General features: G+C 46.1%; 7 protein-coding genes across 22 annotated transcripts; 2 read left to right on the top strand and 5 right to left on the bottom strand.

Moving 5' to 3' along the window:
- Positions 1–13,312: 13,312 nt before the first annotated feature.
- On the bottom strand, positions 13,313–24,791 carry LOC136012584 (phospholipase A2-like). Its single transcript, XM_065675671.1, has 4 exons — positions 24,567–24,791; positions 21,253–21,418; positions 15,671–15,777; positions 13,313–13,557 (listed from the first exon to the last, which is right to left on the bottom strand). The coding sequence occupies exons 1-4, from the start codon at positions 24,607–24,609 to the stop codon at positions 13,394–13,396; spliced, it is 480 nt and encodes a 159-aa protein (XP_065531743.1). The 5' UTR covers positions 24,610–24,791; the 3' UTR covers positions 13,313–13,393.
- A 20,308-nt stretch (positions 24,792–45,099) lies between these two features.
- On the bottom strand, positions 45,100–55,756 carry CLDND1 (claudin domain containing 1). Of its 7 annotated transcripts, XM_065676703.1 has the most exons (7): positions 55,710–55,756; positions 53,008–54,777; positions 52,249–52,426; positions 48,301–48,602; positions 47,000–47,107; positions 46,481–46,618; positions 45,100–46,372 (listed from the first exon to the last, which is right to left on the bottom strand). In XM_065676703.1, exons 4-7 carry the CDS (start codon positions 48,587–48,589, stop codon positions 46,152–46,154), a joined length of 756 nt encoding a protein of 251 aa, XP_065532775.1. In that variant the 5' UTR covers positions 48,590–48,602; positions 52,249–52,426; positions 53,008–54,777; positions 55,710–55,756; the 3' UTR covers positions 45,100–46,151. The 7 variants fall into 7 exon arrangements, with proteins under 7 accessions (XP_065532775.1, XP_065532776.1, XP_065532772.1 ...); XM_065676704.1 differs by lacking the exons at positions 53,008–54,777; positions 55,710–55,756 and adding an exon at positions 52,951–53,005; XM_065676700.1 differs by lacking the exons at positions 53,008–54,777; positions 55,710–55,756 and adding an exon at positions 52,944–52,992.
- A 14,119-nt stretch (positions 55,757–69,875) lies between these two features.
- GPR15 (G protein-coupled receptor 15) lies at positions 69,876–72,129 on the top strand. The gene has a single exon (XM_065675670.1). The coding sequence runs from the start codon at positions 69,911–69,913 to the stop codon at positions 71,024–71,026; it is 1,116 nt and encodes a 371-aa protein (XP_065531742.1). The 5' UTR covers positions 69,876–69,910; the 3' UTR covers positions 71,027–72,129.
- A 13,965-nt stretch (positions 72,130–86,094) lies between these two features.
- On the bottom strand, positions 86,095–89,321 carry LOC136013197 (apovitellenin-1). 2 transcript variants are annotated; one of them, XM_065676698.1, is made up of 4 exons: positions 89,224–89,321; positions 87,653–87,754; positions 87,120–87,279; positions 86,095–86,518 (listed from the first exon to the last, which is right to left on the bottom strand). In XM_065676698.1, exons 2-4 carry the CDS (start codon positions 87,711–87,713, stop codon positions 86,419–86,421), a joined length of 321 nt encoding a protein of 106 aa, XP_065532770.1. In that variant the 5' UTR covers positions 87,714–87,754; positions 89,224–89,321; the 3' UTR covers positions 86,095–86,418. The 2 variants fall into 2 exon arrangements, with proteins under 2 accessions (XP_065532770.1, XP_065532771.1); XM_065676699.1 differs by having other exon boundaries at positions 87,653–87,751; positions 89,224–89,290.
- Positions 89,322–90,789: 1,468 nt separating this feature from the next.
- On the bottom strand, positions 90,790–109,079 carry ILDR1 (immunoglobulin like domain containing receptor 1). Its single transcript, XM_065676696.1, has 8 exons — positions 108,939–109,079; positions 105,944–106,114; positions 103,636–103,785; positions 102,799–102,918; positions 102,504–102,650; positions 98,171–98,302; positions 95,915–96,717; positions 90,790–94,886 (listed from the first exon to the last, which is right to left on the bottom strand). Exons 1-8 carry the CDS (start codon positions 108,985–108,987, stop codon positions 94,845–94,847), a joined length of 1,614 nt encoding a protein of 537 aa, XP_065532768.1. The 5' UTR covers positions 108,988–109,079; the 3' UTR covers positions 90,790–94,844.
- A 94-nt stretch (positions 109,080–109,173) lies between these two features.
- On the top strand, positions 109,174–158,706 carry CFAP44 (cilia and flagella associated protein 44). Of its 8 annotated transcripts, none has more exons than XM_065676688.1 (34): positions 109,178–109,634; positions 111,714–111,806; positions 112,694–112,871; positions 115,329–115,491; positions 116,419–116,521; positions 116,842–117,058; positions 118,033–118,147; positions 118,698–118,862; positions 120,513–120,668; positions 121,735–121,782; positions 122,679–122,778; positions 124,007–124,101; positions 127,066–127,266; positions 132,457–132,567; positions 134,251–134,403; positions 136,505–136,723; positions 137,210–137,352; positions 138,149–138,419; positions 140,457–140,512; positions 140,912–141,074; positions 141,972–142,102; positions 143,446–143,639; positions 144,045–144,210; positions 145,149–145,326; positions 148,232–148,735; positions 150,158–150,361; positions 150,788–150,977; positions 151,950–152,084; positions 153,511–153,641; positions 154,757–154,873; positions 155,782–155,983; positions 156,678–156,838; positions 157,591–157,725; positions 158,285–158,706. In XM_065676688.1, exons 1-34 carry the CDS (start codon positions 109,619–109,621, stop codon positions 158,420–158,422), a joined length of 5,352 nt encoding a protein of 1,783 aa, XP_065532760.1. In that variant the 5' UTR covers positions 109,178–109,618; the 3' UTR covers positions 158,423–158,706. The 8 variants fall into 8 exon arrangements, 6 of the variants coding, with proteins under 6 accessions (XP_065532762.1, XP_065532763.1, XP_065532764.1 ...); XM_065676689.1 differs by having other exon boundaries at positions 109,179–109,634; positions 112,700–112,871; XR_010612183.1 differs by lacking the exons at positions 156,678–156,838; positions 157,591–157,725; positions 158,285–158,706 and adding an exon at positions 155,157–155,250 and having other exon boundaries at positions 109,175–109,634; positions 155,782–155,861.
- A 1,254-nt stretch (positions 158,707–159,960) lies between these two features.
- BOC (BOC cell adhesion associated, oncogene regulated) lies at positions 159,961–214,661 on the bottom strand. 2 transcript variants are annotated; one of them, XM_065676694.1, is made up of 19 exons: positions 214,225–214,661; positions 183,340–183,507; positions 182,864–183,142; positions 175,370–175,516; positions 174,743–174,886; positions 174,032–174,325; positions 172,945–173,217; positions 171,979–172,277; positions 169,244–169,406; positions 168,191–168,301; positions 166,824–167,030; positions 165,829–166,010; positions 164,644–164,749; positions 164,331–164,453; positions 163,455–163,676; positions 162,819–163,045; positions 162,181–162,260; positions 161,271–161,464; positions 159,961–160,702 (listed from the first exon to the last, which is right to left on the bottom strand). In XM_065676694.1, exons 2-19 carry the CDS (start codon positions 183,416–183,418, stop codon positions 160,518–160,520), a joined length of 3,315 nt encoding a protein of 1,104 aa, XP_065532766.1. In that variant the 5' UTR covers positions 183,419–183,507; positions 214,225–214,661; the 3' UTR covers positions 159,961–160,517. The 2 variants fall into 2 exon arrangements, with proteins under 2 accessions (XP_065532766.1, XP_065532767.1); XM_065676695.1 differs by having other exon boundaries at positions 169,244–169,403.
- Positions 214,662–260,386: the final 45,725 nt, after the last annotated feature.

Below are 260,386 nucleotides of genomic sequence, written 5' to 3'. Positions count from 1 at the left end.
CTCGTTTTTAAAGCTGCCGAGAAGCTTTAAAACTGCTCTGGGTTTCAGTGACCAACCAGAGGTTCGAAAAGCTGGGCTCCTATTAAGTTCGTGCCCGTCAAACCGGGGAACCCGAGCAGAGCAATGATGGCTTGCACATCTGTGCCCTCAAGTCACCTCACAGGAAAATGAAGAGCCCTGTGACCTGGAAAGAAATCACCACAATGCTAGGGGGGCTGGCTGGTAGACAATGAACATGGATACATGGATTCATAGACAATGAACATGGATACTCCCTCCCCCCCTGTATCCATGTATCCATGTTCAGGGAGGGGGGGAGAGTACAGCAGCCTGGCATGGGGGGGCTGTTTCTTCCAGCTGACCTTTTTCTCACAAAACTTCCGCAGAAAGTGGGTTGAGGCTTTCCCTGAAGGCACATCTCTGGGCCATGTCAGATCTGCCCATTGATATATTAGCAAAAGTCCCTGTGGCTGATATTCGCCCCTGCAGCTGCAGGCCCAGACGGGATAGCTTTGTGGTGAGATGGCCCTGGCTGGAAGCCAGGTGCCCACTAAGCCTGCTCTGTTGCTCCCCCTTCTGAGCTGGACGGAGGGGAGAAAAATACAACAAAAGGGTCACAGGTCCAGATAAGCACAGAGAGAGGTCACTCACCAATCACCGTCACGGGCAAAACAGACTTGACTTGAGGAAATTAGTTTAATTTATTACCAATTGAGTCAGAGTAGGGTAATGAGAAATAAAGCTACATATTAAAAACATCTTCCCCCATCCTTCCCTTCTTCCCAGGCTCAACTTCACTCCTAGTTCTCTTCCTTCTCCCCACCCTGCCAGCAGCACAGAACAACACTGCCAACTGTGAGTCTCCAAAATTTACAGGAAAATGTGAAAAAGCATGTCTGTTTTATTTCATTTTTGTTGCTTGCTGTCTTGACTTGGACCTCTGAAACTAGACTTTTTAAGCTTTTCTCAACAACGCTCAGGGGACCAGTTTACTTTTCTTTTTGTCCAAAAATTGAGATTCTGCCTGAATCATTTTGGGTTATCCAAGTGGAAAAACCTTCATGTTCAACTGATGGCTGCCAGCAAGACTAAAACCCCTTTGTATTCCCTCAGTTGAAAGCTGGCTGACCTGACAGTTGTGCTCAGGCATGTCCTATTTGATGGAGGATTCATGAGAGAATTGTTGTTACAGGCTGAAATGAACAGAAACAGCATTTGCGGGTAGTATGTCCATCACAACACACTTGAGGGTTTTTCAGAAACACACAAAATACTTGGGTTTGAATCAGACACTGTTTGGAATCCTTTGGTCCAGCTCCATCTTCCCACGCTGACTTCTCTGACACGCAGTCATGGCCAGTACTCTAAGCCAGTAACTCTGTCCCAGTTCCTCTTGATCTGCCAGGTGCCTTTCGCTCTGCTGGTTATTCCCTTCTCAAACTCTTGATTGGTTTTGACTCCTCTAACTTCTTCCTTTTGTAGATATTTTGGGTTTGCTCACTAACAGTTTGGCAGTACTTCCTTCAGAACACCCTCACAATCTACCTTCCATTTTTCTACTGAAGTGCTATGTTGTTCTGCACTTGGTTCCAGTTCCCTTCTTATGTATAGTTTACTTTGGAGTGATTCCTGCCTGGTAATCCCAGGTCTTCTGTCTCTCCCAACCCATTTCAGAGAATAAATACTTGCCTTTTAGGTTCCTTTAGCCTATCCTGCTTTGCTGATACAAGTGTTACCATACCAAAGGTAGAGCAACAAATAGTCACTCAAGGAATGGGTTGCACCTTTTGACGTTGTTTGGTCAGCAGAGTTTTGCAAGTCAGATGTGGGATTTCTTGAAACAGCTACTGAGAAGCATCCACATGCAAAGATGAAGATGACAGAATTCATTAAAAGCATATTCAAGAAAGCTGTATGCCAGCAGCATGATGGCAGATTTCCTTACGGTGTGGTGGGGACACTTTTTGGCGTCCTTTTTGCTTTCAAGTGCAAAGAAAAGCAGGAATACTCATGCCTATCGATCTCAGCTGAATTGTGCTTTGTATGTGTTTGAACAGATATGGAATTGAGTCTCTACTGGATACTCAAGTACAATTCCATTATCTGAATAGTCTTAAAGGTAAATAGAATGGTTAGATATGGTGTGCCATAATCCCTGACCCTGCAGCTGAGGGAAGTGGTGTCAGCCAGCTGGCAAGAATGTCATGTGCTTGGTACAGCAGTGGTACTGCTGGCGGGGGTGGATGCTACAGGTTGGGGTTTGGGGCTGCTGTAGCTCTTCCCACAAAGCAGTGCAGTGTGTGTACCTTTCTGTGAACCTAGACTCTGTTCCAGAGCACATCTGCTAGGTTTGCAGACAGGCCATCCACTTTATCAGTTTTCCTCTCCAGCCTCCTTTACTTAAAAGGAGTATAAGCTCTTTCTCTTCTTCCCTCAACTATGGAGGGGTTCAGTAGAAGAGGGGTTTGATTCAAGGATTTTGAGTAGCTGGATATTCTGTACTCAGCCCACAGTTGCAGTATATACAAAGCCAAAGTGAAAAACAATGTTATTATTTTCCCTCTGCTTTCAGAGCATTTTCAGCATCTTCTCAGAGAGAGATCAGAACAGCCCCCGGGAAGTCATTGTTGTCACTTCAAATGTGGCTGTCATCCAGAGCAGAGTACTGTGAGCTCAAAGCTGTGGTAACTTTAGTAAGTGTGATATTCACAGGGCAGAATGCGAGGTCTTGTTGCAGTAGCACACACATATTTTTTGCCCGTGCTATCAGAGGGAGATACGGTGAGGCCATATACTTCAGCAACTATGAGCCAGAACATTGGGAAACTCTATAGATCTGCAACATCTTCTTTCCTCTTCTTCTTGCTGGTGGGTGAGTACTAAGCCACCTTCCCTTATTAGAAGAAATACAGCCTACTTGTACAGTTTGGCTTGAGAGGTTCTCTTCTTTTTTCAAAACTCAACTTTCCACTGAAGGCTTCTTCAGAATGCAGGAAAACAATACCTAGTGTTGTGCAGTGCATTAAAACATACTTTGCCTTATGGATACATTCCTGATTAGCTAATAGAAATGTTCAGAAAGAGTATGTCTTTCTCAAGATGTGTATGATCATCGGTAGAATACTTACTTTTGGTTTAGTTTTCTGATGTATTAGCAACTGGTTATTGTCATAATCCATTTGCAAAAGCCAACCTCAGCCCAGGGCAAAAGCCATATAAGTTAAAATGAGCAATGTGCAGTCATTGATCACTTAATCTTAGATACCTGTGAGCTGGATACAGCTTGTAAAGCACTTCCATGGCACCAGTGGAGTGTGAAGTTGAGCTCTAAAGCCAACAAAACCATCTCAGAGATGGTCATTCCAGAATGAGATTATTTGTTTGTGGGTTGGAAATTGAGCCCTGTTTGCCCCCAACCTCTCCTCCATCTACTGAGTGTGAACAAAGCAGAGGAGGCTCAACTAGAGAGGTAAAATTTTGCACTGCCCTCCACCCACCATTCTGCTTCCCCGATGCTGTTTGCAGCTTGCAGGGCTGCTCAGGAATACTCCAGGCACCAAAAAGTAAACTAGAGGCATCAGGGCTGGAAGAGAGTGCAGGTGTATTTTATTCTTTCCTGTTGTCACCCCACCTCCTCTAGCTTCCCTTGTGCATTTCTCAATCACAGCCAGCGATATGGCCTTACATGGGAAAGTATCCACCTGCAGATTCTATAAAGGGGAGGCTAATGGCTTAGTAGGTGCCTTATTAGTACTGCCAAATGTGGAGCACATTGTCACATTACACGGAGTCCCAGAGAGCTTTCTCCCCTTGTGGTTGAAAACTGGCCATGAAAAACCAATGTCATATGACAGTGACCTATTAGATCATTCAATCAGTTTTCATCCACACTGTATTTCTCTGTCTATCTCAACTGCTTTCACCAAAAAGCCTTGAATCCCTTTCCTTTGGGGACTGAGCCCTACAATGCACATGACTGGGGACCCACACATCACTGCTAATGAAGCACTTGACTTTAAAAAAGCTTTGAAGCAAAGTCAACAAGGCATTTGGCATGCTATGCTCCCAGATGCCAGTATGATAAGGGCATTGTGTATTTGAATACCACTGAACTATTATGTTCCAGTTATGCAACCTTTCAAAAGAAAAAGAAAGAAAGACAGAAAGAAAGAAAAATAGAGTCTGTACTATGACCTCTCAGTGAAACCCCCAAACAGAGCTGGGAAGAAATAATACAGCCTACTCCTCTTGCATTTTGATTTTCCTAATTAGCTTTAAATTACATGCTTTGTGTTGAATCAAAGATGTGGGATAACAGATGATAAGGCCAGTTTTTCATGACAGGAGATGCAAATAAAGCTCATGATGGACAGAGACAACATCAAAGCACATTGTTTCTGCCCATTTATGTTCTCTGTGCCACTAAGTGACTGTGTAAAAGTGATAACTTTTACATCACCAAAAGAAATAAAAATTGTAATTCTGTTGCAGGGGCTGTATATGGTAGGGCTGGAATACTTGTAGTGGACAAGAAATTCTGTGGCTATTCCTTGAAAACAAGGTAGCAGTAGCACATCTGCTTTAGCTGAAGCAGCAGTATTCAGTTAATGATAATGGTTAACAAACAGAGATTTTAAAAGAGTACTTACGACAAAACTGCGCAAATTCACTCTGACAAACAACCAAATCCATCACATGAGAATATTTGGTGCGCAGAGATTGTAGTATGTCAAGCTACCATCAGCTTTGTTGAATATTTCAACTGGACTCTATACATCATCAAAGTACCTTGTCAAGATACTTCCACTTTATGACTGCTGCATTGATACAGTTATCTAACTGGAAAGGGAAAATCTGGACCTCAGACTTCCCCAGGAAGATCCAGTGGGCTTATTGGTAAGATTATGTGTGATCACAATTTAATATCTCATCCACTATCTTTAATAAGGACTATTTGTTTTAAGGGACTGGATTCAAAACTGCAACAATACTTGAGTACCTAAATTACAGGTATCCAGTTCCCATGGATCAGTCTTCCAGTTACAAGGCCAAGATTTTCACTTTGAAGTAAAAGCACGGAGCACCAGACAGCTCTGAAGATTTTTCACATGCTTTGCTGATGCCTAGTTTCATAGCCAGCTTATATATTCAATGTTTTTGCATCCATGAGTTACCTCTTGCCTGATATTTAAACGGTAAGCTCTATACCCCATCCGTTCATAAGACACCTAGAACAACAGGGCCCTGCTGGTTGACAGAGGTTCTCAGTGCTGCTCCCATAAGAGTCATAAATAACAATAACAATGGATACAACTGTGATTTTGTGTACAAGCATGCCTGGAGGAACCATGCAAATAGCTCTCAAACCAATCATCAAGGCATTTGGTTTTCCATTGCCTCAGATACTTGTCCCTGAGCACAGAAGGATATTGTCATTGTGAAGCTTTACCAGACCCAGACAATAGCTTTCATGCCCTTTGGGTGGCAATGAAAGTCTCAAGACAATGGAAAATCAAGTTCCACACTGTGGGATGGTCTGCAGTCCTTGGGACGTCCAACTGGTACGAAGGGGGAATATTTCACTTGAAGAAAATAAAACAGCAGGAGAAACTTTTCCAAAAATTAGTCTGAACACTTTCTTAGAGACAGCTGTTGGCTTATTTTCAAGAGGGGTTTTTTGCCTCTTTTTGAGACAGCAACTATTCCCCTCATCTTCTGAGCCCAGGCTTGTTTCCAGAAATGAGATCTACTCACAGTACTCTTATCGAGGCTGTCTGATACTATGATTAGAAGCTGAGTAAGAGAAGGCAGGTTTAAATCTGTATACAGGCATGTTGTCCATGTTTTTCTGACACAGGTTAGCAGTACAGTGTGGTCCCTTCACAAAGGATAGCTATCACCCTCAGTATCAGTACTTGCAAGAGGTTAAGGTGCCATCCCCAAGTCGCTGATAGGATCTGCTGGGGGTTCAGTTTCTGGCAATGGAGATTCTGACATCAATTTCAAGATTTCCCATCCTGAAACCGGAAGCACGTGCCAAAACTGAGACACATTACATTTTGGAGTGCAGGCAGCTGCGTTAAGATATGCATATATTCACTGTACTTGTCAGAACAAAGCTGCCTGTGTGCCTATATGTACATTTTTTGCTTTGCCTCAAAAGCAGTTGAAGCAGGAACATTAGGCCCCAAGACCTATTGGGGTGGGAAGAAAGAAATTAGTGTTCTAATTGGAAATACGGCTGAATGGGTTCCAAATTTCACCCAAAGCCATTGGACAATGGCATTAATCTTCCTCTAGTATGGCAGTAGAAAGGAACTGAGGATCAAGAAAAGACCAATCTGTACACATTAATATAATCTGAGCAGGAACTAGGAAGAAAATGCCTATCATCGTAATAGTGAGTACCCTCAAGTCCTAATTTCAGGAGCCATTCTTTGTGCTGGTTAGGATTCAGGAGCAGCTGGAGGGTTTATCATCATCACCCTCAACCTTCCTCTTCTTTCTTTTTCCTGGTGCAGATGTCAGTGTCGGTGGAACTGCAAGCAAGGAGAATGCAGCTGTAACTGGCATTACAACATTGTTGACAAGACCTGAGCCATGGCACCTTTCGGTGACTCAAACACTGGCCAAGGAAAAAGCCAAAGAGGGTGAAACTGTGGTCTTAAATTGCCACTTTAACAGTCCACAGCGTCTCTCCCTGACCGACCTCATGGTGAAGTGGTACAAAGAAGATGAAAAGGGGCAGATGGACCTGCTAGAAAACAATGTGACCATCTTGACAAATAACTCCAGGTTTTTCATGAGTGGAGACTTGTCCCAAGGGGATGCCTCCCTGGTGATCCTCAATGTGACAATCAGCGACCATGGTATTTATTTCTGTGAGGTTACACTTCCAGACAGGACGGTGGTGACAGGAGATGGCACAAAGCTCAGGATCAGGAGAGCTCTGGGTAATATTTGATGTTATTTACTTCTTTTTTCCTTCTTTCTCCTCCAAAGTTGCTCTACACACATGCAAAAAGAAAGAGGTTGGCCTGTTTGGTCTCTACCGGTTAGGGCTTTGTATCATGGAGTGTAATTGCTCCACAGGATTTCTCATTATTTTCATTAGGCCAGCTAATTTTGATTGGCTTGCCTCTGTAAGCAGTCACATGGGTATTATTATAAGGAGGGGCATTTACAACCAAAAGAGAAGGAATAGTTTTATCACTAAAATCAGTGTCAGTGCCAAGAATGAAACAGCTAGACAAGTTCTCATACTCACATCTCTGTTTAGCAGAACCTCCATGAGTGACAGGTGTTAAGATACTGTCTCAGAAAACAGTTCCAAACTCCTTTTTTTGGATATCATTTCTCTCCAACCCACTAACTTGCGTATTCATTCCTTATCTCTGCAGCAGCATCTTTTGCCATAGCATCTAGCTGTTAAGGGAGATTGCAAGAGAGATGGGGCTGTCCTATCTAAATCCCCAGAAAGTGTAGCAGCTTCTTAAATTGGAATAAAATAAAAATTGAGCTCCATAGTGCAGTACACCCTCTCCCATGTAGAAGTCCATGATTTCATGTTAGACAAGACATAGGCATAATTGGTATCACCGTAAGTAGCTTCCTCTGCAGCCACTGCAGAAAACATGCTGGCTGCATTGCATATACTTGCCTGGACAACATCTGTTGTTACTCTCTTTACCTTCCTTGTCCACCAGGCTTGTTTGGTATAGAAGAATCCATTGGAACAATCATTGGGGTTGTGGCAGCTGGTGTTGGAGGAATAATGGTTCTGATCGTTATTTTAACCCCCCAGCTGAGGAGGTGTGTCCTCTGCGTGCGACAAGGCTCTCACCAAGGTAAGAAAGACAAACCAAAGCCTGGAATACCTTGCCAGAAAGATGAACCCAATCGTCTGTTTCCAAAGGTACCTGGTTTTTTGAACTCAAGCAGGAATTAGCCATTCACTTACTTCTGGTCAGACACAGTACCTGGTTCAGGAAATAAGCAGTGTGGATGAAACTCCAACAGGGTTGGCTCTGTATTCTCTTTTTCAAATAGGTCTGTGTTTATGTAGGGTAGAGCTTCATGCGTAAGCCTAATGAGTTCTTATAAACAAAACAATAGGATTTTCTTTAATTTCCACTTCAGCAGAGTTGTTTGATGAGATGCTGCTTCTTCTTTTAACGAACTCCTGGGTACCCTTCACTTCTAGACTCATGCTGAAGGATGGTTCTTCCTCCCACCAACTATGTGCTTACATCTGTATTCTTGTAATGCTTTGCATACAGAAAGCCTGTGATGGCCTAAGTGTGTGTTTGAGGTGTGGTTTGGAAAGCCTAGTAATATCTTTTATTAGATCAGCTGATCAGGTTGGGAAAACTAGACACTTCCATGTCTAGATATGAGCCAAATAAATGACCCGAGAAGAAACTGAGGAACCTGAAAGCTCGCCTGTTTTTTCCACCTCTGTCAGCTGGTCCAATTAGAGTAGACTGACACTGAAGGCTGGATTTTGAAACGAGCCTAGTTCCCATTTTGCACAACCAGGATGTGGTCTGCGTTTCAGACGGAGCCCAGCTGACTTTCTGCTTTCAGTGGTGAGCTGTGTGGTTTGTACCTCTTACCCCAGCACCCAAAAACCTTCCTCGACCTGCTCAGAGAAGAAATCCTTGAAGGGAAAAGATACTCTCGCCACTCACTGTGCCGCTGCCGCCACCTGATGGCCAGTGTGGTGGAGACAGGGACACGGCAGGAGCTCTGTCTCCCTTACCGGGCAGAGTTTCCTGCCCTTTCCGAAACACGCACCCACACCCCGTGGCTGCTGCTGCCCACACAGCATCATCCCCTTGCAAACCCTCTGCAGGAACAGTGTCACAACTTCCTTACTTGCCAGGAAGCCTTGGAAGAGTTTATCGTGTTGTATTAACTCTGTATCACTCACTCTCCTTCTTGCTCCGTGTAGCTTGAGGTGCAGCTTTACACGAGTCACTGGAAGATGCAAAGCCTGCAGGTGGAACAACTTCTGACTCCCCATAAGCCAAAAATGGAGCTCTAGATGGAATAAAAGCCTTTACCTCAATACATGTAGTCTTTGGCATTTTATTTTTGTTAGTCTGTTTCTTTTTCCTGCAGCTTTTCAGCCACAATGGCATATTCAGCATCCTCCTGCACCGAGAAGCAAAACAGCCTTTTGTGAAGAGATTTGTATTATTGCCTGCCGAAACCCACTTAGTTTGGCTTCATACTCCATCCCTGACCTTGTGCTCACCAACAGGGAAGGGCTTGTTGAGAATGTGGTACTCCAGGGCAGCCCTGGATGCAGTGATCACGAGATGGTCGAATTTGAGATTCCCAGGACAGTGAGAAGAGCGCGTAGCAAGCTCACTGCCCTGGACTTCAAAAGAGCAGACTTTGGCCTCTTCAGGAGCCTGCTTAGTAAGGTTCCATGGGATATAGCCCTGGAGGGCAGGGGGGCCTAAGACTGTTGGTTGATATTCAAAGATCACCTGCTACAAGCTCAGGAGTGCTGCATCCCAACTAGAAGAAAGTGCGGCAGAAGGGCCAGGAGACCTCCTTGGATGGATAAGGAGCTGCTGAGGAAAATTCAAAGGAAAAAAGAGGCTTATAAAAAGTGGAAGCAAGGACAGGCGGCCTGGGTAGCGTACAGGGATGTTGTCCGGGAAGCTAGGGACCAGGTTAGGAAGGCTAAGGCCCAGTTAGAATTAAACCTAGCCAGGGATGTTAAGGATAACAGGAAGGGATTCTACAGGTATGTAGCAAACAAAAAACAGACTAGGGATAACATAGGCCCCCTGAGGAAGCTTTCGGGAGAACTGGCTACACAGGATTTGGAGAAGGCTGAGGTTCTGAATGACTTCTTTGCCTCGGTCTTCACTGGCAAAGGCTCTGACTGCACCACCCAGGTCTTAGAAGGCAGACGCAGGGACTGTGAGAATGAAGACCTTGGGCCCACTGTAGGAGAGGATCTGGTTCGAGACCATCTTAAAAATCTGAACGCGCACAAGTCCGTGGGACCTGATGGAATCCATCCGCGGGTCCTGAAGGAGCTGGCGAATGAAGTTGCTAAGCCACTGGCCATCATATTTGAAAAATCATGGCAGTCAGGTGAAGTTCCCGACGACTGGAAAAAGGGAAATATAACCCCAGTTTTCAAGAAGGGGAAAATGGAAGACCCGGGGAATTACAGACCAGTCAGTCTCACCTCTGTGCCTGGCAAAATCTTGGAGCACATTCTCCTGGACAACATGCTAAGGCACATGGAAAACAACAAGGTGCTTGGTGACGGCCAGCATGGCTTCACTAAGTGAAAATCCTGCCTGACCAATTTGGTGGCCTTCTATGATGGGGCTACAGAACTGATGGACAAGGGTAAAGCAGTTGATGTCATCTACCTGGACTTGTGCAAAGCGTTTGACACTGTCCCACACCACATCCTTCTCTCTAAATTGGAGAGATATCAATTTGATGGCTGGACCACTCGGTGGATAAAGAACTGGCTGGATGGCCACACACAAAGAGTTGTGTTCAATGGCTCAATGTCCAGCTGGAGACCGGTAACGAGTGGTGTCCCTCAGGGATCGGTGTTGGGACCGGTCTTGTTCAACATCTTCATCGCTGACATGGACAGTGGGATTGAGTGCGCCCTCAGCAAGTTTGCCGATGACACCAAGCTGTGTGGTCCGGTTGATACGCTGGAGGGAAGGGATGCCATCCAGAGGGACCTTGACACGCTTGTGAGGTGGGCTGATGCCAACCTTATGAAGTTCAACCACAACAAGTGCAAGATCCCACACCTGGGTCGGAGCAATCCCAGGCACAGCTACAGACTGGGCAGAGAAGAGATTCAGAGCAGCCCTGTGGAGAAGGACCTGGGGGTGTTGGTCGATGAGAAAATGAACATGAGCCGGCAGTGTGTGCTCACAGCCCAGAAAGCCAACCGTATCCTGGGCTGCATCAAAAGGAGCATGACCAGCAGGTCGAAGGAGGTGATCCTGCCCCTCTACTCTGCTCTTGTGAGACCTCACCTGGAGTATTGTGTGCAGTTCTGGTGTCCTCAACATAAAAAGGACATGGAACTGCTGGAACAAGTCCAGAGGAGGACCACGAGGATGATCAGGGGACTGGAGCACCTCCCGTATGAAGACAGGCTGAGGAAGTTGGGGCTGTTCAGCCTGGAGAAGAGAAGGCTGCGTGGGGACCTAATATCAGCCTTCCAGTACCTGAAGGGGGCCTATAGGGATGCAGGGGAGGGACTCTTCGTCAGGGACTGTAGTGACAGGACAAGGGGTAATGGGTTAAAACTTAAACAGGGGAAGTTTAGATTGGATATAAGGAGGAAATTCTTTCCTGTTAGGGTGGTGAGACACTGGAATGGGTTGCCCAGGGAGGCTGTGAGTGCTCCATCCCTGGCGGTGTTCAAGGCCAGGTTGGATGAAGCCTTGTGTGGGATGGTTTAGTGTGAGGTGTCCCTGCCCATGGCAGGGGGGTTGGAACTAGATGATCTTGAGGTCCTTTCCAACCCTAACCATTCTATGATTCTATGATTCTATACCTCTGAATTTAGGCTCTGATGAGGTACATTGTATCTTTCCCTGCCATTGCTTTTTATTTTAAAGGTAGTATTTGTTAGCTGTGCTTCAAAAGAGACAGAAGGAGCCTGACCTACACAGACCCCGCAGCTCTCCAGCTGATAACACCTACCCAGAAAATCAAATGTGTTGCTTCTGGGAGTGCAATTGTGACTCTTATCTGTCTCCACTTCCCAATATGGAGGCTCTTGTCCTGTTGGCTTTACAGGAACAAAGAATGGTTAGGATTGCTAGTTCCAATCTCCCTAGACCGTACAGAACTTGACCATGTTGCTCAAATCCTCATCCAAACTGGACTTGAACACTGCCGGGAATGAGTCAACCACAGCTGCTCTGGGCAGCCTGTTCCAGTGCCTCACCACCCTTACAGGAAAGAACTTCCTCCTTATATCCAAGCTAAACTTCCCCTGTTTAAGTTTTAACCCATTACCCCTTGTCCTGTCACTACAGTCCCTGACGAAGAGTCCCTCCCCAGCATCCCTATAGGCCCCCTTCAGGTACTGGAAGGCTGCTGTGAGGTCCCCATGCAGCCTTCTCTTCTCCAGGCTGAACAGACCCAACTTCCTCAGCCTGTCTTCATACGGGAGGTGCTCCAGCCCCGATTTTCCTTGTGGCCCTCCTCTGGACTTGTTCCAACAGTTTCATGTCCTTCTTATGTACAGGACACCAGAACTGTACACAATACTCTAAGTAGGGTCTCACGAGACAGAAGCTTGCTTCAGCCTACAGATTTATGCTAAAAAAGCAAAGATGGCCAATTTGAACATAGCTACCCGGAGCTGAAAGGCTAGGATTTTGTTTTAATTTTGCCAGAAGGAAACTTAGTGTTTCAATATAAGCCTGTAATGCCCTTAAAATGAGTGATGAAAGATTTGTTTGACGTGACTAATGTTCTCCACAGTCCCCATTTCCTGACAGGAAAATATTTGATTCCTAGGTGATCAGTAACCAGGGGTTATGTCAATACAGGAGAGCACCTCCTAGATGTATAGGAGAGCACCATACCAGCTGAAGCACTTGTACTGGGTAGGGAGTAAGTTCTTTTGCAAAGTATGGGGGTTCCTACTAGCAAGTAGAAGTCAGAAACCCTTGCTGGCTTTGCAACAGCAGTAAGCCAGCGTAACTGCTTACCTCTGAACATATCTCGGAAGGGTCCCCAGTGCTGTGAGGCAGGAACATGAGGGATAAGACAGCTGGCTATATAAATTAAGAAGAACACACACACACTATGCAAGAAAGGATGGAGCACTGCCCTGCACCAGACTCTGCTTTTCCTTCTGGTGGGAAGCAAAATTCCTTCAAGCAAAAATAAAGAATAAGGAGGCATCCTCCCTGTTTGATGTCCCCTCTTCTTCTGCAGGTCCAGGAAAATTAAGTGGGTCACCCTGCTTCCAGTTTGGCATGCCCCAGGACTTCTGAGGCCGGTGTATCTTTCACAGAGATGGTTTGTTTCTTTGTTGGTTTGTTTTAACAAGCCAGCCCAGCAGAAGCCTCTACATATTTTCCAGATCATGTGTGTGGGAGGCAGGTCAGGCAATGTGAAATGATAAAAAAGCCATTTGGTAATGGGTAATGCGTTCCCACTATGCTGCAGACCAAACCCTCTGTTTCTGGGAAGGCCATGTTCAGAGCAGGATCTTATCCTTCAGCATGTATGTTACCCTGTCGCTCCTCCCTATAAACCTTGTCCTGACAGAAATTCTCTCACACCATTGTTATTCCTGGTAAAAAAGGTAAAATTTTATTCCAGCGCCTTCAGATTCAAAGGGTTATAAAAAAGGTCCTACAAAAGCCTACTCTGGCCCCCCATATCTGAAATGGCAGGTGGGATGAGTCTGTCCACATAAAAAGTCTGGCCAGAGGACGAAGTGTGGGTTGTATGGGGCTGCTCCCCAACACTTGGCTGCCTCTTGGTCACACAGGCACACCATTTTTTCACACCGGTCTGTCAGGTTATCTGCAAAAGGAAATGTGAGTGAAGAATGAGGGATTCTGGACGAAGGCAAGAAACAGTTTCAGGAGGAACTATTCCAGAATAAAGCAACTCTTAGGGAACAGGGGCTGTGGGAGCAGGAGGAGAGAAGGACCAAGAGGTTGTATGTGTGTAGATCTGACCCTCCCCTGTGCTGTCTCTGTTGATAGGTCTGACCCTAACTGTCACCAAGAGCACCAGAAAGCAGCCCCCAAACATAAACTGGCAATGCCTATACAAATCTGCCCAGCTCAGAACATTCCCCACTTCTAGAGTTGTGTGAACAATGGGGGCTTAGTTCAGTGGTAGAAGCTACAAAAGAAAATGATTTTAGCTTAGCCTGCACTAAAAGTATTCCATTTCCCTCCAGTCAGTCCATTTCCCTGCTAACTCCTCCCTTTGCAAACCAGACCAGTTCCAAAGGAAAAACAATGCTGCTTTGAAAGGAGCAGTCTCCCACAGGGACATTTGGAAACCTGAGGGTGTAGAAGCACCCACCAGATATCCTTCCCTCATGCTCCATGAGTTGCTCTTATATCTCTTTTGTCTGAATGGGATCAGGTACTATACCGTCACACCCCAGAAAAACCTGCTGTGCAGTAGCCTGGGGTAGGAAATTTGCCTTCTGAACATGTTTCTAGAGTTCCTTCCCATGAGGGATGCCAGGAGAAGTGAAGCTTGATGAGGGCTTGTGGAGAATAGTTAATGGATGTTTCTCAGGTCTGGTCTGGACATCAGTCTAAGGAATTAATGGTGTTTATTTAACTAATGCTCACTAGCCCGGTTGGAGCAACTGCAGCCCTGTGCACTTTTATGGGACAGACATCGCACATGTCTGATCGGCTCAATAGTACATCTCACACGTGCAGTGAGGGTTGTTCCTTCACAGCAAAAAGAAACAGGAATTCTTTTTTCCATATAAAAAATAGCTAGCAGAAAATACTGGTTAGCTATGGAAATATGGGTAAGTGGGAGGGAGAGGAGTCATACATTAAAACACTAGCCAGCACTTAGCCATTCGTTAGCCAGCACTTTGTAGTTAGTAGGTTGTTCTGGCACTTGGAAAAGAGCAACTGCAGATGTGCTGTGCCCTGTCCTGTACCTGCTACCAGATTTGCAGCTGCTGGAGAGTCTGAAGACTGCGCCAGTAGCATATGGAATTCTGATAAAGACAAACAGTCTTTTAATGTTCAGGAAGTAGCCTGGGTGGAATGGGAACAAGTTTTACCCTCACATGTTTCTTTTCAACCTTTCAAAGTGTTCCACAATGGATTTTACCACCAGGAACTTTTTGGAGACTTAGAAATAGAAGTGACAAATTCTAAGACTCAAGTCATCTGGTGTATGTCAAAACAAACCGGTATGAGCCACTGGTGGGCTGTGCCTGTGCAACTTAAGACCTTGACTGGGTACCAGCTGTAGAGCTGAGCACAGCCTACACTTGCTGTATGCCTGCAGACCTCAAGAGCATTTGATTCTGCAAGCCTCAAAGTGCCTGCTGAAGCCCCAGGGCTTTAGGCTGGAGCCCCACATGAGGCACAGGTGCATGCTGGCACCCTCCTTCACCTCTTTTGCATCCACATGTAATAGCACAGCTCTTCTCCAGCAGTACACAGTGGTAAGTAAAACAGTGAGCAGTCCTGCTGGAAGGAGGGCTAGAACTGCCATGGGAAGACCACCCCTGCAGACCATCACACAGCTATGGGGAGAGGTCAGTGAGGAGCAGGCATGCTTAATGGGAATGAGTGCAGAGCCTCCAGAGAAGCATCTGCATCCCTGCCACACTGAGATGGCTGAGTTGTGGGTACCACGGCCCCAACTCCCACTCCTCCACCTCAGGAGGACTCAGGTTACCTGGAATGGTGCTGCTGGAGCTCCAGGCTTCCTCCAGCTCCAGCTGGGGACTCTTGGCAAGCCTAGTGATCCAGGCAAGGGATGGGCAGAGGGCTTGCAGGAGAACGGATGCTGCCTAAAGTGGCTTTGAAACCAGCTCAGCATACAACAGACCTACCCCTGAGGCCCACAAAGCTCTTGGGTCAGCCTAGTGCTTGCCAGGGAGGGAACGAAGTGAACCTGAAGCGAGCAAGCATTTCCTTACCGCACTGCACGGCGTTCTGCTCACATGCCCACTGGTAGTGCTGCACCTTGGGGCTGCAGCCTTCCTTCTCTGCCTTGTCATAGCAGCAGTCGTGCCTGTGGCAGCACCTGTGGGACAATAAAAGGTAGAGCTTGGGCATCCTCCTGCATGATTTGCTCAGAGGTGTCTGCACGTACTCAGGAGTGCTGCACTCACACAGAGCTCACAACAGCAGTGTTTGCCCCACCTCATCAGTAAACGATCTGTTGATGAACCAGCATCCTGTCATCCCTGTGAAAGTCTACATGGCTCAGGACCTCATTAATGCCATATTTACTCCCATGACCAGTGTGCTTCTTCCTCTGAGCTTTTGCCCTCAGAAAGGCAGGTGTGGTCAGTACTGGAAGGGACCTGGTATGTTCCCATGAAGAGTGGGATCACAGCTCACCGGCTCAGGCTCAGACCCATGCCAGGATTTGGAGTCAGGATGTGTTTTGTATCCTCAGCATCACCGAGCAGCTTCATCTCTTCAGTTCACATGGGCCTGCAGCCTTTGATCCATCCAGTTTCTGAGGGCTGGCTACAAACTCATCAGCCTCAATGCTCGAATTCATATCAGTTAACTTCAGATGCCTAAGTGTAAACATCCACATTTAAGGCACTGACCTGTACTCCATTTATGCATTTGTGATTGCATTTCATTGACCATAGAGGGGGCTGAGGGCTCAGTCTGTCCTACAGACTGGTCAGCGAGATACTTCCCACTGTCAATTACTTAAGAATTTATAGACCATTTGACCCCGCTTGAATTTTATTATGGTAATTTAGGGGCTCAAAATACACCAAGAAAATATTCAGCACCTAGAGATGTCCGCTGCTGAATAACAAAGGTTGTTTCAATGATGCAGGCTCAGAGGCTGGAGCCAGAGAGGAGCAATCTCCTGCATTTCGAGAAGCTTGTCCCTGCAAGATCACTGGGACTTTACAGAGAAACTGCTCTACTGACTGGGAAGCATCGAGGCAGGCTGATCTTAGGGGTAAATGAAGAGCAGACAACTTTCAGAGAAGCTCTTGAGTCTTGATGTTCATCTGTTCAAGAGGTTGATGAGGTGGCCCAAAGGGAGCATAGCTGTGCTGGCTCCCCACAGATTACCAAATCCAGCTGAAAACCCTGACTGTTGTCTTCAAGACCTGAGGCCAACATACCTGAAAATTCAGTAAAAGTCTGGGATCCATCACTGTGTCCCTCTGAAAAGTGGAACAACCCTGCAAGGAGGACAAAGGTCCCTGGTGCAGGAAGCAGGGCTTCTCTGGGGACCCATCAGGAGCTGCCCAGTACCTTACCCAAGAGCTCAGGGACATTACAGACTTCATCATTTGGCTGCAGGATCCTTTCCTCTCAGAAACTGGTTTACAGCTATGAGGCTGGTGAGCAGTGTGAGGTGATAAAGCCCAGGGGAAAACGTAAAACTATTTTGAAGTGCATCAACCTGATGCAAACTCTAATAAAATCACTGGAACGAGATCAGGGTAATCATGTGAAAGGGACAACAGAATCCGACCGGTTGGCTCCAATTCTGCCTTCATTCAAGCTGCTGTGATTACGCACAGGCTGAATTTAGTCCAGTGTGCTTTCCCTACTGAATAGGCTCCCAGTTTAGTAGCTGGAAGTAGCAATTTCATCCCACAGAGGAGTCTTCCGACAAAATGCCTTTTTTCTCTCAGCTCACGAAGATGAAACCTCTGTGATGACTACGTCCAGACTACTCACTGCGTTGTGAAACCTAGAAATGTAGGTTAACAGGAGCGGACTAGTATCCTCTTCCATGCCAGCTCCTCAAAGGACTTCAGAATGGGACCCAGACCTATGGGATATATGTATCTAGATGCTTTCCCATGAGGAGTTACAGCAATTGCTGTAATCCAGAAAACCTTATTCAGCCTATAGAATCAGTTCTGTTGGACAAGATGGCAATAAGAGGCTGTGGTTCAGATCTTTGTTGGTCCAGTAACACCCCACTCTTGGGGTTGTTCTGAAGAGGTTAGAGATGAAAAGCCAAAGGAGAGAAGAATTTGCAGCCTTGTGGGTAGAGTGAAAGCCTCAGCATTCTCCAATGTTTGAGTCCCTATACAGTGTGTCATACGATATGACAGGGAAGGACTACAGCACTGAGCTGCGACTGGGGCTTGTGTCATCTGGAGGAGTTGCTGTAGCCCAGGGCATCCTGGCTAACATACCTGAACCTGAAGCACAGTCTCATCCATCCTCAGGGGGATGACAGATGTCAGAGCAGGCCCATCATCAGTGTCATATATGGGACACAGAGCACATGAGGCAGTGGTGGAGAGCCACAAATCGGGCTGAGCTGAGGCAGAGCTGTAGAAATTGCATGGTTTGTGAGGTCTGGGGAGTGAATCAGTCAAGTTGGTAAAGTTGGTGTCAGTGATGGAGGAGTGTGGGGAGGAGGAACAACATGAAGGTAGACAGGCAAAGGAAGGAGTTAGGAGCCTGTGTGCCAAGGGAATGAAAGTGCTCTTCATGGAGAGACAGAGGGAATTAACAGAAAAAGAGGTAGGAGAAGTGAGAACAGGTCTTGGAGAGGGCAAAAGGTGGTCTGTTAATCAGGCAAGGACAAGCAAATGATCACAAGAGAGATGTGCTAGCCAACTGTGAGAACTTGCTGCTCCATATCCAGCTTGGCAGAATCAGTGGAGTGCATAAACTCTGCAGGACCATTCTGCTTCCCATTACACCAGTTCCTCCTGATGATACCCGTAACTGCAGCAGGGTGACACGTGGCTCACACCAACACAAAGCAAGACGACTTTAGCTCATACTTGACAAACATCTCTTTCAGACGCGCTGAAACTGCACTGCCAGAGAATGAAGACTGATGAAACCTATCACTGCCCTTTGTCACCTTCAGATGGTCCCCTCCGGTCTGGAAATGCCCTTTCCTGCACCTGCGTCAGAGTGTGGTGTTAAGCTTTCGACAACCTGCTGATGCTCAGTTAGACCCATGCAAACAGAGCCAGCCAACACTATGGGAGAGCACTGCTCAACAGGTATGGAAAGCAAACACAACTGTGTCATATACTTAGTAAACAACCTGTTCACCACGTCTGGGCTACGAGACAGCCCTAATGGCTACAGACAGCTCCAGCTGGTCCTCAGGAATCAGCTGGCCAGATCCCTGCCCCTCAGCAAATGCCATTAAGGTAAGAATTTGTCACATTGTGTTTGTCGAGTTAACAGCACCATCACTGCTATGCATCCTTTTGTTTTGCTTTAGCTTGCCTGTGCCACTCTGCTTTTCATGGCATTTGGTGTTTTCAAGGAGATGCTGAGCACCTTCAGGTCCTGCTTTACAAAATGAGTGCTGCAGCCATCCAGGGGAACACAAAGGAGAAAGAAATCTATTGACTTTATGCAGAGGGGATGCCATTATGGCTCAAAGTGATGGAACTGTGAGAGTGGAAAAGAGTGAAATGGTAGTTACTGGCAGCACCACATCAAAGTCAGTGTGTGGAATAAGCCCTATAAAAGGATTACCCACTCTGGTATTTTTTCTTTTCCCATAGAAGAGAGGTGCTCAGAAGCACTCTGGCCCTGTCTACACAGATCGACTGAATTGCTCACAAAAAAATTACTCCGTTTGTAAGGGTCTCAGTAACAAACCAAGAAGTGTCAGGGGGGTGAGTAATTTGAAACAGTGTTTGTCACCCTTGGCCAATCGCTTTGCCACTCTGCTTTCCTTCTGTTTTAGAATGGCAAATATGGCGAATGTGGTCACTTTGGCAGACACGGGTGCTCAACAACACTGAGCTTTCCAGCAGTGCTCAGTAACAGAAGATTCCTCCAGCAACCATGAAATGGGAATTTTTAGGGCTAAATCTAGTGGGGCATTACTGATTCTTCCTAGCTAAGAACCTGACTGAAAACCTTTTTGTTGGTTTTGGGTTTTTGTTTTGTTTTGTGTATTTTTTTGAGCTCAGCATTGCAGCTAAGGAAAAATAATGAATGCACATAAGGGATCAAGCTTCCCTTTTACAAACCACCTGGTGTTTTGAGGCATTTCCAGTTGCAGAGTTTCATTTTCTGCCATTAGGATAAAAAACCAGATCCCACGGAAATCAAACGGCAGCAGAAACACTGGCTGATGAGCATGTGTCCATATATTACTCCCTTTGGCTGATTTTCAGGAGTGATGACCGCTTGCATCTTGCAGAGTCACTTAAACTTGGGGGTCACTCAACCTCTATGGAAAACAGCTTTTAGGTGTTAGCTCTTCAGTAAAAGAAGTATTCCAGATGAGTGAAGTTGTGTTTTACTTTAAAGGCCTGCTTATGAGAGCTGGTACAGGGCTAACAAAAATTACACCACCTTACAGACACTGCTGTAGGTGGTGATAAGCCAGTCTAGAGATATTACTGAAAAGTAAAAGAAATCTCTCCACATGAAAGCAATGACATTTTGTAGGCAGCTACTCATAATTTCTAAGTCCCTTATTCGTAGAGGAATTCAGATTTCATAGATGAAATGTTTCATAGATACAAGCCAGGGATGTGATGAGAGGGCTTTGGGAGTGAAACATCTCCCTACATCAATGAAGACAGTTCCACTAGTTTCAAGGGACACCCGTTCTTTCACACCCACAGAGGAGCTGGTCTTTAACCTTGGCAACTTTTCTTCCTTTTTTTACCCTTTTTCTGTCCTGCCAATTCAGCAAAGTCTGGTTCTGTAGCAGTGTGAAATGTCTCCGGCAGCTGGATACTCTGGAAAGCTCAGTTTCCTTCCTCATGAGCTACACCTTTATACCCAGAGTGCCTTCACCTCTGCTAAAACCTTCACTTGCCTACTGGTAGCACACACCCTATCGACGGTAGGTAAACAGATTCACGTGCTCTGTCTGTGAGGTTTCAAACCAGACAAGATTGCAGATAACAGGCTCAGAGCACACAAAAGTCCACCGTGCTCAAGATTTAAATGTATGCTAATTGCAAAGCACAAGGAAGAAACCTTTGATTGCAACACCTCCTAAACTCATTGCTTGTAGCCTCAGGAATAAGCACAGCATCTTCCCTACCAACAGAAAAAAGGGGAAATAGCACCATGATCTCCCCTGTTGTTGTTCTTCCTCTGTTCAGCGTGAATTAACAGGCAATGAAGGCAACAGGGTTTGTTATTTCTTGCAATGATCTGGATTTCTTCCAGAGGATGAACACTGATATTCCCATCACAGCCATTTTCAGGACCTGAGTGAAACAACCCTCCAAATACCTTGATCACTCCCCTTTTCTTCAGGCAGGGCTTGCTCTCTATGAATAAACATAGAACTATTTCAGGAAATCATATCCTGGTTACTCCTTTGCCCTCCACCCCACACAGCCCCAAGAGCTTTGGTCCCATGCAGAAGGTGGCTAAGCCCTCATTCAAACACCAAGTGATACGTGAGTCCTCACAGTTCCCCAGTGATGTGCGTGTGTACTGAGTTCCCTCTCTCTGAGGTAGCAACGAGTCCGTGGAGTCACCATAGTGTATATACTGGGACGAGTGGGGAGATCTGCACTGCTTCTGGACACACAGTTAAGGTTCTTCTTACCAGTCTGTTTTATCTTTAGGCCAGCCATGTCCTCCCAGTCCACAGTAGCATCCGTAGCCAATATACGCCAAGGGAGACCGTCCTGTGCCACACGATATAGCTCCTGCCAATTCAATGATTCCTCGGGTGTGCAGCGAATGGGATTTTCCCAGGGCACCTTTCCAAACTGCAAAGACAGGACATGGCTACACACAAGGATTGAAAACACCCCACATGATCCTCCTAAGTCCTTAGAGGGGGATTTTTTGTTTGGTTGGATTGGTTGAGCCCTAGCAATCTCATTAGCCATGACATTCAGCCTGCAAAGTGGACTCTGCGGGGCCTTATCTGGGGGCTGGATGCAGAAATACCCAAGCCAGCTATTTCTGCAGAGAGCTCAGGTCAAGCAAGACTCCCCAGTTCTGGTGCACTAGGGTGTGATTGCAGCTCTATGGCACCGGAGAGCAGCGTACCTGGTTTTACAGAACATGTAGCCCAAGCCATTGGCTTGATAGTGCCTGTGCCAGCACCATGCAGGGCCAGCTGGGCTTCACTGCATTCCAGAGCTCCCAAACCTGGGACAGCTTACTAGCTATGCTGTGGTCCCAAGTGGGACGTGGAACAGCAGAGGACAAGCGTGCAACCAGACCTAACCTGGGCTCTAAGCAAAACCAGAAGTTTTCATTTGCCCAAGGTGCCTTATTTTATCCAGGTTTCCCCTACTATTCTGGATGTTTTAACCCCTTCTCCAGATCACAAAAAGCTGACAGTACTACTAATTTCTGTAGGGTCAGCTGCAAGTCCCTGAGCCTGTAAAGTACACTTTGTCCAGGACAGAGCGCCTACACCAGCCAAGATGTATGTGTATCAGCTTTCTTTTGAGCATCTGGAGGTGCTGGCAACACTTACCTCTGCTTCTGTTATTACATTCCATGTAAGTCATAACATCAGGTTGGCTGCATTAACTTTGGCAAAAGGAGTTCTGTGTCCTGTGCCACTGGCCCCCAAACCGGTTGGGGGGGTTTCGAGGTACAACTCTTTCCAGCAGGGTTGTGATTCCACATGTTAATTTGCAACTCTTCAGAAATCACAGGCTCTACCTTGCAGTGACCCTTACAGAAACCAGGAGTGCCCTGCCCCTAATGCTCAAACAGCTTTGATGCTCGGCTGCAAATGTTGGTGCTTATCACGTTAAGGATAGTGACAGACAGGAGTATTTCTTGCCTGTGTCCACTGTGAAGGACAAAGAGCACTTTGCACTGCTCTATCGTGCATGGCAAAGCTACTCACCACTAGTATTGAACCCCACAGACCGACCACCCACCCCAGCAGTTCATCCCACCCATGCACAGCCATCCCACCAAGAAAAGCCTGCTGGAATAGGGGGTACTTTGCAGCACTCTCAGATGGAGAGGGAGGTGATGCTGGGAGCTGGGAACCCACTACTGAAGTTTCTTTGCCTCCTGCACGTTTGACCTCTTCAAAGTACTGTGCAAACACAGACTAATTAATCCCCTAAACCACCCGAGGACGCAATACTATTTAAAACTGTTGCTTTCCTTTTAAAACCCAGCCTCTAATCCCCTTCCCTGGGCTTCACACCCAGCATCTCTTGGGCCATCTCACCCCTCTAGCCTGATCGAGACACCAGCAAGGGCAAGGAGGGTCTCTCCCCATGCAGAACAAGTCAGGGCTTTGCTCCCTCTCTACAGGCCAAGACTCCTTCAGAAAGTGGAGTGCTGCCTTACACCATTTCCCATCCTGCGATTGGTGCCTCAGGCTGTGCCGGTATGGGTTTCACACAGCCTCCTTATGCTTCCCGGAGCATTCCTCAGGGATTAAATGCACATTCCTGAAAAAGTAACTGTGCTGCTCACCTAAACACTGCTTGAGTGTTCAGGTTTCATGCTAAAAACACATTAGACGGGTGTTATTCAAAACTAAGAGACGACCTATTTCCCTTGTCTAAACAGTGGGGCTCTGGAGTTAGAAAGGGGCTCAGCCCCCATGTGTCCCAGGGGAAATCACAAGCAGTGAGCTGCCCTGGATTTTGGGTTAAAATCACACTTTTTCAACCTGTTGCAGTTTGCAGACCCTCGAAGTGGAAACAGAATGGAAACAAAGACTTCTCTGTAGGCATTCAGGCCCCCTGACAAGCAGCTTGCAGGGTTTTTAGCTGTCTGCTGCTGACGTCTTGGTCTGCTGGTCACTGGCTAAGGCTGCTGTAAGGTAACTGCAGCTCGCCCAGAAGAAGAAAGACCTTTCTTCTTTTAGGGGTATCTCTGAAGATCAAGGAACTGTAATTACAGTGCAGAGCTGCTCATGAAAGTGGAGAGCAAGCCCCAAAGGGAATTGAGTCAAAGAGACTTGGTTAGTGTGCTTAGGGCTGCGTGCTCTGCAAGAGCTTGAAGTCATTCCAGCATCCAGGCAGCCTCTGATGCTTCCACTCTGTTCTTTGAAGGCTGGCTGGGCTTTGAGCTGATGTGTCGCTACAGCTGAGAGGTCAGCCCCAGCAAGTAAGCTTCAGTATTCAGGTGCATGGCTAATAACTGAAACTGCTTTTTCTATGCTGGGCAGCTCAAGACAGCACAGCTGGAAAAGCCTTGAAAAGGTCTGCGTCTCCCCAGCAGCCTGCATTTAACCATTAAGGAGCGTGCCCAGTCATTAGTTATACTACTAACAGGGCGCCTTAGCAGAGAACATACCTGCAGGGAGGGGAGCAGAGGTGGATCTGACAACTCACACATTCTGTTTCCTGCTTAAACGGGCAGCCTTCGCTGTGGATTAAGTCAAGGTTTAGGTGTTTATTTCAGAACTGTATTGCAGGTGTAACCTCAGTCCTCACAGCTTAGTGTAACGCTGTCTCTGTGTGTGAGGGTTTTATGTTAGCAGACATTTATGGCCCTTTTTGACAGCCTTTTTAGGAATTATTTTAACTTCAGATAAATTTTAAACTGCATACTCCATGGTCACTGGTAGAACAAGAGGGTACTTCCAACCGCCCATGGCGCGGCTTGGAAGTAGATGACCTCAAGGTCCTTTCCAACCCTAAGTATTCTATGATTTCTATGAAGAGTCAGAGATACCAAGAACTTTGTAGCAGCAAACTATTCAGAAGGAGAATGAGCTGTGTTTATACAGCCCCAGCAATGTAGACCGCTAGCAAGGTGGGCAGGCAGCTCCCTTCACACAGCCCTTGCTATAAAGCTGGAGAGAGGCGAGCAGCGCTTGGTTTTCCTCTTGGCCAAACCACGGCGAGGTGCCTGCCGCGAAGCTGGCGAAGCTGGGGCGAGCGGAGGCACGGGGAGGGCGAGGGGCCGAGCGGCGGTACTCACCTGCCTGGAGCAGCAGCAGTGCCAGCAGCAGGCGGGAGCCCATGGGCAGGTCGCTGCCACGCTCCGGTGCGCCGGGGTGCAGCCGAGGTGCGGTTGTGCTCGGTAGCCTCCCCAGCCCGCTGCCCGGGTTTATATACACATGGCGCTGCGCCCGGCTGCGGCGAAACGCCCTCCTCTGCGAGGTCCCGAGCCCCGGCACGGGTCCGGTCTGTGCCCCAACGGGCTCCCTGCTGCGCGGGGAGGGCGAGGGCTGGCTCTGTTTGCCGGGCAGCGCCTTTGGGAGGGAGGGAGGGAGGGAGGGGCTGCTGGAAGGGCATTAGGCTGGCGGTCCCTGGGACAGCCTGAGACACCCAGGCACTAAGCTGGGCTCCTGCTTTAAGCTGTTTGCTTACAGACCCTGGTTAACCTCGGAGTAGCTGCGGAAAAGGGAGGCCTGAGGCCGGGCTTTCTGTGGCTTGTGGCATCCCTCTGGCAAGGATTTTCCCTTTTTATAAGCACTCTTTCCAGGGTAATGTTGATTTTTTTTTTTTTTTTGCATTATTTTAAGCCTGATTATTTTCACATTTAAAAAAGAAGAGACAAAACTATAAAAATCCAACAGAAAGAATACTGTTAGGTGCAAGTACCTAATTATAAACTGACCAACAGAGCTAATTCTGTGCCACTCCTGAGAGGAAAATACCCTCTTGGCCTGTTGCTGCACCTGACTGACACCAACTGATTTCATGAGGACTCATCAGTATGTGGGTCCCAGCCACAGCAACAGGCCAGAAGAAGCTGGGGACAGTCCCATGGGGCAGCTGTGCTCTGGTCAGCCAGATCAGCAAGGTGGCCTCCCTGTCCCACAGCCTCCACTTGTGTGGGGCGGCAGGGATGGCCCCAGCTCTTTTGCCTTTGGGGTTGAAACAAATTCCAGCCCTCCAAGGATTTAAATCTCCTGCCTTGCTTTGTATAGCAGCCATTCGTGGCTGGGGTCTAAGCATCTGCCCCTTCCCAGGTGTGGGTAATATGGGCTGGGAGAAGGAGAGGAAGGGAGGAAGGCTGCTTGCCCCTTCCTCTCCCAACGCAGGACTACCTCAGCAGCACCCCTTGCCTGAGTTCCCCATGGTAAAGCCGTGCCCGCCTTCTTAATGGCATGGTTTTAAATATTTGCTTGCTAAATATTGGTACTTGAACCAAAGGTCAGCAGCCAGGCATTCGCTGGGCTGTCTTCTGCTGGGGCCAGCCCTGCCGCGGAGCTGGCAGTCTTTGCTGAGCAGGATTTCAAGATCCAGCGTAGATCAAGTGATACAGGGCAAACGGGACAGCAGAAGTGGGTAAACTCGTGACAGCTGTGATCCAGAGATCCCTGCCCGCCACCGTGATGGGCTGTGTGCTGGCGGCAGGGAGGGAGGAGGGCAAGGGGAGCACCCCACTGCTCCGTGCTCCTGCTCCTCCGCAGCACCGGAGGGCCCGGGAGGAGCTGCGCAGCTCACACCTCCTGCCCCTGGAAACTCCCTTCAGTAATCATGTATTTACTCAGGTAATAAAGCCAAATCCTATGTATGTGAGCTGTTGCTGACTAATATTTAACCTGAAGGGTATAAGTTTGTGGAAGGAGGATGCTGGAGGGTGGGTGTGCTGTATTCGAGGCCTCTGCGGATACAGGTCCTCAAAATGGGAAGTGCAAAGAAGGCAGGCTTTGAAACAACACGTGGGGTCTGGGTGAACAAGACACCCTGTTAGAGCAAGCTCTGTCCCTGACAGACACCTGACGGGCCCTGCTCAGTGGGGACCAAGTGGGAGTTTTGGGCAGATGCTTCCCAGGGTTCCTGGGATCCGCCAAGCCCAGAGAGCTGCCTCCAAGTGCCAGACTGAGGTGGGACTGACTGGCCTGGAGTTCCCTGGGTCTTCCTTTCTGTTCCTCAAATATGATGGGTTGTGGTTTGGCCACTTCATCTGCCAGTTCCCTCAGGACCCATGAATGCATTTCTTAGGGTCCGTGGACTTGTGCACCTTCAGGTTCTTTAGATGGCCTCAAACCTGATCTTCTCCTATAGCAGGCAGTTCTTCATTCTCCCAGTCCCTGCCTTTGCCTTCTGCGATTTGGGTGGTGTGGTTGGAGCCCTTGCCAGGGAAGAATGAGGCAAAAATTCAGTGAGTACCTTGGCCATCTCCATATCCCCAGTAACCAGGTCTCCTGTTTCCTTCCAGAGAGGGCCCACATTTTCCCTACTCTTCCTTTTATCACTGGCATATGTATAGCAGTTTTTCCTGTGCCCCCGACATCCCTGGCCAGATTTAATTCTACCAGGGCTTTAGCTCTCCTAACCTTATCCCTGGCTGCTTGGACAATTTCTCGGTATTCCTCCCAGGCTACCTCTCCTTGCTGCCACCCTCTGTAGGCTTCCCTTTTGTGTGTGAGTTTGTCCAGGAGCTCCTTGTTCACCCATGCAGGACTCCTGGTGTTTTGTCCAATTCCCTCTTTGCTGGGATGCATCATTCCTGAGCTTGCAGCAGGTGATGTTTAAAGATTATCCAACTTTCTTGGGCTCCCATTCCCCCTAGGGCTTTATCCCATGGTGCCTTACCAAGCAGATCCCTGAAGAGGCAGAACTCCACTCTCCTGAAGTCCAGGGCAGTGAGTTTGCTGTGTGCTCTCCTTGCCGTACCAAGCATCTGAACTTCACCATTTCATGGTCGCTTCAACCAAGTCTGTCCTTGAGCTTCACATTCCCCACCAGCCCCTAACCGCTGGTGAGAACAAGGTCCAGCAGAGCACCTCTCCTTGTCGGTTCCTCTATTGCTTGGAGAAGAAGGTTATCATCAATGCACTGCTTGCGCCCTGCCCTCCAACAAACATGGGGCTGGCTGAAGTCCCCCAAGAGGACCAGGGCTTGTGAAGGTGAGGCTACTCCTGTCTGTCTGTAGAGGGCCTCATCCTCTCAGTCTTCCTTGTCTGGTGGCCTGTAGCAGATCCCCACTACAATGTCACTGTCCCTGCACTCCCTTTAATCCTGACCCATAAACTCTCAGTAGTCTCCTCATCCCTCCCCAGGCTGAGCTCCATGCTATTATGCCCTTTCTCACAGCCCCTCAAATAACAGATGACGGTTTTGTCCCCTTTTCAGCAATAAATACAGAATAAAGAAATACAGACTTTTGATACCAAATGTGCCTGCAGTGTATGAAGAAGACTTCTGCAGACTATTAGGGAGTGATGCCCAAATTCAACATTAAAACAGAAAGCAGAATTGATGAATTGCTCCCTTACGATTATTTCACACTGATGACTGCTCAAGTTTGTTACTTACCTGGGCAATTACAAAGTGCTGTTGCCTAAGTTGATCAGCATATTTATTAAGTAGTATGAAGTGCTAATCGTGGTCTTACTCTGTCATGGCAAGTGCGCTGGGATCGTGAGGACATTTTTTTGCTGTTTGTGGAAACAAAATGAATTCCCTGACCCCATTTTGCATGTTACCTGCTTGAGCTCTGCTTCTCACTAGCAGCAAGAGGCAGGACGTGAGGGTGTTGGGCATTGATTGTCTCAGCAAACTCAGCTATACAGACTACTGGCTGTCCAATCTGAAAATGCTTGCACAATAAACTTTAAGCCTTCAGTCACTTGCATGTGGCAATCAGTCCATATGGTTGAAAGGCTATTTCTTCGGATAAACTAGCTCTGTTGGAAACAGAGCTCCCTTGGTTTGCACCTCCAAAGCAGTGGGCCCTCAGGGATGATACTGCTTTGTGCTGTCAGGTTTCTTGTTGTTTCCACTAGCAGGGAAAAGTCTTCAGTTGAAGGGGAGAAGACATTATAAGGACTCCACAGTTCCGAACAATGTTTACCCAATGAGGTTCAAGGTGTCAGAGCTTCTTACAGAAGCCGGGCTGTCCTTCATCCCACAGAGGCTGTACTGCCTCAAATGAAATACCAGTCATCTCTGTGGATGTCAGCACCAACTGCAATAAGAGGTCTCTGCTCAGCACCAGCAGATTCAATGTTGCTTTTGCTGCCCAGGCCAAGGGTTTTTCCTATATGGGGCAAAGGAAGCTTTCTTGCAACACCATGGGCATTAAAGGTTCCCCAGAACTGCCTGCCCTCCCTGGCTGGTTTATAGGAGCGTGACTAAAGAGACTCAAGGACACAGAATGACAATTTGGGTACTGTGAGGTAGAGGGGAAAGAATCATAGAATAGTTATGGTTGGAAAGGACCTCAAGATCATGTAGTTCCAACCCGCTGCCATGGGCAGGGACACCTCACACTAAACCATCCCACACAAGGCTTCATCCAACCTGGCCTTGAACACCGCCAAGGATGGAGCACTCCCTGGGCAGCCCATTCCAGTGCCTCAGCACCCTCACAGTGAAGAACTTCTTCCTTATATCCAATCTGAACTTCCCCTGTTTAAGTTTTAACCCGTTACCCCTTGTCCTGTCACTACAGTCCCTGATGAAGAGTCCCTCCCCAGCATCCCTATAGAATCGGTTCTGAAAGGAAACTCCACATTACCTGTGCAGAGGAAAGCAAACAAACAAAATCTAACAGTGCCACATGATTTGTGGTGACATAACCAGTTACAGATGCATTGGAGTTAACACAGCAACATAACAAGTAAACAGACTTATTTAATATCATCTTACACGGAAGGTCTGTCCGTGCTTTAGTATTGACACAGCCTAGCCAAGCGTGATGAGAAAAGACAACAGTATTATTCCTGTCTTCTAACTCAGCCCCAGAAGGAAAGTTCTGAAGGTGGCTCCTGGTTTGAGGGTGTCCGGTATGTATCTATCTCCTTGAGCTTCACTGCTGCTTTGTGCCGAGCCTCATCTTGATGGCGGCATTTCTGAAGGGTGAGCTGAAGCACCAGCCTGCAGCACTCTCTCAAAGCCGGTGCCTGCTTTGCCTATAGTCAGCCACACACACATACATCTCAGGTGATGAAGAAGTAAGGGCCACCTCTCTCAGGCTTTTACTGTTGCAGTTTTCTCCCAGAACAGTTTCAAAGGTGCACGTTGAGCACTGACTATAGCAAAAACCTATATACATTGTCAGCAGAGAGCCTGTACACAGCTGGCTTTCATTTTAGAGCTCTGGTGACATTTCCCACTTAAAAGAGAGGAAAGATCACCAGAATTAAGGGATACCTAAACCAGGAATAGGCTGAATAAAGGAGTTCTTATTCAAATACTGACACCACCTCAGGCAGTTTAGTTTAGGAGAACCACCAAGAGGTTGGTCTGCTTTATCTGGTAAGAGGCCCAGGGAGCACAAACACACAGAGATGAATATACACTGTAATATCCAAGATAAGTTCCTGAAGTGCTTCTGAGTTTCCTGAGAAGGAATGGCTAAAATAAATGTGTCCATTTAACAGGAACCACTGTCAGAGACAAAGACCAGCTCATACCAATGTCACCAAGATTCCTGATACTCATCCAGACTCTGAAGCCCATTAAAATGCTTGTTCTGACGTGTCAGAGTTTTAAAGTCTGTTGTTTAAATTGATGGAAAATCCTTAACAGAGCAAAATTACACTTTTATTTCCTGGTTATAAAGGTAATGTAAGCAGAGGTGTGTCCATAGCTCCTCCTGGGAGACAAGAAGGGGCAGTCTCGGTGCAGGAGGCATAACACAGATCAGGAGCACATAGAATTCTTATTCCACCTTTGCAAGTACATTTCAACGCTGACAACTGCAGACCACCATCCTTGCTCAGCTCTGACAGTGCATTCCAGTGCTGCCTATCTATGTAGTCTGCTGTGCACTGTCGTCTCCTCCAAATGCTGCCTGCTTTAGCTTCCCATTTCCCTATTGTTCACTTTCCTTTCTTCCAGTTGCTAAATTTTTCCATGCCTCTGCACTTGCCATTGCACACCTCTCTCCTTCCATCTTTTGTCCCAACCTGGCACTCTCACCTACAACATCAGAAAGAGCTTGAAGACCCACACTGGTACTGTCTCAAGGTTCAGTTACCAACCCAGACAGAAAAGTGCTTTTTATTGAAGGCCTCCATTCATAACAACAGTTGGTCCTCTTTAGATCATGGAGCACTTGGGAGTTCTGAATCTTCCTTGAAGAGGATGGGCAATCAGACTCTTCCTAAGAAAAGAAGATATCTTTTACACTATCTTCACTCCGTTATCTGGAATGCTTTATTAGGATGCATCCAGTATACAGACTAATATCTTTCCTATTTGGTATCCGAGTATATAAAAAAAAGCCAATAATGGGCTAAATTTTAGGGACTGTTGCTATTCCTATGGGAAATGTGAAAATAAGCATTCCCTGAAGGTAGTACTATGATGATTCACGATCTGCTTTCCTGTAGCCATTCTGAAGGTTGTCCATGAGCTCAGTGTTACCCTTGCAGATTCGTTAGGAGAGGCACTGGAAAACAAAAGTTAGGTTCTCTCTTTTCTTGACATTGACCAGTCATGATTAAGCTTATCTTGATCAACGGACCCTACTGGGAAAGCGTTCTTCGCGATTTTGCCAATCACAGTCTGAATTACCAAGCCCAAGTTCAAATACTGTAACATACACTGTCACAGTACTGTTACTTCCACAGGCTCTACAAAACCTCTCTCTTTCTATACATGTATACACCCCTGCACTAACACTCATATTTGCCACCACTACCTTGGTTTTGTTTCATGACTCATCACCTCTTCACTGCTGTGGAAATTGTTGTCTTGTGGGTTTCATATTGGTAAATTAAAAGGTTTGGAAAAACAGAAGAGGAAAAACCATCAGAAGAGTGAGAAGAGCTCCACCCTTCAGGAAGAAGAGAGGACACAACTCTCTGTTCAGCTGGGAAGCCAAAGCTCTGAGCTGGTCATTGCGGTCACACAGTTGGTTTCTTTTCTCTCTGATCAGCCCCCAGCCGAGGGCATGCTGCATGTGTTACATCTCATCTTCAGGCTTTCTACTTGTAGCAGATAAATCACCATATTTGCGGGCCCAGTGCCAGTCCTTTTCTCCCTTACATGATAAGGAGTTATCTGATCAAAGCCTGTACCTTTGTGCCCAAGGACAGGTTAGGTGAGGGCTGGATGCTGCTGTGCTCTGAATACCTAATAACTGGGTGCCTCCTGCGACCAACAGCCCTCAAGACACAGCGAGGAACTGTCAATATGGGAAGCTCCCAGGCCCATAGAGATCTCCTCAACTGCCAGTAAAACTGCCTCTTTTACCTTGAGCAAGTAATCCTGACAAGGAATTTTGGTTATGATTTCATGTAGTCTTTTGCTTGTAAGTGGAGGAAAATTTCAACCTTTACCTGGCTCTCTTGCCTGCCTCTCATACCAGTCATAGCTCTCACAGTAAACTTAAGACCACACTGAAGGGCATAGATAGCATAATAATAATTTTAAGCGCTAATTTGTTGTCAAAATGATGGTTGTGACATGGTGGAATGAGATCCATGCAGGCTGTGCCTGCTGAAATGCCTTATCAGTTCATGATGCCAATCACCACTTGGGGGCTCAGGAGGTCACCCAGTTCCCAGCACACCAAGGAACTGCCTAAGATAAGACTAGCTTGTATAGTCAGCAGGAAAAGATCTATAGTGATAAAGAAGTGGGTAAATTCATGCAAGGCTTCTGGCTGCCTTAGCTGAGCAGCGAAGAGTAGGTCAACTCTGTATAGCCCCAGTTAAGATGGCTACATTCAGCATCAGTGCATTTTTCTACATTTAAGGCGTTCATCCTTCCCACTTTGCTCCATTGTATGTTTGGAATTTCTGTATTTTCATTGGCACTTTCTGCATCTGATCCCCATCTATATATCCCACTGAACATCGAATGCCTGATCTCTATCACAGCTGTATTTGCACAGCAAGCAGCATGTTTCTGCCTGAAGAGATTCTTCTTATTCCAAACAGCTCTGGTATGTGTTGCAACCAGCTCCCAAACTTTCTGACATAAGATTCATTAAAGGTTTCAGCATCTTCATAAACAATACTATACCAGACACTCAATCCACAGTGGTATTTTGGGATACATGACAAGAAGATGAGGCTTCTCTTTTCTCCGGTCAGAGGAACAAGTGTGAACACTGGTAAGGTTCATGCCACTTTGCCTACGCACAGTTTCTTCCTGGTTTCTGCCTGGAAACTAGCTCACAGGTGACTTGATTTTCACTCCTACTTCAACTCGACTGAGGACAGAGATTTGTTTGGCTCCCAAACTCTCCTGTTGGGAGCATTTTACAGTATGACAAGAGCTACAGATGCATGGGCTTTTTGTGGTGGCTTCTCCAGACTTGTGTCACAGACCCTGGCGGTGAGCAGATCTGCTATGTACGGTGTTGCACTTATTCCTTAAATGCTTAGTTCTGCTTTTTCTGCTCCTTCTGGGAGACAGAAGAATCATTCTATCAGTTGTTCTCAGAGTCATAGGAATTTTAACAGTAGATGACATTCTAGTAGAACACCTACTGTGCTCTGAGAGTTCATATATTCCCTGAACCAGGTCCTTAATGGCATTCTCGGCCCCTCTATCCCATTACTAGTGTTCTTACCACGGTAAGGGAACACTCTGTCCAAATTGCTGATACTAGTTTTTGGCACCAAATTGTAAGAATATTGTGGCTTTTCCTCAAATCACATTATATATGCATGTTGCTGCATGCACCCAGCAGTCAAGTCTTCAGGGTGTTTTGTTAAAATTGTTTGGGCCAAGGCAAACATGCACCTTGGACGAGTTTTCTAGGACTATCAGAGTGGCTTTCCTGGCTCTATGTACTTCAGGACAAGGATCTTGTCTATCTGCTTAATGGCTTCCATTTTATTAGAAGCAGAAATTATTGTGGGGTTTTTTCTTCAGTAAGTATTCTGTAAAGCTCCGCTGGACTGACACAACCAGTCTGCTTCTTAGAGTAACTTACCCACAAGATGTTACTTGTTTTCTTTTCAAAACATTCTTTTTTTTTGTAGCTTTGCTATGGAAAAGCCAAAACCGCATGTGCACTCTTCCAGCACTGGTTTTGTTTGTAGACCTGCTGAAGGTATAATCTGCCACTTGTTTAAGAAGCTTAACTGTAAATAAATATATCCATCAATCAAAATGTATTTCTCAGTAATCTCTATGTCCTGATATTTGAACCCTTACGTACTTTTCCTTGGTATTGCAGTTTGGCTTTCCTTGATGGAGGGATAGTTAAGCCACTGTCTAGTTGGAATTTGGCTTGGTGAGTTTGCTGTCCTCTCTTGCGCAGAGCTGAGCACATCTGCACCCATTCAACCACTGCCAAATTGTGTGTTTGGTGCTTGGGAGCCTTTTTTCTGAGTCTGCTCCCGAATTCATTTTTGGTTACCTGCACTGTGTTAACACCAGATATGACCAAAATCTTGTTTTCTGAGTCACCTACTTCCTTTAAAAAAGGCGTTCTTACATTTTCTTCTCTGCATGCCTTTTCTGGCTATGGTCACTGTTCTTAGGTAGTAAAAGAACATTTCTGAATTTGCATTTCCTACTACCTACATGTGGGCCTGGGGAGAGGGCATCAAGTCCAAGTGTTTTTCCATAGCTGTAGTTCTGTACTGGTGTGTTTATTTTTCGTTGTAAATTCAGGGCTGTCTTGTACTGTTGGCTCACACATGTCTATACCATTGCACGGAGCTTTAAGTCAAAGCCTGATGTTAAGAGGCTAATGGCAGGGTGCTTTGTGAAAAAGTAAGGAATGGAAGTGTTTAACTGGCTGACACTTCCTCCTCACTGATATTTTCCTAAGTCTTCATAGGATAAAGCCTCAGACAAGGTAAATTTGTCAGCCTCAATGCACTATGACAATTTACAAAGCAATGTAATCCTAGAGATTAAATGTATTGGTGCAGTGATCTCTGGGGAGACATTTCTCTTAGTTAGAGCCAAGTACTAAGATCTTCTTTGCCTCAAAGCCAAACAAAATCTCAAACTAAACCAAACCCATACCCTGAAAACCAAAATATGGTTTCAAAACAAATTCCCCACATCACTGACCCGAGGTAAGCGACAAAGTCCTGAAGTCTCTCCTTATTTTTCTGTAAGACTCTGGGCAAGATTTTGAAACAAAATTAACCTCTAACACTAAAATCTTTGATTTTTATTTAAAGCCCTTAAACGGGTGATCTGGTCATACCAGACTTGAACTTGCAGCATTTCCTTATAACTTCTGAATATGAGAGCTACTACATCAGCTTCATATACCCACAGAGCACAAAAAGCGCCTACCATCACTACATGGAGATGCCAGGAGTTCTCTTCAAATGTGGTTATTTCTAGCTGGACCCAACTCTTTCTGGGCTTAACTGCTCGTGATTTTCCTATTCTCTTTTTGTTTGTATATTTTTCACTATCAGATTTGTGCAGCGTTCAGTCACATGAGCTGGAAAGAGTTTGAAGGACTCATCTGAGAGAAGCCAGTCACAGGTTAGAAAGAACTTCACTTAGAAAATAAAGACAAGGGAACAAAGGGGAGCTCAAGAAAGAAGCACCTCTGGTAGGACACAATGAACTCAGGTAGGGCAGAATCTACTGTCAGAAGAACAGCAACATTAGAAACAAGTATTTCCTCTTTGAAAGATAAATAATTCTGTCTTAGAAGTCAGTAACATGGAAAAAGTCTTGCTGAACTAACCTCATTTTGAGGCCAACTTCAAAGAAGTTTTCAGGGAGCCAGCTGACAGAATACCTCTGTGTGAACAAGCTCAAGAAAAATACTACCTCAGAACAGATATTAAGATATCAAATACACGAAGCCATCTTCTTTCCTGCAAGGCCAGAGGAATATCCGCTTTATTATTTGCAATTCAGACTTATTTTCCAAACCTTGCTTTTGTCAAGCATTTTCTCATCTCTAAGTTCTGATGCTTTCTTTTGATCACTTTCATATCAGCCTGAGAAACATCAAAAAGAAGTCTCAATGCACAAACATCTGCCCTTATTCTCCTACTTGTGACAATTTTTAGTGTCACGCCATATGACCTAATTCATCATTGTCTAAAAGACAGCAATGCTGAGCTACAAATACTATGTGTGGTCTCATTTTGCTCCTACAGGATACATCCTGCAAATGGGACAGGAATATAATGTGAGTTGTATCATGAAGAGCCAGAGCCAAGTGACAGACTTCTTTAGAATGCTGCACCAAGGTTCAAAACACACATATGTATATACATATAAGTGATTATGAATTTTACAGACTAGATCTACATGGCATCACAAAAGCATCTGCAGGATTTCAAGGGAGTCTTTTGTTTGTTCTAAAAGCAGGAGGATCAAGTCCCAATGCATTTCATTCATACCTCGCAAAAATCACCTTAAAAAGTCCTGATGCAACAACACCTCTGATTCATTGTATAACAGTGACATCAATGATTAAAAAAAAGGGTAAGACGACCCTGAACTATAACTGAGACAAAGGACTACTCTGTTTCGTAAGCACTCAGATGGCAATGCTTCCTTCAGAGGAGGCACTAACAGAGCCCATGCCCTCTGAAAGGCCTCTTCACAGGCAACTTGTAAGAATCAATATTTCAGCAATTCAGGCTTGAACTGACAAATAGATTCTCAAGTTTTAAAGGGAAAGAAGGACAATCATCATAAATACATAGATACCATAGCTTCCTCAGGCTTGTCTCACTGAGAAACCAGATTAAATGAACTCCAAACAAAACACACCTCAAGCAACCACAATAATTGAAAATTTTAGGAAAAATCTATGTAAGTGACTTCTTGGAACACATCTCAGGCAAAATACACAACTGGATCTTCACAAAACTCACTTGAGGGTCTGTGTTCGATTATGAAATACAAATACCAGAACAGGTAACCAGTTCTGTGACAGAATAAGCCAGGAAAGTCCCGCAGAACTTAGGAACACTCAGCTGAACTTGGGAACACTTGGCTGATGAGCTCCTGGGTAGGTGATATTTTTTCCGTAAGATGGCTTGGATGAGGAATATAAGTGTTGGGCTGAAGGGACAAATAATCACCGAGCTCAGGATCAAGCATGCCTACACCAAGATTTTCCTTCCTGTCCATTGGCTTAGTTGTTCTTCACTACAAGCCAAGCTGGTTACCCCTTGGAGTGTCACCAGTGTCTGTGGAGAACTACTGGCCATTGTGCATCCCAATTCCTTTTGTGAAAAACAGGACTTGTCCCACCCAGGGTCCTTCCTTCTACAAAATGGCTCCATTGCTCCCTGTTCTGTAGGTTACAGTTTCCAGACATTCTGGAGGTGATGTTCATTCCTCTCAGGATAACCCCCACGGTCTACGACTTAAACACGTGTCAGCTAAGACTGAACATGGTCAAGTGAAGAGAAACAAGTATTTCCTCTATTTTTTACCCATATTCCAAGTTACTACATCTCAGAATAGGAAACCTACACAGAACATGACCTTTGTCTGAATTTCATCTTCCTGAATCTTCATTCTCATTGACTTTCTTTGCCCTGCTTATTTCTCACTGTTTCAAGTATCCCTTAGGATTTTCCATTGGGCAGGGGAGCGTGACTTCTGCAATAACTTTGTGGAAAATCTTCCTTTCCAGTGAGAAGACGAAGGTGACTCCCATGATCTCTAGAAACCCTAGCAGTTAATATAAAATTACTGGCAACAAAGGAAAAGCCTGAGCTGAATGTAAGATACCTCCTCTGAAATATGGGGGAAAGATTCTCCAAACTGTCTTTACCTGCAGACCAGAATCTTTGCATTGTGCATGATAGCACCATTGGGGTTTTCTTTTACTGCTCTATCACTTGATCGCTGTTTCCTTGCCAGCTTGTTGAACACAAACAATGCCCAAATATCAAGAAGCTATGAGCTCCCTGCTGGCATCTCCCCAGGTGAAGATGACCCAGGGGAGGGAGCATAATGGCAGCAGATGACTGGCAGGAAAGAGAGCTCCTTTAGCCCAGACTGTACTACTCAACTCTCTTGCTGCAAATTAAGGTCTTATCTCTCACTCTGTAAACACTGGATGCAGAGAATTTAAACCATAAGCTGAGCACCTGGAAAAGCAGAGCCAACAGCATCCAGGCCAAGTTAAAAAGGGTGCCAGTGCTTTAAAGGCATTCATAGGTCATCGCCGCATGCCCTAACAAATGTTGCTATGCATAGTGTTTCCAATTACCTGGCTTCAGGTGTTCAGACATACCCAGCTGTGTGTGTAACAGGGATGTGGACAGACTTCAGGTCCCCTAAGTATGGCCCAACATGCCTCTGAAGCAAGTAGATAGCTTACTCATTGTGGTAAAAGGGCTATGAAGGAGAGAACAGAGGGGAGAATCAGCACAGCAGCTGAGAGAAGGAAGCGAGGAGATGCAGGCTCTGACTGCACCACCCAGTTCTTAGAAGGTAGATGCAGGGACTGTGAGAATGAAGACCTTGGGCCCACTGTAGGAGAGGATCTGGTTCGAGACCATCTTAAAAATCTGAACGCGCACAAGTCCGTGGGACCTGATGGAATCCATCCGCGGGTCCTGAAGGAGCTGGTGAATGAAGTTGCTAAGCCACTGGCCATCGTATTTGAAAAATCATGGCAGTCAGGTGAAGTTCCCGATGACTGGGAAAAGGGAAACATAACCCCCATTTTCAAGAAGGGGAAAATGGAAGACCCGGGGAATTACAGACCAGTCAGTCTCACCTCTGTGCCTGGTAAAATCTTGGAGCACATTCTCCTGGAAGGCATGCTAAGGCACATGAATAACAACAAGGTGCTTGGTGACAGCCAGCATGGCTTCACTAAGGGGAAATCCTGCCTGACCAATTTGGTGGCCTTCTATGATGGGGCTACAGAATTAATGGATAAGGGTAAAGCAGTTGATGTCATCTACCTGGACTTGTGCAAAGCGTTTGACACTGTCCCACACCACATCCTTCTCTCTAAATTGGAGAGACATCAATTTGATGGATGGACCACTCGGCGGATAAAGAACTGGCTGGATGGCCGCACACAAAGAGTTGTGGTCAATGGCTCAATGTCCAGCTGGAGACCAGTAACGAGTGGTGTCCCTCAGGGATCAGTGTTGGGACCGGTCTTGTTTAACATCTTCGTGGCTGACATGGACAGTGGGATTGAGTGCGCCCTCAGCAAGTTTGCCGATGACACCAAGCTGTGTGGTCCGGTTGATACGCTGGAGGGAAGGGATGCCATCCAGAGGGACCTTGACACGCTTGTGAGGTGGGCTGATGCCAACCTTATGAAGTTCAACCACGACAAGTGCAAGGTCCTACACCTGGGTCGGAGCAATCCCAGGCACAGCTACAGGTTGGGCAGAGAAGAGATCCAGAGCGGCCCTGCAGCCCAGAAAGCCAACCGTATCCTGGGCTGCATCAAAAGGAGCGTGACCAGCAGGTCGAAGGAGGTGATCCTGCCCCTCTACTCTGCTCTTGTGAGACCTCACCTGGAGTATTGTGTGCAGTTCTGGTGTCCTCAACATAAAAAGGACATGGAACTGCTGGAACAAGTCCAGAGGAGGGCCACGAGGATGATCAGGGGACTGGAGCACCTCCCGTATGAAGACAGGCTGAGGAAGTTGGGGCTGTTCAGCCTGGAGAAGAGAAGGCTGCGTGGAGACCTCATAGCAGCCTTCCAGTATCTGAAGGGGGCCTATAGGGATGCTGGGGAGGGACTCTTTGTCAGGGACTGTAGCGACAGGACAAGGGGTAACGGGTTAAAACTTAAACAGGGGAAGTTTAGATTGGATATAAGGAGGAAATTCTTTCCTGTTAGGGTGGTGAGACACTGGAATGGGTTGCCCAGGGAGGTTGTGAGTGCTCCATCCCTGGCGGTGTTCAAGGCCAGGTTGGATGAAGCCTTGTGTGGGATGGTTTAGTGAGAGGTGTCCCTGTCCATGGCAGGGGGGTTGGAACTAGATGATCTTGAGGTCCTTTCCAACCCTAACCATTCTATGATTCTATGATTCTATAATAATGAGTCTATCGCCCGGATGAGGCCACTCCTGTCAGCTCACGAAGGTGGCAGGAGGTAAAACACACCCATCTGTTCTAAAACAGGTTTGGCTTCCTCTCTGTACAATGCTATGTGCTTCCTTGAGCTCCCTGTAGAGGACAACTCTGGCTGCTACAGCCTCCACTGTGGCCCCAGGCCTACAGGGGAAATCACGGAGTACTGTCCATGTTGTCCCTCACAGCATTGATAGTTATCCAAGAGCTGTTCCTGGGCAGGCCTGCAGTGGCTCAAGAATGGTGAAGCCATTCCAGAACCTGTGACCCACTCTCAGGGACTTCTCATTTCCCTCTGCAGCCCGCGCCCGACCCACCAGCTCCTCCTGCCTCACCTCCCAGTTCAGCACTGGGAGGCAGGGGTGACTCTGCCAGCAGCATCCCACTGGCACCGTTCATGATGTCCTTGCTCATCATTTGTGGTTCATCACTTTCTGGAACTTGAAGACCTTTTGTGAGCCCAAGCAATTCCAGCACTGGGCAGACACTGTGGTTTCATACCACTGCTGCTGCTGTTCTGTGTGGAAGTAAACATCAAAATGCAAATCAGAAGTTTAGTTAAATGGGATGCTTGAGTGCAAGACAAAAGCGATTTGTTTGCAAAAGAAAGGAGTGCAACAGCCCCAAAAAGCACTCAGAAAGCAGAGCTTAATTCTGGTGAAGTCAAACCCCACCCTTTTCTCAACCAAGGCCATTTAATGAGGGTTGGAGAAATTACTTCAGCAAACTAACCACCCACACAAGCAGTTTGTTTAAATTAGGGAATCAGCAGTGGTAAGGGAGCACAGTCCAGTGCAGGGCTGAGACCGAGGAAGGATCCAGAGAGGCTGTGGAACCAGTTCTCCAGCGTCTTCTGTCAATATCACCGTAGGCAGGAAGGCTCTGGCAGAGCTGAGGCATAGCAGAAAATCAGCACCCGCTCTGCACTGCTGCTCCAGCACACTCCTGGTCTCATCCAGCCAGCGCTCCAAAACAGACATCACTTTGGTGATTCAATACACAATTAACATGGGTGTAAACATATCAGATGGTCTGCTTTGATGCTCTTTACATATTTGTCATGCAAATCTGTTGATGATGAGGGAGTTTTCTTGGTGAATTTACATAGAAAGCATTTAATTGAAAAGGTACCGCCATACTTACTTAGCCAATAGTGTCAGCCACTAGACTCTGCAGAGAAATCTCCCAAAGAATCAAATTAGAAGCTGCACTTGGCCTCAGAAGAAGGAAAAAGCCCATAATTCAGGGCAGTAGTGATTCAGTAGCTTAGCCCAAGTCTAGTCATGGCACATCACAGTTGGACACTGCTGGGAAAGGCTCTAATCACACCGAACACACTGCAAAGGATACCCAATACCAACACTTAGAGCTAACACAAGTCTCCACCGCTGAATATGGAAAAATGGTGGGGCACTGGCAGAGACCTACACTCCCTCCACCAGGAAGGGTTTGCCTTGGATCCTCCACAGACACACTTTTGAAAGGCTACTGAGGATGTCTGGATCCACCTTATTTTCAGCAAGTACTACAGACTTAAAAAACCCAAACAACCCATGCCTGCCTGATACTCAGACCTAGCCCAAATCACAGCTGTAATGGGTAGGTCCATTAAAAAGTTACCTATGTAAAGGTTTCCACTTCTGAGACAGTGATACAATACAACAACAGATGATCTTCTTTGCAAGCATCAATCTGAAAAAGATAATATTCTAAAACCATTTAATGTAAGATAGAAATAGAAGAGGCCATAAAAAAGTCGCTTTTTTAGGAGAGTTCTGATTAATGAAAATTATTAGTTTTCATTACACAACAGATTCCAGTTTTCTTGAAAATTTTCAATCTTCACCTCAGAAAACCCAAGGCTAGAGAGATGCTCAGATCCTCTGCAAAAAATCAGTTATCTTCACCCTTTGTCTGTACACAGAAAGCATGAAGCACAGAGATACGACACTCGCTGCTCTAACCTGATCAGTGCGTAAAACACTGTCCCTGGGGTTATTTTTAAGAGTGGTAATGTTAGAAGGGAGGAGGGAGGGAGGAGTGGAATACATTATGGTTGTCCCTTTTGTCAGTGGTCATCTATTTGTGTAAAGGTTTGGCACTTATCAGTAGGCAGACAGCTGCTTGTGAAGTGTCATTTTGCATATGGCTGTTACTGCCATACCCAGACACCTATACAGTCTTCCAGTTAGAGTAGCCATTCTTCCACTGAATTAATAGATCTGAACCATAACTTGAAAAAAGACTACAACTTTGCACCCTGCAGTCTTCAAGACTGTAGTTAAAAATATAGGGCAAGAATAATATTCTACAGCAACAGAAGAGTTAGTAGTAAACATGCGAACTTTTCAACTTTTCCTATTAGAAACCAGGTTATAAAGAAGCTCTATGACACAAAGCTACGGGGTGGTGGAAGCCACTTTAAGATGCTGAGATACACAATCTACTCAAGCAGGAAATACACACAAGATTGAGGTGGGCAATCAACCCGAGATACAATGACGACAGGCTGCTGACAATTTCAGAATCTCTCTTTGAACAGCAGGTGCTGTCTGAGTACAAACAATGCTAGTAAGGAGGAAAGAGCTTTTCAGAAGCCATTGCCCTGAATCTCGCAACAATGACAGCACTGCAGGAGACAGACTGAGCTTGTACCTAACTTGGTGCCAACTAAGTGACAAAGAACAGAATCCCGCCCCCCAAACCAAACACCTTTCTTAAAACACACTTCAGAGCACTTCAGATGAGGGGAAAGGAGGCATTCACCATCACTATAAGCAGAAAGACTGCAACACCTTCCACGAGGAAAGGACCAGATGGCCAGCACACAATCCGGAAGGAAAATTAGACCACCACACAGTTTCTAGCATGACAACAGATTTAGAAAGGCCTCTTGGGTCATCCAAGACTGTGCTATCACTCATACCACAACATGCTACTTCCTTCAGAAGTGGCAAACTGTCGCCTGTGTTTAAACAACACAGCTATTGTTTTTTTTTTGTGTCGGCACTACATGGCATTTGTATTAAAGTAAGGACATAGGATTGACTGTTTTCCCACTTTCAGCAACCTCTCTTCTAGTATCAGTGGGAGCTGCAATTACAGCCACAATAAAACCCCTCTTTGCAGCTTCATTGACCAGCCCCTTCTCAGAGCTTTTGGAGCAGGGGGAGAGGACAGGGAAAATGTCACTTCAAGGAAGAAAATAAGAAGAGGCTGCTACCCAGACTAAGCACTTCATTGCTCTGTGCGGCTTTCTGCTAGTCCTGCTTTCCTAGAGGTTCCACACTGTTGGCAGGAAAACAAGCCCAAGCCTATGAAGAAGAGACATTGTCATACAGGGGCATGTTGAAGCACAAATGCAGCTTGCTCAGCTCAAGATTCAGCAGACAGAACATTTACGAACTTCTCATAAGCACATAAGGAGAGCTCACCCACTGGCTTATGCTGCCACTGTGAGGGTACTGTGGGTGGGCTGCACAGTACCAGTCATGCTGGAGCCCTGGGAGCTTGCTCCCACAGAGTGCCAACAGTCCTCAGCTCTCACCCTCAGCCTGGTGGGATTCCTCCTTCTCCTCGTTTCTTGTTTTCCTTTGATATGCCTTCTCTTCACTTTCACTGGCCCATACAACAGCATTAGAGGTATGTGCCATTTCTTCTGTGCACACAGAAACACAAGGACATGCCTTTTCTTCATTTATTTTGATCTGCGTGTATCTGCCCCTTCCCTGTCTCCAATACTGAACCAGTATCAGCAAGCATCTCCCATGGTCAGACCATAAATTACTGAGGAACACAAATCAGCCTTTGATCTCACCTCTTTCTTCCAGAGTCGGAGCACTCTTCACTCTTTTGAGCAAGGGTGTTTGCATTTTCATACATGTACATGACCACAAATGTACATAAAGGCTTTGACCTTCTCTTGAATGCAGCTAGCCCTTATTTGTGGCATGAGGATCTGCCAGTGTGAAAGACCTGAAACACACACTCCGGCTGAAGAAGTCTCGTTATCTGTTAGTATGCTTAATCATCTCTTTTATAGAATCACTCTATCCTCAGTGTCTACTCTTTTTCTGTCCTCCAACACTATTTAGTGGACTCAAGCCAGCAAGACTTGCTCCCTTCATACCTTGAGCAAAACACAGTTATGAGGCATGACAGTTAATACACAGATCCATCACCCCAGGTAGCAGAGAGGGGTAGCCCTCTGTTTTGTGTGCAATCTGCCTCTTGCCGAAATCCATCCTAATCGAGAACTCTTTACGCAATAATGAAGCAAAAAACCCCAAAACAAATCCTGAGAGGTGACCCTCATTTTAGTAAAATGGTACAAATCAAGGATCAAGTAAAGCCTGTTTTCTTCATTTCAGCATTTACCTGAACCACAGACAAAAGTAGGCCATCTTGGTTTTGCTGATACTTAAAATGACCAAGAAAGGACAGACAGTGCCTCTAACATTCCCTTTTCTCTCCGTAACAATCATTCTTTTGGAAGGAAGAATGTTAACATTGGAAAACTGAGATTTACAGGTCAGATGCAGAATAGCAACTTCCAGTCCTTTCGACCTGACCTAAGGCTCGCATGCATTAGTATTTCTGACAAATGAGAAACAAGACAAGATGAGCAGTTAGGCCTTATCTACCTAAATCAGAAATAAAGAATGACTCTGAAAAAGCACCCCATTAGTACATAGCAGCAGCACAGACTTTCATTTACTCTCAGATGCTGCACAAAAGCACCACACCCCTCTCACCAGGTTCGAATTGGCCTGTTGTACAGAGGGAAAGCTGGTTTAGGAGGAAAGGTAAAGAAATACTCAACAGCAGGAGAAAGAGGATTATCTTGAACGACCCACTGCTGCTTTTTCAGTGAACCTGTTTTTTATCATCACCCTTGTTTCATTCTGTAAAGATTCCAATGATGATAATAAAAGGAGAAGTAGGCTGATCCCTATCACACACGACAAAAAAAATAAAGAAATGATACTAGCAGATACCCCTGATCTGGTGTTTGCTGACCCAGCAAACACAGCCTGAGCAGAAACACCTACTGGGGGAAAAAAAAGGGGAGAGAAGAACAAAACAAAATAGTAAAAACCCCAGCTGTGAGACAAAAATGCCTATTTCTGTGTCATTCTCATCAACAGTATTTCACAGAATCCCTGCCATCAAAGAAGTACTCGTTTTGCCAGATTTATTTCTTCTAAGGCATACTTCTTATATTAAGGATGCAGTAAGGAACTGAGGGGTGTTAAAGCCTCAGAATTAAACAGCTTAGTCTTGGAACACTGTCTTCTAGATAAGACATGCCACCCAGTCTGGCTAGAGCTGCAGTGATTCAGAAGAAATACGTGCAGAAGTGTGAGCTAATTAGAGATTATGGGATGTTCATTCCCCAGTGACTGAGCACGAGAAAATTAAAGTCAGCAGGAGCCCAAGAACTGCATTTACAAAAGTAAAATTTAACCTCATTGCTTCTGGTGTCATTTCCCTGAAAACAGAGAATGATCTGGACATTGGCTTTTCTTTCTGCAAGTAAAATTCACTCCAGACTATTCCCTCACCCTCCCATCAGATTAATGCAACACGGAAAATTTTTGAGTCTTTTTTTAATTATTATTATTATTTCATTTAAACAATACTTTTGGGGCAAGATGGGAAGAGAGCAGCACCTTTTAAAAAAACCTGTTGTGTGCTATATAGGATAAACAGGTGAGCTTTAAACTAGTTAAGTTTATATATGTACATATACACACACTAAACCAAATTAAAACAAAAAAACTCGTGAGGGGTCATTTTCAACACAAGAGAGAGGAAAACCTTATTTCACAGCAAGCAAAAGCACCACAAGTTAAGATCAGAGCGTACAACCACAGGTAGTGCAGATACCAAACTAGCCTGGGTCCTGGAAGCAGTGTAGCTAGAGCAGCACAAAGCTCCATGTGGGCCAAGTTATCCCATTCCCTGGCACAAGAGAGCACATAGCCTGCATTCAGCATGCTGTGCTGTGCAGGCTCTCTCACAGCCAGCTGCTCTGCCTGCCATCAGTTCTGGCAGAAGCCATAGATAGGAAGTAACTAACTAGTGGGAATAAGAGACCCAAAGCTAGGCTACAGGACTGACTGAGCTACAGTATTTCCTCAACAGAGGTTTATGAGTTCCCCCATGTCTCTTGAGTGCTTTCTGTAGGTCCTGCCTACTTGGGTCACACAGCAGACAGCTCCTGATTATTATTTGCGCACTGAGGTTCCCATTTTTCCTATACCTGCGCCTTTTCCTATGTCTCTTCCACACCACACCACCACTCCTATTTCCTCCAGGCTGACAGGGTAATAAAATTAGGAAGGGGCATGTACACCTAACCAAGGGGATAGTCAGCAACCCATTGGAGCTTAAAAAATAATAGTGATTCTTAAAAAAAAGCAAACCCCAACAATTAAAAAACCTGTTCAAGTTCTGCAGACTTCTGGCAGAGTTTGGTCATTTAACCCAGAGGTCTTTGTCTTCAGGGCCTGTAGGCTAAATTGTCTCAACTGGCAAGAAGCACACAGAGTACAAGGTAAAATCCTGACTAAAAGAAAAAAGTAGTAAGGGTTGAGGACAGCAGGGGCTATAACATGGAAACCCAGTACTTCAGCAGCAGCACTTATGCTACACGGTACGCTTTCAAGAGAGTGAATTCCTTTCTGTTGGTACGAGCCGCCCAGATGAAAAGAGCCGCTGCCATAAACTGCAAAGGTGCTGAGACACAGGCAAGACAGAAGGACCAGCCGAATTCACCCCTCACATCGTTAGGCAGGGGCAGCTTGTCATGGAGCAGCTTAATCCCAGCTACGTAGCAGCCAACAAGGCCCAGCGTACAAAGCCCTGGGGAAGGAAGTAGGAAAGGACAATGAGCTCAGTGCTGAAATGCTCTGACTGTCACTATGAGCTTCTGGAGGATGGAGGGTAAGTGGTGGATGGCAGGAGGCCTACCTGCTAGGAAATGGAGGACTCCAGTGGCAATGGCCGGGTACAGGCTGCGACAGGCACAAGCACAGAGCCCAATCAGAGCCCCAAAGCACATGAGGCCAAGGCTGACAAAGGGCAGAAGAAACTGCAGTCGCCAGAGATCTGCACATGGAAGAAACACACATGACAAGTTTGTTGAAGATGGGCTTGAAACTGATCTTCTCCCACTGTCTTATATTCCCTTCTACCCACACTGCTTCTGCTTCATCAGATGTTTTACATTCATATCTAAAAAGGACCAAAGACTCCACTGAAGTAGGAAGATTTGTAAACTTGCAAATTCCTGTACTGCATTCATGAGCAAAACCTTTGCTAACACATTGAAGTTTTCCCTTTAAACTTTGACCTGTTGCTTGTGCTACTGTAAAAACCAAGAAATGCAGAGCAAGATACACATGCTTTCCTTACTAGTGACTGTATTTGAGAAACATTTTTCCCCTCCCCATCCTACTTGTTTACCTGCCAGAAGTAAAAGACACTTACAAGTCCGATTTAAATCCGTGCCACTATTGTGATTTCCAGGCTCTATGTACTTTTCCATAAACTGGTCAGAGAGGGAAAAACTGATGCAGTTTGTAATCATATCTGTTTCTGGGGAAAAAATTAAAAATTACCATTAGGTGTCTTCCCCCCACCCCTCTTACAATTCCTCATTTGCCAACCATTTGAGCTGGGAAGCTCCTTAGAATTCCATTGAGAGAAAAAAATACCTTTCAAAACAGATCCACAAGATGACAGTCGAGACCTGTAGGATCTCAATGTAGTTACTATGACGTACTTACTACAGTCAGCATTTAAACACACAGAATCTTCAAGCTTACCCAAGTTATCCGGAGAGAATTGTGTCATGCTTGGCAGATTGGGAAAGAAACGTGGCACATGATGCTCAACTATGCTGTTACATATTCTTGTAGTCAGCTGTGCTTATCTCCATATGCAGAATGTAGAACTGTACTAAACACTTCATTCAAAAATGGGATAGCAAGGACTATTTAAAGAATACAAAATACTTGCTTCTTTGCAATAGATTTCTCCTCTTTTATGTCTCAGATTTTGCTTTGAGAATACTATTGAGCAGAGCTGGTTTAATGTCTACTAAAGTAAGTATTTTCATGAAAGAAAAAAAGTATTTCATGCCATGTGTTTTTCTCCAGAAAAAGTGTTTGAAAGTATATTTTTTTTTTTAACAGAGTTCAAAATGAAGGGCTGCACACACACAGGAAGTCTCCAAAAATCTACTTTGAAGCAATTGAAATAATTGCTCACCACACATTTTTAGACCCCAACCACTGTGAAAAAGAACACAAATACCGCATTCTACCTCCATCACTACAGTACAAGGAGCTCAAGATGTGCTGATACAACAGTGGGACACTTGTGACGTGAGCAAAACAAATGGCTGGATAAAAGAAGTGCTCCCTTGATAAAGCAGTACCTTTATTCCATTGCTGGGTCCCAGGACTTCTCCTAAAAAGACAGTGACTGGCAGAGCAACTATAACTGTATCCCCAGCAGGACAGCAGATGCAAAAAAATAAAAAGACATCAAGCTATACCAAACTTCATTTAGATCAACTATCATGTGTCAAATCCAGAGTTTGCAGCACTGACAGCTACAGACCATTCTGCTTCCTTTGCTTCTTTAAAAATTTAGACTGTCTTTACTAAAAACCCACAAAACCAAATAAGCTTTCTGGAGGAAGAAAGTGGCATGAACACGTTCTGAGGAAGTTCGCACATACCACCCCAGGCAAGCTAGGGAAGTGTTAATTGCTCTTGAGATACCTGGTGGGCTGTACCAGTGAGAGTTCTTGGGTACAGTGATACATCTCCGCCACAATCCAACTGTGCCATTACACCGGAAGAGCGCATCTGTGTAGGTCTTCTCATCTGCCTCTTCACTGACAAATTCGTCCCAGATGCTCCTACCAGCTTCACTGACATTCTCAGCTGGGTAAAGGGTGTGGTATTCGTACCAAAAGTCAGTGCCAATGGAAGCTGCCATATAGATGGTGGAGATGAGGCTGAGAACACAAGCAATTACCAGCGCTGTAGCAAAACGGTTGTCCATCATTACGCCCTTGCTGCTGTAGGGAAAGAGAGAGCCAAGTGAATACCTATTCTGACAGTAAACCTAAAGTTATCCTAGCAGTGTCAAACTCTTGACATCATTCCTCTTATGCAATTTTCCCTCAGAATGTGCATGTCTTTTTCAACATGCTGGAATCAAAGGAACACTGAGCAACTCTACAGTACTAGTCAGCATCCACTGGACCTGCAAGCTCAAGACACTGGTATCACCCTTCTCCCAACCACACTGTGCTAGTTGCTCTCCATGAGACAGCAACTGACAGAGCAACAGCAACTCTGTCCCCAAAGCAGATGGCACAGCTCACTGCCATTTGTGATCCTGATTGTAGAGAACCGCAGAGAATCCATCCACAGCACCCAGGCAGAACACTTATCTTTCCTTAAGGGATTAGCAAGGGTAGAAGTTATTTTTAAACTCCCATCCCATACAGCTTTCCCAACTTGTGCTTACACCAAAGGTTAAGAACCACAAGCATGCCAAAAAAGCTCTTCCAGGCTGTTCACAAAGGGCAGCCATGCCAAGGTGCCAGAATGCCTTTAGAGAAGCAGAGAAATGTATCCAGGCGCTAGAGACAGTACATGAAGGAAGCACTGAAAGGCCAATTTGGAAATCGTGATAAATGCTGCAATAATGCCACAATATACAGAGTGGTATTTCTGAAGAACTGAAACAATGGGGGGGGGGGGGGGCGGGGAATGGGGAGAGGGGGTGCTCTGTTCCATGGGAACAAAATGACAAGACTTCTAAAAATGAAAGGCCTGCATGTGCTGGCATGGGGACTTTGCTCTGACTCCCTGTATTAGGGGTCACTTATGCCCTCCTTGCAGGGTCATGCTCACAAATGATATAAATTCAGGATCAAAGGAAGCATGGAGGAAATACAGATACAATGCATGATTACACTTATGACAGTAATGTGACTTTAATGAGTAATTGATTACTAACACATGGGATGTTTTGCAGATAGTGCAGTACGTCAGAGGGCTCCTCTCAGATGCCTGTTATTATCATTCATTTTCTGCGCCTGATTACATTTATGGATTATGATGAATCAGGCTTGATGCACTTACCAGAAAAAAAAGAGCTCAACTGAAGTTAACTCAGCAGCTAGAGCTGCTCTAGTGGCACGAGCTGCTGTCTAATCAGCTCTTGTCTCTTGTTTGTTCCACCTCCCTTCTCCCACATAAGCTGATCAAAATATTTTGGTCTAACTTCTTTCAACTGAACAAACTGCAACTGGAAACAGCAAATGTCTTTAAACACTACATTCACAGGGGAAAACATGAAAGCTTAAGTCAGACCTGCCAGTGGGAAATTCTGCACTATGAAACAACTGCAAATTAAAGCAGGGAGTTTCAAAGGCACTTGTATTTGCTGCTTACAACACCATTCTTATTTCCTTTCCCTCTATTTGGCTGAAACTGGCTAACAGGGTTGTGGAGGAGTAATACTGTGTACCCATATCATTCCCTATGCTTGATTTCTGTATTAAATAAGGTACATGCTCTGCAATATTCAACCCTAAACTGCATCCTTAGCAACAAGCAGAAGCAGAGCTGAGTTTTGCTGAAGTGACAAGCAGCACCTACTTAAAATACTGCAAAGTTCGCATGCCACAACTGTATTTAAGTAATAATCCACAAGCCATGAACTTTCATAAGCTAGGGCAAATACTGAGAGGCAAAACATCATATCTGGTCTTATTTACTTAGAAAACGTAGAATAAGGTCCAGACTTGAAAGTAAATTCTCTGTGCAGTGTTTAATTCCTGGTTACGTACTTCCATTCTCCAGTGATATCCCAGCATCTCAGTCAAGGTACACAGGACACTGGATAAGCAGACTAGGGAGAGAGCAAGCTGCTGTATAGATATGACATCCCTGTTTATCCCCAGTGAGTTCACCGAGAGATCCCCTCTCCTTCACAAACTTCTCACAAAGCAAATAGGATCAGTGGCATCTCCAGGGCTAAAGGTGTTGCTGCCCAGCTCCTGCTGAGCTGAGCTCAGAGCTAGCAGATCCTCTGGTAACTCACTCTTTAGGCAAGCAGCAGAACAGGCTGGTGAGCAGGCTGGTCTGGATTTTCAAGTATATTGCAGTCACATTCACTGCAAGAGGAACCCTCTGCAATAGACTCCTCTCTCTAAAAATGGGCTCTCTCTGAGAAGAGGAATCACAAGAACCTACAACCTCAGAGTAGTGTCTGGCTCTAATAATTAAGAATGTAAGCAGGACATTACTGGGCCACTGGTTTGCTGCCAATGACTTTTAATAGATATGCTTAAAATAATAAAGTCCTATCAGCTTTGTACCCAATACAGAGAAAGAAAAGAACTGGCTCAAAAATCTTACTTTCAGATATAGCATCCTTGCTACCAGGTACAGAACACTGGTGCTGGAGATACCTCTTTCAGAGAATCATTAAAAGGCAACCAGACACTTCTGGCCAGCCTTCTGTGCATTGGCATACAGTAGACTTGGCAGATTTGATGTTAGCTGGCAACGAAGAGCAGTTTACAGGCAAAATGAAGGGTTAAACATCAAACAGTAAATTAAGGCACTGTCGGGTGTTCATTACCCACTTGGGTAAAAGGGACATGGCCAGCTATTGCCAATTGATCCTTGTAATGCACAGCTCCAGGGACAGGCAGACAGCAGGCCCCAAGATGTAGCAGGTGGCTGTGTGGCTTTTGTCCCAGAAAGAACACACATGGATTTCCAGTACAGACAAGACAGAGTCAAACAAGAGCACATCCCCAATTCCTTGTAATAAAGGTCCCCTCAATGTTTCTGCTTAACACTTCAACTACTTAACAAAAAAAAAAAAAAAGGATTAAGAACTTCAGGCACTTTAGGCAACTTTTACATTGGACATTTCTCCTGCCACAGTATAGCAGACTTGACTACCCTGCCCATTCACTATGTATATCCACTGCATCTTCATTTACCAGCCCCCCACTTTCAAAAGGTTGTCTTTTTCCCTGTTAAAGAGAGAACCATCCTTCCAGCCCCAAGCAGAGCTCAACAGGAGTAGTAAGCACAGTCAGTAAGAAATAGTTACCAGAGAAGACCACGAAGAAAGACACTGCATGCTTACAAGATTATGCCACACTGCAAAAGGTTCTATGCAGAACAATATGTAGAAGGTGACTTAAAATAAGCTTACTTATAAAAAAATAACATTACTACTACCAGAGATGACATTACAAAGACATAAACATTGATAACAGAAATACTTTGCCTTTATAGACTGTCAGTAAGAACCTTCATTGTTTTTAGAGAAGGTCTGTCCATATGACACTGCCAGCACATTTTATCGTAACAGCAGAAATTATTTCAAATGAGTTATGGCTGAAACTAAGAAACGCAATGAATACAAGACAAGCCAAGGCACTAGTGAACCGGCACTCAAGCAGAGATGTTTCACAGGATATTATAACTATGCTCATTTTTTAAAGGAGCGAGGTATAAAAAGTTCAAAGCAGCAGCTCATAAAAGAGAAGGCAAAGGCCAAACCAATAGCAGCATTCAAAGGAAAGACTAGATGCATGCACTTCATTGAAGAGGGAGAAAAAAAAAAAAGGTCAAGTCAGCAGAGCTGAAAAACAGAACAGGAGATAATGCTATGGAACACTTTCTTACCTTCAGAGGTCCTCGGGGTCCCTCAGGATGCACAGCTCCAATGATTCCAGGTTACTTCAGAGACACAGCGTGATTCGTGACATGTGGCAAGTGGAGAGCATGAAATGCAAACTTCCTGACTGCCCTAGCTGTTCCATTCATTCAGTTTCTTCAACACCGCCAGTCCACAAACCATGATCTAGGAATAGAAAGCAAACTAAACAGCCTGAGATCGTAATTTCACTTGGACATCATTTCACAAAAACCTCATTAAGCAAAAACACTAAGAACGGGAGAAGCAATGACTCAAAAGCCCTCGGGCCAACAGCGCTTTGCCCCACCACCACCACCCCAGCGCTCGGGTGGGCCAGCAGCCGCGGGGTAAGCGGCTGCACGACGGATTCTCGCCCCGCGCCAGCCCGGCGCCCCGCAGCCGGCCGGTTACCGGGGCCGAGCTCCGGCACGGGCCGCAGCCGCCCAAGCAGTGCCGACACGCTTTGTCCCCCGCCGCCAGGCCGCGGCACGGGCCAGGCCGCCCGCACCATCTCCACAAATCGCGACCGCGCTACCGAGCGCCCCGGCCTCCGAGGAGAGAGCCCTGCGAGGGGGAGCGGCTGCCCGGCAGGCGGACAGCCAGCCTAGGAAGAGCACCTCAGCCCTCGACCCCTCTGCCCCCTCCCACCCTCGACACCCGCCCGGCCCGGTGCCATACCCACCACCCACCGCCGACCCGGCCCGGCCCCGCCGCGCCGCTTCCGCCCCGCCCCAAGCCAGGCACACCTCTCCCCCTCCCCGCCGCGCGGGGCACGCTGGGGGATGTAGTTCTCACGCCCTCCCCAGAACAGCCACGGCGCTCCGTTCCAATGGCACCATGGGAATTGTAGTCCACGTTGCACCCTCCATGCGCCGCCGCGGTGCCTGCTGGGGGTTGTAGTCTCCCACCGCCTCCCGCGCCGTCACTCTCCTCTTTCGACGCCCCGTGTCCACGGCTGCGCCAGGACCTCGCCTCCTCCACATCGCGTTCTCTGGTGCCTGTCTCGCCGCTGGCACTCGCAGGCCCCAGAGCAGCGCCCCGCCAAAACTTTGGCAGGCCAGCCCCGCGCCTCCACACCTCAGCACCATCGTGGCGTGAGGTGCAGCGCTGACTCATGCTGAAATAACTGCACACCTGGAAGACATGGGTGCCTGGGCATCTGGAGTCATGGTCCTGGCGTCCTGCACCTGCTCAGGTAACCAGGCCTTTTTACAGAAACACAAACAACCCCACTGGCACACGGTGCCCAGAGAAGCTGCGGCTGCCCCACCCCTGGCAGTGTTCAAGGCCCGACTGAATGGGGCTTTGAGCTACCCGGTCCAGTGGAAGGTGTCCCTGCCTTTAAGGTCCCTTGCAGCCCAAACCATTCTGTGATCCTGTAATTCTATGAATTTCAATTATTTTGTCTCCCCATGCAGCCATAAAGCTCATATTTATTTCTTTTTTCCTCCCCCTTGATCGCTTGTAGAAACGGTAATACAGTATCCTGGCTGAATGGCTTGGGAAAACACCAAGTAAGGGAAAGAAAATACTTGGTAAAAACTGCAAAACCTGTGAAGACTGACTCTATGACCCAAACTGGACATTCCCCCACATCCCTGGTACAGGTACCCATGTGAATTACATGAAGACTCTTAAAAGCAGTTGACAACTGCCCTGGTTGAGAGACCACCACACTCAGTTTTGATTTTACCAACCTCTGAACTAGCAAACACATACTCAGGGAAAAACAATTGCATCCGAGGTTTTCATGTTGCTGAGGGCTTCTGTAGAATGATCCCAACTAACTCCTCTCCCAGAGCACCAGGAAGCATTTCTGCAGTAAGGTAAGGAGCTGGGATGGCAGAGGTGAAAGCAGTGATACAAGAAACAAGAAACTTCTCTGACTTGGTGCAACAAAATAATATTTTAATAAAAATATTTTAATAAAAAGTAATTATAAATTATATGTAAAGAATAAACCTCTGCCTAAATACCCCACTTCTCCAGATCATGGAACCATCTCACCAACACCTCATCATGTAATGGATGTATTCTGGGGTCTGCCTGGGATTTATGCTAGTTACTAAAATATTTAACACCTTTATCAGTGGCCTAGAAGAAAACAGAGCATCGCTGATAAACTTCACAGATGACATAGGGCCTGAGGGAAGGGTAAATAATGACATGGAGAGAGCGCTGGTACAGGGTGACCTGATCATTTGACAGCTGGGGACAAGCAAACATGCATTTCAGTAAGGAAGGTCATCGATGAGCTCATTCATTTAAGAGGAAAAAATGGAGGCTATACTTACCTGATATAAAGCTTTATCCTGGGAAGCACAATATTAAAAGTACAAATGGGTCACAGAGGATTGCCAGCTACCAAGGATGGTGCTGTGGCCAAAACCCTCAGCTTTCCTGCAACCTCAGATGCATAAACAGAGAAATCACAAGGAGGAAAGAAGTTGCATCACATCTAGAGTTGCCGCTGGTTGCTGAAATAGCGTATCTAGTTTTGATATGTTGAGAGAAACCTGAAAAGGGACATGAAAATCACTGAGCAATTAGAAAGCCTCTCTCAGTGAAATGTATCACAGAAGGTCAGTCAATTTGTTTTACTGAAGAGAGAGCTAAGGAGCTGCAAGACCATAAAATACATGTAATGGCAATAGGGAACAAAAAAGTCAGTAATAGTTTTTTTAGTGTGCCTGGCAAAACTATCAGAAGTTGAAGCTATAAAATGTTAAAAGAAATGAAAAACCCCAAACAACAAAACCGAACGAAACAAACAATCAAAAAACCCCACAAACAACCAGAAACCTCCCTCTATATTTTAAACCATTGGTTAAGCAGAACTAGAATTGTTTACTGTAAATTGCAGTGAATTATCTAATGCTGGAAAGTTTGTAAGTTTTTCTCCTAAAAGATTTAATCTTGTAGAAATGAGAATCACTTCTGGAAAATTTTGCAGCCATTGCTACTTCCATTACTGAATTAAGACTATAGTGGCCTCTTTCTAATCTGCCCTGATCAATATAATGTGTGCAGCTGCTCATAAACAGCCAGAGGAAAGAGACGTGTTTTCCTTTTATTTATATAATTTCAAATACTCTCTGCAGATTTCACCTGGATCTGTTTCTTCCCCTGGAAAAATAGCCCTCCATAGAATAAGAGTCACCCAATGAAAACATTACAAATGAAGATACAGAATCATTCATTGCCAGCACCTATCTTTTTTTGTTTTCTCTTCTTCCCCAGTGTGCCTCAGTGGAACCACTGGCTGATCAGTTCAGCTACATAACAGGGTCATTTGGGAAGGTTTTAAAAGTAAAAGTTTGCTTTACCGTGCAGAAATGGTGCCAGTTTGTGCATGAAAGCACAAAGGAAATAATCCCTAGAGGGAATACACCTTAAATGCTGTTCCTGAACTGAAAGTTTCTTTGATAGCAGAGCTATCAGTTAGTACCTTTAGCAGAAGTTCTCAGGCACTGACAGTTTAACACTAGAGTGCTGCAAACAAAACAAAGAAACAAAATCTTTGTGTGTTGGAAAAAATTGTGTCATACAAAATTTGTCATTTGAGTTCTCACAGTCTAAGGAATTAAGAAAACATTTGTAGGGGGCAGCACCATATTAAATTAACTATATTAAATGAAGTTTATACAGGATGAGAATTGAGAAATGAAAAAACATTATTCTTATATCATATGTGCAAGTTACTCATCCAGACCTGAAAAAGGTGTTCAAAAGTCTGTATTTTTCTTCTAATATTACTAGTTAATTTACTACAAGATATTGCCTCTCCTCTCCCAAAAATATGCTCTTTGCAATAATAAAAAGAGCAGTTTCAGGTTTTGTGTTTTAGTTACCACCTGTGAACATTTGCAGAAAATCCCATGGATTCCCCTCAGACCTCTTTATACAGTCACTCTGGTTTATTTCTGCCTTCTATATTTTTCTGTCTGTGACACAGATCATGTTAGGCTAAAGAAAACTCTACCCTCATTATAACTTTTGAGAGAGAAGACCTTCTAGATGTGTTTCTTTCTAATACGATGAATAGAACAGGTTTGCTTTGATGATGCCCACTTGTCCTCCAAGTTAGAGGTCTCCAAAACTTTTTGTCATGCACCTCATCAGTAAAGACATTTTGAGCATGCATCCCTATATATGGTGGGGTTTTTTTAATTATATACATGTACTACTGCACTAGTATATTATATACATTAGAAAACATACACAGAAATATAAATTGAACAAGGATGAGCTAAAGAGAAAATAAACACCACTTTAAAAATATTTAAGTGTACAAAAATTATCTTCTTCCCATGCCACACTTTGTAGACTACTGTTCTTGGTATGAAACTATTTCAACCTACCCCAATGCATTGTCTCAGTGCCCACAATTTTACTTGAATCAGTTACCCGCTCCTCTTTGTGCAGGGGTGAAAATTCTGTTGGTTGGCATTCATCTGGTTACAGTTCTGGATTTCCGAAGGGCCAACTTTGGCCTCTTCAGTCAACTGCTAAGGGAAGTCTCATGGGAAAGTGTACTAGGCGGTAAAGGGGCTCAAGATAGTTGGTTAGCATTCAAGGACCGCTTCTTCCAAGCTCAGGATCGGAGCGTCCCAATGAGTAGGAAATCAAGTAAGGGATCTAGGAGACCGGCGTGGTTAAACAAGGAGCTGCTGGGCAAACTCAAGTGGAAAAGGAGAATCTATGGATTATGTAAGGAGGGGCTGGCCGCTTGGGAGGAATATAGGACAGTTGTTAGAGGATGTAGGGAGGCAATTAGGACAGCTAAGGCCTCCTTGGAACTCAATCTTGCTAGTCGGGTTAAAGACAATAGAAAGGGCTTCTTCAAATACATAGCAAATAAAACTAACACAAGAGGCAATATAGGCCCACTGCTGAACGAAGTGGGTGCCCTGGAGACAGAGGATATAAAGAAGGCAGAGGTGCTGAATGCCTTCTTTGCCTCTGTCTTTACTCCTGCAGACTCTCCCCGAGGGCCCTGGATTTCTATAGCCCCAGAAGGAGTCAGGACAAAGGAGGAGTTTGCTTTGGTAGATGAGGATTGGGTTAGGGATCAGCTATGCAAACTGGACATCTGTAAATCGATGGGTCCGGATGGAATGCACCCACGGGTGCTGAGGGAGCTGGCGGAGGTCATTGCTAGGCCACTCTCCATCATCTTTGGTAAGTCGTGGGAAACGGGTGAGGTGCCTGAGGATTGGCGGATGGCAAAGGTCACACCAGTCTATAAGAAGGGCAAGAAGGAGGACCCAGGTAATTATAGACCAGTCAGCCTTACCTCCATCCCTGGAAAGGTGATGGAACAACTTATTCTTGACTTCATCACTAGGCATATCAAGGATGAGGGGGTCATTAAGAACAGCCAACATGGTTTTATGAGGCGGAAGTCATGTATGACCAACCTTATAGCCTTCTATGAGGAAGTGACTAGGTGGAGGGATGATGGTAGAGTGGTAGATGTAGTTTTTTCTTGATTTCAGTAAGGCATTTGATACTGTCTCCCACAGCATCCTCACAGATAAGCTAAAGAAGTGTGGGCTTGACGATCAAGTAGTGAGGTGGATCGAGAACTGGTTGAAAGGAAGAAGGCAGAGAGTTGTGGTCAATGGCGCAGAATCTAGCTGGAGGTCTGTGACTAGTGGAGTTCCTCAGGGGTCGGTGCTGGGACTGGTGCTGTTTAATATTTTCATCAATGACCTGGATGAGGGAACTGAGTGCACCCTCAGCAAGTTCGCTGATGACACAAAACTGGGAGGAGTGGCTGACACACCAGAAGGCTGTGCTGCCATTCAGCGAGACCTGGACAGGCTGGAGAGTTGGGCGGGGAGAAACTTGATGAAATTTAACAAGGGCAAGTGTAGAGTCTTGCATCTGGGGAAGAACAACCCCATGTACCAGTACAGGTTGGGGGTTGACCTGCTGGAAAGTAGCGAAGGGGAAAGGGACCTGGGGGTCCTAGTGGATAGGAGGATGACCATGAGCCAGCAATGTGCTCTTGTGGCCAAGAAGGCAAATGGCATCTTAGGGTGCATTAGAAAGGGAGTGGTTAGTAGGTCAAGAGAGGTTCTCCTCCCCCTCTACTCAGCCTTGGTGAGGCCGCATCTGGAATATTGCGTCCAGTTCTGGGCCCCTCTGTTCAAGAAGGACAGGGAATTGCTTGAAGGAGTCCAGCGCAGAGCCACAAAGATGATTAAGGGAGTGGAACATCTCCCTTATGAGGAGAGGCTGAGGGAGCTGGGTCTCTTTAGCTTGGAGAAGAGGAGACTGAGGGGTGACCTCATCAATGTTTACAAATATGTAAAGGGTAGGTGTCAGGATGATGGAGCTAGGCTTTTTTCAGTGATATCCAGTGATAGGACAAGGGGCAGTGGGTGTAAACTGGAGCATAGGAAGTTCCACGTTAACATCAGGAAGAACTTCTTTACTGTAAGAGTGACAGAGCACTGGAACAGGTTGCCCAGGGGGGTTGTGGAGTCTCCTACACTGGAGATATTCAAGGCCTGCCTGGACAAGTTCCTGTGTGATGTGCTGTAGGTTACCCTGCTCTTGCAGGGGGGTTGGACTAGATGATCTTTTGAGGTCCCTTCCAACCCTTGGGATTCTGTGATTCTGTGATTCTGTGATCTGGTTACCTCTGAGCCTACCTTCACCTAAGTTACAGCATAGTAGGGCAGTTTCAGCCAGTTTGGTGGAAGGTTTTTGGTTGTTTTTCTTTAAATTAGGCCTGCGAATCTCTGTTCCTTACAGAAGGTTTTTGAAGTACAGCCATTGAGACACTACTACACTTTCTTTTACAGCCAAATGAACCTCTGTTCCTTCTCAGAATTTGTAATCAGTAATACTTTACAGATACATAGCTCATTTTATTTAAATGCCTGTGATTATATAACAAGCTGGAATGTGCAAGATGTGCAAGCTGGAATAACACCACATTTAAGCTACTAGTAAAATAGAGAATGTAAAAAAATAAAATTAAAAAAACCCAACAACCAACCCCAAACACACACCTTGCTACCAGAAATGCTTCAATTGCAGAAATTTGTAAGGAGTGTGTGACAGACTAAATCAACAACCCTTCATACTTCCTGTGCAGATAGTTCTGCTGTGCATCTCTTCACTAATTTTGTCATGACATTAGAAGGCTACCATAATACATGTATCACTGTGAAGAAAGACATGAAATATTTTCCCTTGGTACTGCTGGAAATACCTCAGCATTTCCTGTGAGGAATATTTAAGGAATGGTACAAACACTGACATGACAAACTTCACAAATGCATTTGATAAAGATTTATCAGGGAAGCATATGCTCTAAAGCAGAACTGGCCAAATACACAGTCATGATTACAGAATCTGCTGTGAGTGTGTGGTTACAAAGGCTCCAGGTTCACTCTCAGGTTCAGAACTACCCAGCACCCAGTGGCTGCATCTTCTCAGAGGTGTGTCAAAGAGTAGCCCGAATAGCAGAGCATACACCCAAGCCATGCCAGTAGCTGTTGCTCCAGCAGAAAATTTTGTTTGGCAAAAGGGTTTACATGTACCTGTTGAGATGTGGGAGGAGGAAAGTGCTGTGGAAATCTAGGAAGGGGTGAGGACAGCGTGGAGGCTGTCCTCCTCATGACAGAACATCTCACTACATCTCTTGGATCTTAGCACTTCAGAGGTGTTGAGCTTTCTGGAATATCTGTACAGAAGTGCTATAAGGGGAATTTCCCTGTCCTCAATATGTTTGAGTTTGGCTCAGGGAAATGAGCTCTGGGAGGAGAAAGACCCTGTATGATGCCCCAAGAGAATCAATAGCACAGAAAAAGCCCACAAGGCTTAAGACTACTGACAAATGCATCTGCTGCTGCTTCACTTGGGTAATTACAGATTGCTTTATTATTCATGACAGTGCTTCATCCCACCTTTGCAAATCTTCTGTACAGATGAGGAAGTGTCACATTATAAAATGGCAACACTCAGCAACATCCACAAGAGCATTCAAGAAATACAGAGCAAACTCAAGAGAACAGAGTTGATACCTGTTGGAAAAGGTTTACTATCTAATTTTTTATTTTAGTAAGTAAGGCTGTTAAACTACAGGGAGACAACAAACTGAGGAACCCCCAAAAGAAGAATACATGGGCATATGAAAAAGCTTTATGGTTCCATTAAGCTTCATAAAAAAATACTCGCTTTTTTGTCTGCTCTGGGATGGTGAGAGGAAGGGAGTGAATTTCAAGGAGTATGCAGTAGTCTGAGATGGAGACAGAATTTTGTGCCTTATTTCTAAAGCTTGTAACTGCATGTAAGCTGCTAGGAACTAAGTGAAGAGTAAAATAACACAAAGGTCCCTCTTTGGAAGAGAGACAGAACTACTATGCCTCATACTGCAGGGTTCAGGGGATCTGCTACTCTAGTACTGATGGAAAGAGAATGTCCTAGTGCTTCTTGGAAGAAAGAAAACCTGAAATACATTCTTTGAAGCAGAAATAAGCAAAGATGAAACAAAACTCATCTCTGCACTGAATCCGTAAAAAAGCATTTCTGTAATCTGTAAGATACTTGGGCATACACAATCTTAGATGAAAAGTGGGTATACCTTCTGTAATTTTCAGATGGCAAAACAATGATTTTTAGCCTTTGCTTGCTTACAGGTTCATACGTCTATGGCATACAAATTGCTGTGTCCTCACCTGATCCAATTGATTGAACCTGGTCATTTCTGGGTTTTTTTAGAGGTTTTCTGGATTTAGAAATCTAATGTTTTAACAAATTTGTGTTCTCAGTTCTAAAAGATATCACTTTCCCAACAAGTGTCAAGTCTGGCAGCAAATGGGGTGGGGAAACAGAGAAAGCTCTGAATTTTTAGCAACTGTAGTACCTCCTGGATTCACAAACTTAAATGTGGAGCAAGGAGTTAAGCAGCTCATTGGAAAACTGGTACTGCACTTTTATAAAGCTGACTACATCCATTTTATTAAGTATTTCACATCATTCAAAATGCCAATGATTGATAGAAATGTTTCCTTCAAAGAAACCAAGGTACAATGTTTTAAAGTGCACAGTTAAAAACTTCCAACAGCACTGGGATACCTTGGCTGTGTTGCAGTATCTCATACTCTGTCATCTCTATTGTTAAATGTTAACATAATACTGCTTGTCATAAACATAGTAAGTCAGTACTGTAACGTATCCAGGATGCATAATGTGCTAAAGTCATATGACTGTCAGAAACCTTTGTATTTCCTGATTTTTAAAGATTCTTATCTCTCTTCTCTTTTACACTTAGCCTTTGAAGCTTTTGAACTAGCTTTCATGACACCACAGAGGTGCTGACTAGAGGCAGAAGTCACCTTATCAGTAAGCGATAAAATGCATGGAAACAAATCTCGAACAGCAATATGAGTTTTAATGTTACTCACAGCCTGGTAAGATAAAGCACATTCAACATTGCCAATGGAAGAAGGAGTCAGCAAATACACAACTCTGAGTCTACTTTTTAAGAAATAAGCTGATAACAGCTTGCATGAAGTCTATTAAAGAGCAAAACCCACATCGTTTTACTGGGCAGCAGTTGACTTTAGTTCTGTGTTCCCTTCTCCCAGCTTTGCCAGGGAAGAAATAAGCTGGAACACAAATCCATTCTGTAACTAATTAAACAGACTCTAAGCTGAGTCTCTCACAAACAAAAAGACTTGCAGCAGTAGTCCCTGGATCACTTCAGTCACCATGGAAGAGATGTTCACATTTCACTGAAGCTAAGAATTGTCTGCTAGGCAGTCAGACGCAGATTACTCATAGAACCACAACGAGGCATTTTACAAATCTACGAAAATTACTTTTATTCTAATTAGGGAGTGGTCTAGCTAAAACGAATTACTGCCTCCTACTTAAGAGGACACAGCAAGTTCTACAGTGAATGGTTACACCCCTCTTAAAATGGCAAGAAGGTAATTTTTAGCCTGTGCTTCCTTACAGGATCATACTTCTGTCACACTTATGTCAATAGTCAGCTGGAGTCCACTAGTGCCTTACAGGTAGGAAGGCAGTTGTATATAACTAGCTTCTTATTAGACATCAGCACACCTACATAAGAAAGAGTGCCCACCTAAATACCCCTTGATCCAGCAGCTGGTTGTTAATAGCAGCTGGCTGCTTTTCCAAGTGCCTGAAACTCTCCCAGGCACCTGCTGCACAGGAGAACACAACCTGAGCACTGGCAGTAATTCGAAGAACTCACCAAGAACTCTGACTCATCAACAACCTGGTCATCCTTCTACTTACTTCATCAAGCCATTTTGAAAAACATGCCACTGCCCTTTTGTAGGGTCCTAATCTCTGAGCCAGGACCCCCAGAGCTACCTGTTGATTTTGGAGTTGAACGCTTCCTCGGCTTGATCAGTCCAATTTAAACCAGAAGGATTTCCTTTCAATAGTTTGTATAGCTGTCTTATCACTATTCCATAATCATGGATCCAAAGTCGGCACCACCCAGTCATACCCAAGAATGTCTGAAGGTCCCTGATTGTGGATGGTCTTGGCATTTGGCAAATGGCTTCCTTTCGGGTTGTTCAAAGCTCTCATAGTCCTCCAGTTATTTTATATCCTAAATAAGAGACTCATGTTTGACTTAACTGTGCTTTTTGTTTTGGACACTCGATATCCGCTTAGTCCCAGAAAATTAATTCAACAGTCCATTGAACACATTCTTCTTTAGTGTCAGTAGCAATTAGCAAATCATCAACATATTGTAGCAAAGTTCCTGTCTGAGTGGGTGTATTCTAGCTCTAGATTCTAGTTCTCGAGCTAATTGATTTCCAAATATCATCGGGCTATATTTGAATCCTTGAGGTAATACTGTCCAAGTTAACTGAGGTTTTTTTCCCATTTGGGGGTTTTCCCCTTCAAAAGCAAACAAATTTTGGCTTTCCTTGGCTAAAGACAGGCAGAAGAATGCACCCTTTAAGTCCAAGATGATAGACCGTTTTTTGTTATTCAATTTGGTTAATAGGGGGTATGGATTAGCTACTACTGGATGAATATCTTCCACAGTTTTGTTGATTGCCCTTAAATCCTGAACTAACCTATAACTCTTTCCATCTGGTTTCTTTACTGGTAAAACAGGGGTGTTATATTCTGATTCACATTCAATTAGCAATCCATATTTTAAAAATTTATCAATTATTTCTTTGATTCCTTTCTGATGCTCTAATTTTAAGGGATATTGTTTTATCCAAACTGGGTGGGCCCCTCTTTTTATTTCTACTTTAACAGATAAAGCATTTTTAGCCTTACCTGGAACTTCAGATACCTATAGAATCACAGAATCACAGAATCCCAAGGGTTGGAAGGGACCTCAAAAGATCATCTAGTCCAACCCCCCTGCAAGAGCAGGGTAACCTACAGCACATCACACAGGAACTTGTCCAGGCAGGCCTTGAATATCTCCAGTGTAGGAGACTCCACAACCCCCCTGGGCAACCTGTTCCAGTGCTCTGTCACTCTTACAGTAAAGAAGTTCTTCCTGATGTTAACGTGGAACTTCCTATGCTCCAGTTTACACCCACTGCCCCTTGTCCTATCACTGGATATCACTGAAAAAAGCCTAGCTCCATCATCCTGACACCTACCCTTTACATATTTGTAAACATTGATGAGGTCACCCCTCAGTCTCCTCTTCTCCAAGCTAAAGAGACCCAGCTCCCTCAGCCTCTCCTCATAAGGGAGATGTTCCACTCCCTTAATCATCTTTGTGGCTCTGCGCTGGACTCCTTCAAGCAATTCCCTGTCCTTCTTGAACAGAGGGGCCCAGAACTGGACGCAATATTCCAGATGCGGCCTCACCAAGGCTGAGTAGAGGGGGAGGAGAACCTCTCTTGACCTACTAATCACTCCCTTTCTAATGCACCCTAAGATGCCATTTGCCTTCTTGGCCACAAGAGCACATTGCTGGCTCATGGTCATCCTCCTATCCACCAGGACCCCCAGGTCCCTTTCCCCTTCGCTACTTTCCAGCAGGTCAACCCCCAACCTGTACTGGTACATGGGGTTGTTCTTCCCCAGATGCAAGACTCTACACTTGCCCTTGTTAAATTTCATCAAGTTTCTCCCCGCCCAACTCTCCAGCCTGTCCAGGTCTCGCTGAATGGCAGCACAGTCCTCTGGTGTGTCAGCCACTCCTCCCAGTTTTGTGTCATCAGCGAACTTGCTGAGGGTGCACTCAGTTCCCTCATCCAGGTCATTGATGAAAATATTAAACAGCACCGGTCCCAGCACCGACCCCTGAGGAACTCCACTAGTCACAGACCTCCAGCTAGATTCTGCGCCATTGACCACAACTCTCTGCCTTCTTCCTTTCAACCAGTTCTCGATCCACCTCACTACTTGATCGTCAAGCCCACACTTCCTTAGCTTATCTATGAGGATGCTGTGGGAGACAGTATCAAATGCCTTACTGAAATCAAGAAAAACTACATCTACCGCTCTACCATCATCCCTCCACCTAGTCACTTCCTCATAGAAGGCTATAAGGTTGGTCATACATGACTTCCCCCTCATAAAACCATGTTGGCTGTTCTTAATGACCCCCTCATCCTTGATATGCCTAGTGATGGAGTCAAGAATAAGTTGTTCCATCATCTTTCCAGGGATGGAGGTAAGGCTGACCGGTCTATAATTACCCGGGTCCTCCTTCTTGCCCTTCTTATAGACTGGTGTGACCTTTGCCATCCGCCAATCCTCAGGCACCTCGCCCATTTCCCACGACTTACCAAAGATGATGGAAAGTGGCCTAGCAATGACCTCCACCAGCTCCCTCAGCACCCGTGGGTGCATTCCATCCGGACCCATCGATTTACAGATGTCCAAAAATACTCCTGAACATACCTGATTAAAGACTTCTTCTGTTTCTGGGAGGTCCTTCTTTCTTCTTTTCTGTTGAATTAAAGATAAACTCAGGACTTCAATTAATTGTTTGTCTTTAACTTTTAATTCCATTTCTCCTTCCTTAAACGTTATGGTTGCTTCCCAATGTTCTAGTAAAGACTTTGGAGAATTCGGCATTTATAAACATTTATACATTCCTATTTGTTTTCCCAATTTGTACTCAAATTGGAAAAGTTGTTTTCCCAATTGTACAGGTCTCAGAAAGAATGCTTTTTCTTGGCGGCCAATAGCTCCCACAACTGTAACAAATTCTCTTCCCAATGGAGTCAGACTCTGATTTAACACCAGATAGGTTGCTCCTGTATCCACTAAAAATTCCACCTCCTTTTCTCTGGTCCCTAGCTTTAATTTAATCAGTGGATCTGCTAGGGTAGATTCTCCAGGTCCCTGTTAGTCTAGCTCTTATTCAGTCACCAGAGGTGTGTGGAAATTCTTCAGGTTAGGGCAATATTGCTTCCGATGTCCAATTTTCCTTCAGTATGCACGTTGATCTGGTCCCACAGACAAAGGATTTACTTTATCTTTGTCTGACATTCCTCCTCTACCTCTGCCTCACTCTCTTATACTAGTCCTTTTACCAGTTCTTACTTGTCCCAAAGCTGCCACCGTAGCTGTGGCTATGGTATGAGTCAGCTTTTTCTTCTCTACCTGTTCTCGATTTCTATACACTCTCCACACTTCCTCTATCAACTTTTCTATATCATGATTATCTGGCTCTTTAAACTTCTGAAGCTTTTTCCTAGTATCTTCTGATGATTGTCCTAAAAACAGATCGGCTATCTGCTACTTCCTTTCCTTTGAGGAGGGATCTAACATAGTAAACTTTCACAATCACTTCCCTCAACCTGTCCAAAAGCTCAGTTGGTGTTTCGATTTGCCCTTATTTTACAACAAACAGGGCTGACCAACTTACTGGTTTTGGAATTGCATTTTCCAATCCAAATTTTGATATCTTTTCAAAGCATCATAATCCTTGGGCAGATTGTAATCCCAATCTGGTGTTGCACTGGGGACATTATCTTCCACTCTACCTGCTAATGCTCCTGCAGTAATATGACCATGTACATGAGTGTGGGTAGTTTCTAATACCGACTGTTTTTCCATTTCAGTTATTGCATCCAGCATTACATCTATGTTCCCTCAGTCAGGATCATGGCTTTTAACAATCAACTCAAACCTTTTTGCCACTCCTATGGGATCATCCCAATACTCTTCCACAGCTAACTTCCAAGCATCCGAATCTCCCATTAAAAAGTTCACCTTTATTCTTGTCTGAGCCTCCGGTCCCATTACCTGTCTTAAAGATGGTGAGTTACCTGCCCCGTTTTGCTGCGAATGCATGCGGCAATTGGAGTAACATTTTCAGGTCCTTCTGTTCTATCATCAGCAACTGCAACCCCTTCCTCCTTGTCAGTATCGGAGCAATTCGGGCCCGGGCACGCTGCTCTCAGAAGTACCGGTAATACATAATCCTCCACCCTATCTTCCTGTTTACTCCTTTTTCTTAACTTTAAACATCTTTCTCCAATGTCACAGGCTGAACAACATCTCTCCAGTTTAGATCCCTGTTTTTCCCTGTCCTTTTCCAAAACTAAAATTAAGGGATCCGGCAGAGCTACATTAATCCTGCGTTCCCTCTGCCACTCAGGGTGGTTTCTTAATGTGAAAAATGTATCTGCATACACTACTTCATCCCATGTCTCCAGGTCCCAGTAGGGATCAGATACAAGGGCACAGACTCGTGGCCCCACTGCCTTTGTGCCTTTTTTATTGCTCCGTTTGTTGTTGTTTTTTTTTCCTGCATCTCTCACCCTGCTCTGCAGTGGCTACAGATGCCTGCCTCTGCAACAGCACTTCTGATTTATCCCTTTCTAGCTCAGAATGTAAATCTGCTACTTGTTGCTCCAACTCTGTGTTCTTACCTACCATGCCTTTGTAGGCAAATAGCAAACAGCCTCCCATGCGTCCAGTCGCTCCTTCGAGCGGGTATGGGGGTTTGTACAAACTCACCTCAATACTTTAACACTCCTATGGGGTCCTTGACTCCCCACAGTTCAGGTCCTACATTAGTGCAAGTTTCTATTTTATCTCACAATGTGCTTCACAGTTCCTGTGTCCACCCCGCTCGCTCCACAGGAGGAGCCACAGCCCAAGGCACTTTCTTATGAAACATGACAGTATATTACACACAAACTTCAACCCAAGCCTGACAACAAAAATACACAGAACAGTGTCTCTTCGTGCAGCTACATGCCCCACTGACGAAGCCCTGCCCTCAACATACACATGCAAGGGATCTCTCAAGCACACTCCACACAACTACAATACTTAGAACACAAATAAAATCCAACTAGACAAACAACTATTAATGATGCAATCACAACATACAGTACAGCATTAACTATATCATGTTGTCAATACCAAAATCGGTACCATGATTATCTGCAAAACTAGATCAAACACCGTCAAGTCACAGAGTTCCAAACAAATCCAAATGTATACCAATCAGGCGCTAGCAGTCGGGTATAGGCCTTGCCTACAAGATTTCTATATCTCGATTTACAGAAGGCTCCAAACAAAAGGTTAACCCATCAAAATCCAAACTCCAAACAAACTCCTGTGCAGGATGTCTCCTACGACATACAGAAGGTTAACCAAAACAAAATCATAATTACAAAAGAATACCTTCTTAAAGATGGTCCTTGTCTGCTCCCGCAGGGATCCAAATGAGTTGAGGGGTCCCTCTGGGAAAAATTCCTGAGAGACCTAGGGAGCCCCGTCCTCAGCAGGTCCTGCAGCCGAGCAGAGAGGGTCCCATCTGGGGTACCAAACTGATTCGAAGAACTTGTCAAGAACTCACCAACAAAGTTGGCATGCAGGTATTCTTTATTGCAGTGCTGGGAGACATGGGGGATAGCTCCTCTTAACATGCCTTGTCCCAGCATCAATCAGGCTGTGATTATATTGTTGCTTAATATACATATTCATTATATTTCCAGTAAATGTCATACATATTCATAACATTTCCCAGAACTACTTCACATAGGTTTACACCTATTTTCACATGCACACAACAACGTGGTAGTGGTCTTTGGGACCCCTGGTGGTCATTTCTTCATCATCTTCATCACTTTGGCTGAACTTCAGGTTTGGAAAGTCCCGTTTTCAAGCTGCCACCACTAGTCCAGTTCTAACTTGTCATTGTGAAACATTTATCCAAAATGTTTCCTTCTTGCTATTATTATTCACCATCAAGGTCAATGTTGCTTAGCTACAAAGCAGAACTAAATTTACTTCTGTACAAAAGAGTATATTTCATTTTGTACTTCCCTGTTTCAGCAGAGTGAATCTGTGTGCATCCAGAGTAAATTGGAGGGGCTAATTTACTCTCCATGCAATTTGGAGTTGCTGTTTGCCTGTGCAGAGACACATAGATGTGTTCTACCTGCCCAGGGCTCAAGCATGCTACATAAGCAATCTGCTCAAAGCTTGGAGAATCCTTAAGATATGCATGGTCTGTGAACAGGCAGGTCGGAGGGGGAGGAAGGAGAAAATTAATTTATCTGCAGAATAGAGGAAGGATGATGAAGACCGGTAGTAGAAGTTTCTTTCACATTGGTATGCACTGACAAAACTGTAATGAATTCAGTAGTTCAGAAAGTGAGACTTTTCATTTGATTTATGGATCACTGAAAGGGCTGTTTGTAAGGTAAGCCACAGATGGAGAAATACTGATATTGCAAATGAAAGATGAAGGAAATCAGAGTTCTTTAAGAGAAGCAAGCCCTATACATAACAACAGCTCAAGAGCCATGTAAGCTGCACAGTCAGAGGAGAAGGAACAGAAACTGCTCTGGAGAGCAGGACAGTGGATGATAAGGAAATGGCAGAGGTGGTAAGTCACGTTTCAAATTGCAGAGTATCTAATACACAGGAAATCTGTCCTCTATGTTTCTAATCCATTCATAAAAGTAGGCATGGGGTTCACAGGGCTGGGGGAGCTGGAGGAGCTGCAGGGCAGGCAGGGGGTGCTGGCAGAGCAGTGGAGAGCTGTGGACTGATACAGAACAATTCACTACAGGGCAGAATGGGTAGGGTAGTTTTAAATGTTTTCCCTGAAATATTTTCATACGAGAGAATTACTCCCAACAGGAAACAACAATCATAAACAGAGAAAGAAAGTATAAACCCCTTGAAGCCTCTGAAAAGTTGATTTTTTTCCAAAAAGCAATTTACACAAAATGTTTTGAGAAACAATAAAGAATGTGTCACCTGAATTCTGTCTTCTTCTGAGTTGGTTCAGTCTCAAACCTTTGCAAACTAGCAATATCCTGTCCTAAAAAATCAAAAGCTCAGAATCTTGAAAACTATCTTACCTCCCCCACCATAATAAAAGCAAACCCCAAACCTGGTTTGCTTATACAGGCAAATGCAACATGAAGATATAATCAGTAAAACTAAACCTGAATTTAAAAAAAAGAAGCAAGTGTTTATTCTGAAGACAGGGTTTTGACTAATCAGAGACTATCATCACTTGTCTGTTGCCTACGTGATTTCGTTAAAGTATATAAATTACCCCCCCAAAAACCACTTTTCTCCTCCCCCCTTTCTGCACTCCTCCCCCCTCACTTGCTGTCATGTTTTTAAGGAAGACCTTGAGGGCGAGGGTAGGGGAAGCTCAGAGCCTTCCTCAGAGCAGGGATGGGGACAGCTTGGCCAGAAATGGAACTCACCCAGTTTTCACCCATGACTACAGTCACTTTCAACTACAACTACTACTACTACTACTACGATGACAACTGCCCATATCAGAACCTGCAACATATGTCTACTTTTCTCCCTATCCTGTACACTGCCCTGTTCCTGGTGGGCATTGTCGGCAACTCCATCCTGATAGCAGCCTTGGTCTTCAAGCGACGGGTCCAGAGGCTGATTGACATCTTTATCATCAACCTCGCTGCATCTGACTTCATCTTCCTCATTACACTTCCGCTCTGGGTGGACAAGGAGGCATCAGACGGGAGCTGGAGGGTAGGAGCTTTCCTCTGTAAAACTAGTTCCTATGTCATCTCAGTCAACATGTACTGCAGCATCCTCCTCCTCACCTGTATGAGTGCTGACCGGTACCTCGCCATCATCCATCCCTCTATCGCCAGACGGTTGAGAACAAGATCCTATTGCAGTGGACTCTGCATCTGTGTCTGGTTATTATCCTGCTGCTTAGGAATGCCAACCCTTTTGTCCAGAGAACTGAAGAAGCACTATGGAAAGACTTACTGCACAGACAAAGCCGTGACAGAAGCCAAGCAGATTATGTCACTGATGCTTTTAATCCTGGCCTTCTTCTTCCCACTGTTGAGTATCTTAACCTTTTACTGCTCCATCACCAAAAGACTCTGTGTGCATTATCAGAGAACTGGGAAACATGATAAGAAATTGAGAAAATCCATCAAGATTGTCTCCATTGTAGTAGCAGCTTTTGTTATCTCCTGGGTTCCCTTCAATCTTTTCAAGCTTATGGCCATTCTTCTGGGACTCATGAAGCAGCCTGATTGTTTTCCTGACATGGTTGCCCAGCTGGGTATGAAGGTGAGCAGCCCTTTTGCTTTTGCCAATAGCTGTGCCAACCCTTTCATTTACTATTGCTTTGACAACTACATCCGCAGAGCCATGCTTCGGTGCCTGTGCCCATGGGTGAAAAGCAGCAGCAGTGGCAGCAACTTGGATACTCTGGACACTCGCCTGAGCCACTCCTTATCGAATTTTATTGCCGGGGAGAATGCCGCTAGGAAGAGGAAGCGCTCTGTGTCCCTCTGACAGGGAGTTGGGACTGCAGAGGAAGGAACTTCTCTCTCCAAAGACAGCAGGCAAAGAATAAAGTGAGAGAAGCTGAAAACAAAAGGAGAGATTAACAACAAAGGTGCAAATGTAATGCAGCTGGCAGTTCAGGTGGGAGGAACTGCTTCCCTTTAAATGCAGATCGATGGAATAGGAAACAACCACAGATTATGGTTCACACTTATTGCTGTGTCACTGAATGGTGTAAAGCCGAAACCATTGTGACAAGAAATATCCACAAATGCTTATACCAGAACCCCAGCACAAGTGCTACAAACTAAGAAGAATCATGTGACTCAGATAAAGCTGCTGTGAGGCAAGCTTTGAACTTTTATATATATATAGATAGATATATATATATAGGTTTTTACTCTGTGCGGAGCAAGAAAAACAATACAAGTGTTCCTTTTCTCTGGTTCCTAGCTCACCAACAAACATGTCACAGTGGCCTCAAGCCAGCCTAATAAATTCTGGAGGTTTGGAAGGTTTTCTGAATTTAGAAATCTAATGTTTTGATGGATTTGTGTGTTACCAGCTCTTGCAGCTTGAGTCCTGTGCATTTTTCTTTAAGTCTCAGCTTCTTACTATGGCATTAAATCTTCAGCCCAATTTCTGATTTCAGAAAAAAGCTAACTTGAAGGCAGAGGAACTAGAAAAGACTCAAAAGCAATACTTCATTTAACCTTTCTCTTAAAGGCAAAAAACCCAAGAACAACAAAAAACACTTGTGGGTTTTGCGACTTTTTTGCGGTTCTGACACAATTTCTGACTGCATGGGTTGTTCATACAGTGGTGTAACAGACCTGCAGACCTGCTAAAAGGTTTTAAACAGAAGACAGCTACACCAGCCAACATAACTCATAAGAAACAGAGAGCAGTGGGCAAAGCCTGAAGACCTGGCTACTGTCTGGACAGCAGGGAAAAGAAAAGGTGAACTGAACAACGGAAGAGGTATTTCTCTCATGAACCTGCAGCATGAGTGCATTCAGTGTAGCTTTTCTTTTCACACTTCTGTATTTTCTAAACATCTGTAAATGGGGATGACCATTTTTGGGTGTTACAAATAAATCCTGGTATTTGCATTTTTTCTTGAGCTTTGCAGTTGTGTTTAATGTAGGCAGAGAAATGAAAACAGACTTCACCCAGCGGCAGCGCAAACCTGGAAACCAAGGCATGGACGTCCTGCCCAGCTCCCCAGCCAGCTCCCTGCTGTGCCCACAGGCTCACAGAGCAAACCCTCATTGGAGCTGTAGAGATCTGGCACTGCAGGGTCAGCTGAGGCAAAAGTGTCTTTCAGCAATTCCTGGTGCTGCTGTGTGCTCTCTGGCACACAGTAAGATACTGGGATATGTGCCTGCACGATAAGGGGCGCATCACAGAGACACAGGAACGTTTTTGCTCTCCCCTCCCTTCACCACATGCATATTTTTCTCTCCCCTCTTCTAAAAGATTTTGGTTGCCTTCCTCCACATGACAGACTTTTTGCCCCACACCTAATGACCAAACTGCTTCAGGCTTACAAATGCATGAAGAGCATCAACTGTGTTTTCAGACCTTCCAGTGTTTGAAAATAAGAACAATGTCAGTTCAAATTTTAATCCTGTTTGCAGTGTCCCTCAAAACCTACTGTCTCAATAGCCTCTTCTCAATCTCTTAGCCTCCCTTCACCTTTACTAGTACATGAAACTTATTTTAATTACAAAAAGAAGACCAAGACTTGCATTTCAACTAACTTATGATTTTTATTACAGAAAAAAATCACATCTTAGTAAGTCAGATCTCACTCATTATTTCCTTAATCCCCACCCAAAGCAGAACTGTAGCTTTGGAATATAATCAGTCTACAAGACTTAAAAGAAATTTAAGTTAGGGCTGTCACTTTCCTTTTTTGGCTTTGTTTTTTTTTTTTTTGTGGGTTTTTTTGTTGTTGTTTTTTTTTTACTTCATTAATTAATACTTCAATAATTTAATACCTCAAAATGCCAGATCAAATTGGAACAATGACTAAGGAACACCTACCAACGTCTCCTTCCATTGCCTAAAGCTTTAATACAGGCATTTGGGGAAAAAAAAAAACCCCAAACTGATCAAATATTTACAAGTTTGAAGAGAATTATATATACATTCCACAGCAAATGCTCCCCATGAGCGAGAAAAAATACAGAAGAGGCAACTAATTCAACAAAGCAAACCTCTCAGGATGCTTTTAGGCACTCATCCAAAAGACCGCACCCTATGAAGGTGCTTATTTCGCTCTTGTAAGCCGCAAGACATCTATTTGACATTCTCACAACAGTGTAAACATTATTTTACATTATTTTTTCCAAAGAAAAGGCAGCCTATGCTTGAACAAACTTACTACTGGAATTTTCACTATTCCATGTTAATATTCATTATTTGTTTGTTAGCACTCACACAGCTTAGAATGACACCAAACTTATGGTGACTTTAAGTATTTAATGTGGTGGACTTGTGTAATGTAACAGGATGCCTATTTTATCTGTGTTAAAAGAACTTAATGACTGTAGAGTGGCTTGCTATGTGAAATGGAAATGCTGCAATTCTGGTACGACACCTGCAAAAGATCTTGTTTAGTAATCTGGACTGTTCATTTTTTCCTCCACTTTTATTATTTTAAAATAAGTCCAATATGGTTGCAGTTACAGAATATGGTTCGGATTTTTGTGATCTATCATATCCTTTCATTGTCATGAAAAGGTAGCAAAGCATTACTAGGAAATCTGTCAGCAGATCTGGATGAAGAACGTTCATCTGCCCATCCCACAAACCTTTTCATGATTTTGGAGATGCTTTTGTATGCCTTGAATGAAATCAAGACTTTTTGAGGTTTTACATGAAACCAACTACACCACCAGCACCACCCCCAACAATCTAGAGATCGGTGCATCTTCCTGAGATGTGCACAATCAAAACTGGAGTGCCTCTGCTTCTTGCTGTAAGTCAGGACCTGCTTATATGCATCTCCTGGGTCTCCATTTTGGCTTTGATGAATCAAGATTTTTCAGAAAGAAAGTATTTCATCTCAATACAGAGGAAAAATTGTACCCAGATCTAAAGCTTATTTAAATGGTCAAAGAATTTTTGTAACCTTCATTTCAGCACCAGATGTGCTAACACTAACAACTGTACCACCTCTAATTTTAGTACTTCGAGTTGCAGATGACCAAGGAAAATGTCTCACAGGGAACGGTTTCAGATCCAAAATGATTAGGGCTACCTTACTGCCCTCCAACAAGTAAGACAAGTGTTGTAGTCACTGCACTGGCCTGACACTTAACAAGTACTGCAGTAAAGGCTGGCTCTTGGAAGCTAAGAGGAGAATTTGCACTGACTAAGGTGCACCAAGATGTCACCTGCAGCTTCTTGTTCTGGCTCTGTCAGACTGGCGGGATGTAAAGCCCCTCACAGGGTGTCGCGCCTCAGGTTTGGAATAGGCTGAATTACAGTAAGAACATTTCCTGACTTTGCAATGATGCTGCAATGATACATATGCTGACTGCTGCACAGGCACACTAAGGTCCTTGACAAAAGAAGGGTTTTTTTCAGGTGCTTGTAAGGTACTGCTGAACAGTACAAAGAGATGTCAGCTCAGGGGTGGGAATACTTCTAGCAGTTACACACCTCTAGAACACTAAATTGTTATCTATCCTTGTATGATCACTTGTATTCACAAGGTTAAGAGGGACTTGTGAGTAGATTTGCAAGCTGCGAGCACAAATCATTATATATCTGAAAATTTCTAACTGAAACAGTTGGGCTCGATGATCTTAAAGGCCTTTTCCAACCTAAACAATTGTATGATTCTTCTCTTGTTTAGAAGCCTTCACACAGTTAAGGAGCACGTTTCATGGTAAGCTAAGAACAGGAAGTAGTGACCACAAATGGCCTAAAGACCATCCTCAATGGGAAATTCATCCACTCAGGCTGTTTCCCAAATATGCCAAGGTTCTGCACGTCACCAGAGAAAGAGAGATCAGTTCATTAGAGAGCAATTAGTCCACTCTAGGCTTCAATAACAACCCAAGCACCTGCTCAGTTTGCAGATGCAGGTGCTCACACTTGCTGCAAGTAACAGGGAGTTTTGGACTACCCCACTCTCAGTAAAAGCCAAAGGGAGTCTGGTTCCAAAGATTTAGGCAGCTAAGACTGGAGTTTATAATAAAGTAAAAGAATGCAAAATATGGGAGATGAGAAAGCAAGTGGATTGGAAACCAACCGCCTTCAAGAAGAAAGGCAGCCTTCCACATGTGACTCAGTAAAAAAGCCTTGCCAAAGGGTAGGCTGCTTGGGTTAACACTTATTTTTAGATATAAATTAAAATGTAGGTATTATTTTCCCAGCTCACCTCTGCTACCTTTTGTAACAGATTGCAGCAGCTTTGGAAATAAAAGCCACGCGTTATGGTTTGACAGCATACACCATTATCAGTATCGAGCATCTAAACAATGCATTGTGACCAAAACAAGTATTTTCAAACTTCAAAACAGTTTCCTTATTAGTAAGAGAGCAGATTCTTAGTCAGAAGTTCCCACTAAGTGTAGTTAGTGAACATTCTTCCTCTACTGTTTATTTTTCACATTTTCTAGAGCACATGGGATTTTACCAGAGGGATCTCAATAACAGATCTCAGAAAAGAAGAGACCCATGTTTCTCTTTAAATTTGGACTGCATTTAGCTGCTAGAGAAGGAGACAGGGGAAGTAAGGTAAGAATGTGCAATCAAAGAAAATGCTTCACACAAAATGATTACTAAATTCAGAGGCTTTCATTTGTAAATGCCTAGTTTCAGATCCTTTGCAAAGAAAAGATTCCCAAAAAGAGCTGAGCACTCGCTTTCTGAACAGCAAGTTCTTAAAAAATAAATGATGCATCCAAAAGTCCCTAGTCTATTCTGGAAAAAAAACATCATCTCTGTCTTTTACTGTGAAAGGAGACCCACAACCTCAGGACCCTCTCTCTTTCTAAACTGATAAAACTAGTTATATGAATATAAAAGAACAGCAGTTCCTCAAAGGATGCCCTTTGTTTTACCCTCAATTTGAGGCAAAGAAAACCAGACTGTGAAACTGTGTGGCACTCTGCTAAGAGAATGAAACTTGGTCAGTGGTTTTTTAATCAATCCAGCTTTTCAGTCTTGATTTAAAACTGGCATTCAAAACGACGAGAGAGTCAGACTTAAAATGCAAAGAGCATTTTTTCCACTGAGGGACATGATGTATAAATAAATACCCAGCACATATCTGCCCTATATAGTACCTTGCACCTGACTTGGCCACTCACATAACTTCCCTCTATGCACTGCCTAAGCACCTGCATGACCACAACACCCATTTCCCCTGTCACCTACTCCTCACCCTCCCTCCTCTGGGAACCACAGAAACATTTACCCACACCTCAAATGCAGCAAAACATTCAAACCATTATGAACAAACTTAAAAAAAAATAAAAGAGAGCAAGAGAGGTGCATATTTGGTTGTGCATAGCTTTGAACCTGTGGGTACAATCACACCACTTAAGGAAATGTTGCAGCTAAGAGTAGAAGCTTGATAGCTTTCAAGAAAGACATATAGGTATATAAATACCCACTCTCCTCATAACTAACCATTATGGATGGAAGGATACTAAGAAGCAAAGATACAAACGCACTGAAAAGTGCAATGGCAAGTCCATGATCTCCCAGTAGCTCAGCTGTAGATAAGGTGCCAGATATTCTGACTTCTAGTCAAAGATTATGGTACTTCAGACCATTCAGAAACACTTAAGTAATTGCAAAACCCTTGTGGGTATCTCACCAGGAGAGAGAAAAAGGCTCAGGCAACAGCAGAACAAAGAGCATATGGCAGATATGAAGCGTGCTAAAACAAAGTACCCACGAGAAACTAAGCTGGTGAGAATATTACAAAGCAGAGCCGCCACACAGGAAAAATAAAAAGACAAGACTAGATCTAGCTAGAGAAAGCGAGAGAATAAACAAGCCTTATAATCCAATAGTTTCTAGGGCTAATGTTTCGGCAGCATGAATCAATGGTGGTGTGGCACACTCACATTTACATAGGCACTTTAGAGGTTGCAGTCATCCTGAGGCTATTAAAATGTCTGATTCATGAAATGAGATGTAACCCTCCTACTATTCTAATTTTTAAGAACTTGTGCAACCAGGCTCATGATGCTTATGGGTCCTTACCTCCACTGTCACCCAAATAAATACCAATTAAAGTCAGAGGGGAAATTGCTGGTATTGTTGAAATCAACTGGAGTTTATACAACTAACTTCATGAGAGCTGTGTCTGGATGAATCACAGAATGGTTTGGGTTGGAAGGGACCTTAAAGATCATCCAGTTCCAAACCCCCCTGCAATGGGCAGGGACACCTTCCACTAGACCAGGTTGCTCAAAGCCCCAAAAGACAGAAAGCCTAACTAACCCAAAGACTACCTAACCAGTAGTGAATCCAACTGGATTAGTGTGCCCTCTATCAGAGTTTATGATAATGATTCACCTCCAAAAGGTCTGAAGACCCACAGAACTCCTATGATTGATTATATGACATCACTCATCGATACTTAGAGGAGCCACCTGAATAGATGCTCCCAGCTGTGCTGCTGGACTAGGTTTTCTGATAGTACTAGCTGCACCTTACTTAAATTGTCTTTAAGTGACTTGGACAAAGTAGGGCAAGATCATGCCAATCTAGGCACCTGTATTTTCTCCTAAGGCTTGCATACTCTTCTCATGTGACTGTAAGAAGGTGAGCCAGTATTGTCAGGGAGCAGTACTAGACACAGGGACCTCCCCCAGGCAAGCACTGCAGATCCTTCTGTAGTTTGTGCGTGGTTTAGACTTCATTTATACCAGAGCGTGAACTGGTAACTGCAACATTGGAAGCCCTGAATCTCCTCATCCAAATGCATCGATCCCAGGCAAGGGCAGCAAAGATATAGTGATGGGAATATCAACAAGCCTCAGGGAATGGGGACTGTCTGTTTGGCTTGCAACCTGACACTGAAATGCATGCTGCCATTTCTTCATCTATACAAACCTGTGAGCTAGTCAAATAAAAGTAGCTCAAGTATCCTAACCCATGCAGCTAACACAGCTTTGGCTGCACCGTAGACCAGTGCATCACACAGTGAAAAAACAGTGGTTTGAGGGTTTGAAGGCTGAGTCCCCCTCCATTCTATACAGCAAAGCTAGTGCCTTCCTCCAGCAGCCAGCAGCTGGATACAAAGCATCTCTGGGAACATCCCCTAAAGATCAGGTGAAACCAAGCCTGCCACCCTCAAGTGTGGGGTTCAGGATGAAACAAGATTTCTGCCATGGAAATGGATTCAGCTAGGAGAGTGCTGGAGGGAGCACTCCCTCCAGGAAGGTGAGCTTTCCACTCTGCCTGCTGGAAGGCTGTCCTTCCGCAGCAGTATTTCTATCCCCGTACACCCAGCCTTCCCACAGCCACCAGTGTGGCTCTTACCAGACCTCTGGCACAGCCAAACAGGCAGCAGGGCTACAATTAGTGTGCTGCTCTGCCTCTGGATGCCTCCCAGACAATGCTCACTTCTGCCATGCCTAAGAGTCAGAGGTGGACAGTGAGGTTAAGTGGCTCAAAAAAGATCCATATTTGCCTCAAGACCAGATAGGAGAGCATGTGCCCTAAATCAAGTGAAAAGGTCCAGAGGAAGTGAAAAAGGAAGATTACAATAAAAACAGGATTTCCAAAACACTGCACATAATGAACAAGATATACATTATAGTTAGTCTTATAAACAAAAACAATAACTAAAAACAGTTGTCAGTTGATCTTGTGCTGAATTCAGCCTTTGCATGGAAGTGTCTACCATTTTAGCAGACAGAAAAACAAACCAAGGGCTCCTGCCACAACAGTGAGCATGAATTGATGAGTCTGCAAAACACACATAGAGTGAAGGTGATAAACTGTGGTGTAAAAACACAAAGTCTGAGATGTCTGCTAACAGCAGTAGAATACTACTGGGTTTTAACATACAGTGTCTCATGTTCACAGAAAGGACAAATAGTGACATGCAACCTTCTTCCTTTTTATTTTAAGAAAGCAAACTTGCATTCTGACTCAAACTTTAACATGAGTGGCATTACCAGTGCAGCACAGCCGTAAAAGACTTCAGGCAATTATCTAGTTCGCTAACTAAAAGCATATACATATAGATTATCCTTGACATGTATCTGTCAAAAACCAAAAGGGTAGGCCACCATTTATCCTCAGAATTCACAAAATCCACTGAAAATTATGAGACACTATGCAAATATATTCAGAGGATCCTTTTAATTGTTTTTGAACTCTTAAGTTTAACCACATGCTTTCTTTGCAAACAGGAGGGGAAAAAAACCCTTCATTTACAAAGAAATTTGATGGGCTTTCAGAATATAACCACTTATGAGCATCACCAAATTGTTGGGTCACTCATGGAACGAAGACACTTCAACAGTTTAGATGCTTCAAAACCTGTTTTTTTTTTTATTTACTCAGTTATTAAAAGTCAGATTTGTGATTTACTCCATCAAGGGAGTCAACCATAAGCCCTGGTACCCTGTGGGAGCAAGTGCTTGTGGAGTATTGACGAACTTTCTGCATTCATGCTCCATATTTTATGTGTTATGACATGAATTAGTAATGTCTGCATTACCTTCCAGCCCTCTATGGTGGCTAGCTGCCAATCAGCTGCCCAAAAGACTTGTGACAGTGCCAGGTATTTCCGTCTTTTTTCTTTTGCCACAAGCAGTTTTCTCCAGCTTGGCAGATGACAACTGCCTGCAGCGTATTTCTAACACAGAACATGAACTGGCAAAAATCACTGACCTACATTGAGTCAATTTGATATAGAAATATTTCTTTTCCTCCCTCGTTCAGCCACCCAGTGCACCCTCCATAATACTATCTGACAGAGCAAAAGGTGCTTACAGCTGAAGTGGAAAAATTTTAAACATAACCACTAATAAGAAGTCCTCAAAAGAAGGACAGAGTTTGTATGTACAAACTGCATTTTTACAAATACAGAAGTTAATCAGATTAATTACTGTTTTGGATGAAGCATAGCTTCTCAATACTAAAGTATTAAACGTCATGTATATGTGTACTGGTTTCATATAGTAGATCTTTATTTTTCTGAGGTATTAAAGTACTATTTGGGAAAATGGACAAGTCCAAATAAAACCAACATTCTCTCTTTCCAGCAACATCTACCACAGTTATTTTTACAAAATATGACTTCTATCGAGTCAAATTTACTATTATAATGCTAAAAGCACCTTTTAAATCTACAACTACTGCAAGCTTTTACCTGCCAAAAAAGACTTGATGAGCTACTTAAGTTGCTAAAATAACTGTGTAACTATGTAGCTCCAACAATTTTTGACACCCAAAACCCAGAAATATGAGACTTCCCTCTTTCACGCCAAGCAAAGCAGCTCAGAAGCATGAGAAACCTAAAATGCTCAAATTAGCTAACAGCTACAGGGCAGTTTAACTGACCAAAGTGAGACAAGGGGGGGGCAGCATTAAGAGAGCATTAAAAAAAAAAAAAGAGAGAATTAAACTACAGTTTAATGTTACAACAGCCTGTAACTGCAACAAGGTTTGTTTGTGAAGGGTTTTTTTTCTTAAAAAAACCCAAACTTTGCACTTTATGGACACAACTGAAGACAGGTTAATCCTGCAGATCATGCTGCTTTACAGTTCTGCACTCCCCAAGCGCAAAGCTGACCTGAGCACACCATTCTGAAGACCTCTCTATGGGTAAAGTTACCTGGGAGGGTTCATACTCCACTCCAAAGGGAGCAGTCCTCTATTGGCAGGACTTTCACCATCATACCCCAGAGATAGGCAAGATACAAAGGAGCCTTTGAAGATAAGAGAAAATGTTACAATTAGGGAAAAAATCATCTTGAAGTGGTTGTCCTAAGCAGTAACCTTAATCCACCTGTTTTCTAACACTGAGTTACACATTTCCTCTTGCACCTGCAGCTTTCGCCTCTTAAGCACTCTGTGAATCATCCTCTAACCCAACATCTGAACCTGTTTGACAAGGACGCTACTGTAAACCTAGAGACAGGGAGCTGTTTTGTACAGAAGATAAAAGATCTGTGCTCTTCACTGCCATATATCACAGCTATACTTGTAAGTATTTATTCTGCTAAGATCTTCAGTAATCAGTGCAACTTGGGGTTCATAGCAACTTCTCTTATAAGCTGTTTCCAGATACAGCAGTGAGCAACTTATGCAACCCCCACGCAATATGGATGGTCCCAGTGCTTAGGCGCACATTCAAATGCCACATTTACGACACTGGAAAACTTTAATGAAGCAATTTTATCACAGCTCCTATCAAGCCAGTTACCTCGCATTTGTGCTGCATTTTTCTAGGTTTTTGAATAGCAAACCCAGAATGCTTCTTAAAGCATTTTTTTTTTCTTTCTTTTGAGAAGTGACCTAGTTCCATATCATCCCCAAGTCTAAATGTAAAGAGGAATTCTGTAATATGGCATCAGTTGGTTTGGCACAATATTACTCCCCCCAAAAAGCAAGGGTCTTCAAGCACAGTACAGTCATTATGCACCCAAGCTACAGGAACTGCCCCCTCCCTGGTAAGCACACAGGTGAGCGGCAAACATAAGCGAAAAACGTCTTTCTACCCGCTATCGAAACAACATTCACACCATCCCCACCCAACACCACATAGCTGCAGCCCCTCAACCCCAACCCAACCCATCCCAAAACACCTTTCCGCTTCCACAGGCTCTATGCTGAGCCTTCCCTGGTTGGGAGGGAGTGATTTGCATCCCAGCCGCACCGAAAGGTGGGTTTATTGCTATAAAACTGCTCCTCCGTTCCCCCAAGCACCCTTGCCCGCCTCCCCGAGTCGCCCCAAGTAGTGCTGGGGATCCCCTTGGCCTTCCCAGGCGCGCCCTGCGGTGCCCGGCTGAGGGCAGGCTGCCGGCCCGCTGCCAGAGCCTACCTGCGCCCCGTGCCGCTGTCCCAGCCCCGAGAGGGGCAGGAGTGCCGCGGGCGGCTGGGAGCGGGGCCGGGAGCGAGGCGGGGGATGGTGGCGGTGGTGGGGCAGGGGGGAGGCCGGCGGCATCGCGTGCGAAGCGGGCCGCGGCGGCAGTGTCGCTCTGAGTCAGTGCTCGCCGCGGCGGCGGAGGCCGCGGGCTGGGAGCGAAAGGCAGACAGGCGCTGACTGATCTGTGCCGCCCGCCGGCGGGCAGCCTGGCACGCAAGGCTGGCTGCACCCACCCGCGCCCCGCCGGCACTGCGCTGCCCCCCGCGCGGCCGGCCGCCTTCCGAGGCCGCGGCCCGGACACTCTCAGCGGCCCCGCCTGAGACGCTTCTCCTGCCGCCGCCGGCTAGCGCCGTACCTCCTGGAGGGCTTATGGCCGCTTTCCTCCTTCGGGCACCGCCCGGCCTCCCCGGGAGCCACCTGCTTTTTGTGGGGGACAGTTGTCGTTATTGGCACCACGTACACACAGATACCCCCTCACACACAGTCCCTTTTGTGATTTCGGTGTTTACTTTTAAAATCCGAAGAAGTTTCTCGGTTAAAGGTATGTGGGCAGCTCAGGGCCACCGGCAAGAAGGCAGCGTCAGCTCTGCACCTCACTGGGCAACCACCATGTTTGGTCCACTCCCTCACAGCGACGGCAGCACCTCTCAGTCCCTGCTTGCACAGCAGAGCTGTGCGCTGCCATCGCCGGAGGACAACAGAATGCAGTACCTGTAAATAGAAGTGTGTGTGTGGAGGGGAAATTACTGCATAGCTCTTCAAATGTGACTACCAGCCATACATTTCAGACACTGCGCAGGAATAATAACCCCTGTTTCTCTGACTGTTCCCAGTCACACAGAATCACAGCATGGTTTGGCTTGGAAGGGACCTTAAAGCTCATCCATTTCCAATCCCCTGCCATGGGCAGGGGCACCTTCCACTAGGCCAGGTTGCTCCAAGCCCTGTCCAACCTGGCCTTGAACACTGCCAGGGGTGGGGCAGCCACAGCATCTCTGGGCAACCTGTGCCAGCGCCTCATCAACCTCACAGTCATTGTCATCTCTCCTTGGAAGGAGAAAACACCTTGCATTCGGGTTTCTGCTATTGAAGGACTTGGGCTGCTTGTTGACAAGGACAGGCATCGCTGCTCAGAGCAGCACAGAGCCTGAGGCGCTTGGTCTTCAGTATTAATTAATGATTTTTCTAGAGTGTTAAAGAGGTGGGGGGAGCTAGAAGTGTACAAGCCAAACAGTTTTTGCCATCAGCACTCTAAGCCACTGAAAATGGTGCAAAGTATTCACCATAATAAATAATTTTTGGGAAAGGGTGTCATTGCAGAAGTCGGGAACACAATAAGGCATTATTCATCCATCTCAGAAACAAAAAACCTGACATTTCTTAAGACTTCATTTCAATGAACTTGGTTGAACTGGTTACACCACAAGTTTTCCCAAAGCTGCTGAGTAAATGACGATTACTCACAACGAAAGCTTCTGTGACACGAATCTCACTGAAGTGAATGCTTCACTTCCAAAGACTCTCCAAGAATCGAGAAGCACTCAGGCACAGACATCACTTGGGAAGTGATTTCCATCCCTATTTTACAAAGAAATTACAGTTTAAGCTGATTATTCCTACTGAAAAGTAGGAACAGATGTGAAATATTTTAACTTTGAGAGTAAAATGTATGCACCCCTCACTACCTGTCCCAGGATCCATTTTGGGATAAAATGCTTTTTTTCCCCCTAGCTGATTGCAGCTTGAATGTTATCTCAGCTGCTAGTATCTGCCTTTAAGGAACTCAACAAAGCGTGCCAGCATCATCAGGGTCAGAAGCGGCAGTGGGAGGTTGTCTACTTTGCTCTCTGTAGGTTGCCGTACATTGTAGATTGTACAACAGATTAGCCATCTCGAAGGTTTTCTGCTTCCTTCTTTAAAAGCATAAAAATGCATAGATAACTACATGATCAGGAGATTCCATACAAATACAGAGATCTATGGGCTGATTCAGTTTTGCCTGTATGCTAAAATTAGATATCAAGCACCTCATCAGCATGTGCCTAGCTTGGATTTTTCTGGAGGTTACATAGTAGAAGAACAGAGGGTTATAATTAAGTGCATTTAACAAAATACCAAAACTGCGTTAAGTTTTAGCATGGAATTCATAGCAGGTACAGCTCTGTTCCAGCTGTGTAGGGATGCAGTACAGAAATGCTGCAGGGTTGCATCAATGAATTCACACATCAGGCTCAAAATACAACATGAGCCCCTTATACTTTCCAGGGTTTTTTTTCCTACCCATTTTGGCAGTGCATGTAAATGGATTGAAAACATTGAAGAAACAATTTCCAGGACAAACTCTTAAGGGCGCATTCAGGCTCTTTCATATGACTCATGACTTTTTCAGAAAGAAATACTTTTGAAATGCCCAAAACCCAAGCTCTAGCCTGAGAAAACTTGGAATGTTGAATTCTTGCCTGGGTCAAGAGGGGATTTAAGCTGCTGATCTTCTCCAACAAGGGTTGTATTTTGGAAAAGAGAGTGACTGAGCAGACGAATGCAAAACAAGCAGGTAGGAAGTCATCTCTGTAGCAGAAAGAGCTAAAGATCCTGGCTTTTTCATGTGGTAAATGCTTTTATCAGCTCAAACTGTGCTTTTCTAAGCTTTCTAAATACCTGTGCATTTACTTAATATGTATGCATGTATGCATTCATGTGCGACCAAGGAAGTGCAGGCAGTCTGGAAAAAACAGGCAGCAATAAAGAAATGTGCAAAAGAGCTCTGCAGAAGTGGTGAAGTGATCAGAGATGGAAGTGCTTGATGCTCTGCTCTGCATGGCGGCACTGATTTTATTCTTGTTGCCCATGTAGAGAGAGCTGGTCCTGTTTAGCCTGGAGAAAAGATGACTGAGAGGAGATCTTATCAATGACTATAAATATCTTAATGATGGGTGTCAAGGGTACCACTTCCTCAGTTTACCTATGAATATGTTATGCGAAACAGTGTTGAAAGCCTTGCTGATGTCAAGGTAGACAGCATCCACTGCTCTCCCCTGATTTACCCAGCCAATTGTTCCATCATAGAAAGCATTAGGTTGGCATAGATTGGTCAAGCATGGCTTCCCCATGGTGAATGCTTGTTGACTACTCCTGATAACCTTCTTTTCCTCTACATGCTTAGAGATGATACCCAGGATGAGCTGTTCTATCACCTTCCCAGGGATGGAGGTGAGGCTGACTGGCCTGTAGTTTCCTGAGTTCTCCTTGCCCTTTTTGAAGACTGAAGTGACTCTGGCTTTCCTCCAGTCCTCAAGTACCTCTCCTGTTCTCCATGACCTTTCAAAGGTAATGGAGAGTGGATTGGCAATAACATCTACCAGCTCTGTCAGCAATCATGGGTGCATCCCATTAGGGCCCATTGATTTGTGGGTATCAGGTTTGCCTAAATGATCTCTAATTCAAACCTTGACCAAGGGAAAGTTGTCCTTTCTCCAGACTTTCTTGCCTCCAGGGTCTGGAATTCCTTAAGGCTGGCCTTGGCAGTAAAGACTGAAGCAAAAAAGGTGCTTACTAACTCTGCTTTATCCTTCATCAGCAGGGCACCAATCTCGTGCAGCAGCAGTCCCACGTTCTTCCTAGTCTTCCTTTTGCTACCATTGTACTTGAAGAATCCCTTGTGAGGTTTAATTCGAAATGGACCTTAGCCTGTGTAGTTACATTCCTGCATTGTCTCACAACATTCTTGTATTCCTCCCAAGACTGATGGACAGTTCAGTCTACTGGCACTTCTTTTCCCAAATGATCTGAATTCTACTTAATTCTTACCTAATTAAGGAGCACAATCAGTAGGACTTAAATTTCATGGTCTTTCTGATGTGAGGTTAAAAATGCCTGAACAGTCAGGGTTTGCTAGCTTTGTCTGCAATGAATTACTAATCACAGCTACATTCTCAGCAGAATGGGATGCCAAGATGAATGTGGTTTTATAACAGTCAGTACAAACAGGAAACTTAAGGAAGTGTAACAACCAACATTTTTTTAATTAGAGGGACAATGGCCAAGCCATTCAGGAGGAATTAATTCTCAGGATTTGGATACAGAAGAGCAGTACAATCTCATTGCCATCCCTATGCCCAGCTGTGGGGTTGTTTTCAGAAGAGCTTTCAGCAGATGCCTTCCATCCTTTAGTCTTTGAAGCTGTGTTTCCTGTAGTGGCATTCCGAAGAGCATCGATTCTGTCTTGCTGGCTGATCTTGGTCCGTAGTAGGGGCAGGGGGAAGAAGGAGACTGTAGGGTGTTACCAACTTACATGAAGAAACACTGATTTGTCTTTATCTGGCTAGTAGCCTAGGACTTTTGTGTACCACAGGTTCTTTATTTTTTCCACCAGCTGTTCAGCCAGTATACTGAGTTTAGTTGTTTCTCTGATGAGGAAGTTCCTGCAGGAGATGACAGTATATGTGGTAAGATACACAAATACATGATGTTAGTTATCACACTGCCTGTCACTGAGAGTGCAGAGCTTGTCAGCAGTCCTAGACGGGTTTTCCTCAGAATACAGGACTAGGCAGTAGGTGTTTGCCATGAATTACGTAAAACTGAGTCTCTACGATCATCGTGCTTTTGCTTTTGAGAGGAAACTTGTTCCCCTTCTTTGAGGAATATGCATTCACAGCTAGAGTAAATTCTGTGATTTGCATTCAGTGACAGCAGTGTTTCCTGGCACCCTCCCAGGGGGACTGATCCCCCACCAGACAGTGGCCCCCTCCCTCACTACCCATGTATAAAGAGCAATAATTGCTATCCCCACAAGCATTGCCCTGTTCAGTGTGCATCCCTGTGAAGAGCTTGAACTTTCACATGAAACCATATTGTCCCACTCCACCTTCCAGTACCCCACTCCCATTGTGGTCATACCAGGCTTTGGTTGCTGACATTTACCATTGGGTCTCCCCATATAGATACCTGGTTAATCTGTTCTTTGTCCCACTGCTTTCTCTCCCTATTTATCCATGGCTATTAAAGTGTTAGTTTCCATACCTGGTCACAACAACTGCTGGAGTCTGGGCAGCATCTGCCAAGAACTGACCAACTTTAGGGGACATCTTGTTCACAGCTTCATAGATGTAAGCTGCAATTGCATCAGGGATGACCAACCAGTCACGACGGTCTTTTTCAAAGACGGACTTTGAATGCACTTCTGAGAAACAGGAAGCAGAAAAACATGAGGCTTCTCCAGCCACTTGTGTCTCTGATATCTTACCCCCAAACACAGTTGGAAAAGATTTGAATTCTGAGGTTCAGACCTCCCCCAGTATTTGCTCTCACAGCATCCATCAGCACCTTATCACTAGGTCATAGGCCTTACATAGCCGTGCACCAGGTATGGACAATTTTCATGCCAGACCCTTGCCAACTTGTTTCACACTGCCAAGCACTGTAAGTTTGTGGTCTTGAAATGTGCTATTGGTCTTGAGTCCTACTTTATGAATGGGTTAGACTTCTCTAAAGCAAGCGAGCACCCTTAGAGCTGGGCCTTGTCTCAGGCAGACAGAAAAGCTTTTTAGACTCACCAGGGAGAGTCGTGCTAAGGAGCAGAATCAGAGCTATCACCAATGCCCTGGATTGCAGCATGATTTGCAGTAGCAGTTCTGCTCTCTACACCAAGAGACCTGCTGGAATCAGCATACAATATTTTGTTTGTTTTCAGAGAAATAAAGTGTTACAACTTAAACACCAGGTTTTTGCAACAAACCTAACCAATAAATGAAGAAGAGAACAGGAAAGATCGTGGTGCATTTCCTCTGAAGAAGCGAGGAAAAGATAATATAAAAATGAAAGCGTCCTTTTATTTGTATAATCACAAATGTCCACAGTGAATGATAGCTTTCAGAGCTTCAAGAAATATGTGGCAGTTCAAACTACTTTTTTTATACAAGAGCTAATGTGCCTTGTTTCGGCACATGAACAAACCACAAAAACTGGCAGAGGTCAGAATTGAGTTACTCCACACATAAATACAACTGAAAAAAATCACAAAAAGGGATTTATTCATTTGTGGTTATTTATTTATTTATTTTTAAATTTGGTAAGTTGCTCTAAAGAACATTGTGCCAGTGAGTACATCACATACAATGATCATCTTAGTGACCCAGTGATCTGACTATTTTGTCTTGCTGTAGTTGAGGAGACCCAACAACCCAACTAGGTTCTCTTGTCTTTTCCACACTGGGATCAAGGAAGCAGATAGGAGGCAGAAGAAATTCTCAAAAGCGAATAGTAAGTGCAAACTTTAGCTCCTTTATTTTATTAAAGCAGTCAGAATTGGAGGAGCTCTTGAAAATGGGTACTTGGTACATTAAAAAGATGGCATTACATCTAAACAAGCGTTTAAAAAATACTGCACTTAAAAATGTGTTTAGAAGTTAAAGTTTATACCCTGAGTTAGAAGGCTGGATCAGTCAGAGCAACATGAAGAAAACATTGCAGTGTTAGGAGTTGCAATGGCAAAAAAGGCTACAAGTTTATTACATGTGACTGATTTGCTAAATCCTGTGCCAGGTAGCTGCAAGTCAATGCTCCTTCTTCTCCTGCAGTATGGAAATTTGCTTCCATTTTTTATTTCCTTCTACGTACAGATTACCTCCAAAAGCTACCACTCCATTCACTAAACATTTGTTGAAAGCAGCAGTTGCTCCATTACCAGCCTTCCTTGATTTTTAATCCTAGAGTCAGTGTTTCCCTCTGTAGACAAAAGGTATGACTTTGCTTCTCAAGAGCATAAAGAGTTGATCTTACCTGTTTTAGAGCCTGTAGTCCCTGTTTTGAAGGCAGCTAGGAAAAGGTTATGTATCTTCGAACACTGAAACTCTGCAATCCCTATCATTGGCTTGACCATCCTATGAGTATCTTATGGATACTCATAGGATCAGCTTCAGTCAAGGTCACCACAAGCACTCCCACCCTCCTCCATTTCAGCAGTATTCCTGGCTATGTAGCATAAGAAAGGACCACGCTTTGGCTTGCAATAAAAAATAAGGCAAAACTGGGGCAAGATAGAAGACCACCTCCACTCACTTCTCTATATCCTAAATACAACTGTCACAAAGTCAATAGCACCAAGATCAGAGAGTTCCAGTCTTACCTGTCCTGCTTTCTCTCTTTGTCTGGCCGAAGCTGAGGTAGATGCTCACCTGAGACACTGTCATTTATGCAGAGCTAATATAGCCATAGCAGGGGGGTCAAAGGTCCTGCTTTGTTTCCCCATTTGCTCTTCTGCAAACACATCCAACTCAGTGGGACAGGCAAGAAGCTGTGGAGGACTCTGGACCTGTTTTTGAGATTTGGTAATGGTCAGTCTGACCTGAGCCTAAGAGACATGGAAGGCAGCTCCTGGGTCACCGAGTCCCCTACTTTTGCAGTCAACCATGTCATAGAGGCTGCTTTCATAAGTTGACCAAATTCCATGTTAATAATAGCTAGAGCTGGGCTCAATTTTCCTCACACTGTTCCTATGGGAAGGTTTGTGCCCTAACTACGCTGCTCTGACAATTGGAACTTACCTGAGGCTAGTCCAACAGATGTACTGACCAAACAGTGCACAGGGGTAAGTATGCACCCAACTCGCATTTCTTTTGTTTATTTATTTATTTTCCTCATGCACAAGTCTTTCTGCACACACAAACAAGATGGGCACACATCTGAGCCAGCTATCAAAACCTATGAGGGGGAGCAGCCAGCTCCAGGGCCCCCAGCTCGAGAAAGACATGGACCTATTACAGTGAGTCCAGAGTGCCAAGAAGAAATGATCAGAGGGCTGGATGGGCTCCTGTCTTATTAAGAAAGGCTTAAAAAATTGGTGTTACTTATCCTGAAGAAGGGAAGGCTCCAGGGAGACCTTAAGGCAGCCTTTCAGTAAAGGGGGAATATAAGAAAGACAGGCTTTTTACCAAGGCCTTAGTGACAGGATAAGGGGAGGCAGTCTTAAACTGAAAGAAGGTAGAATTAAATCCAACATAAAGAGAGAGCTCTTTATGATGAGGGTAGTGAGACACTGGAACAGGTTGTCCAATAACGCTGTTATTGAAAGTGTTCAAGTGTCAGATTGGATGGGGCTTTGAGCTACCTGACCTAGTCAAAGGCACCCCTGCCCAAAGCAGGGGCAGAATAGATGATAACTAGAAGTCACTTCCAACCCAAACCATTCTATGATAGCCATCTCCCCAGGCTCCCTGTCCCGGTTAGAAAGTGGCTACATGGCCACTGTAGGACATGTTTTCCCATAGCTCAAGTTCCAAGTGCCTGCTGGCGTTTCAGTCTGGCCAACCATCTGTATTTGGCATGTGCAACCACTGAGCAGTAGGGGGAAAAGACAGAAAGGCTTCAATGCTAAGTCCCATAGGGCAGTAGCTAAGGGGAATGGGGAGACCATGAGGCATAAATTAAGCCTACTGTGTGAGACCAAAGAGACCTCCATTCTTATGTTAGCCATTTACTTACTAGGTCACTGTCACATGTGGAAAGTATGAAAAGCTCAACCAGCATCTTCATTTATCAATCAATCAAAATTTCTAGAAGACTTTTCTTCTCATGGAGTTCAGACTACTTTAGCACCAAACGGTAAGTGTTCTTGTTTTACAGACATGGCAACCAAGTCAGCAATTGTTACAGTTGTCACATCATTAGAGGGCTGCCAATGGTTCCTCAGACATTTTTCCATTCTCTTGGTATTTATTCAAACTACATTCTTTCTTGGAAAAACAAAGAAAAAAGTATCCCAAAATAAGAACAACAAAAAATACCCATACAACCAAACCGTTCTGCATTTTTGTTCTAAAAATAACAGAAAATTCTTACCAACATATAACAAGGTTAATTCCAGAAGTAAGAACAGAGAATTTTCAGTTCTACTTATGATGCGAACACTAGAAAGCAATTAATGGTCTAGGAAGAACACACAAGAGCAACTAGTTAAAAGTTCTATTTTAATTATACATTTGACAGTAATTGAAAAGAATCTACACACCATCTGCTTTTATAGATGGAATAATATTCAGAAGACCAGCACAAGGCACATTATAGGCATTAAACTGAGCAGAAATAGCAAGAAGCAGTCACTACTTGTGGAGGTTAATTTAATACAACCTCAAGTGTCATCTCTCTCCTGTGTCAGGTCGACAAATGGAAGGCACTAAGCATATTAAGTGGGTGTGTTAAACTGATGTGCTGCTGGAGGTAGTAACACAAAGGGGGCTTAGCTACCCTATGTAGTAATACATACCACTGAAAAGCTTTGCATTGTGGTTGGTATCACACCAGGTAACTTCCCCCGACCTGAAGTTAGCCTAACCTTAGCTAGTGCAATCATCAATACAATCCCAGAGATAGCAACTGGGCTTTTCAGCACTTTCTACTGCCAAAGAAGCACTTGCCAAGACCAGATCAATGATTGCACAAGAAGCAGCCCTTGCCCTCCATTCCTGGAACGGCATTCCAGAATGATAGCGGGTTCTACAAATAAGCAAGAAAGCCAGATATTGCAAGTTCTTTCTTAATCAAATTAAAATTACATGATTTTTTATCTCTCTTATGAATCTCTGGTCTGAGGTGGAAAGCAGCTGACAAGGAGCGGCACGGGCATCCTTATCTGCCCATATGGCATGGTTACTTAATCACTACATACTCATTTTAAATTAGGGTAACTCCAGTGGCCATCAAGGCACTTTATCTGAGACAGAAAATTCATTCTTGGGGGTAAGGTATATCCCTGTAAGTACATGACAGGAAGACTAAAGTCTAGAATGGCAATAACTCCCATATGTGAAACATACTAATTTTTTCTTTCCCACTTTTCTGTCTGCTTGCAGTTGTAAAGCATGAATATTTACATTTCCTTTGTCATTATTTCACAGCCTACTAACTGGTCTTTTGCAAACCGCAGTGGGTCTGTGTAAACCTGTGTACACCAGTAAACCTGGCACCATTTCTGCTTCCTTGCTGCATAACCTAATCTACTTCTAACACAATTTAAGAAGGTAAGACTGAGATACAATCAATTTTCCCTGAAGAGTTTTGTTTAATGTTTCTATAAACATGAACAAGGTGACTGAAGAGAAGCTCTTGTATGATAAAGATAAAACTCTTCAGACTTCACCCAGCACAAATTAAGTTCACACAATCTCCAACTGGTCACCGTAACTCAATGACGAAGACTAGAGGAACAAAGAAAGATGGAGGGCTCCTTCACAGCATTTGGATAAAAGCACAACCTCTACAGTTAAGTGTGCTCATTCTACAGCAAGCTTCAACAGCTTCTACTCTTACACACAGTCATCTAGGTTTTCTTTTCAAGGGTTTTCTTGCTGTGTGAGGGAGTTCTTGCTCTTGGGGAAACATCTCACCTGATGTCTCAATACCCTCTACTCTTGACGGCGAGGGGCAGCCCTTCCCTGAAACCAGGACATTTGGGATGGGTTGAGATGACAGGAAGCTGTTCTGCATGATGCATGGACCTACTGGAAGCATAAGGGGAGAGTCAAATTCCAAACCACCAATTTAGCTTCCAAGGGTAGAATCTGCAGGGCCCTTGGTATCTGCTAAAAATTGCCACAGGGCAATGCTACAGTCAGAACAGAATGCTAGTTTTGGGAGAAGGAGTCCATATTATTTTCTGTCATTCCATCACCATAAACTCCTAACTAATAAAAATACTAGCACATCATAGAAGACAGGGTGCATAAGTCCTCAGCATGTCATTAAATAAGAATAAAAATGATTGACAGCCAATGGCTGAGAACCAGATTCAAGAGTGATACTGGCTTTGCAAGTTTGGAGAACACACTTAATTCCCTGTATTTCAGATGTAACTCATGGGTTCATCACATTATTCATAGCTTGGGTTTAATGGAGACAAGGACTACACTTAATACAGCCTTCCTTTCTTGAATTCAAACTTCGGAGTTTCCACTCATTTTTATTTGTGCTAGCCATCAACTTCAAAAGTAAGCCTCTGGTTCTGAAACAAAGTCAACCAGAGAGGCTAGTGGGTCCTCCTGTTTTACCTCCATACACACAATTAGATATAAGCACTGTCAGCCAAGAAACTGTAGGAAAATGAGCACTCTTTGTAGTGGCCTTTGATCAACCAGTAACTGCATCAGAGCATTCAGGCAGGAGCATCTGCTCCAAGCATGATGCTTCCCATCACAGCCCAAAGAAAAGAAAAAAAAGAAGTGGGCAAAGTGAAAGCCTCTCCCTGTCAGTCTTCCAGGGGAAAGTAGAAGCACATCAGTAATTAGGACATTAAAGACCAAATAGTAGCAAGTGTCCCATGTGGCACTGGCTGGGAAATAAGCTAGGAAATGCAGTTATTGATAATGGCCAATCTCTAGTGCCTCTGGATTACAAAATAATGTACAAGATGCTCCAAAAGCTCCCTGGCAACAGTTGAGTCTCTTGAATCTTAAGAAGTGCCTTTGGCAAACCAGTTTCCTGTGGAACAGCCAGCAGCCAGAGAGCTTCTCCTTTTCCAGCACATTTTAAATGAAAACAGTGGATGAATCACATCAAGGATAAATGGCAAGTTCTTCTCCTTCACAACTGGTCTTAGGGGTATAAAGAAATTCTCTGTTCTATTTGTGAGGTGAGAGATGAGAAATCCCTGCAGTCTAGCTACACATCAGATGCACAACATATGTGAAGCTGGTTAAAGTGTCAGGGTAAGGATCAAGGATATTAATAAAAAAGGTGACTGTAAAACATTTTCAGAGCCCTTTATACCACCCCATGTATATGATACATGGCACAGAGAGCAAAGGGAGAATATAAAATATATGGAAGAGTACATGGCTTAGGCAAGATACATCCACCAAAGCCATGCTTCCTAGAGTGGAAGGAAATTCTGGTCCACAGTGTGAGGGACAGTAGTCAGTACTGAGCAAGTTCAGCTCCTGTAGAGATGGCCAAACCTTGGTCAATTTAGCCCTTTAAGTTTACAAATAAATTCAAGCCTGGTTTAAAGGCTAGAATAAGTGACTTTTAAGGCCCTAAGGTGTAAACTTAATGTAGAGCAGGTTGTTTCAGTCAGTGTAAGGCAGATAAGCTGGTAATTTGCAGACATGCTAGTGAGCCCTTATTAAGGCAGTCAAACATCCTTCCAGCTCAGTGATCCTTGTGTTTGGAAGAGAAAAGGAAGCAACTGCCCCAGCTATGCTGAGCAGCCCAGAAGCACCAAACATTACATATTCCGAAACACAACAGAGGACCTCACAAAGGAGATGCTGCGCCTTCCTACACCGAACTCCCAGGGGACTGGAGCAGGTGACCTTTGGAGGCCTCTTCCAACCTAAATTATTCTATTCAGAATTCTAATCATTGTAGCTCTTTTCCAGTAACCAGTGTGCAAAGGACCAGCCTTCTATGGAGTGGACTCCTTGCAGTGTGAGGGCACCTAACGAAGACAACTGGTATCTCTCTTTAAAGACTGGAGATATACCATTTACTGAAAAATACCTGCTGTTTCCAACAGACCATAGCCCATTGCAAACCTAAGTTTCAAATCACAGGAAGAACATAAATGGGTTATGTTTTGCTTTCCTGGGCACTAGACAAAGATCCTTTGGAGCTGTAAGTCTGAGGGGAAGCTGCTTTATCTGTTTTTCAGGTTTTTCTGCTGGTTGTCTGTTCAATGAAGAGCAGCACTCCAACCTACAGAGTAGAAGATCTAAGAGGCGTCCGGTGAGAATCTTAGTTCTTTCATTACTGGCATTAAATGACTATGCTTCTTCCACTGTGGGAACTTCCTCTGCCCTGCAAGAGAAAAGAGAAGGTTCAGGAACAAGGAAGGATGAATGGAAGTATTATGTTTTTCTACCTGCTCTGATCACCATAACAAACCCATTCATGTACATACACATCCTAGCTGGGACTAGAACTGTAATTCCTTCCAAAACTCGGAAGGGAAAATGGTAATGTGCAAAATACAGCCCTCTGAGAAGACTCCCACCTGGTAAACTTCTGTATATATGTGATAAGCGACACTTAACATTTTTTCATTTTAAAATCCCTTAATTTTTAAAGGTGGAATACATTGTCTGACTTAGAGACTAGCAACTGGATATGAAGCTTCTCACACTTAGGTTGCTACCTGAAATCTAGTTCCAGTGTAAACAGACAATATGAGCTGTGAAAAATAGCTGTTCACTGCCCATATAATTCATGCTCAGTTCTCAGGAGCCATCCTCTTCCACCTGGCTTGGAGGATGGCATATTTCTCACCCCTACAGTCTCTCATGATCTTAAAGCCTGCATCATGTAGCTTCAGGCACCTTACCTGGCCACCTTCCCATACGAACCATCTTAGAAATATCACCAACATACTATAGAAATTAAATATTGGAGATACAGGAGATAATGAGAGAATCATGCACATATTAAAAGACATCAGAAGTAAACCACCACCAGAGAGGGTCGCAGAGGATACTGAGTATTGCTGCCTACTTGGAAGTGCTTTCTCCCCCATGACAGTGCCAGAACAGCTATTCTAACACCAACGCATACATAGAGCCCCAAATGACTGTAGGTGGGGACAGAAGTGAGAGTGTATAACATGTCACACAGTGTGGGACATGATAAGGGACTTGCTTTGACTGCTTACTTTGTCCCTGAACACACTATAGCCATGCAACACGTCTCTTCATAGGCAAGTTGCGCAGGGCACCCAGTGCTCCTTATCCTCCATTTGAAAAGCCAACAGGCTGCAGAAAGTAACATTCACTTTTACTCCCCAAAATCCATCTCTTCCCTTAGATGAGAAAGTGAAAAGGCAGCTGACTCACCGAGCGTGGCCCTGCACTGCCTTTGTGCTTCTTCTCTTGACCTGGGATGATTTCTAAGGAGCGGTAACTGGGGGGGTTATCTTCTGGCCATTCCCGAGACCGGGACCGCTGCCTGCGGTTTGTCACCGGGAGATGAACTTGCTCTTCTGAGGAGCTCCATGACCCTTGGCGAGAGGGGGGAGAGTAGCTGTGCCGCCGTTGACCTGAGCTATTGCTTCTGCTGGTATGGTGCTGGTAGTCTCGCCTCCCTGCGGGCTCCTGTCTCCCACCACGATGATGGCCGGAGCGCTCCTTGGCCTCCTCCGGATAGAAACTGCAGCTGCTGCTGCTGCCCCTGCCCCTGTCAGCTTGGCATGGGGGTGACGCATCCCGTCTGGAGTGCAGGGACCTGCCATTGTAGCCATCTGTCCTCTGCCTCTGAGGATGGTCCTCTTGCTGCCTGTCCCAGGGCTCCCGGCTGTAGCTGGAATGAGAATCCCCACTGGAAGGCAAGGGCCACCTCCGGTTTTCCCTCTTGTCCTCTGCTGCATAGTCCCAAGTTCTGAGGGCGCGAGCAGCTCTCTGTGGCCGTGAACAGTTGCTGCTCCCATGGATGGAGATACGATCTGTGAGAGGTGGCATGATCTCAGAGCCCAGGGAGGACAGCAGGCTGGGCTGTGCAGCCTGCCGCTGGTGGGAGGGTGGCTGGAGCTGTGACATGTTAAGGTTTTGGATTTCAGACTCCAGATAGTCCAAAACACCCTTGTTAGCAGAAAGCTGAGCTTGTGGCTGCACCAGTGGAAGACTGTTCTGCAGAGACACATCTAAGGATAAAAGCACAGAAGCACACAGAAAGTCAAGGGGAAAGAATACTAATGATCCTGGCTGAGTCCCTTTTTAGCCTCTCTTCTCCTGCTCCTCCTCAGTGCAAGAGCTACATGAGTTTCAGGCACTACAACCAGCACATCCAGACCACACAGGGTAAGGTGCAAAGAATAGTACTAGTAAGCTGCAGCATGATCTGTCTCTTGGGCAGCAAAGGTAAGAATGAGTCATACAGCACACCTGTCCTTGTCTGACAAAACCACAGCTAATGTGACAGGTTGGTGATAGTCCTGCTCTGAGCAAGAGGTAGGCCCAGATGACTTTAGCGGTCCCTTCTAGCCAACATCTGTAAAAAGCTGACTTGAAACAAATTTAAAGGAAACTTCAGCACAGGAGATTCAAGGCCTGTGGAAAACACAGGCTAAGAAACTGCCAAGGAATGTACTCACCCATTTTCTGCCAGTATGGATTTCCTTAAGAAGACTCAGTGTATTCTGTCTTAAATAATGGTAGCTCAGTCACCAGATCTCCTTAAGAAAAACTGGTGCCCTAACTAAGAAAAATGGTAACTGTATAATTAATTAGTGGGCTAAAAAAAGTATATACTCAGACATCATGAATCTAATACTTAAGATGTTTGCAAACTATTTCTTCAAACAACAGTTAAGACTCATCAGACACAAAGTAAATCTGTGACTGCTGTATTGTGATCAAAAGCTTAATTTCAGATGAAAAATATGTTAACATTTATTTGAGAAGTTATTATGTTAAATTCCCATATTTTCCTTGGGTGATTAAATAATATTACTGGTAATGAGTTATTTTATTACTTATTTCTCTGGGACTTCAGAGACTTCATCTTCCCTCCTCCATCAAAGTTACAAATACACAAACACAAGTGATTCTGGGGCAGAACAACTAGAAAATTCTGCCTGGCTTATTAAAGAGTTCTTAATTTTTTGCTGCATGCTGGCTAGGTCTATTGCACAGAAGGCAGTTTGCCCTTAATCATTTGAAGACTAGACATTTGATAAGAACTCAAACAAACTGCACCTCACTTGTCATGTCAATTTTGGCTATAAGGAGTTGACCGTGACCAGTACAGCAGAACAAAGAAACAGTACCCTCCTCTACCACATGAAGCAAGATAAGCTGGGTGTATTTACCCTGCAGTCACTAGTGTGTAACACAGATAGACTTTAGTTAGCATTAAACTACTTCACCAACCACCGAGCCTAGCAAGACACTTAAGATGACTTAGACCATATTTATTCACCCAGGCAAGTCTATAGTACACTCAGATGTAGCAGAGCTGTCATGCTAGGACACGCAGTCATGCTAGGAACATCTTTCTCTTATAATAGAGAAACTAAAGCTTCACTACTGAACCTCCCCCAAAAGTTACCTGTTTCTCACCCCAATTTGCCTCTGAAATGACACCCACGGTCTCACCTCGTTGCAGTAGAGGGTTCAGCTGGTAAGAGGAAAGTTGTGAGTTCCTGTCGCCACCTCTGTAGAACATGTTGGGTGATATCCAAGGTGCAAGTGCCTGAGCCTGCTTCATGATCCGGTACCGTTCCAGTGCTGTAAATGAAGAAGAAAGCTTACAGTAGCTGTCCAGAAAGCACAGCTTGCAGATCACACACCATTTTGCATGAAGACTGTAGCCTTTAGATGTGATCAGATATAGGAAATTCATAGAATGAAAAGCTCTTTCCACCCCACATAGATAGAGTACAGGGAATGCTAATACAAAGTTGTACAGCTTCAAAAAGATACATAAAACAGAAGGGGTTACTACCTGACATTCAGGGTACAGTTCCAGCAACTGGGAACAAATGGCACTATGATTAAGTATGCAGCACATAACCAAAGGCAAGACTTCCACCTGCCCTGTCATTATGAGTACAGTTGTGGAAAGGCAGGAAATAATGTTTCATACAGCAAGGCTATAGTTTTCTCTCTTTTAAAACTCTTTCAGCTCATCATTGGTTCTTTCCCTTTTGGCTTTGATTTAAGTTAAACACAATCTTTGTTTTGCCACCTTCTTGTAGGCTCTGCCCAGATCATACTTTCCACACCATACTCCATAATTTCTTCTCTGTTTGCAAACAGGGCACTCAGACATGCACTGTCCAGCTTCTCCCTTTTCAGTCTTTCAACCACTCTTGTCTCTCTCTGTAGTTTACCTTAGCATGACTGCTAAAATTATGAAAGTATGGTCAAACTGGTGAACAAACTGAATTTCCTGTTCTCAACACCAATGGCCAGTGTGCCAAACGAGCAAACTCAGTGGAAATTTGTCTCCCTCAGATTGCCCACTAGTGCTAACTGCAGACCCCTACTCGTGGGGTCAGGCTCCAATTCCACTTCGCTTTTTGCAGCATTTCCATCTCACCTCCTCTACAGACAGCCTCATCACCCATGTCTTCACTTATTGCTGCTTCTTTTTTGGGAATACCTAAAAACATCTTACAGAAATTTACTTCTAGCACAATCAAAACTTAAGTTTCTGAGCAAGTAAATTCTGCGAGTCCCAGACCTTGCAAAGCCTGACTCAATGGTTTGTCTGTTATTACTTGGTGAAGGTTTTCTGCAACAGAGCTTTTGGGCTTTTGCAAGATTTCTTTTATATGCCTCCTCCGGAGCTTTAGAAGTGGCAGGCTTTTACTGCAGTCTCTTCTCTGGTCAGGCAGGAACAGAACATTCCTGGCTATTCAGTTCAGCAGACAGATAGGAGCATAATTGCCTTTGAGACTTTTACCCCTCTGATAAATCTGGCTGATGAAATTAAAAGCTACTGGAAGGAAAGAGGGGATAGACAGACAGGTTGACTGCATAAGCCTTGCTTCCTTGAGAAACCAAGCTACAGCTAAGCTCCAGTTAATTCTGTCCCTTGGGTTCAACTACAGCAGGCAGCATTTAGCCTGCACGCTCTCTGGGACTGAGCTCTTCATTTCAGGTAGCACTCCAGTTATTACAAATGTCCTCCTTTAGCCGGTTCACTGAATACAAGGCACCTCTTGTAGCAGAACAGCGATCGACCATGCCCCTCAGCATATCCTTCTCTTTCCCCACAGTTCATGCACAGCTCCACTTCATTCTCCACTCCAAAATCCCCTTTTCTCCCCAGCCTGGCTCCAACCAGAGTGAATTGCAAAGCTGGAAATTTTGGGGGGTTTAATCTTAATACTTTGATTTTTCTTCAAAGCTATGTGGCCTGAAGTAGCAGCTTTCAAGCATTTTATGTCAAATTTGTATTGTTATTTTTTTCTTCCCCATGGGATTTCCCTCCAGTTTTGGTTTCAAACTTAGAGGAAGAGAGAAAGAGGAAAATGGAAAAGGATAGAAAGAAGGAAAAGGCCTTATCTCTTTCTCTCATGTTCCTCCAGTTATCAGCTTGAGAATGTCCTAGAACCTGCTGACCACAGTCTTTGCCCAAGGAGTGAAAGGCTCAGCAACTGTTTCTCTGATCTCTTCCTACAGCTGGACAAGCGCAGTATTACCCTCAGACCTCGTTCACTACCTTCATCCTTTCTTCCTTCCACAGATATGTTGCCTTCCAGTTTAAAACGATACATACTCCGGTCCCTACCCGAAAAATGGAAGTTACAGATCTCTTTTTTAAAGTGCACATATTTATCTGTGGAAAGTCAGATTCACCTGAATTCCAAAACTGGTACGTATAAATTGATACCTATACCTACCTACTGCTGTAAGACTCTGGCAGAATGTCATGTTGTTCCCTCCACTTACTCCCTGCTAAGAGAGGTTGTTCTTCACCTTTGACAGACTTTACAGCTGCTGGACCATTTACCCAATTATATATAAAAAAGTCAATGTTTTCCAAACTAGTCAGACCCAGGTGCAAGTATACCCTATTTTGCATCAATTCATCAGTGGAAGAAGTCCACAGTAGAAAAGAAACTAATAAAACAGAAGGAGATCATACCCTGGTCATTTACCCTGGTGAGCTTTTCTCAGAGTTTTCCATAAGAAATGTTTAGTATTTCTGTACACCAATCCTGAATTACCCAAACAATGCACTTGTTTTAGTGCTAGGTTCAAAATCATGTTAGTTAATGACCTGACTTAAACCACCCAGAATTATATTGCCTCGATGGCATCAATGACTGTTCAGCAGATCCAGGCTACCCTCTAGTGGCCAATAATTGGGAAGAAATCACCTGTACCTGGCTCGCACTGTAACTCATGAAGACTTTCTTCAGGATTCCTGCCTTCTCTTCAGCTGTATGGAACTGTTATTTCTCAGGACTGTTTTTTAAGGTACCCCCTCTATCAATCTTTCTTGGGTGACTTACAAAAAAGTAAGTCAAAAGCAGGATGAAGTGAAGGTGCACTAGAGGAGGGGAGCAGGCACAAGGATCCCTTGCAAACCAGATAAAGATGGCAGGCAGCTGGAATAAAAATTACAGCCAAAGAATCCAGCAGTCAGTCAAGGAGACTGGACTTGTCTGTACTTTACTCATGAGCAGGAAACTGCATAAGAATCCCTCCAACCTATCCTCAACAGGAGATAGGAAAGACAACAGAAGCGGTCTGGAGTACGCTATCATCTCCTACAGCACAGAAAACCAAAAAGGAGCTCACACATATTCTGAATCCCTTTTTTGATGAGAACTAGAAGTCTGGAGATACGTGTCTTTCATCTCCATCACTTCTCTCTCCCTTCATAGCGACTAAGTTTTCTGTCAAATTTCCATTGCCTCCTCAACACTATGCATTTCACGTGACAGCCTGCAGAGCCCCCAGGAAGTGTTTTGCTTTGTTTTTAGCAATAAGAGGGATGTTCTGTTCGCTCTTTGCAAAGGCTAAGCAAATTAAGCTTAAATATAAAACTGTCACAACTTATAAACACCCAAAGTACAGCTCTTTTGCAGGTAAAAGGAAATCAGAGCTCCTTGTTCATAAATCCCCTTCTTGTAGCATCTGGGGAAGAACCTCGTTATTTCAGTGAGAAATAAATGTATGTTTTTGCAATTTGTTATTGTCAGTTTGTGTAAGCTGCAGAGGGGCTAGTCTGCTTCGTGTTGCTGCTAAGTGTCAGTTACAGGAACACAGAGGTTCTATGACCTTAGCAGCCAAAATTAAAATGGTGGCCTTATTAAGAGAACAGGGTCTTGCTGCGGTATCTTTATTACTGCTAAAAATGACACACGAGAAAGTTTCTCTCGACCCTCAGAACCTCAGAATGCATTTGCATGGTTGACCACTATGAAAGATCATCTTTCTCCTTTCTTTCTGCTCACTTCCTTCCCCAAATAAAACCACACAAAACCTTTTTCTTGTGGAAGGAGCAGCTCTGAAATAGCATGCAAATAGAAAATTCAGCTTTTCATGTAAAGTCCTCTTAGAGCAACACACTTGTAGGTTAGGCCGGTTTGAAGAGTAATACCACGGCATTTGTTTGCCTTCCTCACATGCACAGGCATATGAACCACAAGACAAGGAAGAAAAGTCCTGAGCTACTCGTACAAGGGAGCTGATGATGCCCTGGATGCCATGAGATAAGTTGGAAGGAAGGTGTGAGTGAGCAGCAACTTTTTAAAGTAGAACACAAAGTAGCAAGATGGGCTCCATGTATCCTACCTAGCTCCTCTCCTCTAAACTCAGATAAGCTGGTCATAGTGGTCACATTGCCAAAGAAACATCTCAGTCTACATGGACACTGAACTGGAGGGAGAAAGTGGACCTCAGCAAGATCCCAGTCAAGCTTTTGTCTTGACAGAAGCTGTGAATGGACACACATTTGCTTGAACCTCACCTTCCTCATTACAGCAGCACCGGGTAGGGCAGCAGACACATGGGATGTAGCAGCAGCAATACTGGGGGCAGCACTGGCACCAGCACACTCCAATCAGCAGAAGGAGGAGAAGGCCACCGAGAACGATGAGGATTACTGTGAGCCAGTCTGTGGGAAAAAGAGAGAGAAAGAGGCTGCTGATGTACCTGGGCACAGCAAATTATTGAGCACCTCTCCTCTGCTGGAGACATCTTGGGGTGGGGAGGAAGAGAACAGGGGATATCTACCACCCAGGCAAAAAAACACAGGCACTTACGGAGAACAATCAGCTTAACTTCTTTGTCCATATCACCTGAGGTATCTCCTGGAGCTTCCACAGTGCAGTAGTACACGCCATGGTCCCACCACATGACCTCACTGATGACAAGGTCTGCCCCTGTGGGAGAGGGACTGAGAGATCAGTGGGCTGTTTGGCACTGACAGACACTACTTTCAGGCCTCACTCTAAGAGGGCTTTCTGCCTGCAGGTGACATACAGTACTGCATCTTCCCTCTTCCCAAGCATAGACGTCACCTTCAAACAATCCCATCTGAGTCCATTAAGAACTCCTGTAAACAGCATTAACTGCTAGTCCCTTTTTTCTTAGTGTTGCTGGAAGGCAAACACTACTTAGAAGCAGGACTAGTTCTCTGTGGAGTGAAATAACCAGCATGCTGATGGATGATGGATGTTAAGATAACTGGCTGCTGCCAACTGCCAGCCCCACAAATCACTGTCTCTGTTAGGCCAGCCATCCCAGTAACTCTTCCGGCAGGAGTAACAGCTATTGTTCCAGGGACAGCCCAGGGCATATAATACACCTGGACAATTATGCAGTACTTCATAAAAGTAACTGTTTTCTAGCCTTTGGGCTCCTTAACTTACTTCTGTGTTCTTCAGCAAAATGCTCAGGTATCCTCAGCTCAGCCTTAGCTTGTAGTGCTTCCAATACCCTCAGGCCAGCCCTTCACAGCTCTTATTCCACTGCCACCTCACAGAACGTGTAAGTTACAGATGACATCAGCCCTGATTACGCTTCTCTTCACTTAACAAGCTCAGATACTAGATAATTACTGAGTTTGCTGCCTGCCTGCCTGGAGTGAAGTCACTTACGGTTCTGAATGGTGATCTTTCGTTGCTGATAGTCAACACCCAGCACAGGTTCCTTCTGCCCATATTTCTGGATGACAATGCGCACCTTTCGCTGGCTGTCATTGCAGTCAGTAGATGGGTCCTGGTGAAGATTTAAACCAGCCTGGTATGCTACAAACACACATCAAGTAAGATGCCAAAAGTTATTTCAAAGGACCAATTTCTATCCCCTTGTGAGCAGTAGAAAAACTCTTGCATGCATATGTGCATTTGCTTTGGTTTAGTAAAAGCAAGCATTGTTTCAGACCAGCAAAGAGAAGTTGCTTTGAAGTACTCAAAAGCAGAGAGAGGTACAGCCACTGGAACAACAGATTTTGAGAAAACAGGAGCTGCAGAGGAGATACCTCCTTTACTCACAACTGAAAGAACAACAGTAGAAAGAAGCTAATGGTGGTAGGCTGGAGGGCAGCTCCCAGTATGAAGATAAACTGCAAGGAAAAAAGTCATAAGACTCCCAGGAGTACTGGAACTAAAACAAAAGTGTGATTATTTACCAAACAAAATCTCCAGACATACATGAACTGCTGTAGGGATTGTCTCCCTTTCCCTGCTGTATCCCATTAGATGTTGTGGAGCTCATAAACACAGAAAAGAATCCATCATCTGACTCCAGCTAAGGATTATGTGTAGAGACACCTAACAGAATTAATGGAGGATCAGAGGCATTTTTTGTGCAATAATCCTATGGCAGACTCACAACATAACTAACATTGAAATTCCAGGTATTTGGGAGCTGAGATTTGTGGAGACAACTGATACAGTCAGCACTGTCTGTAAAGGGCTTGAAATGAAAAGAGGAGAAGATAAAGCTTGTCAAAGGCTCCTCCATTGCTATATCTCCAATGGATCGGGAAGAACAGACCCAACTAAGCAAACACTATGACCTTCATGCTTTCTGTCCCTGCTGGAGGCTATTAGCTTAAGCCTGGGCCCAAAGTACTCATATTATCCTGCAATCAGCAAAGCCAGGGACCCACCTGCTTGTGGACTAGGCTGTAGAGCACTACCCAAACCATCCAGACTGCATAAAGGAGAGTTTGAGCACCAAGACACCAAACAAGTCCAGGCTCCCCACTCTGAGCTCATTCTTAAGTATGCAGTTAACCTAAGGTTCGCCAGCTTAAACAGACTGCAGGGTTTATAAAAAATAGAATACTTCAGTTGGAAGGGACCTACAATGGTCATCTAAGTCCGACTGCTTGACCACTTCAGGGCTGATCAAAAGTTAAAGCACGTTATTAAGGGCATTGTCCAAAAGCCTTTTAAACAGTGGCAGGCTTGGGACATTCACCACCTCTCTAGGAAGCCAAAGAAATATTTCCTAATGTCAAGCCTGAACCTCCCCTGACACAGCTTTGAACCATTCCCACACATCCTATCACTGGATCCAGGGAGAAGAGCTCAGTGCCTCCCTCTCCACTTTCTCTGCCCAGGAAGCTGCAAAGAGCAGTAAGGTTGCCCCTCAGACTCCTTTTGTCTGAGCTAGACAAACCTGAAGTCCTCAGCTGTTCCTCATAGGACATGCTTTCCAGCCCTTTCACCAGCTTTGTTGCCATCCTCTGGCTGCATTCAAGTATCTTAACATTCTTCTTAAACTGTGAAGCCCTGAACTGCACACAATACTCAAGGTGAGACCACATTAATGTTAAATATAGTGAGATCATAACCTCTTTTGATCGTCTGGTTATATGGTGTTTGACGCATCCCAGGATACAGTCTGCATTCCATCTTTTAAGAACCACCTTAAAAACTCCTGAATTAAGGCTGCACACACCAGTGTGTGTGCACACACATGAAAGTGCTGCCACCAGTATTAAATGTTACAATTTAGTCTTTCTGCCCTCCAAAATGCACATATTTCTTATACCTTCTAAAATCAGTAACATCTGGTCACTGGTATCTAGCTCCAACCATGAGGTCCCCCACGGAATCATGAAGTCCACTTGTTTCAGGACCCTTCCTTTGAAACATGCTGAAGCATGAGGGAGCTGGCAAGACTGACATGTGTCCAACACAGCTGAAACTCTGCTGTCTGAATTGATGACGAGGACAAATGAGCTGCTCTGGCTGGGATTTCTACATCATATCAGAAAGCCTTAACATTGCAAAGGAAATCACAGACTTTTTTTCTTGGAGCACAGGGAAATACCACCACCTGACCTGGTTTGTGGGCAGGAAGAGGTCAAAAGCCTGTATTATCCAGGAAGTCTACCTTTCCCTTCCTGTCCATTTGTAGCAGTACTCCTTGGAAGACAAACCTAACACTTACAGGCCGAGTAGTAGTCAAAGATGGGGTCCTTGCAGAAGGATTTGAAGCGCCAGGTCACCACCACATCCTGCAGCTGAGCTGAGGTGCTATAGTCACACTTGAGGATGACGGTGGCAAATAAGGTGGTATAACGCTCAGCATCCTGCACTGTCACCAGGAGGGAGAGGCAACCTGCAAATGAGAACACCGAAGGCAGTCAGCCGGCAAGAACAGACCTTACATCACAGTTTTCACTGCACCAGACCAACAGTCAAAGTATATCTCCCTCAGCCTCATCCAGGACCTGCAGTTATGGACCTCATCAGTCTCTCTGGTGAAGCCATCCAGAGTTACAAACCCTGGTTAGAATGAGAGTCCCATCTTTCCCTGACAGAAAGCAGCTGGAGCCAGCTGCATTGCCCTGACTTATGGACTAAATTATTTTCTCCAAAGCAACTATTAGCAGCCAGTATGTAGCACATGAATCTGTGTTCTCCTTCTGCAGCAGGAAAACTGTCCCTCCAAGCTGAGGAAGATCATTCATTGGGCCCAGAAGCACACACGATGGGATTGCTTTGGCTTGTCATGCTAACCAGAAAAGTTCTGCAGTGCCATCCCTTCATAAAACACCAAATAAATTTTATTACAGTCTTGCTAAGACAGTCATCAGAATGTGACCAGGAATAAGACAATACAACTTTTGGGCTGTAACATCAGTTAAACTTAATCTGTTTTCTACTAGCTCAGAACAGCACACATCCAAGCAGCTGCAACCACTGAAGAAAGTTGTACAAAGTTTCTTCTAAGCTATGCTTTATTTTAGCCACACTCAGAGACACCTCTATCTTATTCAAACTTTGATAATACAGTAAGTTGCACTTGTCGTTAACAATAGCAAAGTTATCACCAGTTGCCTTTGATAAGAGAATACAAACAGTGTGGAGCAAATGTGCGATGCCCTCTCTGGAATATACCCAGGAGAACAGTGATGGGTTGCAGTGCTATGCTAGTTGCTTCTTAACTGGGGAGCACAGCAGCAGGAAAAGAGGGAAGGAAATGGAGATGCTTGGAAGGTACCAACTGAAAGGGTCTCCATGAACCAACACTTGTTTTTTTTGTTGCTATTCAAAGATTTTTCCTCTATTCCATATTTCAGGATGAGAGCAAGAGAACAAGGAAGTATGTAATAACCTCTGGATTGCAACTGCAAGCATCATTCTTTCAGTGTCCTTTTAGGCTGCACCTCTGCAGTACATTCCAGGCAAATATGCGCTCACCCAGTTTCCACCTGGTGGAAAACATGCTGCAGAGGTGCAACACTGATGCCACAAGTAAATCTGCAGTAGGATGTTGTGAATGCAGTACTTGCTCAGGTTTTTGGTTTGAAATGGGCAGCTGGTCAGCCAACTCAAAAGCACAGGCAGAGTGAACTCATTTGCCTTAAAAATACCGCACAGAGAGGACCAGGGTAAACTCTGAGTCCAAGGCTTTTCTGAGAAATAAAATATACACACTTAAACACAGAAGTACAAGCAGCCATGCAAACCTCTAAAACCCCAAAGGATCTCTAGTTTTTACAATGCTGTAGCAAAGTTCCATACTAGTAGTGGGTGTTTACAGTTTACAGTTGCTCTTATTTAAGAGCACTGTGCTTCAACAGATCTTGTTTCAGCTTTCATCATGAAATAGCTGACCCACAGGATCTTACTGTGGGAAACCACAAGAAGTCAATCCAAAATCAAACTCTCAAGGTTGGCAAAACCTTGATCTCCTTGTCAGTCAAATTAATTTTGATATGAATCCTATCTGACCTGTTGAGGCTCATGTAAACATAACAGGTTATCCATGGGTTTCCTACAGCTGCATCCTTCCAGCAAAAGTAAATCACTATATGATTTTCACTTACAGAAAACTGTTCTGAAAAAGAGACAGAGTTGAAAGATTAAGTTCCTTATTTTCTAAAGAGGTTAAAAACCTACTGTTCCCACTGGAGGACAGTCTGATGTCAATGCACATCTGATGTTTCACACCAACCTCCTCCAAGAAAACTGAAAAGTTGTGGCATTAAGGCTGGTTTCTAAATTTGGACTGCATTACTCCACCACATGCTGCTATCCCGGCTGGAAAGAGCAAACCTGGACACTAGCAACCTTGAAAGTTACAGCTATGGCTGTAAAAAGCCTATGGCTTTGCATTGAAGACACTAACCTTCAGAGCCAGTGAAGCCAAATTTTAGCCAGAACATCATGAGGAACACAGCTGTCAGGCAAGACAATCAACAAGCACACCTATGTATTTCTTTGCTTCTTTTACTGGTTCTCTGTGAAAAACTCAACTTTGGTTTTGGTTTTAAAGCTAACTTTTAATTTTAAACCTAAATCATCAGCAAAGACCCAGGCATCCAAGAAGCAAACCGACCATTTTATTTCCTACAGGAGATCAGAAGCTGTTGGGCAACCTGCAAAGCTTGCCAGAAAGGACTCTGCTTGCCGAAGGCCACTTGTGGACACGAAGGTGAGCTCCTGTTCTCCATACATGTACCTAGCAGCTACGGCAGCACCGCAGCCACACCAGATGCCCATAGAGGCTGAGGCGGGCGCTTGAGACAAGCCAGAGGGGAGCCCCTCCACGTTTGCCTCTTGTGCTCAGGTCCAAACCACGCTGGCCGCACACAAAGCGACACCGGAGGCTGCCAGGAGGCAGGCGGCCACTTCCTCCTAGCACAGCAGGTAGCCGCACCTCTGGGGTAACGAAACTCCGCTCCGGGGGGCTTTTGTACTGAGCTCGGGAGAACCCCGCTCCTCCGCCCGGCGGCGGAGGTCACCACGGGGCAAACACCGCCCGCCCGGACCAGGCCGCCCCTTCCCCTCACCGCGGGGCCGCCATCGCTCCCCACCACGTTAACCCCGGGCAAAACTCGAGGGCGCTTTCCGGTCCCCGGTGCCACAGGCGTGCCCCGGGGCGCGTGGGTCCCCGAAGGGTGCCGAGCCCCCGCCGCCACTCTGGCCCCACTCACCGGCCGGCAGCCAGGCCAGCAGCAGCGCCCACCGCCCGCGCGGTGACATGGCGCGGCCTCCTTCGCCCGCCCGGGGCCGTCGCGCCAGGCCACCCCGCCGCGCCCACAGGCCCTCCCCTTCCCGTGGCACCTGTCCCAGGGCAGGGCGCTGCCGCCGGCTGCAGTCCCCTCCCTCCGCGGCCCCCCAGTGCCCGCCCGCCTCCCTCCGACGCCTGCACCCAGCGCCGCAGTCAGGCGAGTACCTGCTGCCAACGTCAGGAACTGTTTATATGTGTGTATGTAGGTAATGTGCACACAGGTGTATGTGGAGACACGGCCACCCAGCTCTGCCGCCTGCGGAAACACCGCCGTAACCGACCGCAGCGCGGGAGCACTTGCTCCGTCGTGTGAAAAATAAGTTCAGGGAATTCGTCTCATTTTCCAGCTGAGTTTTGAAATGACCGCAACGGTGCCCAAAAGACTTGTTACTTAAAAACAACAAACAAGCAAACCAACCACCCCCTAATGCACGGCGGAGTCGGAACCGCCGCTGGCCCCATAGCCCCGCTGGGGTAACCGGTGCCGAGCCCCGCCTGCCAGACCCACCGACCTACGCATGCGCGCACCCCTCCGCACCAGCGCCGCCGAGCTGCCTCCCCGGGCGCCGCGGGGCCGGTTGCCTGGAAACCGGTAACGCCGCGATGGAGGCGGCCCCAGGTACGGGTTGGTGGGGAGGATTAGCGCTCGGGCCCGTTCCGCCCCACACGGGCTCGCTTCGGCCCTCGGGGTGCCCTCAGGCCCCTGTGTGTCCCCGCGTCCCATGGACCTGTCCCCCGCAACCGGGGCATCTGCTCCGTGCTCTCCTCTGCGGCACCCTCCCCATGGCCCCTCGGAGGCTCCCTCCCCTGTTCTCTCTGCGGAGCTCCAGGAGTTCCCCGTTTGCTCTTTGATGTCCCTCACAAAGCAGTTCCTCACGAGGGGCTTCGGCCTCTCTGTGGCCTTTTCCTGGTGTCCAGCTGGAAGGCGGCCTTGGAAAAGGAAGGGCCTGCACCCCTGTGTGAGGCCAGTGCTATCAGGCTTGTGTGCTGGAGTTTATGTGGGACTATTCTTCCTACACAGAGGCTTTTAGGAAAGAAAAGCCTTTAAGCTCATGTGGAGAATAAAAGAATACTGCTCAGCTTCAGAAAAGTGAAACAGGAATGAATGTTATCTGCAGCTGAGATAGACCACCCTGCACTTCATTTGAAACGTGGGACTTGGTTTTGCTTTACCACGTGTGAGACAGTTTGTGGCAGTGTTCTCATGTTCGTTTTTATGATTTTCCTTTACGCTGTAAGTTAATAAGTAACTGTGCTGATGTCACCTGTTCCAGTTTCTGCTCAATAAAAACTTAGTAACCCTTACTCACAAGGCAGGCTTGCAGAAACTTGAAACTTTTGCTTGCACCAGGAAGAGCTAGGACATCTCGATCAGACCGAGGACTTCTTTGGTTGTAAGGTTGGAAATTAGGTTCAGCTCCTAAGCAGGGCTCTTCTGTTCATGCCTGTTCTCTGATTAGGTGAAAAAAGAGACAATGGAGCTGCAATAAAGATTATATGTCTAGACCCTGCTTTGTAGCTTTATCTTTCCTGTCTCAGTCCCTGACTAGTAAATATTTTATATACTTAACTGCTTTGAGAATTGATGTCTTCTGTTATTCTCCTTGCTCGCAAGTCTTGTAGCTATTATAAGAGAGACAGCAATATTCTTTAGTACAAAAAATTCTTGCTTGGGATTGATTGCCTAAGACTGACTTTTATTATTATTTTACTTTTATTGTTATAATGCTGACTGATGACGATACACAGACAACACCGGGTAGCTGTGCCTGATTTACACTTGGATATTTTGCTTTGTGTCTAGAAGCACTGAAAGCCTTTATTTTATTTTATTTTTTGAATGCAAGTAAGTTTTGCAAAACTCCACTGCTTACACATGTTGCTGTCATCTGCAGCGCAGTAAATTGCTGATACTCTCTGATGTCATCTGAAGGCTAAAAACAGTGCTGAGAGAGTTGTTCAATGGCATGCTGTTTTTCAGAAAGAAAAGGAAGACTCAGGTAAAATCTGTTGTATCTGAAGGGACTGTATCTGTGGACTGCATCTGAAGATGAGTTAAAAAGCAGAACTTGGCAGATGGGAAGAAATCCAACTTAAACTTGAAGAAGATGCCACAGCCTGGAACAGATGATTAATATGTAATTCCTCCTGGCAGACACCCCTAATGGTAGCCAAACCTTGCAGTTGTTATTTTAGGGCAGTGCTAACCTCAGGCCAGAAAGATAGCATAGGCTAGCTCATAAGGCTCATAGTATGGTGCTGAGTCAAAATTGGAAGCAAGAAAGCAAAACAAAGTCATGGGGTGAACTGAGTTCCTTCATGTGAAATAAAGACAAGCAGAGGAGTAACATGTAAGACAATTTCTCCTGAAGTAAAGAATAAGTGACACTGTGAGTCTCCTTTGGAACTTTGGGAGGATTTTTCGACGCTTATATTGACACATTATTTTCAGCTTTTTTTTTTTTTTTTTTTGATCTTCCTATTATACCTTTTTTTCCTCTTATAGGAAGTGTTTCTTTCCTTCCCATTTTAAATTATGGGGTTTTTGTGCAAGCAAATTCTCCCTACACTTAATGTTAAACAACAGGAAGTCCCTTGTTGGACAAAAGGGACTTTATAAAATGACTGCTTAGTGTGTATGAGCAAATTAGTCAAACGAATTCATACCTAAGAGAGTGATCCCACTTGTCCTTTGCAGAAGAAAACAAAACAAGTCTTCCAGAGGAATCCCCAACTGCAGAGGAAGAAGAGGAAGACATGGAGCAAGTGGAATCAGACCATGGGAGCATTGGTGAGTAGTGCTTTCCACTGAAGAGATGATGGCAGAAACTTAAAAACCCCAGTGCTTTCTAGTTTTCATTTTTTCGCTGCTATTGTTATGAACAGCATCTCAGACCAGTGCCTTAAAGTACAGTAACTGAATTTCTCTGCTCTCTTTTAGTTGGCTTACCTCCTGTACTTTTGCTCTTTTTCATGACCCCTTTCATTATTTTTCATAGAATGCCTAGGAGAAAAAAAAAAATTAAAAAAATCAAGGCAAGGTGAAAAGCTTATGAAACAGGTAAAGGGCATTTCATCTGAGGCATCAGACTGAAAAGTGCTTTTAACAAGTGGTTGTGACTAGCTGGAAGTCAAGCTGACTGTATTCTGCCTTGCAGTCCAGTGAAGAACTACACTGGGTCACACATTAGCAATGTGCCTTTTTGAGGACAATGGTGTCTTCTTGTGGCCTGTTGTATGTGCATTTTTTATAATTTATACTAATTGTTTTGAATAATGATATGTATTCAATAGCTACTAAAAAATAGACACTTTAAACTTTATTTGGTTTCTAAAGCTGAGACCTGAACACCAAGCAAAGGTGAAGTACTTTGGTAAGTCTTGAGTTTTAAAATCAGTGTTTTTAAAACAGCCTCAGATTTTTTCTTCTTTAAATTCTTCATTTTCGAATATACACAGTAATATTTTTTAAAGACTGTGGGAGAACTTATTACAGACTGCTCCAGGACAAGTTCTTACTAAGATATTTTCCTTATTTTGAGCTATGGAGTGCTTATTACTCTCTTGAAGGAGGCAAGGAGTGTGTGAATCCTTCCTTTTTGCAGTTAGGTGCAAATATCAGCAAGAAGCCTCAAATTCATGTTGAATATAAATTTCTGTTATGTTCCCACTTCTGAGGTGCAGAAGGTGGTTTTGAAGAGCAAGATAATAGTGAAGAACTATCAGAGGCACAAAAAAACCCTGACCAGGGAGAAAAGAAAATCTCAGAAGCTTTCTTCTATAATTATGAAGACATACGTTCACGGCCATTTGTCATGGAAAACTCTGGGATACCTGTTAACCTTCTTACTCTTAAGTATCCTTTCTGTTGTGGCTGTGCAGATTTAAAGCTTAAGTTATTTAATATGTGTTCTTAAAATTGTACTTGTCTAATTAGGAGTGGCCTATGTGGCATTAGTGGGACACCTTTGACTGGGACACAGGTAAGAACCTGACCAGTTATGGTTCTGGGTGAATTTAATCTTAAATGTTGTCTTGACCTCATAAGCATTTATTACTGGGCATAATGCTTACTGTCATAAGTACTCTTGTAGAAATAGATCATGGGCAAGTTAATGTGACCAGGCAGAAGACTAACGTAAGAATATCCGCTGCAAAGTTCCCCCTTTCTGTGTAGCCACACTCGAGAAGCTGAGGCAAGGGCAGGAGAAGAGCAGCTGTGTACTTCATAATTCCTGACAGTACTGCTAAGAGAAAAGCAGGGAAGAAACCAGGTAGATTTGTAGCCTGGTGCTCAGAAGATCTAAAGTGGTAGAAGAGAGGAAGTGATGCCCATCAATCAAGAGCTACAGTAAGTCCCTTTCTAGGTATGGCCAAGGTTGATATGATATGTGACTTTCATATGTGCTGGTGGTTTCCTCTGCGGACACAGTCGAGTTGCTGTTGAAGACTGAATTTTCCCTTCTCTACATCTGCCTGTAAACATATTAACAATTGAGCTTGAGCACTTAGAATCATAGAATAGTTAGGGTTGGAAAGGACCTTAAGATCATCTAGTTCCACCCCTCGTGCCATGGGCAAGGACACCTCACACTAAACCATGCCACCCAAGGCTCTGTCCAACCTGGACTTGAACACCGCCAGGGATGGAGCATTCACAGCTTCCCTGGGCAACCCATTCCAGTGCCTCACCACACACAGTAAAGAACTTCTTCCTTATATCCAATCTAAACTTCCCCTGTTTAAGTTTGAACCCATTACCCGTTGTCCTATCACTACAGTCCCTAATGAAGAGTCCCTCCCCAGCATCCTCATAGGTCCCCTTCAGATACTGGAAGGCTGCTATGAGGTCTCCAAGCAGCCTTCTCTTCTCCAGGCTGAACAGACCCAACTTTCTCAGGTTATCTTCATATGGGAGGTGCTCCAGTCCCCTGATCATCCTCGTGGCCCTCTTCTGAACTTGTTCCAATAGTTTCATGTCCTTTCTATGTTGAGGACACCAGAACTGCACACAATACTCCAGGTGAGTTCTCACAAGAGCAGAGTAGAGGGGCAGGATCATCTCCTTCGACCTGCTGGTCATGCTTCTTTTGATGCAGCCCAGGATACCATTGGCTTTCTGGGCTGCGAGCGCACACTGAAGCCGGCTCATGTTCATTTTCTCATTGACCAGCACCCCCAAGTCCTTCTCCACAGGGCCGCTCTGAATCTCTTCTCTGCCCAACCTGTAGCTGTGCCTGGGATTGCTCTGACACAGGTGCAGGACCTTGCATTTGGCATGGTTAAACTTCGTAAGGTCAGCATCAGCCCACTTACAAGCGTGTCAAGGTCCCTCTGGATGGCATTCCTTCCCTCCAGAGTACCAACCGAACCACACAGCTTGGTGTCATCGGCAAACTTGCTGAGGGCGCACTCAATCCCACTGTCCATGTCAGCGATGAAGATGTTGAACGAGCCCGGTCCCAACACCGATCCCTGAGGGACACCACTTGTTACCGGTCTCCGGCTGGACATCGAGCCATTGACCACAACTCTTTGTGTGCGGCCATCCAGCCAGTTCTTTATCCACTGAGTCGTCCATCCATCAAATTGATATCTCTGCAATTTAGAGACAAGGATGTCGTGTGGGACAGTGTCAAACGCTTTGCACAAGTCCAGGTAGATGACATCAACTGCTCTGCCCCTGTCCATCAGTTCCATAGCCCCATCATAGAAGGCCACCAAATTGGTCAGGCAGGATTTCCCCTTAGTGAAGCCATGCTGACTGTCACTAAGCACCTTGTTGTTTTTCATGTGCCTTAGCATGCCTTCCAGGAGAATGTGCTCCAAGATTTTGCCAGGCACAGAGGTGAGACTGACTGGTCTGTAATTCCCCGGGTCTTCCATTTTCCCCTTCTTGAAAATGGGGGTTATATTTCCCTTTTTCCAGTCATCCTTGGTTTGATCTCTTGCCTGTAGAACAGTTCTTAGTACTCTGATGCACATCTCTTACATTTTGTAAAAGAGAACACTGATACAATATGAATTCCTTGCAGCCTCAAAGGATCCAGCAGGGACAAGCGGTGTGCCCTGTAGTGGAGATGATAGAATGGAATATGAACTTTACGTCTTCACTTGTGATTTTTCTTCAGTTATAGATGCTTGATATATTTTTACCTTTGCTGTATACTGAACAAAACTATCTCCTGCCATGAGGCTCTTAGTCACTGGTTTCAGTATTCCTGTTTCAGTTTTGGTTTAAGCATTTCTATTTGCTTAGTAAACTTTTCTAGAAAGCCAGTGTCAAATCTTTTCCTTATTGAACTGTTCCCAGACATTCTTTTGGATATGACTGCACCAGAAGGGCAAACCTGCTGATGATGGATAGCCAAACACTGCTGTATATAGCAGGAAACTACGTGGTACTCCTGGACCTGAAAACTAAATCTCATCGTTATGTCCGGAGCAGTGGTGGTGGTGGAATTGGCTTTATTATGGTATTGCTTTTGTTTCTTGTTTTAGGATGCTAATCACTTTCTAGAAACAAATATTCACTTGGTTGCTTGATGGGGGATTTCTACAGCTTCATGTGCATATGTATAAGAAAGTACAATATTGATTAAAGGAATGTGTGGACCATGCAATGTGGGCTACTCATCCCTTCAATATAATTGGCAGAGGATGGATAATCTGTATACCTTAGTCCCAAACTCAGGTACCTTAAAAGACTTTTTTTTCATAACTCTTCAGCTGTCCTATTCACAGCTGATACAAGTATAGAGCTTTGCTTGCAATTAAAATTTAGAGACTAGTTCCTAGACAAATGAAGAAAGTATCTTGTTTCACTCTAGTAAACTTACCAAAAGCTTGGACTCTCAAATGGTATCTCTGTATTTGGAGCACCTTACCCTGTGAATGACTCTGACATCTCTCAGTTTTATTCCACACCAGCAAGGCTTGTGGAATACCAGCCTCACACTGTTGTGCTCCATTGTAAGCCGCCTTTTCTGGGGAATTACAGTACATCTAACAGTGTCATTCAGGATGGCTCTTCTGCAGCTGTCTAGTGAAGTAGATGGCTGCTGATGCAAAGGCTTTTATGGAAAGATCAGCTAGTGGTTGAGTGAGGTAGGAATAATAAAAGAATGCTTAATAAAACCAGTTATTTCACAATTTTTCATGGTTCTGCATTATAAATGCAATATATGGTGTGCATAATGGTTTTACCATTTTATGTGTATAGTGGCTTCATTCTGATACTGAGCAATAGATTGGCAGTTCAGAATAAACACAGAGAAAAATGCAACCTAGTATTTATGGCAATATCTTTTGACAATGAATAAGTAAATACAGTTACTCAATAATTAGCAGGATAAAGACAAAGATGTCATTACAGTGTGCAATGGGACTTCTGCTTTTTTAAGGCACACCCTACTAAGCAGTACTTTGCAGTAGGAGAAAAAGGAAGGAAGCCAAACCTCATCATCTATGATTATCCTTCACTGAGGCCCTACAGAATACTGCGAGGTAGTGTAAAAAGTTCTATTTTTATTTTACACAAATGGGCTGTTGTTTGTCGATCCCAGCAGATGGAGTAGTGAGTCACTGTAAGTTTGGAAGGAAATTCAGCCTTTGGTCCTTCACAGCGAAATGGAAAACACTGGTCTCAAGCTTTTTCACTATTGCATGGGAAGAAACTTATTTACTGGAAATAGGCAACTGAAAGCTATTACCCAGTGCAAAATAACTGCAGTGAAACCTGATCTCCTTCTCAGCAGATCTTCCTATTGTTTTTTTTTTTTTCCTGTTTTCCTTGTGTGCGTACTGGGGCTTGTGTGTTTCTTCAGGTGGAACAGAAGAAGCCTATGTTTTTGGTGATTTCAAACATGATGGCACTTTGCTGGCCAGTATTGGGAGCAGCCCTGACTACATGCTGACTATCTGGGACTGGAAACAAGAAAAGATTGTGTTGAGGTCGAAAGCTTTTTCACAGGATGTTTACAAGGTCACATTTTCTGCTGATAATGAAGAACAACTGACTACATGTGGAGTAGGACACATCAGGTAGGTTTACTGATTAGGATTAATACATACCACCTCTGAAATCATAACAAGTACAAGATGATTAATGAGAATGTATCATTAGCAAACGCAGACCAATGAGGAGCGCTACTTGGCCACTACAATTACAGAAATGAGAATGTTCAAGTCCTTTAGCTAGTCAGCCAAGTGTTTTGTCACCTTTGCTGTCCAAAAAGGGTGATGCTTGATGTTGACTGAGGGTACCACTAGCTCCGTTAATTGTAATTTCAACAATCACTGGAGAGAGTACAAGATACTTTATATATACATATCTTTTAGCTGGTAACATAGCATATGCCTCCTGTGCCTTCTGGGCTTTCTACCTTTGATATCTTCACCTCATCTGCTGTTTGGGCACCTGTTAGAACTGGCTGCCAAGTCATAGATCTGAAACAATCTGATACCACCAAAAGCCTGCAAGAAAGCCTTACAAATTATTTGTTTCTGTACACTCCCCTCTCTGTTCATGGATCCTTTTGTGATAAAAAATAAATCACAGTTTTAATCAGTTAGGGGCAGGGATTAGTTCTCTGTTCTATAATTATCCAGTGTTCAATGTTAACACATCAGAGACTTAAGATATGACTTGGATGCTATTGTAATAGATTAAATATCTAAAATAGATTAAATTATACCTTTAAAATTATAGCACATCTAGTGTTTCTTTGAATTTTAACAGAGGAATCAGGTCGAAATCTGAGATTTGCTTTATAGTTTGGTTGCAAGGTGGGTCTGAAATAGGATACCGTAGGAGTAGTATAGGGAAATGCTGGGGTAGTTACATTCAAGTTGCAAAGCTTGATCTCATTTTCAAAAGAAAATTCCAAGGTCCCTTGTGAACAGAATAATAAATTAGCAGCCCTTACCTCAGAGGCATCATCCCTGGTAAGATTATTACAGTGTCTGAGAGTGTATTTAGATCTTGTGTCAGAGAGGGATGTTTTTTCTATACTCAGGTTCTGGAAGATGGCTCTCACATTCACTGGTCTCAAGTTACAAGGAGCTTTGGGCAGGTTTGGAAAAACAGCAGTGTCTGACATTATAGGTTATGTGGAGCTGCCTGATGGGAAGGTAAATAAGAAAAAGTTTAATTTATTTAAAGTTTCCTCTCAGGGCTTGATATAAGGTCTACTGAATAAGTTGCAGAGTTACTACTTGCTTCAAAGTGATCTGAATTACACTCTCGATGCACTGCTCTGCTAAGCTAATACTAACATTCATTTGCCAAAACCCTGGCTTCCTTTGTGATAATTGAAAAGTATGGTTAGTATTGTAATGCCCAGACAAAAGATCTCTGGTTTAGAGCTAAGAGTCCTCTAGTGGGGTAGTGAAAACATTAGTAAAGAAAGACAAAAACTGTTAGCCTGAATCTTTACATACATTTCATGCATGTAAATGGATGTTAAATACATTTACATGCATTTCAGTCCATGTAAATTATGTCACATTGGTAAAAAGTTGAATCTTCTCATCCTTTACGCCTTCTCTTGCAAATATCTGTACATTGCTATCAATTTAATGCTTTCACAGAAGGAAGCCACAAATGTTAACCAGATTTTTGCCAATATTTCTGCATGATTAAGTGCAGGTGCTCATGTGCTTATCTTCATTTGTATTGAAGGTTATTTCAGGGACTGAGTGGGGCAACTTGCTGCTTTGGGAAGGGGGCCTCATTAAAGTAGAGGTCTGTCGAGGTGAACGAAAGCCCTGTCACAGTGGCCCTGTCAGCCAGTTAATTCTGGAGGAAGGAGAACTTTTCACTGTTGGAAAAGATGGCTTCATTCGGGTGAGCTTTTCGTTTTTTCTTTCATGCCTTTGAGTGTGTAGGTTTGTGGTCATCAGGTAAATGTTACATGTTTCCTTTACCCAGGCTTATTTGTGGAGGCAATTTTGCTGTGCAGTTTCTTTCTGAGAGTGAATTTGTAGAACAAACAGAGTAAGATCGCATTGCCACAGTGTATATGTTTGAATTAGAGAGTGTTCATGCAACATTCTCTGTTTAATAGTAGTAAATAAGTCACCTTTTACTCTAGTAAATCAAAATGATTTTCAGTGATTCTCTAACAGCTTTGTTTTTTCCTGCATTCTAACATCTTTTTCATGTGTGGTTTTGGTTAATCTTTATAACTTTCAGGCCTATTAACACATTTGGTATTATTTCAAAGGATAAACTACAGCAGTATTTGAAATTAACTTTTGACATATTTGAAAGCTAGATTATTAACATTAAAATGACATAGAAATTAACTAACATCTCAGAGATGTATTTATACTGAAATAGAGGAACAATTAAAAGAAAAAACATAGAATCGTAGAATAGTCAGGGTTGGAAAAGACCTTGAGATCATCTAGTTCCACCTCCACTGCCATGGGCAGGGACACCTCACACTAAACCATGTCACTCAAGGCTCTGTCCAACCCGGCCTTGAGCACTGCCAGGGATGGAGCATTCACAGCTTCCCTGGGCAACCCATTCCAGTGCCTCACCACCCTTACAGTAAAGAACTTCTTCCTTATATCCAATCTAAACTTCCCCTGTTTAAGTTTGAACTCATTACCCGTTGTCCTATCACTACAGTCCCTAATGAAGAGTCCCTTCCCAGCATCCTCGTAGGCCCCCTTCAGATACTGGAAGGCTGCTATGAGGTCTCCAAGCAGCCTTCTCTTCTCCAGGCTGAACAGCCCCAACTTTCTCAGCCTATCTTCATATTGGAGGTGTCTTGTCCTGAAGTTAAAATATAATTCTGTAAATTAAGGTCAAAATGTTTTCCTTATCCATGCTACCAGAGTCTGCTCTCCCCTGTCAACTATCAAGAATTTTAGTCTTGTTTGCTTGCTCTTTCAGGGAAGACGTGATGTGTCTTCTGCTGATGTGTGAAAAAATCTAGAAAATGAATGGGAAGTTGACTGTTACAGACAGTGGAGGGTTTCGAACACCCTGGAGTTTTTGTTGTTGAGTTTTATAAATTGATATTCATTCCATTAGGAAAATTCCCTTGGTTATAAGGTTGCCAACTGATGTCTTGTCCTTATCCCACAGAGCAGAACACGAATGTGTTAGATTTCCCATTCTTCCTTCTGTGCTGCTTCAGTATGAGCAGTCCTGAGGGCAGGCAGATACCATTTGTTCTCTGTATTTCTAAGGCTGCCATGTATAGCTGTGCTAGTGCCAGAGCTGAATTTAAGCCACTGTTGTTTCAGAGTTGGACAGAGAACTTTCACATATACTTTGCATTGCACCCAAATGTGTTATAGTAGTTAGTGGTTGTCACTGTTCTAGGTTACATTCAGAGCAGTGAGGCAGATACGGCAGGTTTCATACTCTACCTGTAGAATCTATACCTCCTGGTTTCTTATAATTTTGAATTTTCACATTAACATGGACTTACAGAAACCCATTTGTTTTATGGTTTTTAATGTTTCCAATGCCATGAAGCTGTGGAACTTTGAGACAATAGATGCTGCTGATTCTGTGGATGACACAGGGTTACTGGAGGTGGAGCCTATGAATGAACTTCATGTTGGCAAGAATGTCAGCCTGAGTTTCATGTCAAAAATTCATGACTCTGGACAGGCCTTTTGGTATGCTCAGGTAAGATACATTCAAGCACATACAGCTCTGTGGAGAAACATAGAATGAGGGAAGTGATGTTAAGTAAGAGCGGGAAACCCATTACAAATCAGGATGTTTCTCTTCGGCAGAATTTGGTCTTCTTCTGGAGATATAGGTGTATATATATGTATATGTATATAAAAAATCTTCATCTGTATTTCTATCATCTATATTTTCATATATATATATATTTTTCTTTTCTTCTTTCAAATGCTTGAACAGGCTTCCTAGAGAGGTGGTTTATGACCCATGCCTGTCAGTGTTTAGAGGCATTTGGACAATGCCTTTAAAAAAATGCTTTAACTTTTCGTAAGCCCTGAAGTGGTCAGGGAGTTGGACTAAGTGATCATTGTAGGTCCCTTTTAACTGAACTATGCTATGCTGTGCTATATTTTTAGTGTATAGTAACAAGTGAGACTGGCTTTCAGAGCCAGAGCTACATAAGAATAGGAGGGCCACAAAAATGAACAGAGGGATGGAGCACCTCTTGTATGGGGAAAGGCTGAGACAGTTGGGGTTGTTCAGCTTGGAGAAGAGAAGGCTCTGGAGAGACCTTATTATGGCCTTTCAGTTATTAAAAGGGGCCAGTCAGAAAGATGGGGAGAGACTTTTTAGCAGGGCCTGTTATGGTGGGACAAGGGGTAATGATTTTAAACTAAAAGAGAGGAGATTCAGACTGGATGTGAGGAAAAAATTCTTCACAATGAGGGTGGTGAAATACTGGCACAGGCTACCCAGAGAGGTGGTGGGTGCACCACCCCTGGAGACATTCAAGGCCAGTCTGGATGTGGTTTTGGCCAATCTGCTCTAGTTGAGAACGTCCTTGCTCATTGCAGGGGGTTGGACTAGATGGCCTTTGAAGGTCCCTTCCCACCCAAACTGTTCTATGATTCTATGATACCGTCAAAAGGTATTGTCCAAGTTCTGTTATCCTGGATTGATGGATAGGACCAATGTCATCACATTCAGTCATTTAAGTTTCACAATGACAATCGTTAAGGACTTTTTAAGCAGTTGCTGTGGGCAGTTTTTTTTTCTTCTTCAGGATACCAATGGAGCAATCTGGAAGTTGGATTTGACTTTTTCAAATATGGTAAGCTTGGTGGTTTTTTTTCTTTCTTTTGATTTCTTCAATTCCTTTGCAGTAACTTCTTTAACTATACTGAATACATTTGCAGTGAAGTTTGCGTTTTATGAAGCTGCACAGTTAAAAATGTTAGCCTTCAAACAGATTTTTTTTTCTTTTCCCCTTAAAAATGTATTTTAATAATATTATTTATGATAATGATTGTGCAGGATTATAAAAAGTAATTTGAGTTTTGATTCCTGAAACTTTGCCTGTGGCAACAGGTAAAATCATATTCCAAGAATTTCATGATACATTAAAGATTTACAAAGCATACTGTAAAAACTAATATCAAAATTACATAGCAAAACCTAGAATTCCTTGAATGATGAAATTATTTCCCACACAGCATAAGTCCTAGGTTTTAGAGCATTTTTTTTTTGCATTCAGAGCAACAATTCTTTGTTAAAAATACTAATCCCAAGCCTGAAACCTCTTAATGAAAGGCATTCCCCTTTATTTTTGCACATAAAATGATGGAATTTTAAAATAATTTAATGCTCCTACACTAATTTTTCTCATAATCTTCTTATGAACATTTAAGTAAAAAAAAAAAGCAAACAGAAATTGCATAAATTGCATATAGGTACCTTATTCATGCCAAATTTTGTTCACACAAACAACACCTGCCTAAATTTTCCAGGCTTGCTGCATGTTTACTTGGTGGTATATACTATATATGGTATATACTACATATATAGTGTATATATATACGGTATATACATATATATATTATATACATATATACTATACATGGTATATACTATACTTTACTATATATAGTATATACTATACTTTACTATAGCTGGTGATACCAGCTGTAGAACATAACAGGATTTCTGTTCTTCTCTTCCGTACTGCAGACCCAAAATCCAGAGTGCCTGTTTACCTTTCACTCTGGAAAGATTGAGGCCATGAGTGTCTCTCCCATCACATACCTTTTGGCCACCACTGCTCTTGACCGTAAGTCAAAAGTACACTCTTCCTTTCCTCCCATAGCAGTGTAATTATTGTTTTTGAAGAGCAATGATATTTGGTTTGGAACTATTCTGTTTTGAATTGAAGTTGTGTATTTGCTTTTGAAAAGTCACTTGGCACAGAAAATTGTTATTCCTGGGATCAGTTCTAGTTAACACAAATCATTAATGTTTTGAAATAATTCATTAAGACTGCTTAATTTTAAAAACCTGGCATTTAAACAAGAGAAGTTTTTAAAGGGAGACTTTGTCAATTCTGTTTGTTCTGAGGGAATGGCTTACAAGATGAGACATTTGGTTTGAATAACAGCATTTGTATTCAAGGCTCTGGATCAATAAGTGTTGGGATTTTTGTTTTGTAAGGAATTACATACATCTGTAGCATAGTGTAAGTCTGTGAATACTCATATTTGTGGCTTCCTTGGAAAACGCAACAGCTATCATGCTCTGAACAACAGCTAACACAGTTACAGGCATGTTTATTTAACATACAAATATTGCAAAGTAGCCATCTCACCTATAACTTTATCATGCTTTGAGAGAACCATCACTGGCCAGAACATTAACAATGTTATTTACACTTCTCAGAACGTGCTACAAGGTCTCAATTCTTGTCAGCAGTAGCTCCTCATTTGTCTGCGTTGTGCGATGTCCATGCTCTTCTAGCTTGAAGACAAACTCCTATCTATCTGTTGAGTGAATGACACTTAGGATATATGCCAGCTGGAATGGAATTTCATGCAGACCAGTGTGTGTGTGTATGAGTCTATTAATTTCACCTCTGGTGAAATCTTTCTTTGGACAATCTCCCATTTTCATCCATTTAAATATATTCCTCCCTAAGCAATATCAAGTAGTAGTATATCACCTTTTCCTGTGTTATCAGTACAGATTTTCCTCATAGTATGCTACAGTTCTGTGATTACTTGAAAATTACAGATGGTGGTCAGCAAGGGACTTCTCATTACAACTCTTAACCCTGACAACTCTTGAGAGTGCATAAGTTAAAGGGTGAAGGAACCTTATGTTTTATTCATAAGCACCATGCTAGCTCTGGCACTCTGTAACTGTCAATCATGTCTTTCCAGGAGGGCATTTGATAGTTGGAGAGAAAAAACAATAACATTCTATCCAGCTTTGAATTCAAATGAATAGACATTTCTCCATAAATCCTAACATGTAAGTGACATTGCAGGTGTCTACTTTCCACACAGGATCGGTGCGTATCTATGATTTCATCAGCGACAGACAACTGGGTGAAATGAAGTTCAAACAAGGAGGAACAGCACTGACATGGGCACCTCGTGTTGTGAGTTTTTGCTAGTGTGTTAACAAAACCCCATAGGGGCCTATGAGCCTGCCAGCAGCAAGAAAGTTGCTCGCTACACAAGACCTTAAAGATGTCACTGTTAGGCTGTGGTGGAATTTACTATAGTAGTATGTATATGTACGCTTGCGGAGTAGTATGAATGTATGTAGTATGTGTACAGTTTGATTTTACTGTGGCTTATCAGGCATCCTATTTTGTGCTTTTCTCAGATTTGAAAATCAGATCTCAGTGTGCAGTCCCAGGAAATAGTCTTAGTTTATAGACTAACAGCTTCTATTTAACCCACTCAGAATAACTGTCAATTAACATGAGTTAGTAACACATTTTGAAATGACAGCCCAGACAATCCACAAACATTTGGAGATAAATCATAAAAAACTGTTGCCAGAACTGATCATTTGTGGAGTGTGGAGTCTATCACTTTCAGACATATTTGCTAATTTTAATTAAAATAATGTCTAGTTACGTTTTTGAAGCAACATAGGGGGTCTGGTCGATTCACTATAAGCAAATTCATGGAGCAAGGTGCTTACTTGAATTTCCAAAGTAAGGGTTGCATTGGGACGTTGCTCTTAGAATTATAACTCTGGTCATACAGACTTTCAGGGATACTGTTAGGTGATGACCCATACATTCAAGAAGGAAGCTGACTGCCACAGTAAATTGTACAGCATTACAAAACTGACTCAATTCAGTTTTAAAAAAGTTGGTACTAAACACAGTCTGAAAAATCAATCTAGCTGCACTTAAGATGTCATTAGATACTTACACATAGCTTAAGGTACTCAAATGTATTTGAAAATTTGTGATATTAATCTAAGAAAAATTCATCCAACATAATTTGAAGCATCTGTATACCATAATGTCCTCATAGGCAAGCTAACAACATACAGGCTAAATAAGTGAACAGTGACATGGATTTAAAATTCCACAAATGGCTGGGCTTCAGTGGGTGGTGACTCAGCAGAGTTCAGTTAGAGGCGAGTCTGTAGTGATATACGCTAGGGGTAATGATGAGTGCCAATATTCTTCATTAATTACCTGGACAGTGGAACAGAGTTCCTCGGCAAGTTTACAGATGATACCAAACGGAGAGGAGAAGCTGGTACTCTAGAAGGTTGTGCTGGCATTCAGGAGGATTTGAACAGTCTGGAGAACTGGGCTGAGGAGAATCTCAGTAATTTCAGTGAAGGAAAACACGAAGTACTGCATCTGGGTAGGAATAATCCCAGGCACCAGTAGTGCCTGGAGGTCCACCAGCTGGAAATCAGTTCTGCAGAGAACGATCCTGGGAGTCACCAAGCTAACCATGAGCCAGCAATGCACCCAAACAAATCCAACAATTTCCTGGGCTGCATTAGGGAAGGGTGTTATCGTCTGCTTGAGGAAGGCAATCCTTCCTCTTCACTCAGCGCTGGGAAGGCACATCTGGAGTGTTGGCTCCCTGGTAAAGAGATACGGAATTAACGGAGTCAAATGCAGATCCATAAATTTGAGGTCTGTGAATGACTCCTCTCGGTCATTTACTGAGCAATGCTATCGTGCACCTGTCTATTACAGAGGTGCTTTTTAAGACATCATGGTCTGATCTCCCCAGATAATGGGAAGACAGTTACCCCGAGCTCCCTTATGAGCAATAACCTTTTTTATACCTTAAGAACATACTTTTGCCAATTGCTCACAGACCTTAACCATTCACTCTCATCTCTTCACACAGAAATCTCCTTCTGGTTTCATTTGTGGTGTTCATTAATATTGATCTGTGCTATGTCTGGAGCTGGCTCAGCTTGTAAATCACTTCAAGAGACTACCATGTACGGCTAATATCAGCTAAATCTGCAAGCCCAGCTGAAGCACAGGCCTATTTCTGTTAACTCTTCTCTCACAATTCAAGCCTGTCTACACTCTTTGCAATTGGCTTACCTACAGGGTCTATGGTAAAGACTCCATAGCCTCCTCTTTCCATTTCAAGTAGCTGTCCCTGTTAACAACTGCACTATACATAGGGCAGCCAGACACAAGTCTGTGTGCTCAGCTCTTCGAAAATCATACTCACATTCAATGCCCAGTGTTATATTCAGGGTAATACAATAATTCCTGTTTTGGGTTCTACATCTGGAGCACTGTGTCCAGTTCTGGGTTCCTCAGTACAAGACAAGGAGCTACTGGATGGAGTCAAGTGAAGGGCCACAAGGATGATCAGGAGTTTGGAGAATCTTTCTTATGAGGAGAGACTGCAGGAGCTGGCCTGTTCAGTCTGGAGAAGAGAAGACTGAGAAGGGATCTCATTAATGTATATAAATATATCAAAGGCAGGTGCCAGAAGGATGATGCCAGACTCTTTCAAGTGGTGTCCAGTGACAGGAGGAGGAGCTACGGCCATGACCTAAACCATGAGAAGTTTCCCCTCAACATGAGGAAGAACTTATGCTGAGGGTGGCAGAGCACTGAACAAACTGCACAGGGAGGTTGTGGAGTCTACCTCTCTGGAGACATTCAAACCCCTCTTGGACACGTTCCTGTGTAACCTCCTGTAGTGTAACCTCCTGTAGTGGCCCTACCTTGACAGGGGGATTGAACTAGTTGATCTCCAGAAGTCTGTTCAAGCCCTAATGATTCTGTGACTCTCTCTATATATTTGTATATCAGTATGAATTACAGCCACATCCACTTGTTCACATTTCCAGTTTCAATGGTAATCAATCAGTAAAAGGCCAAAACTAACCCAAACCAAAAAATAACTCCCAGTCCTCCAACTCCATTTACAGTAGTATATTAGAGAGAATAAACAACATTGCCCATGTATGAGACAACCTTTGTGCTTTAGCAACACTTCTGTATAAGATGAGTTACAGGTTAACGCCAGAGTATGTGCCATACAGACTCTTGTTCTAAGCTTTTGGATGTAGACTGATTTTCTTTTCTTCTTTCTTCCACTCAAAGGTAAATCCTAAAGGAAGTCTAATTATTGTGGGGTTTGAAGATGGCGTTTTCCGCATAATTGAAGTTTATGATCCCAAAGGACTGCCCCTTATTGCAGGAACAGGGAGTGCAGAGTTAAATCTGAAAAAAGCTCTCAAACCTCATGCTGCTGCAGTTACAGCCCTGGCATATGAACGAAATGGAGCTGTGCTTGCCACAGGGGTATGTATTAATTCTTTTGATTATTTTTATTAGGCCACAAACATAGAGATTATTTAAGGAGATAAGGTAAAGTCTGTTTACTGACAACACCATTATACTTCTGTTACGGTGTTGATTGCTGCTTCTATTTCTCTGCAGTGCTGCGGGAAGGGAAGGATCTGTTTGCTCTCACATTTGTTTTCCAAAGGAAAATGACCGTGCAATCCATGCAATTAAGTTTGTGAATTACCAGACTGTTTAGTGTGAATTCTGTAATCCCCTTTGAAGATGGATTTGGTTCATTTTGGAATTAGTTTAGGAGTATCTTGAAATTAGTAAAACCAAGTTGGCTTGTACACCACCTTGACTGCAATCCAGCTGCTACTCAGCACTGCTTGGCCTTACAACAGGATCAACCAGTTGGTTTGTCAGTGTGCCTGCTAGTCTTTGAGATGATTTCCAGTCAATGTGGTCTCTCTCTTTAAAATCTAGACTATAGCCATGCTCAGTGCATTTGCAATTAACATGCTCCTTGAGCTGAATGACCACACAGTTCACTTAATGCAGGATTTACATGGCTATGCATCATGTTGTGCACCAGTTCTGCATTCCTTGTTATCTGGGGAAATCAGCCTGTGCTGTCTTACCTGAAAAAACAGTCCTGAGCTTGAGCTTTAAAGGGGCTCTCTGGACAAGAGACAGAAAGCACATGGCTGGAGATGTCAGGTGAAGCCCATGAGAGTAATTAACCATAGAACTATAGAACGGTTTGGGTTGGAAGGGACCTTAAAGACCATCCAATTCCAGTCCCCTGCCATGGGCAGGGACAACTTCCACTAGATTAGGTTGCTCCAAGCTCCATCTAACCTGGTCTTGAACTCTTCCAGGGATAGGGCAGCAACAGCTTTTCTGGGCAATCTGTGCCAGTGTCTCACTACCCTCATAGTGAAGAATTTTTTTCCTAGTATCTCATCTAAATCTACGCTCTTTCAGCTTCAGTTGGAGCTCGTCTCAGATACCTCTATACAAACGCCCGTAGCATGGGGAACAAACAAGAGGAATTAGAGATGTGTGCACATCTACGGGGATATGATATAATAGGCATCACAGAAACATGGTGGGATGGCTCCTATGACTGGAGTGTTGGAAAGGAAGGTTACAGGCTCTTCAGAAAAGACAGGCCTGGCAGGCAGGGAGGGGGAGTTGCCCTTTATGTTAGAGATAGGCTGGAGAGTATGGAACTCTGTGTGGGGGCAGGTGAGCAGTTTACAGAGAGTTTGTGGGTCAGGGTTAAAGGGAAAACAGCCATGGGAGACATTACTGTGGGGATCTGTTACAGACCGTCTGATCAAGGAGAACCTGTGGATGAAGCACTCTACAGACAGATAGGAAAAGCCTCATGCTCGCAGGCCCTTGTTCTCATGGGGGACTTCAACCACCCTGACATCTGTTGGAACGATGGCACTGCACTGCACAAGCAATCCAGGAGGTTCCTTGATTGTGTGGAAGACAACTTCCTTCTGCAAGTAATAGAGGAGCCGACAAGGAGAGGTGCCATGCTTGACCTTGTGCTCACCAACAGGGAAGGGCTTGTTGAGAATGTGGTACTCCAGGGCAGCCTTGGATGCAGCGATCACGAGATGGTCGAATTTGAGATCCCCAGGACAGTGAGAAGAGCGTGTAGCAAGCTCACTGCCCTGGACTTCAAAAGAGCAGACTTCGGCTTCTTCAGGAGCCTGCTTAGTAAGGTTCCATGGGATATAGCCCTGGAGGGCAGGAGGGCCCAAGACTGTTGGTTGATATTCAAGGATCACCTGCTACAAGCTCAGGAGTGCTGCATCCCAACTAGAAGGAAGTGCAGCAGGAGGGCCAGGAGACCTCCTTGGATGGATAAGGAGCTGCTGAGGAAAATTCAAAGGAAAAAAGAGGCTTATAAAAAATGGAAGCAAGGACAGGCGGCCTGGGTAGAGTACAGGAATGTTGTCCGGGAAGCTAGGGACCAGGTTAGGAAGGCTAAGGCCCAGTTAGAATTAAACCTAGCCAGGGATGTTAAGGATAACAGGAAGGGATTCTACAGGTACGCAGCAAACAAAAAACAGATTAGGGACAACATAGGCCCCCTGAGGAAGCCTTCGGGAGAACTGGCTACACAGGATTTGGACAAGGTTGAGGTTCTCAATGACTTCTTTGCCTCGGTCTTTACTGGCAAAGGCTCTGACTGCACCACCCAGGTCTTAGAAGGTAGACGCAGGGACTGTGAGAATGAAGACCTTGGGCCCACTGTAGGAGAGGATCTGGTTCGAGACCATCTTAAAAATCTGAACGCGCACAAGTCCGTGGGACCTGGTGGAATCCATCCGCGGGTCCTGAAGGAGCTGGCGAATGAAGTTGCTAAGCCACTGGCCATCGTATTTGAAAAATCATGGCAGTCAGGTGAAGTTCCCGATGACTGGAAAAAGGGAAATATAACCCCAGTTTTCAAGAAGGGGAAGAAAATGGAAGACCCGGGGAATTACAGACCAGTCAGTCTCACCTCTGTGCCTGGCAAAATCTTGGAGCACATTCTCCTGGACAGCATGCTAAGGCACATGAAAAACAACAAGGTGCTTGGTGACAGTCAGCATGGCTTCACTAAGGGGAAATCCTGCCTGACCAATTTGGTGGCCTTCTATGATGGGGCTATGGAACTGATGGACAGGGGCAGAGCAGTTGATGTCATCTACCTGGACTTGTGAAAAGCGTTCGACACTGTCCCGCACGACATCCTTCTCTCTAAATTGCAGAGATATCAATTTGATGGCTGGACCACTCGGTGGATAAAGAACTGGCTGGATGGCCGCACACAAAGAGTTGTGGTCAATGGCTCGATGTCCGGCTGGAGACCGGTAACGAGTGGTGTCCCTCAGGGATCTGTGTTGGGACCGGGCTTGTTCAACGTCTTTGTCGCTGACATGGACAGTGGGATTGAGTGCGCCCTCAGCAAGTTTGCCGATGACACCAAGCTGTGTGGTCCGGTTGATACGCTGGAGGGAAGGGATGCCATCCAGAGGGACCTTGACACGCTTGTAAGTGGGCTGATGCCAACCTTATGAAGTTCAACCACGACAAGTGCAAGGTCCTACACCTGGGTCGGGGCAATCCCAGGCACAGCTACAGATTGGGCAAAGAAGAGATTCAGAGCGGCCCTGCAGAGAAGGACTTGGGGGTGCTGGTCAATGAGAAAATGAACATGAGCCGGCTTCAGTGTGCGCTCGCAGCCCAGAAAGCCAATGGTATCCTGGGCTGTATCAAAAGGAGCGTGACCAGCAGGTCGAAGGAGGTGATCCTTCCCCTCTACTCTGCTCTTGTGAGACCTCACCTGGAGTATTGTGTGCAGTTCTGGTGTCCTCAACATATAAAGGACATGGAACTGCTGGAACAAGTCCAGAGGAGGGCCACAAGGATGATCAGGGGACTGGAGCACCTCCCGTATGAAGATCGAGAACTGGTTGAAAGGAAGAAGGCAGAGAGTTGTGGTCAATGGCGCAGAATCTAGCTGGAGGTCTGTGACTAGTGGAGTTCCTCAGGGGTCGGTGCTGGGACCGGTGCTGTTTAATATTTTCATCAATGACCTGGATGAGGGAACTGAGTGCACCCTCAGCAAGTTTGCTGATGACACAAAACTGGGAGGAGTGGCTGACACACCAGAGGACTGTGCTGCCATTCAGCGAGACCTGGACAGGCTGGAGAGTTGGGCGGGGAGAAACTTGATGAAATTTAACAAGGGCAAGTGTAGAGTCTTGCATCTGGGGAAGAACAACCCCATGTACCAGTACAGGTTGGGGGTTGACCTGCTGGAAAGTAGCGAAGGGGAAAGGGACCTGGGGGTCCTAGTGGATAGGAGGATGACCATGAGCCAGCAATGTGCTCTTGTGGCCAAGAAGGCAAATGGCATCTTAGGGTGCATTAGAAAGGGAGTGGTTAGTAGGTCAAGAGAGGTTCTCCTCCCCCTCTACTCAGCCTTGGTGAGGCCGCATCTGGAATATTGTGTCCAGTTCTGGGCCCCTCTGTTCAAGAAGGACAGGGAATTGCTTGAAGGAGTCCAGCGCAGAGCCACAAAGATGATTAAGGGAGTGGAACATCTCCCTTATGAGGAGAGGCTGAGGGAGCTGGGTCTCTTTAGCTTGGAGAAGAGGAGACTGAGGGGTGACCTCATCAATGTTTACAAATATGTAAAGGGTAGTTGTCAGGATGATGGAGCTAGGCTTTTTTCAGTGATATCCAGTGATAGGACAAGGGGCAATGGGTGTAAACTGGAGCATAGGAGGTTCCACGTTAACATCAGGAAGAACTTCTTTACTGTAAGAGTGACAGAGCACTGGAACAGGTTGCCCAGGGGGGTTGTGGAGTCTCCTACACTGGAGATATTCAAGGCCCGCCTGGACAAGTTCCTGTGTGATGTACTGTAGGTTACCCTGCTCTTGCAGGGGGGTTGGACTAGATGATCTTTTGAGGTCCCTTCCAACCCTTGGGATTCTGTGATTCTGTGATAACCTGAGAAAGTTGGGTCTGTTCAGCCTGGAGAAGAGAAGGCTGCATGGAGACCTAATAGTAGCCTTCCAGTATCTGAAGGGGGCCTATGAGGATGCTGGGGAGGGACTCTTTGTCAGGGACTGTAGTGACAGCACAAGGGGTAATGGGTTAAAACTTAAACAGGGGAAGTTTAGATTGGATATAAGGAGGAAATTCTTTCCTGTTAGGGTGGTGAGACACTGGAATCGGTTGCCCAGGGAGGTTGTGAGTGCTCCATCCCTGGCGGTGTTCAAGGCCAGGTTGGATGAAGCCTTGTGTGGGATGGTTTAGTGTGAGGTGTCCCTGCCCATGGCAGGGGAGTTGGAACTAGATGATCTTGAGGTCCTTTCCAACCCTAACTATTCTATGATTCTATGATTCTATGATTAAATCCATTCACCCTTGTCCTGTCAAGGGGGATTTAAGTGCTATGTGTGCATTCAGAGTCCTGGAGCAAGGTGGGCAGGATTTTTATTTCCTCCCTGTAATCATCATAGAAATCCAGTTCTAAGTTCCAAGGCCATTTGTAAGTATTCCTGTCAAGCTACAAAACTTTGGAAGTACGTGTTTGTCATAAAGTGCTTGCAGTCTTTTGATTTTTTAGTCAAACTTTGATTCAGTCATGATTGTTTTGGTTTTTGATTATTTTTTTTTCCTCAGAGTAAAGACAAAACTGTTTTCTTTTTTGCTGTTGAAGATGAATACGAGCCAATTGGATTCATCTGTGTCCCTGGGCCTGTGCAGGCATTACAGTGGTCTCCACCTTCTCATGTGAGTAATGCATGTTTGTTTTCTTTCCTTCCCTACTGTATTAAACTGTCATTCTGTAAAGAACTTCAAATGAGAATAGATGAAGATCCATGACCCTAGCCATGTTCTGTACAAACAGTGCAAAAGATGCTTTGCTAACTTTGTTCTTCATGCTGCTTCAGCATGACAGATAGGTTCTGTGTAGCTATATCTGGTTCAGTCACTTTGGATTTGTTTTGGAGTTTGGAATATAAAGAGCAGAAACATATGCAAACCATAAAATTTTGCTCAGCTTTTTGAGTTCCTGCATTGAAGAAACAGGCATGTGCCTTAGTTTTTGGAAGGTCTTAGTCTTCTTTAACAAAAGAGTTCTTCACACTTTATTGTCTGTGCCTCTTGCCTGTATTAAAACAGGCTTTTGCAAAGCTTCTGGACCACATCAAGAAAGCTTTTGGGTGGTTTTTGGAATTCACACTCTGTCTTTGAAGTGTGTCAGTGACATATTCAAGTAGATTCTTGTTAATATTTTCAAAGTTTTATAATAGTAGAGTAACACCTGCAATTTTGGTTGATCCAGTATTCTTATTTTGAGGGGAGATTGTTCATCATATTTAGATGCTGACAAAGTGGCCAGCAAGATATGAAATACAGGTGCACAGTGGCAAAGTGTAGCTATGATTCCTTATTCATGGGAACGGATAAAAACTGTTAGCAAAAGAACTCCTGCTGGCATGAGCTCTGTCTTACTGCAGGAATGATAGATCTTGATCTGACAGTTGTATTTTGAGTCCTTTCCTTGAGGACAAGGTACTTCTACTAGAAAAAGCACCCATCATGTCTTTGGTATGTTAGAGTCTGCCTGAGTAATTTTGTCTACCAGTATCTGGTCTCCACTGCTAAATGTGAACACTTATTAAACACAGTACAAGCATCTTAGTGTTAAACTACTTCTTTTTTTCTCCTTAGAAATAGCACCTTGGTGATTAAATACTATGCATTTAATGAATGCATTTGTAAGGCTGAGATTTTACAGACACAAGACCTATATAATTCCTAGTTAAGGTTTCCATAGGAACTCGTAATAGTCCCCCTTTGCACATTTTTAGTGATAGGTCAGATAAAATAAGCCTCTCATTCTCTAGATAGAAAATTAAACTACAGACCTGTCTTTTAAAATCTCGGAACACTAAATAATTATTACCCTCTCCTCACACATACTTCATAATTTTGCATTTCAAAGGCCCTGCAGGTACCAGCAAAGAACAAACTCAACTAAATAGCATTAGATAAGATTTTGAGTTCCAGTGTTGAAGATATAAAGGATTTATTACTACAGAAATATATGGACCTCTGAACAATTATCAACCCAAACCCTCAGTTCCTAACTTGAGTCAGATCCATTTTTAATTTAACCAAACTCCCAATATATCATCATGCTGCTTCGAAGTTAGGCAGTGTCAGAATGGTAGGTATTTTGTACATGGCAAGGACTTCTTCAATTCTTTACCTTTGCCAAGAATACATAGCATAAAAGCAGCTCCCTGATTTCTAATATTTATGCAGAAGTGTCCATTAAAACAAGAGCACAGCTAAAGTTAATGCCTCCTGGCTGGAGCTTGGGTTTGTGCCTCTGTATCTTCTGACTTTTTCCCATTTCTCTCAATTGCATGTATACATCTGCCCAGTACTTGTGTTTTTGTACAGGCACAGAGCACACTGCTCATCCTTTGTGAGAATGGCTTTGTTCTTCAGGTTCCTGCCCCGGTCCCTAATGAACATAATACAGCATCCACCTATCAACTAAAGAACCTGCCGATGCAGTACTTCCATTTTTATAGTATTAAATCCCGAATCAAGGTAAAGAATTCTCCTGTGGTGGAATTTCATGTTCTTCATTGTGCTAGAAGATGGAACTATGCAGAAAGATGTTTAGTCTCTATATTCATCATAGGATTTTTTACTAAGCTTCTTGAAGGGGAAGGCCAGGTAGAGTCCATTTTTGGCTGAGTTTCAACATGTGAAGTAAATTGTTATCTATTCAAATAGAATGTACATCACACTGAGAACATGATGTGAATTTTGAATATGATTAGAAAATAACATTTGTGAAAAGGAAAAATAATACAGCAAATTAGTTCTCAAAATGTTTTTATTTGGTAATTTTCACAAGAAGTGTGTTTCTTGTGCTTGATGTTAGCCCTGTATGAAATTCCTTTGAATAGTCATAAAACACACATGTGACCACATTGAGGCAAATGTGAAACATATATAATTATTTTCAGCAATTTCTGATTTTTTAAAATGTTGTAATAATTTTAAAGGTGTGTGTTTTATTTCTATATGAGAAATAGCATTTTAGAAGGTCATCCCTGGTAGTGTTCAAGGTCAGGATGAATGGGGCTTTGAGCAACCTGGTCTAGGGGAAGATGTTCCTGTCCATAGCAGGAGAGCTGGAACTAGATGATCTTTGCAACCCAAGCCATTTTGTGATTCCATGACTCTATGTGAGACCAAAAGAAAAGAATTGTGCCAGCTCTCAGCTAGTTAAATTTGTGAAATTAAAAAGCAAGCTGATGTTAGGTTCAGGAGTAGAAATCCAGTGAGCAGGCTGTAAGTCCCATGTTCAGTCCACAACAATCCAACAGCCTCCCTGGTTCTGTTCTTAACCTGTGATTGCTCTGCCTTCTCTGTAAACTGCATTTGGGGGGGGAAAGATTTCTTGGGGATTCCCTTACAGAAAGAACCACAAGCATTATCACAAAGCTAGCATACATATATAAAGAAAGAATGAATGAATGTGCATGGAGTTTTGTAGGGTTTTTTTTTGGGGGGGTGATGGTGGTTGCTTTTTTTTCTCTTTTTTTTTTTTTCTTGTGTGGTGGTGGTTTTTTTTTTTGTGGTTTTTCTTTTTCAGTCAAAAGAAAAATATTTTTGGGAAACATTATAAATTTTAAAAAGAGAAAAGGCTTCTACAGGGAGAAAGAATATTAATTGCTTTCCTTTTCTTCCAAGAATAGATCAGTAATTAATAAATCACAGCATGGATATTTTGGATAAAATGTAAGGAAAGCCAGGCTGGATGAGGCTTTGAGCAATGTGGTGTAGTGGAGGATGCCCCTGCCCATGACGGGGGGGTTGGAACGAGATGATCTTTAATGTCCCTTCCAACCCAAACCATTCTATAATTATATGATTCTATGAAAGATTTCTAACAGTAAGGGTGGTGAAGCACTGAAATAGCTTGCATAGGCTGTAGAGTCCACGTAGCATGAGACTTTTAGAAGATCAGTCCTAAGGTTCAGCTGATTCTGCTTTCAGGCAGAAGAATGCTCTTTTGAGATCCTTTCCAGAACTTTCTCTATGATTTTTCCATCTAATGTCTTTTTGGGAAGATCCTGTTGTTAGAGAATGTTTGGTGTTTGTTAATGCTAAAGTAGGCATAAATGGAAAGGGGGTTTTGAAAGTTTTATACATCTGCAAATGTCTTCCCTTCATTTTTCAGAAGAACCAAAGTCCGTAAAAGCTTCTTTCTTTCACTCTACATCAATGATGCTCTAGAACTTGGGAATCTGAGTTCAGCTTTCCTGTGTTTTATTGTCTTCTGGGCAGGCACAGGACAGGGCTTAGGAGTTCTGCAGAAGTAGTATGCTAGTAGTGGTTAATATTGGGAATAATCTCTTTGAGGAAATGCTGAAGTCTGCTTCTTATGCAGAATGGTTTCTGTTTCAAAGGGCCATGATTTTGAAATACTTTGGAGGAGGAAAATGGGGATGCTCCACTGGAGAATCCCATGAAGTCTGGTTGATGTCTGCTTAGTTGATAGAAAACAGATTTCTCTAGATATTTTGTATATATAATGCCAGAACCAGCTTGGATTTCACCTATGAGACTCCTCTGGTCAGTAATGCATTCGGTGCCTTGTTTCTGTGTCTCTGTGTTTCTCTGCTTGTTGAAATAGCTGGAAGAAGAAATTTCACTGAGAGAGAAAAAAAGGGAGGAGAACAAAAAAGCAAAACTTGAAAGCATAAGGCAGCAACAGGAGATGGGAAACAAGATAGAAGAAGAAGCTGAAGAGGAACCTGAAGAAGAGCCATTGCCGTCTATCTACATACCAGAGGAACCCAGTCCCATCCTCTGTGGGTTTTATTCAGCACCAGGAAAATTTTGGCTTTCCTTGGTAAATCAATTCTTATTTCATGTTGGTAGGATTGCAAGATGTGGCAACCTTCCCTTCACATGTGGCTGACTTAGAAAACTGATTATTTGAAACCTGCCATTTCTAGGACATTGAATTCCCTTCATACTTGATAGATTCAGCAATCTTTATGAAGTAAACCCATAGTGTCATTCCAATTCAGATTGTTCAGTAAATTTCCTATAGGTATGCTTCTTGGTGATGCCTGAGTGGACAAAAAAGACTAAGCTGTTCCCTCACAAATAGAAGGTAGAATTTTAATGTATTGGTAGGCTGGCTTGTAATGCCAGTGATCAGGGTAGATTTTTCTCTGTGGATAAATAGGGTCTCTAGATGTTTGGAAGTAACATTTTCTAACCTATTGTAGCTCCTTAAGAAAGGAAGAGTTACTCTGAAAATTGAATTTACCTGATCAGTTGTGCGGTGTCCTTTTGTTACCATTTGTTTGTGGTCCTTTTTCTTCTTCAGGGTGGGTATGACTCAGGGTTCCTCTATCATTGTGAATTCTCACATGATGACCAAGAAGACCCTGAAGATAGGAAAGATGAACCCTTTGAAGTGATTCCTATGGAGGACACCGACAACAATCCCATCCACCAAATCTTCTTTTGGTAAAACATTGTAGTGCAACAGCTTTGTGATAAAGCTTGATGAAGTTGAACTTAGAAGGGAGGAGGGTACACTGCTTTGTCCCTTTTTTAATTGTGGGTTAACTCTAGCATGCAGGAACTTTGGTTTTCCAGGCACTGAGTTTCACTTAAAATTCCTAATGGACACAGTGGGCACTGTGTCTGACAGAATAATTTAAAAAGCCCTTCAGAGATGCAAACATCAGATTTCTAATTAAGTCTCTGCAAGCTGTGATCACCAGAAGATCTATTCTTTTTTTGTGGTTAGCAAAGAGAGGACACAGTCCTCCCTTGCGGAGAACAAGGAGGGATCAGTCCAACTCTCTTGTGCAAAGAATACACTGTGAACTGTACAGATGAAAAGGTTGAACAGTTTTCAGACTCCCAGTGTTAGGTTGCCTGTAAGGCTAGGCATATTCTGTATGTAAGGAGGTAGGTTTAGTTCAGGCTTTAATCTACAGCTGGCTGTGTTCATCACCATGTCTAATAGATGGAGAGCAGGGGGGAAATCTGCTTTTCTAGCTCTGAACCTGGTGTCTGCTATCCTGCCAAACTCAGGGCTGAGATCAGTTCTACGGTACCCAGCAAGTGCTGGAACATTCCAGAGCACTCATCTGGAAAACAAATTTGTCGTTGTATCACACATATTTGAAATGATCCAAATATTTTCCTTCTAGCTTACAAACTTGGGAAAGTTATATTTATTAAGCTAGACTAGCTCTTTTGAAGTTTCATGTTTTGAGCTGTGCCCTCACTTGTTACGTTGCTTATTTGACAGTACCAGCAGAGTATGGATGTTCTGTGGGATGCAGAATGGCTCACTGCGTGCTTATTCTCTCCAAGATAAAGACCTCTCAGCCCATACCCTGAAGGAATACTGGTCCTTCAGTGTACATGACAATGATTATGGCCAGATCCGGGGAATCTGTTCTAGTTATGATGATAAGTTTCTGATTACCTGTGGTGGAGATGGAAACATTTTTACTTTCAATGTCTTGTCTCCAGAGGATGTTCAGAAAGAGCTAAAAGCCAAAATCCCCTCTCCTAGGGTAAGTCGCTAACCTCTTTCACGGAATTAGGCCTATTTACTGCGAAAATACTCCAGATAGATAGGCAAAATGCAGTTCGGTTATTTGGCATCACGTATGTTTCATAGTGAAAGCTGAGGTTTCCCAGTTTAGAAGAGTAGCTCTTGCAAAATAATAAATAGGTACTGTGACTGCATTCTTCCGTCTTGATGTTTTGTGGTTTTCTCCAAATAAACATAGCATGTGTTATTCAAATGTAATATTCTACTAATCTTTTCCCACTCAAAGGTGTATTCATGCACATTCCTAGAATGAAAGAACCGCAAGAATTTGTCATACTTAATATTTGTCTTTCATTTAACTCCAATAACTCCAATTCTGCTCTGGCTGGAGATTCTATAAATAATCGTAGAGTCATAGGATCATAGAAGCAACTAGGTTGGAAAAGACCTTTAAGACCATTAAGTCCAACCGTTACCCCAGGACTGCCAAAATAATGTTGGAGAATACCAAATGTGTATTTTCTCAGAGCGTCTAGTCATATACAATCCACAAGTTGGATTTTTAAACTTTGCAAAATAGCACAGCATGATGCCAATCCTGTTGCTCTACCACTCTTGGACAGCATTAGTAGTAATTAGTCTACAGGTGTTCTGTATTCAGTGTAGAGCTCATCACCTTTAGCATGTTTGAACAGATGACACTGGAACTCAGTAACAGTTCTACTGATATTACACAAGAAGAGAGAGGCGTCAACTCCACCACTGAAAATGTTCAGACTTTATTGAATTTTAAAAAAATCTCTTCAGTGCCTGAATTAAACAAATATAACTTGAAAGAAGCAGTGAGGCCTCTTGAGTAAGGAAGTGCTATCATGCACAATGAATTTTCAAATAGAAATAGAAATTCACTACAGTTTAAAAATCCTGAAAGTGTCAACATAAAACAAATTCAACTTCTGAACATTTTTAATACTAGTTAGTAACTACATTTTCAAAGTTGCTTGGCGAGGGAGGCTGAGGAAATTGTAATTTTGGTCATTTAGTTAAATAGTTCATAACTGGTTGGAATTTTTTACCAGTATCACAAGAACATGTAGCACTAAGAAGAGACTCAAAATTGTTTTCTTAAGCTAAGTGAATGATTGGAACCTTTGATGTCAGACACTTGCTATCTCTAGTATTACAAATAGTGATTATTAGACAATTATAAAAGAATATATATAGTTTTATCACTTTGAGTATGTCAGTAGCTTTATATAAAGATCTTAATGGTCAATTTCTATTGTTCAGGCTAGCAACATTGCTTAAAGACCATCCTAATAGTTTTTCCCTTATCAAAGTATCTTAAGTATTTATTCTAGTTTTAAGTCATGTGGAAGATTTTAAATATTCCATCTTCATTAAACTTAATGAGATTCTTAAAGAATCAAATACAAATCCTCTGAAACTGATTGAGTTAAATTACAGATCAGTTTAATATGACTGTATTCACTGTAGGGTGATAGGCCCCCCTCCTTTTCTAGAGCATGACTGCCTAGGGAAATGAGGTTTGTGTGACTGCAGTGTCCAACCATCTGTCATTCTTCACAACTAATAATTGTGAACCCATTATGCAGTCAGCAGAAGCAAAACAGAATAATTATACATATAACTTGGAATTAGCCCAGGGTATGTTGTCTCTTGTCAACATGGCAGTGAGGGGGGACAAGAGAATTGAGTTTGGGGCATAAAGAACTAAAGATGTTAGTGAAGTTAGGACAAGAAATGTTAATGTTGATGGTAAAGAAAGTAAGGATAGTAAGGAAATAGGATTTGTGTTCTTTGTCTCTAAGAATTATGCTTCATTAGTTCCTTTACATATAAACCAACCAGATTGCTTTTTCTTCTTGAAACATTAAAATCTGATATTTAAGGCTTATATAAAAATATTGTTCATAAGGGTTTATTTTGGTTTTTTGAGAAGCAATGGGAGCTCTGTCTTAATGTTTGTAAAAGCTTTATTGTCTCTTGAAACTATTACTGCTTGTTTAAAGGCAAACCAACTTTTTTATTCCAGAGTGGTCTTGAGAAGGCGAAGGCTGCTGAAGACATTGAGGATCCCAATACCTACAAGTAAGAGATTCTTGGGTAATGATAAAAGAGATTTTCAAGTGTTGGTAGCTCTTTCTTCAGACCACATACTTCTTTTTGCCTCCCAACAGGAGAGAGAAGTTGATCATTCTGAATTTGGGTCATTTCCTTGTTACACACAAAGTTTTTTCAGCCTTTGCATAAATTTAATTTACTTTTCTATGGTAGTAATACAAATACAGTAGTCTGAGAATTTCTTAACTTCAGAGACAAAGAAAAGGTCAATGTCAAAGCCCCTGGGTGTCAGGAGTGTGCAAATATACAGGAATAAGATTCTTTTCTAAGTTACCTTAAGAACCATTGAGTTCATTGGGAGTTTAAGGCTGTCTCTTTCCTCTCTTCTACTGCAATAACACAATTTCCTTTATCATGCATTTTCAGCATTGAGGAAGTCAAACAGAAAAAGGAGTATGACCGGAAAATGAAGGAAGCTGAAGAGAAAAAGCAAAAGAAAAGAGAGAAGTTAATTGCACTGAGACATGAGTTTCTTCTTCTTCTTCAAAAGAATGAGAAGTTGCCCAAGCACATGCAACTGCACAGAGAGGTACATCTGGTTTATACAAAGGTCATTTACATTTACAGGCACCTTCTTCTAAAATGTTGCTACCCAATGCATTGGAGAGAAAGGTGTCCAACCCTTTGGATTATGGTAGTTCTGTGAATATATATGTCATGGTTTAAGCCCAGCCTGTCACTCAGAAACCATGCAGCCGTTAGCTCACTCCCCCACTTCCTCCTCCCTCTCCCAGAGGGACGGGGAGGAGAATCGAAAGAATGTAACTCCCATGGGTTGAGATAAGAACAGTCCAGTAACTAAGGTATAACACAAATCACTACTGCTACCACCAATAATAATAATGGTAAGGGAAATAACAAGGGAAGAGAATACAACCACTCACCACCTGCCGACCGATACCCAGCCCGACCAGAGCAGTGATCTAGCCCTTCCAGGTAACTGCCCCCAGTTTATATAGTGGGCATGACGTGCTGTGGTATGGAATACCTTTTTGGCTGGTTTGGGTCAGGTGTCCTGTCTCTGCTTCCTCCTGGCTTCCCCTCCTCCCTGGCAGAGCATGAGACTCAGAAAGTTCTTGGTCAGAATAAACATTCTGAGCAACAACTGAAAACATCGGTGTTATCAGCGCTGTTCCCAGGCTGAAAGTCAAAACCACAGCACTGAACCAGCTACTAAGAAGGAGAAAAATGACTGCTACTGCTAAACCCAGGACACTATAATTTGCTGAGACTTCTGAATCACAGCTGAGGATTTGTGCCATTTAAGCATTTGGGAAAAATATGGTTCTCTGTGGAGATCTGAATAGCTCCTGAAATAAAGGATTGTGTTGATGTGTGTGGAACTCTGGCATCTGGACAAAAATATTTATTACCAAAACCCAGTAGCCAGGGTAATGTGATACTGTTTTTTTTTGCCTTTCTGCAGCAGTTTGAGATGGACCGTAAGATCTTTGAGGAGCTGGATAGGCAGACAGCACAGAGGATCCAGTTAGTGCAAAATGAACTAGCTTGGGAGCATGAGAAACACTCAATTGGACTGCAGAAACTACGAAATCAGTGAGTACCACTTTTCTTCTAATTCTCCTTCTGACTTTTCATGGGGCTTATCATTTACAAAGTTGTACCTGCCACAAGGAAAAAGAATGTGATGTTTTTTTCCTCATACAGTTAATATTTCTTCTGTTCTGTTTTGATCCTGTTCTCTTTTTACTTGGAACATACACAAGACTATATATTGATATTTGGGTTAACTTACTACTTTTGAATCTTTTGTAAAATTTCAAATATTCAGATCAAGAAAGTAGCTTCATTCTGATTTACTTCTACATTAAGGAAACTGGGGTTGGGGTTTTAAGACTGTTTGCCTGGGGGTTGGCAGTAATTTCACCAAGAACCAAGAACTCTTATTGAAACTTTGAAGAACAACATGTGAACCCCTGTTTTTCAGGCATGTTGCATGTCTGTCAGGTATTTTAGTGTTATTGCTAACACAATGCTCCCTATCTAGTTTAAAGTTATAAAATTAACTTTCTCAAAAACACAAGTTTAAGTTCGGGGTACATTTTGGGTTGATCGTCTTAAATCTAAGTATATAGCAAAAGATGAATGTGTAAAAATAGATACACAATACACAATAAAAAAACCACCTTACGCACACAGAGTGTATGACCGGGAAAAAGACTTGATTAAAGCAATGTTTTTAATCAGTCCTTAATGGAAGATAAAAGACATTCTCATGAAGAATCTGGTGTAAGTTTGTGTATTAGGAGAGGCCTTAATTCTTGAACATCTCCGTTCCTAGACTGGATAAAAGTAAATAGATAATGTCAGATGTCATAGAATCATAGGTTAGGGTTGGAAAGGCCCTTAAGGTCATCCAGTTCCAACCCCGCTGCCATGGCAGGGACCCTTCACACTAAACCGTGTCACCCAAGGCTCTGTCTAGCCTGGCCTTGAACGCTGCCAGAGATAGAGCACTTAACACTTCGCTGGGCAATCTGTTCCAGTGCCTCACTACCCTCACAGTAAAGAACTTCTTCCTTATATCTAATCTGAACTTCCCCTGTTTAAGTTTTAACCACTTACCTCTTGTCCCACCACTACAGTCCCTAATGAAGACTCCCTCCCCAGCATCCTCATAGGCCCCCTTCAGATACTGCAAGGCTGCTATGAGGTCTCCCAGCGGCTTCTCTTCTGAACAGTCCCAAATTTCTCAGCCTGTCTTCAAACAGGAGGTGCTCCAGCTCCCTGATCATCCTGGTCATGCTATTACTTACTGACTTGTGAATTTACATTTAATGATTGTATGTGCAGTAAGTAAGCTACATTGTTCATGTCCTTTTGGTCAAGGCAAAATGGTAGGTTGTGCCTACTGACATCAGATGGTTTTGTCTTTTCAGGTTTCGGGACTCACTTGAATTTGACACTGTTGTTGTTCATGCTATTCAAAGCAATCATCAAATTTCCACCTACAGACTTCTAGCAATGTCTCATGAATACTACCAAGGTAAAGAACGTCCATCTTGGAAGAGGACAGTACTCAAACAGGCATGGAAACAACCAGAAAAGAAGCAGATCAGCATAGAGTCAAGGCGTATGTATAGGGCTAATAATGACCATTTAAATCTTATCAGCAATATGGTTTCTGTCTCTCATCTAAATTTGTTTTCCTGAGTCCAAGCTAAAGAAATTGTAATTTCTTTAGATATAACTAAAGAAATTATAACTGTGGCATGTTTTTTCAGTACCCGTGTACTTAGTAACACATATACATAGTTTTCAATGTTTAGGTCAATGTCAGTGATTGTTTGTCAATCCCATGGGTAGAATGTGATGAAGTCAAATAAAAGAGCCAAAATATTTTCAGAACATCCAATACATTGGAACTATACTAATTGACACCAGCTCTACAGGAGCTGTCCCAAGGTGGGTCTAACTAATTGGGACTGCACTGTGCTGCATGGTATTTACATCTTCACTTGGTTATTTTTTGGTCCAGGTACTACAATTTCTGAGGGTGAGGAAGAAATTGTGGACCTCACAGAGGTCCAAAAGCCAACACCCCATTATATAGAAAGCAGACGTGACAAAGTCAGAAGATCTGTTGAGAAATCTGACAAGGTGAAGGCTAAGATCATGAAGAGGAAAGCAGAGTGGGAGGAACTGTGAGTCTTGAACTAGACTCTGCCCTTTTAGTTCTGCTTCTTGTCTGAGGTCAAGTAATGCTATTTAGCTGTCACATGGCACTGTAATCTCTCTCCCTAGTTTTTTGTCTTCCTAATGATTGTAATTAGAATAGATGTTTTCATATATCTCTGAGTCTCAAGAGACTCAGACTCAAGACTAAAAGTCTCAAGAGATTTTTAGTTAGTTTCGCTGGTTCTCCTAAAATATTAAAAATCTTGGATTCAGCTGGGTAGCTGCATCTTCAAATAGGGTGTAAAAAGATGTCTAAATCGATCATGACTGAGGTACACTTAGACCATTACAGTCAACTCTTGGTTAACCCTGCTAGCACCACATGGAGCAGATGCTGTAACAGCTGTGTTACAGCTGTACTAACATCACAGCCATTATGCAAGTGTCTGTGATGCTCCATGCTGGTCTTTATCTTGAGAGGCAAGAAAGGTGGACAATACATCTTTGAATGCTCATAGAAATACTGAAGTTCTTCATTAGGAAATGAATGACAGGGAATGGGACTAATGTAGAGTCAGAATGCAAGGCTTTTAAGGTTATTGCTTAACAATATAGAGTAGGATCAGGTATTCTGTGCTACAGGCTGGTTGACACACAGCTCCCTGAGATTAAGAGCAGCGTGTACTCACTAACCCCAGAGCTCAGTGTAAAGGTTTAACCTGTCCCATGGCAGCGCTTTGTTGTAAGAGTTCTTGGGGGGAAAAAAATAATCAGAGGTTTTCATTCAAATGTGCAAGGATATTCTTCCCAAAGTATCCATTCTTTTCTGAAAGAGGCTGTGTGATTCCTGATCCCTAGCTTGCCTCCACAGTGTTGTTGCATAAATCAGAAAGTATGAAAAGACCCGGTTTGTTCACCTGTATGCTTTCCGTCTGAAAGTAAAGCTTTGGTTTGTACCTACCAGATACAAGAGCAAACCTAGTGATGACTATGAGAATCCCAAAGATGTTGAGGAGATCAAAGCAGCACAGGAAAATATAGGATGTTATAAACTGAAGTCTGCCCCTAACTACAGAGTTCCTGAACAAGAGCTTATGAACACTGAGAAGAAGGTGACACAGCTTACATCCCTGGAAGTGTTGGTATGTAGACTGATGCAGTGATGTGTATGTTTCCTCCTTCTGTGGGAAGGGAGGATAGTGTATTAGTCCCTGAAGAATTTTTTTTAAAGGAAATCAAAGTGGATGTGGGAAAAGTCCTTGAAGGATAGGCAGTGTTGAGCCAGCTTTAGTTACAAATCAGCCTTTCTCTTGTGAACTGCTGGAACTTCACCAAACTCAAACCTGCATCAACCCAGGATAATGCTCAGCTTACTCTTTGCTTCAGCAGGGACACCGTCTTTTTGAATTCTTCAAGAAGTCTTATAATCTAGTAACTGATACGCTTTCCTTAAAACTCTGACTTAACCCTTGCCATGAAATACGTTTACAAAAACAGGGATGTGAGCAAGGACAGGTGTTTCTAGTGTGGCTTCTCCATATTTGCACTTTGGCAACTACTCTTTCTGGGTACTAAGCATTGGAATCTTCCTGAGAAAGTAGATCTTTTGGAGCCACCTTTCTGCACCAGGACTCCTACAGCTACTAAGTGTCTTTTAGCCACAAAGGCACAAGAGGCTCAAATGTTGTGCAGTATCTTTGTTGCTTTCTTTTTAACTTCTTTCCCTCATCTTCCTTCTCATAGGAACTGTTTTTCGTTTTATTTGACTGGAGACAAAAAGAGTGACAAATTTCCTTAGCTGAAAGAACAAAGAGGAAATATATCTATTGAACTTGGAACTATCTAATTGCTTTTCTGGTAGGAAGGCCTATTTTCTGCCCTGCTTACTGACATGCTTACTGAGGAGCATCTGCACTGCATGGTTTATCTGGTTTTTAGAGAAGTGGAAGCTATACTCTCAATAGCCCTGAATCGTTTCCAGTCTTAACCTCATGAACTGTTGCCTAATCTCAGGCAGCCTCTAGGCTGGGTCACTTCGATAGTGAAGTCTAAGTGTTACAGAGACAATGCTATAATCTTGGGGACTTGTTGGATCATTTTAATCTCATGCTTGGGCTCCAGTATTTCACTATAGTGCTTATGTTACCAGATACCCAGTCAAACACTTTGCACAGGGCCAGGTAGATGACGTTGACTCCTCTGCCCCTATACATCAGTTCTGTAGCCCCATCGTAGAAGGCCACCGTATTGTTCAGGCATGATTTACCCTTCCATGCAACACCTTCCATGCTGGCTGTCACCAACCACCTCGTTGTTTTTCATGTGCCCTAGCATGGTTTGCAGGAGAATATGATCCTGTGACACACAGAGGTGAGACTGACTGGTCTGTAGTTCCCTTGGTCTTCCATTTTCCCCTTCTTGAAAATGGGGGTTATATTTCCCTTTTTCCAGTCGTCGGGAACTTCACCTGGCTGCCATAATTTTTCAAACATGATGGGCAGTGGCTTAGCAACTTCATTCACCAGCTCCTTCAGGACCTGTGGATGGATTTCATCAGGTCCCATGGACTTGTGCACGTTCAGGTTCTTACAATGGTCTCGAACCTGATCCTCTCCTACAGTGGGCCCAAGGTCTTCATTCTCACAGTCCCTGCGTCTGCCTTCCAAGACTTGAGCAATGTGGCTAGAGTACTTGCTGATGAAGACTGAGGTAAAGAAGTCATTGAGAACTTCAGCCTTGTCCAAATCCAGGGTAGCCAGTTCTCCTGCTTGTTTCCACAGAGGGCCCACTTTATCCTTAGTCTGTCTTCTGTTTGCTACATACCTGTAGAAGCCCTTCCTGTTGTCTTTCACATCTCTTGCCAGACTCAATTCTAACTGAGTCTTAGCTTTCCTGACCTGATCCCTAGCTTCTTGGACAACGTCCCTGAATTCTTCCCAGGCCACGTGTCCTCGCTTCCACCTTCTATAAGCTTCTGCTTTCTGAGTTTTCTCAGCAGCTCCTTAGCTATCCATAGAGGTCTCCTGGCCTTCTTGCCCCATTTCCTTCCTACTGGGACCCAACACTCCTAAGCTTGGAGCAGGTGATCCTTGAATATCGACCAGCAGTCTTGGGCACCACTGCCCTGTAGGGCTTTGTCCCAGAAAACCCTACTAAGCAGGCTCCTGAAGAAGCCAAAGTCTGCTCTCTTGAAGTCCAGGGCAGTGAGCTTGCATGAAATCCAAAAGCATTTGACAGAATGTCTCTTTCCTACTTTTGATGTTGCTATCTCCTATATTTTGAAAATTCAGAACTTTGTTCTAATTCTAACCACCTGCAGTAGCTGTGGTCTCAGCTTCAACATCACATATAAAAGACAAGAATCTCATCTGCTTTTCATAACCTACATTTATGGATGACTGCTTCAGTGTCTTTGAGGTTATGTGAGATAACAGCTTTGTTTCACTGTCTGTGTCCAAGAAGTCTAGATTTCTGTATAGATGCACATTTGGTAGTGTGTACGTTAAAGATCCTCTCAAGACCTTTTTAGTTTTTGGGACGGAAGCTTGCTTTACAAAATACTAAAAAATATCTAAATTTCTTTTTGTTAGAGTGTTGTTTGTACTATATGCCCGAAAAAGAGAGCCATATAGCAAAGCTGAAATACTCTCTGTATTTAATGAGACAGCACAAATGATTAATCCTCTAACACCCACAGCTTATTTTCACAGCTTCTGGTTGCTTTCTGCACTGCTTCAATATCTCTTGTCAAGAAAGTCACAATCAAGCCAAGAACTGAAAGAATGGGGAAGCCTCATTTCCCTTCTTACACCTTTGTTATTTTTTGTGAACAAGAGGAAGAGAGGTGGTTCCAAAGATTTTAAAATAACAGACTGAAAGACAGCTGTTTAAAAATGCTAATGTGTGGAGATGGCACAGAAAAGAAAGCTAGTATGGGAAGAAGGAAAGTCAGTCAGTATGACAAGCCTCTTAACCATTACTTGTGTCAGGAAAACTACACATACTATGTTCCTGAAGAATCCTACCAAAATTGTTTTTCCTTTGCAGATCCATAAGAGGAAAGTCAATATGAACAATGAGATTATGTCTCTGCGGGATTTCAAGGTTTCTGTCATTGAAGAAATCAAGTGTTTAGTGAAAGAATTGAAATGCATACAGGCAGCCTTGGATTTACCGGAATGCCTCCCTCTTCCCCTGATCCCTCAGTTACACCCAGATGAGGTTCCTGAAAAAAAGTTTGAGTACAACGCTGACATCCTCCTTAAGTTCAAAGAGGATCAGGAGGCCAAGCCAAAGCCCCAGGGACAATTGGAAGGGTCTCCTTCATCTTATTCATTTAGGCAAGGGTTTCTTCGAGCTCCATCTATTAAAGAAGTTGACTTCATGACACAGGCTGCAGGTGCACACCAGATGAAAACAGCATCATCTGTGGTCACAGAGCAGCAGAGGGTTTCTGAGACGGAGAAGGCAGAGCCAACAGAAATAGAACTGGAAATTCTGAAGAGAGAGAAGATAAAAAATCTGTACTTGCAGGAGACCTTGATTAAAAAGGTAGGAAATCAAAAGTTATTTTTGTCAGATTGAACAATCCCACTGCGTTAGAAATAAACCCAAAACATCTTGCATCTCAGGACTGCAGCTACTTTTGTCTTCTGAAGTTTAGGAAAATGCTAGCTGGTGCAAATTTACGGTGTAAATCAGTGTAAGTTTTGCTGTGACTTGTGTTCTGACTATTATCGCTTAAAAAATAGATCTTAGATTTCTTTCTGGTTGCTCTATAAATCTATGAGCTTAGTGGCCAAAAAAAAAAAGGTAAAATATTAGAAATTACTTGAAAAGTGATGAAGAGTTAAAAAAGGAGCATCACTACAACTGTGTAGATTCATGATGTTCTCAGGTCTTAATTGTAGTCCCGATCGTTTAGTCTCAAAAATTTATTTATTTACTTTAATTAGAAAAGGTATAAAACAGAGTAACCAAAATCCTTAGTCATGGAAGGTATAGAAGAGAGTAACCAAAATCCTTAGTCATGGAAAAGCTTCTTTAAAAGGTAAATTGCTAAAGCACCTTTGGACTGGAAAAGGGGCGACTGAAAGGGTTGTAGCAGAGGTGATAAAATTATGAATAGCATAGAAGAGTGGGAATCATCTCTTAAAAGGAGGAGAGTTATCAAACAGTCACATAGAAAGCTTGAAACATTCAAATGGAAATAGTTTTTCCTATCCAACAATAACTAAGCTTTGGAACTCAGCATTAGGATGTGGGGGAGGCTACAACTTGATAAAGTCTGGAAGAAAAATCCAGTCAAAGCTGTTGAACGCAAACATACTGCTTCCAGCTCAGGATGTCCCTAAGTCAGAGTTTGGGAGGATACAGAGACAAATGTGCCAGATGTGTATGACTGTTCACTTGTTTGCTCTGTTTCTTACAGTTTTCTCTAACTTCTCTGTTGGCCATGACTCTTTGGCCTACCCCAGTACAGACACCCTTGTGTTCATGAGTGTGAAGGTTTTGAGAGAATAGCCAAATGCTGCTGTAACTGTCACATATATATATGATGCTGCTGGCAACTGCTAGTACTGATTTAACTGCAAATGTCTAAGGGAAGAGCTGGGAGGTGTTCTGAAAGAAGTCAGCCAAGGCAGAAGCCATATTTATTGCTACATCTGGGATTGTTACATGAAATTCTTAGGCTACTGTAAAACACTCTCTGAAGAGTAAAATACTTCCAGGCTGCAGTGGGACACAGTGAAACATTCCTGTGAAGTTCTGGTGATTCTTTTAGTATTGTGCTGAGAATGAAGACATATTTCGGGTTAACTATATTTCTAAGTGCTTCAGTAATCAGTAAATAGCAGGGGTGAACTGTCGATTTGGCAGAGAGGATCTCTTGTGCTCCTTTCTCTAGCCTTACATGTTTAGCTCAGCTCCTAATACTTTCCCTGTTCCTCATTTGACTCTCATATGCTTCAGATCAATGCACTGGTGATCAACTTTGATGCTGAACTTCGCTTTCTCCGTCACAAGAAACTGAAGCTGGATGTGCAGATGAAAAACGCTGAACTGCGCTACGTCACATGGTATGAAGAGCTGCTTATCATGAAGAACTTTGAAAAACACGAGAACCTTCTCCGGGAGCGTATTACTACCCTCATCGGTGAGCAGGAGGCCATGCAAGTAAGTAGGCTGTGTGTCTCTGGATTTACTAGTACCACTAATGCACAGCGCGAAACAAAAGCAAGTCAACAAGTAAATGGTAGCATCTCTTTATTTTAGCACTGATTCAGTGTCCAGTGTTAAGTTTTGAAAGAGGAGGAACTTTTGATGATTAGCCTAGGATGGTCTCTTTTACCTTCCAATAGTTTATCTTTTCATAATCTTAACAGCTGTATTTTAATAGGTAGTTTGTGATGTGGAATAAGTAACAACTCTTATGCCTAAATTTAAGAACATACTTCTAGGTTTTGCTTGCTTGAAGAATAGGTTTAAAGAGAGAAAGACAAGTTTTGTGTTTCCACAACTTCACAAATACATCCTCTATATACACGTACCTGGGCTGTACTTTTTAACTGAAGTAGGTTTTTTTTTTTTTTGTTTGTTTAGCCAGAATTGAATGGCTGCATTACACAGATTGAGGATAGAAAGTGTGAGATTATAAGGCTTCAGGAATGTGAGAAAGCTCTTTATGCCAACTTCCAAGCATCCCTTGGAGAGAACAATGAGTTTGCCGATTTTCTGACCAAGGTTCTGATGAAGAAAGTCAAGTGCATGGAAAAGAGAGAAAGAGAAGCAGGTTGGAATATTGTTCATTTTATGGATTTGTTACACTTAGTTCCGTGTGGTTGAGTCAAGTTAGCTGGGGCCCCGAGCACATGCAACACAGAACTCGGTTCAAAGACCCATAGATCAGACCCCCCCCCCGATTTGTTTCTGTACAGACCCATGTTCTGTAGCAGCCATCTTGACTGGTAACAATGATGTAATTCAATCTCTAACATGGCTACATTTGGTCTGATGGCAGCTCCTGCAATTTACTTCCTGTAACCCTGGACTTTGAGGACTGATGATAATGGGTATGAAGAAGAGGCAAAGCTTTAAATAGGTACTTCCTATGCTGTACCAATGATAACTATGGATACGTGATGAGTCTGCCACATTCATGACCTTCTCCTTTAATCTGTCCATTGTCTAATGAGAGATCAGAGACCTAATCTGCAGTCATCTATTATTCACAGGACTTAAAATATTATGAAAGGATTTCATTTATCTTAGTGACTGTTTAAAACTGGTAAGGCTAGACAGTCTTACTAAGCTAAAATACTTGTGCTCTTGCTCTGATTTGGCTTTTGATTTCATGTAGGACACGGTTAGCAAAAAGTGCAGACAACTGTAATGCTCTTGTGCCAGTTTTGTGCCTTCATATTTTGCTTGGTTGATTAATCTCTGTAGCAGAATGGTAAATCCATAAGGTTTAAATTCCTAGCACATCTAAAGAGAGGAAACATTTTTGAAGGAAGTCCCAGAAATGTGCCTGTGTCTGTGCCTTTGGCAGTACCAGGTGATCTCTCTCCCTCATTTTTTTATTTTTCTTTTATTTTCTTTCTGTGAAATTATCAGATAGATGCAATAGGCACAAGATGCCTGGATTCACATATTATCAGGATGATCTTTCATGGATAATTGGGATTGTGTTCACCAGCACATTGGCATAATGCACAGCTAGTGGGTTTGGGGGTGTTCTGCAAGTACTGTACTTTTCTTCCAGGTGGAGAAGATGTGAATGAAGAGAAAGATGAAGATGATGAGAATGAAGAGAATGATGGAGAGTCGAGCTTGTGGATTGATAAAGAAAATTCTGTATCTGAAGATGAAGCCTTTGATGACTCTGTTTGCCCAGAAAGTACCTAAGCCATCATTTCCTTGGGTTGACCACTTGTTTAGCTTTAGGGGCAATCTTGAATTTTGTGTATTTTTCATAATTCACTGCATATTAATGCTGTTAAGGGCCAGAATGTGTGTACTTCTCCTGAGTGCATAATTTCTTCCCAGGAAATCTCAGTGAAGATGACAGTGAAGCCACTGGTAGTATAGGGTACCCTTATTAAAGAGTTTGGGAAAATAAAACTTGACTAAGCACTAAAAATTAATTATTTTGTGTAAAGAACCATTGACCGTTTCACAGCTGTTTTCTAGAGGGGAAAGGCTCCTCTCAGGAGTGGAGCCGTAGCTGTTCTCTGGGAACCTGCCTCCTAGCCTAGCTGCATCTCTGTTTAGGGAAACTCTGCGGGACCCTACAGTGCTGTTAACTTAAGCTCTTTGTTACCACCTCGTGGATTTATGCAGCCTATTGCTAGGCTGCTTTCTCATGAGTATCTGAACATTTAAGAGCTTTACTCTGCAAAATCCTCTTTATTCACTCATTCAACAAAGGCAAGTAACTTCTGCCCACCCCCTTTAACTAGTTCAACTAGTTTAGGGTGTTGGGGTTTTAAAAAATCTTTGTGTGATATGACCATGTAACAACACTGCTTTATTTTCATCTAGAACTTAGCAAGAAATTACCTTATATTTTTCTCAGTTGGATTTTAGCATCATTTTGACAAGTTGAATTTTTGATTCATCTCCTTTTCAATGCAATCTTGGGAAGAAATTAAGATTTTTACTTTTTATTTAAAAAAGTCCATATTACTAATTTAATAGGGAAATTACATGTTGCACTAGCCTCTTTATTTGTTTATGTGCCATTTGCTTTGCCTTTATTGGACTATTTTTTTCTTCTTCTTTTTATTATGCCTGCTTATTTGGGCATAATTATGCACTTTATTAGTGAGACTGGAATCACTGCAATTAGATAGAAGTTCACAGATCTTCCTTTCTGTGAAACAAATGAAAGAGGTCCTATGAACCCTCAACTTGGTTTACAAATAGAGCTATAAATGATGCCTACAGGCAGTTCATCATTTATGGTGGAGGGTGCTATGACAAACAACTAACTTTTCACATAATTGAAGATTATATTGTATTAATTACTGGGACTGTGTTACTTAGAAAAGCTAACCTTTGAACACTCCTCTTTAATATTGGCTTTGATCCATTTAGTCTTACTTCTGGAAACACGCTGTCTTGACTGTAAAGACATTCTCCCCCTCACAGAGTAATGTGGCTCTCATGGTGTATGTTTGAGAAAGCTCTAGGGACCCAAGAGCATGGTCTTATTATGGGTAACAATGGGCAATTTGCACAGGAGGAGAAGCCAATAGCTCAAGCCTGCAACTATAGTCCAGTCTTAATGAAACTAAGCTATTCTTTGACTCTTTCTTTCTCAGACTGCAATGAGTCACTCTTCCAAAACACCATCCAGCTCCGGCAGAAGTGGTTAGAAATTGAGGAGGCTTTAGCAAAGGAGAAGAAAGTTGCTGCTAACCTCAGAAAGAAATATAATGCCTTGGCCAGAAAGGTATTGTAGTGTTTTCTTCTCAGCAAGCATCGTCTGGCTCCATTACAGTGAAAATGTGCTAACCATTTTGGTTAAGATTTTAAAACAAAATCTTAACCCTTTGAGAGGCCTCAGTTTAGGTAGAGATGTCTGTGGTAGCACAGAGGCAGGAGGCAGTTCAGCATGGGTCACCTTTCCTCCTGTAAAAGGTAAATCAAGATGGTCCGGCTTTAGCCACTATAAGGCTGGAATCAGGTTTTGAGTCCATCATGCAGCAGCAGATTCAGAAGAAACAGATTCTTATTCAGAAGAAAACTCTGGTGTAGCCTGGCCTATCCTCTATGCATGTGTATGGGGACAGAGAGTTTAAAGAATACTTGTCCTAACACAAATGCAGGTTAAAATAAATGCATAAAGATGCTATTCTTCCATTTATTTCTTTTGCTTTTAGTTTTTTTCTGTTCTTTGTCATAGTAATGACTCTATAAACTCTCTTTGTGCAAGTTTTCCTTTCAGCTTTTTTTGAGCTCCTGCATTCATCAAGACATTTGATTTATATTAATTCAAAAATATCTTAATTTGAAGGGTTATCCGGGATAGAGAGTTCTGCCAAAATAGCATTTTGCAAGTCTTGCTTTTATTGTGTCTCAAAAATGTTCCATCAAATATGCTTAACTTACTTACAATGTTTTTTGTTTAGTTTTTAAAAGCTTTTCTAAGTGCCAACTGCCACATACTCACCCTGGGGTCTGACATTTGAGTCTGAATTGTTCTTTTCTCATGCAGAATCAATAAGCATTTTCAGGCATAACCTAATAAAAAAATATCTTTTAGACTCTGTAGATCTAGAAGTGTTTTAGATGCTAAACAAAGCTGTTGTCTCTTGATACATACATGGTTTCTCTACTAAGGAGACGTTATAAGTGTACATGTGTGCAGAGGTACTCAGGGTAGAATTTTGCTTGAGTATGTTGATAAGCCTTGGGTCTGCCTGTGAAACTCATCTATCAGAGTATGTAGGGGGGGAAAAAAAGCATTTTTTTCCTGTGCTTTCTCTTTAGATCAGGAACTCTAACACAGAACTTTGCTGTATTTGAGTACCACAAGATTTTTGTTTGTCCACAATTTGTCTGCAGGCAAAAGAACTGGAAACCAGTTTGGACATAGCAGACAGGGAACTGGATACCTTCCAGTGGGAAAAGCAGCAGAGAATGAATGATCTATATGTAGCTGTGCCTTTGAAACTCCATCAGGTAATTCAAGATGTTGTGCATCTGCAGCTGCAGAATGGCCAATGTACATCTGAACAATGGTGTTACTATTCTTTGGGGCCCTTAGTTCCTGAATGACCATAGTCTTCTGGGAGTGAAGTGCCATTAATTGAACTTCATGCTGCTATTTCCTCTAGAGTCTTTCCTCCTCCTTCCCCTTTTCCTATACTGACAGAAAAGAGGCAAGGACAGACAGGTCAGCCCGTTGCTGAAATGTGCATAGTATTCAAGTGTTTTATAGGTTAGTCATGGGATTTTCTTTCAGGTCCATACCCACTGATGCTCTCTTGGAAAAAAAAACAACAAACACCTCCCCCCCAGAAAAACCCCAAAGAAGTCCCCAAACTACTGAAACTATAGTGAGTATTGCCAAATTAGTAATGCTGTATTGGATGCAATGCATTCATCTACACATGCCTGTGAACAGGGATGGTGAGAAAACTCTTACTTCCTCTAGGCTGAATCTTGTCCTCAGAGAGAGAACAAGCCTGTTCTGGCTTATATACCTCTCAGGCAAACTAAGTTCTCTGTGTGTTGTATCTCCCTTCATTAAAAGGGTGGTAATTAAGACATACAAGTCTAAGGCCTGACAATGCAATCCTGCAGCTCGTGGATCATTCAGAAGTACAGGTGACAGGGAGTCCCTTACTCCCCTCTTCTTCCAGGTGCCATAGAAGGGTAAACATCTTTATATGTATGCAGTCATCACAGCTGTCAGTAGTCTTTCAGCTTTCCTGAGTCATAGTGATTCCCTGACCCAAAATGTGAGCTGTGCCCAAGCTTACTATTACCTCACTCATTAGTTCTCTAACACTCACACCTTTGTTACCCAGAGAGATCACCAACACTTGTTGTAAGTAGTCAGCCTTGCTTATGGCTGTTTCTTCCAGGTGGAGTACTTGATTAATGGGGAGATGCCTGATGACTTCTCCCAGGCTTTGGTATTTACCAACCAGTCCTTAGAGTATTTGCAGAGGAGAATTGTGGACCTACATAAAGAAAAGATAGTGCAAAGACAGATCTATAAGGCGGCTCAGGAGCAACATGAGCAGCTTATCCAGGACAAAAAGGAGATGGAGATAACAATTCGACGTGAGTAACAGAGACTCTGAACAGCACAGCATACTCTGCTCATTCTGTCCCCCCCACTTGGGGTGGGTAATTGACCAGATGTCTGTCTTTACACTCACATAGATGTCACAGCTGGTTACTGCAGAAAATCAAGCAGAAAGAGCAGATGAAGTGGAATGTTTTGATTATTGGTAGTTCTCCAGCACTGCAGAGTCATTAGGCTTCTGAAATCATTTGGGAACTTACTACAAGGCGAGTTGACTGAGATGAGACACTGGAAGTCAGGACACGCAATTGCTATTTCTGGCTGTAACCAGAACTGCTAGGAAAAATGTACTTTCCACAAAGCTTTTATGGCAGTTTCCTCCTCTGTGTAACACATGAAGAATGAAACAAGCTCTAATCAAAACACTTCCCCAAGGGCCAAACCCAAAGATGTGGCTAGCACCACCAGACCTCCAGAGGCCCTGTACGGCCTTTGGTGTGGGAGCAGGTTACTAGAACTGGCTTAAAGTGTGACTTAGTGACCACACAGTCACAGTCATGGGCAAGGACAGGCAGCAACATTCAGTTGTGAGCTGTATGTGGGCTTGTGTGAATTAATTATTACAGAGCAAATACCAAAGAGCTCAGACAAAGAGCTGGGGATAAGGCAGAAGTTCTTACTAACCAATGAAAGACAGTGCTGCCATTTGTGCCCTACCCCTTCTGTTAGAACTGGAAGAGAAGTGCAATTACCTGATGATGAAGAAGTTTGGACGGCTGGTTGATTTTGAAGCAGTTCAGTCATGCTCTGTTAACATATGTGTGGAAGAGTTGGAAGTGCAAATAATGGAGAAAGAATATGAGCACTCCCAGGAGCTCAAAGAGTGGGAGGTAAGGAGCAGGAAAAGAGCGTTATGATGATCTGTCAGGGTTTAATTTCTCTGGGACTGAATAGTTACGCTAAAATCTTTTGTGAACATGTTCATGTTTGAGGTGTTTTTCAGTAGTCATTAATAGTAATGTCCAACTCTCATTTCCTATCATCATTCCTACCTCTGCTCCAGTTGCTGATGCACACACATTCTATTTTCATGGAGGTAGTCAATAATCTATTTATGTTACTTTCCTCAAATGCATCGTTCTGCTTCAGTCCCTACATGAAGTTATTCCAGAGTGCTTTCCTTCGGGTTTCACCTGCCATTCACCACCTACTGCCTCCTCCTGCCACCTTCATCAACAAACAGCCCAGGGCAGCCCTGGTTTGTGGCTGGGACACTAGTCTGTGCAGTCTGCAAAACTCATGTCTCTACCTAGGGGGGCCTAAGGCTCAGCTCCTGTGGTGCAAGCTGGCAACACTCTTATGCTGCCTTTACAGAAGGGCACATAAGGAAGTACAATGTACCTAGTGGCTTTCTCTTTCCCACACCCTTGCCCAACTGCTTTACCTACTTAGGCATCCGCAATGTTAAAAAAAAAAAAAAGTGACAGATTGCACTAAAGGTACTATGGGATCAGGTGGTGTATGCAGGATCAGTCTCTTGTTTGCCTCATTTCTGTGACACTTATGTTGTACCTAGCATTTCTTCTTCACCTCATGCTTTTTGTCCTCTTTCATCCCACCTCAACCTTTTACATCTTTCTAGAAAAGAATCTCAGACCTGCAGCAGCAGCTAATGAAGCTGACAAAGGAAAACAGCAGCAAGCTGCAACAGCTGAACCAGTTTTGTTTTGAAAAGCATCAACTTGAAACTAAGCTGGCTGCACTGAAGAATGATATGGTAAGCCTTTAACCACTGCAGCTTTGGGGCTGTTCAGACATGGGTAAAGTGTCGATCATCTGGCCTTCACCAGCTCTTTGGTCTCACATCCTGCTCTGCTGTCAGCAGTTTGGGCTAATATTGCCTAGTGGCACAGGCTGAACGGCTGCCCCAGGTCTTGTAGGAAGGGAGGTAAATTAACTGATCCTGAAGCAAGCCTTACCTTAGCTTCTCTGTAATTTCCTACTTGGCTGCTTTCTAATATTGAAACAAATTCATCTTACTTCTAATTAAAATTAATTAAACAATATCTCGTGGCAAGTCAAAATTATCCCTTTGTTACACGGAAATGGCCAAATAAAGTATTTTCTTTGGTCTCTATTAGGGAATAGGGCAGCCACCTGTGACAGTCTGAGTCCAAGTCAGTGTTCCCTCACTCCGACTTACAAGTAGTTCTGACTGAAGAGTAGAGAAGTCATGGAGCTGTGCTGCCTCTTGGGAAGCTTCTCTTTCCCACTTGAAATAACTTCCACCGTTTATTTATTATTTTTATAGGAGCTGCTTTTTTCTTTCCTTACAGGGAGTAGAATTTCAGCGTACCCGAACTACTGACATCAAAGAGAAGGCCAGGCTGGAGTCACAGCTCAAGCACATCGCTGGTGACACAGCCCTCCTAAGACAAGAAATCAGTCTTCTAAACAGAAAAGGTGGGTACTGAAAAGAACTCACTGTCCTTTGCAGAAAGGATAGGTGCTTCTTTCTGCAACCTTCTTAACCACAGGATCCTGAGACACCAACTGCATCATTCCCTGTTCTTACACCAGAAACTGTTAGTTTTTCTAAGTTTTGTTATTTTCCCATAAAAATGGATGTAGTTAACTGTGGCAGTAGTCACACCTGGAAGTGTGAAATTAATTCCTTTGGCTATGCAGGGGTTTAGTTTTAATGGGCTATGTTTGTTTCTCCTATCAATCAAAATATGGCTTTAGTGACAGATATGGAATAAAGTGGAAATACAACTACTAAAGGCTGTTATTGGTTTATTGCAGAAATTTGTGCAGGGCTGATGCCCTGTCTGTGTATATGTCTGTTCTTCACATGAGTAGTTGTGGAAGGCTGGATATGAGTTTTGCTTGGGCATATAGAGCTTTGGTACTTTTGTCCTCAAAAATGGTAAAAGAGATCTGCCTTAAGGGTGCCTTTTTTATTGCTGAATATCCTAGCAGCAGTGGTACTTCTCTGTTGACTGAGCTAGTTAGGGTCAAGGGAAGTGCCCTTTGTTTGGGGGAAAGCAAAGGGACCTTTATCCTCAGGGCCTATAGTACGCAGATGGGAATGCAGCCTATTGAATACCTTCCCACTTGCTTCTGTAGCAGTGGAAAACTGCACTGTAGTGCAGGATGGGATATTTGCCTGGCAGAAAGAGGGTACAGCAAATGCAAAGTCAGCCTGTAATTCCACTGGCTTGAGACTGATCAGAGTTCATGGTTTCAGGTTTTATTCTTTTTTACCTCTGGCATCTGGTATGGCAGCAGTGTGTGATCAGTTACAGCACTTACCCTGTCTTAACTGTGGAAACTTCCTTCACCCCAAAGCAGAGGGGCTGTGTTGCACTCAGTCCAGTGCAAAGTTTTTCAAGGCACACAGGGAGACTTGGGGGTTGTTGTTAATTTTTAAGTAATCAGAGTGAACAACCCACAGCTGCTCTTGCTCTTCTTCCCCACTTCCCCTGGTTTTGCTCCTCTCTCTGGTGTGCACTCATCCAGGATCCAACCATATCCCAGCCAGGCACAAGAACTGCCCCTGCTGGCCCCAGCACAACCATATGAATGGCACTTGTGCATCCTGCCTTTCCAGTGGGTCCCTGTGAAGGTGCTGAGCATCCCCTGTTTCCTTCAGGGGAAAACCCACCCTTGTCCACAGGGTTGGGATGCTGAAAGCTTTTGAAGCTTGAAAACCGCAGGATGGGGGGTAAGCAAACATTTGCAGAGATTTACTTATCTATCTGCCTCTATCTGCCCCATCACCAAACTCATGCAGCTGTCCTTGGAGATAAATGAAAATTTCCTCTAGCTGTGCTCCTCGCTACAAGCTCCATGTCACTTAACTGGTGCAGGCAGCAGCCGTCCCTCTTCTCCTGAGCTTAGCATTAAGAACATTCGTATCGGTGGCTATTTGGAAAACCGTAGCAGCAGGAAATGTCCCCTCTCCCCAGATGTCCTGCTTGCTGTATGACTGCAAGTGAAAAACAGCAGATTCATTCTGTGGCAGGATTTAGCATACAGCCAGCCACAGAAAAGACTAAAGCCTTTATTTTAGACGTTAAAGCGTGAGTTTGTCTTTACAGATATGCGTCTGCAGATGGAGAGTATGTGAAGGGTTGTCTAAGATGAGCAGGCAGACAGCATAACTCCAGTCCATTCACAGGAGTGGGTTACTGGGACAAACCTTCCTGTGGCGGAGAGGAAAGACCTTTTTGACAGCATTATCTTTCGTGAAGCCCTCATTCCAAGAGGGTGCTAGATCTTAGCGGTGGCAGCTCTATTTGCACCTATGTCCTGCGACATCTCTTGTGCTGCTGTTTCCATCTTGTGCTCTGATGAACAGCCCAGTGCCAAGGAGAGCTGCGGCTGTATTTCTTGGGCCCTCCTGTGACTTTGCTGAGGATGCCTTCTGTCTCCATAGCATTATAAAAGGCACATATACATCTATATACAAGTGCATAAATATATAAATAGGGGCGTTATACAAAAATAAATACCCATTCTCTTTTTCTCTTTAGAATAAATCTTTTGCAAAAGGCAGCTTGGTCCCTAGCTGGCAGCAGAATGAGTCTCTAAAGGCCTCAGTGGTGGTGGGCTGCTGTTCAGGTGTCTTGGTAGGTCCTGACCCAAAGATGAGATCACTGGATTCTGGGGATGGAGATCTCCTCTGGGCTGGCAGCAATCCAGTCTTTCTACCTCTTCAACTGGCACTAGGCCGAGGCAGCAAGGGCTTCCTGAACGGGAAAGGAGCAAGAAATTATCACAATGCATAAAGAAATGAGAGATGCTGTGGTAGCTCTCTTGTCAACAATCCACCCTATGAGGATAGGTACTCTGATCAAAGAGGAAGAGCTGCATTCTGAAAGCCCTGGCTACATGGGACTTTGATCTTGCGCTTGCACACCACAGGTCTGATCCACACTACAGGGCTGGATCAATGGATCATGTTCTAGGGAGATGGATTCACGTAATTTCTCAGGGACCTTGCTGTTTTACTGGCAGTCTGGAAAATGCAAAATTCAGGACTAAAGGACAGCAGCTCTGTAACTGGAGCTGGGTGTGTGCCCTTCCAGCAGCTTACAGTGCAAGCTTTTGGAGAAATGTGTCTTCTAAAACTGAATGGGGCAATTTACACTCCCCAGCTGCTAGTACGGTCTTTCCATGCTGTTGTGTTAAAACTGTACTTGCACTGCAGAAGCAAGCATGAACAGAGTCATCACAAAGGCTCTACAGTGATACTTTTCTGTAAGATCAGCCTGAAACAATGAGACGAAACAAACACAAGTTTTCCAGACCACTGACCTTGGTGGAACAGGGGATCCCGCCGAGCATCCAGGCTGGGGCCTCCCACTTTGCTGCCCATCACTGGATGATGGAGACCAACAAAGTGCTCTTGAAGGCGAGGACAGTCATCTTGCGGCTGAAGAAGCTGGTGAGTGGAGTCATCTGGGAGACTGTAAAGGAATGAGCTGTCTTCTGTTCTTGGGTTGGGCAATCTGGAGAGGCAGACCAAGAGGTTCAGCACTATTAACAGATCACAGTCATAGAATGGTTGGGTTTGAAGGGACCTTAAATATCATCTAGCTCCAAATCCACTGCCATGGGCAGGGATTTCGCCTCCTTGAAAGCTAGACCTATGTAACATCTCTGCCAGCTGCATCAATGCAGTGACATAGAGCATTCCTAATGAGGGCAAAGGAGAAAGTGGGATGTACTTGTGGGATGGGAATGAGGCGATGGGACCTGTTGTCCATGACTCAACACCTAATGAGCGCCACAGGAGTTGGGAGGAATACCTCCTCCAGGGAGCATGGGAATAATGACTTGATGTCTGAACACAAAGACACAAAAGCACCCAGAACTGGATCTTGGCCAGGTTCTGCGGCAGCTACTTATCAGCATCCATTCATAGATGTTAGCTTCTCTCATTCTACTTTTCAGTCTCCCACTTAGGAGCAGAGGGAGGAAAAGGAGGCAAGGGGAAGTATGTCTTGGCCATCTGTACAAGTAAATTATTCCTCCCTCAAATGCCAAGAGAAATGAGCTGTGTGAAGAGAATTTAGAACAAGAAGGCCTACTGCTGAAGCATGGACTTGATTCCCAAGTGAACTGGGACAGACAGAAGTGTGGTAAGGGCAAGCTCTTGCAAGCATGTAGTCTTGTGGGTCCTGCTGGATCGTTCCACACTCCCCCTCCACAAGCTAGGACTAACCTGGAGGGCTGGTAGTCTTGCTGGACGTTCCCATTTTGGAGCACTCTCGCTTGCAGCAAGGCGTTGGTCTCCTCGTGTGACTGGAAGGAGAGAGAAGGATTCTCAGCAGAGCAATGCCACACAGCAGCATTAAGAAGCAGGTGTTGATCTGGGAACCAGAGCCATGGGGCAGGAAAAGCTGTAACTTTCTTTTGCTAGACAGGACAGTGGAACTAAGCACAGAAAAACTCACTTCATGCTTACCGCTGAATCAAAGGGGATGATAATCAATTTATAGTCTCGGCTATGGCACTGCCTTAGCTGGTGTTACTATTTGCACACTGAGTCCTCAACATTGTCAGTCCCTGTGAGCTTTGCTCGGGAGAAACAGGAACCATTCCTGTAAGAGCAGCCTTTGCTCACTGCCTCCTCCATACTTAGAGCTACTGCCTCAAGAAACCACTTTTTCACCAGTGTTTTGGAGACCTTTCCATTTCTGCCATGTCTCAGACTCCACTGCAAAGGGGAAATCTCTTTTAAGAAGCCAGTCTTGCCACTTGTACATGCTGCAAAGGGTGCCAGACTTGTCTGCAGAAGCCCTCTCACTGCAACGTCCAGGCTCATGTCAAACCAACTTTTAACCACAGGTACGGACATACCTGTGGCACTTCATCTGGACTGTACTCTCGAGGCTTGGTGCTTGCATACCCCACTCCTGCAGAGGGACAGATGCCATTCAGATGTGCCCCATTGGCATAGGGCTGCCCGTTAACATAAGGATGTCCATTGGCACGAGGAGCAGAGATGCCCCTCAGAGGCACCATGGTGTACTGGCAGGACGAGACCAGCAGCCCAGCTCCTGGGAAGCCCATGTCAATGGTGTGTTCTGTAGAGGGAAAGAAGAGGAATTCTGAGGCTAAAATCAGAGGTAAGGTTGAGCTTCTTGAAGCTCAGCAGGGCTAATGTTAGGCTGTCCTATCAGGCAGCTATTCTGGCACCCAAAGCATCCTTGGAGAGAAATGGAAAGGGGGCCTACATGAAAGTAAAGGGAGTGTCATTTTCCCCCATTCTAGTCCCAGGGGTCCTTTCCAACAAGGTAAGTAGGACAAGGGACAAACAGTGGCTTTGTCTTTATGGGGTTCCACAGGACATTTGAGACTGCCCTCTGCACACCCTCTCCCCACGGCCCAGAATGTGCAGCCTCACAATTTGGGTGTTTGACCCAATGACACCCAGGAGCCAAAATAACCCACAAGGCAGAGCACATCTTGTAAATCTCAAGAAAGAACTCTTACTCTGCTTGGACCAGGCTCTCCAAAGGCAAAAGGGAATGAAAGCCACGATGAGGAGTACGATAGAGCCCAGCACGACACCTACAATCAAGTATGGCAAGTCGCTGGAACGGGCCATCATGGCCCCTGCCCCCAGGCCATTGTGCCCACCACTGAGTGGGGGATGCTGCTGGGGGGCCACTGTGGAGGGTGGAAGACGACCTGGCAGACCAAGAGACTTCCGAGCTGCAAAGGGAAGAGAGAATGAGCGTTAGACACAGGCATGGAAAGTGGGATAGCAACCCACTCCAGGCATGTCTGTGCTGCTGTGGAAGGGACAGACTTCTATAGTGGCTTTAAAGAAGTGCCCCTGGATGTCAGAGGACTTCCTAGGCTATTGCATACTGCAGTACAGACAAATCTGTGCTTGGCTTACAGATCTGCCAGACATTTGGGCTGCTAAGGCAAAAGGGAAATAGCTTCTCCAAAACACACAGTTGGACTTCATGCTGTTCCTATCAATCATGACAGTGCAACTTCTTGGAAGACAATGTGGGACCTGCTTATAACCAAACACAGGAATTTGGCACAGCAAGGGTAAGTTAGCCCTTCTGGTTCCAGTCACCATCTGTGTGACACTTAGGAAAACAAAAGGTAACTACTCCTTCAAGGAAAACAGTGATGGACCCTGCACAAGAGGTCTGTGAGTAGTGGCATGGGTATATACACACACCCATCAACAGCATCAACAAACCTCTGCCTCTCTTCTCCCCACTGCTGCCTCCATCACCTTGCCTGAGCTTGGATGCCACACCATCAGGCAGAGATAGTACCTGCCCCAGCTGCAGGCAGGGAAGGCAGCATGCAGTGCTCCCAGAGGTGCCCTGTGAAGCTGGTTACCTTTGGTTTCACAGATCATCACGTTGCTGAACTCGCTTTCACCACCCTCATTGAAGCATTGCATCTTAATGTCATATGAGGTCTCTGGCTGCAGGTGGCTGATGGAGTGCCAGTACCGATCTCCTGAGGAGGGAACAAACACATGGTGCTGTTGGCTTCCTCAGGAAACATGCAGCTGGCACGGTCCTGCAGCACTACTAGGTAAAGCAGGCCTGGACAGCAGCAGCAGAGCCTTTTGTGCACAGGCTCCTTCTGGCTGTCTGCTCTTCCAGAAGGAACCAGCAGCTGGGACCAGTCTCTCAGTATCTCTTACCTTCTACCACATCCTTCTTGTAGTCACTGTCATTGTCACTGTCAGTGGGGCGGTAGTAGATGTAAAAACCATGGATGGGAGTGTTGTTATTGCTGGCTGGGATATACTGCAGAGAACAGGAGAGCAGAAATTAGCAGAGATATCTGTGCTCCATATTGTACCAGGTGAGGAGCAGTTACCATAAATAAGATGGGACAGGAGGAAGTCCCAGAAGGGGAATCATCCTTGTTTTGCCATTGGTTTGTGTGGTAAGGGTTTCCTTTCAAGAGCTCAGCGCTACATAAGGTCTCTCACACCTTGCTTCCCAAGTAGCAGACAAGCCATGAGTCTGGTCCTGTCACCCCAAGCATCTAGTACTCTGCTCCGTCTGAGCAACTACAACCAATGCTTCAGAGAAAAAAATCCTCAAGCAGCAGCATCTCAGCCTGGGCAAGGGCAGGCATACATTCACTTTGACTCCAGCAGGCTCATGGCTTTCAGACAAACTGCATCTTTCCATGAACCAGTGACCCCAGGAGTCCGTGGTTTTGAAGAAGCTCTGTTCCTCCTCCACCCAGGGCAGTACTGTCCCAGCTCCATGTGTTATTGCTGTCTTTCACCCAGTGTTTTATCAGCTACTGTTTATGTTTAAATAAACACCAGTGCCCATCCTGCTGTAGCAATTTCGGGCTAGAAGCGGCTGGGAGAGAAGAGGGCAATGCATCCCTCTGAAGAAACTCTTAAGCTGTTGGAAACACTTGGATCTGGACTTGTGATCCAAAAGATCCTGCCCACTCCTAAAAAGATTACCAACACTTAGGACTGCTACCCAGCAAGTGAGAGTGAAGGATGTATCAGACAGAGATGCTAATGGATTCCAGGAATTTAGCTGGGAGAGCAAGCAGCTATCCTGTGCATTGCTGAACTGTGATTGTTGAACAAAATGGTCAAGACCTGAGATTATCTGCTGAAATGCCTCCTGTGTACAGCCCTGGATTCAGACAAAAAGGGTTTCCTAAGCTCTCTGACTTCCCCCACATCTACATGGCGCAAGCCCAATCCTCCTTTGGTGGAGGGAGCTATTGGATCGCAGATGCATTTGTGCTGGTGACAGCCTCCAGTGTGGTAACCTTTAAGATGGCAAGTAGCACCTGCTACACCCCTGCTTCCTGCACATTCAGTAACCTCCACCCCTACAAACCTTACCATCCACTTCAGCATGATGGTGGTCTCATTGATGGCATCTGTGAAAGTGATGTATGGCCCGGCCACAGGGCGCTCATAGACTCGGTTGGTGTACCCAGATACCACATATGGCCGAGATGCTGCACTGGGCTCACTCTCTCCCAGGATGTTCAGTGCCCGGACACGGAACTTATAGGATGTGCCTACAGGGAAAAATGGGAAATTAAAGAATTACAGAGATTGGAGTCTTCCAAGACTTCTACTGCCAGCACAGGTCTGCCCAGGGAGAGGAGCTACACCTTCTCTGAAAGGCAGAGGACCTACAGAGAGGTTTTGATCAAAGTACAAGCACTGAAAGGCCAGATTTCAGCCATGTGCTAAATGGAGCCTGCTTTTATTTGCCTTCCCCAGTTCTTGTCTGGATGGTCTAGAGGTCAGTAGCAGTTCTGGGAAGTGTATGTGTGTGGATTGATATGTCCTGACCCAAAAGCAGGTATGGGAAAGTGTCCTTTCTCTACCTCACAGAAATTAAGTACATAAACATCAGTTAAAAGCTCAAAGCCTAAATAATTTTTTACTCAAACATGATTTTACTGGTCTTTAATTTGAGGTAGATGTGTTGCCCTTTTAAACTGTCCAGCTCAGTGATGCTGTCTTTTCTCATGTGAAGTGCAATGGGAATTGTGTACTCATCTGTCTTGCCTGTGGCTAAAGAAAGTTCTGTCCTGTCTAGTAAATGGCAAAACCAAATGCCTTTAGTAACTATATCCTGTAATACAGAAAAGCATGCACAAGCCTCCCTGAGGGAGGTCAAATCTATGCTGGTCTTTGCAGCTGGAGAAATTGGAGAAGCATTTGCAGTTTTTCCCCATGCATGTAAGGCTGGAGCTGGGGCAGCTTTGTTTTGCTTGTACATGCCAGGGCTAAGCAGGACATGACAGATGGCTAAGCATCCTACAGGGACTGCACAGCTTCCTACAGACCTCCAGGAAGCAGGGAGGAGAACACCTGCCTACCTTTCTCCAAGCCTGGGATTTCCACAGAGAGGCGAGAGGGAGGAATGTCACTGGTGGCCAGGACCCAGTCTCCCAACTTCTTCAGTTTCTTATATTCCACACGGAAAGACTGGATGGGGAACCCACCATTCCCACGGGGGATCCACGTCACATACACAGATGTCTCTGATGCCATGGAGATGGTTGGACGGTCTGGTGCCTCTGGAGCTGCAAGGGGCACAGAAGGACATCAGGACAGGAAACACATTTCTCTTGCCCTGTCTGGAGGATCCTGTATCTTGTAAGTATGTGGGTGAAGGTCTACCTGCATTGCACCCACCCACATGCTCTTTAAGTCCTGCCTGCTCTCTTCTGTCTCTTCGTTAGAGCTGGCACCCCCAAATCCTCACTCCTTTCAGTTTGTGCCCTGCAAACATCTTTTACTCCTGCTTGCATCTTCCTCCATTTCCACTCCCAACTCATGTAGGATTTGAGGTGTGTACACCCATCGTGGGAGGGAGAGCAGTGAGAGATGTGGATGCAGACCTGGAAACAGAGCAAAAGGCCTGGCTGATGTGGGAGCAGTGAGCAGGGGGAGACTGACAGTAGGGACAGATGAGTGTAGGAGATGAAAACAGGAGAGACTGAGAAGACCAGCTGAGAAGGAAACAGGGAAAAGTTCTGAACTACAGACATGAAATTTGATAGGAAAACAGTCAAAAGTTGGGAGGAAACTGATGAAAGGAGCTGTGAAGATGAAAGAAAAGGCAACACATGAATGAGTGTGGGTAATTGAATGAGAGGACTTCACAAGAAAGGGTAAGGACTGAAGGAGAGTATTTCACAGAAAGGATAGTGGCTCCGGTGAATAACAGCAATGGTAGATACAAGATGGGAAAAACAATGAATTGGATTAACCCGTAAGGAGCTGATATTTCTCCTGTTCAGCAAAATACCCTGCACCCCTAGAATGGGCACAACTGCCCCTTGTCAGGGCTTGGCTGAGAGAGAAGGATGCCAAGGCCTGCAGGGAGTTGGTTTCTTTCCTGCCTCACACTCCCCAGCACCCACTGGTGCATCCCAGCTTGTTGGTCCTGTGCCCCACACATTCACAGGGCTTTCTGAACCCACCACATGGAACCCAGCACAAGACAGAGTTTCTGACAAATCCTTACATTAATGGTGGGGACAGGCAGTGGGATCAGCCTGCTCCCCTAAGACAGACTGCCTGTCAATGCGATAGCAGGGGTGTCCGAGAAGGACCACTCCTTGTCAAGACCTGGAGACCCAGTGGAGACTTCAACCCCATCATGGCCTGGCCACTACCACCCACAAGAGATCCAGCACCCCTCGTCCTCCCTCCTTGCCCAGCTGAGAGAGGGCCTTACGGGACAGACGGCTGTTATCAGACTGGTTACTGCTCTGAGTGCTTGTGCCTGGGTCATCCCTCTGGATTTGCTGCTCCTTGCTAGCAACAATCTCTGGTTTTGGGCGCCGGCCTGTGCAGAAGGGAGAGGTGGCATCAGTGACAAGCAGGTGTGGATCAGGGTTAATTTTTGCTGTGATAAGCATTGAAAATATTCCCAACCACGATGCTGAGGTAAGTACTCCCGGACTGTGACGGCCCTAGGTTGAACCTTTGAACCCCTAGGTTGAGTTCTTTGAACCGAGGGGTTCAAAGCACGCAACCTGCGGGCAGGAACTAAAGCTAAAGGGGCAGGTTTGTTAATCTGTTAATAGGTTCCCCTCATACTTCATTTTCTAAAACTTTTAACTGGTTTTCTTGAAATCTTGCTAGATTTCTGTCTGAGAAAATAGTAACTGGTACAAGATGGGGGCCTGAAGGGAGACGTGAGCCAGCCCACTGCCATGGGGAAGGTTGCTATAAAGGGAATGCCATTCCCCACACCTGATGGAGACATGAAAGGCAGCCAGGGGATAGAGGGACTTAGTGCAGACATTTGGAACACCCTCTTAGTGGCAAAGACAACTCTGCACCAGGCAGACTACATGGGAAGGCCTGGAGTTTCCTTTGGTGCAGGGCAAGCTGTTAAGGACAGATCAGAGAAACACCTGGCAGGAACAACCCCCACGGGCTGATCCTGTCTGCAGGCAGAGGATGGATTAAATGACCTCTTGACGTCCCCACCAGACCTATTTTCTATGGTTCTGCAGGTGTCCAACTGAGATTCCAAAGGAGAAAGAGACTTACTCCAAGGCACTTCCAGGCAGAGGGGAAACCTGATTTTCCCCATCCTGTTTCAATCCCACCCTCCACATTCCCTTCTGACGGAGTCGCTCTAAGCCGAGGGCAGATGGGTTTCCAGAGCAGAAACAGCCCCTTTGTCCTAAGCCTGGTGCCTCAGGGCTGAGATGGGACTTCTCAGAGGGGCCCTGCCCCGAACTCCAGCAGAACACCCAGGGAAAAGTTTGACCTTTACCAGTCCGGAAGGTCACCATGGCCGTCTGTCCCTCGCCGGCACAGTTGTGAGCGGCCATCTCCACCTCGTAGAGACTGCCAGGGTCCAGCCTGGTGAGGGTCAGGCGGTGCTGCGCGGCTGGGACGTCCCTCACTGCCCAGCTGTCCGAGGCATTGGCAACCTGCTGAGAGACCAATGCTGGCATTGGAAAGCTGGGGCAGGCTGGGCTTCTTGCCTACACCAAGCTCAGGAGATTTCATGGCAGGCTGTGTATCAGCCAGGGCTGCCTGCCCTGCAATCACATGAGGGAGAAGGCTCAGGGGGACCTTATCGCTCTCTACAGCTACCTGAAAGGATGTGGCTGGTCTTTTCTCCCAGGTAACAAGTGATAGCACAAGAGGAAACAGCCTCGAGCTGTGCTAGGGAAGGTTTAGAGTGGATATCACCATCCCTGGAAGTGTTCAAAAACCATGTGGAGGAGGACCTCAGTAACATGGTGGACTTGGCAGTCCTGGTTGGAATTGATGATCTTAAAGGTCTTTTCCAGCCTAGTTGATTCTAAGATCTGAGCACAGGTTTCTGCAGGAAAGGGGCCAGGTATGCTTGTGGCCCCCAGAAAGGCTTGGAAGCACAGCCTGTTTTTGGTGATGCCCACTGCCCTGTGCAGATGGGGAGGGAAGGTGGGACCTTCCTCCTCCTCCCCAGCTGCAAGCATAATATTTTTGCAGGCCAACAGGCGGGACACTGAAGTGACCCGGTGTTGAGAGGAGCATTAGCAATGCAGGCAACGCAGCAGAACGGAAATGCCAGGGCTCTGCCGTATCATTCATCCTCTCCAAGCGTTTGACACTGACTGATTAATGCCTGCCTTGTTTTATTTTTATTCGTGGGCCCACAGAGCTGTGAGGCCAGGGAGGGGAGCCCTGGACACTGCTACTGCCCAGGAAAGAGAAAGAGACATTCTTAACGAACAAAGGTAATGGCTGCGTGGCATCTGAGTGCCTGCTGGCTGCTGAGGCTTCAGGGGCAGCGTAAGAGCAAGGGAAAAGAGATGTCCGCAGGTATTTTCCAGAGGAGAAGCAGACCTTGCCCAGTACAAATGTAAGCCTCCTGTCAGTAGGTTTTACTTCCCTATAGCCATCTCCCACACAAAGAGCCTTTTCTTTTGTTGCTAAATCGATTCCTTCCCTCTCTGCACACATGCTTTTCCAGTCAGAGCTGTCAAAACCAGATCATTATATAAGTTGATCCTAAGGATCTCTGATAGAGACTCTTTCTAAATAAGTTTAAGGGGTTATTGGGACTAATTCCTTTCCACATAATCCTTAGGCATCCCAAGAAAGAGTCTCCAGCTGAGAATTTGGACTACACTGAAAACACATTACTGCAAACTGCAGTGACCCACAGTGACCTCCGCTGCCCTACAGCCCCTTCCAGGTGAAAACAAATAAAATACGGACAAACTCCAGCCTGCCAGTGAAAATCGCATGCAGAACTGGTAGTTACATGGTACAGCGCTGGGGACAAATCTCTTCCTGGCAGACAACCAGAGCCAATAGTCTGGTGAGGCTTTTGGCATCTTTTGGTTTTTATTTAAGCTTGCCCTATTGTGTTCTTGTGTTGGCATATTCTGCCTTTGTTTTAAAGGGTTCTTTAAAGAGATAGTTAGCTGAAACCCTTAGCTGAGGTTTTGTTTAGAAAGAAGTCAAGCATGTGTAGGGATTATAACAGCCTCCTCTCATACCTATATATTTTCACAAAATTCAAACAATTCCAGGAAAACAGACACATATATTCACATGTAATTGAAAATGGTGCCTTGCAGTGGCTGGGAACCCAAAACATACCAGACCTGGAATGCACTCAAACCTCAAAGCAAAAACTACATCTCTACTGCATCTCCCTGTGTGCCCAAGGAAAATACAAGCAGCAAACAGATAAATTCAAGCTACTTTTTCCCAGCTTATCCCAGCAAATTGGGAAGAGATGGTCTACACGTCAAAAGCAGGATCTCTGCCTCAACAATGCTTTGCTATTTAGAGAAACTGCTGGGCTACAGCTTTGCCCCCATTCTGCCTGTGATGCTGAGAAGCACCACAGAGGGCAGGAGCCCTTGGGCTCACACAGTGCTCTGTGTGCTTATGCTGTGCCACCAGCCAAGAGATGCTCAACACTGCACTGCCTTTCAGCTTCCAGAGTGAAGCTGGTGCTTGAGGAGCTTCCCAAAGGATTTAGCATGGTTATGATGCCTTTCTGCTGTTTCCTCAGTCACTGAGCATGGGTGCTTCAGTGCTGCTGACCTGGGCAGGTATGCGCAGCAGAGAGAGGCTGCTGCCCTGTGTCCTGCAGCCCAAGCTTTTCAAGGCAGAGGTGCCCCCATGGCTTGTGACAAAAGCATCACAGAGCAAGTCACTGCACAGTCTGCCCTCAGGACTTCCTGCTTGTGTGAGCACACAGCTGGGAATTAGAAGTGGAAGCTCTTCAAGCTGGAAATGCATGTGTGTGCATATGCCCTCTGCATACTTAGGGAGACGGGCACCACTATGAACTCTTCTGGGACACACTGGCAAACCTCCTCTCACAGCCTATACCTCAACAGGCTGAGGCTGCAGCTGAGGAGGTCCCACCAACCAGTGTCAGCAGGGTGTCCCTGCCACAATGCACCTGCCCATGAGGTGTGAAAACCTGCAGTGAGGCCAGCAGCCTGGTGTGGAATGGTGCAGAGCAAAGATGGGAGCAGGGCGAAACAACAATACCTTGCGATGCTTCACCACATAATAGAGGATGGGGGCTCTGCTGTCAGGCCGGGGTCTCCACACCAGATCATAGCTGTCTGTCTTGGATGTCCGTGGGGAACTGAGGATGATGGGGGCCTCAGCTGGGGACACCATCTCCCCGTTGGCTGCACACTGTGCAGATGCTGTCAGCGGGGTTGTTGCAGTCTTTGGCAGTCCAGCTTTATCCAGGGGCAGCTTTAAGGCACTGTCCCTGGAAGGTGGTGTTGGGGGCTGAGCTGAACCCAGCTGAGCATCTTGCCCAGGGTTGAGTGTAGCTCCTGAAAGACAAGGTGTTGAGGTAAATGCCTGCCCCAGTCTGCGATGAAGGCAGAGCTATGAGACCCTTGAGCCTCTCAGAAGGCTGGTGCTATACACCCACTGCAGCACAGGTCCCAGGTGGTGCTGCCTGGTGAGCCACTCAAAAAGGTGTTGGCAACAATCTCTCCAGCTATAAACCTAATACACCTTACTGGGGCCTCTCCAAGCACAGGCCTTAGCCACATCGGGCTTTCTCCCTTTCTGAAGCCCCCTCTGAAGCCCCTGGGTAAGTTCATCAGGGTCCAAGGAATCAGGTGGTACCTCTCTTACCCCAAGTGAATCTAACCACATCAGTGGTTATGTTCTTGCCCAGTGCAAGCTCAGAAGCAGAGCTGAGTAAACCATGGGGTAAGGCAGTACACCCAGATGTCCTATGTCTCTCATGTAGAGATAGCTCAAGTATGCACATATGGCACTGCTCTTAGAAGCAAAACCGCTTCCATGTGTTCCTACAGGGAGATATGGAGATAACAGTCAAAAAAGCACTCGCTGTGCAGGATAAAAGGGAGGGACGAGCAAGGCAGCTCAAACGCAAGTGGGAGGGTTACTCACTAACTTTCTTCTGCTCTGTCCCCGCGTGTTAGGCTCTGGAATTGAATGGTCACCAGCTTGGAGAGAGGGACTTACCTGGATGGGCTGTCCTCAGCTGCACCATGGCCTGCGCGCTGCCGACCTCGTTCTCCGCCATGCACTGGTAGATGCCGTCGTCCTCAGGCCCCACGCTGACGAGGCGCAGCGCCCGGCGCGACAGCCGGAGCCGCGGGCCGCCTGACAGGGGCACGGCGTTGCGCAGCCACACGACCGAGGGCTGCGGGTTCCCTCGCACCTCGCACGTGAACTTGGCGCTCTGGCCCCAGGGGATGATCTGCTGGGACAGCTCCATGGTGACCTCCGGGGGTTCTGTGGCGGGGGCAAAACACAGCTGCTGAGTGCCATTTGGCAGAGAGCATGGCATGGTCATGGCTTTGCACCTTCCTCTGTGGCAGGGATGAGGGCAGAGTGATGCGTCTTTACCCCACCCCCAAATCCCACTCCTTTTAAGGGGAACCAGAGGTATCTGCTTCACAGCACCTCTCCTTCAGCATCCACGTGAACTGCAAGGAGAGGTGGCCCAAGGCCATCTGCCTCAGATGACAGCAACCACCTAAAAGTCCCATTTCTTGGAGCTGAAGTGCTACTCTGCAAAGACCATGCTTGTGCCAAAATGGCATGTCAGCATCTGAGTGAAATGCAATCCAATAAAACTCAGATTTAGCTCCCCTAATGCTTGTGGAAAAGGGAAGAATGCACAGACAGAAATATCTATGGTGCATACCCATACATTTCTCACCCCATAAAGAGCTTCCATACAGAACAGAACAGAAAGCAATACTCTGATGTCTTCCTTATGCCAATGTCAAACATGCCTAAGAAGCAGACGGTCCTCAACAAGAAAGTGTTAGAGCAAACCAGTGCTACAAATGACAAAAGAAGAGCTTCTGCAGAGGAAGGGAGGATCCAGCATCTCCAGCCCAAGGTTGGAGCCAGAAAGGAAGAACTATCACCCTCTAGGAAGAACCTGTCTTATCTAGAAACTGGAATCACAAGCAGGGTTTTGCTTTACATGGTGGTTTGCCCAGTGAGAAAAAAGAGTACAGCAGCACTAGTATTCTCCCCTGAAAGCAGTGGAGAAGGCCCAAGCCCTTCCTGAAACACGGGCCAGAAGAGCACTCACCAAACACCTGCACGTTGTAGAAGATGAATGCAGCTCCGGTCTCCCCAACCCCATTGTCAGCCATGCAGCTGTAGGTGCCCGAGTCCTCCTCACTTGTGGGGTCGATGAGGAGGTTGCTGAGCAGGAAGCGTGTCTTGTTGTACGCAGAGACACTGGAGCCGTCTTTGGCCCAGGTGACCCGTGGCGGGGGGATCCCGCTGGCTACACACTCCAGGATGAGGCTCTGGCCCTTGGTGACAATGATGGTCTGAGCTTCAGGTGGGTAGATTATCCGGGCTGCCTCCGCTGTGGAGCCTGGCGGGGAGAGGAGGAGGAAGGAGGTGGGTGGGAAGGGAGGTGGCTGGTGGAGAAGCACCCTGTGCAAAGTGCAGGTAGGGGTAATGATAGGGCTAAGCACACTGCTCCCCTGCACTGCAGTGGATAAATGGCAACACGGTCCGAGAGGGACATTCCGTAAGGGATGCATGCACACAGTAAGCACTGAAAGGTTAAGCGCCTGTGATCGCCATCACCAAAACCAAATCCTACCGAGGTACAGCAATCCTAGGGTTGCACACATATCCCAGGAGCTTTGAGGCCTTCTGCTGCTGGGAAGTTTTCCCAGCAACTGATAATGCCGGTTCACACAGTAAATCAGCTATGATAGCACTGGTACGTGCTCCCAGGGCTGGAAGCACTATGGACATGTGCAGTGAAGGGAGAGAGGCTTACGTCTCACGCGGAGCCTCTCACTGGAGACAGAGGTTTTCACCTCCTGGGTCACGGGGTTGTAGGCAGCACATTTGTAAGTCCCCTCATCCTCCTGGCTGGCATTGACTATCTGAAGGTTCCCAGATGGCATGATAAGGTAATTGTCTGTAGAGAGAGAAGAGGAGGTGGTCACAAGATATGCTCCTACCCAGAACATCACGGGGAGAATGGTGCAACGATGGAAGGAACAGAGCGTCAGGTGAAGCTAGCTCATCACAGGCGTATGCAGCAGATGAAGTGAAGCTGCAAAATTCAGATCCAAATTAAAGACATTTCACCAAATCCAAAGCTGCCTTTATCCAGGCTGGGCTAGAAGAATGCTTCACAGACACATAGAGATGCCCAATGAAGAGTGACATTGTGCATCACTTAATTCTGCTTCCTTTTGCCTATATGCAGATGTAGCTCCCCATTCCTAGGGAGCAGGGATATCAAGCATACCGGGCAGGGACTCTTAGACTCTGTGCTCAGACCAGCAGCAAAAGGACAACAAGGAGGCAGCAGGCAGAGCAAGATGCTGCTGGTAGGGAAAGGTAAAACTGAGGGTCCAGGGAGGAGACCCAGTGGGACAGACCCTGTGGCACTCACCTCGGGAGGCCTCAAGCCACTCCTGCTTCACACTGTAGCGGACCTGAGCCTTTGGGTGACTTTCAGGCAGGTCGCAGGCAATCACGGCTGTGTTCCCTTCATCCACCTCGATCACGTGCTGCCCGTCAAACTTGAAATCTTTGAGATCTGCAGAGAGCAAACGACAGGGCATGGCTGGCTGGCTCAGCATCTCGGTGTCAGCTCATCCTCCCCCTGCGGGCCCAGGGCTGTTTCACTGTGGTGCCAGCAGAGGACCGCTCCATCCCCAGCGGCTGGGAAACTGGCCTGGTTTCAGAGCTTTACTTTTTTTCTCCTCTTTCTTACTACAAAATGGGTAACTTAAAACATAGCTTCTGGAGAAACCTCCTGCTCCATGGCTGGGAAACTGGGTGTGAGAAATCCTGGCTCAAGAGTAAGAGAAGAGCCAACTTACTGCAGCACTGAAGGGTGGCCAAAAGTGGTCCTTCTGCTGCCTGCTGTTTCAAACGCGGCTGCTGTCCTGACACCAAGAAGCTGACTTTGTAGTGGTAACTCAGGGAGCCCATTCAAGGGTGTACAGATGCCGGGTGACACACTGGGAGAAGGTGCGTGAATGCTGGATGCCCCCAGAGCTGCTCTGAGCTGAGCCGGAGCAATCAGCATCTCTGCTCCGGGTACTCTTGCTCCCATTAAGCATCTCATGGCCAAGGATGATTAACCATGATGCTTCTGTGTGTGCCCAAGCAGTGCCCACACCCCAGTTTGAAGAGCAGGGAATTGCAAGGAAAAGCGGATCCTTGTGATCACTGCACAGCTGCCCCTCCTGTGAAAATGCCCTGTCCCAGCATGTGTCCCCGTGTGATGAGGCTGTGATAGGAGTTGCTCCCCTGATGGGGCCGATGCAGGCAGCAGGATTGGAAGCACAGGGGTGGGGAGGAAAGGGTGCTTGACTGCTTCTTTTCTTTTCCCTGCTTTTGAAAGCAGGAGCAATGGACTGCGGTGAAACCCCACAGGGAGCACACAAACCTGGCCCCACTGAGCTTCCTCGCGATAAAACCTGTCCTCGTTCCCCCTAAACACAATGGCAAACCTTGCTGGCCCACTGCAAGCCCAAACTGTGTCTCAGCCAGCCTGTGCTGGGAGGGGAAAGGTTTGTGTCAGGAAGAATGTCCTGAGCACACGTTCTTACAGTGCCGTGCACCAGCCCAGGCAACCACCAGTGACAACTGCAAACCCCGCAGCTGGTCACGAGTCACGCTGTCACATCAAGGCTCAAGCCAGCGCATCTTCCCTGGGGCCCAGCGCTACAGCACACGTCCCACCAGCAAAGCGCTGCCAGCTCCGGCCTGGCCCACACGTCCTTTCAGAGCCCCACGCTAAGGCAGCGCGGCGTGTCCGTCTCCATGGCACAGCACGGCCACGTGCTGTCAACAGCTCCCTCGCCCCTCGAAACCCATCCCAAGACGTGGCACCGCGACCTCGGGCAGTGTGGGGAGCTGGAGCGGGGGAAGCAGGAGGGCTGGCGGCGGGCGGACGGCAGGCAGCCTCCCTTGGCAGCAATGTGTTTTTGTTCTCTGGGAAATGCAGCAGCGCTCCAAGAGCAAAAAGACAACTCTGGCTCCAAGCTTCTCCCACCCACAGTCATGGAAAAGTGACATGAAGTTTCTCAAGCAGACTTTCTGATTAAAGCAAGATCCTTTATGGAGTTTAAATAAAAACCAGCTCTCTTGGCAGGGCGGTGCGAGAGCCTCCCCCAGTGCGGCGCGGAGGGGCTGCCGGGTGGCTGCTGGGGGAGCAAGCGTCCCGGGCCCAGAACTGAGTGGAGGGGAGGAGGTTGAAAAGAAAAGGGGGTTTTGCAATGTCATAAAGATGATTTGCAGCGAACATGCTTCATACTGCTGGAATGTGCTGGCACCGGTCAATTAAAATAATAGCAATAAAAAGAAATGTGATTAATCCTTTAAGACAAGCTGGGGAGGGGAGCCATGTTTCCACTGGGTACTAAAGCCAGATGAAGGTTAACTCTTCACTTGTGCAAAGCTGGCTCGCGCCCCTCCAACAAGGAAAGCTACTGCTGGGGAGGGGAGGGGTGTTTGCTGGGTCTTTTCTCCTCTTTGCTTTTTGTATTCGATCAAGGAATAACATAGTAAGAGCCACAGCAATGGAAAGAGGTGGAGAAGAGGCGAGAGCCCAGCGTCTGCCTGCCCACATCACGCATATTTCTCCGATCAACAAAATATAAACGAGCATCAGGAAAATTAATGTGCGCCTTGGTGGTCTGGATTCATCGCAGCTAAATTAAGATTTCAGAGCCAAGGCATAGGCTCCAGCAATGCTGGCAGGGATCTGCACACACACACACGTGCACACACACACAGATCCCACAGAGGAGAAAGGGCTCAGGAAGGAAGAGCAGACCCACAGCCCTGGCACGGCACAGCCCACTGGGGAGCACCGTGCTCCTGAAGATGGAAACATGTGCCAGGGACACATGGCTGTGAGCGCTGCAGTCCCGCAGGGCAGAGAGCTGGACACCCAGCCCTTCCTGCCTTCCCTCCCAGCCTGGCTGCAGGGGATGAGGGGGAAAGCTGGGGATGGAGGGGGAATGGACGGAGGATCCTGGGGTGGCCTTGGGAGCAAGAACTGGGCATTGCTGGAGGAGTGGAGCAAAACCAGCAAGGGAAAGGAGGAAAACATCAGAACAAACTATTTTCCAATACGCAAGTGTACAAGCCTCCTGCCAAACTACTCCCCCAAATTCCTGCTCCCACACAGCGAACAAGCCTGTTTTATTTGCCACTGGGTTTTGGCCCCACTCCCAGCTGGTACTGGTGCATACAGCCGTCCACTAACACCGACGGGCTGGCCAGAGCAGGCGAGGGGTGGCTGGGTGCACCCCGATTCCCCTCTGTGCATGGGGTGAGCCCCCCTTCACTTGGTGCTAGCACAGCAAAACAGACAGTGCTGTGCTAGGCTGGGACAACCAGCTTCATCCCAGAGCTTCAAATGACCCACCCCCAGGATGCGGGGGGCCACACACACCTACCCCCACCAGGTAAAGCAGTGCAGGGGGGTGTAGGAGAGGGGCACATAGGGGGACGCAGCACTCACCCTTTTGGCTGCCCAGCAGCAGCGGTGCCCCATATCTAACATGCTATTCGCACCCGGAGCCTAACTCCCGCTGCAGCTGGGAAAAACCACATCCCCTCTCCACTGGCTGGGTTTTCCTTCTCATATGGCAGCACCCGGCATGCCAGCCCATGTCCTTGTCCTTAAAAGACATGCCTGACCACAGGGAAGCAGTAAGTCCTCATCCACCAGCCACCGGTGGGAGGTGCTGCGGACAGACAGAGCCATGCTGGGATAACAGCACGGATTCTTTCCCTTTTCTCTTTTTTGTTTAGAAGGGAACGCAACCAGAGCCCATGCTCGTGTCCATCTGAGCCCCACTCCGAGGCGTGATGGGCTGAGCTGGGGCACAGGGAGGGTCAGCCCTGCAGCTAGCTGTGCTGCTGTCATCGGGGAGGGAAACCAGATGAATCCCAGGGCTGGGGGCCAAGCACCGAGGCAGGCAAGACAGAAAGGATTAAATGAATGGGACGCCATAAATAACTTTGGAGAAGAAGCAGTAGTAAATAAAACGCCAGCCCTCAAGGTGGAAGTCCTCCCTGCTGTAGTGAAGGGTGAGGGAGGGAAGGGAGTGACCCCGAGAAGGGGAATGGGCAGGGACAGTGGTCCCACAGCCTTGAGGCAGTCACCTTCCACTGCTGTCAGTGCAGCACGGGGTCAGGGCTCTCGCTCCCTGCCCGGTCAGCACCGCAGCAGCCCAGGCACTGGTGCTGTCACCACCAGCTCCCTCCCACCCCACTGGGACAGGCGCAGCTCCAAGCCCCCTGCCTGCTCACACAGCCCTAGCACATCGCTCTCTCCATGCCCCAGTCCCATTCCCCCTCGTCACCCCAGGCCTGTCTCACAGCCCTCGTGCCACAGCTCCTCCGGCTCACCAAACACCACCTGTGTTTTCCTTCTCTCCCCTCCTCACACCACCTCTGCCCCCGGGGCCAGAGCCCCCGTGCCTGCTCAGCAAATGCTTTTCCAGCAGGCAGCCACCCCCTTCCCTCCCTTCCCCTCACCTTCCCCTCCGAGGCGCAGTCAGAGGAGAGGCCAGGCGGAGGAAAATGAATGGGGCTGTCTTCAGAAAGCAGCTGCAAATTCCTGGGGGATGCCCAGCCCGACCCGGAACAGGGTCACTGCCCGTGAGTGCTGTGTGCTGAGGCCTGGCCTCCCAAACCTTCTGCCACAAAGCCGAGGGCTGCTCATTCAAGGTATGTCAGATTCCAGGCCATCAAGGGCTGCCTCAGGGGCCACGCAGGGCTGATGCTGTGCAGCACGGGCAGGCCAGCAGCGATCGGCAGGTACCTATCTGCATGGCTGTGCCACGGGCTGCCAAGGCTGAACGTGGGACCATGGTGCCCAAGTAAGTGCCTCAAGTGCTGCTCCTTTTGTGGCTTCAAGGAATCTTCCCCTTTCTGCAAATCCCTTCTCCCTCCACCCCTTGTCTATACAGCAGCTATTTTATCTCTGCTGGAGGAACGAAATGCTGGTTTCAAGCAGCCCTCTGAGCCAGGGAGAGCAGAGACAGACTCGGCGCTACACCACAGATGGGAGAAGGAGGTATCGGTCCCAAGGCTACACTGTGGGCGCCAGCACTGCAGTGATGGTTATCTGCTTGCTGCCTGTCAGCAAAGCACAAGGAGGCCCTGAGGGAGCAGGCACAGAGAGCCTGGGGCACTCGAGGAAGTTTCCTCTTAAAGAGGTGGGAGAAAGGAATAGAAATAGCCTAGAAATTGGCCAGATGATCACACCCCTCAAAGCTAGCAAGACACTTTTTCCAATGACTCCAGGTCCTCTTCCAGGATATACCTAAACCTCTAATCCCTGAAAATATCCCCCTTCCCCTGCTTTCATTCACATTCTACCAGTTCCATTCTCCCCCCGGCCCTCCACACATGGGGCTGAGACTTTCAGAGGGTTTTCTTTCAGCCCAGCAGGTGATCTGCCATGCAGTGCCAACCTGCCAGGGCTGTGGAGGAGGCCTGCAGCAGAAGGGAGAGCCCCTGGCACACAGGCTACCGTAGCTTTCAAACTCAGTCCCACCTCAGACTGGTGCCCCCCTGTTATTTCAGGTCACTGCAAAGCCGCTGCTGCCAGCAGCCTCCAGCTCATGAACAGGAAACTGGTTATTTGAATGCCTCCAGAAAGTTTCACTGCTACACGTTCAGCCCCACGTCCTTCCTGGGCTGCCTCTCCCTCTTCACTTGACTGTCAAGTCTCCCCTACCTGTGGGCTCTCTATCACCCGAGGCTGTCTGTGCATGGGATTCAACTTCTGTCACCTCCAGCTCCCCTCAAGGATAAGGGACCCATACAGCAAAGCACAGGGGTGTTCCATGGTGGATTAACTGCTTGTCCAGCCAACCTCTGGCTCCAGTTCTGTGAGCCCCACTGAATGGTGCTCCTGCCTTTGCCATGACAGGGACTGCAGCAATGGGCAAGTTCCCTTCTTTTGCACCCATGTCCCCAGCTGGCTCCTGGAGAAGGCTGAATGACCACTCAGCTGTGGCTTTCATTTGTCCTGAGGGATGCAGTAAGACCTCCTTGGTGCTCTAGGACCTGTCTCCCAACCACCACTGACGCTAGACCAAAGCAGACAGATAGATCAAACAGCCGTGCTTTGTCCCAGGAGACAGAGCTGTTGGTGGTGGGTTGGGGTGAGGGGAAAACAAAGAAAAGGGGATCAGCCTCAGAAGGAACTGAGCCGGCTGAGGAGCTACGCACACCCTGCTCTCCTAAATGCAAACCATGCCCTTGGTAATCCCATCCACCTCTCCCCTGCTCTCCTTCCCTCTATCAGGCCACCAGTGCACACAGCCCCCTTTCTGCTCTGGAATGTGTTCTCCGAAATTCAATCTCAGCACGGGGCTCAGGCCAAATCCCCTGACAGATTCGGCCCCGTGACAGCCCCCTCCCACCGCCTCAGAGCCCAGCAACTCTCCCCTCGCCTCCTCCTCCCACCCAGCCTGGCCTAAACATTTCATTCCTGATTAATGTAGCAGTGACAAGCCAATAGCTCTTGGCTCTAAAGCAAAGCCAGCCCCCACTTTGCACAAACATCTTCACTTCTTCATTTTCTTAGCCCCAAACTCCCCCTTGCTGGGAAGACGAAGCCGTTTCCACGCACCGGGGCTGCCACTGCCAGGGGATGGTGAGCTCATCTGCACACACTTGCCCTACCAGAAACTGTCAAAGACTGTCTGGTCTTTGGGAAGGTCAGACTCACCATTGCCTAGCAAGGGTGGCCCACAAAGAGCCCCCCTACCTCTAAGCAGGACATAAGGGACGGCTCTTCCTCAGATGCACCCAAGCACAGCACTTTCTCACATCTGAGCATAACATCTGGCCAAAACCAGGTGCCTGTAAGAGGAGTTCCCTACTCTAAGACACCTCACACACATACAGGTCTCCTTGGTCTGTCGCCAGTGCCAGAGGGCAGCAGTGAGGAGCACGTAAGCTCAGGGATAGAGGCAAAGTCCCTTACTTAGAGCTCTGGCCCAGAAACAAAGGGGCTCTTTGCTGCCATGATACTGCAACTTCACAGGAAGAGGACAAAGCCCTGGAGAGGTGGAGCACGCAGTGGTAATGAATACAGCTTCCTGCCCCTTACAGACAGAAACCTTGTTATGAGTGCTTTTAGATATGCCACTGTCCTGTCCACTTCTGCACCTGCCTTACTAAATGAGGACAACACAGTCTCTGCCTTCAGCATCTGCATGCCTCTGTTCTCCCACCATCCCTTTCCTTCACCTTGCCTTTTGGCAACGAATCTTCCCAGTGGCACACAGAGGACCACCAGCCACTTCATACAGGTGTATGTGCACCCCCTCACCGCAACCAGACTAACCTTGCCTCAGCGTGAGTGTGGAGGCTGGTACATTGGCTATGATGAACCCAGGGGCAGCACAAAAAAGTGCAGGCCCCATCACAGCACAACAGGCCAACAGACTTCAATTTCTGTGGGTCAGGGAGGCAGTAGAACTTAGCACATGCTGAGCCAGTGCTGGCAACAGCCCTGCAGCAGTGCAGGCAGTGGTTTGGCCCTCAGCACTAGCAGGTACTTTTTGTTAACCTCAATCAAGAAGTCAGCAAACCAGATGAGGCAGCATGACACTCAGGAAGTCAACCATGCACACAAACCCCATCTCTCAATTATATTCTGGTCTTGCAAATACTGTCACTGCAGGACAGGTCTGCAGCCTACCATGGAGGAGGACTGTTTGGGTCTTGCTAGGCCACAACATGACAGCCAGTCCACAATCAAAAATGCTACAAAATGGCCTAAGCCAAAGGAGAACCCCCTTGATGTCAGAGTGAACAAGTGAGCATGGATGAGTCTCTCAAGATGAGTGAGTGATGGCCCAAGCAATGCAGAGCATGGCAGAGGATGAAAGCTACTCACTAGCTAACGTGACCACTGCAGGGACACTGGCAATGACTCCTTCAGGCACACGAGCAATGCACTGGTATCGCCCCACGGTGTGGTTGTTGAGAGCTGTGATGACGAGCTTCCCTCGCTCAATGTGGATACCCAGCACTTTGTCTGATCCAGCCAGCTCCTTCCCGTTCAGTCTCCAAGTAAGATTTACTCTGGGGGGGTCCACCACACACCCCAGGCTGACTGGACCCCCAAGCTTTTGGACAATGGAGGCAGGTTGCACTGTGACCTGCAGAGATTCACCTGCACAGGGGGGAAAAATGGGAATAAGAAAGCTCAGTGAGACTAAGCAAAAGAAAGAACAGAGTTAAAAATGGCAGTACTGGTACATTTTGCATTGGAGACTGGAAAACGCTCTGTGCTTGAGGCATGGCTATGATAAGTAGCATCAAGGCAAAACATTCAAAAACCAGAACAGATGGGTAAACCCAGAGACTCACTCAGTCTGGCAAAGCAGCTAGCAGCTGCAAGGATGAGGCAAGGGATGGGGGACATGGGTCTCTTCTTTCCACGTGTCATTGCTATCCCATGCAGCGTGTCCTGGGGTGCCCAGGGAAGGGTCCCATAAGCTGCCTCAGGAGATGCTGTGGATGTGCGGCAGCAGATTCCTGTGAATGACAAGAGACACAATGGATGAAAACCTCAGACTTCCCTCTGCTTTCCAGCCCTGCCTGGCTTCTCTACCAACATCCCTGAACTCCCAGAGATTCACCGAGCCAGCGGCGTGCGGAGGCTACAGACACTGGTGCAAGCACTTCTCCAGCCTCTCCCCCAAGCATGGCTGCGAGTCTCCCAAGACATTCCCATCCTCGGTTCTCAGTACAAATCTATGTGTGTGTGCACAGACATGTACTGCCCCATTTCAGACTCAGTGCAGTGAATGCTTCTACTGTGCCAGCAACGCACACCAGGCAATTTTCAGGATCAAAACACAAACATTTCCAACAAAGTATCACTGGAGATATTCACCAAGTGCTGCTGCCACTTCTTGGCTCTGTCTGGAACATATTCTAGCCTGAACACAAAAATAAATGAGTAGTGCAAGTCCCAAGCTATGAGAAAACAGAGGTGATCCTGCAGTTTCACAGCCTTTTCCTGGACACTGGCCATGTTGCTGCTGGGCATACCTGTGTTTCGATCCAGACGGGACTCCTTAGGAGATGTAAAAGTTTTTCAGGGCATCTCTGCAAGGAATTATCCTGAAGGGGAGGGGGCACTTTTGCAGGAGGAAAGAAATGCCCAGTCCTAAATTGGTTTAAATTCAGTGCAGTAAGCTGACGGCAGATCACACTGACCTGGCATAATAAACCTTTATTCTAAACCAAGAGACCCAACCTATGGAAAGATTTCACATGAAGTGTTCTGCCTGACACACATTGCTGATTTTGAGCTGCACTACCCTGTCTGGACAAACCACCAGGTTCACAGTCAAAAGCAGCAACGGTCTCCACAAATCCACAGCTCAAGACCTGTCACAGCCTAGGCTGATGTGGAGAGCTGCACCACAGCAGCTCTTGTGGAGAGAACACTCAAACAGATAAGCCAGGTCAGGGGGATCAAAGATTTAAGTGGCTGCTCCAAGAGGCATCTCAGACATCAGAATGAATCCAGCTTCACCCAAGGGCGAAGGTCTGAAGTCAAGAAGAGACCTCCCTCTATGGACATCAAAACACAGATACAGGATTGAGCTTCCTCCAGTCGCAACACTAAGAAAATGACCTGCAAGTGCCAACGGCATTTCAGAACTGCTCCTGTGGCATGCCTACATTGGCAGGAAAGAAGCCCGAGACCAAACCAGCCATGGAAGCCAGCCCAAACAGCAGTTATATTGTCTGCTCTCCCTGCAGATACACAATGAGCTTCTTAGCTGCAATCACCATCCTCAAGAGCGGCTGGACTCTGCAGAGCAGTATTTCCTACTTCCACCACAATCACTGCTCAAGCAGTCACCTGTCTGAGCATATCCTTTCCATAACCATCTCAGTCAAAAAGAGAGGATAAGTCCCTTCAAGCACAGCTTCCAAACTAATTAATTCCTGAAGTAAGGACTGCCAGACTCCTCATGAGATGTTCAGTGAGTTGTTCAAGGCAAGGCTGGTTACTGCTAGCAATGAAGCACAGCATTTGGTGAAATCTCACCAAGCTACTCCTAAATGACTTTGCTTAGCCTCTAGAGGCAGCAAAGGTGAAAGAGTGCAGTACAGGGCAATGTCAAAGGCCAGCAGTGCCGAGCTCCACAACAGCAAGAATCCACCTAGACAGCTTGCATGCCTCTCTGCAAATCGGGCTGTTCCTCCAACAGCCTCACAAGCTGTCCTCTTTCCCCCACCATGCCCCAGAGCACTGCTTGGGTGAGAAGTCCTGAAGGAGACACTCATATGCAGCTGAAGAGAGGTAAGGAAAAGAAAAGCCTCCTCAGAGCTGGTGCTTTCAAAAGGAAGTGACAGCAAGTAAAGCAACCTGCAGCTGGAGCTTTGCAAATGCCACAAAGAGCATCATTATGTGGCACTTTGCAGACCAGTGTGAGCTCACTTGGCTGGCCTGTCTAGTGTGCTCAAGGCAGCTTTTTCCCAGGAGTCACACAGTCGTGGTTAGAATGGTCCTGAGGCCAAGATGACAAGCCCTGCTGAGAGGCAGGTAAATTAGGCCAAACTTGGCATGGTCTGATGTGGCTTCCAGGTAGCCAGGAGCACGGACAGCGCTTGGCCTTTGGGTGTCAGGCTGGGCAGACTCTGAAGGCGCCCAGAAAGATCAATTAGACTCATATTCCAGCTCCTGCAGCCCACCCTGTACATGTGAAAACTCTCTGTGGATAACCTTTAGTGACAAAGCAACAAGACAGCGACTTCCCTGCCAAGCACCTCATCCTTCCTGGCATTCACTCTTCTCACCCAAGGAGAGAAGAGAGTCTCAACAATTTATCTTTGAAGAGTTTCCCCTGCCAACCAGCACATACTGTTGTATGAAATCCTTTAGCTATTGTCTTGGAGACCATCTGAGTTACTCAAGTTCACTTCTCTGTGTAAGACAGCCACCAAAGCACTCTTTGTTATGCCACAGCCATCAATGCAAACACCAATGACCACAGCCATAGAAGTGCCTGAGGTCTGTCCGTATCAGAACAGGCACTGCTGACACTGTTGCTGATGTGTGAGTTGATGTACCACTCATCTAGAAAAGACTTTGAGTTAGTTTAGGCTTAAAACCTCACACTATAAGAATCTACATTTTACACCAATGCAGAAGAACAATTTAGGGTAGGACTTCAAGTCTTGCTCCTCAGTGCTGGAAGCCCACAGAGCGAAGCTGAGTCATTCCCCTCTCTAGATGGGTTTGGCAGCAAGAAGGAAAAATGTTGGATGGAAAAGAGCTGCTCCTTGGAGCCCATGCTGAGGGAAGGGGGAGGCAGAGACGTTCCCAACCAGACCTCCCTGCAGCTCTGCGTCTCACAGCGCTTCTGGCCAGAAGGGCAAAGCCAAGGGTGCAGAGATTGGTGATGGACCCTTTGTGAGCCTGGACCACCCAAGCACATCGATGAGACGACAAAACTGGCTGCCCCAGGTCTGTAAAAAGATGAAGGGCAATAGGTGGGGAGAAAAAAGGGGAGATCAGAAAATCTGGCCATGGTGCTGGGCCGACTGAAACAGTATTGAGCAGAGAGTGAGGAGAGAAGGTGTGTCACAACAAGTGCATGGTACCTCCCAAACCTCCAGGAAAAGTATGAGCTCTAAATAGGGACATGTGGCCGTTTCTTTCACAGCTGAGTGAAGTAGAAGAAGTAAATGGACAACATAAAAATAATGAGGAGAATGAATGAAAACATCAATTCCAAAAGAACTGTTAGGATCCAGGGCCAGATTTTGAAACTCTCAGCTTCCACAATTGAAGCCAGATTTTCAAAAGCATTCAGTTCTCAACACGCTGAGCTCTCCTAAATAGGCAACCAACTTATTTTGATGCCTAAATGGGAACTGATCTCTTCTGAAAATGCTGCCCTTCAGCAGCCTGCAGTAGTGCAAAGCAAGGAACTTTAATAATCAGGCAGCTCTTGATCTGCCAGTGTCCTGCAAGCACCGCCAGAGCAGGCCACAATGGGAGAGGTGGGGAGCAGAGGAGGCTCCAGTCGCTCTGGTTGCCTTCCCAGAGGCAGTGGTCCTGGACAAGCGGCTGCTGTATGACGGGGTCCTGCTCTGCTGCCTCCTCTGCCCAAGGCAGGTAAGGTACAAGATGCCCCTTGCACTGACACTTCCGCAGCCACTGACACCACCAGCCCCAACGGCTCCTGCTTATGTGGGAAAACAAAGAGTTAAAGTAACTTAAAGAGCTTCAAGGGGGGAAGGGAAAACAAAAATTATTTGTTTATTTATTTTTAATTCTTTCCTGCCAGGTTACAATAACAATTTCCTGTCGGAGCCCTGCGACCCTTTCAGACAGCCCAGTAAATCAAAGGAGGGGCCATTAGGAGAACAAAATTAACAAGGGCTTCATCAGATAGGGAGGGGTGGTGGGGGTGTAAAATCTGTCGGCTCCGCTTCCCACCACACACCTCAGCCTGCTGAGGCCCCCGTGCAGCCCCAGTGTGACAGAGGGCACTGCAAAGGCAGCGGGGCAGGGAAGAAAAACCAGAGGGGAAGATATAAGAGGGAAGAAAGGCCACATGCATGCAGGGGGGTGATGGAGCCCGAAAGGAAAAAGGGATCTGAATTAGGCACAGGCAGCAGGCGAGGTGTTTGCTGATTAGAAACTGAAGGTTTTACTGAGGAAATGCTGCTCACTGCCCCAAGCCCCCTCCTGCTTAACAAGGGCAGGCCAAGCCTTGTTACTGCCACGCTGTCTGTAATTTACAAGGCTCCCAAATGGGAACCAGGCTCTGCCCCAGCTCCGGGGCAGTGTCCCCGCACCACACACCCCAGAGCAGGGGGCAGGCTGGGGGGAAGGCAGAGGCAGACTGGGAGAAGGTGAAAACTCACCGATGCACATGAGAACAGTCTGGGGTGCTGTCAGGCAGCCAGACCCTGAGCACCTCTTCCTGCAGGGGGGGAACAGTGGGGAGGGGAAGGGGCTGCTCTGTGCTAAGGCAAAGGCTGCAGCAGCTCAGGCCCAGCTGGGGACACCCTGGGTGACTGGAGAATTCACTGCAGCTGGTCTCCATTTCTGACAGGTCATGTAGGGACAGTGATACTCCCAGCTCTCAGTTTTATGCATTCAGACTTAAGCTCTTCAGAGGCAGTAATGTCTTAGTGCAGTTAGCCAGTTTACTTTGTGTAATCATTAGTTTTTAATACAAGACAGTATTTTGTTGTTGTTGTTCCACAGAGCTTAAGGCACTGAAAAAGAAACTGTAAAGGAGGAAAAAGCCACAGTACTCTTTTGCTTTACAAATGCAGAAACCTGAGCACTAGAAGAGGAAGCCAACCTGGCCCGAGGTTATACAGTAAAGCAGTGTCAGGGCTGGAAGCTCTCTAACTGGGGTCTCCATCCCATCAGGCAAGTCATTCTTGGTCCCAAATCTTTTTCATCCTGTCTGAAAAAAGTCACCATACAACTCCTCTAGCTGAAAAAACACTGCCCAGGTGACACCTGAGCAGCTCAGCTGCAAAGTCCCCAAGTGATTCCTGGGCATGAACGGCAATCTGGGCACCCCTGACTTTCTCCCTAAATCACCAAACAGTAACATCCCACAGGGCAAACTTAACCTCCACCAACCCCCATCCTCACTCCATAGTATTAATTTCACACTGTTAACTTCTACTCACTCTGAAAAGGTTTGGAAAAGGAGAGGTTTGCAGCAGGAGAAATGCTCCCCCTCCCATATAACAGCACAGGCATCCAAAGAGGATGGAGGTGTGGACGCTATAAGGAGAGGCAGGAGTGGGTGGTGTCAGGAGAGGGCAGAGAGAGGCAGCATCCAATGTTACACCACCATGCTTAAAGTCAAGGAGGTAGCAGAGTGTATGTACAAACAGGGATAAAAGCTTGCCTGCTTCCCTCTATAGCACTGAAAGCTCCTGACATCAGAGTGCATTAGCTCTGTTAACACAGCCCTTGATTAACTGTGTGAGGAGCCCCCCCCCTTTAAAGTGATTAGGCAAAAAGGAGTCTATTACTGGCTACTTGTGAGCTCAGCCAGTCCATCAAGAAGCCACAACTGAGAAAGCCTGGGATAAATTCATGCTCATAGTTGGAAGAAGAAAAAATAAGAGAGCAAAACCTGGCAGGGCACCACCACCATGCAGATAAGTGAGCTCGCCTGTAAACAAGGGTGACCTTAAAAAAGAGCCACAGATTTTCTCCAGGCAAGTCCTGAGCAGCTCAGTAGTGACATCTTTCCAAAAAATAAGCTGAACTTGCAGGTGAAACAGCTCTTCTTCCCTGAACGGAACTGCTCAGGAAAACCAAACCGGCCATGAACCAAGCAAAACATGCACTGATCTTTGTGACTCTGTTTTTGTCTTCCTCAAGATGAAGCTGCTGCCCTGGGCAGCCCCTTTGCACAACAGCCTGTGGTATTACCAGGGAGGGAGCTGAGCATGCTGGCTTCGAATTAGCAACAGGATGCAAAGCCTGCTCATCGCCTGTCTAACTTCAGCTCGTACCCCTGCAGCCCCAGTGCCTGCAGATTCTGGCACATCTCCATGTGACAGCTCCTCTGAAACAAGCGCCACTCTCCAGCTGGCATTGATCAGGCTGACTTTCTTGGGCCTCAGTGAACCCCTTCAGGTCCGCATTCCTCAGCCAGCGAGCATGAGGGGGCTTGAAGAACAAAATGCCATCCTCACACCGGCCACAAGCTCCCAGTGTCATGCCCGCGGTGGCACGACAGCAAGTGTGGGTTTGCCTTGGGCAATGCCTGCGGCATGGTTGTCCCAGAGTGGCTGGAGCTGTCAGCCTGAGACAGCCCTGCTGCAGGCAAGACAGGGATGCAAGGATGGCCTTGCCCCATGAGCTACACCTCCCTTTTTCTGCAGCTACCAGAAGAGAAGCCCTATGCTAAACCAGAGTATATATGCTGGCTTTTGCTGCCCCTTGGTGTGCCTTGAAAACAGCTCCAGGCCTTGAAAAGACAAGGCTAAAGCATTAGAAAGAAAGAAAACCCCTGTCCTTTCTTCAATATCATGCTCCCCCCATGCCCTAGACACTTAATTTCCCTCCTTCCCCTCCGGCTTTCCCCTCCATTCTGAGTAAATTCAATTTGACAACCCTGCTAATTGGATAAACGCTGCTCCCTACCCTCCTTTAAGGCTGCCCGCTTTTCTCTCCTTGTTTTTGGAGGGCGATTGTGGCTGTTCTTTAACATGAATTCCATCTGCTTTATTTCTCCTCTGCCCATTCAAGACCCCTCCTGAATATGTATGAGGGGATGCGCCCCCCACCCCCTTTCTCCTCCATCCCACCTCCCTCCCTCATCACACCCCCCCATCCCTCTCCCTGCCCTCTCCCATTGCCCGGGACAATAACCCCCCAAATGCCCCCTTCTCCCACCCCGGCCCTTTTTGCTTTAGATAAACACAGGCAGTGTCAAGTGTGAGGAGCGGGGGGGAAGGATGGGGTTCAACTGCCAGTCAAGCCTCCGGCCCTCAATGAAGCCCGGAGGCCTACCCTAATCTGCTGCATGCTTGCCATATGGGAGCTGTGTTGCCCTGGGAAACACTAACAGGCAGAACGGAGCTTAATAGAGTCCATATTCATTGTAATGCAGTGAAATGGCTCGAGGGACTATTGCCCCTTGGGTCTGTTTTCATTCTTCTGTTCCCCCTCTTTCTTTTTTTTTTCCTCACTTTTTTTTTTTTAAATAAATTTTTTCCTCCCCTCCTTCTCCTCCCCCTACTTTTTTTTTTTTTAACTTTTTTTTTTTTTTTTCCCTTTCTTCCATTCAAAAGGACCAAGTCCCTGGAGAGCTCTAATCTGGAGAGGCTGGGGGCTCCCCAAAGGGCTGGCCGGCCAGCGGGGCAGGAACGGGAAGGGGGATGGGAGAGGGTGGAGGTGGCGATTAGGGAGGCGAAGGAGAGGTGGAGGGCAAGAGGAAAGTAGCAACTAATAAGCATGCAGCCAGCCAGCTGTCAAGATGCTGACAATGCTGTTCCGGGTGCGAGCGCTGGCACGGAGGCTGGCGCAGGGTCCTGCCGGGAAGCGCTCGCCTCCCCTCGGAGCCTCCATCCTCGTCTGCCGAACGCGGCACAAGCGGCGGAAAGAAAGAAAAGAGAGAGCAGGGCGCAGATGGAGCGTGCTGCACAGCCTCTTCAGAAACAAAGTGCACCTAGGAAACAGATGTTGTTGCCGCAACAAGCCCCAAGCTGCTGCCTGCTCTCTGGCTCCTTCTCCCAAGCCCGCGACAGGGGAAAGTGGCCCCGCAGCAGGATGCCTCTCTGGTCAAAACCTTTCAGTCCAGCTTCAGTCCCAACCCGGGAGAGCAGGCACAGCTTTAGACCAACTTTTCCTTCACATTCCCCATCCGTCTCATCCTTGGTCCGCCTGCAGACTCTCCAGTTAACGTCCTAATTTAAAGAGCTGAGGACTTCCAGAGGGAGTGCACATCTGCAGCACCTACTGACGGGGCCCTGAACATCGAATGTCAGAAAGTCAGCAGAATTGCTGCTATCAAGGTCCTGTGAGTCCCCAACCAAGTGTACACAGGGTTGCAGCTCAACCTACTCCTCCGAAGTTGGCATCAGGAGAAAACATTAGGATCCCCTCGGAAAACCACATCAATGTAGCCACACTCTTGAGGAGATCAGTTAACCACTCTGGAGCGTTTTCAGTTTGTTCCATGCCTGTTACAAACTCAGCTCACAGTGCAGCAAGAAAGTCTGGCTTATGTGAGGCTTTGCAGAGGGACAACATTGCATCTTCACAGTGAGAATCACTTCAGAGGAAGCAGCAGGAAAGGGGTCACCCACTGACAAAGGTGTATTGTGAAAAACAGATCTTCAGTCTTAAAAACAGGGGATTTACTGTACTGTACTGTACTGATGCTTGAAGCATCCTATCTCTTGCCTATGAAAATTATACCTGCTTCAACATCCAGATCACAACTAAAGCCAGAGCTCAGTGTCAATGAAGTCAGAGCTGTGGCCAGATGCTATACTAAAACACAGAGTGAAATCTGTCCCATGTCCCACAGACTTCACATCGCTGGGCAGAAGGGTTACTCCTTTTAGGATGCTTTATACAAACAGTAACAGTTTATCTACCTAGGCCTTTTCCTGTTGCAAGGAGGCAAAGCTTGTAACAAGGAGCTGGGAATGCAGAAGAGCATGCACCTGGGCAAGGAAAGCCGAGGGGAGGGCTGCACTAGGGGACACGGGACAGGCAGTGAGCACTGAGCAATGCTGCTGGCTCTGGTCTGGGCCCAACCATGCCGAATCCCTCACCAGAGTGAGCTGGGTGTCAGGTTGTTCACTCCCTGTCAGCAACTGCAGTGGAAGAGAGTGCTGGGAGGGATGGGCAGCTCCCACCAGGAGCTGTCATCACGCTGGCACAGATGTGCCTGTGGCTAGTTTACATTACTCAGGGCACTGCTTTGTTTTTCTCTTCTTACCCTTTCCAAACTAAAAAAAACCCCAAGTCTTGAAGTCTGAGGTTCAGGCTCTGATCACTTCTTGGGTTAGGGAGAGGTCAGAGAGGAGGCAGGCTGGGCAGGCACAGAGAAAGTGATGCTGTGCAAAAGCCTTCCAAGATAGTAAAGGAAAGCTGGTGATAAAGGTGGCAGACAGGAAAAGGAAGGAAAATTAAACAGAGGTGAGAGGGTCAAGAAAGAAGGGGAAATGGGGGAGTTGGGACTTTGGCCAATTTCCTTACGCTGCATTTGTCCCCACTGCTCCAGGGGCTGGGCAGGCAAGGAGCAGGCAATGCCATGGCTTTGCCTTGCCTTTCTCAGAACAGGGGTTGTCACTTAGGACCACCCTCCTTCAGCTGCGACTCTTTCACTTTGTTTAGGTGCGGGACACTCATGATAGCAGGAGAACCACTCCTGCTCTCACCAGAAACTCCATCCTGCTCCAGAAGTTTAATCAACAGATGCACTTCCATAGTGTGCTCTGGTCCAGCAAAACAGCATTTTTCCACAGGGAGAGCAGGAAGCTTTCCTCCAAAGCTGCTTTCATTCAGCTCTGCTCTACACTGCTTCCTGCAGCAGCTCTTGGGGAGCACATGCACCCAGCCAACCCTCACCCCCCAACCACAGGACACCACCATGTCTGCCAAAATGAGCATTTCACTACTGATGTGACAACAACGTCATAAATCCCACATCCTAAGGTACCTAATCCTACTCTATGGCTTCTCTGCAGCTATACCAGTGATCAGAAATGGGCCCCAGGAAAGGAGGACCACGAATCATGGCAAAGGTGTGACACGGAGCTACCTTGAAGAGACCGATCTCAATTTTATTGCTTCTGTCACATAACGGGGTCAGGCCTGCACAAGACAGACAATAAATATCACAGAGTCCATTCATGCTAGTAAGCCGCAGATGAAACACTCCTCTCTCTGAAAGCAGGATGCCTATGAAAAAAACCACAGAGGAGTGTATACCAGACAATCACCGCTGGTCAGCACCTGCATGAAGTGATGCAGTAGTGCCTGGGCAGCAGGGAGTGTTTTGCTGTGTCTGGAGGCTATGGCCACCTCCAAACCAGGTCTCAGATGCTCTTGTTCACAGAGGATCACAGGCCAGAGAGACACAAATACAGGTGCTTTTTGAGAGCAGCCTAGTTATTTACATGCTTAAACATGAACCTACCTTTAAGTTCCAAAAAGCCCCAAACAATCCCCCTCACTCCTCCCCAAAAAACCCCAAACCATCAACCAGAAAACACAAAGCCATCTTTGTCTAGGAACAATAGAAAAATCTTGTCCATGTCCAATTAGGGACAATAATAGAGTGAAACAAATACAGAAACAAAAAAAAAAACCCAAACCAGAAAAGCCCACAGAAACTGCCAGTGACACTTAAGCCTTCCTCGGGGGAAGTTGCAATGGGGAAATTTTCCTGTTGGAGCACAGCAAAGACTTGGGTAACTTTATTAGCTTTTAAGCCCTCTTCCAGTGTGTATTTGAAGAGCAAGGGTGCCTACAGCAGCTACGGTATAGAACTGACCAAGCTTATATTAAATACAAGTAGTGGCAGAGCAGAAATACCTGCTAAGATAATAATAGAGGACTTGATTCTGCTGCCTCCAAACTCAGCCTGATCTTTGCCATGACTTCAATGGGAGCAGGCCCAGAAACTGCATTACAAGCACAAGGCTAGTTTAACACAGCTGACATCAAAATCCAGAAGAGCATACAAAAGAGACAGGACAAAGTACTCGACAGTAACGTCAATACAAAGTTTAATCCCCACATGGCTGGCTTTAGAGACATCCCCATCACCACCATAAAGAGAAACTGCCTTCTAGTTTGCACTCCTTTCAGCAACAGCTTGTTGCTGGGATGCAAAAGAGCACAAGCCCATTTTTTGTGTCCTTTGAAGATGGTATTTGAAAGTTGGGGATTTTTTTCTCTTTTATGAATTAGGGAATAAATGGGAGTTTTTACTTCCCATAGCTGTCATTTAAAGGCTTTTCACTAACAATAATAATTTTGGGTATGTGAGCAGGTCAAAAGACTAGAACTCACTGCTGGGACAGATTTCCCCTGGAAGACATGCCACTACTCCAAAAAACACAAGAGGAAGCTCAAGGCCAGCAAAACAAAGGGACAGAAATGACTGCCCACAGAAGATGCTCTTACTGGTGCCAAATGCCTAGGTAGGGTGTGGGGGCCAGAACCCAGACGGGCTGAGCCACAGAGCCACAGCCTTCACTTGTGCTGTGACCAGCAGTCACCATGCTGCTCCAAAACCCCACAGGGCCCACCTGAAGGGGAAAAGTGATGGGGGACACACTTGCAGCAGCGTCTTGGGGTGGGTGAAATGATGGCGGGCACGCACAACAGGGTCTTGGGTGGGTGACAGATTTCCCCTGCCCCAGAGATGTAGAAGAGACGGTCATGTTTCTTCAATTTTTTTTTTAATATTGTGTCTGCATGTTATTTGCCCATTTATCATCCGAGCAATAAACACATACTTCTCCAAAAACAATGGTCCAGTTGAGGACAGCGAAGCAAACATGGGCAAGAGATGAAGCAAGACCTCACATCACCCTGCAGAGCCAGCACCTGGTTTCTCCCTCTGAGCAAGGGGATGAACCACAACAGAAGGATGGCAAAATGTCGCTGCCCCAGAACCTACGAAAGGGGACTCACCTGCCTGTGCCCTGGCCACGCTGCTGAGAGACGCAGTCCGTGCCTGCCAGGCAGCAATGCCTGCACTGATGGCGCACAGCACAGACCCTTCGCTGCCTCCCTGCTTTTCTTCCCTGCCCATTTACACTCACACCCTTGTTGAGAGCACGAGCACAGAGCCGGAGACACCTCCCCAGGCCTTTCACACAATAAGCACCAGCAGCAATTCCAGCTGCAAAGTTTGCTTTCCTTGACACACAGTTTACTTTCTCCTTTCCCCCGCATCCCGCCCCTGCCACTTACCCCTCACTCCAAAAAGGCTCTCTCAAACAGGCTTAAGCTTTAAACAAATAAGGGCTTGGCAAGCAGCAGCCTGCTCCTGTTTCTCTCCCTACCAGCCCTGCTCTCCCCCCGCTGCCTCCACCTCTGAGCCATGGCGCAAGCGGAGCTGGCGAGCGCCGCGCAGGCATAGAAAACAAACACGTGGAGCAGAGCCAGCTGTGAAGTCGGATTTGGCATACGCTGTTTGCAAAAGGAATAAAAGCACATGGGAGAAAGGGGAAGGGGAGAAGGGGGGTAGCGTGGGGAGCCAGGGGTGCCCTGGCCTCAAGGGGAGAGCGTGGCTCTGTTACAAAGCTCTGGCACATGCCTGCGGGGAGGTCTTTACATATGGGTGCTGATCTTGTGCCCTGCGTGAAGGTGGAGGGGAGAGACAGGGCTACAGCAATATCTCCTGAGCTACTCCACATCATGCTTCTCCTAGCAAGCTGGACAGGGCTGGTTTTGCACACCTTTGCCATCTGTCCCAGGCAAAATTAGTGTGTTCTGATGCAAACACATGAAAAATATATGCACTTTTACATCCTGGGGCTTGCAATTCTCCCCCTTTCTCTCTTAGGGTTTCTTCTTCCCCACACACACTGTGCTCTACGGTCCACAGCGCAAGAAAACCTGACCTAACTTCCCCATCACCTTGGCTGAGGTTACATACATTGAGGGCACACATTCAATTCACAACAAACCTCTTCCTCCACATTTTTATATTTTACTTTTTTAACACCCTCAACTGTCCCTTTCTGGAAGGGTTTCAGACAAAATATCCCTCCCCTTACACCCAAGCTTTCAGAGGCTACCAGCTCAGGTATTATTCTCCTTTCATCAGTCTGGTCTAGCCATGAGAATGGCACCTTGCAGGCTCTAAGAACAGCTCACTTATAGCCTTATGTCAATGCTGGATCCACACAGGTTTTCCTCCATCTCCCTCCTCTCTCAGTTGTCTCCGAGTGAAACGAAACAGAAGCCCATACACTTTGCCTGGTTTGGGGCAGAATCCAGTAATTTGATGTGGTTTGCCTGTGGTTTCCATGAAAACCCATAAACCAGCCTAGGTTTGCTTGGAAGGTCCTCAGCTGTGTTTGGAGGCAGCAAGAAAAGCAGCAGTGTCCTACCTGCTCCTGGGCCTCATCCAAAACAGGCCAACAGCTGGAGAGATTGACAGTCCAGGCTGACCACCCAACAACCACCTGCAGATATGCTTCCACCAGTCTGTTACCACCCCTGAAAAACAGCAAGATCTTTCCCCTCTCCGAGCCCACCATGAACACTTGTTCAGCCTTGCTCCATACCACCAAACTGACAAGAAGACACAATATTCGGGTATGCCTTTCCTGTGAACTATATTATGGACCCTGAATTGCAACCAAGGAAGGAAACTTACCTTGGAGAAATCTTTCGGAGAAAAAGGCAATTACCTTTTTGTTCCTGGGACAAAGAAAGCCATGGATCACTGCAAATGAAGGATTGCTCAAAACCAACCAACCCCTCTGATCTCTTTCCTTTTGCAGGCAAATTAGGTATTGCAAGACAAAGAGGCATAGAAACTCATGGGCATGGAGGTTATGACGCCACATTTATGGAATTGTTTCTACATCCATTGGAAAAAATATACCCCTACCTTGTGTCTCAGCTTCCCAAGTTGCAAAATCAGGACTAGTGAACCCCAACTGGTACAAGATGAACATGAGTCAGACAATTTCAGATTCTCAGTCGAAAGATACTACACAGATATGCCCTGCTATTATCTGTACTGCTTCCTGGTAGCCCCAGGATTTCTGGATTCGTAAAATACAGATGTCAGCATCCTGGGGATACAGCCTCAGTAACTGAACCAAGAAGGGAGGGGCAGGCTGATAGCAGCAAGTATATGAATTCGCATCACACACAAAATACTGTGGTTAAGGGAGACAGCAACCAAGAGATTATTGACAACAGAGAACAGGATAACTCAGTGGGGTTTGTCAGACTAAACTTTTTATTGTCTGAGACTCAGGTAAAGTGTTTGTCAAGCAAACATTCAAACGTGCAGTTGCCAAGAACTAAGGAAAGAGAGAAGGAGAAGCAGCAGAGTCAATGTGGTGCCATTTGGAAATGCCCCGTGATCAGCTGTCACAGGCCAGCTGAGCCCATCACAGGCACTAGTGAAGCCAAGGGGCTGAGCTCCTACAGGAAGACCCACCACCACATTAGATGAACAAGGAGTAATTCACACCTTCAAATCATTTTCAGTCTGTCGCAGGGTTTCCAGACCTGGGTAGGTGTGGGTACTGTGTCTGCATGGCTTCAATAGATACCTTTCTGCACCATACACATACAGATGCGACCACCTGGGCAAAGTGAAATGAAGCCAAATTCCAGGCTGAAGGGAGTCCTCCAAGAAAGATAACAAGCAATAATCATGAATTCATTTTTAGTCCCACTTTACCTAGAAGTCTGCGGTGGTAGTTACTGTGCTTATCAGGAGTCAGAGACCCATGCCAAACAGACCACAGGCTTTAAGGTCAAGTCAGCTGATCCCAGCCCTGAAACCAGGGATGCTTGGTGGCACTGAGCAAGTGAAGAGAAACATTGGTCTTCTGCTTCCCACCCAAGTACCTATCCATCAGTCAGCGCTTCCTACCCATGGTTCACGAGACTGCTGAAAAGGCTTCATGGAAAACTTAAGGGGCCCAAAGAAAGGGGTGAAAAATAAGCAAGTTCAGACACGCTGTGCAGCAAGTTGTGCATATGAAGTTTCCAGTCAGCTCTACTGACCTCCATGGGAAAGCATTCAAGATTGCACATGTCAGAAAATAAAGCCAAAAAACCACCACAGGCAATCTTGCACACATACCTTCTGTCTACATGCTGCTATTCTTCCCCATGCCAACCCAATGGGTGACACCAGAGTGATGCTATATTCATTTCCTACAGACCATGTCTAGAAAGAAGCATGCAAGACTGAAGGCATGTTTCAAGGCCAGCACTGGACACATCACTTCTCTATTAGTCACTGGCCACCAACACCCACAGCAGTGCTGCTATAACCACCTCTTGGCATGTTTGCAGCCAGCTGCACTTTGTGCAAGTCATCAAAAATTCACATGCTGCAGCCAAAGATGCTGGTAACAGAAAGTTTGTGGTCTCCAGCGCAAAGTTATTGACACCTTCTTTGGATCTGAAGATTGTGGTTATATTCAGGAGGTTCATAGGGGGGTTAAGAAAGCTGTTTTCCCCCTGGCTACAGAAAAGGGACTGTGAGAGACTGGAGGGCCAGAGACTGCTGGTCCTCATGAACAAGGGGCTTGCAGGCTTAGTTGTGTTGAATAGTGACTCTGCCTGAGTTTACCAAAGGGACTGTATGCATTTTATGCATACAGCATAAACTCTCTACTCTGAAGCAAGAAGGTGGTCTTCCCAGGAGAACCCTATCCAGACTGGATGTTCATACCAACAGCCCAGCACCACAGACCAAAACCCTCTGGGGACTTTTAGTCAGGAAATAGACACATCACCTCCTCTGGAGTCCTGACACAAGTGTTCCAAGTATTTACAACCTGGAAGATGTCTTAATGAAGAGAGTTGCTTTAACTTTTCCTTTTCTGCTCACCTCCTGTATCCTCACTATCAGTTTGCTACTGTGCAACAGACCTGCAGCAATTAAATCAGCAGCCTACACACCATGCAGTATTTATGGCCCAAGGCAGTCACAAATACAGCAGTGCATGCCTACAAAGGTTTTCCAGCCCCCATACCCTCCAACAACACAGCTGTCTTGCACAAGTGACTGGCTCAAAACAGAGAGGAGGAACCAGTGCTGTGACCTCCCAGGGCTTCCCCAGCATAACCACTAGCTACCTGGGGCTGGGGCTTGCTATTGCCCAGCCCCAGCAGCTCACGGCTCCTTTGGTCAAAGGACAAGGTGTTTACCAAGCATCCTGTGCATCACGAGGCAAAATTACTCCCTGCCCCCTGATGGGAACAGCTGAAGCAGAGTTCAGCAGCATTCCAAATCCCACCAGGTACTTCTGGCAGGGCAGGAAAAAGCACAGTGGTCCTGACCCTCTGTAAAGAAACAAGCTAATTTTGTTTTTCCAACGACAACCACGGTACTGCTGGACCCTCACTGATAAACAAGCACCGACTGCTCATCCACTCGGCACAGTTTCCAACACTAACCCTGGGCTTTCATTAATCTATTAAATTTATAATTTAATTGTTTAGTCACAACAGCAGACTTTGGCTTGAGACCATTCAGGTCACCTGGGCCAGGTAACAGAGCACAGATCCATTTTAGGTCCAGGACTTTGGTGTTTCCCTGCATAGCAGAAATTGAACAATAAAGGGTTAAACCTGGTACAACCTCAAAAATCGCTCTTTGCTTTCCAAAGCAAGAACATCTTTGGCAGGGTCCCCATCTGGAAAATGACATCCCGTCCCCCCTCGCTTCCCCCTCTTCTCCCCCTGAACTCAGAACAAAGCACTGCACTGCCCAACATGCTCCTCCACTGGTTTCATCTTGGTCCAAATGCTTCCTGCGTTTCAACTCCTGCCAAAAAGAAACGCATTAAAAAAAATTATATAAAAAAAGAGGCATGTGTGGGGCAGGGGGAGAAGCAGCAGAGAGAGTAAAGGGAAGTCATTAAAAATGAATCTTGATTGGCTACCATTGGTGGAAAAATGAAACAATGTGGGAAGGAGAATTTTCTCTTGTGACATCTTGATGCTGAAACGAGCAGGCCCAGAGGAGACAAGACTTCTCCACACAAACCTCTCTGCCTAGGAGCAAGCCTAACTTGTTTTACCCTTCCAGTCCACCACGTGCTACCCCATCATCAGGAGAGGCATCTTCTTCCTCAAAACAGTTTTCTGCCAATCCCCACATACATTTCTCAGCATTCTCACAGCTGTAGCCTCCCAGCATCCCCCAGCCCACACTGAGCCCCTGTTGGCAGGGGACTGGAGGACACAGCACAGCTGCCCTCACTGGCCTTTCCGCCTTCAATACCAAACACAAAGACCACTGCAAATCCTAGAGAAAATGAGCCCAGAGGAGATGGCTTGTGACAGTTCTGTGGATAAGCTGGATGGGCCAAATGAAGAGTCCCAGACTGGGTCTGTCTCCCAAAGAGACACCCTCCAGCCAAAACATAAAAATCACATTGGCTAAAGAAGCATTTAAAAGCAAAACAAAAAACCAGCCCAATTTGGAGAGTCTGCAATAGCTGAACTGAGGCACAAGAAGAGGATGTTTTTTGTTCCCTCAGTACAAAAGCCCTTGGTTTCCCCTCCTCCTCATTCCAGCATTTCCCCATTGGGGGTGTCAGAGACAGTTCAAGGCCTCCCAGCAGCACACACACAAAATTGGGTCTTGATGCCCTGAGGACAAGTGGCTGAGGGGCTCTGGGAACTGAGGAGACCTGGGGAGCCCTAAAGAGCTGGGCAGGCTGAATCTGCTGCCCTGGAGGATGGCCAAGGGGTCACCCCTCCAGCATCCCTGTGACCTGCCACAAGGCAATGCTTCCCTCCAGGGTTTGGCTCCCCAGGGTATGACCCCGGCTGCAGGACTACACCACTTTGATTCCCCAAGGAATCAAAATGCAGCATGTCAAAGAGAGGGAGAGATTAACTCCATTTTAAAGTATCTCATTACTGTTATATTTTTAAACACATCTGGTTGAAATTTTTTTGGCAAAGCCATAGAGATAAAGACTGTAAGGAAATCAGCAATTTGAGAACCTACTGGTCTAGCCTTTATCAAATGGTATTCTCTCTCTAGTATGCCTAAGTTCCACTTGCTTTGGCTTCTGTCCCATAAGGACCAAATCCATTGAAACATCAAGAAAACGTCAAGATTCCACTGTCTGTGCTGTTTGAGAATTTAACAACTACCCTCCTGATCAGTGCAGCAATCACACACTCATTTTGGTACCACCTGATGACGTTTAATTTTCCTGGTACATGGTGACAGCACCTCCCCAGACCCAAAGATCCAGATACTGAAAACATATCTCCCACCCCTATCTGCAGAATGCTTCTTTTTCTGCTCCTCAGGAGAGGGATGACACAGCCAACCAGTACTCTGACTGGTTTTCCTCTTTTGCAGACCATCCCTTGTGTCTCATCAGCTCCCATGTCTCCATCCTAGTCAACTTAGTGTAGAAAAGCAGTTTCTACAGCTGTGGACAACATTCAAAATCACTATCTGTCAAGACATCCTACATAAAATAAATAAGACAACACCACCCACCACCTTCTATTAGCAATCTGTTAAGGAAACCAGTCACCCACTTCTGAAGAAGCCTGATACGAGAGGCAGCATTTCTCTTGTAGCCTGTTCCTGCCTGCCAGTGACAGACAAAGCCTGTTTAGCAGTGTCTGCACAAGACTACTATTACCTAAATAGCAAGTAACATCTTAGGGCCAGCTGAGAAAAAGGGCCCCAAGCATGAGGCTCCGCACATGGAGCAATGGAAGTGCTTGCCCCAGAAGGCTGCCTTTCTCTACTACTTCCCATTTTACCAGAATGATGTCCATCAAAACACCCTTCAGCCTTGGAAGAGACGGCTTAGAGTTCCCAGCCCCCTCACCCAAATGCTAACCCACTCCTTGCAGCCCAAAAAAGGAAACAAATTCATGACCAAATCGCTTCCAGTACTTTTTTTTCAGTCTATTGTTATATGACTGCGTTTGGAAGCAAGGGAGAAAAACAAATACATAACTGTGGTCAGTGTCTGTAATAGAATATGGGAAGGGAAAGAAAAGAAAACCCCAACCCCCAAACCCAATCCTCGTTTTATACATTCAGTCATTTTTGGAGAAAGCTGTAAGCAGTAAAGCCAGGAAAAAACAGGGGCATCAGCCCCTGGGCCTCAGAGCGTGACAACAGGAGAAGCAGAACAGAAGTGAATCTTCTCTCCATCTACTGATGCATACTGTTCAGCCCAAGAAATTCTGAAAAGCCCCAGCAATAGACTAAACCAAGAAGTCTACTTCTTCCTCTGTTGCAAAGGGCTGATGTTTTTGTGCTGTGAATTGCTTTAACATTTCAGAAGGCCTTTTTAATGCAAAAATCACCTTTGCTGGAGAGGTGTTGGATGGTGTTTCACAGAAAAGATCAGATCACCCTCTCCAAAGCCTCACCCAGCAGTACTCTGGGAGAACACAGCAAACCTCTGCCCTTTGCTCACTTGCCTACCAGGATAAAAACAACACTTAAAACTCTTTGAATCTTCCAAAGATGCTCACGTTACTCTCCAGTAAAGGAACAGAAGGAGTATTCAATTCTCTTATTTTCCAGAGACTCCTTTAAGACCTCAGTATTAGGTACTCTACAAAACCACAATAAAAAGACATTGCCTGCCTCAGGGACATTTATCTCTAATTGCTTACAGAGACTGTCAACGCTTTCTTTGAGAAGGGAAGTCTGCGACTGTCCTGTAGCACTAAATATCCCTAGAAAAACTTTCACTATTCAGTGCAAAGTCATCTGCAGCCCAGCTCAGTCAGTACCTACCCTCCAAATTATGTTAAATACCATCACTTGCTACAGACCACAAATGCAATATTGGAAGTTGGAGAAGAATAAGGACTTCCCCTTCCCTGCAGCAACTGGGAAAACGCAGCTGTGTAAGGGAAATACAATCTCAGAATTACCAATAGAGAAATCATTGACCATTCCTTAATTTGGAAAATACCATAAACTCTTTTAGGATGAAAGTACTTCTCAGTTTTGAGGAAATGCTGCTCCATGATTTTAAATCCAGTTGTGCAGCTGGCACACTCTGCCCTGGGATGGGTAAAGCAAGCTGTTCTCATATAGCAACATCCACAACACGCCGCAGGATTTAACAGTCCCTCATGAAAGAGATAAGCTATATAAACATAAACTGTAACAGTGGGACAAAAAGCAGCTTCCAGAATTCCCTCTGCAAGCCAAACAGGGAAACAAGGATAATTTCCCTTTGCATTTCTTGCCAGCTGAAGTTTGTCTGCTCCTCTGCTTTGCCGACAACAAACATCTGTCAGGAGCGTCCTTCCCTGTGCAAGAGGGGAACACATCCATCGCAGCCTCCAGGGCTATGTCCCTCAGCAAAGCCTCTGGAGAGCCCCTTCTGTAAAAGCCACAAATAAACCTCCACTGGTCTTACCTACCAAGTACAAAAGCACTACATGGAGAATGAGTATGTTTTTGCAGCCCCCAACTAGTTGAGCAGACCTTCAGAAAAAACACACGAGGAGCCTCTTGCCAAGGCGATCTCTTGAGGTTCACCCCAGATGTGCCTTTCTAAGGATCTTTATTTTAGGGTCTTCCTTCCTAACCCTTATCTACCACCAGCTTTTACTCATATATTTCTTTGTCAGAAAGGTCTAGAAGCTCAAGGCAGGAGGCTCCCAGGCTAAGCTGTTGATCTGTGGCTCATTAAGAGCTCACGGAGGCTTTCTGGCCTGGTGCCTACATGCCCCTTGCAGATGCTGGCACCTCAGAGCATGCCATGTCTGCCGGCCTCACTGAGCTGCTTCTCTGGCTGCCTGTAAGGAGACAGGATGACACAAAACCCTTCCAGTTTGCAAAACACTGTGAGATCAGAAACGTTGATGGAGATTTGGAAATATTGCCTTTGAACCCTCAAGCCTCAATCCACCAGCCAGGGGGAATGAAACACAGGAGAGACACGGATCTCCTTTCAAGGATGGTGCTTCTCCAGAATAACCTCTGGGGAGTCAGCAGCCCTGCCTGCAACTGCAGGCAGCCACCCTGCCCGGGCAAGGGCTCCCTGAACCCGCTCCAACACGCCAGCGCCCTGCACTTGCCGCGGGGGGTCAGCGAGGGCTAGGAGCACCTCTCCAGTGCCTGGGGATGCACCTCTAGTTGTTCCTTATCAGCCTTCCCCAAAACAAGTAAGGGCAGGGGCATCCAGGATATGGCCCAACAAGCCTGTCTCAGCCCCGGCAACTGTTGGCAGCACAGGGACCTCAGGCAGAGGAGGGGAACTTAAAGACAGAAAATAGGGAGGAAGGGGGGTGCGAGGGCCTGGCAGCAGCCCCTGCATCCTTTGGGAGGCAGCACACTGCAGGGAACAGGGGCATGCTGGCAGCCTCAGCTGTAATCCCCTTCCCTCCTCACTGTGGGGTCTGAGAAAATAAAAGAGTCTCCCTGGTAAAACTGAGAAGTACATATGTGTGCCAGCAGAAAGGAAGAGATTGTTTTCACTAAGCACGAGGAGGGATGGGTGGTACAAACCCATTTTTGACACCTCCTCCATTCCACACCCTGCCTAATTCAGTTGGACAGAAATGGAGGTAACAGCTATGTTGGTGCTTCCTTTCAGTGTGTTTCATGTACAAGGAATGACCTGGGACCAAGAGAGAAGAAAACGCTGTAACTCTGCAGCTGTCTGGCATCTCCCACCGCTCTCCCACTCCCAAGGCACTGACTGAGCCAGGGATGAACTGTAAGGGCCCAAACACCTCATCTAAGATGTCTTCTGTAATTAAATTATTTAGCTTGCAGAGGGCAGATCAAACCCACTTGCAAAATGAAGGAGTCATGCTTCAGATAGGCTCTTCTCCCTGCAGAGCAAAGCAAAAAGTCATCTCTTCAATCCAGCCACAAAGAGCCCCCGGCAACACAGTGCCATTAAAAACAATATGCTTCAAAGCATTCCTCTAAGCAAAAAGTATCCAACTGCAGTTCAGGCTGTTATTCAGACAGCATCAGGGCATGGCCACAAGCAGCCCCCCAGGAGAGTCTGTCCACAGCTTTTTGCAAAAAAACAGGTGCCAGAAGAGGATGCTTATGCATCCCCTCCTGCTCCCCAGAAACTGCTGTATGTCAGAGAAGAAAGGAGAGGTGAAGGAACCTGCCCAGGTTTCACTGAAGCAATCCTATTCCCTTTGAGAGACAGTTCTCAGGTACGCCATCAAGCCGGGTCTGGCTCATGTCCTGCCATGGGTGTCCACACAGCTGCTCCATCCTGGGCTACCTGTGCCTTCTGGTGTCAGGTTAGCATTTGGCTATTCAGCCACATGCTCAACATGGCCTGCAGCAATCACGAAGAGCAGCTCTTTGTAACCCTGCTGCTCATTATCCCTCTTCCTGTACCTCCCTACAGTGTAAGGTACACTGACCATGGAGATGCGAACAACGGCTCCTCTTGCACCTGGCCACAGTGCAAGCCATGGACTTGGCCTTAGAAGCATCTGGTAAAGTTTATCCTTGGCTTGTGAACTGAAAGCCAGTGCCTCCAAAACAGAAGCAGAGTCCCAGACCCCTCAAGAAAGAAGGCACACAATATTTACATAATGAGATCCTTTTACTTGCGATTGCATGCTGCAAGCAAAACACCTTTATTACCCTGGTTCTCTGCTCTCCCAGCTATCTTTCAAAGTACAATGCTGCAACTGAAAACTAGCTGACAGGAGAGAATTAAAGTGATAACTGGCTCCTTTCCTTCCCCTTCAGCCATGGGCTCTTGCTTTCCACCTGCCTCTCCCTGGTGCCCCACAGACCTCCTGCTTATTTGCCTTCTGAGGACAGGCAGGAGCTTCAGCTCTGCAAGGCTGGCTGCCTGCCCCAGCACAAGGCATGCCACTGTGGCACAATGTCACCAACATCTTCAGTGCCAACTGCCCCATTTGGGCAACCACTTACTGGAGCACATGAAGTCACATCACCTGTTATTGACTGATGTGAGCTGAGAGCTATGGAAGACAAGACTCTGCTATAGACAACTCTCAGCCTTGAGGCACACAACTCTCAGTCAAGCCATAGCAACATCTAGTTTTGACGTCCTCTTCTGAAGAGCAGGGTGAGGAGGAGGATGGAGCATGGGATGGGGTGTCAAACAATACAGGGTCTGTTCTAAGCTCCAGTCCTGACCTGCTGAGTCTCTGCAAGGCACATGAGCCCTTAATCATGCTCAGACTTCTGGGTGTCCTTTGGGGCTGTAGGAGCCATCCCCCATTACAAGTTTGTATGGTGTCTAACACAGCCAGGTCCCAGCCTTGGTTAACATTTGTAGACACGTCTGTAATACAAATAATAATTTAGGTTTTGGAACAAGATGATGGGGGGAAGATGGCATGACAGGCGTTTTTTCAGCCTTCATCCAGAGAGCCAAGAAACCTCCACTTATCTTCAATGCTGGAGCTGTGCAAAATCTGGGTTATGCCCACATTTTTGTGGCTGCTGAAATTTTTGCTTGTTTGCTTGGTCACTAGTTTGGGGGATTTTTTTAAAGGTGGCCTTTGAAGTGGCTCAGAGGCTAGGGATGTCCGAAGCTATCCCAAGGGAAACAGATTATAGGGTAGAGTGCAGGTCAGGCATCAAGGATAAACATGGTTTGCCAATTTGCTCTGGATGTTATTCTCTTTGTGCTCCTTTTCCCTCCAGCCCAAATCTACAGTCCAGGCAATCATGAGGAACACTGGACAACCGTACACTTAGCAAGCATGTTCCTAACTTGCTGTGTGATGTAAATAGTTGACCCTGCTACCCCAAAAGACAACAAGCTTCATGATGCAATAAGCAGGATCCCACAGCTTGTACTGCCTACCAGGCAAGTACTTCTCACAGACCAGTGCCTGTCCTATCAGGCACAGGCTGGCTTGTCTTGCTGTAGCCATGTACACCACACTGCTCTTCCCTAAAGTAGCTTCCTCAAGCTAGCTACTTACCTCCCCTCTAAGAGGGGAGTAGGGTCAGCAAACACATGACCAGGCTACAGCAGCTTCACCTCCATACTTTGGTATTAACCTCCCTTTCTCAGGATCCATCATTGAGCCAATGGCCTGTGTGGCCACCAAGCATAGTTGACCTTGATCCCAAGACCTTCTCCTTCTCTGCTGGCTGAGCAGAACCTGGGGCTGGGGTGTCAATGTGCTAAACTACTCTTGCAGCATTCACAGCAGCTCAGGCACCCAGAGCAGCAAGGTTCCCTAAAGCAACTAGCTCTTGTGCTACCTTGGACTCTTTCTCTACAGCATTACAAAAGTGTTCAGGCGCAAGTTGGCATGCAACCAGGAGCTCTGTTCCTCTCCTGCTGGGAAGCAAAGACATTTTCTCTTCAGGCCAGCCCCAGACACCCCAAGAGCAACATCAGCATGATGGAACAGTGATGACTGACACATCCAGAGCAGCTGACATGCTTCTCTGGAGAGACCTCCACACTCCAGATTCTCATAGCCCTGTCTCACCCTACAAGACTCCAGCTCCCAAGGTGGCTGACAGCTACAAGCCAGATACCCTGCTTGGCCAGCTAAGGGGTAGGGAAGTCCCCATAGGGACTCAAAAGCTAGTGGATGTCAAGCCCTCCTCCTGCCAGGGTCCCACAGCTCTGCTGTGGTCTGACTGGCCATGATGTAAGGCGTAAGAGGAGCCAATGATGGAGTGCTCCTCACTGGATTCAGACCTCATTACAGCTGGATAATTGGACCATCTTGTTCTCCATCTGCCCAGATGGCTCTGTCTTAGAAGCTGCACTTCAACTACTTGCAAGGCAAGATGTACCTGAGAGCCACTGTTGAGATAAAGAGTCCCCCTCCACTTGAGACTAATTTGGGCAGCTGTTACACTAGTGAGAGTCCCACAAACCCACCAAGCACAACCTTGTACTTAAAAGCAAGGGGAGAGCTGCCTGGTCTCTCAATGCACAAGTCTCATTGACTTTCCACCACATCATTAAAGTTGCTCCAGGTGTTTGTGAAAAATCCCACCCAGCATGTTTCTGAAAGCATCACTTGACGCCAGGTCTAAAACCCACCCCTTCAATCTGACACTGCTTGGGTTTGTTAAACAAGCAGCTTTCTCCTTGGGGGGGAAATAAAAATCACATTCCCATCACCATTCAGGGGGCCCAAAGGAATCTCTCACGGACAGGGGCAGGCTCTAAAGAAGCAGGGCCAGCTAGCCCTTTTTACCACCCACAGCCACGTAACATGCAAGCAAGCACTACCTTCCTGCCCCATATGGGACTGCAATCCAGCAGAGCAACGAGGATGCTCTCCACGTCAGCTACAGCTCAAGGAGCAATGTGGGACAGAAGGCACTAGATGAAGTAAATTATTATGCACCATCCAGAGCACTACTGCCTTCCAAATAATTGTCTATTTGTGTGTGTGCATGCACAAGAATCCTTGCTCCATGGTCTCTGCCAGTGTATTCCCAGCACTGTTACTCTCTGGGGACAAGGTCCGTACTTGTATTCAATCTCAGCTTTGGATCTCAAACACTAACGTTTCAGATTATGTTCTAAAAAACATTTTCTCTGGCAACTGGGCTGTTAATGGATTTGATGTTTTTGCTCTCGCCTCCTCCCTACCTTTAAAAGCTTGGCACCAAAGGGCTTCTTTGAAGATAAGGCCAAATTTGCAATTTAAGGGGAGGAACTTCATAAAGTAGACGTGAAGGGATGGAGAGGAGGGGGGGAAAGCAAGCCAGGAGCCACTTTGCCTGTTGAGATGTACACTGTACAGTACAGAGGATTACAATGGCCTCTCTGTACCTCCACTGGCTGGAGCCATAAATTCAGTGCAGCTGCAGTGCTGCTACCTACAGGAGACTCCCCAAGGGTCACTCTCAGAGAGGGGCTTCTCTACAGCCTCACACCCAGCCTACCCTCCAAACCAAAGCATCACACAGCCCTTACAGAGCCCACATCCACCCAGCAAGCAGGGGTAGATGTCCCCAGAGGCAACTGCAGAGCCTCCCAGTGGGCTGCCAATGCCCTGCTGAAACCCACTGTGGCCTTTATCCAAGAGGTTTTTCAAGGGCCAGCAAACCTATGGTCTCTCCTGATCTCCATCACACCTACCCTCAACACCACAAGGAGGCAGGGAAGTGCCACTTACAGGTTTTGCAAGTGGAGAGCGGATTCAAAGAACAACCTGCCCCAACTTGGGGCGAAATCTGCAATCTAGAGCACCAAACCCAGTTCTCTTCACTTCCCAGGCTTCTGCCCCAAAGCACTGGCATCACTAAGCGAGGTAATAGCTCTACCTAAAAGTACCAGAATAAGTTAAAATGACATTATTGGAGGAAGCCACGTTTTGCATATAAATGCTATATTCTAGGTCAGCATATGCACATTTGAGGTTTATTTCTCAAATATCACCACAAGCTTTACTAACCACACTAAGCTCAACACACTGATTCGCAGGGCTCTGCTAACCCTGTCCTTCTGTTAGTTAAAGAAAAATAAAAAGCAACATTATTTCAGTGTTTGAAAGCTGACAACACAATTCTGACAGGGTTCTTTACACCCTTTTCCTCTTCACTCTAATGATTTAAAGGACAGCAGAAGGTCCTGATGCACAATCTTTAGACACACAAGCTTGTTCAGACTCGCTGACACTGCAGTGAACACATCCTTGCATTTGGCAGGGCCTTAGGACTGTCTCTGCATAAGAGTACAACCTGCTGGCTAATCTCTTTGACAGAGTGGACCTTAGAGAGCCAAAATGGCATTGCCACAGGGCTCAGGGTGAAAGACTTACTGCCTGCACCAGGCACAGAAGTTAATGAAAAATGACCGGTTTCCAAAACACCATCTGGCTTTCACAGACTTATACAGAGACACCACAGCCCAAAACCTCTGTGAACTCGCAACAGTGGGTTTTCATAGGGACAACATGCTGTGGTGTGGTTTGGACTTTGCCCAGCAAGCCTCCAACACACTGCATGGACACAAGGTGCAGTCACCATCCTCACGTCTTAGGGGAGCTCAAGGATGGGTTTCGGCCACAGGGCAGCAGCCACCACAGAGCAGTGGAGTAGAAAGCAAGGGTAAAGTTTGGCTCTCACCTCTGTGCTGGCACACTGCCCATGAGGAGGGCAAAGAAGCTTGAGCACGTCCCACACGCTCCCTGAAGCACAGTTCCCTCCATCAGTCCCACCAGAGCCAAAATAAATTGGCACTGCATCATGCTCAAGAGCTCCTACAACACACAAGAGCAGCCCTGAGAGCCCTCTCAGGCACCCTGTCTGCACTGTGCCAGGTGCTCTGCTAACAACCCCATCAGGCACAGCTGAGCCTCCCATCCCATTTGGCCTTTCGCAGGGAAGAAGAGAGGCCATTTTAATACAAGGAGCATGCAACATCCTCAGGGCAGGGATCTGTTGCTCCCTGTTTATGTAGAAAACCCTGCACTGCCTGTGGCACCTTGGGGACTGTGTAAGCACTGAGTGGTTTTCCGCCCTGCAACAAGTATCCCTCTGAGCCCTTCAGCTGATTTGCTCCCACTGCATCCATGCTCCTCCTGTCTCAGCTTCCCACAGATGCTCATACAGCTGTGTTGCTGGAGCACACGCTCCTGTAGAGAGTATCTGAAAAATCTCTTATGTGCAAATATGCATATGAAGCAAATTTTGAAAGCTTCCCATCCTGCAAGCATTCCCTCCAGAAAACCGGCTCCAGGCGCTGTGTTCAGCCAACGAAGCACCAGGAACAATGTCGTATGATTTGGGGCCAAGAGGAACTACACCGAATACCAGGAAACAAAAAAAAGGTGCCTGTGATACCTTTTGTTGAACAATTACCCAGAGCACATTTAGAAAACTGGAAGATGTTCACCCCTGTTCCACCTGAAGACCTGCAATTCATTTAGTCATTATTTGCCTTAAATTGTTCTTGTGGCCTAGGAACTGGAATATGTAACAACCTCTTAAACCGAGACTGACCACAGGAGCACCAAAATACACAGCAGCAGGTTTTTCCCTCAGGATGTTTTCAGTCTAACCAGAAACAGGAAGTCTCCAAAGATTTTGCAAGAGAGCTTTTTCCCTGCGGGATATCCCATCCTAACTGGAGACTTTGCACTGCAAAGTTTTTAGCCAGGGAAGCAACAGTTTAAACCAAGAGATGGTCCGCAACATGCCAGCAGCACCAAGCCACCTCTGCAAATTAAGGAAGCCCAAGGAATCATGCCTCATACCTCTGAGGTGCTCAGCATTAGGCATTAAAACAAACAAGCCACCTTTATTTACTGCCAAATAAACTTCTGTTAACCTGGAATTGCATTGGCTGCTGCTGTTGTAACCTCTTGCAGGCTGAGCGACTAAACTGAGCCTAACTGAACCTGAGGTATCTGAAAACCCACCTGCAGGCCAACCTGCACTCAAACAACAGATGTGGTCCCCAAAGGGCTCTTCCCTGCCACTGCTCCTCCACTTCATAAGGCTCACAAGGGGGAGTTTTGGGAGACAGCCTGCCTTTGCCTGGGAAATGGAGCTAAACCCAGTGCAAAGCCTACCTTTGCACAGGGTTTAGCCCCATTTTCTTCATGGGAAAACCAAGGCACAGGGCTGCAGAGGAAATTTAAGCTCACAAAGGGCCTGCACTGGCTGAGGACACAACCCAAACACCTCCCCGTGCAACCATGTCTCCACCTGAAGAGTGTCTTTTCTGCCTGCTTCTTGCTCAGCAGAAGGCTCCAGCTGGCTCCCAAAGGGCCAACTCTGCCAGACCTGGTCAGGTGGAAGGAGCTATACCAGAACCCTGAAAGCACTGCAGGGGCCGCCAGTTTGGTACTGAAGGTTCCGAGGGATCTGTGCTGTTAGTTTTGAGGACAGAGCTGGATTTCAAGGAGTGAGGGGACCAGCCACCTGTCCTTCAATGGAGCAAAACTCCAAGCTGGGATCTCACACCCACAGGACTTGGAAGACCTCTGCAAACACCAAGCAATGGCCTTCACTTTGCAATCTTTAAGAACATCTCACTCTGTGCTTTTGTACCATGTCAGGACAAGGTACAGAAAAGCTGTATTTTCCAGACTGTAGGGTTACAGAGCACCCATAAGATATGCCAGTCTCTATCACATGAATTCACCTGTAACACTTCTTTGCACCAAGCAGAGAAATGTGTTCTTTCAACTACTTGTTCTGGAATATCTCTCAAAGAAAGATCCTGTAGGTGTTTGTGTGTGTATGAGATAGGAGGAAAACAGAACTTGCTTTTCAAATCTGTACAGGACCCTTGTGCACGCTTCCGATGAACCTGCCTCATTTTCCCCAATGGGAACTACATCAGCAGGGAGAACTGCACTGTGTCTGACCTCAACCCCCAGCAAACACCTTCTGGGACCTTGTCTGCATTGCACATACAGGATGAGTCCCTCTAATTGTATCTGAAGGGGTGGGTTAAGAAAAGTACATGGAACAAAACTCCATTTATTTCTTGTCAGAGAATATCATGTGCCCAGCAGGGAGCTCACAGCTCTCCCTAATTGTCCTATTTACTTCAGAAGATCCCAAGATGACTCCTATTAGCATGGGCAGTTATTTCACCTTCATTTCTTTAGGTCACTTAAATAAACAGAGCAACTCTTCACTGCAAACCCAGTGTTTCTGGTGAAACCATTCCCTGAACCATAAACCTCAGTATCTAGCCCACTGAATAAAAGTGTCTGCATGTACGTATAGATCCATAAATACGCAAGAACCTTCCTCTAAAAGTATGCACACTGAGACAGTCAGTTTCAAAAGAAAAGAAAACTAAGATAAAATCCAACTTACAAAACACCCACACTCTTCTGATATTTTCCACAGTAGTTTTGTAGCCCATGAGAAGAGAAACTTTAATGGCAGATTGCAAGTGAACATGTCAAAAGGACACCATGGTACCTATGTAGAAAGTAAGATAACTGAGCACCAAGAAAACCAATCAATTTCAAACATGCTGGGAATTACGTGCTGGTGCAGAGTGCGTGTGTGGATTCCTGTTATCCCACTCGCATAATGCTGCAGAGAGGTCAAGAGAGTTTCTTTAAAACAAGGACAAAACCCCCTCCTTAATAGACCTGAACTGCCTATCGGACAATGCCAGCAAAATAACACTTGGGGTATCAGAATTAGTCGGGAAAGCGCTCAAAGATACAGCACTTGTATTAAATACCTTTTGCCAACCAGGGGTATTGGTTCAAGTCTATTATTTTTTCAAAGTATCAGTATCTTCAGAACACTTTAAAAGTCTCATTCAGACACTGCTGCAAATTCAGCATCCCGCTTTCCCCACAATACATCTTCTATTTACAGTTACCATGCAGAGGACCTGCCAAAGTTGCAATTCAAGCAGTGAGGCATGCGTGCACAAATCCTACAGCATCCCACCACCGAGCAGAAAATTACTTCCCCTGACCCAAATCACTCCTCATCGTAGCAGGGTTAAAAACTTTACAGTTGCATAAGAATATGACAAGATTTCTACACGCAGATTATCCACTCCCGCTTTTCTTTGCCGCAGCAGCAGGGCACAAACCAAAATGCCTTTGCATCTTCAAGAGCTAGGTCTTGCCTGCAAATTCCCATCAGCTTTTGACAAGAGCTGGAGCAACGGAGGATGAATCTGGGGCTTATTTTGAACAACTTTTCTCCCTCCTCTCTCCACTGCGCTCCATCCGTCCTCAACTAGCTGGCAGTGAGCATGGGGTCACGTCCTGGACCAAGCTTTCAGGCAAGTTTCAGGCAACCGCGGACTGTGTGCACGCACTGGGCCCTCCATTAACGGCGACCGAGGAGGAAAAGCTGGAGGGAAGCAACCGAGCCCCCCACATCTCACCTGCCTGAGCCAAAACAAGCCCCATGCTGGTGGGGACCAGCGTGTCTTCCCTACTCCCTTGTCAGTCTCCCGCTTCCCGGCGCAGACCCACTCCCCCGCATCCCCACACCAACTTCCCAAACTCTTGACACAAAGATTGGCCGCTGCCGGCTGAAGAAGAGGGGAAAGCCCTGCGCCCCGCCGCTCGCCACAGCCATCCTCCCAGCCCCGGGCCCCCTTCGGTTCACTCACCGCGGTCTCCAACGGAGCAGGCGGGGGAAAACACAAAGATGCCCCAACCGAAGGGAAGCAACAAAGAGGCTTAACTCCAGGAGCTGGGAACTTCCAGGCCGGATCTGCGGGGAATTCAGCACACACACACACACAGAAAGAAAAATAATAAAAGAGAGGAAAAGAGAGGGGGAAAGCCTGGTTTCGGGGTAGGGGAAAGGGGGGGACGTTGGTTTGGGGTGGTGGTTGTGTTTGTTCTGCGGGTTGCCGCTGGGGATGGGGGGCCGCGCTGAGCTCAGGCGCGGCGGGAGGAGGAGGAGGAGGAGGGAAGAGGCGCCGGGATGCGGGAAGCCAGACCCTCCATACGGGAGACGGCTTTTGGATGACTGAACTCCCAAACAATTCCCTGCTCCGGCTACTCCTGCCCCAGAGCCTCCCTCCTCCCCTCCCCCGGAGGAGGAGGGAAGAAGAGGAGGAGCCAGAGGAGGGAGAACGCGCAAAATAAAACCCCTTCCCCAAAAGCCCGGCCGCCGCAGACTGCCGTTCCGAGGCCGCCGCGTTCGCACCCCCGAGCACTGGCCGGCATCATCTGGCGGGTGCGCGCCCCCGGGGGAGGCGGCCGGGCCGTCTCCCCGCCGCCCGCCATGCTCCCCCGGCGGGCGGAAGCGGCAAAGTTGGGACGGAAAGTTTGGCCTGGGCGCAGGGAGGCGGCCCCGCCGCTGTGGGGAACGGGGAACCGGGACGTGCCCCCCCCGCCCCGCGCCGGCGGGTGGCAGCCGCCAGCCCTTATAGCTGAAGTGGTGGCCGCATCCACGGGCCCCCCGGGTGTCCCTGCACCCGCGGCCATCCTGGCTGTGAAACTGACAGTGGTGGGGCCTGCGGCAGCCGTCACTTGCAATGAAATGGGCTGCTGGTGAGCATCACCCTGTGGCAGACCTCCCGGGAGACCTTCCCTGCTTCCCGGGAAGGACCAAGCCCAGGAAGTTGTGTAGGAATTGCTCCAGCCACGTGTGGGGCTTCCCACGGAGAGACACGTTTTCTGTATGCTTGTCCCTGCAGCGCCAGGCGCCTGCTGGAAGGGTGCAGGAGCAACCGTGAAGAGTCAGGATAGTCTGGGCTGGAAGGGACCTCCAAAGGTCTCCTAGTTCAATCCCCATGCAATGAGCAGGGATATCTCCAACTAGATCAGGTTGCCCAGAACCACATCCAGCCTGGCCTTGGATGTCTCCAGGGGTGGTGCACCCACCACCTCTCTGGGCAGCCTGTGCCAGTATTTCACCACCCTCACTGTAAAGAATCTTTTCCTCACATCCAGTCTGCATCTGCCCTCTTTTAGTTTAAAACCATCAACCCTCATCCTGTTGCTAAAATGTCTCTCCCCATCTTTCCTATAGGCCCCTTTAAAGAACTGAAAGGCCACAATAAGGTCTCCCTGGAGCCTTCTCTTCTCCAGGCTGAACAACCCAAGCTCTCTCAGCTGTTCCACAGGAGAGGTGCTCCATCCCTCTGATCATGTCTGTGGCCCTTCTCTGGACTCCAACAGGCCCATGTCTTTCCTGTGCTGAGGACTCCAGCGCTGAACACAGTACTGCAGGTGGGGTCTCACGAGAGCAGAGGGGCAGGATCACCTCCCTCAACCTGCTGGTCACGCTCCTTTTGATGCAGCCCAGGATACAGTTGGCCTTCAGGGCTGCAAGTGCGCACTGCCAGCTCATATCCGATCTCTTATCCACCAGTGCCCCCAAGTCCTTCTCATATGTGAGCTGCTGGGTGGGATTAGGCAAGTCCTGTCATCACATGCCTCAGCTTCCCCAGTTGTGTAGCTAAAGTTCAGCCATGTGGATCAGGACATCAAGACACCTGAAGCAAAAGTGAAGGCAGGGAAGGAGAGAAGGAGGAGAAATGACCATGTAAAAGGCAGAACTTCGCATGCATCCAGGTTAAATAGGATGCGTCCAAATAGTTCTTTCAAATTGCTGTTTCCCCCCAAGCACAGGGGCTAATTTTTTCCTAAATGGGGACCGTCCCTTTCCATGGAGGTTGAACAGTCTATGTGTGACTTTAGCTTGTTGCAAAGAAGGTGACTGACTCCTTTTCCTAAACCATGAGGTATGCAGCTTCTCTGGGGGTGACATGGAGAAAACCAAGACAAGAAGGCAAAGATCTTTTCCTCCAGCCATCCCTCCTGGCAGGTTCTTGCTATCAGGGAAAGCATCTCTGGGGCAAATTTTCACTAAAAGAAATGACACCACCCTCTGGGATTAAACCAAACCAGCTCCTGCTCACTGCTTCCTCCCACATCAAAGGATGAATATATGCCCCAAAACATGAATTTACCCAGGGGTGTAGGATATACTCCATCTTTCAAAGCCTTTCAATAAAGGGCTTTGTTTCTTTGGAACAAACCTGCTGTCACTGAAAGATTGGGATAGGTTTCTCAGATCTATGCCATGCAGAGTATAGCTTGTAAATATGATCTGTAGTTTCTAAATCTGAAGTCCTTCAGTCAGAGAAGGTGAAAGAGTTAAAGTTTATCCTCATGTCATCCCTAGTTTCCAGAGTTATTGCTGCTTAGGGGCAATGTAGGAGGGGCCTGTGTTCCTGGATTACCCATTTCTCACACATACGGATAATTTGAAGGATTGGGGTTTTTTATATTTGGAGTTGGGTTTCTTATTTCCTTGGTTTATGACAAGGATACTGAAACTGTCAAAACTGTTTTTTCCACAGGTTTCTTGAGTTCCAGGGGAATAGGTAGTGATGGCTCTTCAACTTGCATTTGAATGGGTAGGCTTATCAGGTTGAACACAAACTTCCTTCCTCCACAATGTTAACTTTGCTGTCCCATTAGTTTTTAAATAACTGCTTCCCAGATTACAAGCTTTTCCTTACGCTGCTCGGTAACGCAGTCCTCAGGTGCTAAATCCATATGTAGACACCTCACTAAGTGGCCTAATTTTTAGAAGTGCTAAGACCTCTAGCACCTGCCCTGTCTGAAGCACAGTGGTTTCCTAATTTAGAGCAGTCGTAAACTGTCCTAAATTACAGCAGGAATTGAATTAGCCCTGGCTAGTTTGGGGCTTACAGAGGTGGGAAGAAAGTGGTGAGGGAGCAGAATTGGAGCTACCTTGTACAAAGAAGTGCCTTGGGGCTTGTTTAACACTAGGGGAGAAAAAAAATAAGGCTGTAGCCCTGCGGGATTACATTCCCTGTTTATCCCTGGGGGTAGGGGAAACACAGGGCACTTCTCTTCCCACCTGCCCCCATTGTTAATGCTGGAAGAAATGCCTTGAGACAAAGCAGCATGCTTGATGCAGCCACGTCCCCTTGGCATCCCCAGACAAGCCAGTGGCTGTCCTGCCAAAGGCAGTTGCCTTAATACTGTACTGGGGACGGTGGCTCGAGGCTGGCGCTCATTTATTTCAAACTACCCACCACAGCTGACTTCCAGGTGCCACTGGCCTGCCTGAAGCTAGGAGTAGTGTGAAAGCCAAATCCCCCCTTCTTTAGCCCCGCTCCCTCAGCCATAAGGAAGAGTTTTCCATGGACACTGACCAGGCACAGCCTGTGGCTGTGGGGAGGACCTGTTCCCCTCAGGACATGCCAGAGCCCCTGATCCTCAACTACCAGCTTGCCCAGATCGGCCCCATCCATTTCTGATCCCAGGCGAAATTCCCACTGCTGCTGCCGTCAAATGCAAAGGCTCCTCGTTGGGGCCACAAAACCTCCAGCTGTTTGATATTGTGCGGAGCAAGGCAGGGGGCACGGAGGGACTTCGCATGAAAGGGCGAGCTCAAAGGAAACCGGACCCTGGCATGTCGGCATGATACTCAGTGGGTAACAGGCTCAGTTAAATTTGCTCATTCAGCCAGCTAAGAGGGAGAGTTTTCTCATCTGTCCTGCTATGTTTAATTCATCCACACATGCCTCCCAATTACTGCAGGAGTAATAAACAGAAAGGCATGTTGGGGGCGGGGGGGAGCTGGCTAAGCCCCAGCCACCAAACCTAAGCACCCCAACAAAGTGTGAGCAGCACACTTCTGGTATCTGGCATCCCGGGGAGAGCCCATCAGCACCCTGGTTCCAAGCCCTTCTGAATTTTAGCTCAGATTCAGGCCTGTTTGCTGTAGTTTTGTTTATTTTTCCTCCAGAAATGTACACTGCAGGTGGTGTGCATGCAGAGTTATGCTACCAAGTGTCCATGCCTGCTGCCTGAGTTAGGCAAAACTCCCAACAAAAATCCATGTGGCATCCCTGCCTCCATGGAAGCTCCTGCGCTCACCTGCAGGTTTTTCTAGCTCTGACTGTTTGCACTGGAAACTGGAAAATTGATGGAGGAAATTGAGCTATGGAGCCGAAGACAAGATAGAGAAAATGCTCATTCACAGAGTGAGCTCTAAGCTGTCTGACCATGTCATGGGAGATTGATGGTGGGTGAAAGCAAGGATGAGGAGGTGATGACTGTCTCAGCCCCAGCAAAGGACTGGATTGAGGGAAGCAGCCATGCGCCAAAGGGACGAGAAGTTCATCCTGTGTGTAGTGGGGAGGAGAGGGGAAAGACTAACGTTGAGGAGCGACATCGGTGGGAAGCCCCTGGTTCAAAGGAGTTTCAACATGAGTTTTACTTTGTTTACCCTCTTGTAAAGCTATTTGTTACTTCGATAATCCATAGGAAATGGGATCATTTCTCTCTCGGCATGTCAAATTAAATAAACAAATAAAACCTTGTTTGGCTGTTGAGAAGCTTAGAAAGGAAAGTGTATTTGTACAGGGATTCAGGAACTAAGCATCTTTCAGGAGCAGAAGATTAGGAAAGGAATCAGAGAAACAAAGGGGGAAGTGATTCAGTCATCAAAACTCAAGAGAGCCAAATTAAAGAGTGGGGGGGGGGATGAGAGGACAAGAGGTAGGGCCTGATTATATTAGGAAATCTGTGCTGGTGTACACTAAACCAGCTCTATACCAGTTTAGTTTTACCACTAGGGTCTAAGTCAGGGACATAGCCTGGGTTGTGACAAGCTCACCCTGATGTCAGAAATACCATTTGTGCACTGAGGTTTATTTTATTTCAGGATATCTACATTACCCCTCACACGCAAACGTGAATGTTCATGAGGGTAATGTATGTATTCTGAAATGAAATAGATCTCAGCGAACCAGTGCTAGCTCTGCCTTCTGTGGAAGAGGGGTTGGCAACAGGATTACTGGTACAGTAAAAACAATATAAAAGAAACATATCCCCACAAAGGTATCATTCTCCTTCTGCGCAGTGATAGGTGTATTCGTATAAAATGTTTTACATATGGGTACAGCTGTGCCTATGCTCTGTAGTATGTATCTACAGGAGATGTTGTAAAGAACTACCATTCTGTTTGTAGTTGCTTCATTGACAGGAAATACTTAGACAGTCAGTAGGCTCTCAGCTGTATGAGATGACCCACTTCAGGTCCATTTGCTTCCTTGTCTTAAAATGTTCAGGGATTGGCAGTCAGAGAGATCCTCTTGTGTATGGGGAGTGTTTTACAGTGTCACTCAGTGTTTTGGGTGGAGGACAGGGTCTTCAAGAAAATGTTTTGTTAACTGGAAATTATCAAATGCAATGGGTAAAACCTTTTGCTTGCTTAAGGAGCTCAGGGAAATGTCCTAAATAAATAACTTCTCCCCACCTTCCCGCAGGATCCTGCTTTCCTTTCTTAGAACTTAGACAACTCTTCTACAGTATAAAACTTCTCATGGAGCGAAAGCCAAGGCAACCACATTTGCTATCATGACCACACACCACTGCCAGTGCTGGATGATGGAAGTCCTGAGACTGAAAATAAGAGCAGCATGAACCTGCTGTGTGCAAGAAGAGGTAGTACATGCCCTCCATGGCTCATCACCAAAACTCCATCTCAGGGTAGTGGTGAGAAATGCTCCCTTGATGGACAGGACATCAAAACAAGAGCATGCTTGTCATCTTTTGCTATGACAATGTTGCTATGTGCTGTTAAATAGGTCTTGTGTTTTACCCCAGAGAAGGTGACATTTCAACAGCAGGCAGCTCCTTGAGTGAGAAATTATTTGTAAACCTTAGTACGCGTATGCAGTGGATAGACAGGATAGGATGTTATGAAGTAGTTCACCCTTCCAAGTGGAGATGGGAACTTAGGCAGTAAGTGCTGAAAATAAGGTGTTCTGGGTGAAATGCAATAGATAGAATGAAGAATAATTTCAAATGAACATTATGAATGTCAAGTTGGAGGAGATACATATGTGCATATATGCAATATAGATGTGTTAGCATATGCATTCACATTATGTGTATACGCATGTCTGCAGCATCCCCAGCTCCTAGAAAAACGTGGCTTCTTTTGGTGTATGCACACCAAAAGGAATCATGGTAGGGAGCATGAGACGTTTGTGCCAGTATCAGGTCAGGTGACTTTTACCAATCCTTTTCCCCTGATACCCATTTGAAGCTTGCAGATTTGTTGGGAAAAAAGCATTTTTTTTTTTATTCTCATGTTAGATGAACCCCTTATTTTCTCTGTGGAGTCTATGCATGGAAACCTGGTGCTACAATTGTCAATGGGTGTCTTATTCCCATCAGTACAGAATTGACGGGGTTTAGGATTTCACACTTTTTGCTGATTCTCTTAATCTGAAGTAAGTTATTGAGGGTTTACAGACATCAACAGTCAAGGTATGGAGGCATCTTGAAGGTGTTCCAGGTTAATGCTGAAGTCTGAAAAGATCCCTTTAGCTGGGGTACAGTCCCTGAGTAATTACACTTATGTGAAATAACTACCTGTCACGTCTATCAACAAGGGAGCATACATTTTAAGGCACTCAGCTCTCCCTTTACACCACGTTCACTCTTTGTTACAGTCCATTTATTCACCTATTATTTACCTGTAATCTCTCCTCCTTCACCACTTTCCCACACACCTGTTGCCTTTCCTTTGTTTTTCATTGCTTGTGGCTAGTTCTTCCCTGTCCCCATAAACAGCCCTCAAACAGGTCCCTAGTTTCAGCAAGTGAAAAGCTTGGGGATCCCCAGTCTCCCGGGCCCCCGCTGGCCCTGCATCTGTCCCCGTGCCCCCCCACTCTGCCCGCCGCCCACATCCTGAGCATGAAAGCCGTCCGGATTAATCCAGCACAGAGCACATTGTGTGTGAGTCATGACAGGCTCACTAAGGCGTGCAGTGCTGATAAAAGGCAGCTCTGATGGGCTCTGTCAGGGATCCCGGAGAAACAGCGTGGAAAAAATCTGCTAACCCACATCCCAGCCTGGCGGCTGGGGCCTGGAGACAGCCGGGCATCGAGGGGAGTGCAGGGAAGCTCCCCCAGTGCTGACAGGTCCTGCTCTGGGCTCAGTCTGTGGGGAAGGCCCTGGTCCGGGGCATGAGGATGGTGCTTCCTGGGGACCTGGAGTCAGACGGGGCTGAATCAGGGCTCACGTGAGCCCCCAGGTCCCGAGGATGCACCCTGGATAACCCATTTCTCCCCAGAGGGACCAGCTGGCCAGAGGACATTCCTGACCTCCCAAGAATGTCAGAGGTGTCACCCTCCCTGAACCTACCTTCACCTATGCCCCAGCAGCTAGCCCATCTGTGAGACTGCAGGAGACTCTGCCCCAGGATGGGGCTGCTCCTTGCTGCACTTTTATCTAATTCAGAGACGCACCTCTCAAAACATCACTATTTTCCCAACTTGCAGTTTCCCTTTCTTTGTTCTTTACTCCTAGTATGATCCTACTGGATAATCCTCAGCAATATCTCCAACTCTCCACTGTTAAGCCTTGCAGGCGCTGACTTCTGAACCATTTTACATCCCTCTCCTTTGGGTCAATCTGGCTATGCATTGCCTATCTGCAGTGTCCTTTTGATACTCTCCTCTCTACTGTTACATGGTGTCTCCACTGAATACTGTCATCCTGCCACAGACTGGAGACTGTGTAAACGGCAAAAGGAGAAAGAGCTACTCTTGCAGCTCTGTGGCTCTGTGCCTATATGCCCTGATCTGTCTTCTCATCAGGCTGTGCACACGTACACTTCTATTGCATTTTAAAGAGCATGGTAACATAGAGCCTTCTGGTCATTTCTTTGTAACTTTAGGAACCAGGTCTCCTTTTAAAAAACAATCACAGCTGATAAGGAGGCCATGGTGCTCAGGAATTTGCAGTTTCTGAGGACAAGGGTTAGATGAACTTTAAAAGGTTCTACAGCTTAGTGTTTCTGATCCCTTTTTAAACTAAAGAACAAACTAACCTTTCAGGGGAGAAAAAAGAAATCCACAGATTCTTTCTTGGCATGATACCACGCAGCAGCCTGTGGTTATAGCCAAATAAAAATCAGGCTAAGCTTTGAAATTCTGCATTTTTCATTTCTGCCAGCTGCTTTTATTTGTCACCATTTCATTTGATGGCATGTGTTAGATATTGCATGAGGCATGAGTGCATGGGTGGGAATTTGGAGAAGGATTCTGTAATCCACTTGCAGACCACCTTCTGAAGTCTTGCAAGCCATCAAAATACTCACGATCTAGTCTGCCCTGCTGCATGCCAGACCATGCTGAACCCCAAACCTGTTTAATCCCCTTTCCTGACTGATGTAAGCCATACCTAGAAGCCTCTTGTGGAAAGCAGAACACTGGCTTAGAGAATGGATGTCGGCTGCAATCTTTTCTCTACAAATTGAATTTTATTCTGATATAGTTTATCCCATTACTTCTGAGTCTAATATTTTCGGAAAACCTCTGCTTGGCATTTACAGGTCTTTGATCCTCTCTGTTGGTCAGACAGATACAGTGGGTCTAGGCCCAATTCTCCCTTAGTTAGCCGGGTATAAACGCCTCTGAATTCACACCAGCTAGATGCAGTGTAACATGAGAAGTGTGCGAGGCCCTTTATTCTCCCAGCCTCCCCTCGTAAATCAGCTCCTGCAGCAGCACCTGAAGTCATTTTCTCAGGACCAAAGCACGCATGGAGAACCTTTTGTCAGGAGTCCAGGGAGATCAAATGGTCTCAGGAGGTTCGCTGTTCCCTGCAGTGCTGCAGGCAGCTCGGCCGGGGTCGCTGAGCGTGAGGACCGTGCGTCGCGCAGCCCGGCGCCAGGAGGACGCACGGGAGGAGGATGTTAAGCCACAGAGAAATCGTAGTCGCTTCTGCTTATTGCACAGACTGAGCGGTATGACCCCAGCTGAGGGATCAAGCGTAATCATATTTCTGTTTCATCTCAGCAGCACACAGAGCCAGTTTATCTGCCCAAGAGGTTTCAAGTTATACGGGCTTTCTGGTGGTGAAACTTTCCCGTGGGACTCAACTGCTGAGCAGCTTTTTTTTGGTGGCCCTTTCTTCAATGTCTCTCGTGTGAGCTGGAACAAGAGTGAAATCCCCTCCCACCAGAGCGACTTGTGCAGCTCCTCGCCTGTCTCTCTTGGTGGCAGAGACAAAGACACAAGATTCCTCACAGCTTTTACAGTGTCTGTATGAAGGATGAGCCAAATATTGGTCCCAGCATGGTCCTGTGACTCTAAACACATGATACCGAGCAGTACTGAAGTTGCTAGGTGGAATTGTGCTATGGTACATGCCACCTCATCCCTCACCTTCCTCTTCCTCCACCTTGGCATGTCCTTGTCCACTCTCCTTGAGTGGGGTAGAGCCAGATTAGGGGTACCTATATGCTGGAAAGATAAGCAAATGGCAGCCTGGAGGCCCCTAAGTCACCTTATACTGCTGTTACTGGGGTGTGTGTTTCTTAGGGGGTACTTCATATTTTCCAATCTGGTGCCAAATACTTCCTTCTATAGTGCCTCTAAAGACTTTTGCCAACCAAAAGCCAGGCCCCAGACCCCTGCCTCCTGCTGGCAGCGTGCTGACTGCTGTTGAGAGAACAGCCTTCCCATGGGTCAGTGACTGGGCTCCCCACAGGGGAAGCACAACACTGGTATAAAACACAGCACAGCTTGGCCAGTTTAGTTCCTGCTACCACCATTATAATCACTGCAAAAATAAATACATCTCTCTACCCATGAGGTACTTGTGTCAGATGAGTTTTTTAAATAATGCATTTGGGGAAAACCAGAAGCTTTCTTTGTGAAAGACAAGTCTGCCAGAGCTGTGATTTTCTAAGGACCCTGAAGGACCTGAATTTCCCTATTGAACCTCAGTGGGATTCGGGGGGTGGGGTGTGTGTTTCTTCCCTCCCTCGAATATCCAGGCAAGTAGTCCTCAGACACATCTCTCCTGCTTGTCAGTCTTTGCCCTGTTTGTTTATTTTTTGCACTTCTCCCAGCCCAGACAAGGCAAACAGGCTAGTCTATTGTTGGTGTGCATCTCTTTCGCTGCAAGATTTGTTTATGTCTTAGCACAGTGATGCAATATTTGGGTTGAACGCTTCAAGGGAAAATGTTTATAGAGCTAAAAAAATATTTCCATTTGATTTGTTTATAGGAAGTTTTTGCTTGTGGTCTTGGGTTTTGAAAAGGCCTTCGCATGTTTTCTTTTCCGCCTCCCCCACTCCCTCTTTGCAGATTTGAAGTTTGGAGCCAAATTCAGTCATGATAATGCCATGACTGACTCTTTAGGTATCTCTACCATGCTCAGCACTACACCACTGGAGTGTCTTCATCCTGGCCTACTAGCTCTTCTCAATGGTGTCATCCTTCCCGTTTGCTGAGGTTCCCAAAGCCTCTCTGCAAGGCTGAAGGGTTTCCAGCCTTGGATTCCAACAACTCCCCTTTGCACCCGAATTGCCTCTGACCTGGACCAGCCCCCAGGCAGGGCAGCCTACACGATGAGGGAGAGTTGGAAGAGTTAAATGGGAACGTCGCTTAAAAGGAAAAACAAAAGAGTAATAGGAAAGGCATCTTTGTGTGACTGAGGGCTTAACCAAAACCAGGCCTTCTTCTCCACCCCGGCCAGGAAAACAAGGCAGTACGTGCAGGCAGCCACCGGCAGAGCGTGTGCGGGTGTCCTCCTCTGCCTCCGAGCATGTAGGCAAGGCACAGACACTTGCAGACAGAGGGAGGGCACTCACTTATTTTTGTGGCCCCTGGGGCATGTGGCCTCCCCTGTCCCCTGCTACTGCACAGCAGCACCCAGCATGGGGCGTGCTTCCTGCCACCACAGCTCTCGTGCCCCTCGTTGTACATCCACCCCCCCGGCTGCCCCTCTCCCATCTACTTGGCGTTGCTCACCCGGAGGAGTCTGTCCTTCTCTGTGTACTGCATGTCTGACTGCTTGGAAACATTGAGTACCACAGGGCTGCCTCCTTGCCACACTGAGTAGATGAACAGGATGCTGAAAGGATGAATGTCACAGTTACTGACATTGTAGAAAGTGCTTCGGCAGCCCTGGCTTTGGAGAATTTACAGTGTCTCCTGTCACAGCTTGCTGGCAAGAGGCATGGAGGGGACAAGAGGAGGTGCTGACTTTCTCTGGTGCCTTGAAATTCTGCCTGCTTGTACCAAAACCCATCCGAACAGCCACAGAGTCCCTCCAGCCAGTTCAGTGTCCTGCTAAGGTATCCCAATATCACATCCATTGCCAGTCTTGTTTCTCTTGGCGGGAGAAACCATCACCACCTTTACCTTGTTATACATGTACCTGCCTGGGGGAGACTGACAGAGAATGCAGAATATAACAGCATGTCCCAAAACCTTTGAACAAACAAATAGTGTTTTCCCTCAGCATCTCCCCCAGGCAGCCCCACACCTCTGTCACCACAGTTTGAGAAGGTGGCTGGCCCCTGAGCCCAAGTGCAGGTCACTTTCCATGAGCTCATTAACCAGCAGGGCTTCACAGACCATCATCTGGCAACAGCCAGTGTAGGAAAAATTACTCTTGGAGATGTTTCCAGCTACTTCCAGCTGCTGCCTGCACAGGAAAAGCATGAGATCACTGGCTCAGAGGGAGCCTTGGCTCCCTCAGCCCCTGCCCAGCAGCAGGTGGCCCTAAGAGGAAAGGCCTGTGAGTGCTCTGGCAAGGGGGACCTCGCCTCTAGGTATCGGGGTAGTACCCAGATGAGTAAATAAAAGCCAGCCCATGCTTTGCTGGTGAGTGGGCTCTCCTGCAAGGGGAGGCTGTGGTCAGCGATGGGTTTATCCCTGAACACCCCATTTCAGAGCCATGCCAGCCACTTGCTGCCTGCAGCCCTCCATGGCCCTAGGTCCTGCTTCCCAGCAGGCAGCCCTGTCACCACCCAGCACAGCCTTTGACTCCCCCACCTGCCTGTTCCGGCTCCCCAGAGCTGAGATCCAGCAGAAGGGAAGAGCAGAGGGAATGAACAGGCTGGCTCTGGCCCCTTCCATAAGGTAGGGGATGGAGGACAAATGAAAAGAAAATGCACAGCGTATTTTTGTGCAGAGATGACAGGACAAGCGTACAGCTGCCAGCCCTTGTTCTGGAGCACAAGAATGCTTTCAAACTCACTCTGACAGTCACGGTTTGTAATGGTCAGCAATATCGTAATCCCTCAGAGACATGTTCTGTGACTGTTGTGCCCGTGAAAGAGCAGGAGCTTTCTGGGAACACAAAGGCCACACTACAAGTATGTTTGCTCTGTCCTAGTAGCCTGGGACCGAGGCTGCCCAAGAGTCATGTGCTCCTGTGCATCCATGTACCTAGGCTGCTGCCCAGAGCAAGCTGGCAAGGGAGCGGGGGTATCTCTGATGAGTGCAATACCAAGGTTTTCCTCAAAGGTATCTGCAAGGCCGGGTGAAGAAAACTAAGGCTAATACATTTTGTAGAGTCCTGGCTTGATTTTCTGGGTCCTGTGCCTACAACACACACATGGGCCTTCATAACTAGTACATGCTAGGCTATCGTGGCTCCTCAAGTGTAGGATACCACATCATTGTGTTGTTAGGGATTTTAGTGCACTGGGACCCAGATGGAGGAGATCACCAAAGGAACGCGAGGGCAAGGTAGACCGAAATGCATGCACAGACACTATAACCACAAGCCTTGGTCTATGAGGGAAAACCAGGGAGGACATTGCTCACAAGCTGCGGCTAACTGCGCACTTTCATGCCATCTTTAGTACCTTCTTGGAGCCAATAACTGCATCCTCCCAGGAGGGGAGGTATATGGATCACACTGACTTGGTACAGTAACTATGTCCCCCGCAGACGGCTGTTGCACATCTGTTTGTATGTTGCTGCTGGATGCTAGATGGTGGTTCCTGAGAGTGGCAGAAATAGCTCATTTATTCTGTTTGGCATCTATATCCATTCCCTCTTATTTCTCTCTTCTCTTCCCAACCCATAACCCCCTCCAAAAAAAAAAAAAAAAAAAAGCCAAGCTAATGCCTTCCAGATGAGGTGCTAGAAGCTGCTAATTGCACCCGGATCCGTCCTGATTTGTGCTTCAGTCAGCAAGGCACCTCGCTAATGGATCTGAAACTTGGCAGTGGGCCTGGGACCAGTGTCAAAGGAAATGGATGAGAAGGAAGGAGAGAGCAGAGGGTTAGAGGGAGAGCAGGGAGACCCAGAAAGGAAAACGATCCCTCCTCCTCACAGCAAGGCGCTGAATCCTGATAAGGGCTTGTGGTTGTCCCCCAGGGCGAGGTGGTCGTGTGTGGGATGGCGGCAGCACAAGCACGTTGCCTTCCCCTGGTGGAAACCCCACGCCTGTGCCGAGGTCTGCTTTTGTGGGGAGGCTGGTGCTCATGTTGGGGCAGCAAGGCAGAGCTGGGGCACACTTGGGCGTTACCAGCTCCTGGCCTGGCTTGAGTGTTCCTGGTGCAAAGCTGGGAGCCAAGAGCCAGGAGCCAGGGCATGAGCCTGAGCTGCTGCTCCCTGTTGATGTGGGGCATGTCACACCTCAGGGGCAGCTCCCAGAGGAGGCACCAGCTGGGGTTATTGTAGGTGGGTTGGAAGTGCAGAGGAGAGGGAAAATGAGAGGGAGGAGGGGTAGGGAGGTGAGAGCAGGCAGGGCAAGAGATGAAACAGGCTCAGAGAGGAAAGAGAGAACAGGAGGTACCACAAAGGGAAAAAGCAAGGAGGAGAAGTGAAGGCTGGAGAAGAAGGAGGTGGGGTGACTTGTGTCGATCTTTCTCCTGTGCAGCCTTCAACACCCACAGTGCTACACTAGCAGCCAGATGGGGCTGCAGCCTCCAGACAGACCCCACGCTCTGGGAGCTCCAAGGGGACCATGCATGCTGTCCTGCCCAGGAGCCCTGGGACCCCACTGCAGAGCCGCAGGGATCAGGAGTTTTCTATCAACAGACAACCCCCCCAGACGATTCTCTTCAGTAGCTTCTCAGGAACTGCCTGAGGTATGGGTCTGTTTCTGGATGTGTGGACACCACCAATACAAAGAGACTTCGGCAAAGTGTACAAGCAGCCATGAGTCTGACTGGGCCCGTCCTGCAGGGCCATGGTGACACTCCATAGCACGTTCCTGGTGATCACAGAGAGGAAATGATAATGCTGACAGCACTGGGGCTTCTCTGTCTCAGTAACTCTTCAAAATGATCTGCCGCCGCAGTTTGGTCTACACTGAGAACCCGAAGACCTCCTGTGCTACATTCCCCAGGCCCTCTGCTTCATCATCAGCATAGGGCTGAAGAAAAGATTCATACTAAGTCTTTGGGGTTTAGCTTGAGGGTATGAAGCAAGCTCACTTCTGTGTGCTGGAGGGCCCCAGGAGACCACACAGTGGTTCCTTTCCACCATGAGATACCCCTCTCACACTAAATGCAGTGTCTTCCCCAAAGCAGCTACAAAAGGGAGTTTATTACACTCATTTTATTGGCGGAGAAAATGAGGGTCAGAAAAGCAAAGTAGTATTTCTTAGGGTTCCGCAAAGAATCCAGGTCCCACCTGGGAGAAGACCTGTAGTTACCTGTAGTCAGAGAGTACCTGCTCTGCTAGACCATGCAGGTCTGGTGTGAAGAACCAGCAGAACCATAATGTCATCAGAGAGGGAAAAATATTCAGCAGATAACTGGGAACAGAGAAGATATTTGGACCCACACGGGTGATCTGGATAGATGGGCACTTGGTCTCAACAAGTCCTCTTCGTTGCAAAATTAAAGCAAACAAGGAATACCTCAGTAGAAGGAAACTCTAACAACTGTAACTGCCAGGAGGGGCCTGGAAGCGTGGTACTCAACATGGTAGTCCTGGGAAAGATGCTTCAGGTGGAGGAGGGTGCCAGGCTGAGAGCAGAAACAGGACAATCAGAAGCAACCGACTGCAATGGGAAGGCAGTTGGTTAGAACCAGCAAGGCACCATGCTAACCTCGCTTTGGCTGCAAGTCCCGTTTTCATCAACTTTGCAATTCTTGGCAAAGATTGGAGGGAGTTTCCACTAGACTGATTCATTTAGTGAAATGTGAACGTGGCCAGCAGGGGAAGGAAGTAGACAGACAGACAGACAGGGAGACAGTGCACCATGGGCAGGGGCAAGACTGTCAGGCCTTTACAGAAGGGGCAGAAAGAGACCTGTTCTGATAGGGATCTCAGTGGGCAATCTGCTAGGGGAAGAGGTAAGGAAGTAGGAAAGCAAACTAATTACAGACATTGTGTGTGCTTGTATGCGCCTACAGACTGATTAGCTCATGGCTCCAAAGCACTTGGAGATGGAAACCAGTTAATTATCCTTATTAATTTTTCCCCTTTTGCGTACTGGTTATTTTTGGAGACCGTTTTAAACACAATGTACCACCCAGGTGCTGGCTGTCCCATAGCCCACTGGAATTCCCTACATGTCTTTTCCTTCGCTTACACAAAGGACAGAATAGTCCCAATGGGAGTGATTCCTTCTTCCTGAAATGAGGTCAAATCAAAGGAATTAAAAAAAAGGGGGGAGAAAAATAACACATCCCGTGCCCAAGTCACATGATGCTTGCCTGCTTCTGTGCCTCTTGGAGGCCAAAGGCAAGGTGGCTGCCTCTCTCTGCACTCACTGGGGCCCTGACTTACTGGCAGATGGGTAGCAGGGTGCACAGGAGACAAGCATAACCGCTATGCAGCTCGTTGCAGCGCAGGTGAGACCTAGATTTAGCTCCTTTCCAATCATATTGCTGTGGGTACTCACCAGAAGACACTGAGGGAAACCCTGGTGAATATCCTGAGGCCATTTCTGACAACAGGGGGATTTCAGGCTTCTGCAGTGCAACAGAACAAGTCATTTAGCAAGGCAAACAACAGAAATACATGGCTTGAAACTTCGTCTGCCACCTGCTTCCCCTGTTCTTAGTTGGAGGGCATGGCTGCTGCCTGATGCATGAGCTGTTTTCTTCTGTCCTCTCTGACCTTCTGGTTGCTTGGAAAACTAGGGAAGAAGCTGTGGGACTCCTGGATGTGAATGAGCACACTTAGGGACTGACGATTTTGGGGCTGACCATGCTCATGTTCGGTATGCAGACAGGGCAGCAGCACCAAGCAGATGGACACACACTCCTCTGGACCCACGTGGGGCTACGTATACCTGGCTCAGCCCCAGCCCCACAGCCACCCTGTGGGCTCTGTCCTATGGGCCTCAGTGCTTGCCTCAGTCCTTGGCTGCTTGCATCAGTGTATGTGGTTCCTTTTCCAGACTTTGGGTGCTGCAGTGCTAGGGCTTCCTGGGCGACTCAGATAGGAGTTTCCTCAAAAAAAGGCTGGGAAAGGTCTGGCTGTGGAGAAGTGCCTGGCCTTCCCCTCCTTCCGGTTTCTTGCTGCCTGGGGCCAGGGCACTCCCTGCACAGCTAGGTGGGAAGCCACAGTCCAAGAACTGGAGAATTAACAGTTTTTCAGCTCTGTGCCAAAGCGTTAAGTGCTGGAAAACCAGACCATGCGCACCATGTTAAAATAAAGGGATAGCTGAAGACTTCCAGACCATGACAGGTTTGATCTGCCTTGTTTATTTTTTGGCAGGAGAGACTGAGGGAGGCCGGGGCAGGGACCGAGCATGTATTATATGTGCCAGAGAGAGCACGTCTCCTCCAAGTCAGCTGCATTCTGTCTGCTTTCACACATGGCCCGTCAGTCCCATTATGGTGCTGCGCTTTGCCTGGTGGCTGAATGCAGAAACATCTGTACCAGGTCCATTGCAATGTGATTTATGAATCCTCTCTGAGTTCCCATCTTTTCCTCCTCCTCCTCTTCCTTTCGGGGACTTAGGGATTTGGTTGGTTTGGGGTTGTGTTGTTTTGTTTTTTGTAATAAAGAGCATTTCAAGTTAATTTAAGGCAGAACCCCTTGAGTTACTGTGCTTTGGTTTCAGGAACAAAAGACTTTAGGGGGGGAAAGAAGCCACTGAGGTTTTAAAGATTGTTTCCTGTTGTACCTCAGCCTCCCTGTGCAGACAGAAAGCATGCCATGGTACAGCACCAGCACTTAACCTGGCGCTGGGAAGGACCCAAACCAGTTTGGGCTACAGGTGCCCTGTCAGAAAGACCAATTTGGTCAAGCATGGAGTCAGTCCATCAAGAGGCAGAGCTCTGTGCTGTGCTGTTTCTAGGCGACATGGTGTTTTCTGAGTTCTTGGGACCCAGCAAGAACACAGGATTTTGAGATACGAGATACAAGAAGTAGTGTCACAGACGTACAAAACAGGATTGAATGGAAGTGATGGACAGCTATCAGTAAGGAAAAAGTAACTCTGTAACTCAGAGCTTCTCAGGTGGCAGAAAGGGTGCAGGGAGAAGGGAGCCTTTCAACACCACTCTCCTAGTATCATATCCCACTATTTCTGAACCTCCAACAGCGTAGTGATATATCTGCATAAGTTTGCAGACCTGGGGACATGTACCCATAACAGTCCACTGCAGGCCAAAGTAAGATATGTCAGGGGGGAAAGAGATTTCTTCATATCATCCATGTAGAAGTGAGAAGAATAATGCAAGGCTGCAAGGGAGAGCTGATGAGAGCATCCAGAGGAAGACACTGCCCCCAAGGCTAGTCACTTCTTCTAATGCCAGTTCCTAAAGCACTGTACTTCCCACGTGCTTGCATTTCCCAAATCTAAAGGACCTGGTACTAACAGAGTATCCTGTGTAGAAGGGTTGAGTCACAGTTATAAAACCAGTAAATCAGGAGCATGGCTGAGTTCCTGCTCTTTGAGAAGCTGAAAATGGCTTGGTCTTCCGTGAAGCCCAGGTTTGGCTTAACTGAAAAGTAGGCCTGTTTGTTTGTTTCTGCTGCAGTGTATCCTAGCTTAAAACCTGTCATCTGCACCCTGCACATCTTTCATAGGAGAAAAATGAAGTGTTGTAGATGAGGTACCAGGTCAGATACATACTAAATTATGTAAAAAGCATTCACACACTTATGTTTTTGTACTTGGGCCTCTCAATATCCTGTTGACAGGAATTCAGAGTGTCCAGGAAATCATCACAGAAAAAAACTACATGGACCTCTGTAAGAAAACCACCAGATAAATAAAACCTTCTGCTAAAGCTATGCAGTGATACAACTCAGGGTGCCTCGCTATGCTGTGAAGTTGGAGAGCCAACTTTAACAGCTAGTGTCACCAAATGAGTCAAAACCTCCAGAGTAACTTTATACCTATGATTCTGCAAGCAAGTCTTGCATGCTTTACCAGCAGCAGAGCAACAATAGCTTCAGAGCAGAGTGGGGTTGTTGGCTCCTTAGTGGTGTTGAGAAACTGCCCTGAGACGAGGCACTGCTCTGCACAACGCACAAGGGTCAAAACGAGGATCAGCTGGGGGAGGCAGTTTGTGCCTGTAAAAATTCCCCAACTCAGACCTTCTCTGACCACTGGGGCACCATCAAAACCCTGAGCACTGCTTGGGACTCTATTCTGGGCACAGGTGATGGAGAATGGTCACCTTCTGCCCTGGAAGTAGAAGGCTTGAGAAGAGAGGGGATGCAGACAAAGGCCAGCAGGATGGTCAGGGGAAGAGAGTGCCTATCTCGGGGCAGGAGACGTTGATTTATTTTGCCCAGAAAAATGCAGGCTGAGAATGGATATGATTGTTCTTGGTAAACACATCAGAGGCATAAGCACCAGAGAGGGAGCAGAGCTATTTAAGCCTTGGAACAATGTTGGCGCAAGAACAAGTGGGCATACTCCAGCCAGGAATAAATTGAGACTGGAAATAAGAATGGTTTAAGCCTCAGAGCTGTCAAGTTGGGGAGAAGCCTACTAATTGGGGTAGTGGGAGAATCTTAAAACATGTTAGGATTGTTTGGAGCTTCACATTTGTGGAAAAGATTGCACGATGTGATTGCTGACAATAGCAAGGCCCAAGACGTGGTCAAATAGGAGATCCCTTCCAGCGCTACACCCCTACTGTGAAGCACTCGGGTTTGATTTCTTTCTCATGTTAAGGCAGGAGAGTTGCAGGATCCCTTGCCATCCAGCCCCGTGGGGAAGCTGTTCACAAGCCGCTTGCAAGCGAGGGGATGAGGAGACTTTCTCAGATGGCTGAAGATGATATGACAATTCCTACTAACGAGCTGTGAGGAGAAACGTGTCTCTTGTCCCAGGAGGAATACTGCAGGCATCGCACCAAGCCACAGCCAGGCCACAGGGCAGAAACAAACAGCAGAGGCAAAGAGCTGAAATTCCAGAGGAGAAAAACCAAGTGCAAGCATTTGCTTGTGAGAGAGCAGGGGGCTTCATGGCTTCTTTGTCTGCTTGAAGGCAACAGAGATTGAACAATTACCAGGGAAGATTTATATAACACTTTCTGTCATTTTGGGCCATGGCAGCTCTGCAGTAAGCCATAGGATTACCTGAGCCATCCAGGCCAGGAGTCTGGTGGGTTTATACAGCCATATACCCACTTTTCAGGGAGAGAAACTCCCACCCTGGCAAGCAATCACCCAAAACTACGTACCTCCTGGTTAGTGCCCCCTGCTCTTTTCAGCATCTCCCAGTGGAAATAGTGATGAGGCAGACTTTGATGATCTTGCCTGGTCCAAACCTGGTATGAGGTGAGAAGCCCCTATCCTGACCCAGGGAGTTTCCCAAGGCAAGGGAGCTGCACAGAGAGAAGAAACAGCTTTGGGATCTGAAGGCAATGCAGCAAGGAGAAGCTTGCTAGCAAGCAGCCACCTCAGGCTTGAAATCACTCATCTGTACGCAACATAAAGGTGAAAGCTTGCTGGGCAAATGGATTTCTGCACAGATGGGACAAGAGTAGTGTTCTATGACACGGAGGGGCTGTGCACAGCTCCCAGCTCTTGACAAGACCTCCATGCTCAGCTTCTCCAGGCGTGTTTCACTCAAGGGGGATACACTGGGACCAGTCTGCATCTGGATGGGCAATCCTGTCCTCATCAGATTTAGGAAGAGCCCAGACACTGGTTTCATGTGTGTCAGCAGACAGTGGTCTTACATGTGTCCGTCCAGGAGAGAGAATACTGAAAAACTGTCCAGCCAAGTAATTCCTCTTGTCCTCCAAAACCAGTCACACCAGAGAAAACCCAGAACGCCACAGCTATCAGCTGCTCCTATGAGTCCTCTCAGCCTTCCACCATGGGTAACCCAGCCCAGTTAAATCTCGGCCTCATGTAGTTGCAGCTAAGCAGATGAGGGGCTCATGCTCAGAGGAACAGCGGCCTTTTTCATCCCCAAGGACTCGACCTGAGGCATCAGGGGAATGGAAAGTTGAGCAATAATTCAGTGGGTGCGTAAGAGCGAATACATATTACAGCAGCTGGCTAATACACAGCCTTCTTCATGGGCACGATAAGATCAAGCTCTAAATTCCCTTTCTTTAGTTCACTGCACATAAACCCTCTCTCCTTTCCCCTTAGGAAACTGAAAGAAAGGAAAAGCAATAATAAAATATTTCAGATGAGAGAGAAAGAATTCTCAGTGATTGAGAACATTTAATGGGAACCATCTGCCTGAGCAAGACCAAAGGCTGATCCTGCTGGGGTTTTGTTGACAGGGTCACTTTCCTCAGGTACCTGCTGAGGAAAAGGGAGGAATGCTCAGCAGAAGCAGAGGAGGAGGAGGAAGGCGAAGGAATGTGTTGCACAGCATTTTACCTCCATGCGACCCCAGCTCCCCCCTTTCCCTCTTTCAAGAGACTTTTCAGGCTCTTGGAGAAGAGCCATGACAGGACAATATGAGCAAGCACGAGCAAGTGTGGTGCGTGTGTGTGACTCTGTCGGAGCAAAAGGAGGTGGGTGTAAGAAAGGGAAGAGAAGCCCAAAAGTTCAGCACATGAAACAAAGGCCAAGGCTGGTCCTCTGCTCCCTTTCCTGTTCTTCTTGCAACCAGACAGCTGCAATTAAGACGTAACTGATACACCGAGAGCTGCTCCCTTGGGCTGGTGCTCCCTCGCCTCCTTCTCTCTTGTCTGACCACCACCAGTGTGACCATGATGGCAACAGCTCAGGCATGAATCCTCCTCTACAGAGCTGCCACACAGCTACCAAACCTGGCCCAGTCAGCCAACCTCTGCCAGAGCAGCCCCCAGCATGGGAAATGCTAGTGGTGTGAGATGGGGACTGCTTTCAAGTCACCCTTTCTCCTGTGGATAATAACTGACTGCGTGGACCTGCCCAGGCTAGCATCTATGTGTTCATGAGATGTTGGGACCTGAGCGATGCCCTGCTGCCTCTGTGTCCCCAACCCCTCCAGGAGGAGCCCCTTCTCGTACAGGATCTGCTTGGTCCAGTGCTTGAACCAGCCCAGGGACAGGATCTTGGTCCAAGCTCATCCTTCGGGGTCCTGCTTTTCAAGGGATGTGCTTAGCTCTGTCCCTTTACTCTTATCCACTTCCAGTTCACGGCTTTGGAAAGTTTGTTGGCTGTCTGTCCCTGGACAGTGAAGCTTGTGTTGATCAGTGCTTCAAGCATACAGAAGGCTGGAACTACCATTTTCACATTGAAAAGCATAATAAAAGCTTTTCAAAATGCTCCAAAAGTTACTCTGATTTGGGTGATGTACTCCAGGGTTTAAACGACAACATATGGAAACAGGGCTTCATTGGGCTACCTAGCAATTCAATAAGCTTTTCTTCTTCTCTTTCTTCTTTATATGAAACCCATTTTTTAACTAGAAGAGGTATCTCATTTTGCCAGTGGTTTTGCCCAGCTTCTCCTGGTCTTTGTTCTCTGTTTTCCCTAGTTTCTGTTCACAGTCCCTGATAGAATTGTATCTGTAAACTGTTTCCTCAAAAACCGTGAGCCCAAAATAAGAAGTTAAGCCTACCCGTCGTGATGCACCGTGCTCTCCCCCTTCCCTATATATTTTAAACAAATGGGATTATGGTGACAGCTTCTGAGCTCCAAGGTTTTATACTTTCCCACCGCAGGAGAAAGTCCCAGTCCTGGAGATTTTCCTGGTTCAAACAGGCAAGCACAAGCAGGCAAAATGCTGATGGAGGGGTCACTGAGAGGAGTGGTGGTGTCTCTGTGCGCACCGTGTCTTCTGCTCGCTGAGCACCTGAGATGCCAGGATTTAACCAGGCGGTGCCTGCGGACCTCACTCTCCTCCAGGAGGGTCCGGCTCCTCTGTGATGTTATGTCAGTGTTAATGTGATGGTGGGGAAGGTAATTCAAACCTCATCATAGCAGATGCTGTGACATGGACCACAAGATAGCACAGCAGTAGCTGGAGCTGCAGCCTGGCCACAGCTCTACCTGTCACAGTGCTCTTGGGAGGAGATGTCTAAACAGCCTGCGGCTGAGAAGAAGGAATACACTCGCAGGCTGTGGCACAGATCTGATTTTCCATTCAGTATCCACACGGTAACTCAAGAAGATGGTAAATTGCAACTGCAACAGCTCACTTGCAGCCTAACGTTTCCTCCTGGTGCTCCCAAGGTGTGGAAAGATCTCTGCAGAGTGAGGCCCATGAAGGGGAGAAGCGTGCAGCAAAAGTCTTGGAAAGCTGCCCTGCAGAGCTCTTTTGCCATTACCCTTCCCCTTAGCAGCATCACCCCCCTTCTTTTTGGTTCAGTGCACTCAAGGGGTAGGGGCCACAGCCACAGGGGCAGGAGCTGCTCACTCTTCGCCTATAACCTCACCTGCTGCTTTTATCTCCAAAGGGAGCTACAAATAAACCCCAGGCTCCAGTGCAGGGATGGTTTCCAGGCTTGGCTAACCTCACCAGGGCAGTCCAGCCTGGGCCCCATGCTATTGCCGTGGAGCCCCTGGTGCTCCCTAAAACTGAGTGGGCCTGCTGCAAGCTTACATTAGCAGTCAAGTGACCATCTGTTACAAAGGTAAAATATGATTGTTATCTTTAGGTGCACACAGTGTTTGATGTGATGCCCAAGGGTAGTAATAAAGTATTATTATTCAGTTATGTGGACTGTGACAATACTGTGACAAGGCTGTTGGAATCAACCTTCAAAATGAGGTGTGTGAGGCTAGCAACACGTAGCCACATGCTGCTTCTTAATCCCGGCCTCACTGACGTTCATAAAACATCAGCTGGTGTTAGGGGTATGTGCCCCAGCCACTGACTGTAGCATCTGACCTCAGGGCAGCCTCAGCAAGAGCATTTGGGCAGAAGTCAGGAGATCAGGACTCTACCCCCGGCGAGGCCATGCCACCACCCCGCGCATCGGCCTCGAGCAAGACCTTCCTCCTCCTCACACCTCAGCTTTCCGCTCCCAAAGGCAGCCATGGATCAGCAGCTCTAGCACGTTGCTGAGCATCCTCCCTCTCGCTGCTTCTCTCCTAACTTCCCTCCCTTTTTAATCGGGATTTTTATGTGGGTTTCCAGGCTTCCTGACTGTCCCGTCTCCTCTTTCTCCTGCACTGCTTTGATGTTAATTGTCTCCAGGACTTGAGCGCTCCTTGGCTGATTAAGTCCAAGAGTCCTCCCTGGTTTTGTTGACCTATGAATGGGGGCCTCTTCAGTGCTCACTGGAGTGCGGGCTCATTGCCCTTCCTCCTCCCCCCCCCCCGCCTTCAGTTTGATGGATTAATCGTGCTGTGTAAAGGAAAGTGGGGTGGGAGGGGAAACTGAAGCAGCGGGAAAGGGGGGGAAGGAGGATGGGAGAAAGAGAAGGACCTTCGGCAAATGGTCGACTGCCCTTGCTTAAAATAACACCGTTTATTTAAGCAGGTCAGGCACACAATAGCATGAGAGGGGCTGCTACTCAGATCATGGGACCCTGCGTATGCTGAGTAAGAGGCTGGAGAGGGTGTTAGCCAAACTCTGAAAGCTGGTCTGTTCTTACCCAGTATCTCCATCTCCCCCCCAGCACACACACACGCACACACAGACACAGACACACACACACACACACTGGCACCTCCTCTTTCCCTCTTCTCTCCCCTTCGCACACTGGAGCCCTTTGACTTTTTGGCAGCAGCACAGCGCAGAGCCAGGAGTGCTGGGGCTCTGAGAGAAAAAGGGGGCTCCAGACTGCTGCCCTGGACCTGCTGCCCTGGACCTGCTGCCCTGGACCGCAGCCAGGAGAGGAGAGGCTGTGGCCTGATAGTGAGGGGCTGCCACAAGAGTCTGTGTGGTAAAATGGATGCCAATGATTCCAGAAGACTTCTCCCCGAGTCCCAGATGCCCTGCTGGTAGCCCAAGTGTTCCCTGATGTGGCACAGGGTATCTGCAGTGCTTTTGGTAGGGAGAGAGAATCATTTCCTGTGAGAGGTGGGATTCGAATAGTTGGGGCAAAAATAACAGTATCAGTGTCAACAGGCTGTGTAGAGTTCTTCTTTGCTCCATCGGGGATCAAGTCCCCCACTGCTGCCATCCAGGTGCTGGGCTGGCCAAAGCCTGTACCCTTTGCTCTTGATCTGCAGCACCCCTTGGTATTGCGGTCCTTTGCCTCTTCATTTCTGACTCACTGAGGGGTGCCTCTGACCTACTCACCAGGGGTCAGGAGGCCAGGGTAGCCCCACAAGTGTCCCAGCTCAGGCCAGTGTATAGTCACTTGCAAGTCTCTCTGGTCCCTGAGCCTGGCCGATGCCAGCAGCCTTCTTCCCCCGAGCAAGATCAACCCAGTCTCAAATACAAGAAATCCCATATAGGCTGCAGTGAAACTCCCGTCCCCACCTCCCCCTGCTCCAGGCTCCATGCTGTTGGAGCGATGGGGCTCTGCCCCCCCTCTGTAGTTGCATCCATACTGAATGCAGAGAGTCAGCTCAGGAAATTAAAAGGCTCTCCCTGAGGGGACCAGTGCAGTTTTCCAGCCTCTCCCTCCACGGCTGCTTCCCCTTTTCCATCCCCCCTGCCCTGCTCTCCCTGGCTGGTGGTGCTGGCAGGGTGCTGCCTGCTGCCTGGCAGGCTCTCCCGCTCATCCTGCCAGGCTTTTCAGGGCTCACTCTCGCTTTCTAGAGGCTGGAAGTGCAGAGCAGGAGACAGGCTGCCTTGGCAGCCTCACTGTTTCCAAACATTGAAAGGCAGAGAGAGAAAAGTCTGCTTCTCCCAGCTCACCAAAGCCACCACCACCGTGGATGCTGGCCAAGTCCTCCTAAAAATAACTGCAGTGCTACCGGACACACATGCCTCTTGGGGACAAAAGGGGACAATACACCCCAGGGCAGCAGGGATGGAATGGGGCAGGGCTGGGGGAATACTTGGGACTTTTTCCTCCATCCTCTCTCTCAACAAATAGAGCCGCCTGTGTTGTCCCAGCAGTGCAAGTCAATAGGAATGAGGGACGTCTCTCTGTTTGTTTTCACAAGTGGGATCCAACCGGTACAACTCAGAATAGCTGCAAATTGCTTTTTCCCAGCTGCGAGCACCTCACTCCCCGTCGTGCTCACGCGTGTGAAGGGGAGCGTGGCAGGCGTTGTGTGCGGGTGACCCCAGCTCTGCAGCTGCCTGAAGCCAAGATCTCCCCCATCTCTACATCCACGTCCACCTTCACCTCCACGAGGTGTGAGCTCTGCCGAGATGGGACTACCTGTCACTCCGGCAGCTGTGATCCTGACCACCGCACTCAGAAATGACTGCAACACAGTTAACGAGAGGACTAAGGAGTAAACGAATGCAACAGAACCCCAGTATACACAGATACATTGTGCTCTTAATCCACCAGCCCCTGCGCAACCACACTGATGCCTCCAGATCAGCATGGGGCACACCAGGTCCTTCTCACACTCCCATGTCCAATCTCAATACAGACAGCAAATCTGACTTTGAAAGCAACTGCTGGGCTGCTGTCCAAGTGCAACGCAGAAGCACTTGGTATAATTGTGCTTGTAAAGATACCTGCCATATGTTTCTGCTTGAAACAGGAGAAGTGAGAGGAGATGTAAAACCAGATGTGTGATCCGGGGCAGTCTCTTCCTTCCTGCTGTGGCAAAGACATCTCCAGGCCCCAGCTGGAGGGTCAGCATAGACAAAACATCGAAGTTCCCCTCTTGGCAGGAGGGTGATGGTAACTGGAAAAGCAAAGCAATATTTTACCAGCAGGAAAAGACAAAGTCCCGAACATGCTGAATGTTTCCTTGGGCTGGAAGAGGCTCCACCAGCTCAGACTGTCCATGAACCTGTAACACACATTCTCTCCAGCCCGTGTCCTCGCCAAGTGTTTCTTGGTGGGAGAAAGCTGATCACAACCAAAGGCCAAACAACCATCTTTCCCAAGACTGATGGAGCTGCTGGGACACCTTATAGAAATATGGCCACGCTGTAAGCAAGAGGTTGGCTGTTTCTCATCCCTGCAGACAAGGATTCTTTTCTCTCAGTCAAAATAATTCAGCAAAATTTGATGTGAATTTGCTAAATATTTCAGGTGACCCAAATTTTGGGGGGGTTGGCACAAAAAAACCCTACCAGCTGAAACAATTTGCTTTCCTCTAAATCGGGGCGGGGGGAATTGTTGGTGGTTTTGGGGTTTCATTTTTTCTGTGGAAGAAAGAGAAGATGGTTTAAAGAGGGCTTGGCACAGTGAGTCTTAGTCCCAACAGATACATATTTGTTTGTCTACTTACAATCAGGACAATCTGAACCCATTAGGAGATGTAACTGAGTTAAGGCATGAACATGAATTTAGAAAACAATATGACCCATCATCTGCAAGAAAGGCTCGGAGGCGAAACCCAAATAATTGGTATCATAAATCCTTCAGGATATTGTTGTGGGACATTTGTCACCTCGGAAAAAATGAGGGTGACTTTCTTACGTGTCTGCACCTACTTTTGAGGCATAACTTTGGACATTCATGCTTGCAGATGTCAATGTATAAGCTGAGGCAGACATTATCTGGCATTTATTCTGGTCCCGAGGTATTTCAAAGAGTACTTGCCAGATCTGTGAGAAACTGCTAAGCGCTGAAGCTGCAGTGAATGATGTTTTAATTTGGTCTGAGGGCTTGAAAGAACATCTTGAAAGACTTAGGCAAGTCTTAAGGAGAGTATGAGAAAGAGACTTAAAACCAAACTATAAAAAACCCTATATCTGATGTAATAAGTTATTTAAATGAGGCATAAATTGAACAAAGATGGTTTAATTGGTAATGTGGATAAAATGTTGAAATGTTTAGCCCTGCAAAGCGGAGTGGATCTGTGACAGTTTGTGGAGATGATAAGATGGTTTTGATCAAATCCATTCCAAATGCTCAGGGAGGGTCTGATTTTGCAAGGTGGTGAGCATTTATTTTTCTTCCTCTCATCCACAACAACACTTGAACACATGCTTGGCCATGCTGACTTGGCATGATTGCTTCTGGGGCAGGATGCTACACAACACAATGTTTAGGGAAAGCACGCTAGCTAAGGAAAGGTCATCACCTGATCCTGTAATCGGGATGCAGAGGAGTCTGTCAGGGAGCCCTCGTTTCACTCACCCTCCACTTTTGCTCAGTGGGTATGAAACAGGAGTAGGGGTTTTGTCTTTTTTTGTTTTCACAGCATCTTTATGAAATGAGCATCCAGTGAGGAGGTTGGCTGGGATGCTGTGAGAGAGGGTCATCAGCCATGGCCACGCTGGGTGCAGAACAGAGACAGTGTAGTTGCATAGGGGCTGCTTCTGTCACAGTGGAGAGGGTGGAGTGGCTGGGCGGTGAACTCCCCACACTTGGGGCACCAATGGGCTCACTTGCTGAGTGAGCATGCACTGCAACAGCATCCAAAAGGAAAAGCGAACTTGGAAACCCAGGCTGAGGTGAGGCGAACTGCTGCTGCCCTCCCCAAGGCGAGCCATCGCAGCCTCCCTCGAGCTGATGGATGCCTAAGATAGACCACAGTAACACATCGCACATCCCACAGCCACTGCTGCCACCTCCTCCTCCCAAGTTCAGAGCAATGGCCCATGTTGTGTCAGAGTCCCTAAAGGTTGCTTTTCACATAAAAGCATGCACACATACATGTGATTGCTATGAAGAAAAACAACTTTAAAAAATGAGCCTGCAGAAAAGGAAAAACCCTGAATTCTCCTTCCTTACAGCATTACTTCTGGTGCAGGCACGTACAAGGGCAAGGCAGCATTTAAGCAGATGAGGTCTCACTAACAGGAGCAACTCTTCCCTTGACCCAGGTTTTTCTGAGCTTCTTTTGCTCCAAGCAGCACACCACAAAGCCATCTTCTCCCTCTCCCCCTCCTCACCAGCCCAGGTTGTAAAATAGCGAGTTTCTTGCTATTCTTGTTATTGCTGAATGGCAGAGGTCTGGAGCCCTGTGAAGAGAAGGGGGCAGCCTAATTAGGGGAACGAGAGACATCCTTAATGAGCACTCCTGACTAGGTGGGGATTTAAAGAAAAAGGAGGGGGTGTGGGGGGAGAGAGGTCAATCTGTACAGCTTTCTCTTCCCTACTCCCACCTCCCACCGCTTCCCTCCGCCCCATAAACCTACCGCAGTTTGGGGTCTGGGCGCGAGGGTTCTCTGCGTCATTATCAGTTATTAAACTCTATTTTCCTGTTTTGCCCCACTTCATAGGGGGTTAATTCAATTTCATTTCTTTGGCTAATTTTATTCTGTGAGGGTATGTCAAGTGTTAGACTGTTCCTGTCCCTGGACCTTACGGTGTCCTTGTGGGTGCTCGGGAGTCCTTTCTGGGTGACATGTCATCAACAGGTTGATGCCTGAGCAGGAGTGACAGCCAGTTGTACCAAAACCTGTCAGCACCTCCCAGAATGGTCTAGGTGGTGTGCAAAACACTCTACATGCATGCATTGAACTGCCTCGCATTTGTGCACCACAGATCACCAGTGTGTCAGTGTTGACAATACTGATTCTTGCACCTAAGTGAGAACAAGGCTCTGCTTGCATGGGTGGATGTATGGATGCAGCAGATGAATCTTTGCAGCTACATCTGTCAGGGCTTGTACCTACCATGGTGGGACATCTTTGTCACTAGGAACCACACGGCCAGGACGGGCAGCACGGCCCAACCATCAACATTTAAGATACTCCAGATGTAGTTCTGGTACTCCATAACTCAACATTAGTTACTTGCTACAGTCTCCCTTATTAGACATAAGCCTCTGAGCTCTCCTGAGTTCATCCCATCCTATATGTACATTGGCAGGAGCTGAAAGCCCTGTGTGTGGAAATTCAACTGCAGAAGTGTTCTCATTCCCCACCCACCCTCTTGAATTTCTCTCCTGTTGGTTCTGCTTTCCCTCGCTCTGCCTGAGCTGTAACCAAACGCCTCCGTTCTTCGTGGGACTTCAGCTCTTGAGCCCTCTCTGCCATAGACCAGCCTCGCTTCCATCTCTTCAAGGGAGCAGAGCAGGAGGAGCGGGCTGTGAGATGCAGCCCACTTCGGCAGATGGCGAGGGGCATCTCCCGAGAGCCTGGTGCTCGGAGGTGCTCTGGGAGAGGCTGTGAATGCACGGGGCTGGCTGCGTTTGTGTTTGCCAGCCTTGTCCTCCGGAACGTGCCCCGGGACGGCATTAGGCAGTCACCTCCAGCAACTCTTGTGATGTTATTTGCAAAGATCTGTCAGAATCCGTGCCCAGTTAAATCATCACATGCTGAAACGCTTAAACAGGCTTCCAAGGAGCAAGCTCGCAGCCAGAAGCGTGGGAGGAACGTAGTCTGACAGAAAGGAAATAAGCAGGGAACATTCTACCCATAAAAGCACTTTGCTTTCTCTTTGCTTCATAAATCAGCTTTCTCTGATCTCATCCAAAAAAAGGCAGTTAATTCCCTGCTTCTCCCTGCCGGGGAGATGTGTACTTTTCTGTATTACGGTCTTGTCTCTGAGAAATTAAGAGACCTAATTGTTTCCACTGCTCCTTCCAAAATCAGGGAACAGAATAACACGGAATGAAGGCCCTGAGCCGCACCTCCCAAGGTGCTGAGCTCTCCTTCGGGAGGCAGCAAGAGCCCAGCACTCTCCCTGCCTTCAAAAGCCAGGGCTCCTGCAGTAGTCTCTGAACATGGGGACCTCCCTGCCAGCACCCAGCACCCGGTACCAAAACCTCTGGTCCAAGCATCATTACCAAAGGCCAAGTAGAGCCAGGCAAGGAACAAACACCCCCATTTTTGGGGAAGAAGTCACTAATAGGGTATTCCCGCTGCCTGCAGTGGAATGGGTCAGGTGGGTAATTATTCCCCAGCAGGAGTAAAAGATTCAATGAGTCTGTAGTGCATCGGCCCCAGAGTAAAGACCTGTGCCCAGCCATGCTGGTTCCCACTCCCATGTACAAAGCATGTAGCATTCCTCCAAGCCTACCAGAAATACAGATTTTTATTGGATCCTTTTCTCTTCTCTGTTTATGGCTTGAGGACGCCAGGGCCCCTCTGGACTATGGTTTGAACTCATTTAGTATTTTTTGTGGGTGAATTTCTTGGATTACCAAGAAAGTCTTGGCACAAGAACCAGTTCTTTTCTATTCCTGCCCTGACATGTAGGCTCCCTGGTGCTCTCTTCTAGCAGTAACGACCATACATCTCTAAAGCGGACAGCCTTGACTTTACAGCTGCCTCTGATGACCAAACAAGAACAGGGCCTGAATAGTAAAAATACATTTAAATTCCATTGCTGGGTCCAGAGGGTGTGCTTAGCTTGTACTCCTGTTCTCCTGCTCCATGTTTTTCTCTCCCCTGCACTGTACCCTATGCAGTTCGTGGTTATTCTATGGGGAAGCAAAAAAAAAAAAAAATCAACGAAAATTGGGGGAGAAAGATGGAAGGGGCATTGGTGGTGCTGGTGTATTTCATAGTGAGGCTGTAAAAGGCAGTGGCTTTAGGTGAGCACTCCCAAACAGGTGAAAGTCTGAATTACAAGCCAAAGGAAATGCGTATCTGGAAGGACTTGAAATGAAGGCATCCCTTCCTTGAGCTGTTGCCTGACAGCTGTTTAACTGGAGGTCTAGCTCTCTAAATCTCATCTGTGTGAAGTCAGAGTGACTCTACTGATGCCAGTTTATGGCAGTGGACAGCGTGCCCATAGGCCTCCAAAAACATTCAGCTGTCCCACAGGAGGTCTGACATTAACACTGATAGGGAAAGGATGCTCCCCTGGCATCCTCATGACTCTTAACTATGGTACTTGGATGTTAGGACATGCTCTTGCAGCAGTGGCGTGCACAAACCTACCTCCTTTGGTGTTTTGTGAGTCCTCCAGCACAGAACTGTGGTTACTGTCAGTACAGAAGAGTCCCATTAACTACATATTACTCAGGGCCTTTGTACAGTGTTTGTTTAACGGGAGAAAGTTTGCACAGCTTGTGGAGAGGGATTTTAATAGTAAATTAAGCCACTGTTGCTTCTTCATCCCAATGTACAGTTGCCAGGTCTCTCGCCCTTTGGTTCCTTTTGCTTTCTGGCTGTAGCAACACCTATAAAAGTCTAGAAAACTCCCTGCTACAAACCACTTTCTGTCCATTATGATGAGAGAGAAGCGTGATGAGTGCAACGCTCACTTTAAGGGTTTTTAAGGTAGTTGCTGATCCTCCCTGATAGTAAATTGGCATATTGTGCTTTAGAAATGCAGTGATGAGCAGTGGAAGTTGGCAGCAGCTCTGTGCCTGCTCTGGCCCAAGAGACCCTGGCTTGCTGGGGCTCCACTAGCAGGAGGGATACCACTGTGTGGGAACCCGCAGCAAACATTCCCCCCCCTTGCAAGCCAAGGAGATGCAATGATAGAAGTCACCCCATTGCAATTGCATCCGGGGAAATGCCACCACGTTGATTTTGCCAGACTTAAGAGCAGGAACATAAAACTGAGCCTTTATACCCTGATAGTGCTGTAACTCCTAGTCTAGTGGCCCTATGCATAACCTCACAGGGCTCTAAACAGCCAGGCTATAATTGACCACTACAATTGTAATTAAATCTGGGTTCTGCATTCACAGACCACCAGGCTGCATGAATGTGTGTCCGTGTTTCATTTTCTGGGGCGGAGCATTTGCTGGCTTCATTTTCCTGCTGGATTTTTTTCCCCATGAAGAAAGGCTCGTTTTCTCCCCAGAATGGAATGAGCCCAAATGGCCAAACCTCAGCATTTTTCACAAAGTGTAAGCCTTGTTTTGCAGCCAGCCAGAGAGGGAGTGGGGCTCGAGCTGGATGTGCGGGTGGCTGTGGAGGCAGGTGAAGGTACGTGGAGAGTCTGCATATGCATAGCAGGTGCACAGAAGTGTGAAGGGAGGGAAAGCATGGATGTCACACGGTTGGCTGTACGATATGCTTGTGTGTATGTGCCGGAGTGCATACACACACGCATGCCTATATAGATGCGTATTCATTTTTGTGAGCATGTGCCCAAGAGAGCCTGAGCGTGCAGGTCTGTGCAGAATTGTGTATGCAGAGTTCTCCCTGGCTCCTCCGTCAGTTGAGAGACTTGGCAGGAGAATGGGGACAGTCACTGAAAAGCCCCATTTTCTGTGCTGAGTTCGCCCGGGGGACTGGGCTGCGCACTATTTCTGAGCCTCCCTCTTGTACCTGCTCTCAGATCCTGTTTCGCTTTATAACTTTCTTCATATTTGCTCTTTCTTGCTCTCCCTCTCGCTGGCTCCTTTTCTGTTATTCCTTCTTCTCATGTTTCCTCCCTCTGCCACTTTTAAGATGTTGTTCTCCCTCCTTTTCATTTCTCCCTTCTGTTCCTCCTCTCCAGGTCTCTCCTCTTATTCCTCCCACACTGGCATCTTCTCCTTTGCCTCCCTCCGCTCCCCCACCCTCGCTCTCCATCCTGCTTCTTTTCCTCACTCTCCCACCTCACATGCTTTTGTTTTCCCTTCCCTCTCCCCCTCTGCTCGGCCTCTCTCCCCTCTTCTCTCCCTCCCGCTTCCTTACTCCCTTCTCTCTCTGAAATAAACTTCCCCGTGTGAAGCTCCTGGCCACCTTCCAGCCTCTGGTGAGATGAAGGGGTCCCTGGCATACACTCAGCTCTGCACTCCATAGGGCATTGTAACCACTGGTACCAAGGCTATAAAATCTTTAGTGTCTCTAGGAAAGATGACTGTAAATTCTTCAGAAGTCCCACCATGGGTGTAAAGATTCCCCCCTACCTCTCCCTTCCTTCCCTGGGCCTCTGTGAAAGGGGCTATGTAGTAAAATAAGGGGCTCACTCCTCCCCTTGGCTAAAGCCCCAGCTCTGATCAGGATTTCAGCGGAGCATAGCTCTCCCCATTGACTTCAAGAAGAGATTTCAGTACCCTGCCGAGCGGAGAAGCAATTCTCGCCGCTCTTTTGGTCACTTAGGTATTTGACTTTATAAACATGATTAAAAAATGCTAAGAAAGCGCTGAAGAGAGGGAGGCCTCCCCTCTAAATGTTGAGCAAACAGCAACACACGAGGCATTGTTAGGCTCTGAAAGATGAACCAGCCTCGGGCCAGTAAGGCAGTGTGGGGAAAGCAGGCGGTGCATTAAAAACAGGTTAATTCTCATATACTACAGCTTTGCTTGAAGGTCCCGAAGGGTGCTTTAGGATTTTTTGAACTGGTTTCCAACCTGATGAATGCCAAGCAGAGCTTCTCAGGGGCATTCAGCAGGGAATTAACAGAGGGTCTGCAGAGACAGCTTTTGGCCCCTGGGATGTGTGCTTAGCAAGAGTCAGACCTGGCTACTGTCAGGCTGCTGGGTAGATGGGACTCAGACATGCACAAAGAACAGAACAGGCCATAACAGCACTTTTTTATCTAATGCATTAATTTTTTGGTGCTTGGCATGGGAAGAGAGAGCATACAGCTCCCACGTGATGAGCCATATGTCCAAAGCTTTTCGGTACTGCCACAAGCCTGACAGGCCTCTCACACCACACAGAAACACACGATGGGCTCCCATCCCATGTTCCCAGCCACCGCCAGCCACGGATCATGACATCCAGTTAGGGCTGCCATAAGGACCAGGAGCAGCAGAGACACCACACTGGCTGTGGATGACCCACAAGGCACAACAACCCCAGCAGAAGGGAGCCTGAAGTGTCTGCATAATTCTCATTTTCAGTGTGAAAGACTTGACAGGCTTGCAAACAGTGGGCCCATCCTTCCTAATGGGCTGCACTTTGGCATGTGGCAGGGGTGGTAAATTCTCTGTGGCTTCCAAGTTGGTGCTGGAGCTAATGAACCCAAGTTTGCCTCGTCTAGATGATGACACAAGTTCCTTTTGCAAGATATGGGACAAGGAATTTAGGGCATTCGGTTGCCATGCATAGTGCAGGCTGACACTGCTTGTCATGAAGGGGAAGCACCAAGGGGAAATGGGGGTGCTGCGTTGTTGGTCTGGAAGGATGGCGTGTGTATGGTGCCCAGGACTACAGTGGAGGCAAAGGGAACATGGGCTGCAGGAACAGGCTTTGACAAAATTGCATCTGTGAAAACTAGTGGAGGATTTTGTAGGTAAAGGGTGCTGTGAAGCTGGCAGAGCCTTGTGGAAGGCCATCCAAAGCACCTGGCTCTTTGATTATCGTTTGAATAGCAGATTTGCCCTAAATGGAGGAAAGCATTGAGTGGAAGTTGCATGGCTCTTTTGTTCTGCTTCTCCTTTTCACTTCCCCTTGCCAAGACCTGCTCTCCACTCTTCCTGCTGAAGAACTGCAAAGCCATTCCCCACCTCCTCACTTAACTGCAAACAGTTACAGACAGCTCTTTTCATCTTCCTTTGCAGCCTCCTCCTCTCAGGGTGCTGTAAGCACAGCCAAGCTTCCTCTCCAGTTAGTGCTACCTCCACAGCCTGTTCCGAGCTTCTGGTGTTTCTGACCTCTTGTTTCCCTGGGATTGCAGAGATCAGCTCCATCAGGTCAGCTCCAGCACTCCACTGATACACCAATTCCTCCAGCCCCACCGAAGCCTGGTGTGCTCAGCCCGCTGTACAGCAGTAGACATGGACGTGACCCTTGTGTTCAGCTCTGGCAATCCACTGTCTGAGCACAATAATAGAGATAATGAGACCTGGGCTTTATTCCCTTCTATGCCACTTTTTAAAGGGTGATGCTTTGCACTGAGACACATTTTCATCTGTGCCTCAGTTTCCCCAAGCATAAAGTAGGTTACATACTCTGACTGCTTTTGACAACTGATCTCACAATTAGCAATCTACTGACGCATATCTGATGGCCTTCATCTCTAGATGACCTCCTGCAGTTTGAAGCTGAAATGTCCAGGTGTGAAAAGCCCTAGGTGTGATGAGCGAAGACAAAGAGGGAAATGTGTACACCTGGGTGTTTGTACCAATATCATCCTCTGGCTTAGCAAAGCCAGGGGGTTGCATGTCCTCTTTCCTATGGGGTGTCGTGGAGTGGTGCCCTCCACCCACTCCATGCTGCCTTTTATAGACACTGCCAGTGTGACGTCTGGGAAGGGCCAGAACAGACATAAACCTCCAGCAACAGGGTGGTTGGCCTGAGGGATGCACCAGCCAGTCTGAAGCCTTGGCTAGTTGGTGAGGCCCTGCACAAAGCTAAGGCAACTGTTCCTTGGGTTGGGGCACTCGTGGCTAGGACCAGAGCATCAGCTAATCAGTAAGACAAAGGGAGATGGCCGTGAAGGGGTCACAGGGCCAGGAGAAGAGTGGGGTAACAGCCCCAGGGTGATATGTGGTGTGACAACCTCCAGGCTGGGTGCAGACCCATGAGGGGATTGAAGTAGGCAGGGAGGTGCTGAGAGAGCCCCCCCTGGGGACCAGCATCAGCTCTGCCCTGCCGTTTGGTGCAGGATGTGTGCTGAGCTCGGCGGTGCTAATGGGGGAGGAAAGGAGGTGCTGCAGGTTACACCCTTCTTCACCCTTCCCTCGGGTTCTCTCCAAAGAGCCCCCCTTGCCGGAGAGTTTGAGCATGTAGGGAGAAGGTGCAGGAGCAGGGGGGATTCAGGTGGCAGCGTTTGTTCTGTGTCCTCCTGGTGGCCCTGAAACCCTCCAAACCTCATTTTTCAATAGGCCACCAAAACAACCACTAGATGTTTAATGACTTTCGATCTCTCCTGCCCCAGACTGGCTTTGAAACAGTGACTCAGATGCCAAACTCCCAGTAGCGAAGTGGCTTTTTAATGACACGACTCGAGCTCAAATTCCAGGCACAGGGGGAGGCTTTGACACTGCTGTTTGTTTTCTTATTGGAGAAGTTCAAGAGAAGCTCAAGGCTTAAAAGCAAACCCTTGAAAGCAAAGCATTCCTAATCACATAAAAGTGTCTGCGCAGGCCAGGGCTGAAGAGGGGGCTTGTGACTTTAATCTTTGCATATCCCTTTCTTTCTTCAAGCATCTCTCCCTCTCAGAGACGGGGACACACACACACGCACACACAAAACTCTCCCCAGTGCCAATAGTATAATGCTCCAGGAGAGGAAAGCGGAGGAAGAGGAGGAGGAGGAAGCCGGCCCGCCTGCCTGCCCCCATGCTGAGCCCGAGCAGACGTTGTGAGAAAGCTTCTATCCATCTGCAGCTCAGCCCGGTGGGAGTCAATTAATTCTGAATAACCTAAACCGACAGAGGTATTTGCATTCACAACCTGACTGATGACCGTATAAAATTGATTTATGAATTGAAGTACTTTCCCTCCCCTTATCCCCGATTCAAGCCATAATTGATTATACGTGCTGCAGCGAAATTAAAGAAAAGAAAATTAAAAAAAGAAAAGAAAAAAGGGAGGCCCCACAGACGCTGCTCTATATTCTCAAGGTTTCCCGGGATTAGCCGATCTATTCATCACTTATTTTGGTTTTTATTTAAAAAGTTGCTTCCTTTCCCCTCTCCACCAACTTCCCCCCACCTTCATCCCCATCCCTTGCCACCACCACTCAGCCCAGGCGGCAGCACAGTGGGTCATACCTCGTGAGAGGGGATGGGAGGCACAGCACCCCCCGGCAACATTCCCACAGTGTGATGGCGAGGGGACCTCAAGCCTGACACCCTTCCTCCCAGGGCAGAACAGACCCCTCCTAAAGGGCAGGGAGCCTAAACTGGAAGTCCTCAACCCAGCTCACGCTTAACTGGCTGCCTTGTAACTGCCCCGCTGTAGAGCTTTATGGGGTGGAGAATTCACTTGGCCTTTCCAACTGGTCATCTCTAGTAAGAGACGCTTTCTCATCATATTCATACAATGTTCATACAATGCTTTCTGCTTACCTAGGGACAAGTGCTGTGGAAAGCAGGTACTCTTGGACAAGATCCACTTGCCCAATGTCAATAGGAAGCACAGGAAATCTTGCTGGAAGCAGCTGAATGATACAACTCTGCAGATTTCCTCATAGCACTTAATATATAGATATTGAGCTGAATCCTGAAGCATGAGAACTGATGACCCTTTTAATCTTTATTTTTCTTTTTTAACTCATTATCCTCCTACTCATCTCTACCTGTCATCCCCTTTTTTTGTCTACTCATTGTTTTTCTTCCCATTTACATACGGGAATACAGAGCAGATCAGGGATAGGAACAGAAAAGATCCCATATCAAATCACACTCGCAATTCAGCTGATCCGTGGGACAGTCTCAGGTAGAACACAGGTCACCGTTAGTCTGGCTCTCTTTTCTCTCTGCTTCTTTCTTAACAAAACCCCCCACTTCTTTTTTTTTCATTTTTAATAAGAAAAGGGTATGTCCTCTTTTTTCCTTTCACTGGAGTGGGAAGAGGCAAAGAAAACCCTGGACAAAGCTCATCTCACATACGATTTCATTAAAAACCGTTTGCCTTCAGTGCTCTGTAAGGGTCACAGACCTCTTGAGCATGTAGGTCCAACTTCATATCACTTTGTGCAGTTGCAGTGTTCACTGTTCCTTTTATGTTAAAGACAACTATAGCACAGGAAAGTATTTAAACCAAATCTTTCAAGCAGCTGGCCACAGGACAGCAATGTCATCTGTGTGCCACTTCCAATGAAGCAAGAAAAAACATGATCTCAGTGAAACAAGGCAGGGATTTTTAGCTTGCCCATTCCTGGTGTTCACAGGTCCAACGGGGAAAGCTCATTTATTTCAGCCTCCTCAAAGTTGTCGTGCTCGATTTGGATGATGCTGAGCAGAGGAAAAGGGCTCAATGAATAAACATCAAACGAGACCACTTCCCTTTACTGTTCAGTGAGCCTTTCAAGCAAGGAGCCTGTCCAGAGGCTTTAGCCTGGCAGCAGTGGTGCCAGGCATGGGGTTTAAGAAGAAACTACTTTGCTTGCAGCTACTGGGCTTTAAAAGGATGAAGAAGAGGCAGGCAGGGAGGCAGTGCTGTGTGCAGGGATCCAGCTGTGTCCCCTCTGCTGCAGCTGCTTCCCTGCCCCTCATGTCCCCCCACCTCATGCCTTTGTGCTGCACTGGGACAACTTCGCTGGAAGTTCAGTTTTGCAGGTGTCTGAACTCATTGTGCTGGGGATAAGTGGAAGGCTGGGGGAAGGGGGGATCTGCCTGTGTAGTTAAAGGCAAAAGCCCTACGTGGTGCTAGAAAGCTGAATGTTAACTGGCAGCTCACATCTCTCATAGAGGCTCTGGGCAGAGCCTGGAGATATGCAGAAGGCTTCAGAGCAGGATTTGGGAGATACCACCAAAAACCACAGTGACCCAGGAGGCAAAGTCAGACTCCATACAGAATAAAGCTTGCTTCAGAGCAAACAATGCCTTTGTAATATAGCCTGGGACATCACCTGGGAAAGAGCCATGTATCTCCTTCAAAAGTCTACAGGGCCCTCCTGGAAAATGGTGCAGTGGCTGCCCTACCTGTCAGGTGCACAACTGGGCTCTGCGATGGTCTCCGGCCCCCTCCCAGCTGCAAGGCTTCCCTGAGATGAACAAGCCTCCCATTTCAAACAGGGCACTGTATGTGGGCTGGGCCCATACACAAGCTTCTGCTTTCTCACCAAGAATGCCTGCCCCAATTAAGTTAATGAATAAAGACTGTGGCTTTAGGAGGTGACAGCAGGCAGTCCATCCTGAGCCAGCAGACACCCAAAAGGTGCAGGCTACATCTATGCTCATGTCATCTGTGGTTTTCACATCCTAGGCTAAGGTGCTGAGTTTTGGGACAGGGAGCTGGCAGCACAGGGTGAAGGAGGGCAGCAGTCTTGGCAGAGGAGGGCACTGTCTGGTACCCCCATCCATCCAGCTCCCTCCTGCTTCCACCACAAGGAGTCTTTGCAGATGTCAGCCCTGACAAAAGCACACAAGCGGGAGAGACGTCAGCACAGATTTACATCCAAAGGTCGCCATGTCCTGAGTGGTAAACGGGTGGACAAAGAAGTTAATCGAGGAGTCAAAAAGGGCAACCTGAAGAGGGGAGGCAGCTGGGAGTGTGGAAGCAGAAATCAAGGCAATTAGCAGGAAAAAAGAGGGAGAGTTTTGCATGCTTTTCCGATTTTTCCACATGGAAAGAACAGCACCTTATTATCTAAAACTGAATTATTTTTACTGCCAGCTGAGAGAGAGCAAACAGGAGGCTTGAACTGATGCCTCCATCAGCAATTACAGCCTGCTGTTCTTCCCACAGGAACCAGTGACCCTTCCGTGGACAAAACGGCTGCCAGTGCAGCTCCCTGTCATTAACAGAGCTTGCAGGGTGAAAGCAGTACCATCCCTGCTCATGCCTGCACAGGCAGGCTCTGCTATTAAAATCTGCTCTGGCAATGTGTAGGAACACCCATCAGAAAATTGGTATTGATCCTCTGCAGGGTGCACTACAAACATGGAGCTTAAAGGTGCTGCCCAGAGCTCGCAGTGCAACTATCACAAGTGGCAACAGGTCACCGCAGCCTGTGGCCAGGCAGGCATTTCTGAACCATTGTTCAGGGTACAGACTAAGGTCATGTTCCTTTTTAAGCTGAGTCAATCTTTTTACTGAGTTCATTGGGAGCCCAGGCTGAAGCCAGCAGCTGCTAGATGGACCAAGCGTCATTTCTCAGAGCTTGAAACATGCACCATCCATGTGTCTAAAACCAAACCAGAAATCAAGTTTGAATAATATTAATAAGTATACTTCTTTTTTGCTTTTCTCTACTTCTTAAAAAAAACCAACCAACCAAACACCAAACATGAGGAACTGCTTTTTGGAGCAGCAGGATCTGTTAGATAAGGTATTCTTTTTTAACAGCACAAATTAACCAGCCTCATTAACTCACACCAGTAGTGACACTAGTCAGCCACCAGATGGGTACCAGCCGGGCTAGCTGCCCTGAGCTGTGCCCACCAGGGCTTGCCCTGATCTCTGTATTTAGCATGCCCACTCTGGCTTCAGGGAAAACCTTAACAGACACACGATGCATAGCAGATATTTCCAACTTGAACTGGGAGCTAGGTTGGTACCTCTCTCTATTAGTCAAGAGAGGCAATTAGCCTTGCTTGGCAAGCAAATCTCTGAGGATCTGAACTTCCATGCTTTACCACCACACATAGGAGGTGGCAAAAATACAGCATCTACTAAAATGAGGCAAATGCAGAATAAAAACATGCACTTTGCCAAATGCCAAGGGACTCTTGACTGGTCAAGCCCATCCACCCAGTGTTTTTTTGCATAGGGTCTACTTGAAATCCACAGACAAGAAACTGTGACAAAAAAAAGTGGCTACTGGTCAGATACAAGTAATTTAGCTCAATATAAGGGTAACTGGGTGTCATCCCAGGGTCTGTATAACACAAAAGATCAAGATAGCTGGTCTAGTGATCTCTTTTGGTCTTCAAACCTATGAACCAGTGCCCATCTTTCACTCATTTTCTCTCAAAAGCTGGGTTGCAGATAAGGTCTAAAATGTAAGCGTCCCATGTTGCCAGTACCATTGTGCTGGGCGTGTTTGGTAGACACGCCCTTGCCCAGCTGCCTCAGGAGCTGTTTTTAATACACTTGTCTCAGTTTGATTGCTTCTCTTATTAAATTCCACAGTGACAGACCCGGGAGAAATGCAAGAGGTTTCTTCTTTCTTTCCAGCTGTAAATGTGCAAATACTTTTATCACAGATTGTCTTTTTAAATGTCACAGACAATGAGGCATTTTTGCATAAGTAAAGCCAAAAGCATAAAAATGTCTCCCGGGCACTATTTTGTCTGTGATGCTGGTACATGTTTGTTCAACTGGCTTTGGGACAAGGACAAAGATCCAACCCTTCCTTTGGTGCGTGCCCGAACATCCTGAGGAAGGAGTAAGGTGACTGTAGAGACAATGCTGGCAGGTTACACCTGTGAGGGGAGACTTTCTTTGCCCATTTCCCAAGCCCAGAAAAAGCACAGTGGGGGTTTTGTTTCTCGAAGCTGCAGCTCGGCGGCAGAGCCGGCAGGTCGTATTTTACAGTCGGGGCCAGGGCAGGATGAAAAACAGAGAGCTAGTTTCTCGACAGCCCTAGCTTTACACCGAAATCCTACCCCGCTCCTTCCTGGAGGCACCAACAGCCTCTGAGCACGCAGGGAGCTTGCTCATCGCGCTGTTTACAGCTTTTTCTCTCTTCCCCCCCCCCCCCCCCTTTCTTTGGGGTAAACTCACTTCTCCTCGGAGGCTTCTCCCTCCATCTCCCCCCACCGCCCTGCTCAGCATCCCCTCACCTCCACCACAAAACCGCCACACACACTCACGCACGCACTCGCGGGCAGGCACAAAGGCTTTAAAAGCCGCCCTTTATGTCCCCCCACAGCTGCCCGCGCAGCCCCTGCTCCAGCGCTCGCCCAGCAAGGATGCGTATTCTTCAGCTCCCAAAGGCCCCCATTGCTGTCAATTAGTTACGGGACGCCACCGGGATTCAAGGCTGACAGCTCCGGCAAAGCAGGAGAAATGGGCTCAGTGGGGAGCGAAGGGGCCTGCCCTCTTTCTCCCCCCCCCCCGTCTTTCTCCCCACAAGAAATACCTTTCTCAGCGAAGCTTTCTAAGGCCCCCCCTCCATCCCTCTGCTTGCGCATGCACACAGAGACATGCACGTAGAGGGATGCATGGCGCCGAGAGATGTGAAACATGCTGCGAAAGGGGGCCACCGAGATAGGGGGTCATCAATATCTCTGCGTGTTTCTTTCTTCCCTCCCACCCTCCACCCTGGTCTCTGCTTACAAATGCCCCTGTCTCTCAGCTCCCCAGGATGAGCGTAATGTCTTATTTCTCCCTGACTTTCCCACCCAGGCTGGCTTTTGGAAAGGGAGGGATGGGGTGAGGTTAAAACAGAACTCTGCAACAAGTGTGGGTTTCATGCAATGGTGTTTTAACCGCCGCTGCCAGACACTCACATCTCTCCTCTCTGCGTGCCACCTGGAGTTTAACATTGCAAGGTCGCAGAGAAGAGGGGAGTAAAGCTGGGAGGGGAATGCTGACCCAGTGATTTCACGGCAAATGTTGGTGCTATGAGATTTAGGAAAGAAACAAAGGCTGTAATGGTTTGGGAATGAGAGACCTCTTTAGCCAGACCATGGAAATAAGATATATTTTAAGAGAAGGCGTTCCCACACTTTCAGCCCTGATATTTGGCATAGAAGGAAATCCAACCCAGGCATGGGCTTTGGTGATCTGCAACAGGATGCATTTCATGTGAACTCCTGCTTTGGCTCCTGTCATAAATGCCAGTTAGAAATGGGGTTTGCTCACCCCTAGTTCAATGTCTGTATTTGTGTCTTTCCTTGACACTTGGATAGTATGGAGGCTCTTACGCCAGCTGTGTATTTGGCCCACCCAAAGTAGTCTCTGTGGATCAAAGAGGGATAACAAAACAGTATGTAATTCCCCACCCCCCCCCCCTTGTCTCTACCACAGGCTGTTTGTGTGTCCGTTTTCCAGTCACTTCATCAAGCACCCCCCACACACACCCCGAGCCACAGTAGCTACACTTACTGGTCCATTGCTTTATCTCCTGCCTGGAGGCACAACTAAGGCAGGGTGACTGCATTTCACATGCCTTCTTGGTCTCAAATCCTTTCATCTCAAACACTTGAAGATAAGAGCATCTCAGATCCAATTTCTTGGATCAAAATCCTTCCCTGAAATTTGGATCCTGACTGGACCCAACCCAGAAAATGAGCAGTCTTTTGGTTTGGCTGCATCTGAAGCCTCCAGCTGAAGCCCACACGGCAGAGTCTTGCATAAACAGCTCATCTCAAGAGACTTCTGCTTCCTGGAGAGATGAAATCTTTCAGAAACAGCATAAGAAGAGATTTCAAGTCCCTAGGAAAAAAATTCCTCCACTCTGCTCCCACCCACAGCTTGGCATTGACATGGAACCATGGACCCCTGCCTAATTCAAAATCAGATTTAGACAAGCTCTGGGCTATTACAGTGGGAATGAGAAACCTTCACTTGGAACGAAAAAACCCATGGACGTCCATAAAGGCTGTCAAGGGATGTTGGGGGAGTTGTGCATGGCTTGAATTGGGTGTGCACTATTATTTACAAGCTGTGGGTGCTGGGGAGCAGGCAAGGCAGCAATAAGACTCAGTATTACAAAGGGCAGATGTAGTAAATAGTTCACAAGAGAGGCTGACAGCCTTCCCAGGCCACTGGAGAAATAAGCTGTCCAAGGAACGGCTTCTAAATGAAACAGCCTCCGCGCAGTTTCTTCATCAGGACAAAAGATAGGTTTATTTTGGACATGCTAGTAAAATTGCTGTCTGCGAGCTGTAAGGTCACACAGCTAAGGTCTGGCTGATGTCTGGTGAGGAAGCATTCCTCTGGGCCTTCTCTTTCCGTGAGCAAATGCAGGCCTTGTAAAAAGGGATAACATATTCACCATTTCCCTACAGAGCAATACTGCAGTGAGTGAACCACTTGCAATGAGTTCAAACCTACTAAGCATTCTTCACATAAGAGAACCCTTGGTAACAAAATGCTCTGGATCCTGAACAAGGGATTGGTGATGGACAAGGATTTGTCAGATGATGGCACATGTATGAAATGCACTGATCACTTTCCGTGTTATTTCTCTGTGCACAGCAAGGCAGAAGAAACCTGTTACCATGACAGGCGCCAGCTGGCTGCCTCATTGGTAGGTCATTAAAAAAAAAAAGGCTTGAAAATATTAACTGGCTTTTTCCCTCTTTTGACAGGAATCTTATCCATGTTGCTGCTGCTGGTACATTACATATTTTACAGCCAACCTGAGAAGTCACTGGCTTCCAGGGCCATTAATCTAGAACTTCTCACTTTTGTTTCATTCATACAACAATGTACAATGATCACCTATTGCTGTTTAGAAATGTCTCTGAAAACAAACCTTGCCAGAAAGGAAAACTTCAAGGGATCTATGTTTAGTACCTGAGTGTTGAACCACATTGACTTCTGGGCCATAGACCTCAACATGCCGAGCAAAAAGCAGTAAGAGAGAGAATGAGAAAAGCTGAACTGGAAATGCCAAGGGATGTCTCATAAATAATGGAAATGCATTAGCAGCACCGAACAGGAGGGGGGTGGGAGATGATGACAGAAGGGGGATGGTGAAGAGTGGCCAAGGAGGAGAGTGGATCTCACAGGGCGCTTGCTGGGAGGCCACTTGGGTCACGTGCATTCTCACTGGGCTGTAGAAAAGTTGACAAAGAATGTCAGGGCGTGAAAAAGTCAAAAAAGCCTCTTTAATTAACACCTCTTCACCAAGTGACACAAGAAGCCACCTCCCCTCTCCATGCCTCCTTTGCCACCCGCTCCATAGAGCATCTCCTACCTGAGCTGTCGAAAACAGCCTGCAGTGAGAGGTGCTTGTCACCATGTCTAAGTGCATCACTGACAAGGTGTCCTGGGTTGAGCAGCAGCAGTCATTTTTCTCCTTCTTAGGAGCTAGTACAGTGCTGTGTTTTGATCTTTTGGCCTTGGAACAGTGGTGATAACGCCGATGTTTTCAGTTGCTGCTCGAATGTTTGGTCTGGCCAAGGACTTTCTGAGCCTCATGCTCTGTCAGGGAGGAGGGGAGGCCGGGAGGAAGCAGAGACAGGACACCTGACCCAAACTGACCAAAGAGGTATTCCATACCACAGCACGTCATGCCCAGGATGTAACTTGGAGTGACTCGGAAGGATTGGGTCGACAGGGTTGGAGAAGGTATCGGTCGGTGCTTGGCTGGGGGGAGTGGGGGTGAGTTATTGGTCGGCTGGTGTTGAGGTGTTGTATTCTTTCCTCTTGTTATTTCCTTTATCATTATTATTATTGGTGGTAGCAGCAGTGATCTGTGTTATACCTTAGTTACTAAACTGTTCTTATCTCAACCCGTGGGAGTTGCATTCTTTTCGATTCTCCTCTCCGTCCCTCCAGGAGTAGGGGGAGGGCAAGAAGGGGGGGAGTGAGTAAAAGAGGTTTGTGGTTGGGTTCAAACCACGACACAAGGTCAAGAGATCCAGCTCACCACCTCGAGGAGTGAATGGGTAACAAACTGACAGGGGCTTCCTGCAGCAGGCAACATGGGGAAACAGTCAGGAAAAGGTAAAACTTATCTCCAGGTTTAAATCCTCCCAAAGTAGCCCCACAGAACTGCTGGCTCTCTTCCATCTTGCATGCTAATGCAGAAACATGAGTTTCTCAGGCAGGGATGAAAGGAAAACACATGTCTCATATCACACAGGACCTCTGGGACTGGGATGGGGGTCGGAGGATTTGAGGCAAGAAAGAAGATTTTTCTTCTCCTTTCCATTCCCATTAGCACTGAGCACCACACAGGAAGAAAGAGGTTTGGTGGCTGAAGAGCCAGCTTCTCCCCCTAGTTTTGCTGATGGAGATACAGGCCTAGGGGAAATATCCCACCAGGCAACACCCCAGTGTGATGGAGTACCTCACTAGTCCTGCTTGGGCAGGTTAAAGAGATTTACACAATTTGCTTCAGTTTGCATTGGTTAGAAACAGAATTGGAGACTACACTGAGTCTGTAAAGAAATGAAGCCTTTCTGAAAGGTGAATTTGAATTCAGCTTTTGATGAAGTTTTGCAGTCTGCATTGGATTAGATTGTCAGGGTCCTCCCTCCTGGGACACCCTGTGGATTTACCTCCTGGGCTCAGGGGGCGGCGAGTGAATGTCTGCTTTGCAGTAAAAGTCTGCTTTGCCCTCACTTTAAGACTTGTAGCT

The sequence above is a fragment of the Lathamus discolor genome, chromosome 4, assembly GCF_037157495.1.
Source record: "Lathamus discolor isolate bLatDis1 chromosome 4, bLatDis1.hap1, whole genome shotgun sequence".
In the NCBI taxonomy this organism is placed as follows: Eukaryota; Metazoa; Chordata; class Aves; order Psittaciformes; family Psittacidae; genus Lathamus; species Lathamus discolor.
The sequence above is the reverse complement of the archived record's forward strand: the minus strand, read 5'-3'. Positions and strand labels throughout refer to the sequence as shown.

Coding starts and splice junctions, on each gene's coding strand:
- LOC136012584 (XM_065675671.1), bottom strand. CDS start 24,609: ATGGGCTCCCGCCTGCTGCTGGCACTGCTGCTGCTCCAGGCAG. Junction 21,419..24,566: donor ACTGCTGCTGCTCCAGGCAG/GTGAGTACCGCC, acceptor CTGTCTTTGCAG/TTTGGAAAGGTGCCCTGGGA. Junction 15,778..21,252: donor CCTAAAGATAAAACAGACTG/GTAAGAAGAACC, acceptor ATTGTCCCACAG/GTGCTGCCACAGGCACGACT.
- GPR15 (XM_065675670.1), top strand. CDS start 69,911: ATGGGGACAGCTTGGCCAGAAATGGAACTCACCCAGTTTTCACCCATG.
- CFAP44 (XM_065676688.1), top strand. Junction 117,059..118,032: donor TGTGGAGTAGGACACATCAG/GTAGGTTTACTG, acceptor TTCTATACTCAG/GTTCTGGAAGATGGCTCTCA. Junction 153,642..154,756: donor ATAATGCCTTGGCCAGAAAG/GTATTGTAGTGT, acceptor ATTTGTCTGCAG/GCAAAAGAACTGGAAACCAG.
- ILDR1 (XM_065676696.1), bottom strand. CDS start 108,987: ATGTCACCGCGCGGGCGGTGGGCGCTGCTGCTGGCCTGGCTGCCGGCC. Junction 106,115..108,938: donor GCTGGCCTGGCTGCCGGCCG/GTGAGTGGGGCC, acceptor TCTCATTTGCAG/GTTGCCTCTCCCTCCTGGTG. Junction 102,651..102,798: donor AGTTAAGCTGATTGTTCTCC/GTAAGTGCCTGT, acceptor TTTTTCCCACAG/ACTGGCTCACAGTAATCCTC.
- BOC (XM_065676694.1), bottom strand. CDS start 183,418: ATGACACGTGGAAAGAAGAGACCCATGTCCCCCATCCCTTGCCTCATC. Junction 175,517..182,863: donor TGCAGTGGTCACGTTAGCTA/GTGAGTAGCTTT, acceptor TGCTCTCTGCAG/ATCTCAAAGATTTCAAGTTT. Junction 161,465..162,180: donor CAAGACTACCAGCCCTCCAG/GTTAGTCCTAGC, acceptor CTGCCTCTCCAG/ATTGCCCAACCCAAGAACAG.
- CLDND1 (XM_065676703.1), bottom strand. CDS start 48,589: ATGATGGACAACCGTTTTGCTACAGCGCTGGTAATTGCTTGTGTTCTC. Junction 46,619..46,999: donor CACGGATTTAAATCGGACTT/GTAAGTGTCTTT, acceptor TTCCATGTGCAG/ATCTCTGGCGACTGCAGTTT. Junction 46,373..46,480: donor AGTCCTCCATTTCCTAGCAG/GTAGGCCTCCTG, acceptor TTCCTTCCCCAG/GGCTTTGTACGCTGGGCCTT.
- LOC136013197 (XM_065676698.1), bottom strand. CDS start 87,713: ATGCTGCAATCCAGGGCATTGGTGATAGCTCTGATTCTGCTCCTTAGC. Junction 87,280..87,652: donor CCTTAGCACGACTCTCCCTG/GTGAGTCTAAAA, acceptor CCTGTTTCTCAG/AAGTGCATTCAAAGTCCGTC. Junction 86,519..87,119: donor CCAGCAGTTGTTGTGACCAG/GTATGGAAACTA, acceptor CATCTCCTGCAG/GAACTTCCTCATCAGAGAAA.